A 288,358-nucleotide genomic window follows, 5' to 3' on the forward strand; every position below is an offset into this window, starting at 1 on the left:
TTTGCTGTGGCCTCCAAGAATGGTTATATCAATATTAGAAACATAGAAAACCTACAGCACAATTCAGGCCCTTCGGCCAACAATTCTGTGCTGTACATATACTTATTTTAGAAATTACCTAGGGTTATCCATAGCCCTCTATTTTTCTAAGCTCTATGTACCTGTCCAGGAGTCTCTTTAAAACACCTTATCATATTCACCTCCACCACTGTCACCGACAGCCTATTTCACGTACTCACCACTCTGCGTAAAAAACTTACCCTGCATTTCCTCTGTACTTACTTCCAAACACCTTAAAACCGTGCCCTCTCATATTAGATAGATAGATAGATAGATACTTTATTCATCCCCATGGGGAAATTCAACTTTTTTCCAATGTCCCATACACTTGTTGTAGCAAAACTAATTACATACAATACTTAACTCAGTAAAAAATATGATATGCATCTAAATCACTATCTCAAAAAGCATTAATAATAGCTTTTAAAAAGTTCTTAAGTCCTGGCGGTAGAATTGTAAAGCCTAATGAATGGCATTGGGGAGTATTGACCTCTTCATCCTGTCTGAGGAGCATTGCATCGATAGTAACCTGTCGCTGAAACTGCTTCTCTGTCTCTGGATGGTGCTATGTAGAGGATGTTCAGAGTTATCCATAATTGACCATAGCCTACTCAGCGCCCTTCGCTCTGCTACCGATGTTAAACTCTCCAGTACTTTGCCCACGACACCCATTTCAGCCCTGGGAAAAAGCCTCTGACTATCCACATGATCAAAGCCTCTCATCCTCTTATACACCTCTAACTGGGCTGAGAAAATATTCTGATGTTATTTGTAACAGAAAGGACTTCTATAGCTCCCGAACTGGAAATGCATCCATTTACCGTTTCAAATGGTGGTGTTAGATACGCGCACGCCTTGAATAAAATAATACTCATATTCTTCTTATCGCGATTTAAAAGAAAGCAAACTTTCATATCAATGTTGACTTTCGAACCTCCCAGTTAGGAACATAAATGGCAAATTTGTATTTCGTAATTTTATCTCGGCATCTGAAGTGATGCAGCTACGAATACAATTGCTACAGAACGTAATTTCTTGACTAGTTTTATACAACGAAAAACAGCTGCATTTTTTTAAATTTGTAAGTCAGCAGCTCGTAGTGGAATTGATGGATTAAAAATAACACTGTGTGTTTATTTTATTTGGAGAGGAGGGGCTCACGCCAGGGAGGTGCGCGGGTGAGGCTGACTGCAGTCGCCGGGTCGATGTGGAGCTGTTGCGCAGCCGCAGTGTCTTTCCGTCCTGGTGCGACACGGCGGCTGAATCTCACATCAGCGGCGAGCGGGCCTTCGGATCGCACGGTACCGCAGCAATGTATTCAGGAGAGGCCGAAGCTTTGGAAGGCAGTAGCGGCTTCAGCAGTGACTCACTGTCGGAAGGCGAGAGCTCGGTGCTGGAGGACGATGAGCCCGAGGAGGTTTTCTCCGACCTGTCGGATGAAGAGCTGCTGGATGAGGCGGGGAGCGGCGAGCAGGATTCGGAGTCAGGCCCAGGCTCGGGTTCGGGCCCGGGCGAGGGGGGCAGGTTGCCGGCGGGTAAGCGCGCACTGAGGCTGAGAATGCTTCCAGAGGGACCCGGCCTGAGAGAGGCAGCGCTCGGGGCTGGAGGCTGTGGGCGAATCGAAAGGCCCTTTGCACTGATTAATATCTAATTTTCCTTCCCCTCTGCAGATTTGCAAAAGCATCTGAGTTTTCTCAAAGGGATGTCCAACATTTTGCTGAGCAAACTTTCCAAAGCCGAGTGAGTAGTTAATCGGTTTATATTTCTGTTAGAAATAAAGGATCGCGGCGTTTCTATGTTTGACCTTGACTACACATATAAAGCAGAGTTAGTATTTATTCTATGTTCTTAAAACCCACCCACATCTTTCCTGCCTCGAGATGGCGAACCACATGGGTTGGGACCGGAAGCAAAACTGTTTCGTAAAATAATCTATGGCTTGAGTTGCGTCAACTCAGAAGAATATCGGTTGCTTTTTCCTAGCAGTGCGGTTTGATTTTTAAAAGATCTTTTAAGTGCCTTTGTTGTTGTATAGGTTCTTCAAATTTTTCTTTAGTGCCATGATACTGCATTTTTAGGCCTTGGATTAATTATTGAGGAGGGTGAACGTAGCAGTTTGGAGCATAAGGAGGCCATTTGGCCCCCATAAGATCATGGACAATGAAACTGTACCCATTAAGTTACTGTCTACCACCAGTAACTTAATAATTTTACCTTTTAAGGACCTGTCGTCCTCTGCCATTTTTTTTAAAGAAAGGCTTTCTTACCCTGCACTTTGAAGAAAAGCTCCAATACTTATGACTTTCCATGAGTAGAAAAAAGCCTCATTTACCTTAAATGAGTCACCTTGTATTTTTAAATATTGACATCTGGTTCTGGATTTTCCTGCTAGAGGGAATACTCTTTCCACAACTACCCTGTTAAGGTCTCTCTGATTCTTTTATGTAACCCCTTCTGGCCTTATCCCTCTTTTTTAAAAAAAACTATAATTATTTTGGCTAGCTGAGTTTTCTAGAAAGCAATAGCCATAAATCTGTAGCATCCAAGGCAGCTTCAAGGAGCGGTGCCTCAGAAAGGCGTCATCCATTATTAAGGACCCCAGTCGTCCAGGACATGCCCTCTTTTCATTGTTATCATTAGGAAGAAGGTACAGAAGCCTGAAGGCACACACACAGCAATTCAGGAACAGCTTCTTCCTCTCAGCCATCTGATTCCTAAATGGATATTGAACCCATGAACGCTACCTCACTTTTTTAATATTGTTTCTGTTTTGTGATACTTTAATCTTAACTATTCTATAAATGTATATATACTTACTGTTAATTATTTATTCCTTCTATATTATCATGTATTGCATTGCACTGCTGCTGCTAATTTCACGACAACTGCCAGTGATTATTATTATTATTTAATTATGGTTTTATATTGCTATATTTCTTCACTGTTCTTGGTTGGTGCAGCTGTAACGAAACCCAATTTCCCTCGGGATCAGTAAAGTATGTCTGTCTGTCTGATAATAAACCTGATTCTGATTCCATTTCGTAGAAGGTGCAGGGAATTTATATTTAAAACATTAGCAAAGTGATACTGCTGCTAACTAAGCTATTTAACAGATACTAAGGATAAATAGTAATTAAGAATTCTGCATAATGTATTTGGAATTCATTTGAAAGTTTTGAGTAAGCCAGAAGTTTTACTCAATGCAGTCCCTTGACAATTTGACTCTTCAGTGAGTTTGGGATAAATCTGTTTTAACCCCACATACATTTTGATCTCAGATTTGAGTATATCATTTATAATAATAACATCAAATTCAGTTCTGAAATTTGATGCTGTCTTAACAGTTTTTTCAAAAGAGAACTGGATTTTATGGAAAAAAAAGTGCTACTGATAATGCCTCTGTGTGCCCGTGTTCAATTTTGTTTTGGTTATGTACCAGTTTCTGTAGTCCTCTATCAGAAGTTATAGCCCCCCTATCCCAGTCAAATTCTGTACTAATCTTGGACATTCTGAATCCTTATGTATTCTTGGACATTTGGAGACAAGCATGCCAGGACAATAGACAATAGGTGCAGAAGTAGACCATTCGGCCCTTCGAGCCTGCACCGCCATTTTGAGATCATGGCTGATCATCTACTATCAATACCCGGTTCCTGCCTTGTCCCCATATCCCTTGATTTCCCTATCCATAATATACCTATCTAGCTCCTTCTTGAAAGCATCCAGAGAATTGGCCTTCACTGCCTTCCAAGGCAGTGCATTCCAGACCCCCACAACTCTCTGGGAGAAGAAGTTTTTCCTTAACTCTGCCCTAAATGACCTACCCCTTATTCTCAAACTATGCCCTCTGGTACTGGACTCTCCCAGCATCTGGAACATATTTCCTGCCTCTGTCTTGTCCAATCCCTTAATAATCTTATATGTTGCAATCAGATCCCCTCTCAATCTCCTTAATTCCAGCGCGTACAAGCCCAGTCTCTCTAACCTCTTTGTGTAAGACAGTCCTGACATCCCAGGAATTAACCTTGTGAATCTACACTGCACTTCCTCTACAGCCAGGATGTCCTTCCTTAACCCTGGAGACCAAAACTGTACACAATACTCCAGGTGTGGTCTCACCAGGGACCTGTACAAATGCAAGAGGATTTCCTTGCTCTTGTACTCAATTCCCTTTGTAATAAAGGCCAACATTCCATTAGCCTTCTTCACTGCCTGCTGCACTTGCTCATTCACCTTCAGTGACTGATGAACAAGGACTCCTAGATCTCTTTGTATTTCTCCCTTACCTAACTCTACACCATTCAGATAATAATCTGCCTTCCTGTTCTTACTCCCAAAGTGGATAACCTCACACTTATTCACATTAAACGTCATCTGCCAAGTATCGGCCCACTCACCCAGCCTATCCAAGTCACCCTGAATTCTCCTAACATCCACATCACGTCACACTGCCACACAGCTTAGTATCATCAGCAAACTTGCTGATGTTATTCTCAATGCCTTCATCTAAGTCGTTGATGTAAATTGTAAACAGCTGTGGTCCCAATACCGAGCCCTGTGGCACCCCACTAGTCACCACCTGCCATTCCGAGAAACACCCATTCTCCGTTACCCTTTGCTTTCTATCTGCCAACCAGTTTTCTATCCATGTCAATGTCTCCCCCCCCCCCCCAATGCCATGAGCTTTGATTTTACCCACCAATCTCCTATGTGGGACAATCTATGTTCAGAATTTAATTCTTGTAGCCTTAGTGTCTCAATGCCAAGTCTGCACTGTACCCCATCAAAGGATAATACAAACTTGCCGGAGGTGCCAAAATGAATGGAGTTTTCCTATATATTTTTAATCCAAACCATACCTCTGTGTAGTTGCTTTTCTATGGTTATATTTTTGGCATGTCAGACGATGTTAACAGATCCAAAGTGGATTACCTTGTTTGCCATATTTCTGTCAGTGTTTATTGCAAAATTTCTGTTTGCATTTATATTTGCACAAATAACCTGACACTACAGGTCTCACACTGCTTATTCAGTTATGCTCTGGTTATCCCTTATTAGCTCTACTTCCTAAACCATTACCTAAGTCAGTAACTTACTCCAATTGATCTAGCTTCTTTTGATGGTCTTTTTTTTTCTGAAACCATATTCAGTTCTTTCCAGGACTCCACGTAACTTATTGGTTCATTTAGCTAGCCACTGTACTCATTATCACTCAAATTTTAACAAAGTTGGTTAGATATGTAGATCTGTGATCAGTTTTGTATTAGCTGCAGTTACTTTGTCTCTGGAATTGACATTTTACATATCTAAATGTTCATAACATTTCTTACAGATGTGCCAGCTTGTTACATGATTCGGTCGAGTCAGAATTTTTTTTAATCGATGGGGATTCATTAATGATTCAACATGCACTAAATAACACCTTTTGTGAGGGGCAGAATTTGCACTTTTTCTATTTGGTGGAACGATTTTTATTTGACATCCTCCAAAAAGGAGCAAAATACGTCATCGTATTCTTTAAGGTATGTGGTTATATACTTCCAATGACTTTGCTGTGTATAGTATTATGCAAAAATTGTAAGTTTATGAAAAAAATTCATAATATTTTATCTTTATTAGATTTGCTTGTGATTTTATGGAAAATATGTCCTCAAAGCACAATACTGGTGCAAACTTGGGTTTTGGGAAGGAACATGTATTATTATATCACCCTTCATAATATTTAAGACTGAGTATATTAAGAAGTACAGAAGTATTTCGTGTACAATGGTCCTGCAAGCTTCCATCTTATTAAGTTGAACTGGATAGGAATCGGCCCTTCAAATTGCCAGGTCTGTGCTGTACATTTTGCCCATCTTTACTTCCTATCAAGCTTTGCTTTAAATATACCCACTAACTTGACCTCCTGAGCCATTTGTGGAATGAATTCTCTGACCTTGCCTTTCCAATGCCTGTCTCAGCATCCAGTTCAGTAACTTGGTCACCACTGATGTTAGGCTCGCCACCCTGTAGTTCCCTGTGTTAAATAAAGACATATTAACCATTCTCCAGTCTTATGCTGTCTTAGCTATAGCTTATGAAGATTAAAAAAAATCTGGTGGGGCCCAGCAATTTCTTCCTTTGCTTCCCACAGTGTCCTGTGATAGACTTAGGCCTGAGGATTAATTTTTTTGTGTCTCACTTTTATTTTTAAAAGCATTTTCACCCTTGTTTTAGTATCTATGTTTAAATTTTCCATGAAATCTATACAAAATCTGCCATCTTGTGCATCCTTGAGTTCAATTGCTTCACCAGTATTCTGCCTTGAATTATGAAGGCTCAAAGTTTTGAAACTCCCTGCCAACCTTTGCATTTTCATTTCTGCTCTTTAAGATATCCATAAAGCTACTTTGAACAAGGTTTTTATTATCTGCCCTAACATCTAGTAGTTCAGTATCCATTTTTCTAGTTGATAATCCTAAATGGTACCTTGAGATGAATTTCCTGAATTATCAATACTATAATTGACAGTTTATATAATGGAAGTTTCTGTACTGGATCTTTTGTGCTAGGCGGAGAGAGACTTTATTATCTCAACTGACAATGTAGCACTTGATTTTGTGCCAGTGTCAGAGGCCTTAACCCAGAGCTTTCTGATTTGGAATGTGCTTCCACTGAAATAAAAGTACAAATATCAAAAGTGGTACTGGAAATACACTGTTGCACTCTATAATTTCTAAGTCTTGTGGAATTTTTACAGCAGTGATGTAATTTTATGGCACTATCTTGACCAATTCAACAGAACAAATCTGTCAGTTTTTGGCATTTGGAGACAAGCTGATCTAGTGCTACTTCAGGTGTTTCAAATTCTGTACTTTGGAGTAGCAAAGGATTGGTCACATGCGGCTGTACTGCTAATGAGAATAACTGCAGTTAGTCTTCTGAAAGGAGTATTTATTCTTCCATTGTCATTTATGTGACTTTGTTTTATAAAATTAACCGCCATGTTTGCTTAAAAGTCAACTTAAAATTATTTTAATTGGGTGTAAGTGCTTTTGTGTTATCTTAAGAAATAATGCTGTATAACTGTGAAGGTTCTTTGTATTGACAGTGTCTTTTTCCTGATGACCTGCTATGAAATTTAAACAGAAAATTTAATCAATGTGGAACATTGTCCAAAATTTAGAGATTTACTTCAGCCATTTTTATCTATAGTTTGCATATATTGCTTTAATAAATCTAGTTCTTTTTTTTCTAGGATGCTGAAAGTATGTGGCTTGGGAACTCCTATCTTCTTTCATTGCGAAGTGCATTAATTCTTCATTTAAAGAACAACATTGAGGTTCCAGTGTATACAGAATTCTCCAACTGCTTTTCATTAGAATGGCAAGCCTTTGTGCAGGAACACTATCCATATTTCATATTGATCAGTGACGAAGCATTTAAGTTAGCTGGCAATAAAGGCATGTCCAGCTACCTGTTGAAGATCTTCATTTTTCACACACTAGGAAATAAAATCAATGTTGCAATGACTTCAGGCATACATTCGGATATTCGCAGGCTTTATGGATACTACATTAACAGTAAAATTGGTTCTGCAAAATGTAAAAAGGTGATGCTCATTACTCTTCATTACTTTTAATAGATTTCATCAGTTTCATTTAGCATTCTAGGTTTTTTTTGCTTTAATTCATTTTCCTCTTTCTCCTTATGCCACTCACCTTTCCAAGCCTCTGCCAGTGCTACCCATTCGCCGTCCAGTATGAGGAAACATGGCCTCTAATTTGGAGCCCAATTTCCTGCTCTCCTCACACAGATGTTGAAAGGTGACTGCCTGTAAAAAGACCAATTTGATGGTTTCAATTGGATACCTGTGTTTCAGTCCTGAAAATTAAAATTTTTCTTAGTTATAGAAGGCCAGCAAATTTGGTACAGTGATGCAGACTTGCATGGGTTTGTGCATGACTTGTCATATTTTGTGTGTTGCAATATGGATTTAAGTGGTCACAAGTGTAGAGTAAGGTAAGTTTCTTTAGTAACTTGGAAATTAGGAACCTCTCTTTGGTGGCTTGTGTAATCTTTATGATGTGCTATTAATTTTTATAATGACTATAAGTTTCTAAAAAAAAAAATAAAAAAATTTTCAGGTGATACAACTTTTCTAAAGTAAAATAAGTTTTGCAAGTAGTTTTAATCCAGAGATCTTTTATTAAATATTCAGGCCTTTTTGTTTAAATAAATCTTTACTATTTCACCATTATTCTATCCAAGCCTGGCTTGAAATTGATCCCTTAATAACTAATTTGCCAGATAATTCCATCACGACCAACATTTTCCCAAAATGTTTATTGATTATTTCACAGCAATTTTTATTTTAATTTAGACATGAAATCAAAGAATTCAATTTATAAAATAGTTTTACATAAGCAATTTATTTATATCACATCAGCAGTGACTAATGAATTATTGGATTGTTACGAGGCCTTGTTGTAACAATTTCAATAAATTTTGTGGTGTTTTCCGAATGACATATATATTTTTCGAAGATCTGAAATTCTTGGTGGAAATATCGCACAATTAAATTGAAAATATGTATTTTTTTAACACGTGCATTTCATTATTTGGTATTTTTAAACACTTTAGATCCATAAAGATATGGAATCTGCTCACCAGGCTATTGTGTCTTTCTTGTCTCGAAATCACACCATTGGTTTCTTTGGAGATGATCAAAATGGCATGAATGTTTCAAAAGAGGTATGACACTAATAAAAGTTTGGTAAATTTTTAATAGAAACTATTGTAGCTAATACTGTTTTGATAATTTTATGCCCTACAGGAACATTTTGGAAAGAAATTCCTTGTATAACATATGAAATATAAAAATGAATTTGTTTTTACTTATGTTCAATTTTTTATACCTAAATTTCCAACTAAGGTTTTCTGTATTCTCAGGTACAACAAGATATTGCTCAGCTCCAGAGTTTGTGGCCGGAAGAATTAGATATAAGAAGTTATGTTTGTGTTGTTTCTTGTTCAGTGGCTCTCAAGTGCTATATGCACATGTTGAAATACAGAGAAAATCGTAAAGGAGATGAAACTACTAACATCAAGGTAAATTCTTATTTTACACTCCTGATCAGTCATTGCAGCAGATTACAATTTGTTTGCCAGTACATTAACTTCATTCTCTAGCTATGGCACAATTATTTTTTCTACATTTTCTTGAATCCACATGGATCAGAACCACATGTATACAAAATCTGCATTGAACAGATAAAGGGTTTAACAAAATAGATCTTTAGATGAAACAAAGCATTATATCTGGTGATGAAAGCAGTCAGTAAAATTTAGTTGGGTGATGATTGTTGTGCTTCCTGGATTCCATAAAATAGTGCAGGCTTCTATTTTTAAGTATGGATAAAGATCGTGACTATATTACTGAAGGAAAACACTGAATAAAGTGCATCATTCTAGACTTAAGATTTCCTACTTTGTCATAACGTACTCCCTCTGGCATTGAAGAAATGCATTCACAAACTTTTTGTTATAATTTTAATGTCATTGTTGCAAGATATTTGGAGGTGTGATGAAAATGGGTTTCAAATTCCAAAGGAATATTGAAGCATGGCTTAACTCTTGCTTCAAGAAGTGAACTTTGAGGAGATGGAAGAATCTTAGCAACATCCATGTAAATGCCTGCACCCTCTTATGTGTAATAATTTTTCCTATAATTTGGTGACAAGATTATGCAGAACATAGACTGTGTCTTATTTGTGTGAGCTTTTCTAACATAATCTCCTTGGGCTTGAGCTGTCGTCATACACACCAAAGTCCTTCTGTTAGGTTTTCCATGTATGTGAACCTTCCAAGTATGGCACATCACACATCAATAGTGATAGGAAAAAGTAGTTTTGTATGAAGTGCAGTTTATGAAGAATGGAGGGCCCATTTAAAACTGGTTTCTGGAGCCTAAGGGTGGTAGTCTAAAGATGTTGGCTGCTGAAGCCCTGAGGTATAATTGCAGTGGGTGATATGAGTTGATGCCTTCATAGGTAAAGGAGGAATACAGTTTAAAATTAGATATTGGTGACTTTATGCTTAATGCGAAGGGTGAAAGTAATCAATTAAACTGATGATGAATTGAGGTGATCTTAGAGCATTGTGTGAATTTTAGCTGGAAACACTGCTAAACAGTATTAACCAAGTACGTAGTTAATTAGTCACTGTTATGCAGAAATGTTGAGATTTTGATAAGGTGCCATGGTGAGCTTGTACTTCTGTTTTGTGCAGACATATATGGTGCATAAATACTAGCCGATGTACAGCTAGTAGTTTGGACATTATCTGGCTCTAAGGGGGGAGCTACTGCACAGGACCGAAAGAAGCTGCAGAGGGTTGTAAATTTAGTCAGCTCCATCTTGGGTACCAGCCTACAAAGTGCCCAGGACATCTTCAAGGAGTGGTCTCTCAGAAAGGCAGCGTCCATTATTAAGGACCTCCATCATCCAAAGCATGCCCTTTTCTCACTGTTACCATCAGGTAGGAGGTACAGAAGCCTGAAGGCACACACTCAGTGGTTCAGGAACAGCTTCTTCCCCTCTGCCATCTAACTCCTAAATGGACATTGAACTCGTGAACACTACCTCACATTTTCTGTTTTTTTGCATGATCTTTAATCTATTCAATATACGTATACGGAAATTGATTTAATTATTTAATATTATTATTTTCTTCTGTATTATGTATTGCATTGAACTGTTTTGCTAAGCTAAATATGATGCATGCTGGTGATAATAAACTTGATTCTGATTTAGTGTAGTTTTGAGTACAGTGGATTCCAGTTCATTGGGACAAGTACATTTTGGTCCAATTAAGCAGCTACTCCAATTAGCCCAAGTTTCATGGAAATAGTTAAAAAGCTATAAAAAGACAATCTACAGTTTAACTGAGTGACAAATTATGTATTTAAGTGAAATACAGAACAAATTAGAACACTACCAATACTACTGGTTGTATCTGACGATGACAAGAACCCTTTGTGGGAGACTGGAAAAAACTGTTGCACTGAGGCTCTCTCTCGACCTTGGAAGTATGGGTTTTGTGGAATGAAACTGAGGTTTTCCTTGGTTGCAGTGGATGACCATGACTACTGTGCCTCATCATGTCCCTCGCTCTCCACATAGCATTGCAGAACCATCTTCCTGGCCATTGGATCTCACTAGATCTTATCTGCTCACTCTATCAGAGCTGACTTTGCATGCTAGAATAGGCTTATCCCTATCTCACAGGGTATGATACCTACTGGCTGCCCTCACCTGGTTTAGTCTGCCTGTTGAAGCAGTGTACCAGGGTATGGCTCCTATCATATGCAAACAGCTACTTGAAACCACATGTGAGAGCTGTATGTCCTGAGGGGACCAAAGGTAACATTCAAGAGTATTGTCAATACCTTCAAATTCTTCATAGTGCCTAACTTGTTGAAGTAGTGAAATAGTTTTGTGGCATTTTCGAGCCTGAATGCTTGAAACCGCAGCAAGCAAAACAGTTCTGAATTGTCTTGCTGTTTATTTCTTACTAAACATCAGTGATAAAAGATCACTACTTTTTGAAGTCAAGCATGCAACTGAAGCTGCTTAAAACTGTTCCCTCTAAGCAGAGTAGTGTCTAACAGCCACACAAATACACACGACAGGCGACGGCTATAAACCATTCGACAAGTCTCCTGTCTCAGTTAAGCAGCATAATGTCCCAAATAAAGAAAGGCGATTTTGTTTATTGATTTTTCTTCATTAAGAGCTGTTCCCTGATTAAAATGGCCCTATTAACTGGAGTCCACTGTATTTACAAATTTTCATGGTAGATTTTTCAGAAAAGAGAAGAACAAAGCTGGAAAGTTATATTCTGACATTCAGGAAATTTATGCTTTTGATTGTATCAATAAGAGCCACTGCCTTTCATGATCCATAGTTTTCTTAGCTTTACATTCAATGCTTGTGGAATTTCTTGAAATTGTTATAGCTTTGTTTACTCAAAAGTCAGTGCCCTATTCAAACAAGTTATCCTGTGGAGAAACTATATATGAATTGTCATTCAGGTAATTTAGTTAGATTGTTTACCCCTTCCGGGAACTACATTAATCCAAACTTATTTAGCATTCTAATATTTATATATGAAATGATGAATTTTCTATTTTTTTATTTTTGCTTCAGTTAGCTCAGACATACATTTATCTAAATGTGTTACTGTGCCCTGCTGCCCTTAAAAATAAAGGTTCAAAAGTACAACTTAATGTCAGAAATGTATACAATATACATCCTGAAATGCTTTTTCTTTGAAATCATCCACTAAAACAGAGGAGTGTTCCATAGAATGAATGACGGTAAAATGTTAGAACTCCAAAGTCTCCCCCCTCCCCCCACTGGCAAAAAAAAGTATTGGCACCGCCACTGAGCACTGAAGCATGAGCAAAGGAATAGCAAAGATACAGACTTGCAGTTACCCCAAAGACTTCGAGTTTCACCTGGTATTCGACATACTGCAGGATCTCTCTCTATCTAATAAGGGCGAAAGTGGTGTCTCCATTTTCCCAGTGAGTGGGGTGACATAACAAACAACTCTGGTTTACGATGTTAAAAGTCCGTTATGTTGCTTTTTTTGAGCTCTGTGCCTGAAGCTCACAAAGATTCCCGGGTCTTCATGCACACAGCCGTAGATATTTCGACTCCCCTGACGACACATGGGTCTCCTGTCATGACACTAACTCTCGATCCACCAGTTTCCAGAGCCCTGAGATCTTAGTCTTCCGAATCTGAGCCAGACTCTTCGCCAGGCCTTTGGCGTGCTGAACAACGGCCAGTTATGGAACCCCGAGAGCGGGTCCCATTCTCGTAATGAACTGTAGTCAGCGTGTAACTCCAGGTCAGGGTCTTCAAAAGAACCCTGAAATAAAAAAATAGAGATATTAAAAATGGAAATAGAGCTGTTTCCAAAGATGCAAGCAAAGGAGTCGCCATTAGGGCCTTGGTTGTAGTGCATTTCCTGCAGCAGCCTGCTGGCTGTGGCTACTTTAGTGATGGAGTCGTGGAGTAAAGGATTGCTGCGTGAATTTCTCCAAGTTACCTAGCCGACTGCAGGAAGAATTTTTTTTTATTCTCAATGTATTAATGTGCTTTCTAGTGTGCGGCCATTCCATTTAAAGTTCTGGTGACTCCCAGACAGCAGCTGCTAAATTTGATTTTGGTAAATTTTCTCCTTGGATGCACAAGCAACAAAGCTTACAAGTTGGTCTTGGAAAATCTTAAGCCGAGCATACCCTACCCTTGTACTGAGCAGACAAAAATGTATTGCGTTGTCTGTTTCTTGCAATATTTGCAAGTTTTGGGTTTGCAGGATGAACCCTTTTCTCCACGTCCACTTTTGACTGGCAGCTTGAGTGCTTTATTTTCTATAGGTGATCAGATTCTCTTGTGGCCCTGCAGGAAGCTGTTCAATCAACCTAATGTCTATGCTGACTGTAGCATCATTTTCTACAAGTTGTTTATGCCACAAATCCCTGTAGGTGATTGCAGCAATAGTGCTAAATAGCTTTGTTATCGCGTGGAAACTCCTGCATGATTTTGGATATTTCTCTGCTGTGTTGAGATGATGCAGAAAATGTCTCAAATCCTTTACTTGCAGATTTTTCTCCTTGGCTATCCAACAACAACTTCAAGTTACAGCTGCTTTTCTACTGGAGATGCATATGCTGTTAATATTCAGGACAGCAATGATTCTACAACAATAATTTTGATGGATTTTCTTTGTTGTAGAGTGGTGCCATACAGGCAAGAATGTCCAACACGGGAATAAAATATGGTAGTTTGGATTTCAATCATGAGTGGATTGTTCTCTTTTTGAATTTAGAAGTTTACTTGTAATGGATCAGGCTCCAAATTTTCATGGTAACAGTATACAATCTGATTGGTGTTATTCTGAGGTGAAACTGGGTTTGTGAATAAATGAGCTATTCCAAAAGATGTTCATCTATTTTTGTATCATGCTTGTGCAGGTAGGAACAAATCTGTGATTTGTTCTGAGTTTGATTTTGTTATTGCTATATAGTCAAAAGCCAGATTAATGCTAATGGACTGCGGTCTCTTGGGCTACGTCCACACTAGACCGGATAATTTTGAAAACACCGTTTTCACTTAAAAAGAAAGGCATCCACAATATGCGTTTTTAAAAATATCTCTATCCACATTGAAACAGAGATTTCGGCAAATCTCCTCTTCCTGCGCATGCGCAGGACACATCTACTGAAAACAAGCGACATGTTTAGTGTCGAATCTCGCCATAAAAGTGCACGTTTGTGTAGTTACAGACCAGAAAAACTTAAAACGACTGACAGCTGTTGGCTTTCGCGCAGAAGAACTTAAAAGTAAAAAAAAACAAATACTGGAGCGTACGGAGGCAACCGACAGGGAGTTCACGGACAGGTTGACCTGGCTGACGACGAACATTGAAAACCTGACTAACTGTTGCATTAATAAAGCACCTTGTTAAATATATAAAACATGTCTGCATCAGTATTATCTTGTATTTCCATACAATGTTACATTAGGCTGTTACATTAGGCTGTTACACATCTGTTGTCAGAGAAGTACTTGCATAAATAGGTAAACCACCTTCATATGAGCAAGGACAGAAAACAGGGCAAAGTGAGTATACTTATTTATTCAGTAAGTTATGGGTCAAAGTATTTGGTGAGTACATTTCTAACTCTTCTGGCTTCAGTCTCGTTGCTGTCTGTTCTGAAATTGTTAGGGTGCGTTCAAGAAAACAATGGAATAGCGCGCTGCCGTCTGACAGCGTTTTCAGAAGTCTCTGATTACCCCGTGAACACTGATCCGGCCAGTCCAGCGTTTTCAAAAATATACACCGGAGAGCGTTTCTGAAAAGCTCCAGTTTCGGGGGATGAAAACGCCGTTTTAGTGTGGACGAAGTGTAAAAACGAAGAGAAAAAGCTTCGGTTACGGATTTATCCGGTGTAGTGTGGACGTAGCCTTACTATCAGTGTGGAGAGATCTATTGTATTGAAATGGATTGGCTCATTATTATGTTAATGAGTGAGGATGCCAATAAACTTTCAAATAGGCTATTGCATAACATCTGGATTTTCCACTAAGTTTGTTGTGAATGTGATTTTCACAAATGCTTACATCATATAGACCAGCTGATAGTCCCTATCTTGTTCCAAAGCAAGTCTTGATTATTTACAGCACCCTATGCTGTTGAAAAATGAAGCGCCAGTGAAATTTTTTCCCTGTTTACTATATGACTTGTCTTACCAGAAATCGGCTTGCTTGGGATGTTATTTTTCAATAATGAGAGAAGAGTCAATGTGGAGTGACAGATCAATGAATTTGAAGAAATAAATCAATGAAATTATTTAGCTCTTTTGTGTCTTGAGTCCTTTACACAGCTTCAGAAGTGCAGTAAAGCATGTTTTCCTCAAGCCTTTGTATAAACATTCATGTCTGCACTGCTGTCTAACAATTTCAGCAGACCTTTTCCAAGGAATGAGAAATACTAAGAATTTGTTGAATCTTTGCACAGTGAATTTATGACAGATTCTATGATCTTAATTTTTAATACGAATGCTAATCTGTTAGTATTCTGGGGTCCTGTTGATGTACTTGCATCCTAGGTAAAGTAAATGTTTTCTATGACTTCATTTCTTCTTGATATTCAAAATTACATGTGTGATCTTGTTGCTTTATCATTTCTATTCTGCTTTTAAGCCATTCTTGTTTGTTTCAATAAATAAGATAAAAACTTTTTCAAATTCTAGTTATATTTATTGTACATTGATTTTTAACTGTGCTTTGTTACAGACAGTGGATGAAATCTTAACATTTCAAGAGGCAGTAGACTTGTGTCGAATGTATTGTGTACATGTTGCCTTACTAATTCACATACCGTTAACAAAGCGAACCCAGAAGAAATTCAACTTTAAGTGGGTTAAACCAGCTTCAGATTTTCTACAATTGGTAAGCATAAGGCAATGCTTAATAGGTTTCTAAGCCAGAACCTTACTGTAAAGGTATCAGTTGGTGATATTGAAAATTATAGATTTTGAAATGTGGAACTCAAATACAATGTTAATATATAGTTTTTCTTTGTCCACATGAAATAATCAAACAGTCTACTGGCAGATAACTGTTCAGAAATGCACTTTGACTTTCAGCTGTTCTGTTACAATGATCTATTAGATAGAATTTGGTATTCTGAAATGTAGAAATACTTATGCCTCTGTAGGTTTATATATACAACTTGCAACTAGACTTTCAGACGTGTCAGGATAAGCAAACTGAATTCAAAATATGCTTTTTGAATGTCAAAGCTGCAGCATTTTTACCGTTGTGTTCTAATACTGGGTCCAGTGCTGAGTGTCACATTAATCTTGGATTTAATTTTACTGTGGGTGCAATACGCATTTTCTTATGTTTGCAAACTATACCAAATCGTATTCTATTACTGCTTAAAGCTCATGAATTCATTTTAAGTGAATATAACAACAGAAGTGTTGATTGTATAATTGATAACCTCTGGTATTTTCCTGGATAATCGAAGTCTAAACTGAGTTTACATTAATAGTTGAAACTTGTCTTTATTGATGGAAGGATATTTTGAGAGAGTTGACCTAATTTCTCCTAATCAAGCAACCCATTACAAAAGTGATATATTGAAGCATTAACTAATTATTTCTTAAGACTGGCGTTGGATGAAATAAACTTAAATGTATGCCTGGTTGAAATAAAATGTTCTATATTCTAGCAGAACAGTGTAAGAAAATATTCACATAATGAAACCAACTTTATTAAATATGAGAATGGTTAAAATCATTCCTTATCAATTTCTGTAATTTACAGCAATATACAAGTCAACATTTTATTCTGAAAGCCCTTGATGTCACTCAGAGCCGAAGAGCTGATATGGTGCATTTGTGTGACTTGAATGATTCATTACTTTTATCAAGAGTGGCTCTCTGCAGTAGGGCGACAGATAACACAGGTAACATTAATATAAGGAAAGTTAATTCTGCTCTTCAGCTTTCTTTTTAAGTTATGGCAGGGATTATAATTTGTTTCTCTATCCAAAATGGAATTACTTATGCTGTCACCTTTCTCCTTTTCTTGTTACCGTTGTTTAAGCACTCTTCCCCCCCCCCCCCCCAAAAATGTTTTAAAAATGGGGAAGTGAACATACACTTTTAGTATGATGATAACTGGTCTTATTCCCTATGCTAATATGTTTGCATTGCTTGGTGTTTTCATGGGATTGTAGTTGTAACAGTATAAATTGTGATGCACAATAGCTGTGCAATTTAAAAAATATATCAAACATTAGAATCTGAAAAGATCTTGCTAGGTTAATCTTGAAGCCAGATATTTGTTTTCTAAGAACCAAATATGTAGAAATGCTCTTAGAACTTTGGAGGCTTATCATTACAAAACATTGTAGCTTTGCTTAACAATCTCTCAATACCTTGTGGCCAAATAACTAGTATGATTGTTTTAGTAAATTGCTGTATGAGAAATGTGCTTGACAGTTTAGTCTCATTCCTAAATTGAGTGCATTGCTTTACGGTGTCTCCGCAACCTGTTTTTCGAAGATTTGACTGACCAAAAGGTGAGTTTGGGCCAGCAATTGCATTGTCAGAACATGACTTTCTTGTTGTTGTCTTTTGTGATACAAAATCCGAATAAATATTATGCATTGAAATGATCATCTACAGAATAAATGGCAGCCATTAGTTCTAACATTTTTTATTATCACAGGACTAGGCAGGCACACATTTCTATACCACCAGAATTCTTGAGCTAACACAAGTATAATTTGTTATATTAAATAGAATCCGGTTTGCAGATGGGAGAAGTTGTTGAAGAAGAATACAAGAAACTGTGGAAAATTTTGTCCAATTTAACCCCTGATTATGATGTGGGCAAGGCATTTCCTTTGCAAACTACTTCAAAAATGATGGTGCTAGAAAATGAAAATCCTGTGGCTGAAGGTAATTCTAGCAATTTTCCTTTTGTAGTGTGTAAATAGTAGATTTGATCCAAGTAATGATTTCTTTTGCTGGACAATATTCTAGCCTTGTAAGAATACAAGTTTGTTGGATCTTAATGAAGAGAATAAAAGTGCAACAAGAAAGAATGTTAAAACAGGAATGAGTATGATATTGAAAACTACATTTGAGGGCTAAGTTGCAGACCTTTATGGAAACTCTTTTAAAAGTATAAATGCTTAATGAGACAGCAAAATAGCTTAATTCAAAAATGATGCCTTGAAGTTAGTGGAATTTAAGGAAATAGAATATGGAGGAATCTTGTTTTGGGTCTGGGAAGAAATGGCAGAAACATCAGGAACAAAGGGCTTGTTCATGGGTAGGGGTAGAGGTTTTGAATTAAATGTGTGAAGAAGATTTGGAACCACACGAGTCCTTTAAGGGTGGATGCAAGTCTGTATTGATGCAGAACAATATTTATGCTACGATTTTCCGTCTCTAATTGTTAATCCAGACAATCCTTTCATAAGCAATACTCCACCATTTTATTCAATCTCTGGGAAAAACATCTAGGGCGACAAATACTATTTATTCTTTCATCATATTTTGTTTTAAATTTTCTGTTTCTTCAAATCCTATGATTTAATTCTTGGGATGATGCTGTATCTTTTATTTACAGTTTGTGTACCACTGATTAGAACTTAATTTACACATTCAAAAAATTTTAATCATTAAATTATCCTTTATTTCTATATTCAGTACTCCTTTATATAGCTTTAAAATGATTTACCATCAGAGGTTGCTGTGATTATTCTGCTCTGTGTAGTTGCACTTGTTCAACTTGCCTTTTTTATTTCATTATTAGTTGACTATCATGTTTTCATCCATTATCAAAATAACCACATCAGTAATTGTATTTCATGGGCTGTAAAATATATTGGTACTATTCAGCACAAAATGGTGCTATATGAATGCAAACTTTTGCACATTGAAGATTCTAGGTGCAGCAGTAATGTAAGAGTGGATTGAAATGATGGTAGTCTAGTGTTGGCCCTCTGAGGGAAGAATGTTTCCATGATGTGTTACATCAATAGCATGAATATTACTATATTGGAAACACAACTGAAGAAATTGATACTCATCTTAAAAGCTGAATTTGGATGAATCATAGGTACTCTAAGTAAAATGATCTGGTATGCCATCCTGGTGAGATTCCTGACAGTGATTGGATGCCATTAACAAGAGCTATGGGTAGAAAGGCTCTGCTGCATTGAATCTACTGCTAAAGTATACATGATGTAGCAATGAGATGCTCTTCTGATTTCTGGTCCTTCTTAAAACTATCCATTAATTAAAGAAATACCATTGATCCCTGTTAGAAGGACCTATACATCTGGATGGTCACGAGAAAAGAGGAAGTTAGATTAGCATTTAGCACAAGATATTCCTGATGTGCCTACTAGGCAAAGATGATGTACAAATATAGTTTGTCGAGAAACTTGTGTGGATCAGTCATGCAAGTACAAGAAGGAGATGGTTCAACAACATGTAAATTATTGATCCTTTCATCATTTGTACATGTACCAGTCAGGTGCGTTACAATAATCTAACCTGGTTGCAACATATTGATGCAGCTAAAAAGAAGGCAAGACAGCAGCTATATTTCATTGGGGGTATGAGGAGATTTGGTTTGTCACCTGAAACACTTGACTTCTACAGATGTACTGTGGAAAGCATTCGGACAGGCTGCATCACTGTCTGGTATGGTGGGTGGGGGGGTGGTTCTACTGTACAGAAATGAAGTAAGTTGCAGAAAGTTGTGAAATTAGTCAGCTCCATCATGGGTACTAGCCTCTGTAGTATCTAAGACATCTTCAAGGAGCAGTGACTCAGGAAGGAGGCATCCATCAATAAGGACCCCCATCACCCAAGGCATGCCCTCTTCTCATTGTTACCGTCAGGAAGGAGATACAGATGCCTGAAGACACACACTCAGTGATTCAGGAACAGCTTCTCCCCCTCTGCCATTTGATTTCCAAATGAACACTGAATCCATGAACACTACCTCACTACTTATTTATTTTTTGCACTACTTACTTTAACTTTTACATATACATAAATAATTACTGTAATTTCATTTCATGACATGAGTTGGGGATATTAAACCTTCTGATAATTTATCAAGGTTTCTTCACAGATCCTCCCAAAGCTTGTCAGGAGTGTTAATGATAGTGATTGCATGGAAAATCCACCATCTGCAAGTTGTGTCTTAAGTTGTGTACACTTTTGATTGGGGCGGCGGTGGGGGGGGGTGTGGTGGAGAGGAGGAATATAATCCTGGCCTGGATACTATGCCTATCTCCCAAGAGTAAACATACAAACAGTTGTCAATTGATCATTTGGTCTGAACCATAGGGTACTATCACTATTTCTATTATGTTTTACTTAAAGGTCCATTGGAGGTTATTCCTGAAGTTAGTTTGATTCCTGTCAACATTGCCTTGGTTGAGGAATATGTTGGAAGCATTTTAAAGGACTTTACTACATTAAGCAGGCAAGAGCAATTTTGCATTCCATTTTAAGTGTTTCTGTTCCACTGGTATGAATTAAGACTTGCTTTGGTGTTAACTGTAACTGTAATTCTGAGAATTTTTGGTTGGTTTTCAATTTCACCTATAGAAGTGCAAATTTAGGCTACATCCACACTAGTCCGGATAAATCCGTAACCGAAGCTTTTTCTCTTCATTTTGACCCTCCGTCCACACTGAAACGGCGTTTTCCTCCCCCGAAAACGGAGCTTTTCTAAAACGCCTTTCAGAGTGTGTAAATTTTAAAACGCTGATTGAGCATAGCAGTGTGGACGGGGTAACCGGAGAGTTTTAAAAACGCTGTCATGACGTGCTGCAACAGATAGTGGCGGCAGCACAGCATTTCATTGTTTTCTTGAACGCAACCCCCCACACAACCTTACAATTTCAGAACAGACGGCAACGAGACAGAAGCCAGAAGAGTTAGAAATATACTCACCAAATACTTTGACCCATAACTTACTGAATAAATAAGTATACACACTTTGCCCTGTTTTCTGTCCTTGCTCATATGAAGGTAGTTTACCTATTTATGCAAGTACTTCTCTGACAATAGATGTGTAGCAGCCTAATGTAACATTGTATGGAAATACAAGATAACACTGATGCAGACATGTTTTATACATTTAACAAGGTGCTTTATTAATGCAACAGAGTTGGTCAGTTTTTCAATGTTCGTCATCAGCTGGGTCATACTGTCCGTGAACTCCCTGTCGGTTGTTTTTCCTGTGTGAGAGCCAACAGCTGTCAATTTCTTTAAGATTTTCTAGTCTGTAACTGCACAAATGCGCACTTTCACAGCGAGATTCAACCCCAAACGTGTCGCTTGTTTTCGGTAGATGTGTTTGCCCAAATACCCGTTTTTATTTGATTTGAATTTTACAATGATTTCATATTTGGAGCAAGTGACACTTTTTTTTAATCAATTCAGTGACAGTCCGGTGGTTACAGCTCTTTCTGAAAGCAAAGAATTTGATGATCTTGTAGGCTGGTATCCTGAGAAACCGCTCAGTGATGATTACGAAAGAACTCGGTCATCAGCCTTTGGTAAGGCTTTTAATAATACGTTTGTGCAAAGTAAACTTTTCCATAGGTGCACTTAATGTCAGAAATGTATACAGTATGCATCCTGAAATTCTTTTTCTTTGCAATCATCTACAAAAACAGAAGTGCCCCAAAGAATGAGTGATAGTTAAATGTTAGAACCCCAAAGCTGACCCTAGCTCCCCCTCCCACACAGAAGCAACAGCGAGGCAACGATCCCCCTCCCCCACAAGCAAAAAAGCATCGACATCCTCCACTTCAGCAAGCATCAATAAAGACACAGGCTTGCAGTACCCCACGGGCTCGCTCTCCCTAATAAGAAAAAGGTGTCCCAGTTTCACAGCGAGAGGGGAGTCATAACAAACAACTGGCTGATTTATGATAAATTTCTGTTGCATTGCTTTTTCTGAGCTCTGCGCCTGGAGAATCAGCCATGGAAAGGCTCAGGTCTTTATACACACACAGCTTAGCAGTTAACTCACTGCTCCCAATATTCCGTGTTCTTCTGCAACGCCTTGGTCAGGGGCACTGGCCCATCTGCAGAGCCATGAGAATCCGGAGCATGCTAGTCTTCCAGGCCGAGTCCTTGGGATGTCAAAGATGGCTGGTCGTGAGGCCCTGAGAGCAGAGAACCGAAAACAGAGTGTAACTCCCGGTCAGGAAAAGAACCTTGAAGGGGGTGGGCGGGGTAGGGGGGGGGGGTGAAGAGATACCTAAGATAGAAATAGAGCTGTTTCTGAAGATGTATGTATTAAGGAGTCACCATTAAACTTTTTAAACATTTCATTAAATCTGTACAATATCATCACTTGAATTGTGATTGTTAAGGCAAAATCTTAATTGCATTGAAGGTTTGCTTTGAGCTATATTTCCTTATAGCATGGCCACTAGTTAGTGTTTCGTCTTGTAAATTTCTAGTTTAGTTGATCAAATACATGAAATTCTCTCCAACTTTAATTGATTTTCTCTTTTCACCACACAGGTGAAAAAACCAATGATCCCTGGGTAAGAAAGCGAATGCTTAGAAATTACCAGAAGCTTGTCAGATTTCACAGATTTTATGGGTCAACACTTGAGGGCAACATCACCAAGAACATTATCACCAATGTGCAAGGGGCTACAGTTGTAGCACCAAAGCCGGCCAGTGTTTTAAGTGGAAAAAGCAAAAAATTACCTGTGAGTTAATAATGCTTCAGAATTTTATGTATTCTTGGATCATATTCCAAGAAATAGTTCTGTGAAATCTTTTTATTTTGTCTCAACACTAGGGTTTGTGATGGGATGAAAGTGTTTTAGAGTTTGGGAAAGATGTGTTGGTTGAGCATCAAGCCTTCAACTTTAGTACTGAAGGGAGTAGATCTAATAATATAGTATTTCTAGGAAAGATCTTGAGTTTTAATGGAAGGCATTGTGGGTATGGATATGCAATTATGTCTTTGATTTATCATGTCTGGTTTTGCAGCTATTGGTGGATAGCATATGGGTGAAGAATTAAGTCTGATCTCTGCTATGTAATTTGATGTAGAAGAGCTGAGTGTCCTTAATATCGACATTATGTTGAGGTGCTTTGCAAAGCACCTTTTAGACTGAACTTTCAGTGCGTTGCCATTAGAATAAATGTTGTTCAGTTAGTTACTGGACTTCAGAAGTGCAGTCCTTTCAATATAGGAAATCCTAGCAGCAGTTTTTGAGAGAGGTTTTTGCAAACATCAGTGTCTTAATGATCTTGTGAAGTTGATGTACGTTGTTGAAGACATTGCTGAATAACTCCCCTGTTCTTTAACTTGTGATGTGTCAAGTTATACCTGCTTGAGAAGGCTCCATGCTTTGTCTCATCCAGAAATGTTGTTGCAATCTACTTATGGATGCCTTATTTTACTTCACTAAATTGCATAATTAATATTTGGAGTAAGAGCAGATATAATTGTTTGGTATAATTTAAATTAACAGCAGGCTAATCGTTTTCTTCCCTCAGCCCAAGAAGAAAGCTGATATAATTGCAGAAGAAAACATAAGAAAAAAGAAAGAGAAGGAAGAGCATAAACAAAGGGAACAATGGACTTTAATATCCAAAAGCATTATCAAAATGATTCAGGAGAATTTTGACCAAGGAATTAAAAAGCTTGATGAATTTCTGAAGAAATGCTCGGGGGATTCTGTAAAGTTGATTGCAGAAATGGACGTACTGGAAAACTGCTTTAAAATTTGGGTTGAACATTGCCAAACTACAGGTCTGAACAGCTTGATTTTGTTTGAGTACAATTTACAGATAAGTCATTTGCTGAAAGAACTGGGGTGTAGCGGCACCTATGAAGACAAAGTGCTGTTTGCTGTTTCGGGTTGAGACCCTTCCTCGGGACTGAGAGTGGGAAGATGACCTAAAAAATATGTGAGGCAGGGGTGAGACCGAGATGAGAGATGGAATCAAATGGGGTAGGTGATATGATAGGCAGATTGTGCCATGAGGGGAAGTGTTATGACAGGTTGACAGCTGATAGATCGAACCAAATAATGGTGGGATGAAGGACAGATAGAACTAGTTGGGGGAGGGGATAGATAGAGTGAGCAGAGGAGGAAGAAACCCAAGTAGATGTGGGCAGGTAGAATTGGGTGTGGGAAGGTTATAAAACTAAACAACAGGGTGGTGGTGAGTGGAGGGATGTAAATATGTGAACAAAGGGAAAGAGAGGCTCTGAGAATGGGAAAGGAACACTGGATGTGGGTTATGATGAAATTGTAAAACTTTGTGTTTATGTCATTGGTCTGTAGGCTACCTAAGCTAACAGAGTTGAGACAAATTGAATGCCGCACCACTCAGTAGAACAGAAACACTGGAATAACATACTTCTGATCAAGTTTAGGTTTGTAGAGCTCAAAATTCAAGCATATGAGCCAGAGAGGTAGTTTCATCAAGGACATCAAGAAAGATGGAGTAGTAATTTGAATGATTTGGGGATGAGTATAAATTTCTATTGTGTATATCATTGATGATATTGGTTTTAAGAAAGATGGGTAGTTTAAGAAGCTATCAATAATAACATATTTCTAAAGATGCTGGTGTAATCTGGGCTTGAGGATAGGTCAGAGTGCTGGAGGAACTCGGTGAGGCAGAATTTGCAGATGGAAATGGGCAGTTAGTGTTTGGACAGCGATCCCTCATCTCGACTGAGTAAACGGAGAGGAAGGGGACTGGGGGATGTGCCGGCAAGTGATGGGTGGATGGTGGTAGCAGACTGATGGCAATATTTAAGAGCAATTTAGTTTGGCTCATGAACATGCAGGGAATAGAGGGATATGGTCATGTGCAGAAAAATGAGATTAATTTGGCATTATACAGACATTGTGGGCTGAAGGGTCTGTTCTGTACAGTCTATTTCATGAGAATAAACCACACAGGGGTGCTATGTTGCATAGGTTTTCATTGTGTTAAGGTTAAAGAAATTGGGCGCATTGTCAATGACTGATAATTGTGTTGAATGGCAGCCAAAATTGAGTATGTAAAATAAATGAAGGTGATTTTGAGAGCTAAATCCAAGATTTGGTATTAAAACAAAATAGAAATGTATCCGTGATAAGGAACACAGAAGTATGGTCAGTTATAACCTTTTCTCTGGTTTGGATATCTATATCAACTGGATATCGGGGTTTCAACCAGAGATTCCCTGTAAAACTATTGCCCAGTTGAGACGTCATGAAGTGATAATATCAAGGGGCTATCTGTTAGAGGACAAACTGTTCACACAGCAGGTGTGGTTAATAAAAGACATTGATAAGAGTTACTAAGGAATATAAAATGAAAAACATCATTGGTTTAGTCTGAACAAGGGGCGGTCTGAGGATATTTTGATATGACATATTAATGAGGCTAGGAGGAGGGCATTAAGGAACTTTATAATATCAACTAACAACTATATAAATCATGTAACAACTACAGCACGGAAACAGACCATCTCAGCCCTTCTAGTCCATGCCGATCGCTTACTCTCACCTAGTCCCACCGACCTGCAACCAGCCCATAACCCTCCATTATAAGTGTGAGGTTATCCACTTTGGGAGTAAGAACAGGAAGGCAGATTATTATCTGAACGGGGTAAAGTTAGGTAAGGGAGAAATACAAAGAGATCTAGGAGTCCTTGTTCATCAGTCACTGAAAGTGAATGAGCAAGTGCAGCAGGCAGTGAAGAAGGCTAATGGAATGTTGGCCTTTATTACAAAGGGAATTGAGTACAAGAGCAAGGAAATCCTCTTGCATTTGTACAGGTCCCTGGTGAGACCACACCTGGAATATAGTGTACAGTTTTGGTCTCCAGGGTTAAGGAAGGACATCCTGGCTGTAGAGGAAGTGCAGCGTAGATTCACAAGGTTAATTTCTGGGATGTCCGGACTGTCTTACGCAGAGAGGTTAGAGAGACTGGGCTTGTACACGCTGGAATTAAGGAGATTGAGAGGGGATCTGATTGCAACATATAAGATTATTAAGGGATTGGACAAGATAGAGGCAGGAAATATGTTCCAGATGCTGGGAGAGTCCAGTTCCAGAGGGCATGGTTTGAGAATAAGGGGTAGGTCATTAAGGCAGAGTTAAGGAAAAACTTCTTCTCCCAGAGAGTTGTGGGGGTCTGGAATGCACTGCCTCGGAAGGCAGTGGAGGCCAATTCTCTGGATGCTTTCAAGAAGGAGCTAGATAGGTATCTTATGGATAGGGGAATCAAGGGATATGGGGACAAGGCAGGAACTGGGTATTGATAGTAGATGATCAGCCATGATCTCAAAATGGCGGTGCAGGCTCAAAGGGCCGAATGGTCTACTTCACCTATTGTCTATTCCTTTCCTGTCCATATACCTATCCAATTTTTCTTTAAATGACAATACCGAACCTGCCTCTACCTCTTCTACTGGAAGCTCGTTCCACACAGCTACCACTCTCTGAGTAAAGAAATTCCCCCTCCTGTTACCCTTAAACTTTTGCCCCCTAACTCTCAACTCATATCCTCTTGTTTGAATCTCCCCTACTCTCAATAGAAAAAGCCTATCCACGTCAACTCTATCTGTCCCCCTCATAATTTTAAATACCTCTATCAAGTCCCCCCTCAACCTTCTACGCTCCAAAGAATAAAGACCTAACTTGTTCAACCTTGCCCTGTAACTTAGGTGCTGAAACCCAGGTAACATTCTAGTAAATCTTCTCTGTACTCTCTCTATTTTATTGACATCTTTCCTATAATTTGGTGACCAGAACTGTACACAATACTCCAAATTCGGCCTTACCAATGCTTTGTACAATTTTAACATTACATCCCAACTCCTATATTCAATGCTCTGATTTATAAAAGCCAACATACCAAAAGCTTTCTTCACCACCCTATCCACATGAGATTCCACCGTAAGGGAACTATGCACCATTATTCCTAAATCAATCTGTTCTACTGCATTCTTCAATGCCCAACCATTTACCATGTATGTCCTATTTAGATTATTGCTACCAAAATGTAGCACCTCACACTTATCAGCATTAAACTCCATCTGCCATCGTTCAGTCCACTTTTCTAACTGGCCTAAATCTCTCTGCAAGCTTTGAAAACCTACTTCATTATCCACAACGCCACCTACCTTAGTATCATCTGCATACTTACTGATCCAATTTACCACCCCATCATCCAGATCATTAATGTATATGAATGTATCTGCTCCTTTATAAGGAGCAGAAGGCATGGAGTAAAACAAATTCTTTGAAAATCAAAGTGGTGGAGAAATGGAGATCCTTTTGTTTAAATCTTGGAACTGTACCCAACATAATAGTTCTTTGATTAATATTCATTATTTTCATCTGCAAACGTGTTCCATTGGCTTTGACTATAGTGATGTATGTGTGGAATGAGGAGTCTTCCCACTGAAAGTTCCAGGTTTATTCACATTAAATTAAGCTGTGTCAATTAATGTCAGTTCTAGAAAATGTTAATACTTGTTTTTTTTTAGTTTTAAAAAGCTGGGTAGTGATTGGATGACTGATCAGATCATTTTTGTTTCTTTAGAAAGCACCAAGAGAAACAATGTTATTGCAGGCCGTGTGATGAAAAGAATTCACAATATATTGGATAAGTATGAGAAGCAGGTGGATAAAAGCCAACTGAAGCTCATAGCTACTTATCTCAAAGAGCTTGGATTTAACAAATTAGCACAGACCATTCCAGACATTGAACAGGTAAAAATTAATTTTTGAAACTTTGCTTTTTTTATAATTTACGGATGGTACTCATTTTGTCATGAAGGCTGACAAAAGGTGGATCCTTTATCTCTAAAACTGGTGCCGTTGTTTTAGGATCTGCAGTGGTGATTTATCAGCTTTCTGTAGCCTTTGTGAGCTTCAGTGAATTTTCTGTTAATTCTGCTATAGTTGTTATTGGTCCATTCCTTGAGCTGAAAGTTTCCTATACTGTAGAAATATACTACACTGGTTTTCTCATACCATCAGGGTAGAAGGATGAGCAGCAGAAGAGTCAATAGCAGATATTTTCTGGAAGTGTTTGAGTATATTTTTGTCTTGTGTTAAATTTTGTTGAGTCATGTTTTTTAAATGTTGATTTTAGTGTAATTTTTCAAATTTTACAATGTTATTATCCCTTGGGTCAAGAATTAACTACTACAATTTGTATTTTCTTCAGTGCATGTATTACAGTATCAGTACCTTTTTAGAAGCTAAATGAAGTTGTATGCACTTAAAGCCATTACTGTTACGACTTCCTTGATTTGCCTGGTGGATAAAGCCATCACAGTGTGCAATACTGAGGTAAATTAAAGCTATCGTAGCATTCACTACCAAGCTATGTGACTTAGTTTCAATTGCTCATGTGCTGATGATACAGCAGGCAAGCTGATTTGGATTTTCTGTTCCAATAAGTATTAACTTGGTTCTTTCCCAAAGTGGATTTTCGGGCATGACGGATGTATAGAAAATGAAAGTGGAATGACACCATTTGATTTTTCAAGCTCAAGTTCCACTTTGTCATTCAACCCTATATAGAAATATAGGCTAATGAAGCAGGGCTGCTTTAGGGCAAAGGCGCAAAACACACTATCAACAGACACACACAACACACGTGGCAGATATAATAATGAAAGCAGAAAAACATATAGTTACAAAATATAAAACCCAGGTCCATGAGCATCATGGCCTGTGGACTGATATTGCACGGATGTTGTCCTGGAGCTGCAAGAACGGTTCCTTACTTCACGCAATTGCAGCCGCAGATGAACGCGATCCAATTTGTCTACCCAGGAGCGAAAGCAGGAGAGAAGCACTGGTGGGAGGGGCCAGCCTCCAACCTGGAATAGAATCCATTGGCACACAACCAGCCCCAGTGTCTCCTTCGGTGACCACAGCAGGCGACTTTGAGGCATGAGAGCCTTGTCCATGCAACAATCGAGGCAGTGCCACTCCCTCACCATTGGTCTTTCCAGTGAACCAATGAATCGGGCTGGCAGTGTTCTACATCACCAATGTCTAATAGTGTCTTGCAATCACAAGAAAAACATTTAAGCCAATCATTTCCACTGTTTGTTGGAATCTTGTGCTGTCTGGGTGGCTGAAACAAGCTGCAGTGTGGTGTGCGACAAGCCCAGCTCCAATGCTAAACAGCAGTTTGCTGGTGGGGGTACACCTGCTATATGTGATGTTCTTAATATCCAGCAGTGTCTTGCAATTGTAAAAAAGACAGATGAACAATTGCACCATTGTTTGGACTAGAGAGGCTGCTGTATTTGATCATATTGCCATTTTACTGGAAACCATCTTTCCAGCTTGCTTTGCCATTTAGGATTAGTGCATCTACTTCTCTATCTCTATGCCATATCTCTGGCCTCTCCCCATATCTTTTATCTTTCTGTATCTGTAAATCTACCTCTTTAAAGATATGCACAATTTGACCTCTGCCCTCCTGAGGTAGAAAATTTCATTGGTTCATTGACCTCTCATGAAGAGTTTTTCTTTATAATCATTTCAGTCAAAATGCTTTAACCTGTATAGTGAGGTTCTGACCCTGGTTCTAAAGTACATTTCCCCATTTGGAGGAAGAAAAGATCTGTACTGTACCTAATATGTTGAACCCTGTCAAAATTTTGCATCTTTTATCATTTTTCTAAACTGGTATACACAGCCTTGGATCATATTTTCTGGGATGTGCTGGACTTATCCATACTCAGGAATGTGACTTTGAATGAGTTGTCAGTGGGTTGTAAAATTGTATCCCATCAGGAAATTTGTACTTGGAGGAGAAGGGCTATGAATCCATGCCTGTGAAATTAATACAACAATCCTTTTTAATAAAACAGAAAGCAGCACGTTCTAAAAGTTCTAAGAAGGAGAACAAATTTGAAGTTGGTGTTGATCCAGTTCGTTTCCAGCTGAAGTTTATGGGTCAATACTTGTTGCGAGATGAGAGAAATGATCCAGATCCCAGGGTTACTCATTTCATTCCAGACACGTGGCAGGTAATTGTAAATGTTTCTTCTTGTATATATGTGTAATGTGATCTTTACATCGATAAACTTTGGTACAAATCTTGCAAGAACAGGATAAATTGAGTACAAACATTTATAGTTGTCACTGTGCTTTTTATGCTTGCTTTTCCAAATGTTCAACTTTCAAGTTGAGAGTATTAATTGGGAAAGCTCATGTGGAATTGTGAAGACTTTTGCTAGACAATTCCAGCTTTGTGGCAGTGAGAAAGCTAAGGGTAAAGTTAAAATGATGCACAAAAAAGTAGTGTCGCATAGTGTTTGTAATATTTTCCCCTCGGCATCTGGGAATTAGGGGCTAGAAAAATTCTCTAAGGATGGAGAGAGCAGGACTCTCAGTTTTGTCCATTTCCCAGGGTTGGCCTGAGATGAAATCAACTCTTAGAATGATATTCACTAACACAAAAGGAGCTTGCTTTAAGTGTCAAAAATTGTGGTGTGCTGATAGGAACCATAGGCAACTTTGTGAACAGAAACTAATACCAATTGAAGGAAGCTTTCAGAGTAAATGATCCAAACTCTGATTAAAGTTACTTCAATAGAAGTGAGAGAAAGTTGGCAAATGGCCTTTTTCTATATCTGGAATGTTGAATGTACTTCAATTCTTTAACACTTGTCTCTTGTCAGGATTTTCATGATATTATCTAAGAGAAAATTGGCCAGTATGATCCTTTTCCCCTTTTGGTTTTGTATATATATGCTCTAACAGTGATGAACTAACATGCCCTTGTATTTTTAGGTGGGAGATACGTACTGGTGAGATGAATCTCTCGAACCTGTTTCGTGTTTGTTTATTGGTGGTAACTGATTAATAGAAATTCACTTTGATTAATTGCAGCGAGAGCTTCTAGATGCAGTGGATAATAATGAATCTGCAGTGATAGTTGCTCCAACCTCCTCAGGGAAAACGTATGCTTCCTATTATTGCATGGAGAAGGTTCTACGTGACAGTGATGATGGTGTGTTGGTGTATGTTGCACCCACAAAGGTATGACTTTTAAATACCTGTTTAATAAATCTACTCACTTAAATGGAAATGTTTCAAACGAATTTTCAAATGTACATTACAAGATACTACCAAAAATGACACTATTTATGTCAACTCTGAGATTGATTATGCATTATTAAAGGTGTGGCTTTGTTGAAAGGAAGGAAGGTTGTGAATGCGACTTGGGGCTCTTGATAACAACTATTCTCTCCAAAATCAGCTCTGTCCTAGTGTTATTGTAAGATGGAATGAGGAAGATGTATTGGTTAGATGTCGTTCTGGAATTTCAAAGAGTACATTTGATCCATGTTCAAACCTGTATTATGTCTTAAAATGTGTTGAACTTTACTGGTCAGAGATGAACAAATTGTAGTGTTCAACTTTCAAATACGTGCTTCCTAATAGATTATCCCAATCTTTAATAGTTGTAATAATTTTTATTATTTCCTGATTTTACTAGGATACTTGGTGAATATTGTTCAGTGAACTTATTTTTTTAATTAATAGGCTCTTGTGAACCAAGTGGTTGCAACTGTTTATAACAGATTCAGCAAAACTTTACCTGATGGAATGGTTGTGTGTGGTGTTCTCACACGTGACTATCGACAAGATGCTTTAAACTGCCAAGTAGGTCATTTTATATTTATAAATAAGCCATGACTTCCATTAGATTATAATTTACTGCTCTTGCAGTTGTGGCATGATCTTCAAATTTCTATAGATTATATACTGTTTCTTTGTTAGCTGCTAAGAGGTATGAGTGTGAGTCTTTGGTTGTATCACCTAACCTTTCTCTCTTTTGCGATGTGCATCATCAAACATTTTAAAGGGTAGATCTAATGGTTTTAAAAGCACCTAGTCATTTAAAGTGCTGCATCATTTCTGTACAGTTTATATATACTATCTTCTATTTTACAAGGTGCCTGATCCTTCTATGTATATTTCAGGAATTACTTCACCATATTACTGTTTTTTTTATTTTGCTGTTTTCCCTGTTAACCATTGTCCCAATTGGCCTTTGTATAGTTCGGCATAACTATCCTTACCATTGGCAGTAATGAGCTTCTCAATGAGAAGTCAGATGATTTGGCATACTTGATAGAATATTTGTCAGGAAAACTGCACTGTAGTACCCACTCTTTATCCACAAACATCAAAAAAATTGATTTAAGCAAAAAAAAACCTGACAAATTTTGCCCAGCCTTTTTTACTTTAAAACTAAAAGTAAGATTGTAATGAAGCTAGACATGGGTTTTGGATAAAGGCTTGATCCTATACGGTTTCTCTGCCTCTTGACAAATAAACAAGTGGACTGTATGCTGTTGCTTATTTCTTTTCCATTGTTTTTTGATGTCATCTAGTTAACACTTTTAATGGTGCTGATAGCTTTCAGGGACTGGCAGATCTGTGCAAATTTACACATTCTCCCTGTGGCTTTGCTGGTTTTGACCTGGTATTCCAGATCACCTCTTCAGCTTAAAGATGTGAAGTCAGCCACTTAAGTGGTCACTGTAAAACGCCCCAGTGTGTAGGTCAGTGGTTCAGTCTGTGGTGTGAAAGGAGAGTTGATGAGCATGTGGAAAGTATATAAAATGGGATTTATGTAGAATAAAGGTAAATGTGTGGTTGATAGTAAACACTGTTTTAATAAGCTGAAAAGCCTGTTTCCATGCTTTAGCTCTTTGATTATCTTGATTTCTAAGACTGTCCAAAGCTGCATTTGTACTGGTTCAAAATTGAATGTGACTAATTGCAATATTTGTTTCAGATACTCATCACAGTTCCTCAGTGTTTCGAAAGGCTTGTTCTTGCTCCTCAACGTCAAGCCTGGGTGAAGAAGCTTAAATATGTTATTTTTGATGAGGTAAGGCATCACAGAATTTGGGGATTTGAAGAAAAAAGATAATAAAATCACAAATGTGTGTCATGTTTCATCTGTGTTTGGTCTAATTAATTTAGTAAAAGTAAGGGAAGAAAATTTTAAAGCAGGAAATGTATGACATCTATTTAATATTGTTGTTACCCGAAAAATGTATTTAGTATTTTTGCCAGAAACGTTCTCAATAGTTGAAATACATTTTCCTGAACTTATTAAATGTATATATTTTTTGAAAGCACAGTGCTAGTTACAGTTGTAAAGTAGACTAAGACTCTGTCTGAGCACTTGTGTTGGGTAATAGCTTGTTTGAGAGTGATGACAAAATAGTTTTTTTTCCCTCTTGCATCTTGTCATGTTTTCCCCCTTCTGGAGTTTGATGTAGTTTGGGGCAGAATCAAGGATTGACGTACTCCAGAGCAACACGTGCAAAATGCTGGAGGAACTCAATAGGTCAAGCAGCAAGTATGGAGAGTCCTGATGAAGGGTGTTGGCCTAAAACGTTGACTGTTTGTTCCTCTCCAGATGCTGCCTGATCTACTATATTCTTACAGTATTTTGTGTGTGTTGCCGTGGAGTCCCAGCATTTGCTGAATATTTTCCGTTATTGATACACTTCATCCATTGGGCAGCTGACATATTAATCTTGCTAAAGGTTACTTTGGTTGGCATAGAAATGATTGTCATTAGGCGTGTAACTCCACTGTAGCATTGGTTGTCATTTTGAGGAGAAACAAGAAAGCAGAATTCTATCTTATAGAGTAAAAATAACGGTAGTAGGTTATAACTTTTTAAAATAGCATTATCCAACTAGTTAGATTATTTGTAAGGTGCAATTGAAATGGTTGCATGAATCTAAGGTAATTTCAACATAATGATTCGCTTTGGAACTGATTCATAATTATCACAAAGCATAACTTTATACCTCATTTAGATTGTTTAATTTGTATGCTCGTTTCAGTTTTTCTCTATGTTGTTGTTAATGATTATCTTAAAGAAAAACTAAAAAGGTTAGCTTATCACATGCATATTGAAACATTGAAGCACACAGTGAAATGTCATTTGTCTCAGATTAAATCAACAAGGATTGTGACGGCGCCAGTCCGCAAGTGTCGCCATGCTTTCGTGCCAAGTTAGCATGCCCACAACTTATTTAACCCTAAGCCTAACTGTATTTCTTTGGAATGTGGGTGAGAAGCCAAGTAGTCACAGGGAGAACGTACAAACTCCTCACAGGCAACAGTGGGAATTGAATCCTGTTTGGTGATTACTGGAGCTGAAAAGCGATTGTACTAACTGATGTGCTGCCATACAATCAATTACATCTAATGATAATGGGCTCACTTGTATTCCATACTGTTGAAATAAGAAAACCTTCTTCAGCTAATAATGTTAAATCATTATTAAATGAAACGAATAATTGTTAGAAATGGATGGGCAGACAATTTTCTATAAAATAATTTGATAGTTTAGTATTCGGTGGAAAATGTGAGAAACTTGATAGCTGAAGTTTACATATAGACAGCCCTCGCATTACAGAAGGATTCTGGTGTTAGAAAATAAACCTTATTGTGATTTTCTGTAACCTAAACCCCCTTTTCCCACTGAATTCCACGTTATAAGCAGCAGTGTGTTCCTGTGGGATGCTTTCCCCTCAAGACATTTTTTTTTTTGACCAGGGTAAAGCGACCCATTACCGTTATTTGAACAGCTAAGGTCAATATTAGACTTTAGGAGTGGAGCTGAAATGAAAGCAAAGTGATTTAGTGAAAGTGGAGTAAAGGCCGAAAGGATCCTTTAAAGAGCTGGCACTATCTACACTCCACAATGTAGTGCATCAGATAGAGCATGGCAGTATTGCAGTCTGAGATGTTTGTGCACATGTCCTTGGATTGGAGAGGACTTGAAGGAGGAACTTGGCAGGGGCTGCCAACCCAGTCAACAAAATGACTTCACATCCAGGTTTTTATTGCCCCATAGTACAAGTGTGGCACGGTTATGTAGTAGTTAGCACAACGCTTTACAGTCCCAGTGACCGGGGTTTCAATTCCCCCTGCTGCCTGAAGGAGTTTGTGTGTTGTCTCTGTGACTGCATGGGTTTCCTCTGGGTGCTCCAGTTTTCCTCCCACAGTCCAAAGGTGTACCGGTTGGTAGATTAATTGGTCATAAGTTGACCTGTGATAAGGCTAGGGTTAAATCAGGATTACTGAGTGCCATGGCTCGAAGGGCCGATTCCACACTGCACCTTAATAAATAAATAGAGAAGATCAGTTGTTTCTCTTCCTCACAAATTCTATGAGTGAATCTTATTAGTATCTTAAATTTTGTGGAGGTGCTTTGTGAATTTGATAAGGATAGATATCCACAAACTGAACAGGAAAACTTTCAACTCTAAAAAGTTAGTGGCTTTCTGTAAAGCAAATATTTTTATTTCCAAAGGTTTTATTGACCTTCTAAATTGTTCCATCTATCTGAGATTAATTGGCAAATCACATTTACTGGAACTCTCCCAGCATGGTTCTTTCCGTTTAAATTGTGCAATTGGTCATTAGAATTTGAACTAATTATTTTACTGCATTTTTTTTAGGTTCATTGTATTGGTCAAGAAATTGGAGCAGAAGTCTGGGAACATCTGCTTGTGATGATTCGGTGTCCTTTCCTGGCCCTCTCTGCAACAATCAGCAAACCAGAAGTTCTTGCCCAGTAACTCTTCAAAATAATTCTTGCCTAGTATTGCATTGTTTCTTAAACTGGCATTCTGTACTGAATTTGTAGTCACTTTGGATTGCTTTCAGTTTGATTTAGGTCAATGGGTAAATGGGAGATTCCTGACAAATGGGAGTAGAAAGACATGACAGGGCTGGTGGGTGGGTAGTTTGTAAGATGGAATAATTACAGCACACAGTCCGTACCGTCACTTTGTATGAAAAGTATTCTTTCTTCTGACACTTTTTTCAGCTCTTTGAATGCTACAGTTGAATCCTCCTCTGTAGATAGGGTTTGCTATCTACTTTATCTTTTACCAGTGAACCGTCCTTGTGAAGTGATTTACTAAGTTTGACTCATTGTAGAAGGTTTCTTACCATAAAGTTTCTATCTGAATATATCCCTTTGCTGATTTTGACAAAGGGTGTGTAGCATTTGCATTTTTCTAGTTCTCTGTCACCTCCCGCAAAAGATTTTTGGCCAAGGCTTCTCCAGTTTTTTCAGATACTTCAACAATCAGAAAATGCCTCCTATCTGGACCATGTGATGTTACCGTAAATACAGCTGCTGCCCTGTTTAATATTTTTAGCCACCTGGATTGTCAGTTACAGCTTTTGTTTTTAGTGACTTCAGCAGATTTTATCTTTTGCCATGAGGACTGGTAATCAAGTATTCATTATTTCATGCCTTTTTCTTTCATGCATTTTTCAGCAGCTCCTACCTCTTGCTTTTTTTAATTGTTAACATGACTGTAGAATATCAGTCTCATAATTAATCACTTAGAGATACAGCACGGAATAGCCCTTCCGGCCCTTTGATCCACAGTGCCCCAGCAACCCCCGATTTAACCCTAACCAGCTCATGGTATAATTTACAATGATCAATTATCCTACCAACCGGTACGGCTTTGATTTGGGAGGAAACCAGAGCCGCCAGAGAAAATCTACATATTTCATGGGGAGGACAGGCAGACTTCTTAAAGATGATGTTGCAATTGAACTCCAAACTCCAACACCCTGAGCTGTGATAGTGGTGTGCTGACCTCTGCGATACCTTGGGGTCTCCAATTGTTAACTGCATTGTTGCCTCCCTAGCTTTGATTTAAGTTTCCTTAGTCTGACCTTTTGTTTTCATCTCATTGAACTTGTCCCTTCTCCAGTTGACTATTTTTGCCTAGTAGGTTTAAAGCTTAACAGGTGAAATGAATTATAAGTTGAATTATGAATTATATGGATGAAATTGTGTTTTTGGTTTGCCATATGTCTTGGTGTTATAACAGCTATTTAGCTAAATGTATTTCTGCATCAGGGTACATTGAACTTTTGAACTGCGAATAAAGGAGGAAAACAGGGAACAACCTTAGTGTTGATTTAACTTGGAAGATAGATACTTGATTATAGGAAACTTTGAATTTATTATTACAAATTTATTGAAATAGTAATACTGTTTTTTAAGTATCAGCTTATTAACAGCACTTTAATTTGTTACCTTTTACAATAGCTGGCTTCAGACAGTAAAGAATTACTGGCAACGAATAGAGAAGACAATGGAAAATCCTGTAAAAGTTAGTGGCAAAAAGAAGCAACAACTGAAAATGCCAAGGGACCAGAAATCGTTCAAAGTTAAACTGGGTATGATCAGTCTTTCATTTCTGTCCTTTTTAATTCCACATATGGCTGGAAAATTAAAAAAAACTTTCAAAGTATATTTTCTGACATGGGGAATATTTTTCTTGGTTAAGTTACATGGGTTCTGTTTTTGGAGATGAATTAGGCAAGAATAATTGAAACACACAAACGAGAGAATCTTCAGATGCTGGAAATCTGAGCAACACACACAAAATGGTGGAGGAACTTAGCAGGCCAGGCAGTATTTATGGGAAAAATACAGTCAACATTTCAGGCCGAGACCCTTTGGCAGGACTGGAGGAAAAAAAACATGAGGAGTAGATTTAAAAGGTGGGGGAGGGAAGAGAGAAAAGGCAACACAAAAGTCACGAACAAAAGGCAACAGGTGAAACCTGGAGGGGGAGGGATGAAGTAAATAGCTGGGAAGTTTGTTGGTGAAAGAGATACAGGGCTGGAAAAGGGGGAGTCTGATAGGTGAGGATAGAAGGCCATGGAAGAAAGAAAAGGAGGAGCATCAGAGGGAGATGATGGGCAGGTAAGAGGATGAACTGAGAGGGGACTGGTGAAGGAGAGGGCGGGGTTGTGGGCCATTACTGGAAGTTCAAGAAATCGATGATCATGCCATCAAGTTGGCGGCTACTTGAACAAAATATAAGGTGGTGTTCCTCTAACCTAAGTGTAGCCATGGATTGACATAGTGAAATGGGAAGTGGAATTAAAATGGGTGGCCACTGGGAGATCCAGCTTCTTCTGATGGACGGAGTGTAGGTGCTTGGCGAACCAGTCTCCCAATCTATGTCAGGTCTCACTGATATACAGGAGGCCACACTAGGAGCACCAGACACAGTTTAGGACCCCAACAGACTGACAGTTGAAGTGTTGCCTCACCTGGAAGGACTCTCTTGGTTTCTGAATGGTAGTGAGGGAGGAGGTGTTGGGAGCAAGTGTAGTACACCTGTTCTGCTTGCAAGGATAAGTGCCAGAGGGGGGAATGAATGGACAAGGGGTTGTATAGGGAGCAATCCCTGTGGAAAGCAGAAGGTGGGGAGGGGGGGGGGGTAAGATGTGCTCGGTAGTGGGATCCAGTTGGAGATGCAGAAGTTCCGGAGAATTATGTGCTGTACGCAGAGGCTAGTGAGGTGGTAGTTGAGGACAAGAGGAACCCTATCCCTGATAGCATGGCGGGAAGATGGGGTAAGAGCAGACGTGAGTGAAACGGAAGAGACGCGGTTGAGGGCAGCATTGATGGTAGAGGAAGGTTAGCCCCTTCATTGATGAAGGAAGACATCTTCTTCGTTCTAGAATGAAAAGCCTCATCCTGAGAGTATATGAGGTGGAGACGGAGGAATTGAGAGAAGGGGATGGCGTTTTTACAAGTAACAGAGTTGGAAGAGGTATAGTCCAGGGAGCTGTGAGAGTCTGTAGGTTTAGATTAGACATCGGTAGATAAGCTGTCTCCAGAGACAGTGAGATCAAGAAAGGGGAAGGAGGTGTTGGAAATGGACCAGGTAAATTTGAGGGCAGGGTGGAAGTTAGAGGCAAAGTTGATGAGGTTGACAAGCTCAGCATGGGTGCAGGAAGCAGCACCAACGCAGTCATCAGTGTAGCGTCGGAAAAGTGAGGGATGGACACCAGTGCGGGCTTGGAACATGGACTGTTTCACGTAGCTGACAAAAAGGCAGGCATAGTGCGGACCCATGCGAGTACCCCGGCTACACCTTTTGTTTGAAGGAAGTGGGAGGAATTAAAGAAGAAATTATTAAGAGTGAGGACAAGTCTTGCTAGATGTAGGAGAGTGGTGGGGTAGGGGAACTGGTTGGGTGTGGTGTCCAGAAAGAAACTGAGAGCTTTGAGGTCTTCCTGGTGGGGGATGGAGGTGTATTGGGTCTGCACATTCATAGTGAAAATACGATGATGGGGGTCAGGGAATTTGAAATCATTGAAAAGATCTGGAGCATATGAAGTGTCACGGATGTAAGTAGGAAAGGACTGAACTGGGGGAGGGGGGAAAGACAGTTGAGGTATGGAGGTAATGAGTTCAGTGAGGTAGGGACAAGCTGAAACAATGGGTCTACCTGGAGAGACAGGTTTGTGGATCTTGGGTAGGAGGTAGAAACAGGAGGTGCAGGAGCTACAAGGTTGGTGGCGGTGGATGGGAGGTTCCCACAGCTATAAAGGTCGGTGATGGTGTGGAGACAATGGCCTGGTGCTCCTTAATGGGATCCTGTTTGGGGGGTAAATAAGAAGAAGCGTCTGAGAGTTGTCACTAGGTCTCAGCAAGGTAGAGGTCAGTTTGCCAGATTACTACAGTAGCCCCTTTCATCTACAGATTTGATGGTGAGGTTAGAATGATTGAATGTTTGTAAGGTAAGATACACTATCTTTTTCCTGCCAGAAGCAGATTTGTTGTCAGAAGGAAGTACAGGATTTTCAAATGAAGTATAGTTGATACTGATGTCAAGAAATGTAAAAAGTTATTTCACACACAAATCATTTTTTAATTATTTTATTGTCTATTAAGGTTAATTGTAAATTACTGGAACAAAAACATAGGTTAGCTATTTTCAGGCAATTAAAGTTTGTCATATAGTCAATGAGATCTCTCTGTCAAAATATATTCTGAAAAATAAATTTCAGGTTGTCCTAGTCTGGTTGATTTGACAAGTTCCAAGACTGAAACTTGGTTAACTGAATCAAATCACAAGTTGCCCAGGGCATAGACTTGACTGTGTGCTTTAATTGTATGGACATCATACATGTGATTGAATGATGTTGTATAGGGGTATCAGATTAATGTTAAATTAATCCCCCTGCATACATCTTTAATACTAATGTGATTAGAAATTCTTGATTTTTATAATTAATGGGAATGATTGGAATTATTATTACCACCAAAATCTTTGTTTGAAGATTTGACTTGTATTGACGCCTTGGGGTTAATAGCCAGTGCCTGATAATTTCCCTCTGCTAGGAAGTAGCTCTTTCTGGATATTGTATAGTTGTTGTGATCATTCTAACTTTGCACTTGAACTTGAAGCAAGGACAAAACCTTGATCTCCCAAATCTGCGTATCACTGTGTTCCCTTAATATTTCTGTGCTGAATCATTAGAACCTTATGGGTATTATTACATAAACTTATTGGTAAACATGTTCTGCTTTGGTTTGATAATACCTACCTCAATGTGTTCTGATTTCAACTAGGTAATTTTGGATTGCTTTGTGTTAAAGTTCAGACTTTTAAATTAATTAAATTGTTGGGATAATTAAATTTCTGTTTGAGTTTGTATAATTTTTGAGCTTATTTGAGCATTACTTTTCTACTTACTTTCTTAGTGATGTACGGGGAACGATACAATGATCTTGAGAAGTATATGTGCAGTTCAGATGGCTCAGACATGGAGTTTGTTTCATATCACCCTTGTGCAGCTTTGACTGCAAGCCATGTAAGTAAATTGCACATTTCTATGGGAATCCTATCAAAGGATTTTATACCTTCAGGACACAAAAATGATTAAGAAAAGATTCTCCGATCTATCTAATTGATCCTGCAAAACTGCAAAATTTGGCATCATAATACTAGTTCAGAGTTCATCTAAAACTGAAACTGGATTTAAGGATTTACCAATTTGGAATGCTTAGAAGCCCAGCCACTTTTTTAACAGCCATCCAAACCCACCCTCTACTTTATGACACAATTTGTCTAAAATACTATGCTTTCTCCCATTGGCAGCTGTCCTACCAGATCCCTCCTTCATCTCTTTATCTCTTGCACCTATCACCTCCCAGCTTCTTACTTCATTGATCCCCGCCACACCCCTCCACACTCACCTGCCTAGCTTCACTTACCACCTGCCAGCTTGTATTCCTTCTTCAGCCTCCCTTCTTACTCTGGTTTGCTTCCCCCTTACTTTCCATTCACGGCCTGAAATGTTGACTCTTTATTCCTCTCCATAGATTCTGCCTGACTTGCTCTAATGTGTTGCTCAGATGGCATCAGCTGTGGTTTATCACCAGAGGAGCAGAATTAGACATTTGGCCCATTGAGTCTGTTCCGCCATTCCATCTTGTCTGATTTATTATCTCCCATCCCGTAATCTTTGACGATCTGGCTAACCAAGGGCCTATCAACCTCTGATTTAAGTATACTCATTGACTTCGCTTCCACAGCTGTCTGTGGTAATGAATTCCACAGATTAACTAGCCTCTGGCTAAAGAAATTCCTCCTTACCTGTATTTGAGACTGTGCCCTTTGATCCTAGACTCACCCAGTATAAGAAACATCCTCTCCATATCCACTCCATCTAGGCCTTTCAATTTTTGGTAGGTTTCAATGAGGATCCCCCCCCCTCCACCCCCTTTCAAAAACTTTTCAACAAGTACAGGCCCAGAGCTATCAAAAGAGCTATCAGACACTTCTCATATGTTAACCCTTTCATTCCCAGAATCATTCTCAGACTCCTTTGTACACTTGCCAATGCCAACTCATCTCTTCAATAACAGTCCCAAAATAGCTCATAATACTCCTGTGCCGTCTGACCACTACCTGATAAAGCCTCAGCATTGCATCCTTGCTGCTGTATTGGAGACCTCTTGAAATGAATGCAAACATCCTATTTGCCTTCCTTACTACCTGCAAGTTAACCTTTAGGGAATCCTGCACAAGGTCTCCCAAGTCTCTTTATACCTTTGAATTTTCTCCCCATTTAGAAAACAGTCTACGCTTTTATTCCTTCTATCAAAGTGCATGACCGTACACTTCCCTACACTATATTCCATCTGTCACTTTGTCCATTCTCCCAATCTGTCTTAAGTTCCAGATCAGACTTGCTTTGTAACCTAGCATATCAAAAGTAGTCAGTAGTGTATCTGCTCTGTCTGTCAATACTTGAGTTATTTTTGTACCCAGAGATTTGGCTCTTCACAATACTAATTTTAGTGTTTGAGATTTCTATCCCTGGAAGCTTTTAGACATGTCTGGAAATTATTTTGTCCTAGCAAAGGTGTTTGAGTATTTGATACACAAGATTCTTCAGATCCAAGAAATTTGGAGTAATACACAAAATACTGAAGAACTGAAAAGGTCAGGATAAATGAGTCCCGATGAAGGTCTTGACCTGAAATTATGACATTGAATATTTGAAGGCATCTTGACATTTAAGATGTACTCCCATTATAATAAAGTAATTCAATGAAATTTGAGTGCACCCAAGATACTAAAGTAGACAATGTCTTTGAGCTATTGAGTTATATTGAATCAACTGTTGATTTCTCTTAAGAGCATATAAACTTGATTTACTTTTATTTTTAAGTAAATTATTCAGAATTTTTTTCAGAGAGTCTCTGAGAGATTCTCCAAAATACCCGTTTGTCCTGTTGAATAAAGACTTTTTGCATCTGTCTCTTCAATGCTCATTTGCAATCACAAAGACACTAGACAAAAGTGATAACATTTTATCTGTTGCTCAACCATAAAATCTAATAACTTTTTCTAATCATTAGATTGAGAAGTATGGTTTTCCTTCAGACTTGAGTCTCTCTCCACCAGAGAGCCTCCGATTGTATGATACAATGGCTGAAACATGGACATCGTGGCCTCGACTACAGGTATATTTCCTAAAATTACTTGCTTATAATGTGACTGTGATATTAAATTTCACATACCTGATTCCTGTTGATTTTTTTTTCCTCAAAGGAGTTGAATCCTGAAGAATACAAACACTTTAAGGATAAGATTGTTATTAAAAAGAATGATGTGAGAAAATACGAAGCTGATTTAAAAGAAGAGTTAGTAAACTGGATTGCGTCAGAACACAGAGATGAGGTACTTTTTATCAGTTTAACTATAGAAATACATTTAAGTTTGTAATAAAAAGAAAAGATTGTATTTACATAATACTATTCAGACAATTATTTTCTGAAAAATCGCCACCTTTAATATAACAAATATGACAGATATAGAAAGCTCCTTCAAGCAGCAATAGAGTAAAAAGACTACTTGATTTTGTAATGTTGATTGAAGGATAAATAATAACTAGTACATCAGAGATAATTGCTTAGCTCTTCCAAGGAGTGATATTGTCTTTTTTTGGTGTCCATCGGAAGGAGCAGGCAGGCTTCATATTTTTAACTTCTTTGCCTAGGGATGCCTCAGTGCAGTGGCTGTACTGAGAATGGATGTAGATATTCCTGCGCAAGTCCGAGGAATAAATATGCATCTACTGCATTCTGACTTGCAGAACCATACTGCCCGTTGAATAATAGCTGATATTGACTCATAAAGGGCATTACTTTAGAATGGATCTGTTTGGTGAATATGGGATAACATTTTAAGATGCATGATTATTTTGTGGTGTACTTTATTGTTTAATAATCTGTGGAAAGTTATTTGTCTGGGATGCCATCTGATCTATTTTGAGCCTAACTTGTTTGGCCTGCTTTTGGTGAGGCGGCGGGTGTGGTGGGTTGAAGTATACTGTTTTAGGGTATCTTACGTGCTTAAAATAATACTTTATAGTAGTTCTTTCATATCGGCAAATTTAATTGGTACTTTTTAGTTTTGAGGTGCTGCATCTGAAACATCGACTGTTTATTCCTCTCCATAAATGCTGCCTCACCTGCTGAGTTCCTTCAATATTTTGTGTGTGTTGCTTTGGATTTTGAACATCTACAGATGCTACATTAATGTATTTAATTAATTTCTACATTATTTTGAGTTTTTTGTTGAATCAAGATACAGTTATTGTTAGTAGCTCTGTGGTGTTTTCTCTAGTGCTTCATGGGTTTTAGATCTTGTAATTATAGTGCAGAGGTTTTGGTTTTGCATGCTTTTATGTGCTTCACTTAATATGGGGTACGTTGTATGAATGAGGAGTAATGCTAGCTTTGAGTACCTTGTATTATTTCTATCTGACTTTTGGGCCATATTTTGTGTGTATAAATTTGGAATGGTTTGTGTGTTTGAACTACTTTTATTTGGGAGATTGTAGTGTGCATTATGTTTGGATGCTCTATAGGTCTGGAATATCCCATTATTTTGAGATGTTTGTAGTGGTGTGATGCTGAATAACATTTGGCATGCATATTGTGTCTGTTTTGTAGTTCCTTGTCAAGTCAAGTTTATTGTCATTTAACTATATACATGTATACTGCCAAACGAGACAACTTTTGTTTGGACCAGGGTGTAAAGCACAGTAGTACACATAACACATATAGCACCCAATAACCTAGGAAAGTAAGAATTAAATCTATACATGAATTACACATAGATAAACAAAGTAAAGTGCATAAATTAAATATTGTAGGGTGCAAATTATCTGGTGACTCTGAATACGATGTAGCAAGGAGTTCAGAAGCTTAATGACCTGAGGGTCCAATCTTGACTGTTCTTGTCTCTATGCATTGGAGTCTTGCCTGATGGTAAAATGCCAAAGAGGATGCTGGATGGATGGGTTGGATCCTTGATAATACCACGGTCTAGGTTGTTAATTTGGGATATTTGAAGATTCTTAGTTGCTCTATTATTGAAGCCCTTGTCTGAGATTCCTTACAAATTCAAGTGGAAAATGCTGATTTGAACTGTTTTGTGTCTGAGATACTGAATTAATTTCAAAAGAATTCTCAGCTGTTATGTAATTTTGAGATGCTTAGTTAGTCTGTGGTGGTTGCTACGTATGAGTTTCAATGGTGTGTATTGGCAGTTACGGATTTGGGTGTGAAATGCTTTATTTTAGGCAGTTTTATAACCCTGTTGCCAATCATCTATCGAGCTGCTTTATTGGTTTATTATGGAAGTTCAATATAAATGATAACTTGTGGAATCCACATTTGTTCCCTTGACTTGGCTCCCAATTTCCAATAGTCTTCTTAAAACATGCCTGTTCAGGCACCCTTTCAACTGTGGAATTATCCTACAGTGACAATTCCAAAATATTTTGAACTACTGATCTTCTGTTTGTAGACAGGTCCTGAAATAGACTAAGGAGGAAAAGAAATGCGTAATAAATTTAGAACATGTATAGCCCCTTCTTCTCTACCTCCTTAGACACTAATATTTATTATTTTGACTGGGTCTTTTCATTTTAGTTTTTAATAATTCAAAATCCTTGTTTTTAAAACATGCACTAGTTGATATACTGTGTAAGTACATAATAGAGTATGTCTCATTTCTTTAATCTTGTACTTCCCCCTTAGGTTATAAAAGTGCTGGATAAGCTGAGACCACGAAATGTTGTGAATTCTGCAGCAACCATGATTAAACAATTTCCCATGCTAGTAGAAGCTCTACAGAAAGAAAACCAACTACCAGCTTTGTTTTTCTCGTAAGTTTCTCTTTATTCAATTACTGATATGAAACTAAAAGTTTTATCTACCCAGTTGTAACACTTCAAGGCACAGACATCCCAGTGGGTACATTTGGCTCGGGATACATATTTATGTCTCTGAATCAATAGACCACCCTCCGTGTCTCATAAAGTGCAAGTAGTTCTCTTGTGATCTTCAAATATTTAGTTTTTACAACAAATCTGGATTGTATATCTTCAGCTGAGTGCATGTCATAGGGTTTGGTTTAATAGATCAGTTGATTAAATTTAATCCAATTAAAGCGAGAGATAAATAGTGGGATCTGGGTATCTTGCTTCTCAGGTGCTTGGGGGTGGGGTGGAATGTGTTCTCACCAGGTGTGTGGCTATTTTTTTTTGTGGATGTGAATTACTTCAGGGAATTCTAAACCAGTGCAAAAGAATATAAAGTGAATGTTAGAACAAGTTATTTGATTTTTTTTTGCTTTTAGTCATAATTATTTTGTCTCATGCAGATTTAATTTGGCTGGGACTGAAAAAATATGACCAGAAATGTCAGGGTGTTCTTAGTGTTTGTGCAGCATATCATTGGTGGAAGATATGTTTAGGCAAGTTGATTGTGACAAAAAATGCACAGAAATTGCTGTTTGTGTACATGAAGTTAAACATCATGTATTCTGTTTTTATTTTTCACACCTGAGCACATCCTTCCACTGATTGCAGTGGAGTTTTATATGCATATCATTTGTTGGGACATCTGTTTAATGGAGACTTTTATACATCGTATACAAACAAGTGTTACATTTGCAGTAGAGTACTGCCTGAACATAAGCAATATGGCCCATTTGAAAATGCTGTATAAATTTGCATCTAAACTTGCATGGTCAAATCTGCTGCATGCCACAATCCAGTAAATAAAATGTAATGGTTGAAAGCCTGTATTGTGATTGCTGGATTATACTTTTAAGAGGAAAGCTTGTTGCTTACTGATGTAAAATTCTGAAAGGTTTTGCAGTTATGGACCTGCAAAGTAATATAGATACCTAATGTAAGAGGTGTAGAACCCAAGTGAGTCAAACTTGGTAAATTCAGTGTTTATCTTAAAGCTATGGAAGATAGCTTTGCATGGGCACTACAACATGAGAAAATCTTCAGATGCTGGAACTCCAAAGCATTACAAGAAAATGCTGGAGGAACTCGGTAGGCCAGGCAGCATCGATGGAAAAGAGGAAATGGTCAACATTCTGAGCCGAGGCCCTTCACCAAGAGTAAGCGTCGACAGTTTACTCTTTTCCATAGGTGTTGCCTGGCCTCCTGAGTTCCTACAGCATTTTGTGTGTGTTGCTTTGAGTAGGCATTCTTGCAGAGTTTACAAGCAGAATATTGCAGAGATTTTAGCTAAAAAGCCACAGAGAGAAGTGAGTAAACTTGTTGCACTGGAGTGAAAAGTAGCTAAGTAATTTTTGACAACAAGGATGGGCAAACAGTGAAAGATAAAATTGAGTTTACAATTTGGGGAGTGCCTATATTGTTTATCATGATAGGAGCTTAAGAATTACTCTAGTTAAAGCAGTTAGACCCACTTGTGTCTAAAACTGACACTTTAAAAAAAAATTATATTACGGGGTGAGGTAGGAGCAGAGAAAGGCCCTTTGGTCCATTCAATCCTGTATCCTCATTCAGTTTGATTGTCTAATTAGTACCCTGTTCTGACCACCTTCCCCATCCATTGATCCCTCAAGAGTTAATAAAGGTACCTATATCCTCAATGATTTGTCTTCTGCTTTTTGTTTTAAAAAAAATCACATTCACTAACTGCTGAGTGAGGATTTTTTTTCCTGATCTTTTTTCTAAACAGCATATTCTCTCTCTCATCCTTCAATATTATGGCTAGTCCACATTTACTAACCCACCTAAGTCCTGCTGTCCCATTAATCAGTCTGGTAAATCTTTGTTGCATTCCATTACGGCAAGAAAACTCTTGGATAAGCAAACCAAAACTGCGCGCACAACTTCAGCTGAGGCATTTTTACTCCTGCACTCTTGGAATGAGGCCAAAAAAACCCAATCCTGATGAAGGGTCTGGGCCTGAAACATTAACTGTTTATTCATTTCCATTGATGCTGGCTGATTTGCTGAGTGAGTTTCTCCAGCATTTTGTGGTGTTCTTGATTTCCATCCTCGGCAGAATTTCTTTTGTTTAAAACTCTTAATTACTGTGCCTGAACAAGAATAGATGTGACTCAAATGAGAATATGTTGGATGAAATGAAGGGAAAGATGTAAATTGTGGATCCCAGACCATGTAATAAAATTGTCAGTGCAGACAACCTTTGCGGGATGAGTTTTTTTTTAAACTTTAATTTAAAATGTCTGCATACTGTGTATTTTTTTTGATGTAGTCTTTTTATTTCAGATTTAGCGTTTCATTAGTTGAAAGACTAGCTAAAGAAACATACGTGCATGTCACTAACAAGGAACAACTAAAAAGAGGTTCAGATGATGCAAAAAAAAGAATCGAAGTTGAAAACAAACTTCGAAAATTATCAAAGCGTGCTGGAAAAAGACAACCTACGTGAGTATTATTTTTACCTTCCTGTTTATACTTCCAGGGTTAAGCTGTTAAATTTATTCTTATTTGTTGGCAAGGCTTCGTTGAGCAAATGTGAAAGTTTGCAAGATTCAGTGAAAGGGCCAGATTAGTTTAGGATGTCCTGGGGGGGCGTCAATCAAGACGTATAATGGCTGCTATCCAAACTAACTGGATTGAAGGGAGTTATTATTTTGCATTTCATCAATTTCAGTGCAGAGAGAGTAATGTCAAGCAAGGTATGAAATCTGGCTTGCCATAATGAACCAAGAACTGAATCTCTGATGGAACACGTAAGCCCTGATGCAAAACTAATAATCAGCTCTTTTTGCACTAAATCTTCAATCACAGTCCTGCATGCCTGAAAGAATGTCAGTGCTAGCCAGTCTAGAAGTAGTGGGGTGATTAGTGGAAGCAGACTTGGATAAAAGTGAATGCTGTTTGGCAGGAATAGAACAATTGATTTTGAACTTCTATGATTTTGGCACTGCTGTGATTCCAGATGGATTTTACAGATTTATAAAACAGCTTAAAAGTAGTTTGCCTGCTCAAAACAATAAAGCATCTTGTACCCATTATGTATCTGAAATGCTATAATACCTTGCACCTATAATACCCCAATATATCATGGAACTAATATCTAGAAACCACCACAGACCAATTGAGAAATTTAAAATATTCCAAATTAATTCATAACCCCAGACGTGCAAAGTGGTTCAAACTAGCACAGCTCCTAAACCCTTATAAGAGTTAAGATGTTAGTGAATTATTTTCTATTTGAGCAATTTTGCTATCACTTGCACCATATCACCCATCCAAATAGTTTCTGAAGTTAATGCATCATTCTTGGATGTGATTCCATTGACCTGCGTAATCATCCCTCAGGCTTAATCAACCCCTCGTCCTCCACAGATTTTTAAACTTGCTTTTCATTTATATCTCTTTCTTTAGTAAATTATTCCCAGATTTTTGCCTCTTTTGGTGATCAAACTGTACTCAACAAGGTGTATTTTTATTGTTGGTTTATTACATTGCATATAATAGTTAGTTCTGGTTCCAGTGATCCAAAGGAATCCCATGAGGCTGACAATATGGTAATGAGGGAAACTGAGCAAGAAATGTTATACCAGAAACTTCAAGAATTGAGGAAAGTTCCATCAGACTGTACCTATGCAGTGGAAACTGCTGCGGACCATAAGGTACAGAGTGTTCTTCGTTGTTCTATAAAATTGAAATACCTAATGCAATCTCAGTACTCAAATCTCTGTGGTTACTTAATATTGCTTTGTTAATTGTGTCATTTACTTTTATTTCTGTCATCTAGTGACACAGACGTTCCATTTTAATCAATGCTTAGAAATAAAACCAAATAGCAACCATTATCAAATCTAGCTGAGTGCAGCTTGTTTGCTTTCAGATGACTTGCATATAGCCAGGTAATACAATATGCAGCAAGATAAATGACCAAGGTTGTATCCTCCGAGCAAATTTTTGACAAAAAGTTGTGAAGAAAAACAATCAAAGGTTATGCAATTGCCAGAAAATCTATTGATGCCATCTGTGATCTGTTAGCAATTTTGTAGGTAAATAAAGTGCAGATGTATTTTAGTTTCTTTGGCGTTATCTGAAGCGGGGGTGGGGTGTGGTGTAGGTGTTTTATTTTCTGTTTCTAATGGCTATAGATTTTTTAATTGCAGATTGTATAAAGGTGAATATTTATATTTTCAAGAAGTATAAAAACAAGGAATTTAAAAATTGAACATAATTGAAGAATGTCTGTGTAACTAAACATAAAACTTGGAAACATGATTTTCAGTCCTAACATTGTTAACTTTACAAAATTATTGTGGTACATAATATAAAATTTGTATTCCAAAATGATTCTCAGCCAACTTTGGAATTCCCTAGATTTTAGATACAATCTTTCAGCGATTGCAGCAAGTGAAAACAGCAAATCAACTGCGGCTTTATTTGGAGAGAGGGATTGGATTTCATCACCCATCCCTGAACAGTAAAGGAAGACAAGCTGTGGAAATGCTCTTCAGACTTGGATTTGCCAGGGTCAGTGTTTAACAAACTTGCATTGTGACCAACTCAGCCGTCGGTCATTGAATCTTTTAATGCATTTGTGCTACTCTTTTGGAAATTTTGTGAAATATACTAATCGACCATTTCACTTTTTGATGCCACTCTGTGATTTTGAGGAACAACAGTCAAAGCTGGGAACTCAGCAGGTCAGGTAGCATTTATGGAGTGAAATGGGCAGTTGATCTTTTGAGTTGAGACCATTCATAACAACTAAAAGAGGGGAGTTGGCCAGCATAAAAGTGTAGAGGGAGGGGATGGAGTAAGAGCTAATTGTTTTCTAGGTGGAAATCTTAGTGAAAATTTTAGAACTGGGTGCATCTCTTCTGAAGTGACGTGCCTAATTTTCTTCTGGAACTTAAAATTGGCTCAAGCTAACAGCAGCATCTTTTGCTGTATAGCCTGTCCAATAAGAGGAATAATCTGGGTGCAAAAAGTTACTGAGGAGTTTGAAATGATTAATATCACTAAACAACTAAAGAATAAACCTAGGCAAAATAATGAGATCAAAGTGACAATGTCTTCTGAAGCTGATCATTCAAGATTTCTTTCCGGAAAGCTTCTAATAAATTGTTCCAATTGGCTTCCCATCCATTTGCAAGAAAACAAAAGGGAAGATGAATCTCAGGGTTGTATACTGCATGCGTACTTTGATAATAAACTTACTTTGCTCTTCATCTCAAAGATTCAAAAAGCTACAGGCCAATTAACCTAAAATGCCATGGTGCAAGTGCTGGAATCCACTAATAAGCTGATTTAGGAATATGCTCAAAAATTAAAACACACTTAACCAGATTCATCCTGGCTTGGTGAAAAGTGAATTGCCTCTGTTAGTTCCCAAAAGCAGTTTCCAAAAGATTTGATATGGTGCCACATAGAAGGTTATTGCACAAAGTTTTGTATGAATAGAGGATTGGCAATCTAGCAAAACAGAATTGGGATAATTAAGTCATTTTCAGTTTGCTGAACTTTTAACTATTCAAAATCCATATTAATGATTTGGATGAAGAGACCAAATGAATTGTAGCCACATTAATTGATGATGCAAAGATAGGTGGGAAAGCCGGCTTGTGGAAAGGATGCAAAAAAAATGGGTTGAGAATTCTAAATATGTTAAGTGAATGGTAAAACATTTTGTAGATTGAGTATATGTGGAATGGAGAGGTCATTAATTTTGGTAAGAATATAATTGTTGTCAAATACACCTGGTGCTACTTGGACACGTCTTCAGTGACAAAATTTAAATGGTGTGTGATGACTGAGCATTCTGAAGAGGTATTTGGCTGTTTTTATACTTGAAAAGATGCTGTGAAGATACAGCAGCTGGCCTTTTGCCATTTGCTGGGATTTCGTATGCTGATATGTGGCCCTCTGAATGTTTTGAACTGTGATGGGTCAGTGTTTTCTGTGTCGATGGAGATAATTGCAATTTTTCAGTGAGGATTTGGAAAATCTAATATTGGGTAAGTGAGCACTGTGACCTTTTCATTGGAGTTGGTTCAATTTATCTAGAGCCAAAATTGATTTGAGAAAGGATGCTCGGATTACTTCACTTGTGCCAATGGATTTGGAAGATCCTGTGGCAGTATTGTTAGTATGTCACCAGTTCCTTGTGCCTCCTGTAGGTAGGGCACGTCTCAGAAGCTTAAAGGCAGATTGAGTTGGTGATAAAATTCTAAGAGGTTTGGGTACTGTGAAGATGTTTCTACTTCTGGTAATCTGAGGTGGTTGGGGAGGTAAGGGCAATGGGGAGCCAAATAATAGGTGCCTATTGAAGATTGTGATGAGGAAACCTAAGAGTTGTAAATCCTTTGGAATTCTCTACTTGTGGAACCAAAGCCATTGAATATATCCAAGGCGGAAATGCTTGTGTTTTTAGAATAGTTGAGTGGTAGGGAAAATGTACATGTTTTTATTAAAATAGATCACTGGTGTTTTTGAAATAAATACATTCACAAACATCAATCTGCAGGCATCTTTAGCTGGTGAAACGGTACGATAGGGATATAGAATCTCATTGACAGCCATGTGCACTGGAAGAGATGCTGTGCTGCATTAAAAATATTAGCTCCTGCTATAGTAGGGTGTGTCAATTCCATACTGATTTCTGTGTGGAAGTTTCTAGCAGTGTTACAAACCATGCATTTGAACAGAGTTTTTGTTCTGGTTGAGATGAATTCATTCAGTAAATTTGTTTTTCTGTAGGTTGTGACTGCTACTGGAACTCTTGCCCTGGGTATTAACATGCCATGCAAAACTGTTGTCTTTCTTGATGATTCTGTTCTACTGGATGCATTGCAATATAGACAGGTATTACATCCCATTCTTTATTGGGCTTTATTTAATATTTATTTAAATAAAAAATCACTTAGAAGTAAAACACTTTTAGATTTTACCCATCTAAATAAAGTTATTTAATTCTGGTGCCAAAAACAGATTCTACTCAAACTTGAATGTTCAAAAACTGAACTTCCCGGTATATTTTTTTCAGATGTCTGGCCGAGCTGGAAGACGAGGCTTTGATGTGATTGGCAACGTGATCTTTTATTGTATTCCATTGCCCAAAGTGCAAAGACTTCTCAAAGCAAGTGTTCCTCTACTTAGGGGCCAGTTTCCTTTATCTCTCTCGCTTGTGCTTCGTCTTATGTTGCTGGCTGCTAAATCTGATGACAGAATGGATGCAGAAGCCAAGGTAATTAATTAGCTGGAAGGTCTTGTCATAGATGTAGTTTTTTCCAAGCCATTATCATTTCATTACTATCAAAATTAATAAAAATCATTGTAAATTTTTTTGTGTGTGCCATACTCTGCCAGAACCTTGGCAACCACTTACTTTTTTTAAGTGGTTGTTCTGGCGGAAAGATTTTGTGAGTGGTCCACCACGTCCTTCTCACAGGGCAGTGGTTTTTTTCTATGAGGCCGAGTTGCAAGCTTGACATTCAACCTGGCACGGATGGAAAGCGTGTCTGGGATCAGCCCGACTGGATTCAAACCTTCACTCTGGAGACCGGTGCTGATGTCACTGCGCCACCAGCCGGCTATTGTAAAATTACTTTGATTAAATTTATTAGAAAAATATTTAAAATATTAAGATTATTGTTTTGTTGGATCTTTATTTGACCTAGTTGTCCATCAGTAGAATGATATTTTAAAATATATTTTGTGTTCTGTGCTTAAAACTAGAATCCTTGACAGTACTTGTATACCAGTGTACATCTTAACTCTGCAACATTTCACTGGATGAATGTATTCATTATTTTATTGTTTGTATTGGAATGTTGGTATTTCTAGACAGAATCCAAGTTAGGTTTCCTTTCTTTCTTCGATAATTGTTATATTTTGTATAGATTTTCATTAGGAATTTTTATTCAGGATAAATGTGTTGTAATTGCCTTTTAAATAATTATTAAAAGGGAAATTTAAAGGATAAAATAGCAAAAATTACCACGCCCTCTTATCTGAAACCAAAGCATTGAGATTAACTTTTATTTTTAACCTAACGGGAGGAAAACAGTTGGTTGCATTATTTCTACATCATACAAAATCATTCTTTTGACTTGCTTTTCCTCACTTCTCTGGTTTGTAATATTTATTTAACTGAACCTTGTATTTATCTGCAAAAACTGCACTACTGTGTGTCTGATTTGAAATATTTAAATGCAAACATCAGTGTACAAAATCAATACTTGGCTAATATAGAATTATTTTGTAAATTGGATGCTGTGCATAATCATTGGAAAAACTTACTTTTACCTTGTAGGCTTTGTCTCTGTTGCAACATTCTATGCTGTGCTATGATGACCACAAGAAGCAGTCGATCTTGAAGTTGTACTTCATGTTCTGTTTACAGTTTCTTCTCAAACAGGTAGGATTTCAAGATCAGTGTTTTTAAAAATGGTGAAACCAAAATTTGAATGAATTACTTATTTTTGCATCTACAACAAATAAATGCCTACTGCAATAATGTGGCACTAAAGTGACAACAAATTTAGAAATTAATTTTTTTGAAATGTTGCCAAGTCATTATAAGTTCAGAACAAAGGCTGTGGTAATTGTGACAGGCCATTGTTTGTTGGTGTCCATGTTTCTTGGCACTTGGATATTAATTGATTAATCCTCAACGGTTAGCATCGGCATTCTCTACTCATGGCTATGATTATCCCAGTTAACACAAACAGGAATATTCTGAGCCTTTCTCTTTTTAATTAATTGTATGATATGTGAAATTTATTGGTAAAGTTTGATTTATTGTACATCTATGTGCCTTCTGAAAATGGACCAAATTCTTAGAGCTGTAGTCTATTTGGGAAGCATCCAGAGTTCTTGATTTGGTAATAAGGGATTACTCTTTATTTCTAAGTCAGGATGGTGTGAGATTTGGTGAAATTGAGTGGAAGTACCTGCTGAACTTGCACTTGGAGTTTGGGAGGTATTGTCAAGAGTTTTGTGCTGAGTACATTAGTGTTTAATGTGCCAATCAGTTACACTGCTTTGTCCAGGGCAGTACTAAGTTGCTTGTTTTTATGCATCCAGGCATGTGAAGAGTATTCCATTAAGCTCTTTGCTTGTGCCTTGCACATGAGGGTTTGGAATGTCAGAAGTGAGTTATTCACTCCAAGATGCTAAGATCTCTAAAGTGCTTTTGTAATCACAGTTGAGTTTCCATTCTTCAAGGTGATGGTGGATTTCATAATGGTAATCCATTGAATAATGAGGTAGGTGGTTAGGCATGCTCTTGTTATAAACCAACAGATACTTGTATGGCATATATCTTACTTTTATTGCCCCATGGTTCACACAGGTGCAAACTGCTTCATTTTCTGAGGTGCTATTAATGGAATTGAATGTTGTGCAGTCATTAGCAGATGTTCCACCTATTAATGTGCCAAATTCAGATGATTGGCTCAAGGATCCCCTGAGTAACTCTTACAGTGATGACCTAGAGCTGGAATGATCTGTGTGAAGCATTACTCTTAACTCTTGTAGTGTATTTCCTCTTGATTTTGACTGTTAAGGACTGTTGTTTACTTCTCAAGCTCATTTCATAAGTACATATTTGGACCAAGGATATAATTGAAATTTGCAGTCAAGTAGGCTAGCATCAGTCAGTAAGTTATTGGCAAAGAGTGCATACTAGCAATACTGATGACATGTCCATCACCTTGATGTTCATTTAGAGTGTACTGAATGGCAGTAATTGGCTGCACAATAATTGTCCTGCACATTGTGGGCAAAACAAAAGGGTACTTTTGTATAAGTGCAACATTGATAACTGTAATCAGAAAAACTTATCCATGGATGCATCTGGTTCTGAAATGACAGTTTCTGGAATGTGAATTATCACTATTTTTGCTTGATTGTAAGAACCTTTGCCTGTACCAGTGAATATAGCATTTTATGGATATAATGTGGAATGAATTAATTGTTTCTCTGGTGGGGGATCATAAGAAGAATCTGAGGTGAATCATCCACTCTGCTCTAACGATAAGTATGTTGCATATGTTTTAGCCTTTGCTCTTGGCGTTTGTGTGATTGGCTCTTTGTTGAGAATGGTCATGTCCTTGGAGCTGTCACTTCCTGCTAGGAGTTCAATGGACCATCTGCCACAAATAAATGTGGCAGGACTGCAGGGCTTTGATCTGCTAGATTTTAGTTGTGGGACTGCTTAACTTTGTTTATTTTACACTATTTAGTGCAAACCTTAATCATACTGGCTGTGTACATTTGGGTTCACCGGGTGCTGCACAAGGCAGCCTTCTGTCACTTCTCATTTAATTAGTTTTGGTTCACTAGCAGTATGAAACAGAGAACTATTAACATACAGGCAGTAGTGGAATAGCATTTGGTTCATTCACAAGGCACATTGTTACCAGTCTGTTGTGGGCATTCTGTGGCTGTGCCTCTCAGACCTGGCCAGCATGGACAGTGATGGTGCAAATAAACTATTCTCGGTGAAGAGTATTCTTATCCCCTACACAAAATGCGCTTTGTGCTCTTTCTATTTGAAGAATTGGAGAAGTAGTGATTGGTTAACTTTGTGACGATTGTTATGGAAATTGGAGGGTCCTAGCCTATATTTGACCTGGTGCACAAGAATGGTTGAATTGTATGGAGAACGTTGAACACTTTCTGGCTTGTAACATTGTCTCTTTTGTGTCTGTCTTGCCAGTGGAACTGGCTGAAGGGCTTGTGGAGAAGTGATCAGGGCTGGCTAGAGATTTGATGGCACATATCTCAGATTTTTGCAGTGCTCGTTTGTTCCCAGTTCTGATTCGGGAGGAGTTCTTTGCAGGGTTGTCTGAGCTGATGTGACTTTGTCAAATCTGAATAAGAGTGATAATTTTGAAACACTTGGGTGATTTTTTTAAAAAAGGCAAGAATGTGATACATTACTTAGAAACATTATTTGCATATTGACCAGGTCAAAGATTTCCTCCTTTGACATCTTTAGCCAAACTAGATGGATTTTTAAGTCCAGAAGTTTAAAGAGTGTCATCACTAGTATGATTTTTATGTATTTAATTTGAGACTATGTAATTAATTCAACATAAATTTCCTGGTGTCCATGATGAGGTTTCAACTCTGTATTGTTGGTACAGAGTTCATTTGAGCATGTGATATTTCATTTTTGCAGGGATTTTTGGATTTGAATGGAATGCCGCAAGGGTTTGCAGGTCTAGTTGCCCACTTGGATCAACATGAACCGGCCAATTTTATTTTCATCGGTTTCCTTATGAAAGGTCTGTTTCACAAAATTTGTTCTCAGCCTGATGCATCAACACGGAAAGGTAAGATTGTCACTAACAACCACAACTTCAAATAAAAAGGTTCATTCTGTATAATGACATGAAGAAAATGTGTCTTCAACCACATGAATTAGCTTTATATGGACATTGACTTTTATGCTGAAACTATCCCTTTCAATGGAGCAGATTGCCATTAGGGTACAGGTGTCCCCCGTTTTTCAAATGTTTGCTTTACGACAACTCGCTGTTACGAAAGACCTACATTAGTACCTGTTTTCGCTAACCAAAGAGGATTTTTGCTTTTACGAAAAAAAGACGCCTGCTTTATATGTGTGTTTACCCCGAGAAAGACTACAATGACCGTGAAGCCTTGTGCGGGCAGTTGTTTACGCATACGTGTACGTTCCGATTTTTTTTTCTCTCTCCAAATCGATTTTGGCTCGCTGTGTTCCCGATATTGTTAAGTGAAACTACACCGTACCTACAATATTTCTACTTTAAATAGGGTGTATATTTATCCTATCATTCCTGCTTTTACTATATGTTTAGGTTTTATGTGTTATTTGGTATGATTTTGTAGGTTTTTTTTGGGTCTGGGAATGCTCAGAAATTTTTCCCATATAAATTAATGGTAATTGCTTCTTCGCTTTATGACATTTTGGTTTACAAACAGTTTCATAGGAACGCTCTACCTTCGGATTGCGGGGGAAGCCTGTATAAGGAAATGATAGACTTTGAACAGTTCTGTGAAATATTTTGTTTTTGCTAACATGATAGAAAGTAATAAAAGTACAGGTAGACCCGAGTACGAATGTCCGACTTACAGACAACTGGTACTTAACGAACCAAGGAAGGAGAACGCCATCCGCCATTTTAAGTTGAATTGTGACGCCATCCGCCATTTTAAGTCGTTGTCATTGACACTGTGTTGAGTGTGTAACTTTGTATTTGGCTTAAATTTTTCTTAGCAAGATACACCCTGGACCGCCCCCCCCACTTCTGGTTGGCTGGTGGTGCAGTGCTGGGCTCGAGTTTCGAGAACGGAGGTTCCCGAGTTTGATCCAGTGATAGACCGCTCCCGAGCGCGCCGGGTTGATGTCGATCCAGTGACTCCCGTACCATCCGTGCCGGGTTGATGTCGAGCTCGCTACTCGACCTTGTTAAAAAAAAACGCTACCACCTCCAGTTTAAATTCCCATGCGGAATGTTGTGGAGGATCAAATACCCAAACCCAGCACAGCCCCCACTTGTCCCATTTAACCTGTCTCAGTGCAGTGGTCCTTAGGACCCGGCAGAGGTCGGGAGCCACCTCCCACAGTGTTTCTGTTCCATAGACGGGAAGCAATCGCGGTTGAAAATAAAGTGGAAATAATAAAGCGTTTGGAAAGAGGTGAAACATCATCAGTCACTGGAAAAGCATTAGACTACAGTCGGTCAATGATCGGAACAATTTTAAAGGATAAAGTGAGAATAATGGAGCATGTGAAAGGCCTTGCCCCAATGAAAGCTACAATTATTACTAAGCAACGCAGTGGTTTAATTATTGGAATACATATGTTTCTTAAGTATTTTATATGCATAGAAAGGTAAAATAGATACTATATACTAAGACAAACATTTGACTAACTGACACTAAATAATACCAGATGTACTTGTTCCAACTTACGTACAAATCCGACTTAAAGACGGACTCAGGAACAAAACTCGTTCATAACCCGGGGAATGCCTGTATCCCAACAACACCAAAACAAGCATTGCAAATACAGAATAAGTACTAAGTATACTAATGTGTCTAAAGCCTAGAATCAAAGGTTGTAAGACAATATAGTTAAGCAGAGTTTAAACATAGTTTAAAGAAGGAAATAGTGTTTGACATTTATTAATACTTATTTTTGAGGACATGTCAAACAGATTGAATAGAAGTGACATGGTTAAGGTAGCTAGCGTACAGGCGTTCCTTCCTCTCATTATATAAGAAATCTGTTTCTGAGAACTCGTGAGCAAGACAAATGTCCAAGTTATTTCTAGCTTGAAAAATACTTGAAAGAAAAATGTATGGGAGAATTGGTATAAATTTAGTGAGTCAGGTGAACAATAAGCCAAAAAAACCCTGTATTTGAATTTCCAGAAAGAATTCAGTTTGGTGCCACATGAAGTAGCTGCACAAGATCATGTCATTGGGGTGCATTAGTATGGGGATGTATTGGCTAACTTGGGTGGTAGGGTGGAGATGCGTTGTTTCCAAAGGCGCTCCTTCCCTTCGCTAGCCCGCAGATCACCCTTGGGCATGGTGTAGCACCAGCTTAGCGTCCCTGATTATGGTAATGTGAAGCTATGGGAGCAGATGGTAGATGGTTGTATGAGCAGTTGGTGCATATGACAAGTCTTAGTTATGTGGCCACTGTCTCTGAAGAGTATTGATAATGGCTGGGGTCATGCTACCTGTAAAGACATTGCCCAGAAGATGGGAGTGACAAACCACTTATGTAGAAAAAATTGCCAAGAGCTGTCATGGTCTTAGAAAGCCCATGATTGTCAGTGTAATACCGCAGCACATAAAGAACAAGCGCTTGGCTAATAGAAAACTTTTGGATAAATTGATACTTTTTAGATTGGTAGGCCATGGAATCAAGCTAGGGTTCCATGCTATAGCAAAAATTTTGAAATTTGTTAATGACTCAAGGGGCAAGTCTGTTCTAAGCACATTTGCTGATAACAGATGTATTTAAAAAAAATAAGACCATAAGACAAAGGAGCAGAATTAGGCCATTTGGTCCATTGAGTCTGCTCTGCCATTTCATCATGGCTGATCCAATCCTGCTCAATCCCGTTCTCCTGCCTTCTCATAACCTTTCACACCCTGATTAATCAAGAACCTATCAACCTCTGCCTTAAGTATACCCAGTAACCTGGCCTCCACAGCCTCTTGTGGCAGCGAATTCCACATATTCACCACCCTCTGGCTAAAGGAACTCATCCTCATTTCAGTTCTAAATGAGTGTACCCGCCGGTCGTAGACTCCCCCACTGTACGAAGCATTCTCTCCACATACAGCTACACTCTATCAATGAGTTTCAATGAGATTCTCTTCCCCCCCCCCCCCACAAATACTTCTAAATTCCAGCAAATATAGACCCAGCACCATTGAATGCTCCTGAGAATCATTCTTGTGAACATTCTCTGAACCCTCTCCAATGTCAGCACATCCTTTCTTAGATAAGGACCCAAAATTGCTGACAATACTCCAAGTGAGGGCTCTCCAATGCCTTTTAAAGCATCAGCATTACATCCTTGTTTTTATATTCTAGTCTTCTCAAATTGAATGTTAACATTGCATTTGCTTTCCTTAACACTGACTCAACCTGCAAGTTAACCTTTAGGGAATCCTGCACAAGGACTCCAAAGTTTCTTTGCATTTTGGATTTTCTCTCTATCCAGAAAGTTGTCTATCCTTTTATTCCTTCTTCCGAAATGCATGACCATACATTTCAAGACACTATTCTATTTGCTATCTCTTTGCCCATTCTCCTAATCTAAGTCCTTCTGTAGCCTCCCTGCTTCTTCAATACTACCTGATCCTCTATCTTTCTTTGTATTGACTGCAAACTGGGCTACAAAGCCATCCAAATTGTTGACTACAGCGTAAAATTAAGTCCCTATGCCAACCCCTGTCGAACACCACTAGTCAAAATTCAAGGTAAATTTAATATCAAAGTACATGTATGTTACCAAATACAACCCTAAGATTAATTTTCTTGCAGACATACTCAATAACTCCAAATCAGAATAATAACCATAATAGAATCAATGAAAGACAGCACTAACTTAGGCGTTCAGCTGGTGTGCAAAAGGCATACTCGTGTGCCTTTTGCCAGTGTGTCACTGGCTGCCAATCAGAAAAAGCTCCCTTTATTTCCACTTTTTGTCTCTTGCCAATCAGCCATTGCTCTATCCATGCTAGTATGTTTCCTGTAATACCATGGGCTCTTATCTTGCTAAGCAGCCTTATGTATATCACCTATATCCTGCTTGTTATTTCATCTAAGGATTCCAACAGATTTGTTGAGCAAGATATTCCCGTAAGGAAATCATGCTAACTTGTGCTGTTTTGTCAAGTGACTCCAAGTACCCCGAAACCTCATCCTTAACGATCGATTCCAACATCTTCCCAACCACAGAAGTCGGGCTTACTGGCCTATAATTTCTTATGCCGCTGACCTCTGGAACTATGACAGAATGTATTGTTTCATGAAAGATCTTTACTAATGCCTCCACAATCTCTTCAGCTAGCTCTTTAAGAACTGTGGGATGTTGTCCATTCTGGTCCTTGTGATTTTTCTACTTTCAGACCTTTCAGCTTCCCAAGCACCTTCTCCCTAGTGATAGCATCTGCACTCACTTCTGCCCCCTTACACTCTCAAACTTTTGGCTTGCTGCTAGTATTTTCTGCAGTGAAAATTGATGCAAAATAATTATTCAGTTTGTCCACCATTTCCTTGTCCCCATTTCTACCTCCGGCGTCTCTTCAGGACGGTCTGATATCTACTCTTTCCACTCTTTTACTCTTTGTATATCTGAAAAAACTTTTGTTATGTTATTGACTAGCTTACCTTCATCTTTTCCCTCCTTATGGCTTTTTAGTTGCTTTTGTTTGTTTTTAAAATCTTTTCAATTCTCTTAACATCCCTCTAATTTTTGCTTCAGTATATGCCCTCTTTTATGTTGGCTTTGAATTGTCAGCCATGGTTGCATCATCTTGCCTTTAGGATACCTCTTCATCTTTGGGATGTATCTATCCTACGCCTTTTCAAGTGCTCCCAGAAACCAGCCATTGCTGCTCTGTCATATAATCCCTGCTAGTGTCGCCTTCTAATCAACTTGACCAGCTCCTCTCTTATGCCTTTGTAATTCCCTTTATGCCATGGTAATACTATTACATCTGACTTTAGCTTCTCCTTGTCAAATTGCAGGGTGAATTCTTTCGTATTATAAACACTGCCTCCTAAGGGTTCATTTACCTTAAAGCTCCCTAATCAAATCCAGTTCATTACACAACATCCAATCCAGAATAATTGATCCCTAGTGGGCTCTACCACAAGCTGCTCTATGCCATCTCATAGGCATTCTATAAATTCTCTCTCCTGGGATCCAGCATCAACCTGATTTTTGAAATTACCTGCATATTGAAATCCCCCAACCCATGACAATCATAATATTGTCCTTTTGACATCTATTTTCTATCTCCTGTTCTAGTCTGTGGTCCACATCCTGGTTACCGTTTGGAGGCCTGAATATAATTCCCATCAAGGTCTTTTTACCCCTTGCAATTATTTAACTCAACCCACAAATATTATACATTTTCTGATCCTAAGAGGTCCTTAGAAATCTCTTTCTAAGGATTTGATTTAATTTTTTACCAATAAGACATGTCACCTCCCCCTCACCTACCTGCCTGTTCTTTTGATCCAGTGTATATCCTTGGATGTTAAGCTCCCAGCTATAATCTTCTTTCAGCTCCGACTTGTTGGTGCCCACAACATCGTACGTACCAATCTGTAACTGTTAAAATATCGTCTGTTTTGTATACTGTAGACTTCAATCCATTATTCATTACTCTTTTTTGATTTTGTTTCTGTTACACTACAACATATCCCACCAAATGTAATTTTGCCCCATCATCTGCCTGTCCTTCCTGACAGTCTCACTATACACTGCTTCTGCTTGTATTCCAAATTGCCCCATCCTCAGCCTTATCAGTCTGGTTCCCAGCCCCATGCCAAATTAGTACAAACCCTCCACAATAGTTTCAGCAAACCTACCTACAAGAATATTGGTCCCCTCTGGTTCAGGTGTAATCTGTCCCTTTTGCACAAGTCATACTTTACCCAGAAGAGACCCCAATAATTCAGAAACCTTAAGCCCTGTTCCCTGCACCAGCTCCTCCGATGCATATTCATCTGCCATATCATTCTATTGCCCTCACTAGCGAGGAGCATAGGCAGCAATCCAGAGATTACTACTCTGGTGTTCCTGCTTTTCAGCTTTCTACCTAAGTCCCTAAATTCTCTCCTCTGGCCCTCCTTCCTTTTCCTATCTATGTCATTGGTGCCAGTATGTACTAAGACTTCTGGCTGCTCACCCTCCCCATTTAGAATACTGTGAACCCGATCCGAGATGTCCATGTCCCTGATGCCTGAGAGGCAACATACCATCTAGATGTCTATCGCATCCACAGAATCTCATGCCTACTCCTCTAACTGTGGAATCCCCAATCACCATTGCAATTCTCTTCTTTCCCTCTCTCCCTCAACAGTATCCAAAGATATATATTTACTATTGAGGGGAACAGCCACCGTGTACTTGCTGCCCAATTCCTTCCCATCTCCTGACTGTCACCCAAGTACCTGCTTCCTGCAACTTAGGGGTGACTGTAATTTCCATCTATCATCTCAGTTTCCCTATGAGCCAAAGGTCATTGAGTTCTCAGCATATTTTCTGAGAGCTGTAGCTCAGTGCTTCTGGTTGCAGATGTGGTTATCTGTGAGACTGGAGGTCTCCCAGAATTAACACATCTCACATAAAGAAAACACCTGCCATGGCAGAACTGAAACTCCTTTGATCACTGGTCCTGAATGCTTGACTGCTGGTTCAGCCATTTCAATGGTGTTGTGTGAGCGTGTTTTTTTTTTTGCATTACTGGTCAGCCAAGATTTTAGAGAAACAAGGAAGAAAGGTGATGCACACAAGAATGCAAATATTGGACTAATCTGCTAGAGGAGCTCAGTAGGTTAAATAATATCTCTGCATGGGCAGATATGGGGGAAGGGGCAGTCAACCCTAAGATGTGCATCAACACTAAAAATGGAGAGAGGAGATGGCCAATATAAAGAGGAAATGGACAGTGATGAGATGGGGTATAGGAGGTGACTGGTGGACCAAGAAAGTTGAAACAGGGAGGGGAAGTTGGGAGACAGAGGCAGGTGAATAATAGATGGAGGCAGATTTTTTTTAAAAGGCATATGGAGCCAGGTATGGAGGGAGGGTGAACTTGGAGACATCTAGAGTGTTGATAGCAGGAACACAAAGGAAGGTGACAATAGGAAGCATTAGAGGAGAGATGAGGGGAAAATGAAGCTGAGACAGATAAAAGGTTTGGAGGGGGGAGAGAGTTTGGTGGAAGCCAGTGGCTTACATGTGTGGGTGAATGGGACCAGGAGATGGAAAGGTCAAAGATGGATGTTGAGGGTATGAGAAAGGGGGCAAAAATTGGATTATGGGGGAAGGGTTGAAGGTGAGAGCTGGGGAACAGTGGAGGTGACTGTTTTAACAGAGACTGGAAAAATACAGTATTCATACCCATAGGGTTGTAGATGTCAGGTGGAATATGAAGTGGTGTTCCTCCAGTTTGTGTTGGGCATTGCCCTATTAATGGAGACTGCCAAGGACAGATAAATTGGTAGGAGGAGGGGAATTCAAATGGCATGCATTCAAGAAATTGCTAGGTGAAAATGGAACTGAAGCCAAGCTCAGAGCTGCCTTTTATTTTTGGCTGTTTCATAAGGCTGCAGAGGCCCTTCCCCTTTTCTTGCTACTACCTTTGGGCAGGAGGTACAGAAGCTTTAGGACCCATGTCACCATGTTCAGCAGCAGTTAGTACCATACAGCCGTCAAGCTGAATCAGCATGGATAACTTCATTCACCACTACCGTGACCTCCAGACTCACTTTCAAGGACTCTTTACAACTAATGTTTTCAGTTGTATTTTTTATTTACAATTTGTCGTTTACACTTTGCTTGTTTGTCGGTCTTTGTTTTATGTTTACATTTTCATATATTGTATATTTTTTTGTAAATGCATGCAAGAAAATGAATCCCAAGATAGTATATGATAACATATATGCATACTTTTTGTTATTAAATTTACTTTGAAGATTGAACACTTCCTATTTGTCTTATCCATGTGACTAGTAAGCCTCCAATCACCTACCTTTGATTTTCTAGATCTGGGCACAAATTTTTGTTGCTGGCATACGAAGTTACTGACTACATAAGGGCATATGTGGATGGATGTGTAACCACAAAAATATTTAGTTCTCCCCAAATCCCCAACCAGAAGCCTTGGATGAACCTGGAGACTCATAATCTGCTGAGGTCCAGATTTGTGGTGTTTTGGGCTGGCACCAAGAGTTGTATAAGAAATCTAGGTGTGGCCTGAACACAGAGACAATTTCACAGATGGAGAAGCCTTCAGGTCGGATTGCCAAATCTGGCATGCTCTGAGTAAGCTATGTCTTGGTAGCACAGTTCAGGGCAGATGTGGGGGCTTGTGTTGGTGTTCTGTGTTTTACTGAGACATGGCTTACTCAGAGCATGCCAGATTTCTTGATCAAGGCTTCTTGATACCAAACTGTTGATATGGAAGGGCAGAAGGTGCCGTGGGAGGTGTTTCATGATAGCTGTCTATGGTGCTCTGATGTGGCAGTTTTGTCATTCTCACGTTCCCCCAACCTGGAACAGCTAACTAACAAATTTCAACCATTCTGCTTACCAAGGGAGTTCTCCTCTGTGATCCTGACTGCAGTTTACATCCCACCATCGGCCAGTTATAGCGAGTCACTTGAAATACTGCGTGCTGCCGTCACCAAACAAGAAGCAGTCCACCCCCATGCATTTCAAATCATAGTCGGGTACTTCAATCAGGCTTGTTTGAGAAATCTCTGCCCAGTTACCATCAGCATATAATCCTGTAGCACCAGAGGTTCCAACACACTCGGCCACTGCTATACTATGATGAGAAATGCTTACCATTCTATGCCCAGACTGTATTTTGGGAAATCTGATCTCTTAGCTGCATACAGGCAGGGGCTAAGGACAACAGAGAGGCTCCAGAGATGAGGGCAACGAAGAGAGGCCACAGGAGGCAGAGGAGTGGCTATGGGATTGCTTTGACCTGGTGGGCTGGGTCATGTTCAAAGGCTTAGTGGATTTGAATGAATGCACCACAGTTGTCATGGACTTTATAAAAACAGTTGTAGGCGAGTGGGTCCCTGCAAATCTTGAATCAGTAGCTTGATGCTCAGTAGCTGTGGCAGGGATTTCACTCTTAGAAAGTGAAAACAAGGGGTGTAGGTTTCAAAAGGCTTCACTTCCTGATGAGTTCAATGCTATCTATATTCATTTTGACTATCAAAACATGGAAAAGCCTTTACAAACTCCCACAGGCTTCTATGATACTGTGATTACCTTATCCTGATGCTGGTGAGGATAAGAATAAGATGATTTGGCAGATGAATGCATGGCTGAGGAACTGGTGCAAGGGGCAGAGATTTGAATTTCTGGATTTTATTTGGAATATTGAAATCAGATTGTTGCTGACGGGGGGGCGGGGGGGGTGCTTGTATAATGCTTATGAGATGGCTTTTTAAGAGTAGCTTGTGGTTGAGTCCACCAGGGCATCAGCTATTCTGGACTGGGTGTTGTGTAATGATCCAGAGATATGTCAGTATTACAGTGGAGTAAAGGGAATTACAGAGGCATGAGAGGGGAGCTGGCCAAAATCTATTGGATTGGAGCTCTAGCCAGGATGACAGCAGAGCAGCAAAGGCTGGAGTTTCTGGGAACAATTCAGAAGACACAGGGTAGATGCATCCCAAAGAAGGAGAACTATTCTAAAGGCAAGTTGACACAATTGGCAGTATTTCCCAGTGGCCAACCACTTTAATTCCACTCCCCATTCCCATTCCAAAATGTGGTAAGGACTGCCACGATGAGGCCACTCTCAGGTTGGAGGAGCAACACCTCATTTGGGTAGCCTCCAACCTGATGATATGAATCAGTTTCTCTAACATCTGGTAATTTCCCCTCCCCCCCCTTTTTTTTTCCATTCTCCACTGTGGTTCCCCTTTACCCTTACTGGTTACCTGCCTATCACCTCTCTAGTGTCTTTCCTTCTTCCCTTTCTCCCATAGTCCTCCCTTTCCTTTTCAGTCTTGAGGAAGGATTTCAGACCAAAACATTGACTGTCAATAGATGTTACCTAATCTTCTGAGTTCGTCTATCATTCTGCTTGTGCTACTCTAGATTTCCAGGATCTGCAGAATCTCTTATGATAATGAATTGTGCCAGAATGCACCAATCGTTTGAATTAAAGTATTACTATTTATTATATTATTTTAATGCACACCTGAATGCTACGTAGGATATACAACAAACATTCACAGTCTGTTTGGTCTTTTAGTTTGTGTTCTGATGAAGGGTCTAGGCCCAAAACATCAACAGTTTTACTCTTTTCCATAAAAGATGAAGGCATAGAAAATAACATCAGCAAATTTGCTGATGATACTAAGCTGGGTGGCAGTGTGACATGTGATGAGGATGTTAGGAGAATTCAGGGTGACTTGGATAGGCTGGGTGAGTGGGCAGATACTTGGCAGATGGCGTTTAATGTGAATAAGTATGAGGTTATCCACTTTGGGAGTAAGAACAGGAAGGGAGATTATCTGAACGGTATAGAGTTGGGTAAGGGAGTAATACAAAGATTTCGGAGTCCTTGTTCATCAGTCACTGAAGGTGAATGAGCAAGTGCAGCAGGCAGTGAAGAAGGCTAATGGAATGTTGGCCTTTATTACAAAGGGAATTGAGTACAAGATCAAGGAAATCCTCTTGCATTTGTACAGAGCCCTGGTGAGACCACACCTGGAGTATTGTGTACAGTTTTGGTCTCCAGGGTTAAGGAAGGACATCCTGGCTGTAAAGGAAGTGCAGCGTAGATTCACGAGGTTAATTTCTGGGATGTCTGGACTGTCTTACGCAGAGAGGTTAGAGAGACTGGGCTTGTACACGCTGGAATTAAGGAGATTGAGAGGGGATCTGATTGAAACACATAAGATTATTAAGGGATTGGACAAGATAGATGCAGGAAATATGTTCCAGATGCTGGGAGAGTCCAGTACCAGAGGGCATGGTTTGAGAATAAGGGGTAGGTCATTTTGGACAGAGTTAAGGAAAAACATCTTCTCCCAGAGAGTTGTGGAGGTCTGGAATGCACTGCCTCGGAAGGTAGTGGAGGCCAATTCTCTGGATGCTTTCAAGAAGGAGCTAGATAGGTATCTTATGGATAGGGGAATCAAGGGATATGGGGACAAGGCAGGAACTGGGTATTGATAGGAATTGATCAGCCATGATCTCAAAATGGCGGTGCAGGCTCGAAGAGCTGAATGGTCTACTTCTGCACCTATTGTCTGTTGTCTATTGTCTAAATGCTGCTTGGTCTGCTGAGTTCCTTAGGTCTTTTAATTGTTAATTATAGCAAAATGTTAAACCTGAAATAAAGGCAGAAGGTACTGGAAATGTTTAATGGGAGGGTAGCAGCTGGAGTGTGAGAAATAGTTGTGATTCAGACCAGCAGTGTGAAGGATGCTCAGTGGAAGCCCAATCATATTTGATACAGTATAGGATAAAATTAACTTTATTTTGGACTGCACTAATTGAACAGTCTAGTTAATTATGTCATTTTGCAGTTATCTCATTTCAAGAGTGTAACCTTGACTGTTAATGTAAACCAATTTGGATATCAGAGTGTGAAGTACAGTATGTTTATAAGTCATCTTTAATAATTTTGAACATTTTCCATTAATATAAGTCAGTACAGCAGATCATTTCTTTGAACTAGACTGACAATCCAAGCTTTCTCCAAGGGCCAGTCCGGAGAAGTTGGTTTTATTTTATCCATAGCTAGATACTGGTAGTCTTAGGCATATTTAAAAACACAAATGGAACAATTTTTGTTACTCACCAGGGCAGTATAGCTTGAGGACCCTAAAATTGTACCAGAATTGACATGGTCCCTGATTCTTGTTGCCATTGAATTCTGGGGAGTGTAAGAAATGGGGGTGGGGGTGTGCAGAGAACAGAAGTGGAAGTAATCAAATCTTACCACAGATTTTCAACTAGAGCCTCAAGAATGCTGTCCATACTCTTGTGATGTATGGGACTGTTCAGGGCACTTTCAGAAACTGAAAATAAACCTATAGCTGGGCTAATGGCAGAGTGAGTTGCTAGATAAGGTGGAAGTTAGGTGTGAGCTAGACAATCTTTCCGGAGGCAATTTGTTGTGTGTTGTGGGTATTGAATCTGTTGGTTTAGACTTGCAACTTGGGCCGACCCAGTCATGTGTTATGCTTTAGAGTAGGTAGCACAACAAAGTGTGTAGCTGCTCACAGTGGAATGAGTTCTCTGTAACAGCATAAAGACAGTCAGCTAAAAACATCCAGTACAAAGGTTGAGAGCATGCCTGCACTGGATAACAGTATCTCACAGGATGGGGTGTGTGGGTGAAAGAATAGCCTATTCTTCACTGTGGTTATGGGGGTGCGCGATCAAACTTGCACGTTTGAGTTGAGACTCTGCTTTCTATAAAGTAATGAATATCAGATGGTGAATCATTCCTGCCCTTCCAGGTGGTTAATATAAACTGGCCTGGCTGAAGGTCCTTGAATAGGCTAACCTTCCTGTACATGTTTGTGGTTGAGGCATATCATTTGTAGGAATAGCGGCCAACAGTTTCAAAACAGTGAACAAATGATTCTATTGCATTGATAATAAATGTTTATACAGTTTGGCTGAGTTTGTACAGCATTGCATTTACAGTGAAAATAAAGGATTATACTAATCTGTTGGTATTGATTATGGTTTATTTAGCAGGTTCAATATGCTTTTCTGAGGAAGTGATGGAGTCTTTACTTCTGATATTAGCAAATATCTTTGGAAGGCTATATCTTCCCTCTTGTTCAACAGAGAAGGGTTGGGCCACATTCCACCAATCAAAGGTATAGAGATGTGAAACAATTTAGTTCTTCAAGTGAATGACATTTTTTTTTACTAAATTGTGAAATACAATTTTCACACATTTTAATTTTTTATACACAGTTTTAATAATTGTATATCAAAGCTTTTGAATCCAAACTCTTCTAGCCGTTTTATCTTTGTTTCTAAAGTAATGTCTGGCCACGCTATTATTCTGAGAACAGGTACTGTGTTGTTACAATAGACACACATCAAGAAATCTTATGTCTTGAGTAAAGAAAGTTTACTTCCCTCCATAGTGAGTTAATTTGTAAAGAATTTGCTGGTGCTCTGTTATCACTCTTTTAAAATTGCCTTTTAATTAGGGTTGCAGTCTATCTTTGATTAAAGCTCTTCTGTTAACTGGTGGGCATGAAACTATTGTCTATAATTTACTGTTAATTTAGTCAGTATGCCAGATGTCATTTGTGGTGAATTAGGACAGTAACGGTATGTTAAATTTGGATAGAGGAAAGTGATCAGCTTACATGAGATTGGGAGGAAGATTGGAAGTGTTTTTATTTTTATTAGAAGTGTGTGTATGTTTTGATGTTGCTTTACAACTTTCTCGCTCTGGTATTTAAATATAATCCACCAGTAGGTGTGGCGCGTGGCCAGTTGGTTAAGGCGTTGGTCTAGTGACCTGAAGGTCGCTAGTTTGAACCTCAGCTGAGGCAACGTGTTGTGTCCTTGATCAAGGCACTTAACCACACATTGCTCTGTGACGACACCAGTGCCAAGCTGTATGGGTCCTAATGCCCTTCCCTTGGACAACATTGGTGGCGTGGAGAGGGGAGACTTGCAGTGTGGGTAATTGCCAGTCTTAGATGGGGCAGAGTTTGTTAAGTGTGTCCAGGATGGATTCCTGTCACAGTATGTTGACAGGCTGACTAGGGGGAATGCCATACTAGATCTAGTATTAGGTAACGAACCGGGTCAGGTCACAGATCCGTCAGTGGGTGAGCATCTGGGGGACAGTGATCTCCGCTCCCTGGCCTTTAGCATTATCATGGAAAAGGATAGAATCAGAGAGGACAGGAAAATTTTTAATTGGGGAAGGGCAAATTATGAGGCTATAAGGCTAGAACTTGCTGGTGTGAATTGGGATGATGTTTTTGCAGGGAAATGCACTATGGACACGTGGTCGATGATTAAGGATCTCTTGCAGGATGTTAGGGATAAATTTGTCCTGGTGAGGAAGATAAAGAATGGTAGGGTGAAGGAACCATGAGTGACAAGTGAGGTGGAAAATCTAGTCAGGTGGAAGAAGGCAGCATACATGAGGTTTAGGAAGCAAGAATCAGATGGGTCTATTGAGGAATATAGGGTAACAAGAAAGGAGCTTAAGAAGGGGCTGAGAAGAGCAAGAAGAGGGCATGAGAAGGCCTTGGCAAGTAGGGTAAAGGAAAACCCCAAGTCATTCTTCAATTATGTGAAGAACAAAAGGATGACAGGAATGAAGGTAGGACCGATTAGAGATAAAAGTGGGAAGATGTGCCTGGAGGCTGTGTAAGTGAGCGAGGTCCTCAACGAATACTTCTCTTCGGTATTCACCGATGAGAGGGAACTTGATGATGGTGCGGACAGTATGAGTGAGGTTGATGTTCTGGAGCATGTTGATATTAAGGGAGAGGAGATGTTGGAGTTGTTAAAATACATTAGGACGGATAAGTCCCCGGGGCCTGATGGAATATTCCCCAGGCTGCTCCACGAGGCGAGGGAAGAGATGGCTGAGCCTCTGGCTAGGATCTTTATGTCCTCGTTGTCCACAGGAATGGTACCAGAGGATTAGAGGGAGGCGAATGTTGTCCCTTGTTCAAAAGAGGTAGTAGGGATAGTCCAGGTAATTATAGACCAGTGAGCCTTACATCTGGTGGGAAAGCTGTTGGAAAAGATTCTTAGAGATAGGATCTATGGGCATTTAGAGATCAGGGACAGTCAGCATGGCTTTGTGGAGGGCAGATTGTGCCTAACAAGCATGATAGAGTTCTTTGAGGAGGTGACCAGGCATATAGATGAGGGTGGTGCAGTGGATGTGATCTACATGGATTTTAGTAAGGCATTTGACAAGGTTCCACACGGTAGGCTTATTCAGAAAGTCAGAAGGCATGGGATCCAGGGAAGTTTGGCCAGGTGGATTCAGAATAGGCTTGCCTGCAGAAGGCAGAGGGTTGTGGTGGAGGGAGTACATTCAGATTGGAGGGTTGTGACTAGTGGTGTCCTACAAGGATCTGTTCTGGGACCTCTACTTCTCGTGATTTTTATTAATGACCTGGATGTGGGGGTAGAAGGGTGGGTTGGCAAGTTTGCAGATGACACAAAGGTTGGTGGTGGTGTAGATAGTGTAGAGGATTGTCGAAGATTGCAGAGAAACATTGATAGGATGCAGAAGTGGGCTGAGCAGTGGCAGATAGAGTTCAACCTGGAGAAATGTGAGGTGGTACACTTTGGAAGGACAAACTCCAAGGCAGAGTACAAAGTAAGTGGCAGGATACTTGGTAGTGTGCAGGAGCAGAGGGATCTGGGGATACATGTCCACAGATCCCTGAAATTTGCCTCACAGGTAGATAGGGTAGTTAAGAAAGCTAATGGGGTGTTAGCTTTCATAAGTCAAGGGATAGAGTTTAAGAGACGCGATGTAATGATGCAGCTCTATAAAACTCTAGTTAGGCCACACTTGGAGTACTGCGTCCAGTTCTGGTCACCTCAGTATAGGAAGGATGTGTAAGCATTGGAAAGGGTACAGAGGAGATTTACCAGGATGCTGCCTAGTTTAGAGAGTATGGATTATGATCAGAGATTAAGAGAGCTAGGGCTTTACTCTTTGGAGAGAAGGAGGATGAGAGGAGACATGATAGAGGTGTACAAGATATTAAGAGGAATAGACAGAGTGGACAGCCAGCGCCTCTTCCCCCAGGCACCACTGCTCAGTACAAGAGGACATGGCTTTAAGGTAAAGGGAAGGAAGTTCAAGGGGGATGTTAGAGGAAGGTTTTTTACTCAGAGAGTGGTTGGTGCGTAGAATGCACTGTCTGAGTCAGTGGTGGAGGCAGACACACTAGTGAAGTTTAAGAGACTACTAGACAGGTATATGGAGGAATTTAAGGTGGGGGGTTATATGTGAGGCAGGGTGTGAGGGTTGCACAGCATTGTGGGCCAAAGGGCCTGTAATGTGCTGTACTATTCTATTTTCTATGTCCTTCCATACAACCTTGCCCAAGCCTCAGTCATCATCGAAAATCGATGGGACAGCCAAAGAAGAGATTATGCACCAGTGCAACAAGCCAAGTACAAATTTCAGTGGGACAAAAACCTTTACATGATTAAAAACATACCACAGGAAGTCACTGAGCCATTGTTCCACAAGGGAAGTAGTAATCTGTTATTCGAACTAAGATTACTTCCTTACAAGTTAATTCTTCTTAATGCAAACTCCTAAAGTGAATGTCTCTTTTTTTTTGAGTTTTTTCCCAATTTTTTTATTTGTAATCTGTTTGGTTCAGTTTAATGTTTCTGTTGTAGCGATGTGCTACACACAGCGCTGAAATAACGACACGCAGTTGGTAAGTCGTTTGGAGACTAGTTTATTCAAACTTGGCGGCGCTGGCATTTAATCCCTAGCGCCCGCCCTCTCCGGGCAGAAATGACATCAGAGGTGCATTACCAAAGTCTTCCCCCGCGCGCTGGCTATTTGTGAGCCGGTTCGCCTGTGCAGAAAGTGGGTCGCCACACTGTTTCAATTTATTTATATTGTTAAAACTATTGCTAACAAAATGATGAAGTCAGAGTAGATAAAACTATCAGCACTATAGTTCAGCTCTAGAGGTGCTACTTGCCTAAGAAAATAAATTGTGGATTATTTCTTGTCTAGGTGTTCCTGGACGATCTTCCAGAAGAGTTTGCTGAAGCAGTCAATGAATATAACAGAAGTATCCAGGAGACTTTTGGATGTTTTTTCCTTTCTGCATCAAAACAAGTAGACATGACTGAAGAATGCCAACTTCCTTTATCAGGGATATGTAAATATATATTTCAAACAGTTGTTATATTTTAGAATTTAAAACATAAATTTAATTTAGTGTGTAATGCTGGACCTGGAAATGCATCCTTACACAAGTGTAATATACTAGCATTCCAAGGGTAGGGAATTTGTATACCAACCTAAACGTGGCAGTTTCAAGCAACAGCCAGGAAAAGTAATCATCTGTGGTAAATTGAATTGACTTCCTTTGAAAACTGGAATTTAAAGTCTTTCTACTCTGACTTGCAGATGATACCATGTGTTTGATCTTTAGAATGATCCAGCAATGGTTCAAGAGGGTGGCTAGGTACTAATGATGGCCAGTAATTACCAATGTTATCCATGTCCTTGGGATGGTTGTAACATGAAACTGATGGCAATCTTTAGTTGCAAGTTGCCAGCAATCAAAGTAAATGTCTCAAACACAAACTGACTGCCCTGAGGCTGATTTGTGTGATTAGCTTTTTCACTGACATGTAGAACACATAAAAATTATTAAGTGGGATATTGATTCTTAGTGCCAGTGCTTATCTTGTACTACATTATCCTGCCTTGAAAAAGGGATCAGATTGGTGGTTGTTTGCCAATTGAGACCTGACATGTGGGTGCTGTTGGTGTTAAAAGGAGCTATCTTATCTGTTGGCAGACTTTGTTTTTCTTCCATGTGGTTTTTAATTTCTTAAGTATTCCTTTTTTCAAAATTGAATTTCTTTGCAATGCTCTTTCAGGCAGCATTCATAATGCTGCATTAAAATTAAAAATGATCATCCTTCTAATTAGCATAAATCTGTTGCTTTACTCGGCTTTTCTTAGCTTCAGTCAAAAATGCAGAGAATTTAAACCAGAATCTCAAACCCACTAACTTTTAAAGTGGTCTATTCCATGAAAATTAACTGCTGAGTAGTACTGATTTATTGTTGACGTTCTTCCTCAGCTTTTTGTGGTGTTCAGTCTCCCCAAGTAGCCGATTCTAAATTCCTAAATCAGTTGACTACCTTTGAAAATCATCCAACAACTGCCGTGTCACCATTTGCGTGTTTGTCTGGGATTAGTAATCTGGATCTGTTCAAAATGAGCAACGTGGACAGTGTAAGTTGTACTTTGTTACTTTTATTTAGCATTGCAATAACAAGTGGCATAGTCTCCAGATATGGTCAGGCACTTCAGATTGAAACAGGATGAAATTTGCTTCTTGCAAGGGTTATTAACCTGTATTTTATAGCATTCATTGCTTGGGCATCGATCATGTTAAAGGCTGAAATTAATGGCAGTGGTGTAGTTCCATAAGCATTGGACTTTGAGGTGAATGGTCCTAAGTTTGAATCCAGCTAGCTCCTTGCACGCCTTCCATCCGTGCTGGGTTGAGCGTCGAGCTGGCAACTCTTTTTTTTAAAAGTAAAATGCTACAGAAGAGGCAAAAATGGCACCTGATCCACCACAAGGCATGAAAAAGAACAACAGCAACAAAAGGAACCAGGTTGTGCCAATTGGGTGGGAACAAGGGCTTTGGCTGTTTGATCAGCTATGATATTGGATGTTGGAGCAACCTTTAGTGGTGCAATAGCCTACTGTTATGATTGAATTCTAATCTGGAGAACCAAAAGGTGAAAGGTTTTAGGAGTGAACTTCACACAAGGTATGAATATGAAACTTACTCATAAATATAAAATTTTAGATCTGTGATGAAGTTTCTCCTGGCCAAGGATATTAGGGGACAGATTAGCTGTGATTGTTAGTAAATACAAGTACTGACTGTTCTGCTCACATTTCTGTGAAACCAGCTGGTAATGGTGGATGATGTATAAGAGGGTGGAGGGAAGCACATTTTAGAGCCTTGTATAACGGAGTAAACTGCAAAGATTTGGTGGAGATGAAATACTGAAGGGCCTTGAACATACAGTATAAATTTTAATATTTTGTATCAATAGGTTGTAAAATAATAATGAAGGCTATGCAGTTATGAATGAGCTGAAATTCACGGAGAGTGGAAAATGACAGTTTAGTCTGAGCTGCTAAGAAGATTATAGCTGGGAGTTCACATCCAAGGATACACATTGTATTGAAAGGACAGGCAGGCATTCCGAGGGGACAGTGTTGCTCTGTTGATGGAAAAATAAAATCAAGTCATTAGAAAGTGGTGATATGGCGGAAGGTGTTGAATCATTGTGGATAGAGCTAAGGACCTGCTAGAGTAAAAAGACCCTGATGGAAGTTCTATACAGACCCCCGAACAGTAGTAAGGATGTGGTCTACAAATTACAATGGGAGATAGAAAACATGTGCCAAAGGGCAATGTTCAATAGTCATACAGGATTCCAAGGTGCAGGTAGATTGGGAAAATTAGTTGATGCTGAATTCCAAGAGGGCTATTTTCTAGAATGCCTATGAGATGGCTTTTTATAGCAGCACATGGTTGAGCTCACAAGAGGATCGGCTATTCTGGATTGGGTATTGTGCAATGAGCTGGAATTGATTAGATAGCTCAAGGTAAGAGAACCCTTAGGGGAAAGTGATCATAATATGATCAGATTCACCTTGAAGCTTGTGGAGAAGCTAAAGTCAGAAATATCAGTATTACAGTGGAGTAAAGGGAATTACAGAGGAACAAGAAAGGAGTTGTGAAGAATTGATTGGAAATGAACAATGGCAGGGATGATAGCAGAGCGGCACAGGATATACATATCTGAAGTGGAAAAAGTATTCTAAAGGGAAGAAGACACAAGAAGGTTCTTGGGAAGCTGAAAGGTCTGAAGTGAGTTAAGTCATCTGGACCAGATGGTCTACACCCCTGGATTTTGAAAGGTGGCAGAAGAGATTGTGGAGGCACTAGTGATGATCTTTTAAGAGTCACCAGATTCTGGAATGGTTCTGGAAGACTAGAAAATTGCAAGTGTCATTCTACTCTTCAAGAAGGGAGAAGGGCAGCAGAAAGCCAGTTGGTTTGACCTCAGTATCTGGGGAGATATAGGAGTTGATTATTAAGGATGAGGTCTCAGGGTACTTGGAGGCACATGATAAAATGGTGGTCGGTCATGAGGAAGACAAGTATGATGTTAGCATTCATTTCAAACGGACTAGAATATAAAAGCACGTGTGTAATGTTGAGACTTTTTAAAGCGCTGGTGAAGCCTCACTTGAGTGTGTTCAGTTCTGGTCACCTCACTACAGGAAAGATGTGGACACTGTAGAGAGTGCAGAGGAAATGTACAAGGATGTTGCCTACATTGGCGAGCATGCCTTATGAGAACAGGTTGAGTGAGCGTGGCCTTTTTCTCCTTGGAGCAACGGAAGATGAGAGGTGACCTGAATGAGGTGTATTAAGATGATGAGAGGCATTGATTGTGTGAATAGCTAGAGGCTTTTTCCCAGGACTGAAATGGCTAACACAAGGGGGCATAGTTTTAAGGTGCTTGGAAGTAGGTACAAGGAGGATGTCAGAGGTGAGATTTTTACATAGAGAGAGGTGGGTGTGTGGAATGCATTGCCAGCGACTTTGGCTCTTTTAAGAGACTCTTGGATAGGTACATGGAGCTTAGAAAAATAGAGGGCTATGCAGTAAGCGGTTTCTAGAGTAGGTTACATGGTCAGCACAGTGTTGTGGACTGAAGGGCCTGGAATGTGCTCTAGATTTCGATGATTCTATGATCCTGTGAGAGGGATCAAAGGTGGTTCACAGATATTATTCTAGGGTTGAAAGGCTTGTCAGATGAAGAGTGTTTGATAGCTCGGGGCCTGTATTCACTGGAGTTCAGAAGAATTATGGGGTGACCCAATTGAAACCCATTAAATGGTAAAAGGCCTTGGTAGAGTGGCTGTGATTGGAGAGTCTAAGACCAGAGGGCACCGCTTCAGAATAAAGGGGTGTCCTTTTAGAACAGAGAGGAGAAGGAATTTCTTTAGCCAAAGAGTGGTGAATCTGTGGAATTCTTTGCCACAGACAGCTGTGGAGGCCAAGTCATTATGCATATTTAAGACAGAGTTTGATAGATTCTTGATTGGTCGGGGCATGAAGGGGTATGGAGGGAAAGCAGGAGATTGGGGCTGAGAGGAAAGTTGAAACAGCCATGATGAAATGGCGGAGCAGGCTCAATGGCCTAATTCTGCTCCTCCATCTTGAGGTCTATGATCTTATGATACTTGGTAGAGGGAAAGTATAGTAGGGATGTCAGGTGTTTTTTTTAACACAGTGATAGATGTATGGAACATGCTGCAAGGGGGTGGTAGTAGTGGCAGATACTTTACGGACATTTAAGACTCTTAGGCATATGGATAAAAGAAAAATGGATGGTTATCTGCGAGAGAAAGTTTAGACTGATCTTTGAGTAGGTTAAAGGGTTGACACAACTTTGAGTGTCAAAGGGCCTATACTGTTCTGTTTTAAGCAAATTCTGGAGACAATGCAAAACTAAGAGTAATGTTGAATATACTTACTTGGAAAGGGTTTAATCTGAAAAACAAGGCATTGAATTTTTAAACAGCCAATTAATGCAGAGATGAACAAATTTATTTTAAATTCCCGTAATTTTCTTTAGATGAGGGTATTCCTGGCAAAATCAACACTTGCTGTCTGTTCCTTATTTTATCAGTTTGTAAATGCAATGTCTACAACAAAATGAAATTAGCATGTGATCATTATTCACCTATGATTTCTCTTGAGGTGATGTGTGTAAACTGTATTTCTAGTTGGATGTTTGATTTTAAAAAAGTATTTTTGTACATTGTCTGTTTCATATATAGGTAGATGTAATTCTAAATGTGTTGAAGATCAATCAATTTGTCATTACAGATTTCTTTACGTACTGTTGAAGTCAGCTCAAACAATATTCCTGTACTAAACTTGACAAAGTATGATGAGCATGGCAGGAGAATGCCATTGAATGCTTACATCCTTGACTTCTACAGACATGGTTCTTTAAAGGCTTTGTTAACTGACAACATGTAAGTTTAAACTGCAGTAAAGCTTCTACCTTGTTTTGGGGAGAGTGGGGTATGCATGTTTAATAGCTTGATTTAATAATGATCTCAAATGCCAAATTTCCGTTCCAAGTTGTTACAAGTCAATTTACATATCTAGGTGTAACAATTACTAAAAACTTCAAGAATTTATTTAAAGAAAACTTAAACCCCTTATTGAATTATGTGAAAAAGACGCTTTCTGAATGGTCTCCTCTTTCTTTATCCCTAATTGGCCGAATTAATTTGATTAAAATGAAGATTCTTCCTAAATTTTTATATCCTTTTCTGGCCTTACTGATTTTTATTCCCAAGACCTACCTTGATTCTTTAGATTCAATTTTAACATCTTATATTTGGAATAATAAGCAAACTCGTTTAAGTAAAGTTTACCTACAAAGAAATAAAGAGATGGATGGATTAGCCCTACCCAATTTTAGGTTTTACTATTGAGCTACTTTCTGGTCTTATTATATTTATCGTAAAGATTGCCCATCATGGGTCTCCTTAGAAGTTAATTTTGTTAAAAAAAAAATTCCTCTATTGTCTCTCTTCTTGGATCATATTCTTCTTTTTCGGCAAATAAAATAACAGATAACGTAATTGTTAAGCAAACTAAGGATTTGGTCTCAATTTAGGAAATTTTTTGGTTTAGTGAATTTTTCATTATCATCTCCCATTCTCCTTAATTATTTTTTTATCCCTTCCATGACTGACAAAGTCTTTAAAGATTGGGATGAATTAGGTATTGTGTTTTTGGGACCTATTTATCTCAGGATCTCTTGCTTCATTTGACCAATTGTCAACTAAATTTGCACTCCCAAAAACACATTTTTACAGATACCTTCAAATTAGAGATTTCTTACGTTTCCAATTAACTACTTTTCCTATTGGTCCTGATAAAAATTTACTGGATGATCTTTTAAATTTAAAACCTTTTGTTAATGGTTCTATTACCGGTATCTATAACTTGTTGATTGAATCTAGACAAGACTTCTTAGATAAAATAAAAAAAGCTTGAGAGGATGACCTAAATTGTCAGATTTCTGATGATAGATGGAATAAAGTTCTTAAACGGGTTAATAAATCATCTTTCTGTGCTCGTCATTCTCTTCTAAAGTGGTTCATAGAGCTTACATTTCTAAACAGAAGCTGCCCAGTTTTTATCCGAATGTTTCTCCACTTTGTAATAAATGTAACTCTGCTGATGCCTCTTTAATTCATATGTTTTGGTTTTGCCCTAAAATTGAAAAGTTTTGGCAGGAAGTATTCCATACCTTCTCACAACTTTTTAGGGTCCAATTTGACCCAAATCCCCTTACTGCCTTGTTTGGTATTATTGCAGATGAAGATATAACTTTAAATACTTCTAACCTACAGGTTTTAGTTTTTACCCCTCTTTTAGCAAGGAGAGCAATCTTGCTTAAATGCAAGGAGTCTGCTCCTCCTACACATCTTCAATGGCTACGTGATATTATGTCTTATTTAAATTTAGAAAAGATCTGCTGCTCAGTCTTAAATTTGAAACAATCTTTTTATGATATCAGGGGACCTTTCCTAAATTACTTTTCCAATTTATAAAGTTTAACAGTGCACAGACTTTTATGTATATTTTTATCTTCTCTTCTTAAGTGAATGTTTTCTTTTCTAATTTATCCATTATCATCCATCAGCTTTTTTCTTTGGTAGTTGGTAGGGGGATGACTTTTTCTATATAAATTTTTTTTAATGATGTATGACCGATCTTTAAATTTTTGATTACAGAGTGGTATACCTTTATGTGTTATGCCGTAACATTTTGATCAATTTTATCACAATATATGAATGTACACAAGTTATGTTGAGATGTATCTATGTGTTGCACTCTGTAAATCTTGTTTTTTTCCTGAATAAAAATATTGTAAAAAGATTTAATAATGATCTTAATTTTTCTTTTCAGGTTGCATTTGGGTGATGCCTATACTGCCCTCAATGATTTCCAACTAACTCTTGGCTCGATCAGGTATGAGGGAGTATTATTTTTGGATTATTGTATAATTGCATATTGTGGGATGGGATTACATCCAGTCTGCCATAGTGATATGTGCATCACATTATTTTATTACAAGTCAAACAACATTCATTTAAAAACAAATGTCCATAATAGGATTTGCTGGCTGTTAGCCTTAGAGAAATGATGTGAAAGCAAGCCAGTTAATACAATATTTGGGCTCCTGTTTAATGGCACTCCCATCTTTATGACAATTGAAAATTTCTACTATTATCACAAATACAATTTGTTGGCCTGATTTTCCTGTTCTCCTTTCCTATTGAGTGACACTTCAACCACTTTGGAGCTTGTATGACTAGAACTTATTGTTATAACAAAGATTGAAGTGGAATAGTTTACTTCAGCTAATTTGTTTGTGTTAAATGTACTTTCTTCATCAGTTTTTACCTTGATTTAATGATGAATGATCTAGATTTTAGTGATGTGTTTCCATGTACACTCAAGCCCTAAAATGACTGTATCCATCTGGTTCCTCCCTCATTTCAATTGAGTATTCTTGCTTTACCTGAAAAAACAGGATTTTGCTTTAAATGTAAAACCAGCTTTAAATAATTGAGTATTCCTTTTGGGCCTGTAATCCACTATTTTCAACACTTGCTTACTTTGTTCAATATTCTTAATGAGTGTCATGCTGGATTGAAGTTATGCTGTTATATTCAAAATCTTCTCTTTATTTTCCAGCACGTCTTTCAAGGAACTATGTGACAACAAAGATGATGTTGTTGTTTTGGCGTTTGAGCAACTAAGAGATACCTTTTACCAAAAATTTGAAAAGATAAAGAGTTAATGCAGTTGAAAACAGTTTCACGTGCATTCTTGCTGCTGAATGTAGGAGAATGAATACATGACAAAACTAAATTGTGTCGCGCATGTGAAAATTAAAAAAAAACTTGCAGCCCAGTGATGTCAACAAAAAAATAAAATTGAAAAGTAGATAATTTATTGTGTTGAAATTTAATTGCACTATGTACAGACTGTTACTTAAAGATGGTCAACATTGTACAAAAAAATTTCTAATGCAAAACTTCACTGCTGGTCTCTGCATTGGAATTAACTGCAACATTTACATTCTCAGAATTTTTGGTTTGGTTAAAACTTGCTGCTTGATCAGAGGTACCAATCATGTTCATTATATTCATCTGAACAAATCTTAAAAAGTCAACTGAAAAATTTATAATTAAGTACCGCAGAGTGGTACACGCATCAATATACGGTGCCTCAATACGAGGTTTCGTTTTCACCAGTGATATCATCTATACAGTATATATGCACATAGCAGTGAGCTGGAACAAAGCATGCAGATATTTAGACAAGTGATTTCCAAGAGTTTCCATTGACCAGAGTGCGTGTACTTCCTCTTTTATATTTAGAAAGACCCAAAGCCATATGGCTTAACAGCTCACCACATATTCAGTAACTGGCACAAAAGCATCAAGAGATCTGTTAGGTCTTCTCACACAGTTTTAATGAACTAATGTAAGCAAAATTGACAGCTGTTTCCATTTTGGAGAAAGTGATGTCAATAGCCATAACATGAGAATATTTTGCATTTTGTTATGTTGAAGTTTATATGTTATAAAGTTAAATTTGATTTCAATAGTGAGTGGGTAAATAAAAGATCTTCAGCCTTTGATAAAAAAAATTGAAGCTTTTTTTTTTAAACAATATTTTGCTCAAATAAAGAAGTTTTAAACAAGTTTAATTGTGGCACCCTGTTTGTCTTTAGCTTATTTTAAATTAATGATTCCTTGTTAAAATGTGGTTCAGCAACATTACTGTGCAATATTATAGTAAATCAGATTACTTAAGTTGGTATCCCATTTCTTTCATCACTATTCCCAGAAGCAGCTTCTAAAGCTCTTTCTACATTGCTCATGCAAGGTTAGCAAATAAACTTACAGGGAAGTTCCATTCAGTTGAATCAAGTACAAGAACTGTGTAGTTGCTGCCAAAAAAAGGCTAAAAGATTGTGGCACTGTAAATTGCACAAGGTTGTTTATTTAAAATGAAGTTGGTTGGGTGAGTGGACCAGTTTAAGCGTTACATCTTGAGGCAGTTTGGAATATTGTGTAAAGATTTGCCTCACTGTTGCACATTTTATGACTGTCGTGAAGTTTACAGCAATTTGTTCTGAGTTCAAACTGAAAAAGAACATTTTACAAATCTTGAAATATTACCCAGGGCATCATCTTGAATTCTGCACTTTGGAAGAGTGAGGGCATACTAACAAAAATAGTGTTTTCTGTTGAGCATAATCTAATGTTTAAATAAGGCTGTAGAAACATGCTATGCAGGATCTGTGCAGTGGAGCATTACTACAGCAGTCATCAACAAATCCAATGGGAAATTCAATAAATTTCATTACCTGAAAAGTGAGAATCAGTGATTGAAGCAAATAGTTTTATCAAATTTAAGAGAGAAAAGGGATCAGCTAAGCATATGCTGTAAGGTTTAGGTGAAGATTTGAATGGAGCATGCAGACTCATTGGGAAAATTGCCTATTAGTATAGTAATATAAAAGTTACATAGACAAGTTTATTTTTTCCTTTTTTTTAAAAAAAAAGAGTAACTCTAGTCATGGTGTAGCGCACAGACCCACGAGTACACCATCTAATTACCCCATCTACATTAAATATATCTACCTAGACTAGGTCAGGGTCTGTAGTCTTGGTGATTCATGTGCTTGTTTAGATGCTTGAATGTTGAGAAGTATTGCCTCCACTACCACCTCAAGCAATACACCCAGATTTCAACATTTATCCACACACTTACCCACCCCCCCGATCCTCTTGCATACCTATACTCTTCAGTGTGAAAGATGACAACTTGAAATTGCAAATGTTCATTTTTAAAAATTTATTGTAGTCAAGCATTAAAATCAAATGTGATATGAAATACAATTACAGCAACTACATTCCAAATTTACATGGCTACCTTTGGATAATCACAGCTAATATGTGCAACAATACCTTTTGTTCAGGGGTACAAAATGTTTAAACAGCATCTCAAATGCAAATAATTTGATATGCTACATTGTATTGTAGATAATAGTAGCATTGTTGTAGGTAGGACATGACTATTCCATGTAATTGTGAATTTGCCTAAAGCTGATTCTCTCACATGTGGAATGTTTCATAGCCTTATTGACCAGGAATGAACCAAAAAAATTCAATAGTTATCACATCTCCAGGGTGTCCAAAACACTGCCTTTTGCAATAAACTCTGGGAAGGGCAACTAGTATTGGAATGTGATCTGAATCTAGTACTAGTTTCTCACTCTTGCTTAACTGTTAAATTATTTGCCCACCAAATTGACATCTCTTTGTTTTTCACTTAAATCAAGTGCTGCCTTTAAGTACAGATTCCAGAATTGTCTTGAAACTTTTTTATGACGTTAAACTCTGATCTTTGGTTGTTGATCAGATTCATGGATATCTAAAGAGTTGTTGAATCTTTAGAATGCACTGGAAGCATCTCTAGGAGTCATCACTTGAAGATTAATAAAGGATTAATTCAAAAATCACCCATAGTTTTAAAAAAGCAAGAATTTAATGCTAAACCCTTAAGGCATTGGTCAGACTGCATTTGGTGTCCTGTAAGCAATTTTGTACCCCATATCTAAGAAAGGATGTGATGGCATTGGAGAGGGTCCAGAGGGAGTTTGAGAATGATCCCAGGAATGAAAGAGTTACCATAAGCATAGTTCTGGGTCTCTACTCACTGGAGTTTAAAAGGATGAGGGGAGGGGGGAGAACCTCACTGAAACTTACTTTATATTGAAAGGCATAGATAGGGTGGACGTGTAGAGGATATTTTCAATAGTGGGAGAGTCTGGGACCAGAAGGCAGTGCCTTAGAATAGAAGGGCATCCCTTCGGCAAAGATGTGGAGATATTTCTTTAGCTAGAGGGTGGTATATTGTGGCTGTGAAGGCCAAGTCATTGGGTATATTTAAAGTTGAGGCTGACAGGTACTTAATTAGTAAGGACATCAAAGAAGATTGGGATTGAGTTAGAAAATAAATCAGCCATGATCAAATTATAGTGCAGACTTGATGGGCCAAATGGACTAATGCTGCTCCTAATGGTTGTCATACCATTTTACAGGCTAATGCTAAATTTGTCAGATCATTTTATTTTTCATATTCCAGACAATCTTAAATATTCTGTGTCCCCAGACAACTTGTAATTTCAGTGAAGCTGATAGTGATTTGAATCTTGACCTCTAACAGTAACATTCAGGCACAACGGTAGTGTAGCAGTTAATGCGATGTTCAGAGTTTAACCAGTGAACTCTCTTTGTATGTCCTCCCCATGGAATGTGTGGGTTTCATCACACAGGACATGATATGACAAAAACATTATACTGGTACATTGTGACATTTACCAAACTACCATGTTATTTGGTCTGGCAGCTGCATATAGAAAAATATCATTTAATGTTCTTTAAAATAAACAATTCTGATTAACATTATAAAACTCATTCACAATCAAAATAAGGAATGCTATCACCTTCATAGAATGAATGATAAATATTTTGCCAATATTCCAAGAAAAAAAAGTAATGAAATTCACAATTTGAGCTGATAGGCACAGCTCTTTTGCACCTGTTAATAACTAACTTAATAATTCCTTTTTTTTAGTGGATTCTAAGTATCATGATAAAAATGTGGAATCATTAAGTGATGAATTACAGGTTTTCTGTCTCCAAGCTCCTCTATTCAAGTGATTTCGTATTACTTGAATCAGTGTCAAATCACAGAAACAGGTCTTTCAGCCCACAATGTGCCCGTCGACAATAGAGTATCCATCAATACCAATTCCAGTTTTCAGCTTTAAAAAAAAATACCTTACAGGTCTAAGAATTCTTCTAGATACCCTTCAGCAAGTATTAGCTGTTCCCAAATCTGTCAAGCATTCTGCCTCATACACACAAGGAGAGGGCAGATTAGAAAATACACCACATAAAACGTAATACAATTAAATCACAAAGTTGGAAGTATAGTGCTGGTAACAATCTTGGATTAGCTACATAGCTGGAATGAACTGCAATATATCCTTGAAATCCTACTCTAGGAAACAAAAGCTCTTAATATTCATCTGGAACATTAACCTACTCCCACTCCTGTATACATAAACACAAGAATGAATTTCATTTCATACAGAAATGCTGGGGGAAATAACCAACAATCTTAGATTCTTATCAAACCATAATTTCATTACTACATGGATCTTTCCATGATCTTATCAGGGTCTGTTTTAACTCCACAATATGCATTTTACAGTCCAAAAGATTATTTTCTATGAAAGGAGGGCAAAATATAATTGATGTTTATTTTTTTATTCAGTTGGAGACAGACACAGGATCGAATGCCACCTCAATAGTGATTTGAAAGTGGGGAATGGAGTGCTGAAGATCAGGAGAACCCTTAGGAGTGCTATAAATGCATTTCCATCTTCCTTGAAGCTCTCTTCTATCTCACAGCCCATTATAAATTTTCCAGGAGTTTAATTAGATGTTTTTAGCAAGTCAATTCAAAGCTTTCAATCTCAATCCAAAAGCTAGTTAGGAGTAAACATCTTGTCCTGAAGTTAAATGCAAATGTGAGGGTTCCGTGCAGACTCAATTTTGCTCAGTATAACCAACCCACACAACTGCATCCATTCCCACATACTCATACATTAAGCTTTCTTGCTCTTCCTATTATCACTTGGAAATACTTAAGATACACTGATTAAAAAGATTAAAAATATATGCATTTGGCCAATGCTCATCTGCAAGTAATTTCAATTGCAGAATACCAACAATGTATCACATCAATATACACTGCTAAAAACAGCAAGTGTTTCCATATACATCATAACAAATATGAAACTCACATTGAATAGTACAGTACAGTGAACTTCATAAAATCTGCCGATGTTGGAAATCCAAGTGTCACATATATTTTGTACATGGAGCTTTCAGGCAACTCTTAAGATTATATTTTAATATATTGATGTAAACAAATATGCTTGAATGTTAGGTCCAATTGGTTATTCAAATGTATTAGCAATAACTATATTCATGACTGAACAGCAGATTTTTGGGCACTGAGGGAAATAAAGCAAATATGAAATTGGAGTTAAACTAAAAGTTAATTCAGTCTTGATTTTAGTGAATAGACTGCACATCATTCCACTTATGCTTTTATCAAATACCATACAAAATCAAGTTATCTTCAGTGATTGCTAAGTAAAACAAATCTCACAGTTGTTCAGGCAGAATCTGTGGAGACAGAAACAGAATTAAAATTATTTTCAATCAACCAGTAAATAGGAGTGAATCCAAAAGATGGGGATTAAACTAAATAGCAGGCAGCTCAAGGGACCCAATTAAGCCAAGTTACGTTTACTCCTCATCTTACCCACATCCTCTAACTAAAATTTCTTCTCATTTACATGTTGTGCAAACACATTTTTTAACATTAAATGCTATTACAGTATTAGTGACAATGAAATGATTGGATTACAATAAATGAGTTCACTAATGCTTTTGGGGGGCGGGGGGAAATCAAGTTATTTTAACCGGCCTGGACTTGATGCAACTTAAAACTCACCAACATCGCCAATTGGTAACCACCTCCTCCATTCAAGATCAATTAGAAGTGCACAATGAATTCTGGCACTTCTGGCGACTTTCACCTCCCATCAAATGAAGAAACAAAAAAATCTAGCCAAGCAGTGTTACAACAGGAAGAAAGTGAAGAACTGCAATCCAACTGAAATTAAAATTCACTAACTTAAAGGTTGTGCAATTTAGAGTTAGGCTTAGATGATGAAATATACACTTGGAGATGCATTGTGTTACGATTGTGATATCACAGACGCTAAGAGGGCAAGAACATGCTACAGAAGTCACAAAAGGGTCTCCACACTAAAACTGTCTGATACATTACCAGGTCTGCCAGAAATCCCACATGTAATTCTTTTACAGAATGGAATAGACCAGTAACAACCCTGCTCAAGACTTGTACAGATCTGGAAGTCTGAAGACATGGGCAACTCCACACTGTGGGGCCATCACAATGCAGCTTCCAATGGAGGGTAAGCACAAACAACCCAACATTTGAGTGCTCTGATGTAAGTTCATTGCTGTTGCCTGCAGCAAACAAAGGGGCATGCAAGATGCTTACAATCCAGCAACCATTCGTCAGTAGGTGAAAACAACTGTAGAGATGCTGGCTGCGAAACTGGCTGTGACGCTGCTGGTCCTTTCTCAAGGTCACTCCATTTGCTATTGCAACACTGCTACTCCACTCATGTTCTTGCTGTTGACTGTCAGCTATTCTGCCCTGGCTGCTACCATTCATGCCAAAAAGGCATTGTCAAAAATCTGACCACCTTGGAACAGACCTGCTCAATTGCATTCACACAGAAGAAGCAACAGCTTTCCATCAGCTGAGCTGTTGCTACTGAAGAAACACTGTAATCATAGTCATCAAGAATTATATGTTAATGCATGGATGGCATTTGGGATGCCTTGCTAAAACAAACATTAGCTTGTAATACTTATTTTGGAATTGTTGCCACTGAAAATACTGTAATGATCAATAAAACACTGAAGATGTAAAATGCTGTTGCATGGCAAATAGGCAAATTCTGAGTAGGACATTTGATTGAGGTGGTGTTTCACATTATTCTTTTTGCTTCTCTTCCTCTCCTCCTCAGTTGTTCCCAATATGTGTTAATGCCCTTAAGACATAGGAACACAGGAGGGTTGTTGCAAGGGATGGACTCTTATGCACCCAAATTTCTGCAGAATACAACAGATCACCACAAATCTCAAGGGCTGCTCTGTCAAATTTTTGCAGGACTCCTAAACAGCAACACAGGTAATGAAATGCTTGTCTGAATGTATCAGCCTCTTGAATCCTGTTACATGGTGCTTATTTTAGGAACGCTGAGTTAATGATAAAGAGACATCTGATCCACAAGCCACCAAGAAGACACCCTGTAGATCTCTGTGGCTGATTCAAAGGTAGCAACATGGGATTTCATCCTCAGAGTATCCACTGTGATCCTGGAAGAAGTTCTTTCCTCTGTGGGATCAGTGAGGTTGGAAGGAGCAGAAAGTCCTTTAAAGTATAAGCTTCTTGCCAATGACTACACCCTCTCCAACAACCTTACATCTTCCCTGAGGTCTTGAGGGATGTTCCTAGAATCTGAGTCTGCCATTTAAAAAGACTTGCATTTATATCAAGACTTTCACTCTCAGATCATCTACTCTTTTTGCAACCAATACTTAAAAGTTTAGTCACTATTGAAAAGTAAGTTGATTTACTTAGCTAACTTCCTTTGAAACCATCTGTACTGTTACAGAAACAACTGGTGATTGCTCAGCTTTGCCTCATTGTGTTGAGAGTAAGTACAGGCTGTGAGATGTGCATTTATTTAAAGGAGCAAAAAGATAACCCTAAAAATTATTGCCAAAAGGAGCTTTAGTTAATGAAGCTTTGAACTTACCACAGGAAGGCATTAAAAATATTAATTCTGATTAGGATAAAGCTGTCCACCAAGTTTCTGTACTGCAGCCTCAAAATTCTCATCTGTTGAAAAGATTAAAATGCTGATGATGTCAGGATATACTCATGTGTATTTATTCCTTGTAGTAAGGGATAGTATTAGATACATTAATAAATCTTCTAACAGATATTTGAAGTTTTTAACAATGTAAAAGGTTGCTTGATGTTAAAGCGTTTCTAGGAGTTAGCACATATATAATTTCAGCAACTGACTTTAGCCACCGTCTTCAGATCCAAATATGAACTGTAGTTTACATCTAAAATGCAGCTCTGAACAATAGGCTCCTAAGAACTGTGAACCACAGTTAACTGGAAGAACAGAATATATTGATTTAAATTTGTTATTTGAGTGTTTGTAGTGTGGGTGCGAAGAGAGAGGTGTGAAGTTTGTGTGTAGCTTAAAGGAAGCATTGTAAATATGGAATTGTCCAGAATTATCCTTTGATCTTCAGCATATAAAATGTTGAATAGTGTTGGGTCAAGCAGGCCCCTTGCTCCAAAAGGGATCTTAATTATGATGCTTCCTGTGTCTCAATTTGTCAAATTTAAAGAGAGTGCTTCAATACCTACCAGTACTTTTCTCCGGTGACTTTGTTCACATAACAACATTTGGGGGCTCGCTCGGAATGCCTTTGTAACTCATTGCATGGCCAGTGTTTTCAGCAGTCTAAGTAGGTGACTATTTTTTAAAAATTAGCACTTACATGTTGACCTATTTGGGTCAGTGGCTACAGGACCGCTAGGCATCATGAACACGGCAGAAAACTGAAATGGTAGAATTAAAAGGGAGGGGGATATCTGTGTGGTGTGTCTGTCCACATATGTGGGTTTATGTAAGAGAGTAGACTTTGTGTGTTAGCTTGGTGAGATGGGGCCAACAGTTGTGAAGGGTGGTTATTGAAGGTTTGGGATGCTAATGGGGGCATGCATACTCGTTCTGGGAACTGCATTTTAGCATACATGTTTATAAGTGTGTAACAGTTGGTGTAACAGCTAGATGCAAAGGAATACAGCAGAAATCATGAGTTCAGACGCACACAAGTGGCACAGTTCTGGGAACATACTCTGCGGTTTTAAGTGTGTACTGTTTAATGTGGACCCATCATTTATATTTTACGTAGTGTGGGAATTAATGTGGAGGTATTTCAGGGAGAGGTTTTACTTGTATGTCTGTCAGGATGGCACCTATTGAGGCCAGACAATGTCAGGTTGGAAACCCTGATGACGCAAGCCAGCCCTCTACCTTGATTATGACCATTCATTTGCCCTTCACCCCTGGATAGAAGCAGAGCATTTTGTCAGAGTTGCCCTAACTTAAAAGTCACTTGTGGGAATTCAGAATTCTGGCACAAGCTCGAGGAAATGATTGAAATTCACCAGATGCAACGTAAAGATATCCATGTGTCGGTAAAAGTGAATTCACTGAGGAATATGTAGTACAGTATGACCTGGGGGGGGGGGGGGGGGGTGCAGGATGGTATGTGGGCAACTACTGGGAATGCCAGCGATGAAGCGAGGTATCAATTCTTTAAAGGGGGAAGTGAGGCAGCAGCTGGGGGGGTGGGGAACAGGTGAGAGTAACTGGGGAACGATAATGTCAGTAATTCAGAGAGCTGAAGAGCTGGCCAAGGATTATTCAGAATATAAATATTGAGTGCATGAGGAGTCCTCAAGGAAGGACAATCCATGGAGGGGTGACCCAGTCTTCCTAAAAATGCCGAAGGCAGGCCTGAGTTCAGCCCACGAGGAAGTTTTAGACTTGGGGATAGTGGTGGGATTTACCAATTCTGCAAAAGTATCATGGGCCAGTGAGATAGACTGGAGGACGAAGAGAAGTCGTAAAGAGCCTATAGCAAATGTAGCTGCTGTGGCATGACAGAGAACCTGCTTTGTGTGCCAGCAGCCTGGACACATAGGAAGGAACTGATGGAATAGACGTGGGAGGGCAAAGGAGATGACTTGTTACAGCTGTGGCTTCTCAGGCTCTGGCTGGAGGCAGTGCTGAGAAATGAGGAAGGAACAGAACAGGCAGGATCCACAACAGCCCCCTCATTTTCCGATTTGGCTATCAACCAGACCGTACAGCTGGTGAGATCAGACAATGCCTGACGGCAGCCTCTGTTGTCAGTGGTGGTCATCCACAGATATACACAATGGGTTTACTAGACTGGAGAGGTGATTTACATTACCAGTGCAGGAGGTGAAACAATGACGGCAGAGAGAAGTCAGCCCCAATTGAGGGAGTGCAGCTTCCTGTAGATTTTTGAGTGTGTCCAATGAAGGTACTATCCTGGGAATAGACACATCGAGTAAGCAGGTGCGATCCTACACTCATGAAAAGGAGAGATAACAAGGGATAGTGAACATGTGTGACCCTCAAAGCAGCACACATGGCCCACAGAGAGACAGCAGCCCCAAGCCAGGAGGAGAGATTGGGTGATGTGTGGGAACCATGTCAGGAGGTTTCAAGGGTAGGGGCTAAGCACAGTCAGGAGCTGTTAGAAGTAGTCCAGCTACCTGAGGTGATACAGTAAAGGCTCACCAGAAAAGAGACCGTAAGGAGGATAAAGGGAACGAGTGGGCAGAGATCAGTGTGAGGAGGGCAGCAGAAGAACAAGCAGCAACAGAAATTACAAGTAACAACTGTTGCCAATTTAGTAAGATTATATGGAGATGTGAAAGACCACTGTAATCAGGGTAAAAGTGCTGAAGGACCATGCAAAACAGCAGCAGCACATCGCTGATCAGAGAGAGCTGGAGGGGAAGTCCTTCTACAGCCAGGTGACCAGGTCCTGGTGAGGGTGCTGCCTGAAAAAGCAGGGCTTGCTCCCAGATGGATAGGACCACAAATGGTACTTTTAACAAGTGACACTTGTGTGTATGTGCAGACTCGACAAGGCAGCCAGTGGAATCACCAGACACAAGTTAAACCATACGACTCACCTTCTTGTTGCCCCCACAGAGCGGGAGATCAAGTGTACCCAGTAACTGTGTAATTACAGAGAACCTAGGAGATGAACACCAGACCTGACCAGACTTGATGGAAGCAGACCCACAGCACATGCGAGGGCAGAGAATATCAAGAAGATGCAACAGAAAGCCGAGAAAAGCATGTTAAAGTGCAATGGAAATGATACTCTGTAATGAAGGCTGGCTGCTGGAGGTACCTGATTAGTTGTACAATATAGAATAGAAAAGATAATGGTTAAATAAATGGGGGATGATTTAAGTTACAGCAGAGACATCAGGTTCCATAACTTTGATGGCATGGCAGACTGAAAGATTGCACATGGCATCTGAAGGCAGTCACCCTAACCTGAATGGGCAGTGAATACAAATGAACTGGGCCCTTTTATCGGTCGGGCCAGTGATCGACTGGACAGTTCAGAAGGGGGTGCCACCCCAGGGAGACCACCCTAACCCCTTCCTGTACATTAATGAGAGGGCTTGTGAGCCTGAAACATTTACCTTGCTGATGCCCCTGGAAAAAGTGTTTTAGCTACCAGAGAATGAAGGGTTAAAGACAAAGAATGTGATTAAACTGCAAGTGGCCTCCAGGGAAGGAGACAACAGGCATACCAACAAAGCTGCATTTTCAAAGACTGTTGTTCAAATATCTGGAACAAACTCTCTACTTAGCATTTTGTAGATAGCCATTAGGTATGATAGGGTAGAAGTAGATGCCTATAAAGTAACTGGGAGGATTCAGAGACAGGGCAGTTATGCTACCCTAGTTGAATAGATGCTCCAGGAGGGCCAAGGAGGAGGGACTGTTAAGAGAATTTTTTGGGGTTAGCACACAGAGCAAACAACCACAGCAACCAGCCTTCAGATCCAAATATAAACTGGATTAAATCTGAAATGCAGCTCTGAACAATGTGTCTCTAAGAACCATGAACCACAGTTAATTGGAAGACCAGACAATGCTGAATTAAATCGTTATTTGGGGGTTTGTAGTGTGGATGCAAAGAGGGAGGTGTGAAGGTGGTGTGTAGCTCAAAGGAAGCATTATAAATAGGGAATTGTCCTGATTGTCAATTGATCTTTAGCATATAAAATGTCATGTAGTGTTGGGTCAAGCAGACCTCTTGCTCCGAAAGGGGGTCTCAATTATGATGCATACTGTGTCTCATTTAGTCAAATAAAGAGAATGCTTCAGATCTACCAGTACTTCTCCTTTGTGACTTTGTTCATGCAATAACACTTAACATTGTTATCCTATTATGAATAATGGAAGAGTTGGTCCTATCAGGAACTATGCAATTGTAGTTTAAGAGGAAATGTGCAAAATTGTCGAGATTTGCTAAGACACTGAAAGCAAGGAAGGAACCAGCAGAAGCTCTGATTGCTTTTAATTCTCACTGATCAAAGAACCAAAAGATTAGAGGACTGCTAACTTTGCATTGTTGTTAAAAAGAAATGCATAAAACAAGTAGTTACAAGTCAGTTTAGCTTCAGCAGTAGCATAATCCATTCTGAGGGGCAGCAGAATTATTTTCTTGCAAAAATGCAAATTAAGCATGAATTTCAGGAAGGTTGTATGTAATTAATTTGACTGTTTTTTTAAAAAAAAAGGAGTTTTAATGAGTGCTTCATACAGTCTATTAGTACTCCCAGACTTTTTTGGGTTACCACCCCCTTTGCTCCCAGACTATACCATTATATAAAAACTGAAAATTTTGATTTATGACGCAGTGAAAGAAAATAGGGACTGCAAATTCAAAGCAGTGACAAAATTATTCAAATCTATTTAAAGCTACAAGTAAAATTACTTAATTAAAATGAAACCAATTTTCATCAATTTTAGAGTGTACTTTAGTAGTAGTCCAATTATTCACTACTTCATTACTTTTTCACCTTTCAATGCATTTGGTACAATGATATCAGCTTTTCAACATCAGGCTCAATGTTCCTCAGGAGCACCAGATCCCCACATTCAGTAACTTGCAGTCTGTTTCAATGCTGTGAAAAAAGTCGAAACTATGCTCCGCTAAATACGTGCTCAAAAAGTTGGAAGACCCAAGGATACACAAATCACCCAGACCAGATGAACTACACTCTAGGCTTCTGAAAAAGGTAGTGGTAGAGACTGTGGAGGCATCAGGAATGATCTTTCAAGAATCACTGGACTCTGGCATGGTGCTAGAGGACTGGAAAATTGCAAATGCTACTCAACTCTTTAAGAAAGGAGGAAAGCAGCAGAAAAGAAATTATAGACCTGTTAGCCTGACCTCAGTGATTAGGAAGCTGTTGGAGCCAATTGTTAAGGATGAGATTATGGAGTATTTGGTGACACAGGACAAGATAGGACAAAGTCAGCATGGCTTCCTTAAGAGAAAATCTTTCCTGACAAATCTCTTTGTAACTCTTTGATAGATAAAGGAAATGCAGTGGATTTTGTATATTTGGACTTTCAGAAGGCCTTTGACAAGGTGACACATGAGGCTGCTTACTAAGTTAAGAACGAATGGTATTACAGGATAGTTACTGGCATGGTTAGAGCACTGACTGATTGGTAGGAGGCAGCAAGTGGGAATAAAATGATCCTTTTCTGGTTGGCTGCCAGTGACTAGTGGTGTACTGCAAGAGTCTGTGTTGGGACCCCTTCTTTTTATGTTGTATACCAATGATTTAGATGATGGAATCGATGGCTTTGTTGCCAAGTTTGAAGATTGGTGGAGGGGCAGGCAGCGTTGAGGAAACAGGTAGGCTGCAGAAGGACTTAAAGATTATGAAAATGGGTAAGAAAGTGGCAAATGAAATAAAATGTTGGCAAATGCATGGTTATGCACCTTGGTAGAAGAAAAAGTGTGCAGACTATTTTCTAAATGGGGGAAAATCCAAAAATCTGAGATGGAAAAGGGACTTGAGAGTACTTGTGCAGAGGAAGGCAAGTACAATGTTAGCATACATTTCAAAAGGTCTAGAATATAAAAACATGAATGTGATGCTGAGGCTTTTTAAGGCACTGGTAAGGCCTTACCTCCAGTATTGTGAACAGTTTTGGGCTCCTCATCTAGCATTGGAGAGAGTTGTGGGGAGGTTCACAAGGATGATTCAGGGAATGAAAACATTATCATTTGAGGAACATTTGGTAGCTCTGGATCTGTACTCACTGCAGTTTAGAAGAATGAGTGGCGATCTCATTGGAACCTTTCGAATGTTGAAAGGCCTAGACAGAGGCCTAGATGTGGAAAGGATGTTTCCCATGGTGGGGAGTCTACGACAAGAGAACACAGCCTCAAGATAGAGGGGTGTCCATTTTAAATGGAGATACAGAGAATTTGTGGAATCTGTTACCACAGGCAGCTGTAGAGACCAGGTCATTGGTTGCATTTAAGGCAGAGCTTGATAGGTTCTTCATTGGATACGGTATCAAAGGTTATGAGGAGAAGGCTGGGGAGTGCAACTGAGGAAGGGAAAGGAGGATCAGCCATGATTGAACAATGGAGCAGACTCGATGGACCATATGCCCTAAATCTTCTCCCATGTCTTTTGGTTATATCTAAATATGATGTTGGAAAGGAAATAAAGAACATCTTGACCATTTCCCACAGTGCAGGATAGTATTGAGAGATTTCCTTTGACAATCAAAGCCCTGATATTGAGTTTTCGAACTTTGGCTTCAGATCAATCATTTTGTAGTGAGATCAGTTCTTCCTCCATATTTCCTGTTGATTTCTCATTACAAGTGTTCAGGAATGGATTTATTACCCAATCTGGAATTTGGATCAGGAGAATATCCTTAAATCTCTCTGACATGTCATTATATAGCTCATCCAGCTGGGCACAGTATACTTGAAGATAGTCATCTGGCATTTTCTTTCTCTTCCAACTCAGAGAAGCTCAGAAACTGGAGAAGTTTGTGATGGCCAATGTTGCACTTAAAATAGGGTTAACTTGGGGCAGAGATGTGATGACTGATTTGACTTTGATAAGTTTCACATCATTTCTTTGAAAATGAAAATCGATTTCATTAAACTTTGTGAACAATTCCGACAAATAAGCAACGACATGCCTAATATTCTTGACTTGATTACTGAATAAAAATTTGAGTCTTCAAAGAATTTTATCAGTTTTAAAAAGTGCATAAAAGGATCTCAGTTTCCTTTTGAAAGCCATCTGACTTCTATGAGCAATAGTATGCATTCAAACTTTTAATCATTCTCAATACAAAGCTCTCAAAATAGTTGAGAATTGAGAGCATGGCACTTGATTTTATTTAATGCCGTGAAAACAGTATTTACTGATTTGTGCAGCCGATCACTTTGATTTTTTGCAACAAGATGTCTGTGAATTACACAGTTAATTGTTAGGTATAGCTTCCCCGCCCCTCCCCCCCAAGAAAGTAATAACCCCACAGTGGGTCCTGTCATTGATGGTGCTCTAACTATTGCACAACCAAGAATGTTGGTGAACAGGATCTCCTTCTATTAAAAAATTGCTCAACAACCCGAAATACTGATTTCCCCTTCGTATCAGTTTCTACTCCCCTTGCAAATAACAACTCCTGAAGTATGCCTTCATCTTTTATGGAGTAAACAAAACCAAGAAGCAAAGATTTGTTGTCTGGCAAAGTTAACTCATCCAACTGCAGAACATATTCTGTTGTTCTAAGTATGTTGCATATGTCTTCCACATTCTCAGACATTTCATCTATTTGCCTATGAACAGAGTAGTTTCTGAGTGAAGTCACTTTCATTATTTAGTCTGGTGATTTATGCAAAACCACACCCAGAACCTCCCTTACTGCTGGCAGAATTAGTTATTCTCTAATTGTATAGGGCTTTCCAAATTTAGCAATGAAAATTTGTATGCAGCATGGAAACCATCACTGTTTAGCTGTTAAGTGCTGGCAAACAGGTTTTGACATTTCTGAAAGTTTTCAGAAAATGACTAAAAATAAACCAAGTTCTTGTTTGCTTTTCCAGAGTGCATTTTCTTCACATGCTCCAGAAGGCTGGAGAGTTTCATTACCTCATGTGAACACACTTCCACACAGCAGTTACACTGGCTGCTTAGTGCTGGTATAAATCCACATTTCAGATACTTCACACTACACTGTCTACTTTTTTTTCCATTTGGTCTGCTTCTACCATTTTCACATGGATTAACGACCACAGTCAATCACCTATTGTTTAAATCCAACTTCAAGCATTGTGATTGAGAAAGGGAGAAGTTATGATGTCATCACAGTTCAGGCAAAACTTTACTCTGCTTGAAGGTACATAAAAATATCTTGGTTGGGCCATGGGCTAGAGAAATGCAGTCAAAACCATTCGAAACAGCAGAATCTGAACTTTACTCCATTTTATGCCACATCCTAAAATTACAGGAACTGTGTCACTGCATGATTAGAATATGGGAATCATACTTGCCTCTGTACTACAGTTGTGAATAATATGCAGGCTGTGCCCAGAAATAACATCTGTTCAATCCAAATTTCTCATGATATACCAAATACAGGTGTCACATGGCTTTTCAACAACTGCAATGCACTTTGAGCAAGTCCAGGCGAACAGTGGGTTAGCAAGAGCTGAGTTGATTATGTGATCACTGTCATCAATTAATGAGACACTGAGACCATAGGAGCAGAATTAAGCTATTTGGTCCATCAAGTCTGCTCTGTCAACTCATCATGGCTGATCCATTTTCATCTCAGCCCCAATCTCCTGCCTTCTCTCTGTATCCCTTCGTATCTTGACCAATCAAGAATCTATCAACCTCTACCTTAAATATACATAAAGATCTGGCCTCCACAGCTGCCATGGGCAACAAATTCCACAGATTCAGCACTGTCTGGCTAGAGAAATTCCTCACCTCCATTCTAAGAGAATGCAGCTCTATTTTGAGGTTGTCCTCTGGTCTTAGACTCTCTCACCATAGGAAACATCCTCTCCACATCCACTCTATCAAGGCCTTTCATCATTCAATAGGTTTCAATTAGGTCATCCCCTCATTCTTCTAAATTCCAGTGAATACAGGCCCAGAGCCATCAAACGCTCTTCACCTGACAAGCTGTTTAATCCTGGAATCATTTTCGTGAACCTTATTTGAATCCTCTTCAGTTTTATCACCTCTCCTGTTTTGGGCCCCTTCCTAAGGAGCCCAAAATTGCACACAATATTCCAAGCCAGGCTTCACTATTGCTTTATAAAGTCTCAATATTACAACCTTGCTTTTATATTCGAATCCTCTTGAAATGAATGCTAACATTGCATTTGCCTTCCTCACCAGACTCAACCTGCAAATTAACCTTTAGGGAATCCTGCACAAGGACTCCCAAATCCATTTGCGCCTCAGATTTTTGTATTTTCTCTTCATTTAGAAAGTAGTCAGGCCTTTCATTTCTTCTTCCAAAGTTCATGACTATACACTTCCCAACACTATTCCATCTACCACTTCTTTACCCATACTCCTAATCTATGTCCTTCTGTAGCCTCCCTATTTCCATAATCATCTGTAAACTTTGCAACAAAGCCATCAATTCCATCATCCAAATCACTGATATATAACATAAAAAGTAGCAGTCCCAACACACACCCTTGTGGAACACCACTAGTCACCGGCAGTCAAACAGAAAAGGCTCCCTTTATTCACACTCTTTGCTTCCTGCCAGTCAGGAACTGCTTTATCCATGTTGGAATCTTTCCTGTAACACCATGGGCTCATAGTGTGTTAAGTAGCCTTGTGTGTGGCAGCTTGTCAAAGGCCTTCTAAAAGTCCAAGTGCTTACACTGACCAATTCTCCTTTGTCTCTCCTGCTTGTTATTTCTTCAAAGAATTCCAACAGATTTGTCAGGCAAGATTTTTCCTTGAGGAAACCATGTTGACTACGCCTATTTTACTATGTGCCTCCAAGTATTCCTATAATTTCCTTTCTTCTGCCTCTCTCCCTTCCTGAAAAGTGGTGTGACATTTGCAATTTGCTAGTCTTCCAGAATCTAGTGATTACTGAAAGATCATTACTAATGTCTCCTCAAAATCTTCAGTCACCTCTTTCTGAAACCTAGAATGTACACCATCTGGTCCAGGTGACTATCTACCTCAGACCTTTCAGTTTCCTTAGAATCTTCTCTGTGGTAATGGTAACTTCGCACACTTCATGACCCTGATTCCTGGATCTTGCACTATCCTGCTAGTGTCTTCCACAGTGAAGAATGATGCAAAATACTTATTCAGTTCATATGCCATTTCCTTTTCCCCCCTTGCTACCTCTCCCGCATCATCTCCAGTGGTCCAATATCCACTTTTGACTCTTTTACACTTTATGTATCTGAAGAAACTTTTGGTTTCCTCTTTAATATTACTGGCTAGCTTGCTTTCATATTCCATCTTTACCATCTTAATGACTTTTTTTTAAGTTGCCTTCTGTTGGTGTTTAAAAGCTTCCTAATCCTCTAACTTCCCACAAATTTTTGCTCTATTATATGCCTTCTCTTTGACTTTTACATTGGATCTGACTTCCCTTGTTAGCCATGGTTGTGTCATCTTGCCATTAGTATACTTCTTCCTCTGTGGGATGGATATATCCCCTGCTTTCCGAATTATTTCCAGAAATTCCAGCCATTGCTGCTATGCTGTCATCCCTGCTAGTGTTCTTTTCCAATCAATTCTGGCCAACTCTCTTCTTATGCCTCTGTAATTCCCTTTACTCCACTGTAATACTAATACATCTGACTTTAGCTTCTTCTCAAATTTCAGAGTGAATTTGATCATATTATGATCACTCTCCCCTTAAGGTTCTTTTACCTTAAGCTCTAATCAATTCTGGTTCATTGTACAACACCCAATACAGAATAGCCAATTCCCTAGAGGGCTCAGCCATAAGCTGGTCTAAAAAGCCATCTTATAGGCATTCTACAAATCCCCCCACCCCCTTGGAATCCTGCACCAACCTGATTTTCCCAATCTAGCTGAATATTGAAACCCCCTGACTATTGTAACATTGCATTTTCTACCTCCCATTGTAACTTGTAGACCACATCCTTACTACTGTTTGGGGGTCTGTTTTAACTCCCAGAGTCTTTTTTGCCTTTGCAATTCCTTAGCTCTATCCACAATGAATCAACTCCTTCCGATCCTATATCACTTCCTTCTAATGATTCATATTTCATTTTTTAAACCAACAGAGCCACACCACTCCCTTCCTGCTTGTCCTTTCGGTACGATGTGTATCCTTGGACATTAAGCTCCCAGCTACAATCTTCTTTCAGCCATGATTCAGTGATGCCTACAACATCATATTTGCCAACTGGTAAATGTGCTACAATTCATCGACCTTATTCTGTATACTGCGCACATTCAAATATAACACTTTTAGTCCTGTGAATAACCTTTGATTTTGTCTGCATTTTATGCTGCAACTCATCCTGTCGACTCCAATTTTGCTCTATCATTAGCCACTCCTTTCTAGAAATCTCAGTGCGCGTTGTCTCTGTTTGTAAGCCAACCACCACATCTTCAGCACTATCACTCTGGTTCCCATCTCCCTGACAAATTAGTTTAAACCCAGCCGAACAACTCTAGCCAAATTGTCCACAAGGATATTGGACCTCCTTGGGTTCAGGTGTAAACCATCCCTTTTGTATAGGTCATACCTTCGCCAGAAGAGATCCCAATGATTCAGAAATCTGAAGCCCTGCCCCTTGCACCAGTCCCTCAGCCACGCAATCACATGCCAAATCATGCTATTCTTACCCTCACTAGCACATGGCACAGGCAGATTACTACCCTGGAGGTCCTGTTTCTCAGCCTTCTACCTAGCTCTGGAAAATCTCTCTTCAGGACCTCTTCACATTGTCTATCCATGTCATTGGTGCCAATATGTACCAAGATATTTGGTTGCTCACCCTTGCCCTTGAGAATGCCATGGACTGGATCCAAGACATCCCTGACCCCAGCACCAGAGAGGCAACATACCATCTAGGTGTCTCTACCATGCCCACAGAACCTCGACTTTGTTTCTCTAAGGAATCGCCCATCAACACTGCAGTCCTCTTCACCGCTCTGCTCTTCTAAGCCACAACACTAGAGCCAAAGATCCAGTCACCATGGCTCTCCCCACTCCCCGCCTCAACAGTATCTAAAAGTTATATATTTATTATTGAGAGGAATGGGCACAGGGGCACTTTGCCCTGGCTGTGCATTTCCACTTTTTCCCGACAGTCACCCATCTCCTACAACCCATGGGCGACTACCTCCCTGTAGCTCCTGTCTATCATCTCCTCCCTCATTCTCCCGTCTAAGTCGAAAGTTATCGAATTACAACACCAGTTCCTTAATACGTTCTCTTAGGAGCCGCAGCTCGGTGCACCTGGTGCAGATGTGTTTATTTGGGAGACGATTGGTCTCCCAGACTTCTCAAATCCCACACAGTACAGAACACTGGCCCTGGAGCTGTTCTTACTAATCTACTATGCCCCAACAGATACTATATAGCAAGTAGAGCAGAGGGCTAAGCAAACAGCCTTATGGTGCACTTGCACAGATGTCGGATGAACTCAAATCAAATACCTTGGCACTGATATGCCCACATTTAGTTGTGACACAATTCACAGGAGTGGTCAGCTCAAAAGAACAATAGGTACTCCATTGTTTGGAAAGAAAAACACTGAAGAGAACACATATGTCATTATCTGAGCAACAGACCTCAAGGAAGTCTATGTTACCAACCCAATGACAGGACTGGCTCTAGTATCGCCATCTTCTGGCTCCAAAATAATGACAACAGGAATGCACACTGAGAATCTTGCACAGACAGGTATTCTTAATTAACACTACCCAAGCTGACAGCACCACCCAATAACAGCCAGTGTATCATAATCAGCACTGTGAAGAGACTCGTCTTCTCTACCAGAAAACACCAAGACTGATGAAAGAGACCAAGGATCCAGAATGTCTCTGTAAAACAGTGACATTCTCAAATTATGAACTCCATAGCAAGTCAGGGAAAAGGCAAAGCTCTACAGACCTGAAAGTTATAGTCCGTCAGATAATATGTGACCTAAAGGGGGTAAGGAAAGAATGCAGGAAGCCCAGTTCGTTTCTGACTACTATGATGTTGTTAGATTCTTCACGGTTTCAATGGCACACTCCCCTGATTACCATGAACAGAAGTGAAGAAAAAGAGAAGGAACACTTTGAAGAACTTCTTGGCCATGACTGTCCTTGATAGGTGTCCTTAATTCTATCTCACAGCATACCATCTGATACAAATGAATCTGACTGAAAAAAAGTTGAAAATGGCAAATGTCAACTGATAAACAAGGCCTCAATAGCAGATGGCATCCCTGCTGCAATTCAAAAACTTGCCAGAGAGGAGCTTCCATTAAAGATTCACTGCTTCACTTTCCGCATCTAAGAAGCAGATATGCCCAGAGTTATAACCCTAATAACCCTGACCATCTTGAAAGAAAAAATTAAATATATTTTTGTAACTAAAAGGATGTTCCTCAGTGGCAGAGAAGCTACTTCACAAATCTGTGTGATTTCATGTATCTGGAGGTGCACTGGATATGATTTTCATTACACATCAACCTTTCCTAGGTCAACATACAGGACTTAATTGCATTCATCTAGTTCCCATAAGCAGATATATCACATGAATGCCTTACTGCAGACTCCTGAACCATATACTCTTACTGTGAGTTTTGTTATGGCAAAAGGTTACAAGCTAGACAAAGGACATAATTCACGGGATGTTCTGAAGTATTTGAAAAAGAACACACCCACCGATCATGACAACTTATTGGCCATGATCACTCAAAATTGAGTATGCTGGCGTTAAGTACCGTGAATCCATAGCCCAGGATAAGCAGCAAAAGGAGCACACCACCACCTAAACAGCCATTCACATGTCCAAACCATTAAGTGCTTCCTATCTCTTCCCTAGCAGTCTGCAGGTCCACTAATGACCTTATCAACCATTTAAAAATGTACAGAATTAAGTGGAATGCAAGTAGTCCTTAACCTGAAGAATACACAAGAGGAACTCGGTTCCAAATGGCACAATAATTGAAAAATAAAGAGCCCATACTATGCAAAGGAGAATAGCAAGATGAACCCAAAACTGGCTGAGTGGCAGGATGCAAACTGTAATGTTTGATGGGGCATTTTTCTAAGTTTAGGCAGTACCTGGGGGGGCGGCTAAATATTCAATTTCATGCTTTTTGTGATATAGTTAATGATTTTACTTTAAACACAGGGAAATATAGAAAGCAGCACAAATGATTTTGATTGTCTCAAAAGTTACTTTTCTGGTTGCCAGCAAGGATGAAAGCTTTAAAGTGTAGACAAACTAGATGGTCAGGTCCCTTGATCTGAAAGTTGACAAATGAGTTTAGAGAAATGAAACTAGGTAAGGGAATACATAATAAATGGAAGGATAACTAAAAGCGTAGATGGACAGACTGACACCAGTACACACAGTATGTGTGTGGATCCTTTATGTAGAAGAGCAATAAAAGCTTATTTAAAAAGTCAATAAAGCTACTTAAAAGGCTCGAGTTAGCTTTATTTAATATCTGAGGCAGGGAAACACACAAATTGCTGGAGGAACTCAGCAGGTCAGGCAGCATCTATGGAAATGAATAGATAGTCGATGTTATGGGCTGAGACCCTTCTTCAGGACTGACAAGGAAGGGGTAAGATGCCAGAACGAAACAGTGTGAGTTGAGGAAGGAGGCTGGCTGGAAGATGATAGGGGGAGCCAAGTAAATGGGAAAGGTCAAGGGCTGGAGAAGAAAGAGCTTGATGGGAGAGGAAAGGCTACCATAGGAGAAAGGGAAGGAGGAGGGGATCCAGGGGCAAGTAAAAGGCAGGTGAGAAGTAAAAAGTCAGGAGTGGGGAATAGAGGAAGTGTGGTGAGGGGAGGAGAGGGAGAGAGATTGTTTACTGGAAGGAGAAATTAATATCCATGCCATCAGGTTGGAGGGCCTGATGCCAAGATGAGGCCACCCTTAGGGTGGAGGAGCAACACCTTATGTTCTGTCTGGGTAGCCTCCAACCCGATGGCATGAATATAGATTTCTCCTTCTCGTGAACAAATTCGCACCCCCATTCCCCACTCCGTCCTTTTCCCTCTTCTCGCCTGCATATTACTTTTCTCGTGCATCCCCTCCTTCTTCCTTTTCCTATGCTTCACTCTCCTCTCCTATCAGATTCCTTTCCTCTGCAGCCCATGACCTCCCCCGACCACTGGCTTCCCCCATCACCTTCCAGCTGCTCTCCTTCCCCTCGCCCCACCTTTTTATATTGGCACCTTACCCCTTCCCTCTCAGTCCTGAAGAAGGGTGTCAGTCCAAAATGTCAACTATTTATTCATTTCCAGGGATGCTGCCTGACCTGCTGAGTTCCTCCAGCATTTTGTGTGTGTTGTTCTGGATTTCCAGCATCTGCAGAATTTCTTGTGTCTGTAAGTGCAGGGAGGTTGTGATGGAACTACATACACCATTATTCAACCGGCAATTTGAGCACTGAGCATAACTTTGCTCACTGCAGTACAGGAAAGATGCAAAAGCAATGGAGAAGGTGAACAGGACATTTACTTAAATGTTGCTAGAACTGGAAAATTTAGACCAAATATTTTCAGTTACGAACAAAGACTGAAAAGCCTTTGAACAGGGAGATAAATGAAATAATCATATGAAATTATGAGGGACCAAACTACTGGAAATAGGAAGGGCCCATTTCCTCTGTGGAAAGATTAAAAATACAGGGGTCAAGAATAAAGATAATTGATGGGAAAATAGTGGAGGGAGGTTTAAAAATGTTTACATCCATTGAGTGGAACTCTGTAACTCAGTCTGAAATGGTGGTACCATCGCCACACTTAAAAAGTAGAGACACAACAGAGACTGCAGATGTTGGAAATTGGAGCAACAAGCGATGCTGGATGAACTCAATGGCAGTATCTGAGATAAATGTAGAGATGTTGAGTTCCTCCAACATTTTGCTTGTTGCTTTTTGCAAGTATAAAGAAATACTTGGATCCATGCTGAGAGGTGGGATTAGACACGGTATCTGTTCCCATCCTCCCCCCACCCCCCTCGGTGTGAACACGGACAGCTTCAACATCTAAATTTTTTGATAATCAGAAATCCAGAATTACTTGATATGTGTTCATCCTCCGTATTCCAAGAAATTCAACTGCTATAAGTACGGTTTTAAAAAAAATTATACTGGTGGAGAGAGAACTATATGGATCTCTGGGATCAACAAGTTCTGAAGTCCATTTGTTTAAGATTTTCTTCATACTCTGATATGTTGATCTCCAGAAAAATGTTTCTTTGCCACTTTGTGAAATCCACCTCCTCTTCCTTTTTTGAATGGCAGCAGATTGATGAAACAAAATGTTATTAAAAGTGAGCAATCCCATACACAACCTACTTCTTACATACAAAAGATACATACCTTCATCGTCACTGCTTTGATATCCTGGCTTGTTCTTGTAACAAAAGAAGGTTGGTGGAAGATGCAACTCTAAGGCAAGAGCTCTTTGCTCTGGAGTTGGTGTAACTTCACTCAGCACGACCACATTGTCATCACCTTCTATTCACGTAGACCGAGAGAATAACATAACAGGTTAAGACAGTGCATACAGAATTGCATAATTCATTCAAACATATAGCTGTTAAAATTATGCAAATATCAGTACTTTTGCACATCTAAATTAAGATACTTAACCAGGTAATTACTACTCAAATAGGGAAATATGCTATATTGTAAAATACATTTTGTGGGGCTTACCTTGCAAAGAATTTCCTTCCTCTTTCGAATCATTTGCCAGAGCATTATTTTCTGCTGAACATCTTTTCTGTGCTGATTCAGGCCTCTCAGTGTCTTTTACTGATTCAAAAACTTCCTTGAACATCTGAGCAGTTTCTTTTAGCTTGAAGTGTATAGCCAAATCTAAACTGATAACCTTTTTCTCTGAATAATCCAGTGCACTCCAAGTCCAGTTGTGATTGCTGTTTTTTGGATTTTTCAGTTTCAGGATACTTGTGATCCAATGATTGGCACAACATTTATTAGAACTGTTCCACATCACTAGACGAGGTAGCTTTGTTGTTTTATGTTGCAAAATTCTGATTTCTCCAAATGCCCGTTCCTTCCACTGCAAGGATGTCCTTTCAAAGTAATATAACTTTGCTTGGTTAGAGAAGAGAATGTCTTCTTCTGTTATCGACATGGGTGGGTTATTAACTGGAGGGGGGAATGGGAACATTGGTTTGGGTCCAGTTTCACAATCGCCCTTACTCTCCTTTACCCCTGATGCAAACAGTTGGCATCCTGGTTTGAACTGGAAACCAATACCTGCACCGAAAGTAAAAACATTGTGTAAACCTGCGGGAGTGTCAAGTGGACAATCAGATGATGTTGTTTGTGCTTCTGCTTTTGTGTTATTATTAGCTTCCTCAAAACTACTACTTTTAGATGCAATACTTTGTGGAACAGATGCAAAGTTTTTACCGTGTGATGAAAGGTTTAGTGGCTCTGAAGTGATCTGCGTTACTGGACTACATGAAAGGCCTGCTTTATCACTTGTGTTGCTCTTACGTTCTACAGCACAAAAGTCACTAGAGGTTGTTGGACTATGGTGCACTTCAGTGTGTCCTTGATTTTCAGAAGAATGCAATTCATGTACACCTTTGATTTGATCACTGAACACAGGCGATTCTTTTCTGCTTTCTTCTATATTATTCAAACACTTCCCCAATGAATCTCCAAGAGGTGTCATGTTTGTAGGTTGTAAAAAGGGGTCTGGGTCTTCGTCATTACCATGTTGTTTTGTACTCACTGTCACATCAGATAATGAAGACACCTCTACTTTCCAAGTTCCAACTCCAACACCCTGGGTTGCAGCTTTGGTTTGGTGTTGACTTACTGCTGAAGAGAGTTCTTTACCAAAACCTACACATTTAGAACCAGCGAATTTTATCTCCTGAAGTAGCACTGGCTTACAACTTAACCACTTTTCAGCCTGTGTATTTTTTGTTTTGCAGTCTTCAAAACTGACATTGGTTGATGTTATATCAATATTTTGTTGCTCACTCACCACAGGTGGCAAATGTTCATGCTTAGAATCAGACAAATGTATATTATTATGCTTAGATGGTTCAGTAACTATCGGCACCTTCTTTTTCATTTTGAATAGCTTAACCGTGCTTTCTTGCTCACTTGCTGCTGAGAGTTGTTGACTGAAACAGGTTGTGAAAGCTGTAGGAATAGAACCAGCTGAATGTGTCATGGAGCAAACTGAGGTAATTTCAGAGGAACTGGTAGATTGATTTGATGGTGTTAAGCTTTGAGCTTGTTTAAAACTGCCCGCAAACAGCGAAGAGGAGGAAGACGCAAGCAAAGATGACGTAGCTGTGACGGTACTTGGAATTTTACATTTGAAAACTGAGCCCTCATCAAAAGACAGTACTTGTTTATCATTCAATATTGAAACATCACTTTTAGAGTGGGCAGGTGTGAAGAGGTCAGAAGCATCACCTCTTGCATAAATCAAATCAGCGGCCGATGAACTATTTTGGTTTCCTAAAGATGTATTTGATTTGGCTGAAATTTGTACATTGGGAAAGCTGGTGAATAAAGATTTGGATCTTTCAGTTTCAGAACCGAGAAGGAAGCTTTTTGGTATTGCCTTGTTTTGATCACCTAAAGGCCCCAAAGTACTCAAGCTAAAAGGCGATTTGGATGAGCTTTTTGATGAACATTCTTCTGTAATTTTGGCAAAGGGAAAAACAGGTGCTGTTCCAACTGAATAGACTTTCTCACTGTCAGAAGCTGATGTGATGGTGCTGGTTTGTTTATTATCTGATGAATTGCAAGCAGCGGTATTGTGAAATACAGTGGTCAAAGTAGTGGCTGTACTGCTTGCGGAAGAGCTTTCCGATGGCTTGTTAAATCTGGAAGTTGTTGGGAAAAGCAGAGCTTGTTCATTTTCCATTTTGGTGGTTACGAACAAAGAAGTAGCTTTTCCAATTGCAGAGCTACTAGGCAATAGAGATGTGTGTGAAGCACCAGAAGTGATTGTGGCGTTAACTAGTCCTGTATTAACATTAGAATTACTGGTAGCATTTTGTATATATGGTGATTTGGAACACACTGTTTCTGTGGAACCACCAAATCTGAATTCAGGTGATATGAAGATCTGGTGTTCATCTGTTTTGTCAAAAGCTGGCAATGCTGTACATAAGGCTGAAGTGGCTGGACAAGACACTGTGAAACTTGTTGCTGGCAGAGTTTTAACAACAGTTGGAACGTTTGAGATGGCTGCAGCTTCAACTGATGTTGATTGAACAGAATTATCCTCTTGCTTCTTTTGTTCAGTACTCAAACTTGAGAAGGTTGTTAACAATCTCTGAGAGTTTGAAACAGATGACTTAGTAATAGCAGCCCCCAAATCACAGGATGAAGGTGCAACTTCAACAGCAGACAACTTTGTAGTACTACTACTAGATAATGAAATGGCAGTGTTTGAAATTGATGGTTTACTGGTAATGGTTCCTAAATCATGAGACAATTGGAACTTGAAATTATTTGAATCACTGACAAGGCATTTATTTTTCACTTTTTTATGGGAATGAACAAAACTGAACAGCTTGACTGGATGCTGCTCTATTCCATGTTTTTCCAATCTATCTACAGAAGTACTGGAAGATGCTGAAGGGTTTGCATTATTTACATCTCCAGAATATGATTCATTCATGAAACAGTTCCAGTCTTTTCTATAGGACTGGTAGTATTTGTAACGCATTTCCTAAGAAAAGACCAGAGAGAGAGAGAAAAGAAAATCAAATGTAACATTCCATAAAGTAATTCAGAAATTTTTAAGAACAATGTGCATCATAAGAGTTTAAAAGAAATTGCAATACACACAAATAGGTACAGCAGTACATGACTCTATCAGGTTTTTGATTTTGAATTTGCTACTGAATGACGTCTCAGAGCAAGGTTGCCAAATCAGATGTGTCATAAGAAATACCAGCTCCGAAGGACTATTGTTACAAGTTATCAATAGCTTTCTAAATGTCAAAGACGATGGATGATACCAGTGGAAATTAAATTCTTTCAATACATGCCTAATTTAGGATTTTCTACACAATCAGACAAAATTACTTTAATTTGACAAAAAATGTGCATTTAAACTATTTCACCATGGTACCTAGCACAAGAATTAGTATCAGACAGCACAATACATCTTCTATCTATTTAACTGATGATAACTATCACTGTCAGGTCATTATCCCCAGTAAAATCAATTAGTGCTTATTTAATGAGCCACACAGAAGAAATAGACTACTGCACTGGATTTAGATAAACTACAGTATTTCACCTGACTTTATACATTCTTCTCCAAACCATCAAATACCTAATCCTTTTCAGGAATTTTGCATTATGTATCTATGAAAATCTTTGCACAAATCCACTTGGTTGACACATTATGTAGCATACAAATAAATATCAGTTAATCATTTTTTTAAAAAAAAGTACTATTACTCCATTAGGGTATTAGCTACAGCAGGACTACTGTGACTGCTGCATCTTCTTTGTGATTATGAAACCATCCCAGAATGGAAACTGAAGTTGCACAGACATGTACGTGCTCACAGACATAAACTTCAGGATGAAAAGCTGAATATATTTAGTATTTCCCACAACTAACAAGAAACAGGTATATTATGCTCTTTACTACAGCTTTATTTGCGGAGGAAGTGGAAATTAATGCCCAGATAGTTTTGGCTGTTCAAAATGGTAAATGATTTTATCTTGTTACGAACCCCGTAACTGGGTCACTTACCAGCAAAGATAGAGAGGTCTGTTAAAGTCTGATGGTACTATTTTTAACAGTATTTATTGATAAAAATACACAAATAAATATCAACGCAAATGTACAGATAATATACGTCGTCAATACTAAATCTAAAAGCGCGGGTATAATAATAATCAATAAGAAATAGCTCTATCATTGTCTAGGGGATAATGTATTGTCTGATGGAAATATAAAAGTCACTCAAGTTCATTCAAGCTGCAGCTTTTTTTTTGGTTGGAGAGAAAGACGGGTTAAAACTTGCCCATTCCTTTTATGATGTCAATCCTTCGAGAGTCGTTGGGAGTTGATTTCCCCGTTGTTAGCTAAAAACCGTTCTTCTGTGGTAAAGGCCCACCGATTCCGGGGCAAATGGAAAAGGACGCACGTGGCCTTCCCACCGGCTTTCGCTATTACGGGATCGCTAGCGTTTCTTCTGGTGCGTCTGAGGGGCTGTTCCCACAGACCCTCTTTTATCCTGACTCACAGGGTCTCAGATGTCAATCAGGTTGGGATGATGCAATCCCTCCACCAACCAGCCCACTTTGCCTGAGGGCTTCCATGAAGCACAGTATTTTAATACACAATTCCGTCTCCAACAGACAATGGCCGTTTCCCGTAGCTTTATATCGCCGGGGGGGGGGGTCAAGACATTCCAAACGTCTCTCTCTCATTTCCTGGGTCTCCTGACCCAAATCAATAGCGATCCTGCGATTCTTAAAAAGGAGGGGGCTGCAGGCGTAACAATCTAAATTCTGTCAACTTGGACAGTGAACTCCTGCAAGATTTATTAGGTAAGGAATAATCCACATTTCCAAGGATCTCACCTGATCCCTGAATTCCTCCATCCTGATCAAAAAGATGCAATAGCGCCTTTATTTCCTGTGGAGCATCAGGAAAGCTCCCCTCTGTCCCAGGATACTGATGAACTTTTACCGCTGTACCATTGAGAGCATACTCACCAACTGCATCTCAGTGTGGTATGGCAATTGTCCTGTATCGGACCGCAAAGCACTCCAGTGTGTGGTGAAAACTGCCCAGTGGATTATTCGCACCCAATTGCCCACCATTGAGAACATCTACCATAAACACTGCCTGGGCAGGGCGAAAAGCATTACCAAGGATGCATCTCACCCTAACCATGGACTTTTTACTGTCCTACCATCCGGTAGGTGCTACAAGAGCCTCCGCTCCCACACCAGCAGGCACAGGAAGAGCTTCTTCCCTGAGGCTGTGACCCTGCTGAACCTCACATCACAGCGCTAAGCAGTATTGCACCCATATTGTACTGTCTCAGTACTTTTATATTTGTGTGCTGTAGCACTTACTTTTTATTTGCAGTTATTTTGTAAATAACACTATCTTTGCATTTCTCGTTAGATGCTAACTGCATTTCATTTGGCTTTTTATCTGAACACGGCACAATGACAATAAAGTTGAATCTAATCTAATCTAAATCCCACAGAAGTTTGCAACCTACTCCTACCCCAGAAAAAGTAAATTGGAAAAATCAAAATTGTTCCGATGTTTACATTTTATAAGTGTGTCCCTTGTCTTAGAATAGCTTTCATTAATTCAGAAGGTGCAGTGTTCCAGTTTTATTTCATTAAAAAATGCTCAGATTTGCATGAAGATTAACCATAAGTACATCACTGTGATCCTGTGGATTGTATAGTTAAATTCACAGGTGAAACTCAGTTGAAACAGATCCAGCTACATATACAAGTTTATAAGAAAGGGTACAATTTAGTTCAATATTTTTATTCCATTTGTTACTTGTTAGAGTAGAGAGAGTAGAAATAGTCTTCAAGGGAGTATTTACATACAGTAAATTATTGGTACTTGTTAGTTACTGTTGCATGTGCCAAGCTCATCTTGCATGCTGTTCATAAATATCAAATTATTACACAGTGCATTGAGGTGGATCAAGCTAAAACAATAACAATGTGTAATAAAGTGTAACAGAGAAAGCACAGGGCAGGTAAAGGATAAAGTGCATGATCATAACAAGGTAGATTGTGAGGTCAAGGGTCCATCTTATCAAGAGATCCATTTAAGCAATGGGATAGAAGCTGTTCTCGAGTCTGGTGGTATGTACTTACAGGCTTTTGTATCTTCTGCCTAATGGGAGAGGGTGAGAGAATGCCCAATATGGGTGGGGTCTTTAATTATAATGGCTGCTTTACTGAGGCAGCGATAAGCATAGACAGAGTCCACAGAGGGGAGGCTGGTTTCCAGGATGTACTGAGCCGTATCCACATGAAACTGCAGCTTCGTGTCGATGTGTGCAGAGGAGTTGTCATACCAAGTTGTTATGCATCCAGATACAATGCTTTCCATTGGGCATCAATAACAATTGGTAAAGGTCGACAAGGACATGGCAAATTTCTTTAGTCTCTTGAGAAAATGGAGGTGCTCGTGCACTTTCTTGTCCATAATGTCAATGTCGCTGGACCAGGACGGGCCATTGGTCCTAATAGCTTAATTATTAGGAATGAAAACTACAGATTTTAGGTGATTGGCAGAAGGACCAGTGGCCATACATTGTTCCTGCAGGTAGTTGTGAAGGCTCACACAATATGGCAGATTTAAAAGGAGTTTTCACAGTAAGCTGAGAAAAAAATACAACAAGAGGAATGTAATAGAGAATAGAATCTAATGAGTCAACATGGACCCTGATCCAAAAGGCCTCCTTCGGTGCTTTACCATTCTGTAATTCTAAATGACTCAGAGTAAAACTCCATAATTCTGGCACACTTAGGACTTCGGTGATGTCAAACCAGCAGATTTTCTGTCTATGGGATGCTATTTTAGAACTACTACAGCAGTTTAATCAACACTACGATTTAGGGAAAGATGGAAACACATACAGTTGGCCCTCCTTATCCATGGGGGGATAGGTTCCGAGAACTCCCCCCCCCCCCCCCCCCCCCCCCGTGGATACCAAAAAATGCGGATGCTCAAGTCCCTTATTTAACCTGCCTCAATGCGGCGGTCTTTAGGACCCAGCAGAACCCCGGACTTTATTTAACATGTCCCAGTGCGGTGGACATTAGGACCTGGCGGTGCAGCTCTGAATCCGCAGTGTTTCTGTTCACGAAAATAATCACAATCACGATTGAAAATAAGGTGGAAGTAATAAAGGGATCGGAAAGAGGTGAAACTCCATCGGTCATTGGAAAAGCGTTACTACTGTCGGGCAACGATCTGAAAAATTTTAATGGAGCATGTGAAAGGCCCTGCCCTGATGAAAGCTACAAATATTACTAAGCAACGCAGTGGTTTGATTATTGAAATACATGTGTTTCTTAAGTGTTTTATATGCATAGAAAGGTAAAATATGTACTACCTACTAAGAAAAACGCTTGACTAACTGACGCTAAATAATACCAGATGCACCTGTTCCTACTTCAAATCCAACTTAAAGACAGACTCAGGAACGGAACTCATAACCCGGGGACTGCCTGTACTTTTAAGTCATTTCTAGATTACTTATAATACCTAATATAATGTAAATGCTATGTTAATAGCTGTTATACTGTATTGTTTAGGGAATAATGACAGGAAAAAATAGTCTGTACATGCTCAAATGACGAGTGCTGGAGAGAGAACTTTTCCGATCCGCGGTTGGTTGAATCCGTGCATGGAGGGCCGACTGTATTTACACAAAGGACAGCAGAAATATTTCCTCACTCCTCCACAAAAATATGAGCTCGCTCAATTAATGGGCACTTGTTAAACAAAGAAAAAACAGGGTATCGACCAAGATCACAGAGTCATCTGAAAGAAGATCACAGTTGGGAGAATAACATCAAAGGATAATACACATTGTATCAAAAGGACAGCCAGGTAGACAGAGGGGATGGGGTGGCTCTGTTGGGAAAAAAAACTATAGTCGGCCCTCTTATCCTCGAGCTCCGCATGTGCAAATTCAACCAACTGTGAATCCAGAAAACCCAGAAGTGCTCTTCCGGCACTTGTTCGAGCATGTACAGACTTCTTTTTCTTGTCATTATTACCTAAACAATGCAGTATAACAACTAGTTTACACAGCATTTACATTGTATTAGGTATTATAAGTAACCTAGAGATGATTTAAAGTATACGGGAGGATGTGCGTAGGTTACCTTGGATCTGGATCGAAAAAAATCGTAAGTTCTCTTACTAAGTAAGTCGGAACAGGTACATCCGGTATTATTTAGCATCAGTTAGTCAAACATTTGTCTTAGTATATAGTATGTATTTTACCTTTCTATGCATATAAAACACTTAAGAACGTATGTTTCAGCGCGAAGCTCGGGAAGTTCCCGAGTTTGATCCAGTGACAGACCACTTCCAGGCGCACTCTCCTTCTGTGCCTGGTTGATGTGGAGGATAAAAAACCCAAAACCCAATTAGTAAAGCACTGCGTTCCTTAGTAATAATTGTAGCTTTCATCAGGGCAGGGCCTTTCTCACTTCATCCTTTAAAACTGTTCCGATTGTTGACCCACTGTAGCCTAACACTTTACCAATGACCGATGGCGTTTCACCTCTTTCCAATAGCTTTATTATTTCCACTTTATTTTCAATCGTGATTATTTTCGTGAACAGAAACACTGCGGATTCAGAGCTCGGTCGCTGGTTCCTAATGTCCACTGCACTGAGACAGGTTAAATAAGGTCTGGGGTTCCCCCAGGTCCTAAGGTCCACTGCACTGAGACAGGTTGAATAAGGGACTTTAGCATCCGCGTTTTTTAGTATCCGCGAGGGGTCCCAGAACCAATCCCTTGTGGATAAGGAGGGTCGACTGTACAATCAAATCCTTAGAGAAAGGTTACAGGCTCCGAAGATGTGGAATCCTTGTAGGTAGAGTTAAGAAACTGCACTGGTAAAAACGCCCTGTTGGGAGTTATAGACAGGCCTCTGAAAGTAGCCAGGATATGGGATACAAATTACAATGGAAGATAGAAAAAGCACGTTAAAAGGGCAATATTATGATAGTATGCAGGCAAATTGGGAATATCAGGTTGGTGCTGGATCCCAAGAGATGGAATTCGTAGAATGCCTATGAAATGGCTTTTTACAGCAGATTGTAATTGAACCCAATAGGGGGAATGGCAATTCTAGATTGGGTGTTGTGTAATGAACTGGAACTGATTAGACAGCTTAAAGAAAACCTTGGGGATCAGTGATCTAAATATGATGCAATTCACACTTCATCTGGAAGGAAAGTTAAAGTTAGATGTATCAGTATTACAGTAAATGGAATTAGAGACATGAGAGAGGAGCTGGCTAAAGTTGATTGGAAGGGGACACTAACAGGCATGACTGCATAACAGCAACAACTGGTGGGAAATTCGGAAGTCACAGGAAACTTGTATCCCACAGATGAGGAAATATTCTAAAGGGAGGATGAGGCAACAGTGACTGAGAAGGGAAGCTAAAGGCAGATTAATATCTATCATAATACTGTACAGGCAGTCCCCAGGTTATGAATGAGTTCCGTTCCTGAGTCCGTCTTTAAGTCGGATTTGTACATAAGTCAGAAGAGGTACATCCAGTATTACTTAGCGTCAGTTAGTCAAACGTTTGTCTTAGTATATAGTATATATTTTACTTTTCTCTGCATATATAACACTTAAGAAACTATTGTATTTCAATAATTAAACCACTGCATTGCTTAGTAATAATTGTAGCTTTCATCAAGGCAGGGCCTTTCACATGCTCCATTATTCTCACTTTATCCTTTACCTGTATCCTTTAAAGTTGTTTCAATTGTTGACCGACTGTAGCCTAAAGCTTTTCCAATGACCGATAGCGTTTCACCTCTTTCCAATCACTTTATTATTTCCACTTTATTTTCAATCGCGATTGTTTTCCATCCATGGAACAGAAAGCTGCGGATTTTATGTTGTATAGCTGAGCAGCAGTATGATTGGCCTATCAGAGTTCTCTTTAGGAACTAGTTGACTTGATCAGCATTTCTGATCTGGCTATTGTTCACGATCGCACTTAATAAAAAAAAATACAGCAGCAGCCGTGGATGGCGGGTCTTGTGCTGCTCCGGGTCCTAAAATTCACCCGCACTGAGAAAGTTTAAATGGGACAGGTGGGGGGCAGTGCTGACTGGAAAAGGGTCAAGGCGAATCTTACCAAGAAATATTTAAGCCAAATACAAAGTAACACACTCAACACAATGTTAACTGCAATGACCTAAAATAGTGGATGGCGTCGTGATCCGACTTAAAATGGCGGACAGCGTTCTCCTCCCTCCGTTCACAAGTACGAGTTGTCCATAAGTCGGACATTTGTAACTCGGGGACTGCAAAAATTAGTGGGAAGTTAGAGGATTGGAAGCTTTCAAACACTAATGGAAAACCAACTAAACAAGCCATGAAGAGAGAAAAGATGAAATACAACGGCATGCAAAAGTTTGGACACCGCTGGTCAAAATTTCTGTTACTGTGAATAGTTAAGTGAGTAGAAGATGAACTGATCTCCAAAAGTCATAAAGTTAAAGATGAAACATTCTTTTCAACATTTTAAGCAAGATTAGTGTATTATTTTGGTTTTGTACAATTTTAGAGTGAAAAAAAGGGACGGAGCACCATGCAAAAGTTTGGGCACCCCCAAGAGATTTGAGTTCTCAGATAACTTTTACCAAGGTCTCAGACCTTAATTAGCTTGTTAAGGCTGTGGCTTGTTCACAGTCATCATTAGGAAAGGCCAAGTGATGCAAATTTCAAAGCTTTATAAATACCCTGACTACTCAAACCTTGTCCTAACAATCAGCAGCCATAGGCTCCTCTAAGCAGCTGCCTAGCACTCTGAAAATTAAAATAAATGATGCCCATAAAGCAGGAGAAGGCTATAAGAAAATAGCAAAGTGTTTTCAGGTAGCTGTTTCCTCAGTTCAAAATGCAATTAAGAAATGGCAGTTAACAGAAACGGTGGAGGTCAAGTTCAGATCTGGAAGACCAAGAAAACTTTCCGAGAGAACTGCTCGTAGGATTTCTAGAGAGGCAAATCAAAAACCCCGTTTCACTGCAAAAGACCCTCGGGAAGATTTAGCAGACTCTGGAGTGGTGGTGCACTGTTCTACTGTGCAGCGACACCTGCACAAATATGACCTTCATGGAAGAGTCATCAGAAGAAAACCTTTCCTGCATCTTCACCACAAAATTCAGCATCAGAAGTTTGCAAAGGAACATCTAAACAAGCCTGATGCATTTTGGAAACAAGTCCTGTGGACCGATGAAGTTAAAATAGAACTTTTTGGTTGCAATGAGCAAAGGTATGTTTGGAGAAAAAAGGGTGCAGAATTTCATGAAAAGAACACCTCTCCAACTGTTAAGCATGGGGATGGATTGATCAAGCTTTGAGCTTGTGTTGCAGCCAGTGGCAAGAGGAACATTTCACTGGTAGAGGGAAGAATGAATTCAATTAAATACCAGCAAATTCTGGAAGCAAACATCACACCGTCTGTATAAAAGCTGAAGATGAAAAGCAGATGGCTTCTACAACAGGATAATGATCCTAAACACACCTCAAAATCCACAATGGACTACTTCAAGAGGCACAAGCTGAAGGTTTTGCCATGGCCCTCACAGTCCACCGACCTAAACATCATCGAAAATCTGTGGATAGACCCCAAAAGAGCAGTGCATGCAAGATGGCCCAAGAATCTCACAGAACTAGAAGCCTTATGCAAGGAAGAATGGGCAAAAATCCCCCAAACAAGAATTGAAAGACTCTTAGCTGGCTACAGAAAGTGTTTACAAGCTGTGATACTTGTCAAAGGGGGCGTTACTAAGTACTGACCTTGCAGGGGGCCCAAACTTTTGCTTCGGGCCCTTTTCCTTTTTTGTTATTTTGAAACTGTAAAAGATGGAAATAAAAAAGAAATCTTGCTTAAAATATTAAAGAAATGTGTCATCTTTAGCTTTAAGCATTTTGGAAATCAGGTAATCTTTTACTCGCTTAGTTATTCACAGTAAGAGAAATTTTGACCAGAGGTGCCCAAACTTTTGCATGCTACTGTATTAAGCTAAGCTACTCAATAATATAAAAGAGAATATAAAGATTTTTCAGGGATTAGAGTGGAGATCGGACTGCTGGAAAATAATGCTGAAGGAGTAGTAATGGGGGACGAGGAAATGGTGGATGAACAAAGTATTTTGTGTCAGTCATGACTGGTAGGAGGCAAAGAGTGGGAATAAAGGGGGCTATTTCTGGTTGGCTGCCGATGATTAGTGGTTTTCCACAGGGGTTGGTGCTCAGACAGCTTCTTTCCATATCATATGTCGATGATTTGGATGACGGAATTAACGGCTTTATGGCCAAGTTTGTGAACGGTACGAAGATAGGTGGATGGGAAGGTAGTCTTGCGGAAGCAGGAAGTCTGCAGAAGGATTTAAGGGAGATTGGGAAAATGGGCAAAAAAGTAGCAGATGGAATATAGTGTGGGGCACTGTATGGCCATGCACTTTGGCAGAAGGAATAAAGGGTAGATTTCTTTCTAAATGCGGAGAAAATTTTAAAATCAGAGATACACAGGGAATTGAGAGTCCTTGTGCAGGACCCCATTAAAATTAATTTACAGGTTGAGTCGGGGGTGAGGAAGGCAAATGCAATGTTAGCATTCCTTTCGAGAGGACTAGAACATATGAACAAGGATGCTGCTGGTTAAGTCTCATTTGGAGTACTGAGAGCAGTTTTGGGCCCCTTATTGGAGAAAAAGATGTGCTGGCATAGGAAAGGGTCCAGCCGAGGTTCATGAGAATGATTCCAGGCCTGAAAGGGTTAACATATGAGGAGCGCTTGATGGCTCTAGGCCTGTACATGCTAAGTTTAGAAGAATGGGGGAGGGGGTGGACTCATTTCATACAAAATGCTGATGGAACACAGCAGGCCAGGCAGCATCTATAGGAAGAAGCACTGTCAATGTTTCAGGCCAAGACCCTTCATCAGGACTAACTGAAAGGAAAGAAAGTAAGAGATATGAAAGTAGGAGGGGGAGGGGGAAATGCGAAATGATAGGAGAAGACCAGAGGGGGTGGAAAGGTGATTGGCAAAAGGGATACAGAGCTGGAGAAGGGAAAGGATCATGGGACGGGAGGCCTAGGGAGAAAGAAAGGGGGAGGGGAGCACCAGAGGGAGATGGAGAACAGGCAGAGAGAGAGGAAAAAAAAAGAGGGGGGAAAAACTAAATATATCAGGGATATACTATATATATATATATATATATATAAAAATAATGGTACTTGTGTTCCTTTGTACTTTATGTAGTCTATACTTTGTACAAATGCAATGTTTGCATTTAATTTTGAGGGGACTAAAATATAAAAGCTGGAGTATTGTGAACAGTTCTGGACCTCTGATCTAAGAAAGGATGCGCTGACATTGGAGAGGCCCAGAGAAAGTTCACAAGAATGATCCTGGGAATAAAAGGGTTAATGTAGGAGGAACGTTTGATGGCTCTGGGTCTGCACTTGTTAGAGATTAGAACAATGAGGGAGGATCAGAATGAAATCTATCGAATGTTGAAAGGCATAGATAGAGTGGATGTGAAGAGGATATTACCTAGGGCACAGCCTCATTTTGAACAGAGTTTGTGGAGGAATTTCTTTAACCAGAGGATAGTAAATCTGTGGATATTATTGCCACAGACAGCTGTGCAGGCAAAGTCATTGGGCATGTTTAAAACAGAGTGTGATTGGTTCTTGATTAGTTAGGCCATCAAGGGTTACAGGGAGAAAGCAGGAGATTGGGATTGAGGGGATTAATAAATCAGCCATGATGGAATGGCAGCGCAAACTGAATGGGCTGAATGGCCTAATTATTCTCTTAATGTCTTGTGGCTTTTATGCTCCAATTTAGTTAATGTTGAAAACTACAGGGTTTTTTGTTTACTTTGTAGTTTCAAAGAATTATTTATTTGTACTAATGTCCAACAAACACAAAATCCATCTCCTCAAATCTCAGCATACTGAACTATCAGTTTCTCTTTGTGTACACTGTAACTTATCCATGGGCTTGTGAAATTCATAATATTGCTAGTCTTACTTCTTAAACCCTTTCTTCTCTTACGGTCAGAAATTTTGACATTGTACTTCCTGCTTTTAAAGGGAAATGAATTGGCAGTGGGAGTCCTCTACAGGTTGCAGAGGCAAGGAGATTACAAAAACTGGATTGAGGCTGGATATATTAGCATCTTAGTGCTGCTAAACATGAAGCAGGTTAGCAAACACAGTAGTTAAAACACACTCAGAACTTTGTCAGGATATAAGCAGCAGAGTCAAGACTAGGTTCAAAACAAGAATTCAAAAGATCTCTTATGACTTTAAAGTACCCTTGAATATTCTGAAGTACAGATAATACAAAAATAAGCCTTTTCATATCCAGTTATGATTAGCAGCTTAAACATGATCTTTGTAACATGTACAACTTCAACTTTTCAGCTAGACAAGATGTAGAAAGATTAAACCTGCTGAGTACAGGACAACTTTACACACATGAACTGCATCTATCAGGTGGCTTTTGAGATGTTTCTGTACAATTCAACCCACACCTACTTACCTCCAGACTCATGTCCTGATATTCAGATTTTGCAGTAAGACACCAATGGCGATTTTCCTGGCCATCAAGCAGGTCAAAGACAGTTTTTGGCTGAAAGATTTTTAGAGTTTTATGTTACCTCAAATTATTTTTCACATTAGAAAAATATTTTGAATTAATGAAAATAATCTTTAATGTGTAGTTTTAGGAATGCACTAAATTACTGGAACTTACAGAAAATTTTGGTTTGTCAAAGTCCTTGGGCTGTTTCCACATTTTCAAAGGAGTTTTAAATCTGTAACCATCTGCGTCTATCTGACTTGTGGTGTTGCCAGTGTCTGTGGGTAGCGCTGGGAGGGTTATGAAAAAAAATAATACACAACTGAATTATCCTTACAATTCAGGCTATCTGATGACAGCTTTTGCTCACAGTTCATGTACATTGGTTGTACAGCAGTTAGAGTATGTGAGTATTACTGGATGTTGCACTCCTAGGCCATAAAACCCTCCTTGAAAATGCAATCTGTATTTCCAGTTTATCAAGATTAAACTTGTTTTTAAATGAGTAAGGCTGGCAGAATGGTACAAGTGGTTGCTACAGCAACCCAGATTTGATTCCTGGCCATCTCTGTGAAGTTTGTGCATTCTCCCCATGTCTGAGTTCCCTTCCTGGTTCCACATCCTTCCACATACCAAAGGTGTGCTGCTTGGTAAGTTAACTGACTACTGTAAATCCCCCCTAGTGTCGGTGGGTGACACTGAAGTTGATTAGGAAGTGAGTGAGAATAAGTAACTGGGAAAAAGCAGGATAAATAGGATTGCTGTGAGCTGAATGTGAGCCAAAATATACTAGATGGGCTAAATAACCCAAGTTGCAAGGAAATGTGAGAAATGATTGCGTTCAAAAATAACTTCAACTCTTTATCTCGAAGTGTTCATTAATGGCTGCATTGGGCATTCAGCTCCACACAAAAGAACCCACCTGCCTTTGCCACCATCTACTGAGAAAACTAACAGATCCAATCAAAGATTCTCAGGGTTAGAAACTATCTTTTTATATATCACGGAGATGGTGATACAGCTGAACCACTGGTTGTGACTCATTCAGCAGCTCAAAACTACAGCATTACTGAATCTTCATGGTTACATACATCAACTTGTTCTGGGCTCACTGAGGGCACATCTCTATCAGTCAACCAGTACAAATCTATCAAGTAAATCACCAATGCTTTACGCACCAAAGCAAATACATTTATTGTTTTGTATAGCGGAGAATGTAGTCATAATTTTCAACAAGAAATCAAGCATTACAACTCTTCAAACTGGAAACATTATTAAAAATAGACGATTTCACCAATCCTGGCATAAATAAACATTGAAGAGAATGTGCAAGGCTATGTGATAAGCTGCAAGATCTGAGAATGCGCCATGCGCATGAATGCGCCATGAATACTAGCATATTCTACATTCTCTTGCCCCTACCCATGTATCCCTTGACCCAAATAGCTCTTACCCCCACAAATCTCTCCTCTTCCATCCATTTTCTACTGATTGTGACATCAACAGTTGTCTTTACAATAAGAATTAGTCAGCATTTGGGGTGGATTGGTGTCTAACAGTGTCACACAGGATGAAGCTTACAGAAACTTTGTTAAATTTAGGTTTTTTGAAAACTCCAGTGCATTTGTTTACAGTTAACCTATACAATTAACAAAGTGAAGTATTTGTTTTAATTTGCAATTTGTTAAATGACGATCACAAGATGGTCCTAACTCCCCTTTTTAGGTGAATGTCATCTGCAATGTAAAAAATATTCAATACATTCTTCATTTGAGCACATGGTGTCTACATTCCAGATAAAAATGGTGACATTTTAGTTTTAAAATCAAAATCATGATGCAGAAATTTCTTACCTGAAGCACAATTTAGTTCTGTTGTACCTTTGTCCAACTGAAGCGCAGAGATGCTATCCAGAACTGGTTCTATGTGAAACTGACTGGGCTGCAAACAAGCTAATTCATTTTGCGTTTTCAATGTAGGGAGAAGAACAGCAAGGTTGCCTCTTACTCTTTGGAGGAAAAATACAAGTACAGTTACAATGGGGAACCATCATGTTAATAATAACAGTTGTGTGCCTATAAACTGGATTGTGAAGTGCTAAATTTTTGTAAATCACTTAATCCTATTTCACTTTGAAAAGTCAGATGTATAAAGTACTGGAAATTTTCAATGACAAGTTGAACCAAGTCTGCAGATTTTGTGTCAGGGCCTGCATATGTCCACTGCACTAACACAGAGGATCTCAATGGCTTTCATTCAGCACAATTTAAAACCTTTTTAAAAGCTGAAGTTTGCCTGTTTGAATTTCATACACATTTAAGTATGAAATAACAAGTTACAACTCATTACAGTGAAAGAATGAGTTAGCATGCTAAATTTTATCATCTACTTTTTTCCTAGTCCACTGATGGTTTACAATTTGATCTGAATAACACATCCACACTCCTTAGTGAATCACAGTTGTTTGTCATCTTATGATAGGATTCATCAGTTAGCATGGATTTGTGACAGGGAAGTTTTGTTTCACCTATCTACAGTTCTTTTTAGAATATGGCTAGCAGAATACTTAAGATGGAAATAGTAAGTAGAGTCTAGGTAGATTTTCAGAAAGCTCATGCCACGTTGCCCCAGCAACTCCCGATTAACCCAAACCTAATCACAAGACAATTTACAATGACCAATCAAGCTACCCGGTATGTCTTTACACAGTGGAAGAAAACCAGAGGACCCAGAGAAAACCCATGCATTCCACAGAGACTCCTTATAGAACAGTGAGAGAATTCCAAACTCCAGAATGCCCCAAGCTGTAACAGGGCTGTGCGAACTGCTACGCTACCATGGAAGATGTGGGGAGATTCCTTCCATCAGAGTGGTGAATCTTTGGAATTCTCTTTCACACAGAGATTACCAGTAATTGTGCTCACTCCAAGCAGAGATCAATAGGTTTCTGGATATTAAAGGTAATTATGGAAACTAGGTTCTAAAGCAGGAAAGTGGAGCTGATAAATGGCATAGCAGGTTCAAATAGCTAGGTGGGCTGCTCATGCTCCTAATTTGTATGCCTTTAATAATCTGGAGCTAGCAGCACCGGGTATTTTGGGGCCATCACAAATATTGCAAAAACATGGTGTCTTCAAAATGTACTTCTTGGGAATGTAATCCATCAAAACCATTGGCAGTGAGCCAAAGGAGAGGATAGTTGAAAAGGTGAGAGTTTCAAGGTGAGAGGTGAGAAAATTTTCAAGAGAGTTTTAAAAGAAAAAGAGAGGAACTGACAGGAGGAAATTCTTGTGTTTAGGCTCCATACGTTGAAATACAACCAATAGTTGCAATAGTGAAGCGAAGGCAACAGGGAACCACAAGTGGCCAGAATCAAATAACACAGCATTCTCCCAGGGATATTAGAACAAAAATCAGTAAAATTGCTGGGGGAAGAACTCAGCAAGTTAGGCATCATTTATAGGAAGAAAACCATTGACTTCTGAGTGACAACTTCTAAGGAAAGAAATATTGACTAAAATATTGACTGGTTCTCTTTTGACAGATGCTTCCTAACCGACTGAGTATTCCTTCCATTTTCTAATTTTACTTCAGATTTCCAGCACCTGCAAGTTTGCCTGATTTTTCAGATATGAAAATGTCTTAATATTGAAAAGGCTCTAAAAATAGTAATTAACACAAGAAAGGATTTCCAAACAAACCAAATGGTGTATTTTTAGAAAGTTACCTTTCATTTAAGTCGCAGGCCACCTGAAATTTAAAGAAACACTGCATAAGAAAGGGATGTATGGGCATAATAGATGTACACTTAACACCTTCACAGTAAAGAATGAGAACTTTCCATGTATTAAGAACTGTACTATATACCAACATGTGTAAGGAGCATTAATGTTTGGATTCAGAGCCTGTAATTCTAGGTCATCAGTAGAAAATTAGACAGATGAATTAACAAAATATCTTAATTAAATCAAATTTAATTAACTTTGATTATTCTGGAAAAATATCATGATGGTTAAAAATAGAAGAGTTACCTTTCTCAGGATGAATTACTACTTGTTGGTCTTTTATCAGTCTTTTAATTTTTAAAAGACTGATAAGCCATTATCAAACCTTAACAAAAATGTTTCTAACCGTTACGTTCCCTGGCCATTGTTTTAAGTATTTTGGTAACCTTCATGCCCTATTTGTCTTCAAGCTGTGCATCCAAGCTTAGAAATTTCCCTCCACAAAGCCCATCTTAGTCACCAAATCTGCACAATACAGGCCTTACCTTCAATCATTCCTTTATCACTTACAGGCATGATTAATCAGAGTGTTCTGACCAGCCTCCCATTCTCCACCTTTCTAAGCCAGTCCACCCACATCTTGCTCTGCACTTTCCCCTTCACAATACTCTTTGCTGGCCTGTATTTGTTTCTAGAGACCTAATCCATGGGTTCCCGATCTTTGTTAATGCCACGGATCATTACACAAGGGATCCCCAGGTTGGAAACCCCTGATCTAATACTTCAAGTTTAAAATTCACATTGCTGTATTTAAATCTTTTCATGAGTACCCCCCCCCCCCACCACAGAATCCTGGTAAACATCTTCTCACGTAACTCCCAAACTTTCTCCTCTTGTGATTTTAGCATATACCCCTTCCCTGTGACCATAAGACATAGGAGTAGAATTAGGCCATTCAGTCCATCGAGTCTGCTCTGCTATTCCATCATGGCTGATGGTGGATCCCACTCATCCCCATACACCTGCCTTCTCCCCATATCCTTTGATGCTCTGACAGATCAGGAAATGATCAACTTCTGGTTTAAAAACACAAACTTGGCTGCCACCATAGTCTGTGACAGAGTATTCCACGGATTACTACTTATGTCAAGGTCTGCACACCTTCGCAGACTTCAAAGCTAAGCACAGTCGTACTGCCAACGTTGCTGCCTCTCTCCAGAACGAGCTAGATCTTTTTATGCTCAGTTTGACGTCGCCAACACTGAGGCCCCAAGGAGAGCCGTCAAAGCAACCTGCACCCTGAACCTCTTGGAGGCTGAAGTACGCAGGTGTTTCCAATGAGTGGACTGTTGCAAGGCTGCGGGACCGGGCGGCATCCCAGTGCTGGTACTCACAGTATGCACGGCACAACTGGCTGGTGAGTTTGCAGACATTTTTAATCCCTCCCTCTTTCAGTGCAGTGACCTCCTGCTTCAAAACATCCACCATTGTCCCTGTACCTAAAAAGACCAAAGTAACACATTTGGACGACTGGCGTCCTCTCGCACTCATGGCTCCTCGGTAGAGATCGTAAACAGCACCAAATTTCTTGGTGTTCACCTGACGGAGAATCTCACCTGGTCCCTCAACACCAGCTCCATAGCAAAGAAAGCCCAGCAGCGTTTCTACTTTCTGCGAAGGCTGAGGGAAGTCCATCTCCCACCCCCCATCCTCAGCACATTCTACAGGGGTTGTATTGAGAGCATCCTGAGCAGCTGCATCACTGCCTGGTTTGGAAATTGCACCATCTCGGATCGCAAGACCCTGCAGCGGATAGTGAGGTCAGCTGAGAAGATCATCGGGGTCTCTCTTCCCGCCATCACAGACATTTACACTACACGCTGCATCCACAAAGGAAACAGCATTTTGAAGGACTCCATGCACCCCTCAAACAATCTCTTCTCCCTCCTGCCGTCTGGGAAAAGGCTCCGAAGCATTCGGGCTCTCACAACCAGACTATTTAACAGTTTCTTCCCCCAAGCTATCAGACTCCTCAATACCCGAAGCCTGGACTGACACCTTGCCCTACTGTCCCGTTTATTATTTATTGTAATGCCTGCACTGTTTTTGTGCACTTTATGCAGTCCAGTGTAGGTCTGTAGTCTAGTATAGCTTTCTCTGTGTTTTTTTTTATTACGTAGTTCAATCTAGTTTTTTGTACTGTGTCATGTATCACCATGGTCCTGAAAAACATTGTCTCATTTTTACTATGCACTGTACCAGCAGTTATGGTCGAAATGACAATAAAAGTTGACTTGAATAATAAGCAAATACTCTGAGACGCTGGTCAAGGACTACATGTGCAGCATGCTACCACCTATACTGGACCCACTATAATTCGCCCACTGACACAACCGATTGACAGATGTTGCAATAGCCACAGCTCTACACACCGTTCTTCCACACCTGGAGAAGAGGGATGCTTTATATGAGAATGCTGTTCTTGGACTACAGTTCAGCATTCAACACCATAATTCCCTCCAGGCTTGATGAGAAGCTCAGAGAACTCAGCCTTCACACTGCCTTGTGTAGATGGATCCTGGATTTTCTGTCAGATTGCTGGCAGGTGGTAAGAGTGGGCTCCCTCATCTCTGCCCCTCTGACCCTCAACACAGAAGCCCTCAGGACTGTGTCCTCAGCCCCCTCCTTTACCCTCTGACTGTGCTGCCACCAACAGATCCAATCTGCTAATTAAATTTGCTGATGATACTACATTGATTGGCCTTATCTCAAATAATGAGGCAGCCTACAGAGAAGAAGTCATCACCATGACACAGTGGTGTCAAACGGAAACCTCTCCCTCAATGTCACAAAAAAGAAGCTGGTTGTGGACTATAGGTGGAATGGAGACAGACTAACCCCTATTGACATCAATTGATCTGGAGCTCAGAGGGTGAACAGCTTCAAGTTCCTTGGCATACATATCACCTGGTCTGTACATACCAGCTGACTGTGCCCCTTTCACCTCAGACCAGTGAAAAAGTTTGCCATGAGTCCCCAAATCCTAAGAATTTTCTACAGGGGCACAATTGAGAGCAACCTGACTGGCCGCATCACTGCCTGGTATGGGAACAATCGCAGAACTCTGCAAAGTACTGTGGACAGGCCAGTGCTTCTGTAGATGTGAACTTCCCACTATTCAAGACGTTTACATGGACAGGTACGTAAAAAGGGAAGGGCCCCGAAGGATCATTGGGAACCAGAGTCACCCCAACTACAAACTGCTACCAGCTGCTACCATCCAGGAAACGTTACCACATCATTAAAGCCAGGACCAGCAGGCTCCGGGACAGCTTCTTCCACCAGGTCATCAAACTGGATAATTCACACTGATACAATTGTATTTCTAAGCTATATTGACTGTCCTGTTCTACATACTAATTATTACAAATTACTATACAGTTAAAGTCATAAGTTTACACAATTTCTGACACTTAATCCTAGAAAACATTCCCTGTCTTAGGTCAGTTAGGATCACCACTTTATTTTAAAAATGTTAAATGTCAGAATAATAGTAGAGAGAATGATTTATTTCAGCTTTTATTTCTTTCATCACTTTCCCAGTAGGTCAGAAGTCTCCATACACTTTGTTAGTATTTGGTCGCATTACCTTTAAATTGTTCAACTTGGGTCAAATGTTATGGGTAGCCTTTCACAAGCTCACAGTAAGTTGCTGGAATTTTGTTCCATTCCTCCAGACAGAATTGGTGTAACTGTGTCAGGTTTGTAGGCCTCCTTGCTCACACACGCTTTTTCAGTTCTGCCCACAAATTTTCTATCGGATTGAGGTCAGGGCTTTGTGATGGCCACTCCAATACCTTGACTTTGTTGTCCTCAAGCAGTTTTGGAGGTATGCCTGGGGTCATTGTCCATTTGGAAGACCCATTTGTGACCGAGTTTCAATGAGAACCACCTCCCTCCCCCCTACGCACCCCCCCCACATTCTTCTAAATTCTAGTGGATACAGGCCCAAAGCTGCCAAATGCTCCTCACATGTTAATCCCTTCATTCCCGGAATCATCCTTACGAACCTCCTCTGGTTTCTCTCCAATGACAACACAACCTTTGAGATATGAGGCCTAAAACTGTTTACAATTCTTCAGCTGATTAGTGTGACCAATTAGCAAGCCCTTATTTCAATCATGAGGATACTATACATTAGAAATAACCTCTTTAAAAATGTCACCCTCTCCAGATCATTTATCCTTTAAGACACACTATAAAAACACTTATTTGTAAATTGTGTCTCTTCCTTAGCTTGGCATCCAGTATTAAACTTCTTCTCTAAGATAGGACATGATTATAGAACTGTAAAGCATATAATTAATCCATTCAACTAATTGGCTCTGTGCTGGCTCTTTCAAAGCACAATCCACCAAGTCTAATTTATTGCCTAGTCCCACAGCCTTTATATTTTTCTACGATTTTATCCAATTCTCCTTTGAAAGCAATTACTGAATGAAGGTGCTCACAGTTACTCTTCACAGTTCTGTAACCTTGTTCAATTCGCAAAGAAGTTCCAGAGCTTTAATTCACCATCCCATTCACTTTTTGATGCAATTGCCAGTGCCTTGGCACTGTTCCAACACAAGCTTGAGGAACAGCATATCTTCTGTCTAGGGCAAGATGGCACATGCAAAAATTTTGTTGGCACACAGCATGCAGCAGTACCCCTCAATTCTTTAAACCACATTCAAATCATGACGGCACAACCATCATCTTTACTGCCAATGAAGCTTCGAGTTTTGTTTTTAAACAACCCGAAAGCAGTGAGATGTTTTCACAGGGAAAGTCTCACGGCGGCTTGTACCTGTCTAACTGATGCCAAGAACACATGACATTCGATGATACGATTTCAAATCCCTGCTGACCTGGTGTACACATACATCAGTATTTACATAGGCAGTAAATGGTTACAATAACAATACCATTCAGAAAGTATGTCACTTTTCCATTGTCTTTTTAAAATATTGTTTTTTGAACAAGTTTTCTAAAAATGCTTCATTCATCACAAACAATCCCTATTTTATTAATAGCAAAGCAATGAATACATGCAAATAACCAAAAGGTCTCATTCTTCTACCTTTAAAACATCCATAATTATTATTAATAATTCATTAATCAATTATAATCTCTGCTCAAAACTACCAGGGCACAAGAGGTTTTTAAAAAATAAGATTATTGCCAATTTGGGCACATAACTCTCAAAAAGGTTCACCACCACCTGGTTTAGGGCATTGCTGACTGGGGTAATGTGGCTTTGGGTCTGTATCAGTACTGGCTGATTCTGTTACATTTCCCATCTGTAATGTGATTCATTTTCTCCCCCCACTGCAGAACTTCCTGATTTGCCGGTCGTTCACAGTTCTCCAACAGACATTTAATAGCTTTTAAAATGTCCTGTTTGCTATCTCCTGCAACATCCCCCATTAACACAAGAAAATCTGCAGATGATGGAAGTCCGAAGCAACACCCCCAAAACGCTGGAGGAAGTCAGCAGGCCAGGCAGCATCTATGGGAAAGAGTAAACAGTTGGTGTTTTGGGCCGAGACCCTTCTTCAGGACTGGAAAGGAAGGTGAGAAGTCTGTCATTAACCCATCAACCAGATGGTTATGTGAACACCCCCACCCATCCTTCCACATTCCTTATCCAGTTTGAAACCAACTTGTTTTCTCACTTTTTCCTTCTGAGGAAGTATTCCACCCAAATTGTTAACTTTGTTTCTTTTTCCACAGCTGCTGCGTAACATGCTGTTTCCTCCATCTTCTGCTTTCATTTTAGATTTCTATCATCTGCAGAATGGGCTATTGGTAGATAGGGAGCAAAACATCATTCTCAAAGAAAAAAATTCCATCTAGTGAAGAAAAAATCATCAACCCATTTTTCACTATTTGCTCACAATAATTACAGATTTATTCAATTATTTGAGGAACAGGAATGCCAAAACTAAATTCCAACACACATCCTTTCCTCAACTGGGGGCAGGAACAGACTGTTAGACCTTCAAGGAACAAAATCTCTCCATAACAATTTCAGCAATTTTGCATTTTTACTTGCTACAAATGAATAATGCAAAGATTCTCAGAACCATTGAGAGGATTTAAAACTCCTAGCTGATAACAGCCACTGCATAATGAATAAATACAAATCAATTTCATTTATATTGGACAAAGTTAATAGAACTTGCCAAAGAGTTAAAATGTAATATTTCTAAAATAGTTTTAAATCTATCCCAGAATAAAGAGATCAGATTCAACACAATTTCACCAATAAATATTTCTCTACAATCAACAAATACTCAAAAGGTGCATAACCTCAATATTATGGTCATTTTTACAATGCAAATGTAACAATTTGAATATTGCAATCTGTTAAAATGACAAGGACAGGTTCACAAGCATTGTGATTTTCACATATTGCAAAACTTTGGGAGAGGGATTGAACTTTCAAGTTTGACTATTTAATAAATCCTGAAAGTTTGCAATCCAAACTACACTTTGGATAGGTACACGAAGCTTAGAAAAAACAGAGGGCTATGGGGAAGTCTAGTAATTTCTGAGATAGGGACATGTTCGGCGCAACTTTGTGGACTGAAGGGCTTGTATTGTGCTGTCGGTTTTCTATGTTTCTATGTTTTTCTATTGACAGAATCTCCAATTAGAAGTTAGGATTTTGAACAACCAATATTATGGATACACTGAAATAATTGCCACTTTATTTTCTTAAAAAGCTTCCATGGAAAAAAAACTTCCAAAATATATGTACTCTATCATCGCTACTGCCATGGGCAGAGACAACAAAAGTAACTTGGGGTGAATAGTCCCGCAGTACCCATCATCGTTTGGCTAAAATTTAAATTACACAGCAAGCACAAGTTGGTCTGTGTAAAATTCCTAAACAAAGAAAAACGCCACAACTTGCCGTTTCCTGAAATAATGTCGCACTTCACGACAATCTCTCTTTTCATCCAACCCGTCAAAAATCTTTGCACAAGCCAGCTTCTAAACTGCATTCATAAATGCATCACATACTTGAAAAATACAGCACAGGAGCACATTCTTATCTGTGCCTTAGTGGAACTGCCTTATTACATTAACATCTGTTCACAATGCTGTAATCATTAGCTTTTTTAAAAAAAATCTACCGGGGTAATTCCCTGTTTGAAAGTTTCTAAGAGATCTCCTTCCAACATGTAAACCTATTAGGTTTCGAGGGGGCTGGTTGGCTAAATGTTGATAGGTGGGTTGCTCCTGGCTGCATATTCTATACTTAGTGGACACTCTAACAAGGGGGCCAGATATATGGAAGTAAGCTGAGCAGAGTTTTTATTCAGGTGGAGGAGTGAATCTTAATTCTTTACCCCAGTTGTTGAGTACATACAAAGTTAAAATAGAGATATTTTTAGAACAATGATCAAACAAAAGGCATATTGAGAAACATCAACCAGGAACTTATTTAATAGTAGAACATACTTGAGGGATCATGAAGCTAATTATTGCTCTTATTTATTGTAATAAAGCCAGAGCACCAAGCACCAAGTGCAAAAGAGCTCATGTTTAAAAACTAAACTCAATTGCTGAGTTACTGATGGCCTTTTAACAAGCTGATCGGAGAGAAAAAGGAAGCTCAATCCTTTTGGTTTGTCTCAGGTGATACCTCTACAGCGTCTGCACTCTCTCTACCTCTGTAAATACTTAGCAAGTGAACTTGATACTGCTGGTTTTAAAATTAATAATCTAATTTTCACCTGGTTTGCCAGGTGAATCAAAAATGACCTAATGCTAGACTCTGTGAGCAGACATACCCATGATACTCTATAAAATAATCAATAAGATACACCAAAGGGACTGTTTTGTGCAGTACTACAGTTCAGCACAAGAGTAAATGAAGCAGATCCAACTAAAACCAACATTTGCTATATCAAATGCAATGAATTGAACCTTTGTGCCATACATGTAGAAGGAACAGCTTCTTTCCTTCTAACTTTTCCTGTGAGTGTGTGCATTTGTTCCAGGTATACCAGTTTCCTCCCACATTCCAAAGACATACTAGTTAGTCGGTTAATCTGTCGTTGTTAAATTGTCCTGTGATTAGGCTAGGGTTAAGCAGGTGGGTTGCTAAGTGGCACAGCTCTTAGGCCAGAAGGGCCTGTTCTATGTTGTATTTGCAAATAAAATAAATAACTCCTAAATGGATCTCTTATAAATAGCAAAGGTGAACCACTGATCTCTCGATCTACCTCACTATCTGTATTTCACTTTCCTGTAACTGTAACACAACTTTTAGCATTGTTTCTACCCTCCCCACCCCAGTGTACTTGAGCGGAAATTATCTGTCTTGCTGCTATGCAAAACAAAGACTTTTCACTGCATCTTAGTGCATGATAATGACCATCCAATTACCAATAACGTTAATGTAACCAGCAACATGATGATCTTTTTAAATTATCATTTGATTTCTCCAACTCTGTTACCCAATTCTGGCCAAGTTAGCACAAATAACTGGCTATTAGCAAATGATTTAAAAATATAATCAGTGGTATTTCAAAGCATCTCCCCTTCAAGTTTCCAAATCTGGTTTGCAGAAATAGTTTTAATTTTGCATGGATAAACAAAACAGAATTAAAGGCCATTGTACACATCTACATAATAACCTGTCCACACCCTGCTTCAATTTACTCATCCTGATTTGGTGACCTTTGAATCCTGGCAAGCAAAAACTATTGCAACATACATGAAATGCTGGAGGAACTCAGCAGACCAGGCAGTATCTGCAGAAAAGAGCCCAGTTGACATTTCAGGCTGAAACCGTTCCATCAGGACTTGCGAAAAAAATTATGAGCTGTCAGAATAAGGTGGGGAGAGGGGAGGGAGAAATACAGGTGATAGGTGAAGCTGGGGGGTGGGGGGGAGGCAAAGATCTGGGAAGTTGATTGGTGAAAGAGATACAGTGCTGGAGAAGGGGGAATCTATAGGAGAGGACAGAAGGCCATGGAAGAAAGAAAGTGGGGAGGAACATCAGAGGAAGGTAATGGGCAGGTAAGGAGAAAAGCTGAGAGGGAAATGGGAATGGGGAATGGTGAAGGGGGAGGAGCAGGCATTATCAGAAGTTCAAGAAATCGATGTTCATGCCATCAGGTTGGAGGCTACCCAGACAGAATACAATTATTCCTCCAACCTGAGTGTAGTTTCATCACGACAGTAGAGGAGACAGTAGACTGACATGTTGGAATGGGAATGAGAAGTGGAAGTAAAATGGGTGGCCACTAGGAGACCCAGCTTTTTCTGGTGGATGGTGCATAGGTGCGTGGCGAAGTGGTCTCCCAATCTACGTTAGGTCTCACCCATATATAGGAAGCCACACAGGGAGCACCAAACACAGTAGATGACCCCAACAGACTCATAGGTGAAGTGTCACCTTATGTGGAAGGACTGTTTGGCGCTCTGAATGATAGTGAGGGATGAGGTATAGGGACAGGTGTAGCATTTGTTACGCTTACAAGGATAAGTGCCAGGAGGGAGATCGGTGGGGTGGGTCAAATGGACAAGGGAGCTGCTTCATGAGTGATCCCTAAGGAAAGCAGAAAGCAGGGGAGAGAAGAAAAGGTGTGCTTGGTGGTGGGATCCTGTTGGAGATGGCAGAAAATTAATTTAGGTTTTGAAAAAATTTTTACTGAGCTAAACTCAGTTTTTTGGGAAAAGAATTCCAAATTTCCTCAATCTTGCTTGTTAAAACTTACAACTACAGAATAGTTCTGCAAGAATAAATTTGAAGAGTCATGCTTCACAGCTTCCTCCGAGATACTAAATGCTGCAAAATGACCACATTTTAAAACAGTTTGGAATGATGGATTTAACACACTTAATGTTATGCTTTGATTTGAAATAGATTGGGAAACTGCTTCACCTAGCATCTTTGCTTCATTACAAAGAGCTGGATCTCCTGGTGGCTAGCCATTTCAATTCTACTTCCCATTTCCATTCCAACACACAAGTCCATGGATTCCTCTACTGCCGGGATGAAGCCACATTCAGGTTGGAGGAGCAACACCTTATATTCTGTCTGGGTAGCTTCTGGTAATGGCCCCCTCCTTACCCTATTCCCGTTTCCCAATCTCAATTTATCTCCTTACCTGTCCATCATCTCCCTTGGGTGCTCCTCCCCTTCCCTTTCTTCCATGGTTTTCTATCCTCTCCCATCAGATTCCCCCTTCTCCAGCCCTTTACCTCTTTCACCAATCAACTTCGCAGCTCTTTACTTCACCCCCTCCCCTGGTTTCACCCATCAACTACCAACCTTGTACTTCTTCTGCCCCTCTCCCCACCTTCTTACTATGACTTCTCCTATTCCTTTCCAGTCCTGAAGAAGGGTCTCAGCCCAAAACATAGAATGTTTACTCTTATCCATAGATGCTGCCCAGCTTGCTGAATTCCTCCAGCATTTTGTGTGTTGCTTTGGCTTTCCAGCATCTGCAGAGTTGCTAGATGCTTTGATTCTGACAGTCATTATCAATGGCTAAATTTACAACAGTTTGTGAGAATTCTGATAGTCAACGTTGGCCTTGCCAGTGATTGCTATGTTGAAATTTAAATAAAAAGTCTTACCTTAAGAAAATTTACAGGATTGCATTCATTCACCAGCTGTTCACATTCTTTCAAATACTTCTCGACTGCGTCCTTCTGCGTTTGTTTTCTTGCCAGGCTAGCTTTGCGTTCAGCCTTCTTGCTTTCAATCTGTTTTTCAATCTTTTCCAACAATTGCTTTCTTTTCAATTCCAATTTCTCTGAAATCTCATCGAACTTGTTCATAACAATTTCTTTCTCATACTCCAAAATGAGCTAAACAGAAGTGAACCAGCATGTAAGCAATGCTTCCCAACAATGGATTATAATATTCATATAGATTACTAAGGACTTCAACAGTCAGTATCCAAGTTACTTCAAAATAATATAGTGTAGGCTTGGCAAATTGCAGATACTCAAATTAATGTTTCCACTGTACACCGTCAGGAAAGAATATTCAAGAGAAAATAATTTTCCCATAGTTTAACTTTCCTGAACCTTGTTATCCAGTTATCTGTGATCAGTTCTTCCATTAGTTTCCACTATTATCCCCTATAAACACCTGAAGACAACAACCTATATTGAGGTATGAACCACATTATCCCCAAGACCTTTTACAAACAACCACTAGGAATCTAGAGATCAGACCCATATGACAGTGGAAGGCATTGCTACTTAACAACATCCTTTGACAAGAACATATCACATACGTATTATAACTAATCACGAATCTCTATATCAAATATTTAGGAAAATGGGGCATGAAGAACTTAATTCCTTACTAGCCCAGTAATACATTTAATCACAGAAAGTACAAGTTCAATTAAAAACAGAAAAATAATTAAAGGTTGTCAGAAAAGATGCACAGAAACAAGCTTCGTTCCTGTACATCATGATTGAGTACCAGGTATCACAGACTGGCACGATGTGGCACAAATTCACTAAACCACAGAAATTCATGGGAGTGCAGATACTAAGGTCACAGAGTTCTTACCTCCATATCCGAAGGCTTATCAGCAACTTCAGCCTTTAGTCTCTCACTCAGCTGTCTCAGTTCTCTCAGGTTGTTAAAGTAATCAAGCTTTAAAAAAAAGATGTAGTCAGATCAATCTGTTCCACAGATATCAAACACAGATCTAATGATAAACTTACATCAATCAGTTGATCAAAATCTGTAAGTTTTTCTTTCCATTCACTGAAAAACACATTACCACATAATTGTCATAAATGGCACAGCTGCTTGCTCATTCTTTCCCATAAAGTAAATCACAAGCGGTTGGTGTGAATGTAGAACACAAGCAAGCCATGGCTAATGCATATTGGTTCCATTTTGTTTAACACCTGCAGCCAACAAAAATCTATCAACCAAAACTTTTTTTTAAAAAAAACTGCAAATGTTATAATTCTGAAAAGACACTGAAAGAGCTTTGAAGAGAGAAAATATTAAATTGACATGTTATGGTTCACCTTTCTCACCTGACCTGTTGTGGATACCCATTTCTTGTGATTGCTTTTTGAAATAAAAACAAGCTGTTTTGAAACTTTGTCACCCTCAGATGTATGCCATCTTTAAATGATAATGACTGTAATGACAGCACCAATGAATGCCAAAACTAATAATTTAATAAAGGAAGGCTAATAAAAGCAGTGCTTTTGATGCAATTTAGATGGTGTTTTGACAAATTTTTACACATGGCAAGCTGGTCAAAAAAGTAAAACTCTTTGGAATCCAATGATAGGTTTATTAAAATAGGTTTAGTTATAAAGGGCAGAGAGTAATGGATAATGAGTGTGTGGAGCTGGAAAGTTATTCTCAGTCGGATACCATAAGGCCCAGTCCTGTTGTTTTGTAAAAACAAGAATGGTTTAAATTTAGTTGTGGGTAATAGTATGCAGACAATTTTTAAAAAAAGTTGTAGTTGAGCGAACAGGTGGTGGTTCAGATAGAATGCAATTGGAATTTAACAGTGGGAGGCAATGCATTTGGGAAGCTGCACAAACAGAAAAATAAATGAGAACTGCAAAAAACCTTGGAACTTACATACATGTGAAAAGTTGCAGGACAGATTGATAAGGTGTAGAAAGGATATGACAAATCATCCTTTACTCATCAAGGTGCAGAGTATAAGAGCAAGGAAGTGATGCCAGAATGCTAGTTAGGCTACAGCTTGAGTACTGCATATAGTTTTGTTCACTGCTTAACAGAAAAGCTATGATTACACTGGGTAGGCTGAAAAGGAACTTTATGTAATAATTCAAGATTGGAAAATTGTAGCTTATGACAAGCTAGGATTGTTTTCTTTAGAACCGAGGTTGAAGAGAAAAATGGGGTGTTTTACATACCAGGGTCACAGAGAGGCAACACATTTCTCTTAGCAGAGGGATTTAAAAAAAAAGCCAAGGGGCCGAGCTTTAAAGTTAGTCGTCAAAGAATAAAAGATGAGGAAAATATCTTCTCCAGGAAGTTGGTGGATGGATGGCAAAGAAACCTCACCATATTTAAACTGTAACTGGATATACATTGTTTATACATGATAAGGTTTTGAAATTAGATGGTCACTTTGTATCAAACAGGTCTGCAATCCCTCCAGCCCCCTTGAGCACCTTTGATTTTAAAAGCCACATACTTGCAGGACTGTGGATCAATTACTGAAAGGTGGGGTTTGTCTAGGATCTTCTTTTTCAGTTGGCACTAATGTAATACATTTCCTATGTATTTTAATGTCCTTGAATTCCAGAATCCCCCACCAAGTGAAATAGTGAAAATGTTATATCCATTTATTAAACAATTTATCACCCTAATTGATTCACCTATAATCCCCCATTTTCAGTTTAAAGCATGATGTCCAGCCAATAAGTGCAGATGACCAACGAAGTGTCTGAAAAGTGAGAAAGAAATAGAAGTTTGGGGTTTAGCAGATGAAGGCGTCAGTCCCACTTATGTGTGGCAATTAAAATAAGGAATGCTGAAGGGGTATAATAGACAGCAATCTGGAGGGATTGATGGTTTGCTGATCGAAACTTCATCAGCAACACACACAAAATGCTGGAGGAACTCAGCAGGCCAGGTAGCATCTATAGAAGAGACAGAAGTGTATTGCTTTGGATCTCCAGCGTCTGAAGATTTTCTCGTATCTGTGACAATTTCTTCACGTTTAGTTACCCTCGCACACCCCTCCCCCACACCACTCGGGGCCCAGGACTGATGCCCGTCGACTTCCCAGAGCAGGGCAGAACCTCCCTCCTGACTCGGATACCTTTTCCTCCTGGTAGATGATGTCAATCAAGTTGACAGAGTGGAAGACGCCGCGGTGGTGCTCGGACACGCACTGGCCGCACGCCACTTGTTTGCAGACCTTGCAGAAGAGCAGCAGGCTCCTGGGTGGGTGGCGCTCGCAGGTCGCACGCCCGGCGCCCGGGGTCTCGGCTCCCGGGCCCGGGCCCGGGCCCTCCTCCAGCTCCTCGCATCGCTCCTGCCAACTGCCGCCGCTGGCGCCGTGCTGCGACCTGAACAGCTTCACCACCTCGGCCAGGGTGGTGTTGCCGGGCAGGTTGACGGCGCCCTCGGCGATGAAGTTGGTCTTCCTGCAGAGCGGGCACTCGAGCTGGCTGTTTCTCCAGATGTTGTTGCTGCTGCCCAGCCCGATGCCGGAGCAGAACGACTTGGTGACACACTCCAAGATGCACTTCTTGCAAAAATTGTGCGAGCATACAGGCAGAGTAGTGGGGTTCTCAAACATCGATAGGCACACTGCACAGGTCAGGCTGGCCTCCATTTCAAATTTTTAAGCAAAACCTCTCTCTCGCACTTCAAAAAAGCTGCAGCCAGCTGAGAGTTTCCGGAAATCGAAAGTGAGAAACTCTGTCCCGGGCCGTTTTCAGGAAGTCCCGCCTCCAATGACCCCGTCACTCACGGGTCAACAGGAAATGTCAACCACCTGGCTCCTGGGAGATGCTTGGTCATAATCCTTCTTTAGGGAGGTTATCTATCTGAACGCGGGTCGGGAACTACGGCTTGGGGGATGGGGAGGCTGCCTGTAATAGGCCAGGAGCCTCGGAGCCGGCTGACTGAATGGCGATTTAGATTATCCCGGTGCAGGAGACAAAGGGAGCAATAGATAGTGGAGAGCGCTCTTGAAAGTGAGGAAGATGAACAAGTTCAGAGAGAAGGTGTTGTCATAATAAGGTTTAATGAGAAGGCTAAAAAAAACATGAAGAAAATTAACCCCTTTGTGCTAACAACTGGCAAATAAGATGGGGGAAATGTTTTTGCTAAAGTCCTTAATGATGGCAACCTATTGGTAAGATGTGTGAATGAGGAACAGCTTGAGAAAGCACTCAAATTAAGAGATAGGAAAACGTAAGGTGGAATACACAGGGAGGGTGGGAGCATGAAATGGTGGTGGATGTAAAGGAGTGATCACGGGAGTACCAATGAGTATAAATATGGAGGAGTTAAAGAGGAATATCAAAGGAGGAAAAGTAACGAATGTTCAAAGACTGAAAACAACAAAGGAGGGAGTGAAAAAGGGAAGTGAAACAGTATTGATTGAATTTGAAGAAGAAAGAGTGCCAGGGAAGGTGTTCCTGGGTTTCATGAGTTACCCAGTAAGGGTGTATGTGCCAAAGCCATTGAGGTGCTACAATTGTCAAAGGTTTGGACACATAGCTAAAAACTGTAATAGGCAGAGGAGATGTGCTAGTGTGGGGGTGATCATGAATATGGAAAGTGTGGAACAGGAGTGCAACCAAAATGCTGTAATTGTGGAGGAGCTCATAATGTGGCATATAGTGGCTGTGAGGTTATGAGACAGGAGAATAAAATTCCAGAAATATAAGTGAAAAGAAAGATCACTTATGCAGAAGCTGTAAGAATGTCAAGAGAACTGAATAATGCTAATGAACAGGGAGCAAGAGGGATGCGAGAGATGCAACAAAGAACAAATGACACGATTTATGTAGACAAAAAGGCTCTAGTAACATTCATTGCAGGACTGATTAATGGTATGGCTGAGATAAAGTCAAAAGGTGAAAAAATTCAGCTGGTTATCAAAGCAGCAATGAACCATTTAGGGTTAGTACGACTGACATGGGAAGAAGTGAGGGAGAACCTCACTAATCAGTCAAACCAGGAGGTGTCATGGGTTGGTTAATACTAATTATGGTGATTCTTCTGCAATTGAATGCAAGGAGCTTATTGGCCAATAGCCAGGAATTCAAGGTATTCAGGAGATTTGGTTGAAGCCAACTTTAGACTTTATGGTATATTGATATACAAAGATAAGGAAAGCTAGAAATCTAGGGGGAGGAGGGGTTGTGCTACATTAATCAAACAAGGTATACCATGTACAGTACTGGAAAAGGGAGATGATCAGGAATACATAGTGGTGGAAGTGGTTATAATTAACTACTATAATCCATGTAAAAGGTTGGATTTGGATAGCCTACTAAGGATACAAGGATAAAACAGACATAAAGTAGTGTGGTGTGCAGATTTCAATGCTCACAGCACAATATGGGGGGATTCGTTTACAGATTCAAATGGAAAGGTAATTGAAGATTTGATGGAAGAAAAGGATTGGTGTGTATGAATGATGGTAGAGGAACAAGGATCAACATAACAACAGGAACTGAGTCAGTATTAGATATTACGTTAGTGTCTAATACCTTGGCTGGAGTTAGTAACTGGGGAGTTTGGACTGCTTCAACAGTAGGCAGCGATCACTACCCAGTTTCGTGTTCAGTGTGTGAAAGAGTTGAAGTAAGATCAGGTGCTGGAATCCCAAAGTGGATGTTTGGAAAAACAGATTGGGGTAAGTTCCAGAAGTTGAGTGAAGAAGCATTGACAGGGATTGACATTTCTGGAAATATAGATGAATTAAACAGTCAGGTGACTTCAGCAATTATTATGGCAGCAGAAGGATCTATACCCAGGAGTAAAAATAGGACGAATAGAAAACTGGTACCATGGTGGACAGAGGAATTTTGTCAGGCTGTAAAAGACAGAAATAGAGCATTCAGACTATTAAAAGAACCCATAATATGCAGCATTTGATTCAATATAAGAAGGCACAGGCAGTGGTGAGAAGAACTATATGTCAAGATAAAAGGGCAAGTTGGAGGAGTTTTTGTAACAAGAGCAACGCCTGTGGGAGAGGGATGGGGAATGATTAAGTGGATGGAAGGAGATAGAAGGGAATGGGAATATCCAGTAATGATATCTGAAGAGGGAACAGCACTCTCCAGTAGGGATAAGGCTGAGATCATGGCCACATCGCTTGTACAGATACATAGTTCAGAAAATTTGTCTGAAGAATGGAGAAGGGAAAGAACAATGAGTCAACACCCAAGTGTGTTAAACAGGAGGGAAGAAACTGATGATATAATTGAACCATTTATGTTGGCAGAGGTGGTGAGTGGGGTTCTGATTGGGGATGTAGATTTTCAGTAGAAAAAACTCAAACTCACCAGTAAAAGAATTGAGGTAGGGAAGAAATTAAGGGTGTATGGGATAGAATTAGAAAGGGTTGGATCATTTAAATTTCTGGGAGTTGTATTTGATTCACGGTTAATATGGGCAGACCATATCAGGAAAGTTGAGAAATGTAAAAAAAAAATAAACGTGATGAGATGTTTGACTGGTAGGGAATGGGGAGCAAGTTGTTCAGCTTTGAAGAGAATGTATGTGGCTTTAGTAAGATCTGTGTTGGACTATGGAAATGTAGCATATGGATCAGCAGCTAGGTCTCTCATAAGGAAACTAGATGTGATTCAGGCTCAGGCTTTGGGAGTGTGCAGTGGGGCTTTTAAAACAACACCAGTATCAGCCCTAGAGGTAGAATTGGGAGTAATGCCTTTGGAACTAAGAAGGATGCAATTGATGGCAAACTACTGGGCGAATTTGCAGGGGCACAATGACTCTCACCCGCAAAAGGAGTGTTGCAGGAGTCCTGGGAGAATGGGAAGTTTCAGAGGGATAACTTTAGTCGGGTAGGGAATGATATTGCTAAAGAATGTGGAGTGTTTGATCTGAGGATAGGTCCTTATCTGGCTGTAGCTCCATGGAAGATTGTATGGCCTGACATAGACTGGCATTTGTTAGAGGTAAAAAGGAAAGAAAAATATAAAACTGATTTGGTAAGTACATTTAACTATCATGTGATGGAAAAATATAATGATTATACACAGATTTATACAGATGGTGCTAGGGAACCTGAAACAGGAGTGGCAGGGTTTGGGGTGGCTATACCAGCAAAAGAAATTGGAATCAACGGAAGAACATCTGATAAGTTAGCGGTGTATACAGTGGGGATGCTGGCAGTGTTGGTTGCGTTGCATTGGGTGGAGAAAGCTAGGCAAGTCAAAGTGTTGATATGCTCAGATTTATCTTCAGTTCTAGCAAATTTAAGGTCTTTTCACTCAAACAGCCGGCAAGATGTACTTTATGAAGTCCTTCAATCAGTCACAAGAGTTGCAAATCAGGGAGGTCAGGTAAAATTTCTATGGGTTCCAGCTCATGTAGGGGTGAAGGGGAATGAGAGGGTGGATGAGTTGGCAAAGAGGGCGTTAAAGAAAGAAAATATAGAAATGCATATTAGTATCAGAAAAGCAGAGGCTAAGTGTGTAATCGGGGAAAATATCATCCAAATTGGCAAGAAAGATGGGACAGAGAGGGGAAAGGGAGGCATTTATATCAAATACAGAAGAGTGTTACAGGTACTAGGGTAGGCAGTGGATACAGAAGAGAGGAAACTAGGTTAAGGCTGAGGCACTGTGCACTAAACAAAACATTGAAAATGATAGGGAAACACCAGACAGGATTGTATGAGGATTGTCAGGAAGAGGAGTCAGTAGAACATGTAGTTCTGAGGTGCAGGAAGTATGGGATACAGAGAGAGATGATGAGAATCTAAGGGAATTGGGGGTGCAGGAGTTCACATTAAAAGGGTTGCTGGGCATGGGTGAGAGAGCATAGGTCAGGGTAATTTTAGCTTTCTTAAGGGATACAGGGTTTTTTTTAATAGGATATGATGGATAAGCAGGAATAGGGTACTAGGATGGCCAAAGAAGGAAGGATAAAGTGTAGATTAAGGTATGTGTGTGTGAATCGGTGAAGGGATTTAGAATGTAAGTCTATCATCTGATCCACACTGTGGAGCAGAAGGTGGCAGTAATGCAGCATTAAGCTGGGTGCCAACCACCGTAAAACAAGAAGAAAATAATCCTTTACCACTCAATGTGCTGCCTTCAATGAGTGAAGCTGAAAAAACCAGAAAAATTGAAATTAAAACAAGAGATATTCAGCAGATCAGACAGCATCTGTGCAAGGAATGGAAAAAAAAACACAGCTTTCTTTTCAGATTGGACTCCCCATTATCAGACAACGTTTTTTTATTGTAGAGAATAATTATGAATGTTTCCAGTTTCATCTTTGTTCTGGCCTTCAGTGCCTGAAAGTCGGGTATCACAATAGATTTTGTTTGAGAAAAGTTTTTTTGTCATATGTCCCCAGAGTCATGGAATCATGGAGGTGTGGCACAGAATGAGACTTGCCAGCACATGCCTGTGCAAATTGATAAAAAAGAATGGTGTTTTTCAACTTACATTTGCCTGTCCTTTACTATAAAAGAAGTGCTTCTTTGGATTCCTGCTTCCATGAGAATTTCTACTTTTGTGACCTTGTCAGGCAATGAATTGCAGAATCCTACAGAATCAGGGTGCTGGACAAGATTGGATAATCACCATTACTTGAATCTGGTGTTTCTGCAGTCCAAGGGTGTGAATATCTGCCTAGTTAGCTTGGGCCAGGAGAAGGCATTCAGCGGGATGTCATACACATTTGTGATGGGTGTGCTTGCCAAAAAGGACTTGAGGAGGGAATCAGGAATTGGATCCAACTTCTCTGCAGTCATCTGCCATGAGTAGGAAACAGATAACTTCTCCATCGAGTCTGGAGTCAGGAAGGTTTGTCCACGCTCCCCTATACTGTTTATATGTTCTGTAGAACCCTTTGCCAAGCCCAACAGGAAAGACAGGAGAACATTGAGGAGTGACTTTGCCAAGCAGTGGAAGGACCCAGCTGAAAACCTCCCTGAATATAGAAACATAGAAAACCTCAGCACAGTACAGGTCCTTCGGCCCACAAATATGGACGATGTTGCTGTCTTCTCAGTACAAAAGTCAGTACACAGACTGAGCAGCATCTACAAACAGCTTGAGTTGCAATTAGGGGCCAGAGTCAACCACATGGAGACCCTAGTCATTTATACCAGTCATCCAAATATGAGAGGGCCACGTTTTTCTCTTTCCTTTAGTATTATCTGACTCACTGGGTGTGTCCAACAGCCTTTCAATCAGCCATGTATAATACAGAGAAAGAAGGATAAAGTGATTTTAAATGCCACATTAACCCAGTTAATCTCATCCTGTCAGAGATATCCTGCCATTCGCACCTGTACAATTCTGTTAATCAGCTACACTTGAGACTTCGGCAGCACATTTTGCCTGATTTTCCAGATTATTGGATGTTATCTCTCTTAACACCCATACACACTTTTAATTTACTTTTTTTTTTGGATGCCACCTAGTAATATAGTGAACCAGAACCCAGGTCAGTTTAAAAAGGAGTTTGCCAAGCATAATCCAGTGAGCCAGATGCTAAACCAATTATTTTCTCTTTGTTTTTCAGATTTTCAGAACCTGAAGTTCTTACTTGATTTAGAGCCAGCTTTCACAAATGCTGAATGTTCACAAACATTATCGAAACAAGCAATAGGCAGTCTGCTGCACTCCAGCTTACTCTGGATACTGCTCTCACCATACACTGATCCTTTTTCAAACAATTTTGTGCAAGCAGAGCTAACTTGCAATGGGAATTTGCCTAGACCTACCTCTTCCTTTCAGAAATGAGATGAATATGAAACACGTGTGGAACACTTTGGTCTTATCCACTCTGGCTCTACAGGGAACCATGTTCCTACAGTATGCAAAGGTGCCTGAGGAGTAAAGTAAAATATGATGGTTCATTGGTAGAATTTTCATCTGCTCTGTGGGCATTCTAAGTTTGATTCCTAGCCAATGAACCAAAACTATTTTTTGTTCCAGCTCTCCTATATGATTCTGAAATCTGGGCTGCCTGTAGCTCAAGAAACTTTTAAGATAGCACTGACAGTCATTTTGCAAAATCCTCCACATTCACCAGACCTTGAGGCTGTAATTATACTCGATTGGCTCTTCTTGGCAACTAATTATTTATATAATCTGATGACTATTCCAAAAACAAAACTTCTGAGCTTTATCACAGGAAGAGCCTGACATCAGCAGTGGGAAAGTTATTGGAAGGTATTCTAAGGGACCAGATATATGAGTATTTGGCTAGACATGGACGGATTAGGGATAGTCAGCATAGCTTTGTGTATGGTAGGTCATGTCTACCCAATCTTAAGAGTTTTTTGAGGAAGTTCAAAGTACATTTATTATCAAAGTATGTATATATTATACAACCTTAAGATATGTCTCGTAACAGGCCTCCATGAAAGCAAGAAACCCCAAAGAACCAATTAAAAGACAGTTAATCCCCCCAATGTGCAGAGAACAGAGAAGAAGAAAAAAAACAAATTATGCAAACAATAACTTCAAGCAAATAGCTGTCTGAACTGAAGTCCACAAAGAGAGAGAGAAGCCCATAGTTTAGCACAGAGCTGATTAAACGCCATGGAGCAGCAAGTTGAACTGTCTCATCCCTCACCTTGTGCCTCAATACCCTGACCTCTTCAATCTTGCACGGTGCCTAAATCATCGTCGAAACGTTAGGTTCAGTCACTTCGATCCAATCTGGGGCTTGGAAACCACCCCCTTGATTCGGCCTGTACCCGATCTTACCGATTCTGCCGAGCGATTAAATCATCATCCAAACATTGGGTACTGATGCTTCGATACACTCTGGGGCCTGGACAATGCTGCCTCGATTCAGCATGGCCTTTAAATCCATTGATCTTTCGGTTTTCCTTGCTCTCAGTAACCTCCCCTCATCTCAGTTCTGCCACATCGAATCCCCTCCAAGTCTAAAGAAAAGTTACAGACTATTGCTTGTGATGATCATTTGCCAGAAAAGACTGATTAACACAGTGGTTAGTTGTTTTCCATGTTTCATCAACCACCAGCCAGAAGTTGCTGAGATTTGCCAGTGCCATCCAGGAAAATTGATGAAAGCAAGGCAGTGGGTGTTGTCTACATTGACTTTAGCAACGTATTTGACAAGTGCTTGAGAGGAATCTAGACCAGCTGGAAAAATGGGCTGAAAAATGTTCGATGGAATTTAATGCGGACAAGTGCGAGGTGTTGCACTTCAATAGAATCAACCAAAGTAGGTCTTACATAGGGAACAGTACGGCACTGAGGAGCACAATAGAACAAAGGGATCTGGGAACACATCCATAATTCATTGGAAGTGGCGATGTAGGTAGATAGGGTCATAAAGAAAGCTGTTAGCAAATTGGCCTTCATAGATCAAAGTATTGAGTACAGAAGATGGGATGTTATGTTGAAGTTGTATAAGACATTGGTGAGGTCTAATTTGGAGTATTGTGTGCAGTGTTGGTCACCTACCTACAGGAAAGATGTAAATAAGGTTGAAAGATTGCAGGGAAAATTTACAAGGATGTTGCCAGGACAGGAGGACCTGAGTCAGGAGAGGCAGAGAGACACATGGTGGGCAGCAGGGTTAGGGAAACAGCAACCCGAGAGATGGACAAGAGAGTCAACAGGTTTACTGTGTGATGACAGCATGCACATATTGGTAAGGAATAGTGTTAACGGGTTGTGACTGGCACAAGATTGTAAATATAATGAACTGTGAAAGCTCACTCTGACCAATCTTGCAAGATCATGATTCCTGTTGCAAAACTGGCCAGAGATGCAAGGAACATTGCTCTATGAGCTGTCCTGATGCAAGATCTCAGTCCAAGGTGTTGGTTATCCCTCTGCCTGACTTGTTAAGTCCCTCCAGCAATTTGTTTTATTTTTTGCTTCATGTTCTAGTATCTGCATTCACGAGAGTCTGTCTTATTAGTATTGCTGATATTGAGGGTAGTCCTAAGCTACAGGACCATATTAGTGAATTAGTAAGATTGGCAGAACAACAATTGATGGACGCACACATACAAAATGGTGCTGTGGAGATCTGAACAACTGAGGGATATTGATGTGCAAATCTAAATAACCTTGAAGATGATGACAGGCAGGCCAGGTAGGGAGTTGAAGTATACAAAATGAAGAATGGCATAGATAGGGTAGACAGTAAGAAATCCCTCCAAGCTGCAGATATGCCTATAATCAGATGTCATATGTATAAAGTCAGGTGTAAGAAGTTTATAGGCAATTTTTTCACTTAGAAGGTGGTTGAAATCTGGAATATACTGGGTGAAGGCAGATACACTCACAACACTTAGTAGTATCTAGACAAGCTCTTGATGAGACAAAGAAGAGCATGGACCAACTGAAGGTAAATGTATTTAATATATTGTAGATGAACGCTTTACAGTCAGCTTGGACTTTAGAGACAGAAGGGCCTGTTTCTGAACTGCATGTTTCTGAGCACTCCATACCTTAGCTGAAGAATCCCCCTTTAAGCAACTTCCTACCCGTAACAACCGCAGGTAGCCATAGAGGGTCTGCATAGCCCCTTGTACACAGGATGTCCCTCCTACAGGTGATATGAGCATGTAACCTCATCATGTCTCTCAACAAATATGGGAGAACAGTTCTTACCTTCCAGAAGACCAGAGCATAAATCAAAACTCTTTAGTAGCTGCTAACTGTTGGTAACTGAGAATAACAAGTTGAGGTTGTCATAACAGGTGAATCTGAAGCCACATAACATGAGGGAGAACAACAGTGCTAAATTACAAACCAAGCAGTGGAATATCATTTTAAATTTCATTTTGAAATATTTTAAACATGAAAAGAGATTGAGGGACTTCTAATTTCATATTTCACCTTCAACAATTACTGGTAAAGAAATTTCTCCAAACATCACTCCTCATTACTACACAGAGATTTGCTCCCTTTACCTAAAAAAAAGGACATATCAGCATTGGAGGCAGTCTAAAGACGATTCACCAGGTTAATTCCTAGGTTGGGAAGGTTGTCTTATAAATAAGCTGAACAATTTGGTCCTATATTCTTTGTAGTTAGAATAATGCAGGGTAACCTTATTCAAACATCCAGAAGGGGCTTGACAGAGTAAACACTGAAATGTTTTCACTTCTGTGAGAACTTCAAACAAGCAGACATAATAACAAGATAAGGGGATGGTAATTTAAAATGGAGATGCATAGACATTTCACAAAGATTTGTGAATCTCTGGAATTCTCAGCTTCCGAGGGTAGTAGATCTTTTATCATTAGCAGTTTTTAAAGTGAGAGTAGATAAATTCTTAAAAGATCAGGAAATTGATGACTATGAAGAAATGGCACAGAACAGTTAAAGTCAGTATGGAGCAGCCATTCTCATATTGAATGGTGGGGCACATTTGAGGGGCCAGATGATGTACACCTGTTCCTACTTTATTACATCCTTAATCAAGCCTCTTATGGAAACAAGTTTGACCATTGCATTAGGAATGAAATTCAGGAATTTCCATGGCTGATACTATTTCAGCTCATAACTTTGGATCAGATGGATACTGCTAACCAACTCTTTCATGTAGCATGCTTTGCAATTATCAGGATTATCCTTTTAACTGAATAAAATGCACTCCAGACAATTGCAACTTTCACAGAAAAATCTTTATTAATAATTTGAATAAAATCAGTTGCATGATAATCAGTTTCAAAAGAGATACTGGTAAAATTAATCTGAACAGAATAGCTAATTAAAGCTCATTTATCAGACAACATACTTTGTTTTTCCAGCAATGACTAATTGGAATCTGGAGCTGTTTATACAGCTGTTTCCTTGATATTGTCCAAATTAACTTCATATTTAAAATAATTATTATATAACCAAAATGTGTTAAGATTTTGTTCTACAATATCACAATTATCTTTAGATTGAAGTACAATTCACAAAATCTATCAGAGTATTTCTCCATAGATGCTCTGCAGATAAACAAAAGAGATTTATCTATGATAACTAAAGAGATTAACTTTATCTGAGATAACAATTTGATTTTTTAAACTGCATTTCATAGGATGGAGTTGGGTTTTATAAGACTTAGTTTTAGTTGCGGAATCTTCTTCATTTAACAGTCATCAGCGTCACCAGTACAAATTGCCAAGAGAGCTGCCTCATAGTGTCCCGACGCATATTTCTGAAAAGAATCAACATAAATTTTTTTTGTTTAAAACGATTTTCATGATCTTAACTGTTATAGATCATAGAGCATCCTCACAGAGTTTATGACAATGTTCTCCTCACATTCCCATCAACTCTCTCAGATCACAGTGTTTAATTAGCCTAGCATTCCACACATCTTTGGGAAACTGGATCACCTAGAGTACAATTACGGTTGGAGATAGAATGTGCAAACTCGAGAGATAGCACTAAAGGTCAGGATTGAACTCAGGTCATTGGATCGGTGAGATAGACATTATAAGAGCTATGCTATTGCATCACTGGTGGTAAGGTATAAACTTCTTATATGCTATTGAAGATTTACTGTACATTATTGAATCATGTTATTGTACATATAATATCAATTCATGATGCATTGAGCCAGCTAAAACAAAATGAATAATAATGTAGCTTAAACTAGGATAGAAAGTTTGCATGTGAATTAATAGTTGCATAGTATCATTTTAGTTTCTTATATTTTTTATGCTCTGTGCGGATAAACTGTATTTCAATTAAAATGATTCCTTAAAAGGTCGCATACCTTTTAAATGTACAAATATCTACTTAAATCAATTGTAGTTGAAAATTATTCTAAAGCCAGAAAAAAAAACTTGCAAGGAATTAATGATTTGACGATATTTTAGAACCAATTTAAAATTTGCTCACTAAGCAAAAATTCATGGATGAGTACCGGTAGTTATAATAGCTTGTAGGATTTATCTGCAAGAAGGTTTTGAGCATCATATTGTACATTTTCAACATTGCCAAAAACTAACTAACTAAAAATATTCAAATAGATATAATACCTAAACAATTCAAATAAAATCAATTTAATTAAAAGTTCACTAACTCACTAACAAGTGTTGAAATTGCAGGGGCCCTGGCAGATATATTTAAAATGTCGATACCCACGGGTCAGGTGCTGGAGGATTGGAGGATAGCTCATGTAGTTCCGTTGTTTAAAAAAGGCTCAAAAAGTAAGCTGGGAAATTATAGGCCAGAAAGTTTGACATCGGTAGTATGTAAATTATTGGAAGGAATACTAAGAGATAGGATCTACAAGTATTTGTGTAGACAGGGACTTATTAGAAAAAGTCAGCATGGCTTTGTGCGTGGAAGGTCATGTTTAACCAATCTATTAGAGTTTTTTGAGGAAGTTACCAGGAAAGTGGATGAAGGGAAGGCAGTGGATGGTGTATACATGGACTTCAGTAAGGCCTTTGACAAGGTCTCGCATAGGAGGTTAGTTAGGAAGATTCAGTCACTAGGTATACATGGAGAGGTAGTAAATTGGATTAGACGTTGGCTCAATAGAAGAAGCCAGAGAGTGGTAGTGGAGGATTGCTACTCTGAGTGGAGGCCTGTGACAAGTGGTGTGTCACAGGGATCAGTGCTGGGTCCATTGTTATTTGTCATCTATATCAATGATCTGGATGATAATGTGGCAAATTGGATCTGCAAATTTGCTGATGATACAAAGATTGGAGGTGTAGTGGACAGTGAAGAAGGTTTTCAAAGCTTGCAGAGGGATTTGGACCAGTGGGAGGAATGGGCTGAAAAATGGCAGATGGAGTTTAATGCGGACAAGTGTGAGGTATTGCACTTCGGAAGGTCAAACCAAGGTAGAGTATACAAGGTAAATGGTAGGACACTGAGGAGTGCAGTAGAACAGAGGGATCTGGGAGTACAGATACATAATTCCCTAAAAGTGGTTTCGCAAGTAGATAGGGTTGTAAAGAAAACTTTTGGTACATTGGCCTTTATAAATCAAAGTATTGAGTATAAGAGTTGGAATGTAATGGTGAGGTTGTATAAGACATTGGTGAGACCAAATTTGGAGTATTGTGTGCAATTTTGGTCACCTAATTACAGGAAGGATATTAATAAGGTTGAAAGAGTGCAGAGAAGGTTTACAAGAATGTTACCATATAACAATTACAGCACGGAAACAGGCCATCTCGGCCCTTCTAGTCCGTGCTGATGCTTACACTCACCTAGTCCCACTGGCCCGCACTCAGCCCATAACCCTCCATTCCTTTCCTGTCCATATACCTATCCAATTTTACTTTAAATGACAATACCGAACCTGCATCTACCACTTCTACTGGAAGCTTGTTCCACACAGCTACCACTCTCTGAGTAAAGAAATTCACCCTCATGTTATCCCATAAACATTTGCCCCTTAACTCTCAAATCATGTCCTCTTGTTTGAATCTCCCCTACTCTCAATGGAAAAAGCCTATCCACGTCAACTCAATCTATCGCCCTCATTATTTTAAATACCTGTATCAAGTCCCCCCTCAACCTTCTACTCTCCAAAGAATAAAGACCTAACTTGTTCAACCTTTCTCTGTAACTTAGGTGCTGAAACCCAGGTAACATTCTAGTGAATCTTCTCTGTACTCTCTCTATTTTGTTGATATCTTTCCTATAATTCAATGACCAGAACTGTACACAGTACTCCAAATTCAGCCTTACCAATGCCTTGTACAATTTTAACATTACATCCCAACTCCTATACTCAATGCTCTGATTTATAAAGGCCAGCATACCAAAAGCTTTCTTCACCACCCTATCCACATGAGATTCTACCGTAAGGGAACTATGCACCATTATTCCTAGATCACTCTGTTCTACTGCATTCTTCAATGCCCTACCATTTACCATGTATGTCCTATTTGGATCATTCCTACCAAAATGTAGCACCTCACACTTATCAGCATTAAACTCCATCTGCCATCGTTCAGCCCACTCTTCCAACTGGCCTAAATCTCTCTGCAAGCTTTGAAAACCTACTTCATTATCCACAACGCCACCTACCTTAGTATCATCTGCATACTTACTAATCCAATTTACCACCCCATCATCCAGATCATTAATGTATATGCAAACAATATTGGACCCAATACAGATCCCTGAGGCATACCACTAGTCACCGCCCTCCAACCTGACAAACGGTTATCCACCACTACTCTCTGGTATCTCCCATCTAGCCATGTTGCCGGGACTTGAGAAACTGAGTTCCAGAGAAAGGTTGAATAGGTTAGGATTTTATTCCCTGGAGCGTAGGAGAATGAAGGGAGATTTGATAGAGGTGTATAAAATTATGATGGGTATAGATAGAGTGAATGCAAGCAGGCTTTTTCCACTAAGGCCAGGGGAGAGAAAAAAGAACAGGTCATGGGTTAAGGGTGAAGGGGGAAAAGTTTAAAGGGAACATGGGGGGGGGCTTCTTCACACAGAGAGTGGTGGGAGTGTGGAATGAGCTGCCAGATGAAGTCATGAATGTGGGCTCACTTTTGATATTTAAGAAAAACTTGGACAGGTACATGGATGAGAGGGGTTTGGAGGGATACGGCCCAGGTGCAGGTCAGTGGGACTAGGCAGAAAAATGGTTTGGCACAGCCAAGAAGGGCCAAAAGGCCTGTTTCTGTGCTGTAATGTTCTATGGTTCTAACATAATTGCATTGAAATAATGTAAAACAAGTAAGTATCTTCTACATATTTTTGTCTACAGGGTTGGTGACATCCATTCAAAAGGATGGCATCTCCTTTCATATGCAAGCTGTTATTGGGGTAAAATTGAGGACAAAACTGAATCCTGCATGTCACTGCACTGCCATTGGGTTGAGCGGCGATATGTATGCAGAATCTAAGATACTATTTCAGAGGTGCACTGTTTACTTGTTCCTATGAAGCTGATTAATCATGCTGTTATTTAAAACAAGACTGGGAGTTTTTTTTAGTCTCCTAGTCAAGAATAATCTTGATGTCTAAAAATCAATATAAGTTAGTATTTTTCTGATGAAAGATCTTAGACCATAGACCAGAATTAGGCCACTTCGTCAACCGAGCCTGCTCCACCTTCAATCATGCCTGATTTATTTTACCTTTTAATCCCGTTCTCCTGCCTTTTCCCTATTACCTTTGACGTCCTTACTATCAACCTCCATTTGAAATATATCCATTGACTTGACCTCCACAGCAATCTTTGACAATGAATTCCACATCTTCACCACCTTCTAAAGAAATTCCTTCTCATCTCTGTTCTAAACAGACATCCTTCTATTTTGAGGCAGTGCCCTTTGGTCCTAGATTCTCCTACTAAAGGAAACATCCTCTCCATGCCCACTCTTTTTAGGCCTTTCAATATTTGGTAGGTATCAATGAGACCCTTCCACCCCTATCCTTCTAAACTCCAGTGAGTACAGGCTCAGAGCCACCAAATGCTTCTCATACATTAACTCTTTCATTCCTGGGATCATTCATGTAAACTTCCTCTGGACCCTCTCCAGTGCAGCACATCCTTTCTTAGATATGGAATGCAAAACTGCTCCAAATACTCCAAATGTAGTCTGGCCAACACCTTAGAAAGCCTTGGAAGTACATACTTGCTTTTATATTTTAGTCCTTTTGAAATGAATTCTAAAATTATATTAATCTTCCTTATTACAGTACCGACTGAATCCCGCAAGTTAACCTTTAGCAATTCCTGCAGTAGGGATTCCAAGTCCATTTTTACCTCTGATTTCTGAATTTGTTCCCCATTTATAAAATAGTCTATACCTTTATTCCTTCCACCAAAGTGCATGACCATACACTTCCCTACATTGTACTGCATTTGACACTACTTTGTCCATTCCCCTAATCTATCCAAGTCCTGCAGACTACCTGCTTCCTCAGTACTACCTGCCCCTTCACCTACCTTTGTATCATCTACAAACTTGGCCACACAGCCATCAATTACATCATCCCAATCATTAACAAATAATATGACAATTAGTGGAACCAACACTGAACCCTAAAGAACACTGGCAGCCAATCAGAAAAGGCCCATTTAAGTCAAAGTAAAATTTATTATCAAAGTAGATTTATTTTCTTGTAGACATTTACAGAAAACTAAAGAAACAGAATTTTAAGATTTTTCTATTCATAAAGACGGACAAACTCTTCCCTTTATCTTTGCCTTCTGCCAGTCAGATAGTCTTCTGTCCATATAGTATCTTTTTTTCTGTAATACCACAGGCTTTTGATTTGCAGGCTCATGTGCCACACCTTGTTAAAAGCTTTCTGAAAATCCAAGTAAACAACACTTGCTGCCTCTCCTCTCTGTTTTTCCATCAAAAAATTCCAATAGATTTATGACTTTCCCTTAAGAAACCATGCTGACTTGCAGAAGAAAACTGAGAAGGTCATTAGGAAGGAAAAAGATGAATTATGAAAGGAAGCTGGTGCCTAATATCAAAGAAGATACTAAAAGCTTATATATTTTATATACTATCAAAGTATATAAAGGTATAAAAGAGAGTTGAGGGTAGATACAGGACCAATAAAAAATGATGCTGGAGATATTGTAATGAAAGATGCAGAGATGGCAGAGGAACTGAATGCATATCTTGTATCAGTCTTCATAGTGGAAGACATCTCCAGTATACCGGACATTCAAGAGTGTCAGTGTAGTGAAATTTGTGTAGTGAAAATTAACGACTGAGAAGGTGCTCAGGAAGCTTAATGGTCTGAGGGTGGATAAACCCTCTAGACCTGATGGAATGCACCCTCTGGTTCTGAAGGAAGTAGCTGGGGAGATTGTGGAGGCATTAACAATGATCTTTCAAGAATCGATAGATTCTGGCATTGTACTGGATGACTGGAATATTGCAAATGTCACTCCGCTATTTAAGAAGGGTGGGAGGCAGCAGAAAGGAAAGCAGACCTGTTAGCCTGACATCAGTGATTGGGAAGTTGTAGGAATTTATTGTTAGGGTTGAGATTACAGAGTACCTGGAGGCACATGACAAGATAGGCCAAAGCCAGCATGATTTCCTGAAAGGAAAATCCTGCCTGACAAACCTACTGGAATTTTTGATGAAATTACAAGCAGGGTAAACAAAGGAGATGCAGTAGATGTGGTGTACTTGGATTTTCAGAAGGCCTTCGACAAGGTGCTGCACATGAGGCTGCTTAGTAAGATAAGAACCCATAGAATTACAAGGAAGTTACTAGCATGGGTGGAGCATTGGCTGATTGGCAGAAAACAGAGTGGGAATGAAGGGATCCTATTCTGGCTGGCTGCCAGTTACCAGTTGAGTTCCACAGGGGTCGGTAGTTGTGACTGCTGCATCTTATGATTTGGACCATGGGATTAATGGACTTGTGGCTAAATTTGCTGATGATACAATGATAGGTAGAGGAGTGGGTAGTGTTGAGGAAACAGAGAGACTGAGATAGTTTAGGGGAATGGGCAGAGAAGTGGTAAATGAAATACAATGTTGGAAAGTGTATGGTGGAAGAAATAAATGGGCAGTCTATTACTGTATTTAGATGGGGAGAGAATTCAAAATGCAGAGATGTAAAGGGACTTGGGAGTCCCTGTGCAGGATACCCGAAAGGTTAATCTCCAGGTTGAGTCGATGGTGAAGAAGGCGAATGCAATGTTGGCATTCATTTCTAGAGGTATAGAATATAAGAGCAGGGATGTGATGTAGAGGCTCTATAAGCTACTTGTGAGATCACACTGGCAGTATTGTGTGCAGTTTTGGGCTCCTTGTTTTAGAAAGGATATATCAATATTGGAGAGTGTTCAGAGAAGGTTCACGAGAATTATTCCAGGAATGAGAGGGTTACTGTATGAGGAACATCTGGCAGCTCTTGGGCTATATTCCCTGGAGTTCAGGAGAATGAGGGGGTATCTCATAGAAACATTCCGAATGTTAAAAGTCCTGAACAGATCAGATATGGCAAAGTTATTTCCCATGGTAGGGGAGTCTAGGACAAGAGGGCAGATCTTCAGGATTGAAGGATATCCATTTAGAACAGAGATGCGGAGAAATTACTTTCATCAGAGGGTGGTAAGTCTGTGGAATTTGTTGCCATGAGAGGCCGTAGAGGCCAACTCATTGGGTGTATTTAAAGCAGAGGTAGATAGGTTCTTGATTAGCCAGGGCATCAAAGGATAGGGGAGAAGGCAGGGGAGTGGGGATGATTGGAAGAATTGGATCAGCCCATGTTTGAATGGCGGAGTAGACTCGATGGGCCAAATTTCCTACTTCTGCTCCTATATCTTATGGACAGGCCTGTTTTATTGTGTTCCTCCAAGTACCCTGAAACTTCAGCCTTAAAAATAGACTTTTTGTTGTATTTGCAGTATCTTTGTTGAATTTATTTCTACTTAATTAAATAAGTTAGGAACAAAAAGTAGAATCATCAATAAAACTACCAGATTGTTGCTATAAGTTACTAGATTCTTCATTCAATGGATGTGGGTGTTGCTGATGTTGCTGACATTCATTGTCAATTGTTAATTGGTCTTGAACTGAATGATTTGCCAAGCCATTTCAGAGGGCCAGAACAATGTTGTTGTATCTTGACCTATAAAGTTCAGAGTGTCTAGGATGGCAGATTTCCTTATGTTATGGAAAGTGCAGGAAAATGTGCATTATACATTTTAATGTATTTCAATATTGTTAATTATTTATTAATAAAGTTTATTTGTTTTATTTTAATAGTTTAGTTTTTAAAACCATTTAAATTAATTTGCATAGTTCTCTGTCTGTGTTTGGCAAGTTTGTGATTTCTAAGGTGTTCTAGGAGTTTTAGGTTGTCACCTTAGGATGTGGCATCAGTGAACCTGAAGTTTCTTTTGAAGAACAATCTGAAAGTTTAATTCCAGATTCTACCTTTGGCAGTCTAGAAGTGTTTATTGAGCTGACTTCAAATGTCCAGATGGCAGAGTGGGATTTTAGCTTATGTCTTTCAAATCACTAGTCTGGGTTCCTGATTATTAGTTGAATTAAATACTCAACATGTTATCATATCTCTGAATCCAAACCAGTTTCATATTGATGGTTATCCATTGTGTCCGATGATGACAGGAACCATGTGCAGGAGAGTTTTAAAGTGCAAAAGCTATTGCACTGTGGTAGTCTTACTCTCTCAGCCTCAGAAGTCCAGGTCCAGTGGTGTAAACAAATGTCACAAACTGGGATCTTCCTTGGTTGCAGTGGATGACCATGACATCTTCATAGTAACTACAATACTATCTACACATCAAGAGTAATTCATGTATTTTGAAGGATTTGTGTTACTGAAAGATGTAAAGATTTTTTTTTCTAATACAACAGGCTGAATCGTGCTATCTAGTCTAGCCAGGATTGTGCATTAGTACATTGGAAAATTGGCCTCTCAGATCCCATTCCAAATTGAATCTGGCATAGGGGTGGCGATCCCAATCAATTGAGTGGCATTTCATGGCCTGGAGATTAGGAGGAAAAAGGTAAGTTTTCTTTTTATTTTACTAATTGCATTTTTAAGACTATCATTTTAATTGTTTAATTGCTTAAAACAGAGTTTGCTTTTTGTAAGTGCTAATGTGTAAGAGACAACTGTAACCTATCAGACTGATACAGGGTCCCAGCTGTAAATATCAACCATTCGTTTACCTCCACCTCCATAGATGCAGCTTGACACCTTGAGTTCCTCCAGTAGTTTTTCCATATAAAATCAAGATGGCCTTGATAAAAGACATAACTCTGTTTCTAGCCCGGCCTCTTGTCAGAGACCATTGGGTATTGTAGACTCAGTATCTCAGCAGTTCACTGTCTGCAGGCAGTGCACCACTGAAATATTACTCTGCCTCACCTAACGTATCCTGGATGCAAAAGGTCAATTGTTCAGCTGTCTGCATTCTGCCCAGGGAAGTCAGAACAACTGGAAACAACAAGCAGCTTGGGCAGTGAAACAACTTCAGTTAGATTCATCCCGATATCACTGGAAAACACAGATTTTGTTTCCTTAATGTGTGTCTTATGGATTTTGGGCTGCTGATCATGAAATTCACCATGAAATTTCCCTGTCACATGCCATTTTAAAAAAATCACCTATACTTATTATCTCGATTCATAATTCAAGTCAATTAAAGTGTTGCCCACAATGTAAGCTGAAAAGTTTTCTATCTTTTCACAGCATGCCTGAGCATGCTTAGGCAGGGCGGATGCTGCATGGCAGGACAGATTTTAGAAAGGCTATAAATTTCTGTGAAGGATTTCAATATTTGAGACAGATGTTTTCCAGAATAACTGATGCCAAGATTTAGGAAGGCATTTTTGTTAGTCCACAGATCAAACAGGTTATCAATGGCAGGCAATTCAAAGAACCTCTAGTGGGACTGAAGAAAATCATATGGAATGCATTCAAGGATGTTATTGAAAATTTTCTTCGTAACTACAGAGCACCAAACTACATGCAGCTGGTTGAGAATATGCTTCATGCATACAAAATCATGAAATGCAACATGTCACTGAAGATGCATTTTCTTCTTTCCCTTTTAGACTTGGTCCCTGCAAATCAAGGTGCTGTCTGTAATGAGCATGTTGAAAGGTTTCACCAGGACATTACGGTCATGGAGAAATGGTATCAGGGCAACACAGAATCCATCATTGCTGGACTCTTAAGTGAGAAGCCTCAGACACCGAGTACAAATGAAAATCATCTCAAAACATTTTTAACTTAGTTGGACAATTGCAAAGCATCAGCACTATTATGCAATTAAATGCATTATATTCAATAGAAGTTAATTTTTTGTTTCTCCAAATTCCTATGTGATACAAGAAGTCTGAAATTATATTTGTGTTGTATCATAAACAAAAAAAAAATTCTGAGGAAGCAACACTTTTGAAAAAATATGTTGTCCAGTGTTCAAAAAAAGGAAATAACTTTAAAGTTACATTTTGGAGAAAGAAGTCTTCACATTAATGGCCACGAGTATACTCAGATGCCAGCAATCTGATTCTGCATGTGTTGTTCTGATCTGATTATTAGGTAAATGCTTGGTCTCTACAAGTGTATATGCTGAAGAATGAATACTCATACCTTGATATCATGGTGTAGTGAATTTCCATAGCTGACCTTGTAATTTCTTTTGATGTTCATCAGATCAATTTCGCTCCTAGAAATCATGATCCTTATAACAGTTCTGTTGTGAAAGCCGAAGTCCTAAATTAAGTTATAAGTATCATGGTTATCTATTAATGTGTTCCATACTATTGAAGCTTATTTAAATATTATTCCTTAACATTGTGCAGTTAATGCCTTCTGAAATAGTCATGTTAATTTTCAGGTAAATATAAACATTAAAAATTCACAGTAGGGATAAGTTGGCAATATCACACTTTGAGCAGGTAACAGCATTCATAGAGAATGCATTTTGTTTTTTGGCAAGATGTGCTCTGTGGGGAGTACCTTTCACTTTGGAACATTTTCTTTTTTATATTGGATTAGGAATAGGTTAGGTTCTGTTGCCAGTACTCTTACAGCCTGCAGCAAAAACTAAATCATAAAATTAACTTGATTGATGATAGTTCCTATAGCTTTTGTGTTATGCACATTTCTTGTGAGTTTAGATGTATCTTAGTTCAACATAAATGATAAACTACACTCACATAATTGTTGACTGAACAAAGTCTAATTCAAGAGGTATATTACTTACTGCTACCCATTTCCTCCTAATGCCATAAAATCAAGTAACACATTAAAACATCAATAAAAGTCAGATAGCAGCACCAGTGCAGTTTAATTAACACTGTTCAATCAAGAAACCCAATCAGTAATAACCATTTGAAATAAAAAATACCTTTATTTTCCTTCAGTGTTTTAGAAATAACCAAGTAATAATGTTTCTTGTTTTGAAGCATACCATTCTTCTTATTGACAGATTTAAAAATTTAGTATTTGTACCTTACTGATTTATCTCAATTGGTGCTTGTACTACCAGAGAGTACACAACAATGCTGGTGTAACTCAACATGTCAGGTAGCATCTATGGAGAGGAATAGAGTCAATGTTTTGGGCTGAGACCCTTCATTGGAACTGCAAAGAAAGGGGTAAGAAGCCAGAATAAGAAAGAGGGGGAGGTGAAGGAGTACAAGATGGAAAGTGATAGGTGAAGCCAGCTGAGGGGGAAGCTAGGTGGGTGGGCGAGAGCTGGGAGGTGATAGGTGGAAAAGATGGGCTGAAGAAGAAGGAATCTGATAGGAGAAGAGAGTGGACCATGGGAGAAAGGGAAGGAGAAGGAACACCAGTGGGAGATGTTAGGCAGGTAAGGAGAAGAGAAGAGATGAGAAGAGAGCCATAATGGGGAATGGAAGAAGAGAGAAGGGGGAGTGGAGAGAAATTGCCTGAAGTTACAGTAATCAATGTTCATGCCGTCAGGGTGGAGGGTAACCAGACTGTCTGCAGAACCTTTTGTGTTTATGTCTGTACTACTAATTTCCTCTGCTGGAGCAAAGAACCACATCTTTGGGTATTATATAAATTACTTGAGGCAGTGTCCCTTTAAGCTGTTCAAAGTCAGATATTGGTACTACTTGGGAAATGCCTAGATTACCCAAGTGACAGATAAATATAATCCCTACCTCAGTTGCAAATAACGAGACTTTATTTAGATTGGTCCCTCCTCAAGAAAACCCCCAGTTATTTATTCAGCATTACCTGATTCATCTATCCAGTTGATGGAAACTTTAACGCGTAGGTATCCACATTTATAACTGAGAAAATTGTGATTTGCACTAGAGATACCTGTTTACCAGATGGGTGAGGAGTCCACTGTTGTGCACACTGCAGATACTCTAGCAAGGCCTTTAAAAAGTAGTTCACTGACATAATTTGTTTATTGTCACTGAATTGACATTCCTGGAGAGTAGCAACATACATAAAATATATGGGACAATGCAGTTCCTTTCAGCCCAACAGCTCATTTAAACTCCACATGAGCTTCCTAGTGTATTCACTCAACTAACTCTATCAGTGTAACCCTTTATTCTCTTCTCATATGCTTGTCCAGCAGCACCTTCTATTTAGCTATGTCATTAGCTTCAACTACTCCCTGTGATAATGATTTCCACATTTTGTTTACCCTGTGTGCATAGGAGGTTCTTCTGAACTTCACATTGGATTAATGACCTTTATCAAATCTGCTCTTAGCTTTCCCTGAGGAAACAACTCTTTTTTTCCATTCTATCCATGTTACTATAATTTCTCCTCCACGGGACCAAGGTAAATAAACCTCTTCTCTACCCTTTACATGCCTAGAATTGGTTACTGTACATTAATTGTAGGTAAAATAACATTTTAAAATTTATTTGTTTTCTCCAATACTATTAATAAAATTTGGGTTCACAGGAATTGTAGAATATTATGGCCCATCATGTCCTGCTCAGCAAAGATTGGGTTTAAGTTAATCTCAATTGCCAGCTTAAGCCTTGTGGGTCAGAGCTCTCTCATGTTCATGTACGGTACATATTTTTAAAATATTATTATGATTTCCATCTTCACATTTCCACCCTTAAGCATCAACAGTTCATCAAGCCATCATGTCATGTTAAAAAATACTGTGCATACATTCCTTCTACGACTGTCAATTTCCACCACATCACCCCATTCCCCTGATCAAACATTATCTTTCATTTTTCTGTCTTGAGTTTCATGTTCTGTAATTCTAATTTGATGACAGTAGGTGGCACCAGTACTTGCAGGTGGTACCAATGCTTACTAAAGCCAGGCTCCTGTTCTAAAATTGTAGTCAGTCAACACATAGGGGTTTGCATCATACAACAGAAAGAACTGAGAATAAAATAATATAATATATATTAATATTTTAAGTGACAGATTCTCCAAAATGTTTATGAAATATTTGGTGAATATTTCAAGGGGAAACAACTGATCAAAATTTTAAATTTGTTTTTGAAACAATGACTTAGAATGTGTTACTTACATAAATTGCTGTGTAGAGTTTGTATGCAAAGTAGGAAGCTTTGTCTCTAACACAAAGGACTTGGAGAAATGAAATAATTACAGATTAATCATTGTGACAACAAAGATAAACATGAACATGAACTTAAAGTTGGAATGTAATACGAATGTAATATGTAACTAGAATTAAAAATTAAAATTTGAACCTAATATTTAATACATGTTACTCAGATAATTTACTTACCAATTGCTACAAGTAATTGCTGAAAGTGTCCCTCATAGCAGTTGGTTATTGCTTCTTGAATATCCCTGCCATACATTAATTGGAACTGTTGAAAGGCTGCAAATGGATGTGACATTAAGGAAAATCAAGAAGGTTTTTAGCAATGTTTTACTAATCTATGTCTAGCAATATAAGGACAGATTGCTTGCAATTTATCACACCTCACAGAAACATAACTGAGTGAAATTCTGATCATAAACTACCGTAAATAAAATCACCAAGGTTGAGGTCACTGCTGCCAAGAATCAAAGTAAGTGAAAGGAAATATTTTGCCTGCATGCTAACCCAGTATCCATTTGCGTGCCACGTACCTTTGACAAGATATGATTTTCAAAGACATATTTTCTTACAGTTGACGAGGACACCCTGTCTTATAAGTTACAGGTTATATAGTGCAGAAAGACAAATATTAAACTCAGGGCCAGCTATCATTTCCGGGTGCATTTATAAGGAGACGAGAGGGCGTACAGGAATGAGATATACCAACTAGTCGAGTGGTGTCGCAGCAGTAACCTTGCACTCAACGTCAGTAAGACAAGAAAGCTGATTGTGGACTTTGGGAATGGCAAAATGAAGGAACACATGCCAATCCTCATACTGGGATCAGAAGTGGGGAGAGTGAGCAGTTTCAAGTTCCTGGTTGTCAAGATTACTGAGGACCGAATCTGGTCCCAATATATTGATGTATCTATAAAGAAGGCAAGGCAGCAAATATACTTCATTAGGAGTTTGGAGAGATTTGGTATATCAACAAAACCACTTGAAAACTTCTATAGGTGTATTGTGGAGAGATTCTGACAGGCTGTATCCCTGTCTGGTATGGGGATGGGGGACTTACTGCACAGGACCAAAAGAAGCTGCGGTGGGTCATAAATTTAGTCAGTTCCATCTTCGGTAGTAGACTACAAAGTACCTAGGACATCTTCAAGGAGTGGTGTCTCAGAAAGGCAGCGTCCATTATTAAAAACCCCCAGCACTCAGGGCTTGCCCTTTTCTCACTGTTACCATTAGGAAGGAGGTACAGAACCCTGAAGGCACACACTCAGTGATTCAGGAACAGCTTCTTCCCCTCTGCCATCGATTCCTAAATGGATATTGAACCCAGGAACACTACCTCAGTTTTTTAGAAACATAGAAACCCTACAGCACAATACAGGCCTTTTGGCCCACAAAGTTGTGCTGAACATGTCCCTACCTTAGAAATTACTAGGTTTACCTCTAGCCCTCTATTTTACTAAGCTCCATGTATCTATCTAAAAGTCTCTTAAAAGACCCTATCGTATCTGCCTCCACCAATATATATAATTTCTGGTTTTGCACGATTTTTAATCTATTCAATATAAATATACTGTAATTTATTTATTTTTCTTCTATATTATGTTATGCATTGAACTGCTGCTGCTAAGAACAAATTTCTTAACACATGCTGGTGATAATAAACCTGATTCTGATTCTAATTCTGAAAAGATTTAGCGTTGCATGGTATTTGTTTACTACTGCATTCATTGGAGGAATATAACTATGTCCAAACATTTCAATTACTTCATTTCCAGATTTTGCCCATCTGACAGTTATTTAAATATATTTAACATAGAAACGTAGAAAACCTACAGCACAATACAGACCCTTCAGCACACAAAGCTGTGCCAAACATGTCCTTACCTTAGAACTACCTAGACTTACCCATAGCCCTCTATTTTTCTAAGCTCCATGTACCTATCCAGGAGTCTTTTAAAAGTTGCTATCATTTCTGCCTCCACCACTGCCACTGGCAGCCCATTCCACACACTCACCACTCTGCGTAGAAAACTTACCCCTGATATCTCCTCTGTATCTACTTCCAAGCACCTTAAAACTATGCCCTCTCATGCTAGCCATGTTTAGTTACATATTTATTACAAAACCTGTAGTATTGACGTAAGTCCACACATTTTAGTTCAGTGCTATTCTGCTGGAAGTGTGTAGTGACCTCTGTTCACATGTTTGGGTGTCTCCTGATCCTTTTTCAAATGACAATTATTTTATATTAAAACATAGGTATGCCAGCCCCCAACATTGCACATCCATTTAGTGATCAAATGTTGATTTCTGCTGGAGTTTGGTGGGAACAGAGTGGAAACCTCTATATGAAGCTGAGGATCCTTAAAATCCAACCCTTCCTTGCTTTTGTTCAAAGTCTGGATGGTTTGTCTATCATTTATTTTCAAGCACTGCTTGCCCAATTTCTGAGTCTGGTTAAAATTGGGTCCTTTATTAAAGCTGCTAACATTAAACAAAGGTGTATAAGTAAAACTTGATTTAGACAAGGACAACAATTCATCTGATAATTCAAATGCAGACAGATATATATGAACTGCAGTGAGGTTAAGCTTCTGCAGGATAAAATGTGATGTGATGTAATTAAGCTTTGCTTCTGCAATGCAAGTCACCCTAAAGAGTTCTCAGATTATCAATTTACAGAAGAATTATTTGGCAGAATGTAAAAAACAGTAGAAAGTATTTTGCAAATCAAAACACCTCTTGGGCAAAAGACATTGTGGATTTTTTAAACTATCAAAATGATTATTCCAATTGTTAAAACTCATCTAAAGCTCATCTGATGAAGGGGTTTGGCCTGAAACATCAACTGTTCATTCCCATCCATTGATGCTGCCTGACCTGCTGAGCTCCTATAGCACATTGTGTGTATTGCTTTAGATTTCCAGCATGTGCAGTACCTCTTGCATCCAGTATTGAATATTCAACAGGGTTCTGCTAATTGGGATGTGCTACCATTGTAAAGGTGTAGTTCTGCCAATTTACCTGACTATATTCAAAATGTTAAAAATTAAGTAGGTGATTATGGCAATTGAAACAGTAGTTAATTGGATATTGTTGTCGTTGAGTTGAAGAATTTGGGTGCTATGGCAATGTAGTGGTTTACAGCTCAGGGTGTTGGAGTTCAGAGTTAAATCCTAGCATCTTCAGTAAGGAGACTGTACAACACCTTCCCCGTGGAATGTGTGGTGGGTTTCCTCCCATAGTCTAAAGACATATTGGGTGATAGTTTAATTGGTCATTGTAATTTGTCCTGTAATTAGGTTAGGGTTAAATCAGGGGGTTGTCGGGGTTTGCTGGGTGGTGCAGCTCAAAGGGCCACAAGTGCCAATCTGCGCTGTGCCTCTAAATAAATCAAGTATAAAATACCATGACAGGAGAGAGAGATTCTCTTGGACTCCCACTCCTGAAGGCTTGTTTTGTGAATATTTCCCAGTTAGAGCTTCTGTGTGGCTCAGTTTTAGTCAGCCAAAGAGACTGTAGCTTATGCCAACAGCATTTAAGTTCACTATTTACTTGAATCACACTGATCTTAAGAACTAGGGCCTCATTTTAACTCTAGCTACTTCACTCTTGGAAAATATAAGCCAAATCTTTAAATTTTAATGACAAACTTTACCATGGTAGAAAGTACTTGATGATAATATCACCCCACAGCTTAATGAAATGAAAATGAACACCAGCAGTCTGCAACAGGCCATGCTGCAGCGGTTCATAATGTGGCCTACATGTTTGAGGGCTGAATTTATTGCCTGTCAAAGAATGCTTTTGGAAAGGAATGATGCCTGCTTCCCATCCTCTGTGTTAAAGGTAAACCAAGAATATAGTTATTTGGCAGCTTGAGGACTTATATCCAGTGACAGGGAATATGCTCCAAAATATATCTAAGGAGGAGATAATTGGTCATAGTTTTCAAATGAGCTTCACTCCAGTTGATTTCATAATCTAATTCCTCTGTCTCCTTTTGTCAATGTTAGATTCAACTGTTTAATTCTTAGATTAGAATGTTCAATTGTTATCTTCTTTGCAGTTTAGCAATTATTTATCTACATCTATCTTAAGTAGATAGGTACAATACATGAGGTTTAGGAAGCAAGGATCAGATGGGTCTATTGAGGAATATAGGGTAACAATAAAGGAGCTTAAGAAGGGGGCACGAGAAGGCCTCGGCGAGAAGGGTAAAGGAAAACCCCAAGGCATTCTTCAATTATGTGAAGAACAAAAGGACGACAGGAGTGAAGGTAGGACCGATTAGAGATAAAAGTGGGAAGATGTGCCTGGAGGCTGTGGAAGTGAGCGAGGTCCTCAATGAATACTTCTCTTCGGTATTCACCAATGAGAGGGAACTTGATGACGGTGAGGACAATATGAGTGAGGTTGATGTTCTGGAGCATGTTAATATTAAGGGAGAGGAGGTGTTGGAGTTGTTAAAATACATTCGGATTGATAAGTCCCCGGGGTCTGATGGAATATTCCCTAGGCTGCTCCACGAGGCGAGGGAAGAGATTGCTGAACCTCTGGCTAGGATCTTTATGTCCTCGTTCTCCATGGGAATGGTACCGGAGGATTGGAGGAAGGCAAATGTTGTCCCCTTGTTCAAAAAAGGTAGTAGGGATAGTCCAGGTAATTATAGACCAGTGAGCCTTACGTCTGTGGTGGGAAAGCTGTTGGAAAATATTCTTAGAGATAGGATCTATGGGCATTTAGCGAATCATGGTCTGATCAGGGACAGTCAGCATGGCTTTGTGAAGGGCAGATCGTGCCTAACAAGCCTGATAGAGTTCTTTGAGGAGGTGACCAGGCATGTAGATGAGGGTAGTGCAGTGGATGTGACCTACATGGATTTTAGTAAGGCATTTGACAAGGTTCCACACGGTAGGCTTATTAAGAAAGGCAGACGTCATGGGATCCAGAGAAGTTTGGCCAGGTGATTCAGAATTGGCTTGCCTGCAGAAGGCAGAGGGTCGTAGTGGAGGGAGTACGTTCAGATTGGAGGGTTGTGACTAGTGGTGTCCCACAAGGATCTGTTCTGGGACCTCTACTTTTCATGGTTTTTATTAATGACCTGGATGTGGGGGTAGAAGGGTGAGTTGGCAAGTTTGCAGACGACACAAAGGTTGGTGGTGTTGTAGATAGTGTAGAGGATTGTCGAAGATTGCAGAGAGACATTGATAGGATGCAGAAGTGGGCTGAGCAGTGGCAGATGGAGTTCAACGCGGAGAAGTGTGAGGTGGTACACTTTGGAAGGATAAACTACAAGACAGAGTACAAAGTAAATGGCAGGATACTTGGTAGTGTCGAGGAGCAGAGGGATCTGGGGGTACATGTCCACAGATCCCTGAAAGTTGTCTCACAGGTAGATAGGGTAGTTAAGAAAGCTTATGGGGTGTTAGCTTTCATAAGTCAAGGGATAGAGTTTAAGAGATTCAATGTAATGATGCAGCTCTATAAAACTCTGGTTAGGCCACACTTGGAGTACTGTATCCAGTTCTGGTTGCCTCACTATAGGAAGGATATGGAAGCATTGGAAAGGGTACAGAGGAGATTTACCAGGATGCTGCCTGGTTTAGAGAGTATGGATTATGATCAGAGATTAAGGGAGCTAGGGCTTTACTCTTTGGAGAGAAGGAGACATGATAGAGGTATACAAGGTATTAAGAGGAATAGACAGAGTGGACAGCCAGTGCGTCTTCCCCAGAGCACCACTGCTCAGTACAAGAGGACATGGCTTTAAGGTAAGGGGAGGGAAGTTCAAGGGGGATATTAGAGGAAGGTTTTTCACTCAGAGAGTGGTTGGTGCGTGGAATGCACTGCCTGAGTCAGTGGTGGAGGCAGTTACACTAGTGAAGTTTAAGAGACTACTAGACAGGTATATGGAGGAATTTAAGGTGGGGGGTTATATGGGAGGCAGGGTTTGAGGGTCGGCATAACGTTGTGGGCCAAAGGGCCTGTAATGTGCTGTACTATTCTATGTTTTATGTAAGTAGTTCTTAAATGTATACGCAAGTTCAATATGTTATAGTGGCTATACAAAGTAGGATTCTGGAAAGCTCTGTAAGTTTCTTTGTTCTGCATTATTTGAGCAGGTGGTTTCTCATTAACTTGGTACTGCAATATTCAATGTGCTTTCTAATTGGTTAATTCTTATTCATAGATTTGAATGGAAGTTTTCTTATCTCTAAAGCTATAAATAGCTAAACACCAAGCAGCACCATTCTAATCATTTTAGCTTCTTTAATCTGAGCTTTCTCTATCATTGTCTATTCAACTTTCCTCTGTTCTATCAAATCTTAATAAAACAATCATGAAGCAACATGATTTGTGCCTCTTTCCTAAAAGAACCTTGGATCAAAAACCTCTGAATTGAACAACTGTCATTAACTTTTCTCAGGGTCAACTGTTCCTACTGTCAATACACATTCCTAATTTTGCATAAAAGATTAAGTGGAATATTCTGAACAATTGCACAACCAATACCTTTCTAAACATAATTTTACTTGCAATATTTACTTACCTTTCAGCATGATAATGATGCAAGCTTTTTGTGCTCCCATAATGTGACAGGAGTTTTGTTTCAGAGCATTACATAAAAGAAAATTGCTGGCAAGGTTGTGCTCTGAGCTGCTTCATGAAATTGATGGCAGGAATCTATTTGAATAGGTGCAAGCTCTTTACAATGGTTCTTCAACAATAGTCTTATATATGATCAAACCCAGACTTGTGATTTAAAATAAAATGGTATTATGAAACTTTAAGGGAAAATCCTACAACACTGCTGCTGTTGTCTTCTGTAGGAAAGTTTTAGAAGTGCAAATTGTTCTTGTAGAAGATTAGGTGAAGTTCTGTAGGAAATCCTATAGATAATATATACACAATGTGCTATTTATGAAACAAGTGGTTATCCTGTCCAGTAGTAAGTGCTTATTCTCAGCTGCTTCTGCCTGGTTTAGATGTCACAACACTTATGTCCATCTTCAAAGTAAAAGAAAAATAAAGAAAGTAAAGTGAATGGACTGCAAAAGAACTGAAGGATAGAGAAATTACTGCTTTTGAAGGAACTAGACAGAAGGGGAGTTCTTTAAATATTCTCACACCTTTAGTATGGAAATTTACTCGTTAAAGTTGGCTTCTATTCTCCTTTATTCTCTGGCTACTTGATATTTCTCACTTTAACTTGCACTGAATTGGCATCAGCAGTGTTGTGCTGTTAAAGATTATGAAAAAATACATTCAATATTCTCAGTGTGAAGGATATACCATGGGAAATGACAGTTTTGCTTAAGGTTCTCTGTCTTATGAACCAAATGGTTAGAAAATTAGATGCTGCACCCACAATTTGCTTGCAGTGATTTTTATCATGGTGGTTACCCTCAGTAACATGGAATGATGATATTATGATGAAGACACATTTAAACTAATGTAGATGTTCATCACTTCTTTCTATACACTGGCCTAAGTAGTGGTGTCTCATTTTGCCATTAGTGACTTCTTTCATGGAAATATAAGTTCAGAGCACAGGGAATAGTGGACTGTATTTGGGAAATTCTTGATTTCTAATGTGGCCTTCATTGGCAAGAGCAGCTTTTGTGTTTATCCATAAATGTGTTTGAGCAGGAAGTGATGAGTTGCTTTCCTGATTCAGAAAAAGAATAGAAATAATAATAAAAAAAATGTGAAAGTCTAAGTAAGTGTATTCAAGTATAGGTCTTGTGTTTTCTGATGCACATTGAATGAAAGCGTTTATGCCTCTGTGATTTTCTTTTACTAATACTCTTGGTCTTATCATTCAAAAGCTATAATTACCCATCCACAAATGCTGAAAGCTCTTTTTACATAGGATGTACTGCAAGATCTTTTTATTCTCCCCTGTTTCATCTTGGCAAGCTCCCCAAAGTGCCTGAAACGTAAATCATTAAAAGAAAAAATTAGCAGTGTTGTCTATCAGCTCTTCAAATGTACTTGTGCAGTGAGTTAATTAAAATAGAAATGACAATATACAGGTGAAAGTCAAATGTACAAAATAACTTCCTTTTACCGTGGCATCTTGAGCAGCCATGCCTTGATCCTCATACCCATATCCTTCTTCCCTGGTTCCCTGTAAACATTGATGGGCATAAATAAGTAATAAGAACAAGGAAGAATATTGTTGCTAAATACAGTTCTCTTCAAAAGTGTTAGTTATGACAATTTTCTCTATGTGTATGAAATGCTAGGTGTAGAGTGTAGAACAGAAACAGATGATAAAAATATAGCACACAACTTGGGGTTTATTCTATAAAGTGAGGTTATTAAAAATCTTTGCAATTAGAATTAGAGAAATTGTGATGAATATTAGGGGGTTAGTTTGTGAGATATCAGATATAACAAAGAAGGGGAGTCCTTTTAAGCAGCAGTCACTGTAATATTGGCCTGAATTTTCAGTTAGTTGACTTGTGACTATCTTATATCAATGTCTTCTCATTTTACTTCTTCCCACAAGTAAAAACATTCCCCTGGTGTCTTCCACAGCAAAACTGATAATCTGCTATCTGACCATTGAAAAATCTCACCGGCCATCATTTGGCTCAAGAGGTACTGATTCCTATGCAGACAAGGACCAGATTCCCACAGTCATTTTCACTCCATGGGAGCCAGATTCTTGTGCTTCCCCGGAACTTATCTGGTTCAGTCTCCAAAACTCCCTTGAAGTTTATCAAGAGTTGTTTCCCACAGTCTCTTTAAACTTAACAGCTTAATCGAATGTTTCAAATTAATATTGGAAAAACATCCAATAATCCAGAAAGTCTGCTACTTCAGCACCAACAAAGTTTTAGGAGAGCTGGATTAGTGAAGCTTTAACATAGAAACATAGAAAACTTACAGCAAAATATAGGCTCTTCAGCCCACAAAGCTGTGCTGTAACTGAAATTACCTAGGGTTACCCAGAGCCCTCTATTTTTCTAAGCTTCATGTAGCTGTCCGGGAGTCTCTTAAAAGACCCTATTGTATCCGCCTCCACCACCATTGTCGGCAGCCCATTGCACGCACTCACCACTCTCTGCGTAAAAAACTTACCCCTGACATCTCCTCTGTACTTACTTCCAAGCACCTTAAAACTGTGCCCTCTCATGCTAGCCATTCCGGCCCTGGGAAAAAGCCTCTGACTATCCACATCATCAATGCCTCTCATCATCTTATACACCTCTATATGGTCACCTCTCATCCTCCGTCGCTCCAAGGAGAAAAGGCTGAGTTCATTCAACCACGTTAAAGGACAAAGCATAAAGGATATTCCCATTTATTATGTTCATAAATTATTTCTATTGAATACTTAACCTTCAGAGTGACAATGCAGTATTCTCACTTGTTAGATAGGCTTTCCTCTTACTTTAAGAGAGGTAAGCCAAATTCAGAAACATATGAAAAATTTCAGAAACAAAGCTAAATTCAGAAACATCAGAAACAAGGCTGGATAGTCATGAATCTCAAAAAACAAATCAGACACAACCTACCTAATATACTGTGAACGCCATCTGCTTCTTCCTTCACTGTCTCATCCAATTGCTCCACAAGAAAGAGACACAGCTTGTTCATAGAACAGTACAGCACAGCAACAGGTCCTTTAGACCTCAGTGTCTGTGCTCAACATGTTGCCAATTAAGCTAATCTCTTTTGCACATAATCCATATTCCTCCATTCCCTGCATATTTATTTGTGCATCTAATAGCCTCCTGAATGCCACTATCATCTCTGCTTGCACTACCAACCCTGTCTTTCATGATTTTTATCAACTTCTGTAGCAGCAAAAAGAATTGATCCAAAATCAAAGCAAAACAATTGCTGCCAACCTGCAACCCCAGACGGAGTTGTTATACTTGCGTGACGTGCCCACAGCTCCAATGATTGCTCCAAAGAGTCAAATTCTTAATTTCGATCCTTCATTAGCAATTAGCCAATGTAGAATTAAGCATTATTGATTGAGCGCTATCTCAGCAGTCAGCATAAATACGACCTTCACCAGCCCCAAGCTACAAACTGCCACAAAATAAGCACGGACACATAACTTATTCCCTTTGCTTCTACCGCACCACCACTAATGTGACTAGTTACCATAGTACACATAATAAATGCCCAATACAGAATACATGCCTCCTACAACTTCTGTCAGATCTCCCTTCAGCCTTGGATGCTCCAATGAAATCATTACAGCTTTGTCCAACCTCTTCTTACAGCTCATACCCTCTAATCCAGGCAGCATTCTTTCCTAATAAATGAAGTCTAACATTTACGGTCTTCTAAATTTTGTACTTTGCACCTGCCCTAATTTGGCACCTATTCTATTATTCTTGCTCTCGTGGTGAAAAATATAATTTTAGATTTTTTGACTTCATTTTAATTTTTAGTAATAAAAATAGTTCTTCTTTTACCTTTGCCCATTTTCGTTTTATTGTTCAAATGAACGATGTAAAATGTATACCTAGATGTAGAAATATTTTCCTGTCAGTATGCACACCATGCTACTTTTAGATAAAGCACAGCTGTAGGGTATCAATTTCTCGAGTTATCATTGCCTGTTGCAAAAAAAATCTTCGTACCAATAGATGGCAGTAGACCCTTGAGCACAATATTGCTCTCAGTGACTCCAATTTCTGAAGCCAATTTCAAATAAAGTAATGATTGTGCGGAATTCAAAATGTTGTGGATGAGTTTAAAGACAAATTTTTATATTAAAAAATCAGTTTGCCATTTAGAAGCATCCAAATTATAATTAAAAGCAAGTGAATGAAAATGTTAACCCTCAGCTTTTTATTTATCATTTAAGATGGGATTTTCTCTGGAGGATCTCCCACTTGTCTGACATTTTTTCCACAGAAGATTGCAAAATAACTCATAAATATTATATGAACATGTTTGATACATTTTACAGGCTTTTAAAGAATCGTTCTGGCCAAATGAGAGAACCTGGATGGAAATTCATTCAATTTTTAATATTACATTTTACTCTGTTAGAGATTACTGTAACTCTGCCTGCGTTAGAAAACAGCACATATCACCATCACAATGGTTTCATCAGAAATAGGAAGAAGTCATATAGGCGCAGTAGGCTAAAGGGCATTGTTCCACTGACAGCTAACTCAGTTTTAAGAAACTACACCCTCAGTAATTTTTTCTCTATGGCAAGCTAAGCTTATTCAATTTAGCTCATAGAAAGTAAGGTCACAAGTCTTGCTTCGGGATTGATCTGCCCTTTTACAAATAAACCAACCTTATCACATTTTGGCCATTTTGGAGTTTCAAAATTGATCAAGCATTGATCTTCATAATGCCTAGACACACATATTAATAATTTAAATCAGTGGTTCCTGATAATACAACTTGTTATTAAGCTTGTCTGAAACAAGCTTCAGTCGCACTGTACATTTAAAGAAGTGACCCTAACCTACAGCCAGAAAGATGTGAATGCCTTTACATTTTTTATCCCCAATGGTATAGTGTGAGCTAAACATTTGCTATTTATTTTGCTGAGCACTGCAATGGCATTTGAAAGCAAAGGAGAAAAGGACAGTTTTTCCTTCTGCAGCTGGAGACCAGTATTGATCCTGTTCTCGGACAGCAAAAGCAAATTATACAATATTAGCAGCAGATCTTGTTTAGTTGCAACCTCAAGATACATAAAACTATTCAGTAAATCAAACTGTTTCATTTTTCAAACTGGGATATTTGTTAGTGGTATTTTATATGTATAATTAATACATTAAGTCACAAAATATTATTAACTGACATCATTGACAAATAAAAATATTTGTTAGTGCCCAGAATAAATCAGTGTTTTAAAAAAGTTTGAATGAAATGTTATAATATTGAAATGTTTTTTAAATATACTATACTCTTTTCAATGTGTTATATTCATGGTCAAGATATTGATAAACCTTAATGTTCCATTCTAGCACCTTTAAAAACTTGAGAACAAAATCACATTATTTACCAATGTGGCTATTTATTTCTTCTCTATTACTCACAGATTATCTACGTATGTAGTGAACTGGGCCATTGGTTTAATTGGTCAGTCCTTTCCACAGCCAGTGAGGTAACTGAATTCACTAGTTATATTATCTTTGGGAGGATACTGTTTTACTCAGAGTATGTCCCTGAATGGATTCTCCCAAGTGAAAGCACGATCCAGTTGATCAGCAATTCTAATTCAGTGCCGGCATATTCAGAGAATAAGTGGTTGTCCCTAACCCTAAAATGGCCTTGATAGCTGTTTTTACCTCACCCCTAAGTTTGCTATCCATGGTAGATCCTGCTGCTTTTAGTTTTTAGCATATTATGAAAGTGGAATATACATGTTAACTTATGGCAGTGATGCTGGACTGCTAGAGGGAATATTCAGCTCATAGCAGAGTGAATAAGCAGTTTGAAAAAGTAAAACAAAAAACAATGCTGACTGCAAATGTGTCAATAAAAAGCATTCAGCAGGTCAGGCAGCATCTGTGGAAGGGAAACAGTTGATGATTCAAGTCCAAGATCTCATAGTGATTTCAGTGGGTTATAATGGCTCACATTTTAATGAGCAGTGTGTCCACTTCTCAGCAATGTTGCGATTCCTCTGCATTACTTGGCTTTCTTATTCTCCTAATAAACACTCTCATTCTAATTGTAATGGATTTCCAGTCTAAGTCTCTTACAAAGCCTGGAATTCATGTGTTAAAGATTGAATTCTGGACATGATCAGGATAACTTCTTATGGTAAAATTCTGCGGTACTACTTCCATGGTATGGTTCTGAAATGATTCTGCGTGGGCATATTTGCTTTTTTGGATGTATATCGCTTATGACTTTTGGATCCAATTTGTCTGTCAAATTAATATATGGCTATATTTGTAATATAACCTCAGGTGCATTGTTCAGGTAAAGAATTTGAAGCAATCATTGAAGTAATTTATTTTAGTCTATTCATGTGTTACTTGTCAGTTCTTTAAACTATGGATCAAATGGGTTTGGACAGCGGAAATTGAGCTTAATTAAACCAAGCAAGTCCATGAGTAAACTTCCTGATGAGTGACATTTTTCTACATTGGAGTTCTATTCTCAGGGCTTTGGTGAAACAGAAAATACCGCCCTGTAGTCTAAGACTTCACCCTGTCATTCATGGGTCCTCACTGGGATAGGTGTCCTATCTCCACCTGGGTTGCATTGGGATAGGACATTGGGTTTCTCCAAGATGAAACTTCCATTTATTCCTGGTGTCTCACAGAGACAGGCCCATTGTGTGCTCCTGAGGGCTCACTGAGACAATGGCTCCATACAGCTAATTGAGATTTCTTGTTATTGGAGAAAGAGAAACAAAGCAATGTTCCACCATCCCTTCTCAGCATAATGTAAAGAATTACATCCAACAAGATTTGGGTATTATAGGTGCTTGAATGCAATAAAAATTGTGATAAATAGCCCTTGTAACTTCCGAAGCATTTGGTTAGGAATAAGATAACATGACTTTTATTACACGTCATCTTATAGAATACATGAGATCTTTTGCTTAAACATGATTAATTTCCAATTGAAAAGAAATGAGAAAGCGAATTTGTTATTTTCACGAGTTTTGCCACAGGAAATCGTTAGAATTACATGGTCGGTGTAAAGGGTTTGGTATTATGACACGTACTTTCACAAAACTCAGTGCACAACATAGGCAATATTAATAAGAAAGAAGGTACTTGTGCAAGCAGCATGAGACAATCCCTGAAGTGTCCAGATGTTTCTGAATCAATATCCTCTTGAAGTTGTATGCCAAACTCTAAAACACAAAAAAATTACAAATTACATTGACAACCGTGTGAAATTTTCAAATTTGTAGATTGCACAATGGAGAGGCCTAGTGCAGGATTTCCTAAAGGTTAACTTTCAAGTAGCGTTGGTAGTACAGAAGGCAAAAGCAATGTTAGCATGTCAGGAGAACAAGGATGTGATGCTGAGACTTTATAGGGATAATATTTGGAGTATCATGAGCAGTTTTGGGTTCTATATCTAAGGAAGGATCTGCTGACATTGGAGAGGATCCAGAAGAGGTTTATGGAATGATTCCAGGAATGAATGGGTTAACCTATGAGGAGCATTTGATGGCTCTAGGCTTGTACTCACTGGAGTTCAGAAGAATGAGAGGATTTCACTGAAGCATACCAAATACTGAAAGGCCTAGATAGAGAGGATGACTTCAACAGTGGAGAATCTAGGATCAGAAGGCACAACATTAGAAAAGAATGAAACTTTAGAACAGAGATGAGGAGGAATATCTTTAGCCAGAGTGGGTTGAATATGTGGAATTCATTGCCACAGACAGCAGTGGTAAAAGGGTGCGCGGATGAAAGGCATAGTTCACTCACATTGTAGAGATTGGTAAGTTCAAAAATGAAAGAATATGGAAGTACCTATTGGCAATTATTCAGGTATTAAGCAGAGATAAAATATAGGTGCTTTTAGTCCTATTAACCCTTTAAAAGTCTAAATCATTAACATCTGAGGACACCTAGTGATAGACATTGATATAAAAGGCCTAAAAAGGTGGCTACCATATTTAACAACTAACATATCAGACTGTTGAACCATCATCCTTGGAGATGTCTGGTATGAACATGGTTGGGGTATATCCATTCAATCTGGACTCCTCGAGTCTAATGGCTTCAGGTTAACAATCAGAGACCAGTGATCATGACAACTGAACATCTTTTTAGAAGTTTGTTGTCAGTAAAACATTGTCAGAAGCTTCATGGAGCCTTGTTTTGGCATCCACAACTTTTTTTTTGGATGCAGCAAGTAACAAAATAGCAAGACAACAATGAACTCCAGAAAGAAAAGACAGTAATTATCCCATGAATTAGTGCTGAAGCAATATCAATTTTCATTTCTGCCACAAATGAAATAAAATAAGTAAAGTTTTAAGTGACCTTTCCAAGGAACCCAATTTAAAATTTGGATGTAGTTGATTTACTGGGCTAGCCACTTTAACACACTCTTATAAGTATAGAACACAATCTGGGCACTTTTATGATAAGTGATATAACTTGGGTCCTCAAGGCTTCCCCACTAAACTTCAAGTCTTGCATCTGTCTGGTTGCAAGTAGAATAATAGCTAAAATAATAGATACCATGCAAGAAAGAGCAGTTGATTGATGTGCACTAGACTGAATATCACCTCTCCATCAACATTACATCATTCCTGTTCTAAGACAAATTTTAACAATTATATCAAGAGCATCTTCTTATCCTGCAACCTCTGCAACTGAGGATGGTAGAAATTTCAATATTATAGTTGCACCATTGATTTCAAATACTTCCACAAAGAGCAAGCCTAACTGGACATATAGACAGCTTCTTCATTGTCGTTAAGACAAGATTTTACCATTGTCGTGGGATCGATAACATCATAATTGTTGTTATTGTGGAGGCATAGTAGTGTAGTAGTTAGCACAATACTTTAAAGTACCAACAACCTGGGTTCAATTCCTGCTGCTGCCTGTAAGGAGTTTGTATGTTCTCCCTGTGACTGCATGGGTTTCCTCCATTTTCCTCCTAGAGTCCAGAGATGTACCAGATGGTAAGTTTTATTTGGTCCCTGTTAATTGTCCTGTGATTAGGCTAGGATTAAATCAGGAGATTGCTGGGCAGTGCAGCTCAAAGGACCAGAAGGGCCTATTCCATGCAGTATGACAGTAAATAATGAAGTAAATTAATAATGCGATTGTTCAACCACTATGTCACTGCCACTGTTCCTTGTAGCAAACTGTGTTGACTAATAAATATGGCTTGACTACCATCACCCTCATTCCAGGTGCAAATAAATACTTATCCTTGGAAACTGGAAGTTGCTGCTTTTGTAAATCTTAACTGGTATTTATTATTTGAATAGAATTTCAAAAATACATTACGCATCATGTAGACTTCATTGATTGCATAGATCTCATTGTTCGTTCTTGAGGCAAGTATTTCAATTAGGCAGTTTTCATCTGTGCCTGCACCCTTCATATGAAAGGAGAAAATAACCTTAATAAGATTAAATAACTTTTATTAGATTAATAGTATGATGAAACAAGTTCATTTGTGCCATCCACACTTAATAAAAAAACTAAGAAATAAAGTATAGTGCATGTTGCACTAATGACAGTGAGAAAGATATCACAGCACTGGTATTAGGATCAAAATTGGTATTTAAGGAGAGGCATAATACTAAGAATATGTCAAGAGTCCTTGAAAATGAACCTGTAGGTCACAAAATCACTCAAAGCAGAAGTTCTCCATTTCGGGTTGAGACCCTTCGTCAGGACTGAGTCCTGATTTTTAAGTCCTGACGAAGGGTCTCAACCCAAAACATTGACTGCTTCTTTCAACGGATGCTGCCCGACCTGCTGAGTTCATCCAGCTTTTTTGTATGTCTTGATTTGACCACAGTACCTGCAGTGTACTTTGTGTTTAGAAGTTCTCCATGCTGGTTCTGGATCCTGATGTTTGTGGGGTAAGAACTGTTCCTGAAGTTAGTGGTGTGGAATGTAACAGTAGTACTGAGAAGAGAGCATAGCCTGAATAGAAGTTTTTTTTTGATGATGGATGCTACTTTCTCATGGCTACACTCCATATAAATGTATTCAATGATGAGGAGGAGTTTGCCTGTGATAGAGTGGGTTGTGCCCACTACCTTCTGTAGACTTTTCCATTCTTTGGCTTTGGTGTTTCCATATCAGGCATGATACAACCAGTTAAAATGCTCTTCACTGTGCAGCTATATAAGTTTGTCAAAGTTTTTGATGACATGTCCAGTCTATCAAACTTCAAAGAAAGTAAAGGCACAGTTGTGCCTATTTTATGACGACAATTACGTGCTGGCCTCTGGAAAGTTCCTCCAATATGTTAATATGCTAACACAAGCTTATGACTTCAGAACCAGACATGATACAGTTTCAGTTATAGGTTGATACATCACAGAAGGCTCTTTGGCCCATCATGTTCAGTCTGGCCACCCATCTATTGTAAATTGTGACTTAATTTATGAGCACATCATTCATAGCCTTCTCTGCCTGGTGATTCAAGTAGTTGTTCAGATACTTTGTAAGTGTTATGAGTGTATCTGCTTCCACCACCCATTTAAGTGGTGCGTTTGAATATGTCACCCCTCTCTAGATGAAAAGTTCTTCCTTAGATCATACTCAATCTCTTAACCCTTACTATAAACCAATGCCTTCTAGTTTTAACAATCTCTGCTGTGGGAAATATTTTCTTCCATCTACCCTATCCAGGAAAGGTTTCTTACTGTTCACATTATCTAGGCCTCCTGTGATTTTGTATACCTTAGCCAAGTTTCCCTCTAGTCTCCTCCTCTGCACGGAAAACAAACGTAATCTATCCATTTTCTTCTCATGCCTGAAAAACTCCATCCCTCACAACATGCTAATGAATCTCCTCTGCACCTTCTCCACTGTAATTACATCCTCTTTGATAATGTGGAAGACAGAATTGTATAGAGCAGTAGCTTACCAATTTTTTATGAAATTACACCATAACCTTCATGTGCTCGTATTTTGTACCCTAATAAATGAAGGCAGATCTCCATTTGCCTTCTTCACCACCTTTTCTATCTGTGCTGTTTTCTTTCGATACATTTGGACTTATGGACCAATTTTCCTCTGTATTGTTTTATTAGAATTATTCTACATAGTACAATGTTGACTTTTGTATAACATAATTTCTACAGTGGATTTTGGTTAATTGGGCCACTTATTTGGGACAACTCTTAAAGAACAAAAAGTAATTGAGAAAATAGCCAGGATACCCTTAGTTTATTTGGAACATTGTGCTGCTTCATTGGGACAGGAGGCTGTTGCTGAACAATTTCTACCAAGCATCAATTGGATGTACTTGTGTGGCCGTTAGACACTACAAGGTGCTTAGAGCGAACAGTTTTTAAACAGCATCAGTTGTGTGTGTGTTTGTGTTCAAAAAGCAGTGATTTTTGTCAATGATGGCAAGAAATAAGCAGTAAGACAATTCAGAACTGTTTTGTTCACTGTGGTTTTAAGCATTGAGGCTTGGAGAGGCCAGAAATGGCTGGGAATGAAAATGAAACAATCTCACTACTTCAACAAGTTAGAAACTGCAAAGAATTTGAAGGTATCAACAATTATTTTGAATGTTACAATGGAAATGATGATTTGGAGGATGCAGTTGTCGAAAACATTGTATGAAGGCAGTCCATTCATGGCAGCATACTATCAATAACTATTAGTAATGAACACACTGTAATAGTATTTATAGTGTTCTAATTTGTTCTGTATTTCATTTACATACATAATTTGTTACACAGTTAAATGGCAGTTTGTCTCTTTGATACATTTTTTAACTATTTCCAAAAAACTTTGGCTCATTGGGACTGCACATAATTGGGTCAAAATGTACTGGTCCTAATGCATCCCAATTAACAAGAATCCATTGTATTTCTTAAACACATAGATGACTCATTGCAAAATTATTTGAGACACGTATACCAATTATGTATACTAGAGTACTTGTTGCTCATTGTTTTTGGTTGAAGAAGGGTTATCAACATTTCCCATATTCTGAAAACAGCAGTTTTTTATATTGTGCAACACACTCAAAAATGCTGGAGGAACTCAGCAGGCCATCTGTGGAAAAGAATAAACAGTGGACTTTTCAGGCCAAGGCCCTTCATCCGGTCTGGAAAAAACAGATGAGAAGTTAGAGCAAGAAGTTAGGGGGAGGGCAGGAAGAAGTACAAGGTGGTAGATGGTAGGTGAAACTGGGAGGGGGGAGGTGAAGTGAAGAGCTGGGAAGCTGATAGGAGAGGAAAGCTGAAAGAGTTAAAGGGCTGGAGAAAGGGGAGTCTGATAGGAGAGGGTAGCAGACCATGGAGGAAAGGGAAGGGGAGGGGAACACCAGAGGGAGGTGATGGGCAGGTAAGGAGATGAGGTGAGAGATATTGTGTTGTGATCTTGATCCGAAGTAGCTTTGAGAACAAATTCAGCAGAAAGAAGGGGATGTTTAAAGAAACAAAAGTTATCTGGTTCTTGAGTACACTGAAGCATTGCTATGAGAGATTACTTCAGTTAGGATGCTTATAGGGCTCTGGGCAAATGATGCGTGCAAAGTATCATTGCAAAAATGCTGAAGTGATTTCTAGTAGCTGAAATAGAATCAAATAGGGACTACCTCTAACTCATTCTTCACTAAGTTGAATGAAAAGAGCAGTAGACAGTGCAAAGTAGGCTGGTTATTTACAAGTCTGGTCAAGATTCAATACTTACAGATTAATCAATCAAATTTTACTGATGAATCATTATCAGTGTACTGGGCCACATCTTTGTGCATAACATGGCTGTGTACAGTGAACACTGGAAATGCAACAAGATGGGAACAAACACCCGTAAACACCTGTTTTCCTCCATGGATATAAATGAATTTTTAAAAATCACATAGATTCCTTTATATGTCTGCCCTTTAATTTTTAAATATCTGTTGCATTCTCTAAACTGCAACAGACATCACACTTCAACAATTGATCGTAAATCATTTCAAACCTTCCTAAGTTGCAGAGAGACCATATGTAAAGTTAAACCTTTTTCACTTAGATAAATTAGTTCATCAGGAAAGTATATATTACTTTTCAGGTGGCCTTATTTGCAAAGGGCAATTGTCATTTTACTGACAGATTTCAGATCAATTATGTTTTGATGCTAGTGTCTACTAGGAAATGTTGGTTTTGAATCGTATTCTGCACATGGAGAGCCATGAAGTTTTCTGTTATTACGCCAGTATCAGAACATTTTGAAAACTAAAACATTGCTCAGAATATTAAACCTGCAAAACAAGTATGTTAAATGTGTCAACATATGCAAACAGGAGTGAGATAGATAGGCTGATTAAGTGGTGTTGCAACAACAGCCTTGCACTCAGTAAGCCAAGGAACTGATTATGGACTTCAGGAAGGGGAAGTTGGGAGAACACACTCCAGTCCTCATTGAGGGTCAGAAGTGGAAAGAGTGAGCAGCTTCAAGTTTTTGGGTGTCAACATTTCAGTAGATCTATCCTGGGCCCAGCATATTGATACAATTATGAAGAAGGCATGCCAGCAGCTATATTTCATTAGGAGTTTGAGTCTGTCACCAAAGGTTCTAGCAAATTTCTACAGATGTACAGTGGAGAGCATTCTGACTGGTTGCATCACCATCTGGTATGGAGGTATCAATGCACAGGACCAGAAAAAGCTGCAGAGGCTTATAAACTCAGCCAACTCCATCATGGACACGAGTCTCACCATCATCAAGGATATCTTCAAAAGGCAGCATCCATCAATAAGGACTCTCGCCATCTAGGACATGTCCTCATCTCATTACTACTATCAAGGAGGAGGTACAGGAGCCTGAAGACACACATTCAATGCTTTATCAACTGCTTCTTCCCCTCCACCATCAGATTTCTGAATGTTGCATGAAAGTGAACACTGTTACATTATTTTGCTCTCTTTGGGTATTACATTACTTATTGTAATTTCTAGTAATTTTCTATAGGTATTGCACTGTACTACTGCTGTAAAGCAGTAAATTTCATGGCATACTGTTTGTCAGTGATAATAAAACTGATTCTGATTCTGATACATTCCCTCTACTAGCAAATTACCTTGGATGATAATTTTGTTTTAAAATAAAATATTACCTACTGTGCCCTCAGACAATTGTGGCAATATAAAAGTTGCTAATATTACAAAGAGGAGTGGAAGAATATTTAAAATAAATATGAACTTTAAACTTATGAATTAAACTTAATGGAATTTAAAAAATTGGTTTCTGTGTTTTTACCAGTTACTGATGAAGTTTTTTGACATCATTTTGAAATTTAATTAGTGGCATGGAATTAAATTCACCAGGCTGTCTGTCAAATTACAATTTATTGCTGCAATGTGTCAGGAAGCTTGGCTGAGATTTTGAGCTCTGTAATGTAAATAACTAATCATGTGGGATAACGTTTCAAATTACTGTTTAACTGTTGTGGAGAATTGACGCTGTAGGTTATTTGTTACTGTTCTGAAGTAAAAAATTAATTCTATTTTCAAGCAGTACAACATAATGAATGGATGCTGATTTTTTTAAACTGTATTCTTTGTTCCTACTTAAGATATCAGCAGCAGCTGTGAAGTTGAATACTGTTCAGGAAATTCATAGGGCTTTTTGTGCTAAATCATCTGTGTTCTGTTTACCTACCATTAAAGTCCTGATTATTGAGGCAGATTCAGTCATTATATAGTGATAATGATCCTGTCACATTTTCTAGGTCCAACAAAGCAGCAAGAACTCCTTCACTGATGTGTAAACATCTTTTATATCAACATCATCCCCCTTTATAAAACATGTTTTCAGTAATCATATGAAAATTTTGAGCAACAATCATATGTACCTCACTTACAGTGCTCCACTAACCTAAATGCTGGTCTGCTGTTGGTGTCAGACCACTTGGAGAAAGAAACCAGGAGCTAATGAGAAGTTCAATGTATTTCTTGTTAATAACAAGCTCTTTGCAAGCAGAAAGAAAGGAGGAAGAAACTGGAGGTCCATAATCCAGGTCTCATTGGAGGATCAGAGGTGAAGAGGGTCAGCAACTTTAAATTCCTCAGTGCTGTCATATCTGAGGATTTGTCCTGATTCCAGCACGGCAGCACCTCTACTTTCTTAGAAGCTTGGGATAACTTGGTGGTGTGTTGGCCTTCATCAATCGTGGAACTGAATTTAGGAGCCGAGAGGTAATGTTGCAGCTATATAGGACCCTGGTCAGACCCCACTTGGAGTACTGTGCTCGGTTCTGGTCACCTTACTACAGGAAGGATGTGGGAGCCATAGAAAGGGTGCACAGGAGATTGACAAGGATGTTGCCTGGATTGGGGAGCATGCCTTATGAGGATAGGTTGAGTGAACTTGGCCTTTTCTCCTTGGAGCGAAGGAGGATGAGAGGTGACCTGATAGAGGTGTACAAGATGATGAGAGGCATTGATCGTGTGGATAGTCTGAGGCTTTTTCCCAGGGCTAAAATGGTTGCCACAAGAGGAAACAGGTTTAAGGTGCTGGGGAATAGGTACAGAGGAGATGTCAGGGGTAAGTTTTTTACGCAGAGTGGTGGGTGCCTGGAATGGGCTGCTGGCAACGATGGTGGAGGTGGATAGGGTCTTTTAAGAGGCTTTTAGATAGGTACATGGAGCTTAGTAAAATAGAGGGCTATAGGTAAGCCTAATAATTTCTAAGGTAGGGACATGTTCAGCACATCTTTGTGGGCTGAAGTGCCTGTATTGTGCTGTAGGTTTTCTATATTTCTAAAATTTGGCAACTTCTATTGATGTGTGGTGGAGAATATATTGAGTGGCTGCACCAATGGCCTTGTTTGGAAAAACCTACAAAAAACTGTGCATACCAATCCATCACAGGTAAAGCCATCTCCACCACTGAGCACATCTACATAGAGTGCTGTTACAGGAAAGCAGCATCCATTGTCAAGGACCACCACCGTCTAGGCTATACTCTTTTCTCACTGCTACCAGCAGGAAGAAGGTAAGTGAGCCCCAGGACTCACACCACCAAGTTCTGGAACAGTTATTACCCTTTAACCATTCGGCTCTTGAACCAGAAGGGGTAACTTCACTCAACTTCACTTCATCATCGAAATGTTCCCACAACCTATGACCTCATTTTCGAGGACTCTCCATCTCATGTTCTTGATATTTATTGCTTATTTTTTTTATTATTATCTCTTACTTTTTGTAGTTACAGTTTGTTGTGCTTTTTTTTGCACATTGGCTCATGTCCGTCCTGTCGGGATTCTATTGTGCTTCTTGTATTTACTGTGATTTCCCGCAAGAAAATAAATCTCAGGTTTGTGTGTGGTGACATATGATGCACTTTGATAATAAATTTGCTTTGTACTTTGAACTTTGAGAACTTCTTTCTGGCCTAAGACTCAGTGTAAATTCCATATATTTCATTTCCAGTTCCAAAGCCTAGCAATTGCTCATTCTGACTCACACACCACCCGTGTCTGTCTTTCCCACTTCCGAAATGCTGCACTTCCTATATGGCCCTGAAGACCTTTAAAGTCTTGCTCGGATAGTGGTAGATTAAGTGTGGAAGACAACATTTAATAACACACTTGGCATGTGCACTGCAGTTGTTCAGTTTCTTTCTAATTTACTAAACTCCAAACTTCTTGTTAAATTTTACTTAACCATTAAGGTTTGGCTTAATTTATAACTTAAATGTGTTTTCAGAAAATGTACTTCAAGTTTCTAAAATATTTATTTCCGTTGCTTAATTATTTATATAATTATTTAAAAAATGTTTCTGAGCCTCTGAGACATTCAAAAGCAAACCAAAGGTCTTTGTCAAGCTGCCATTATGGTAGCCTGAGTATCAGAAACCACCTCCTGGGACCTGACGGCTGCTTGCGGGTTAGTTGCATCAGAGAGGCTTACAATCTTCGCTGGATCCGCAGCACTGCAGAAAGGAAGTGCAGCTGAGGGAATAAAGCAGGCAGCAGGCCAGGAAGTTCAACCATTTCAAATTAATTGCTGAGCACTCATGTGAGGCAGTACCAGATTTTCTGATATTTGCTGACAGGAGAAAGACCATTTGTTGTGAATTTGAAGTTGGAAAATTATCTTCATATTTTTTAAACATAGAAACTGCAAAATGTAAAAAAAAATCTCATCGATAGTACAATAGATCCTCCGTCCTGCCAAAGGATTTCCAGCAACTGCAGATTTTCTCTTGTTCGTGACATCAATATTACATGTGGTTTTCCAATTCAAATGTCTACCAGCTTTGGCAGTTCTAAATCTAGTTGCAGACAAGTTTTGACTTTAATATGTATAATTATTTGCTGTGATATCAGGACTTTGACAATATTACATTTGATTTTTTTTCATATTGCGGGGACATAACTTTCTGATTCAGCAAAGGAATACACTTGAATTTAAATTTTTGGCTTATGGTTAAATTCATCTGCTCTCTATTTGACTGGTTTTGTTCGGTGACTGGTGGTGTTGAAAATGCTTCTGTTCTCATTCTATGCCAGTGATGGGATGTCCTAGTTGCTCAATAGTGAACTCTTGTCTTTGAGGTCCATTCACTGGTTGTCCATTACACATAGGATGTGGAGTCTTTGGAGAGGGCTCAGAAGAGGTTTGCCAGGTTGCTGTCTGGATGAGAGGGCGTGAGCTAGAATGGATGATAGATTTGATGCCTTTGTGCCCAGCTTTTCGGGTGATACAAAGATAGTTGGAGAGGCAGGTAGTGTTGGGAAGGCAGTGAGTCTGCAGAAGGACTTAGACAGGTTGGGAGAATGGGCAAAGATGTGGAAGATAGAATATGGTGTAGGAAGTGTATAGTCATGCACTTTGGTAGAAGGAATAAATAATAATAATAACGATTTATTGAGCACTTTCCATGCAGATGTAGTTCAAAGGGCTTTACCACGGAATAAAGTGAATACATGAAAATAAAAGAAAAAAAAATGTCAATTAAAAGTAAAGTTAAATAAGTAGACCTTGAGCTGATGTTTAAAAGCATCAACTGAGCCTGCATCCCTTACAGTTTTAGGTATTGAATACCACTATTTAGGAGCATAGTTCAAAAAGCTGACCAACTATTTATCTTTTGAGGGGGATTGTTTAAATTTAAGAGACCAGTGGAAGAAGACCTGAGTGCTTGAGCAAGATGGTAAAACAAAAATGATTCTGTGATGTATTCCGGTCACAGACCATTAAGAGCTTTAAAAACCGCATAACAGAACTTTAAAATGAATTGTAAAAGGTACAGGAGGCCAATAAAGAGTGGCTAGTACAGGAATAGATTATTCTCTAAACAGGGAGAAAATTCAAAAATCAGAGGTGCAAATGGACTTTGGAGTCCAAGTGCAGGATTTCCTAAAGGTTAACTTGCAGGTTGAGTTAGTGGTAAGTATCATTGGAAAGGCAGATAATAGTGCTGAAGATGAGGTAGCTGGAGGCAATGTGTAGTAAGGAGAGTCTGTTAATAGGACAAAATTTCAGCCAACAGGATGTGTTGCAACTTAAATGCCAACAAAATCGAGAAGGGTGAATACAGGACTAGGGTGTTGTATCTAAATGTGTGCAGTATACGGAATAAGGTAGATGAATTTGCAGCACAGTTGCAAGTTGGCAGATATGATGTTGTAGGCATCACTGAATTATGGCAGAAAGAAGATGATAGCTGGGGGCTTAATATCCAAGGATACACATTGTATTGAAATGATAGGCAGGAAGACGGGGCCGGGGGGGTTTGCTCTGTTGTTGAAAAATGAAATCAAATCATTAGAAAGAGGTGACATAGGGTCAGAAGTTGTAGAATCATTGTGAATAGAGCTAAGGAACTGCAAGGGTAAAAAGACCCTAATGGGAGTTGTATACAGACCCCCAAACAGTAGTAAGGATGTAGCCTACAAATTTAAACAAAGATAGAAAATGCTTGCCAAACGGGCAATTTTGCAATAGTCATGGGGGACTTCAATATGCAGGTAGATTGGGAAAATCAGATTGGTGCTGGATTACAAGACGGGGAATCTTTAGTGTGCCTACGAGATGGCAGAAGCTAAAGTCAGATTTGTCAGTGTTACAGTGGAGTAAAAGGGATTAAAGAGGCATGAAAGAGGAGTTAGCCAGAATTGATCGGAGAAGCACAATGGCAAGGAAGACAGCAGAGCAGCAATGGCTGGAATTTCTGGAAACAATCCTGCGGTGGGAGGGAGAACAGCCAGAGGTCGTGGTACATATTGGTACCAATGATATAGGTAGGAAAAGGGAAGAGGTCCTGAAAACAGACTACAGGGAGTTAGGAAGGAATTTGAGAAGCAGGACCGCAAAGGTAGTCATCTCGGGATTATTGCCTGTGCCACACAACAGTGAGAATAGGAATACGATGAGGTGGAGGATAAATGAGTGCCTGAGGGATTGGAGCAGGGGGCAGGGATTCAGATTTCTGGATCATTGGGACCTCTTTTGGGGCAGGTGTGATCTGTACAAAAAGGACAGGTTGCACTTGAATCCCAGGGGGACCAATATCCTGGTGGGAAGGTTTGCTAAGGCTGCTGGAGAGAGTTTAAACTAGAATTGTTGGGGGGTGGGAACTGAACTGAAGAGACTGGGAAAGAGGCGGTTGGCTCACAGAGAAGGCTTGGAGACAATGTGTGAGGGAGGATAGGCAAGTGATAGAGAAGGGACACGCTCAGACGGATGGTTTGAGATGTGTCTATTTTAACGCAAGGAGTATTGTGAACAAAGCGAATGAGCTTAGAGCATGGATCAGTACTTGGAGCTATGATGTTGTGGCCATTACAGAGACTTGCATGGCTCAGGGACAGGAATGGTTACTTCAAGTGCTGGGTTTTAGATGTTTCAGAAAGGACAGGGAGGGAGGCAAAAGAGATGAGTGCGTGGCACTGTTGATCAGAGATAGCGTCACAGCTGCAGGAAAGGTGGACGCCATGGAGGGATTGTCTACGGAGTCTCTGTGGGTGGAGATTAGGAATAGGAAGAGGTCAATAACTTGGTGTTTTTTATAGGCCACCCAATAGTAACAGGGATATCGAGGAGCAGATAGGGAAACAGATCCTGGAGAGGTGTAATAATAACAGAGTTGTCATGATGGGAGATTTTAATTTCCCAAATAATGATTGGCATCTCCCGAGAGCGAGGGGTTTAGATGGGGTGTAGTTTGCTAGGTGTTCAGGAAGGTTTCTTGACACAATATGTAGATAAGCCTACAAGAGGGGAGACTGTACTTGATTTTGTATTGGGAAATGAACCTGGTCAGGTGTCAGATCTCTCAGTGGGAGAGCATTTTGGAGATAGTGATCATAATTCTATCTCCTTTACAATAGCATTGGAGAGGGATAGGAACAGACAAATCAGGAAAGCGTTTAATTGGAGTAAGGAGAAATATGAAGCTATCAGGCAGGAAGTTGGAAGATTACATTGGGAGCAGATGTTCTCAGGGAACAAATGTGGCAAATGTTCAGAGGATTAAAAGTAACATTAGCAAATTTGCTGATGACACAAAACTGGGTGGCAGTGTGAAATGTCAAGAGGATGTTATGAGAATGCAGGGTGACTTGGACAGGTTGGATGAGTGGGCAAATGTATGGCAGATGCAGCTTAATGTGGATAAATGTGAGGTTATCCACTTTGGTGGCAAGAACAGGAAGGCAGATTACTATCTAAATGGAGTCAAGTTAGGAAAAAGGGGAAGTACAACGAGATCTAGGTGTTCTTGTACATCAGTCGATGAAAGCAAGCATGCAGGTACAGCAGGCAGTGGAGAAAGCTAATGGCATGCTGGCCTTTATAACAAGAGGAATTGAGTGTAGGAGTAAAGAGGTCCTTCTGCAGCTGTACAGGGCCCTGGTGAGACCCCACCTGGAGTATTGTGTGCAGTTTTGATCTCCAAATTTGAGGAAGGACATTCTTGCTATTGAGGGAGTGCAGCGTAGGTTCACAAGGTTAATTCCCGGAATGGCGGGACTGTCATATGTTGTAAGATTGGAACAACTGGGCTTGTAGACACTGGAATTTAGAAGGATGAAGGGGGCTCTGATTGAAACATATAAGATTATTAAGGGATTGGACACACTGGAGGCAGGAAGCATGTTCCCGCTGATGGGTGAGTCCAGAACTAGAGGCCACAGTTTAAGAAAAAGGGGTAGGCCATTTAGAACAGAGTTACGGAAAAACTTTTTCACCCAGAGAGTGGTAGATATGTGGAATGCTCTGCCCCAGAAGGCAGTGGAGGCCAAGTCTCTGGATGCATTTAAGAGAGAGTTAGATAGAGCTCTTATAGATAGCGGGGTCAAGGGATATGGGGAGAGAGCAGGAACAGGGTACTGATTGTGTATGATCAGCCATGATCACAGTGAATGGCGGTGCTGGCTAGAAGGGCTGAATGGCCCACACCTGCACCTACTGTCTATTGTCTATTGATATTTGTGTGAAGTTCTGCATAGGTACGTTCCAATGAGATAGGAAAGTTATGGTAGGGTATAGGAACCGTGGTGTACAAAGGCTGTAATAAATTTAGTCAAGAAGAAAAGAAAAGCTTACAAGAGGTTCAGAGAGCTAGGTAATGTTAGAGATCTAGAAGATTATAAGGCTAGCAGAAAGGAGCTTAAGAAGGAAATTAGGAGAGCCAGAAGGGGCCATGAGAAGGCCTTGGCGGGCAGGATTAAGGAAAACCCCAAGGCATTCTACAAGTATGTGAAGAGCAAAAGGATAAGACGTGAAAAAATAGGACCTATCAAGTGTGACAGTGGGAAAGTGTAGATAGAACTAGAGGAAATAGCAGAGGTTCTTAATGAATACTTCAGTATTCACTATGGAAAAAGATCTTGGTGATTGTAGTGATGACTTGCAGTGGACTGAAAAGCTTGAGCATGTAGATATTAAGAAAGAGGATGTGCTGGAGCTTTTGGAAAGCATCAAGTTGGATAAGTTGCCGGGACCGGATGAGATGTACTCCAGGCTACTGTGGGAGGTGAGGGAAGAGATTGCTGAGCCTCTGGCGATGATCTTTGCATCATCAATGGCTAAAGACCAGTGAGTCTTACTTCAGTGGTTGATAAGTTGATGGAGAAGATCCCGAGAGGCAGGATTTATGAACATTTGGAGAGGTATAATATGATTAGGAATAGTCAGCATGGCTTTGTCAAGGGCTGGTTGTGCCTTACGAGCCTGATTGAATTTTTTGAGGATGTGACTAATCAAATTGATGAAGGAAGAGCAGTAGATGTAGTATATATGGATTTTTATGGATTTGATAAGTTACCCCATGCAAGGCTTATTGAGAAAGTAAGGAGCAATGGGATCCAAGGGGTCATTGCTTTGTGGATCCAGAACTGGCTTGCCCACAGAAGGCAAAGAGTGGTTGATAGACGGGTCATATTCTGCATGGAGGTCGGTCACCAGTGGTTTGCCTCAGGGATCTGTTCTGGGATCCTTACTCTTCATGATTTTTATAAATGACCTGGATGAGGAAGTGTAGGGATGGGTTAGTAAATTTGCTGATGACATAAAGGTTGGAGGTGTTGTGGATAGTGTACAGGGCTATCAGAGTTTACAGCGGGACATTGATAGGATGCAAAACTGAGCAGAGAAGTGGCAGATGGAGTTCAACCCAGATAAGTGTGAAGTGGTTCATTTTGGTAGGTCAAGTATGGTGGCAGAATTTAGTATTAATGTAAGACTCTTGATAGAGCGGAGGATCAGAGGGATCTTGGGGTCCAAGTCCATAGAATGCTCAAAGCAGCTGCACAGGTTGACTCTGTGGTTAAGAAGGCATACAGTGCATTGGCCTTCATCAATCGTGGGATTGAGTTTAGGAGCCGAGAGGTAATGTTGCAGCTATATAGAACCCTGGTCAGACCCCGCTTGGAGTGCTGTGGTCAATTCTGGTCACCTCACTACAGGAAGGATGTGGAAACCATAGAAAGGGTGCAGAGGAGATTTACAAGGATGTTGCCTGGATTGGGGAGCATGCCTTATGAAAACAGGTTGAGTGAACTCAGACTTTTCTCCTTGGAGTGAAGGAGGATGAGAGGTGACCTGATAGAGGTGTATAAGATGATGAGAGGCATTGATCGTGTGGGTAGTCACAGGCTTTTTCCCAGGTCTGAAATGGTTGCCACAAGAGGAAACAGGTTTAAGGTGCTGGGGAATAGGTACAGAGGAGATGTCAGGGGTAAGTTTTTTACGCAGAGAGTGGTAAGTGCGTGGAATGGGCTGCTGGCAACAGTGGTGGAGGCGGATATGATAGGATCTTTTAAGGGACTTTTGGATAAGTACACAGAGCTTAGAAAAATAGAGGGCTATGGGTAAGCCTAGTAATTTCTAAGTTAGGGACATATTCAGCACAACTTTGTGGGCCAAAGGGCCTGTATCGTGCTGTAGGTTTTCTATGTTTCTATGTTTCAATTCGGAAGGCAGAAGATATATACTGTACATCCCAAAGAGGAAGAAGTATTCTAAAGGAAAGACGACACAACTGTGGCTAACAAGAGAAGTCAACGCCAACATAAAACCCAAAGAGAAGAGCAAAAATTGGTGGGAAGTTAGAGGATGGGGAAGCTTTTAAATACCAACAGAAGGCAAATAAAAAAGTAATTAAGAAAGTAAAAATGGAATACGAAAGTAAGTTAGCCAATAATATTAAAGAGGATACCAAAAGTTACTTTAGATACATAAAGTGTAAAAGAGAAGTGAGAGTGGATATTGGACAACTGGAAAATTATTTTAAAGAGGTAGTAATGGGGGAAGAGGAAATGGCGGATGGACTAAATAAGTATTTTTATAAGTATTCTTCACTGTGGAAGATACTAGCAGTATGATGGAAGTTTCAGGTATCGGGGACATGAAGTATGTGAAGTTACCATAGATAGAGAGAATGTTTAGGGTAATTTAAAGATCTGAATGTAGATAAGTCAACTGGACCAGATGGTGTACACCCCCAAGTTCTGAGAGCAGTGACTGAAGAGATCATGGAGGCATTAATAATGATCTTTCAAGAATCACTAAAGTGTGGAATGGTTCCAGAAGACTGGAAAATTTCAATTGTCACTCCAAGCTTCAAGAAGGGAGAGAGGCAGAAAAAAGGAAACTACAGGCCAGTTAGTCTGACCTCAGTGGTTGGGAAGTTGTTGGAGTTGATTATTAAAGATGATGAAGTCTCAGGGTACTTGGAGGCACATGATACAATAGGCCATCGTCAGCATGGTTTCCTAAGGGAAAATCCTGCCTGACAAATCTGTTGAAATTCTTTGAAGAAATAGCAAGCAGGATAAACAAAGGATAATTGGTTGATGTTGTGTACTTGGATTTTCAGAAGGCCTTTGACAAGTTGCCACATATGAGACTGCTTAACAAGCTACAAGCCCATGGTATTACAGGAAAGATTCTAGCATGGATAAAGCACTGGCTGATTGGCAGGAATCAGAATTGGAGTCGGAATAAAGGGATTCTTTTCTGGTTGGCTGTTGGTGACTAGTGTTGTTCCACAGAGGTCTGTGTTAGGACTGATTCTTATTGCGTTACATGGCATTGTCTTTCTTGCAAAGTTTGCAGACAGTATGATGATGGGTAGAGAGGCAGGCCGTTTTGAGAAAGTAGAGAGGCTACAGAAGGACTTAGACAGATTAGGAGAATGGGCAAAGAAATAGCAGATGGAATACAGTGCCAAGAAGTGTAGGGTCACTTTGATAGAAGAAATGAAAGGGTTGACTGTTTTCTAAATGGAGAGAAAATACAAAAATACTGAGGTGCAAAGGGACTTGGGACTCCTTGTGCAGAATTCCCTAAAGGTTAATTTGAAGGTTGAGTCTGTTTTGAGGAAGGTAAATGCAATGTTAGCATTCATTTCAAGAATATAAAAGCAAGGATGTAATGTTCAAACTTTATGAAACACTAGTGAAGCCTCACTTGGACTATTGTGAGCAGTTTGGACCCCTTAGAAAGGATGTACTAAATCTGGAGAGGGTTCAAAGGAGATTCACAAAAATGATTTCAGGATTAAATGGCTTGTCATATGAAAAGCATTTGATGGCTCTGGGCCTGTATTCATTAGAATTCAGAAGAATGAGGGGAGTCCTCATTGAAACCGATTGAATGGTGAAAGGCCTTGATAGAGTGGATGTAGAGAGGATGTTTCCTATGGTGGGTGAGTCTAAGCCCAGAGGACACACCTTCAGAATAGAGGGGCATCCTTTTAGAACTGAGATGAAGAGGGATTTCTTTAGCCAGAGAGTGGAGAATCTGTGGAATTCATTGCCACAAAAAGTTTTGGTGCCAAGTGATTATGTATATTTAAAGTGGAGGTTGATAAGTACTTGATTAGCAGGGGCATCAAAGGTTATGGGGAGAAGGCAGGAGACTAGGGTTGATAAGTCAACAATGATGGATTGGTGGAGCATGCTCGATGGGTTGAATGGCCTAATTCTGCTTCTGCCTTATGGTCTTAAGAAATCTGTTTATATATGCTGTTAGGGATCATACTGGAATAATGGCATTATGGATAACCAATCATGGATTAACTAAAATAAGAACCAGTCTTTGTGCAATAAAACCTGTAGACAATTTAATAGGACATTCAGATTCTGTCCCATTGACACCACATAAGGGAAGACAATAGAGGATGTTCCTTCTGTTGGCACCGAATCCCTGCCACCTAATGCACAGTGCAAGAAGGATTTGCTTTTGTCTCTAAACCTTCTGGTAGTATATTCATTAGCCATCGCTCAACACTGTAACTAATGATGGACACTGTATGTTGGGTGTCTGGCTTTTGTCACCGGCACCAATATTGAATATCCAAAGGGGTTCTGCTAGTTGTGATGTGCTACCACTGTAAGTATGTAATTCTGTAAATTTACCTGAGTATATTCAAAATGTTAGTTATATAGATGATGATAGCAATTGAAACTGTAGTTAATTGTTTATTGTTAACCTTGTGTTGAAGAAGTATAAGTCATTGTGTCAGGAGAGTGAGATTCTCTTGGATTCTCTCTCCTGGAGCTGTGCAATGTGAATAAAGGCTTTTCTATTTTCTAGTTAGTTTCTGTGTGTGTCAGTCTACTTCAGTCACAACATATATATGTAGTATTTTAGTTGAAGTTGAAAAGGTTGTAAAGTCATTGCATTATTTAAATAATTTGATTCTGTTGAAGTTCAGCAGTTTATGGAATCAGCTCTCCTTCTCAAAATACAAAGATATATTGCAGGCCATTTTTCTTCTAACATGGAAATGGGTGCTTCTTCCAGAACTTCTTCCTTCCTGTAACTCCTATGTTCATACATGCCCCTTTCCCATGTAGTACACAAAACTTGCTAAATTCTACATACATAATATAAATGAAATTGTGGAATAATTGGCTGTGAAGGCTGATCTAATTACCTTCAAGATACACAAGGAAATTATTTGGAACATAAATAACTTTAGTGCAGGAAACATTTCAATTAGTAATTTAAAAACTGTTGTTGCTTTACCTCATCTCATCTTTCCACTTAAACCCTAAGGCCAACAATAACATTACCCTTTCCTGTGTAAATGTGCTACTAAATAAGTCAAGTGCTTTTAGAAGAATCAGACAACAATATCCTTAATACAAAGTTACAGAAGTTTTATCACAGTACCTTCATTGCATGTCTCAGTTCATGAGCATCGAAGAAAGCTGGTGGGTACATCAGTCCTACCATTACTTCTTTGAAATGTCCAGACAAACTCTCTTTAAGATCACTGACCAGATCCTGTATTTGAAGGACGAAGATACTTTAATTCAGGTGTGATTGACAGTTTCAGTCTATCATGTCAAACGCTTGCTTCTAACTCATGGTTCATTGTCAGTAAAATAAACTATTAGCCACAATTTCTATGTGTTTAACAGTCCAGCAAGCTTGCAAATACATTTAAAAATTAATATTTATTATACTTTTGGTACATTAAGATAATGAGTGAGTTAACTGATCATATGGGCATGCTATTTACCATTAGGTTCTTGGAATAATAAACCAACATCAATAACATAATACCACAAGGAAATACTCCCATCTAGGATGGAATGAGCACAATTAAATAGCAGTGGAATTCGTCTCATATTTGAATTTCAAGACATAAACTTGATACTGGAAACTAGCTTTTAAAGTTATCTTTTGTCTCCTATCACTCATTCTGATGAAATAGCTAAAGGAGTTGGCACATTGATTGGTGGAAGAAGGCTGTCAAATAGTGCTTTGACTAAAAGGCAGTCTGGAACATTGCTTCTTTCCATCTGCAGTGAAGAGAAAGAGATATGTAGATATTAGCTGTAAAGTAACAGTCAGATCAAATTCCAGCCACTTCACAAACAACTTTTTATTTGATGCGTGATATACAGAGAAAGCATACAGCATGGGTTCCTGACCTTTTTTATGCCATTGACCAATGCCATTAAGCAAGAGGTCCGTGGACCCTGGGTGGGGAGCCCCATACCACGGAGAGAAGGCAAGACAGCGACTATATTTCCATAGAAGTTTGAGGAGATTTGGTATGTCATCAAGATGTCTTGCAAATGTACTGGGGAGAGCACTCTAACTAGCTGTATCATCGTCTGATATGGGAGGGGGGTTGTCCTACTGCAGAGGATTGAAGTAAGCTGCAGGAAGTTGTAAATTTAGTCAGCTTCATTATGGGTACTAACCTCTGTAGTACCCAGGACATCTTCAAGGAGTGGTGCCTCAGAAAGGCAGCGCCCATCATTAAGGACCCCCAATTGTGACAGGGCTTGAATACTATCATCTCTTATAAAGTAAAATCAAATGACATAGACAACAACAGGGCTTCGCTTCCAGATGAGCTCAATGTCTTCTATGCTCGCTTTGATCATCAAAATATGGAGGAACCATCATGAACTCTCACAGTGGCTGATAATCTTGTGATTTTAGTCTCTGATGCCAATATGCGAGCAGCCTTCGGAAGGGTGAGCCCCATGAAAAGCATTCGGCCCAGATGGGGTACCTGGCTAAATACTAAAGACCTGTGCTGATCAACTGACTGGAGTGTTCACTGAGACCTTTAACCCCTTGGCTTCAGAATTCTGAAGTACCCAACTGCTTTAAGCAGGCTTCAATAATACCAGTACCTAAGAAGAATGTGGTAAACTGCCTCAATGGCTATTGTCCAGTAGCACTTACATCCACAGTGATGAAATGCTTTGAAAGGTTGGTGATGAAACATATTAACTCCTGCCTGAGAAATGACTTGAATCCACTACAATTTGCCTACTAGAGCACCAGGTCCACAGCAGATGTCATCCTTTTGGCTTTTTACTCAATCCTGCTTCATCTGGACAGCAAAGATGCATACATCAGGATGCTCTTTATCGACTACAGCTCAGCATTCAATATCATCGTCCCCTCAAAACTAATCAATAAGCTTCAAGACCTTGGCCAATACCTCCTTGTGCAATTGGATCCTTGATTTCCTCACTTGCAGACCTGTCAGTTCGGATTGGCAACAACACCTCCTCTGCCGTCTGCATCAGCACAGGTGCATCACAAGGCTGTGTGCTTAGACCCCTGCTCTGCTCACTTATGACTGTGTGGCTAAGCACAGCTCCAATGCCATATTCAAGTTTGCTGATGACACCACAGTCATGGGCCAAATTAAAGGCGATGAAGAATCAGCATACAGGAGGGAGATTGAAAATCCGGCTAAGTAGAGCCATAACTCCAACCTCTCACTCAGTAAGACTGAAGAGCTGATTTTTGACTTTAGGAGGAGGAAACAAAAGGTCCAAGGGCTGGTATTCAACTGGGGTTCAGCAACTTTAAATTCCTTGGTGTTATTATTTTGGAGGACCACTCCTAGGCCCGTAAGGCGCATAAGTGCAATTACAAAGAAAGCATGGCAGAGCCTCGACTTCCTTAGGCATTTGCAAAGATTTGGTATGACATCTAAAACTTCGGCAAAGATCTACAGATGTGCAGTGGAGAGTATATTGACTGGCTGCATCACAGCCTGGTATGGAAACTCCAATGTCCTTGAACAGAAAATCCTACAAAAAATAGTGGATATAGCCCTCCACACCATAGAGCACACCTACATGAAACATTGTTGCAGGAAAACTGCATCCATCATCAGGGACTCCTGCCACTCAGGACTTGCTTTCATCTTGCTGCTGCCATCAGGAAGAAGGTGCAGGAGCCTCAGGACTCTCACCAGCAGGTTTAGGAATAGTTATTACTCCTTAACCATCAGTTTCTTGAACTAAAGGGGATAACTTCACTAGACCCGTCATTGAAATTTTTCCACAATCTATGGACTCGCTTTCAAGGACACTTTATCTCACGTTCTTAATATTTATTGCATATTTAATTATTATTATTTCTTTCTTCTTCTATTTGTACACTGGTTGAACCTCCAGATTAGTATGGTGCTTCATTAATTTTATTACGGTTATTATTCTATTATGGATTCATTGAGTATGCCCACAAGAAAATGAATCTCAGAGTTGTATATGGTGACATATATGTTCTTTGATAATAAATTTACTTTGAAGTTTATGGGAAATATCTGCATTTAATACATTCCTTGCTCGATCGCAAAGACAGGCATTACAAACATCACTGGTAATAGTGGGAAACTGTAAATATGACCCATGCCCATTGTTAGACGCCTCTGAACATCGACATATAAATGTAGGCTAGGGTTCACCAATACTGTCCTCATTGTGATCTGTGACATGTAACCTCAAATACTGGCCTAAATTGCTTTGTCCATGTAAGTCAAGATCACATTCACTTTCTGCCTGCTAATTTCAGGATCATCACAGGCTGCAGCCAGTCCATTTGCATCATAAAGTTTGCTGCTCACTGCTGCATTAGACATGCCACCCAAGCTCTCTGTCAAAGAGAGAGGACTTCATCTACTTTTCCTTCAGTGCACAGGAGCAGGTAAGGAAGGGCACAGCATTTGCCAAACTTGCAGGGCTCCCACAAGCGCAAGCATTCAATAATTCCACATCTCCATACAGAGATCTGACTGACAAATTTGCGTGAAGGACATACCTTTTTCAGGAGATGTTCTCCACCAGCCTGTCCTGCTTCATCCACCAAAGGTTTACAGAAACCATTGCTTGCTGGGTTTTTGGAGTACTATACCTGATTTCTTCCACCACTCTATGTCCATTCTTGAATTAGCAGTACTTTCCAACAGGTGGAAGAGTGCTGCTTTTGTTGTGCATTTGCAAAAGTAAAAGTTACAGGATTGTAGCTGCAAAGTCAAGTGCCGGCAGTTATGAGATGCTCAACTGATCAATGGAGATCAAAGGTATAGCACACTGGGAAACTGACACGGCTAAATATGCGTTTCTGGGAGTATCACATTAGAAGGTTGTAATCTTTATAGGACCTCCTTAAACAGTATTAGGATTTTCCCTCTTTTGGAGCAATAAGCATAACTGTTCCAATTTTTCCAATTGAAATTAGGCAAAAAAAATTGAGAACAGTGCTGTGACATTTTGCGACCTCAAAGGTGATTAAAATGGGATCTGTACGTGCATGAAGAGCTTGCAGCTCAGGTACCATTACTGCACAGACCATTTGGGGTAAGACAATGCCTAAGGAACTCTCCCTAGCTAGGCCACAGTGCAGCTTCAGAAAAGGCTGTCATAAAGGGAAAGGAAAATATGGTGTGGGGCGCATGGCCGTTCTCAGTGTATCTATGCACCCATGACTAGCTGATCAACTCGTATGCTGTGAATGTCTAAGTCACTCTGAAGTGTGGGCTGATCATGGCATAGGCAACTCAGTACTGATTTTTATGAAGCATCAGTGATCAATAAAAAACCACTAGAGATATACATATCAGAAGCTGGCAAATTCTATTTACGAAAGCATTAATGAGACAGTGCAGACACTTTCATAGCCATCTTCATTTCTGATCCCTGCCTAATGTGGTTAGTCTGACTATTGTCTGAATTGTGATTGTCATAGGTTCTCTGTAACTGCTTCACTTTCCACCAGCAGTGGAAGAAACCATTGTTGTGCGACCAGCATCAGGCACACAAACGATGCTGGGCAAATGTCAGTCGTGCTAAGGTAAATAGGGAAATCTGTGGTGAGTTTTTGAATGGTTACAGTCTCACCTGGGGAAAAATATTTGAAGTTCAAAGTAAATCAAGGTCAATGGGGCAGCACCATAGTGTAGTGGTTCTACAATGCTTTACAGTACAGGTGACCTGCGTCCATTTCCTGCTGCTGTCTGTAATAAATTTGAACGTCCTCCTCGTGACCCCGTGGATTTCCTCCCACAGTTCAAAGACGTAACAGTTGGTAGGGTAATTGGTCATTGTAACTTGTCCCATGATTAGACTAGGGTTAAATCAGTGGCATTTCTGGGAGGCACGGCTTGAAGGGTTGGAAGGGCCTATTCTCCGGTGTATCTCAATAAATAAAATTTGTTATCAAAGTATGTACATGTTGCAGGAAAAATAAAGAAATACAACTGAATCTACAAAAAAAATTAAACAAAGACTGCAAACAGCCAGTGTGCAAAAAAGGAAAATAATACTGAGAACATTAGTTGTAAAAGAGTCCTTAAAAGTTAGTATGAAGATTGTAGATTCAGGTCGGATTTACGTTCAGTGAAGTTATCATTATGCAATTATTTCTGGGTGAAACCTCTGTTATGTAGAATTTACAGTTCTTAAATATGTCCACTTTCCTGGATACTGATTTTAAATTGGGGTGTTTATTTTATGCAACACTTTCAGTTCTACCACAAGGTGGTGCGACAGATCAGGAATTCAATTCTGGCAGGTTGCCTCTGCCAAGATCTATGTTTGCCAACATAATGACTCAGCAATCACACATTTCTACCACCTGTCTCCGTTTATTTGACAGGAAATTGACAATAACAATGCCTAACTTGGTCCCATGTCTCATGGAACCCCTTGGGAAAGTGTCACCATTCTATCATGAAACCCTATGAACTCTCCCAATATGTTTTGTTAGTACAAAAATAAACCCATATGTGGAAGGAAAGAGATATGGCTGTAATAACAATGTAAAGCCCTATGTGTTTATATTTTGTCTAAGTTCATGCAGGTGAACAAAAACTGAAATAAAATTTAGTGCATCTGCTGATATTTAATTTACACCAATCTCACATGGGGCTGGACCTTAAACGCACAGTCCCCTCCGAAACACTAGAAATGCACAATGTACCTATGCAGGAGGAATCAGAGGCTGCAGACGAGAAGGAAAAAGATTAGTGAGGAAGGCCCTGTGTGCTGCTAGAGTAGGATCGGAGATGCACTATGGTGATTATAGGAAATGGCAAGCAGTGGGTAGCTCTAGTTACTTCATCTCACTCATCGAACAATACAGAAATGAATTTCACATGTCGGGGGAAACACACACAAGAGAAAATAGCTAGTGTGAGCTGATTCAATAATATATTTGTTCATTGACACGACATGGTCTCTGCAGGCAATGCTGTCAAAGTCTGTGTAGGATTTCATTTCATCTCATCACCCTCAGTTGCTTACTGCTGAAGCATGTTGGAGTTAGGACTGGAGTGTGTAGGTTATTAAGTGGCTTGTGAATGATCAATCTGTGAACAGGCTTCATCTGAAAAACATTCTCTAGGAGGGATCTCTAATTACAATGAACACCAAAGATTTTATTTCCCGAATATCTTTGGGTGTACCTTATAGGTTTTGGGCTATGGTGATCATGAAAATCATCAAGATATTTCCCTAACACACACTTTATTTTTGGAATTGCCTATATATAATTGGAGGCAGAGTGGAGTGATGATGGGGCTAAACAGTGATTCCTTTGCTTGCATCTTTGGAAACACCTCAATTTCCATCTTTAATATCTTTATTTTTCTCTTTCAAGGTTATTTTGAAGACAATAACCTGGAGTTACATGCTGACTACGGTTCCTTGTGGGAATGGGTCCCGCTCTCGGGGTTTCATAACTGGCTGTTGTTGTTTGGCACGTCAAAGGCTTGGCCTGAGAGACTGCCTATTGTTTGGAGGCCTAGGATCTCGGGACTCTAGAGATGGGTGGATCGAAGGCTGGTGTCACGGCAGGAGATCCGGGTGTCGTCGGGGGAGTCGGAAAATCTACCCAGATCTTTGAGCGCAGAGCTTGAAAAAAGCGACGTAAAGGACTTTTAACATTGTAAAACAGCGAGTTGTTTGTTATGTCTCCCCACTCGTTGTGAAAACACAGACACCTTTTTCTCCCTTATTAGGGAGAGAGAGAGCCTGGTATGTCGTTTACTGGGTGAAACATGAAGTCTTTGGGGTAACTGCAAGTCTGTGTCGTTACTGTTGCTTTGCTTCCGCTTGAGTGCTTGGTGGTGGTGCCAATGCTTTTTTTTGCCGGTGGGTGGAGGGGATATTGTTGTTTGCTGCCGCTTATGCGTGGGAGGGAGGGGAGGTGGGGGGAATTTGGGGTTCTAACTGTCGTTCATTCTTTGGGGAACTCCTCTGTTTTCGTGGATGGTTGCAAAGAAAAAGCATTTCAGGATGTATATTGTGTACATTTCTCTGACATTAAATGTACCTTTGAACCTTTGAAACCTTTGATTTATTACTTCATTTCATAAGTCAAGTCAATTAAAATGTTGCCCACAATGTTAGCTGAGACGTTTTCTATCTTGAATAATTTATAGATACTGGACCTCTGTACCTCCCTCTGCAATTGGATCCTCGATTTCCTAACTGGAAGACCACAATCTGTGTGGGTTGGTGGTAATATCTCCTCCTCGCTGATAATCAACACTGGTGCATCTCAGGGGTGTGTGCTTAGCCCATTGCTCTACTCTCCCTATACCCATGACTGTGTGACTTGGTATAACTCAAATTCCATCTATAAATTTGTTGATGATACAACCTTTGTTGGTAGAATCTCAGATGGAGATGAGGGCGTACAGGAGTGAGATATACCAACTAGTGGAGTGGTGTCGCAGCAACAACCTTGCACTCAATGTCAGTAAAACGAAAGAGCTGATTGTGGATTTCGGGAAGGATAAATCAAGGAAAGACAAACCAATCCTCATAGAGGGATCAGAAGTGGAGAGAGTGAGCGATTTTAAGTTCTTGGATATCAAGATCTCTGAGGGTCTAACCTGGTCCTAACAATTCGATGCAGCTGTAAAGAAGGCAAGACAGCAGCTATATTTCACTAGGAGTTTGAAGAGGTTAGTTTTGTCAACGAAAATACTCAAAAACTTCTATAGATTTACTGTGGAGAGCATTCAGACAGGTAGCATTACTGTCTGGCATTGGGGGGGGGGCGCGGTAGGTGAGGGTGGTTGGCTACTGCACAGGACCAAAAGAAGCTACAACAAATCATAAAATTAGTTAGCTCCATCTTGGGTACTAGCCTTCATGGTACTCAAGACATCTTCAAGGAACAGTGCCTCAGAAAGGTGGCATCCATTATTAAATATTCCATCACCTAGGGAATGCCCTCTTCTCATTTTCACTGTCAGGAAGGAGGAACAGAAACCTGGAGGCACACACTCAGTGATTCAGAAACAGCTTCTATCCCCCTTGCATATGATTCCTAAATGGACATTGAATCCATGAACACTACCTCACTTTTTTAATATGTTATTTCTGCTTTTGTAGTATTTTTAATCTAGTCAATATACATATATATATACTTACTGTAATTGATTGATTGATTTATTTTTTTCTTCCTGTATCATCATGTATTGCATTGAACTACTGCCAACTGCTAAGTGAAACAAATTTCACGACACATGCTGCTGGTAGTAAACCTGAGTCTGATTGTCCACACCTGCCTGGGCATGCTTAGGCAGGGCGGATGCTGCATGGCAGGAAAAGTTTTAGAAAAGCCATATATTTCTGTGAAGGATTTCGATATTTGAAACAGATGTTTCCCAGAATAACTGGGACCAAGATTAAGGAAGGCATGTTTGTTGGTCCACAATTCAAACAGGTCATCAGTGAAAGGCAATTCAAAGAACCTCCAATGGGACAGGAGAAAATCACATGGAAGGCATCCAAGGATGTTTTTGAAAAATTTCTTGGCAACTACAGAGCATCAAATTACATGCAGCTGGTTGACAACGTGCTTCAAGCATACAAAACCATGAAGTGCAACATGTCACTAAAGATTCATTTTCTGCATTCCCATTTAGACTTCTTCCCTGCAAATCTTGGTGCTCTCAGTGGGGTTGTCAACATCTATTCTGGTACTTGAAATAAAAACATAACATTCATGGAGCACTTAGAAGGTCAGACAGCATCTGAGGAATGAGAAACTGAGTTAAAGTTTTGGTCATAACCCCTTCACCAGAATCCTCTGAATAAAGGTTTTCATCCTGAAACACTAATTCCCTTTCTCTTTCTGCAGATGCTAATTGACATGCTGAATGCATCCAGCAATTTTGTCTTTATTTCAGATTTCCTGCATTTCATTTGTGGGATTCCCTAAAGGCTAACTTGCAGGAAAGGAAGGCAAATGCAATGTTAGCATTCATTTTGAATGGAGTGGAAAATAAAAGTAAGGATGTAATTCTGAGGATTTATAAGGCATTGGAGTATTGTGTGCAGGGTTGGGCCTCTTGTGTAAGGAAAGGATGGGCTGGAGATGGTCCAAAGAAGGTTCATGAGAATGATCTCTGGAATTAAAGAGCTAATGATGAAATGCATTTGATGGCCCTGGGCCTGTACTTTCCAGAGTTTAGAAGAATGAGGTGGAATCCTACTGAATATTGAAAGGTCAAGGTAAAGTGGACATGGAGAGGATGTTGCTTCTATTCAGGAACCTCAGAATAGAAGGATGTTGTTATGTCTGGAAACTCCAAAGCATAAAACTAATTGAGAGCAAAAGGACAGGAACCCAGGAGAACAGGTCTTAGTTTTGTTTATACTTTAAGCAAGGTGCGCGTGTATGACCAGTGGCGTGATGATGTATGCCACTCATTATAACCATAATGAGTTATTTTTACAACAAAGAATTCTTAATCAAACAACATATTTACAATATTACTCAAATATTACTGATCAGACATCCTATTAGAACAGAGGTTTTTAGCTAGAGTGTGGTGAATCTGTGGAGTTCATTGCCACAGGCGGTGGAGAAGGCCAAGTCATTGGGTATACTTAGAGGGAAAGTTGATAGGTTCTTCATTAGTAAGGGCATCAACGCTTATGGAGAGAAGACAGAATAATGGGGTTGAAAGGGATAATAAATCAGCCATGATGGAATGGCAGAGCACACTCGATGGGCCAAATGGCCTCATTCTGCTCCTTGGTCTTATCGACTTATCTGCAATTTTTCTATGATTTTAAATGCTCTCATTGAATTGGCACTTAGCACCTTTGGTTGGATTGTGAATTGGTGTGAGGTCATTGAAGATGAGGATAATCCTCTGCCCCCTCCCACAATCCTGCCCTTCAGGTATTGCCATATGCAGAGATAATATGCCAGTGCGATTCTCCTGAGGATCAATACATCAGGTGTCTGCCCAGAAATATTACGCTTACTGTCTGAAGAATCTGATAATTGAGGGAGGAGTATTCTGTTGAGAAAAGGGATCAAGCTACTAAAGGGAGCTCATATGCACAAAGGAGGACAGCCAATGCATGCCTGCACTTGTGGAAAGGCAGCAATGCTATAAAATCCCAGTGCCTTTTCACACATTCCTTGCAGATTGAATACGTGAATGGCCTCAGCAAACTGGGGAAAGATCTGCCGTGCCAAGGGTTTTCCTGCAGAGTATCACATAACTCAGTTTTGCAAAACCTTTAAATTGCAAATACTTTGCTTATAATAAAGGTCCAAGAATGATATGTGTCTCTAAACATTTTGTTGGAGTGGGCTTCTTACTGCTGGGAATATCTTTTCCTCTTACCTAGAGATCCTTGATCCACCATGAGTGACTTTTCATTGCTCTATGACATCTCCAATGATGGAGTCAGGTGTCAGCAATGAGCACCCAGTGGATGAGTAACTCTAGAACTAAATGCTGGAAGAAGTGTTAGAACGTATTCTGGAGTTATGGTTTATAGCAAATACTAATTTTAACAGCTAATTTGTCCAGACAAATACTACTTTGTCTGGAGTGTGGATGTGAGGAAGGCTAAGTTTGAAATCTATATTTAATTCAAAGGAAGCATTGTAGATACATTGTAACTATAGCATTGTCTTGTTGTTACCTTTGATTTTTAGCATATCAAAATGTCATATAATATTGAGTCAAGCAAGCCTGTTCTTCCAAGAGTGTCTCAATAGGGTGTCCATTGCTCATTTTTGTTGAATAAACACTTTTATATCCATTAGCTTCAGTGTCTCTCCAGTGACTTTGTTCATGTCATGATAAATGTATTCTGATAGTTTACATAATAAGAACTTCGGAAAATGTTTGAGCAGCTTGTGTTGTGTTATACTTATAGAGTCTTACAACATATAAAAAAGGCTTTTGATGTACCATGCCCATGGCAACATCAAGTACCCATGTACATTAATTGTATCTACCAGCATCTGGCCCAGAACCTCCTATGTCTTGGTGATTTAATTGCTTGTCTAAAAAACTCTTATGAGTTTCTTTCTCCACCAACTCTTCTGTTCTAAATTTCAACCATATATCTGAGTGAAAAGAATTTTTCCTTAGATCACCTGAAAAATGTGTGGCTTAGTAGGATGGCAAGAATGAAACTATTAGCCCCATGTGTTATAATGATTGAAAAAAATGTCAGATCACTAAGGTGAATTGAACAAGTAACTCGATGGACAAAAGTTCACCCAGAATGGTGTGATCTATCCCTGGAGAAATCCCTTCTGTTTGTGATTTATGCCAAGAAAGGGCTTTAATAGATCTGATTTCTCAGCAACATTGCTACCTCTTAAAATAAAAGGTCTAACTAGGTTAAAATGAATTTGCATTGTTGAGAATAATCTGCACCTTCCTCTGTTTAAGAACTATTAAATGAACATGAAGTCACTCTGGAAGAAAACTGATTCCTTAAAACAGTTTTGTTGTTGGCACTGGGCCCATGAGAATGTCAATTGATGTTAAGAATAAGAGCTAATTAAATTGACCCTAACAAATGCAGGGAAGGGAAGCTTGGGCTGATGAGAAGGATGAAGAAAACACAAGTTTAGAATATAATTATTTGGAATATACTCATTTTTTAAAGTGAAGGATGTCTCTGTGCTTTAATGTCTCTGTGTCTCTGTGTCATTGTTAAATATTTTTCAGGGTTTCTCCAGGCTCTCTATGAGAGTTAGAGCTGACAATCAGGATTACTTTGTGGAAATCTGCCCCACGAAACATAAGTGGTAAGATTCATCTTTTGGTGCTGGGGCAGTTTAACCTCCTTCCCATTCCTTCTTGAATGAATTTTGATGGCAACCATCAGGGGGTGAGCCTGTTTCATTGGCTGTGGGTAGAGGTCAGATTATGTTAACAAGTCTACATCTTATAACTTTCTTAATAAGTATAGTGCAGGGGTTCCCAACGTTGTTTATGCTATGGACCAATACCATTAAGCAAGGGGTCCGTGGACCCTAGGTGGTGAACCACTGATATAATGTGTTACAATTAGGCCTCAAGATTCATTTACATATTTCACTCCCACTCTGACGAGCAGAGTCTGGTTTCGGTTTAATATTCTCTAGATTAATATCTCCATGGATTTCCTATTGCTGCTGCTTTATATTATTTAATGCTTATCATTTTAAGAAGGCAAATAGTGATTGCTATTCATGCCACAAGCTGAAAGAGAATGGCCTTTGACCTTTAACTTGAATGACATTTGAATTATGAGGTTGGGCCTTCACATACAGGTGATTATTTATGCAGATCAAAATGAACTTTATTGCGTGCTGCATGACTCAAGTGTCAGTGCACTTTACATTAGAATCTGACTCACTCTTCAACTTGCGTCCTTTTTGTACTCTGTCTGAAAAGTTACTCAAAACTTGAAGAGATAGCGAGTGTTAAGGTTACGAATTAGTCACAAAAATTGTGATGAAGACTCACACTCCTTTTTATTCAGTACTGATTTGTTGTAGGCTTCATGTGACTACACATGTTACAAGAACATCAGTTCAAGATGTACTATATTTAAATATTGAAGCTACTCTATTGTTGAGCACAAGACCTAGAACATTTTCTGCTCTATTATTTTGGGCATTAAAGTTATGTGTGTCTTCATGATGACACATAAAGAGTGATAACTCAATTACAAGGTTCACAGAACAGCATTGGCAGGTTGTCTAGTGTAGTGCTACAATGCTAACTTCAGTGAGACATTCTCTATTGATGTTCTTGCAGTTGTCAGCATACAACGTATTGAATTGAATTGAATTGACTTTATTACTTACATCCTTCATATACATGAGGAGTAAAAATTTTTACGTTATGTCCCCATCTAAATATGCAATGTGCAACTTATAGTAATTTATAATGAATAGTATGTACAACAGGACAGTCAATATAATATAGAAATACAATTGTATCAGAATGAAGTAATCAGTCTGATAGCCTAGTGGAAGAAGCTGTCCTGGAGCCTGTTGGTCCTGGCTTTACTGCTGCGGTACTGTTTCCCGGATGGTAGCAGCTGGAAGAGTTTGTGGTTGGGGTGACTTGGGTCCCCAGTGATCCTTCAGGCCCTTTTTATGCACCTGTTGTTGTAAATATCTTGAATCATGGGAAGTTCACATCCACAGATGCACTGGGCTCTCGGCATCATTTTCTACAAGTCCTGCGATTGAGGGAAGTACAGTTCCCATAACAGGCAGTGATGCAGCCAGTCAGGATGCTCTCAATTGTGCCCCTGTAGAAAGTCCTTAGGATTTGGGGGCCCTTACCAAACTTCTTCAACTGTCTGAGGTGAAAGAGGCGCTGTTGTGCCCTTTTCACCACACAGATGGTATATACAGATCATATGAGATCCTCAGTGATGTGGATGCTGAAGAACTTAAAGCTGTTCATCCTCTCAACTCCAGATCCATTGATGTCAATAGGGGTTAGCCAGACTCCATTCCTCCTGTAGACCACAAGCAGCTCCTTTGTTTTGCTACGTTGAGGGAGAGGTTGTTTTGTTGAAACCACTGCGTCAGGGTGATGACTTACTTGCTGTGGTGTTGCTGCCAGTTCTTAAATAGACAATTATTTTGCACTGTTCATTGGCCACAGTTGAGGTGACAGATGACTGGAGGATAACAAATGTGATAGCTTTATTTTAAAAGGGCAGTAAGATTAAACTAAGGAATTACAAGCCAGTAAACTTAACAATACTGGTGGGGAAGTTGTTGGGAGAAAAACTTCTGAGGGCCAAAATTTTAGACTGCATTTGGAAAGACTGAGAGTGATCAAAGATAACATGTTTTTGTCAGATGGACAAAGGTCCTACCTGACCGATGTATTTAATTTTTTTAAAGTGCACTCATAAGGGCGGTGTAGCTGACATGGACAGCATTTATCTATTTCAGATAACCCCAAATGTGAGACTGACCCAACAGGCTAGAACCTGGAGAAAATCGTGAGAAACATTGTTAGAAGTTAACTTCTTTTGCCAGAAGCCAGAGATCGTTCAGGGCTCAAGTCAGACATTCCTGGCAGGAGATGGGGCAGGGTCTCTCTGTAAGGACAGGAGTATTCTCCTAATGCCTCCTCAAAGGGGATGTCTGCAAGCAAGCACCTACTAAGGGATTCTGGATAGGTTTGTCCCATTGAGGCAGGGAAAGGATGGTAGGATGAAGGAATTATGGTGGATGGAGATGTAGAACATCTAGGCAGGAAGAAACTTAAGAATAGACTTGAGAGAGCTAGAAGGGGACATGACAAGGTGTTGGCAAGTAGGGTTAAGGAAAACCCTAAAGCACTCTATATGTGAAGAACAGGAGGATGACAAGAGTCAGGGTATTACCAATCAGGGATAGGAGAGGAAACATATACATGAGTGGCAGGGCAACCTTTTAGACAGGATTCTTGGAGACAAGATCTGTGAGCATTTGGAAAAGTGTAGTCTGATTAGGGTTAGTTAGCATGTCTTTATTTGAGGCAGGTCGTGCCTCACAAGCCTGATGAATTCTTTGAGGAAGTGACAAGACAAATTGATGAAGGTAGAGCAGCATATGTGGTATATATGGATATTAGTAAATTTTTTGATAAATTCCACTATGGTTGGCTCATTCTGAAAGTCATGAGGCTTGGGGTACAGGGAAACTTGTTTGAATGGGTTAAGAATTGGCTTGCCCACAGAAGGCAAAGCGTGTAGTAGATGGAGCATATTCTATCTGGATGGTGGTGACCAATGGTGTTTCACAGAGATTGGCTCTGGGACCCCTGCTTTTTGTGAGTTTTATAAATGACTTGGAAGCAGAAGCAAAAGGATGAGCTGGTAAGTTTGCAGATGGCATGAAGGTTGGTGGAGTTGTGGATAGTATTGAAGTTTGTCTGATGTTACAATGAGACATTGACCGGATGTAGAGCTGGCCTGAGAAATGGTAGATGGAGTTCAATCCAGAAAAGCGTGAAGTGATTCACTTTGGAGGCTTGAATTTGAAGGCAGAAATAAAGTTAATGGCAAGATTCTTAACAGTGTGGAAAAACAGAGGGATCTTGGGGTTCACGTCTACAGATTCCTCAAAATCACAGTGCATGATGGTACGATGGTTAAGAAGGATTATGTGTGCTGGCCTTTATTAGTCAGGAGTTTGAATTCAAGATCCGTGAGATCATGTTGCAGCTCAATAAAACTCTGGGTAGACCGCACTTGGAATATTGTCTTCAGTTCTGGTTGCCTCATTGTAGCAAGAATGTGGAAGCTTTAGAGAGGGTGTAGAAGAGATTTACCTAGATGCTGCCTGGATTAGAAAGCATATCTTATGAGGATAGGTTGAGCAAATTAGAGCTTTTCACTTTGAAGAGAAGGAGGATTAGAGATGACTTGATAGAGGTGTATAAGATGATAAGAGGCAGTGATAGAGAGGACAGGCAGAAATATGAAATATAAGAGCACATAATTTTAAGAGGACTTCCCTCTCCCTCCCCCTTCTCCCAACTGTAATTCTCCTCTCCCTGCCCCCTTCCCACTCTCAGTCCACAATAGAGACCCACATCAGAATCAGGTTGATCATTACTCTCAGAGGTCATGAAATGTGTTCTTTTTGTGGCAGCTGTACAATGTAATACATAAAATTACTACAGTACTGTGCCAAAGTCTTAGGCCCTCTACCTATATGTATGTGCCGAAGGCTTTTGCACAATACTGAATAATAGAGACATTTAAGATACTCTTAGATAGGCACTTGGATGAAAGAAAAATGCAGGGCTTTGTGGGAGGGAGGCATTAGGTCGATCTTGGAGTAGATTAAAAGGGCACCAAATCGAGGGTTGAAGATCCTGTACTGTGTTGTACTGTTCTATGTTCTATGAACTCCTGTCCATTATACATGATCCTGTTGCCTGAAGGAAAATAGATGAAGTCTTCATGAGTACAGAGACTAAGTGACCTTGCCAATGTAGCAGCAAGGAGCAAAATGCGAATAAAGAACGATCGGCTGCAGCAGTCTGGAACGATGTTCTTCAGGTAAATCAGAACTGTCATTTTGAAGAACAGTCCAGTTAAAACTATCACTGCAATTGCCTGGTGTCTGTTGTGCCATTGATGACATCATATAAAGAATTTTTAAGTTTGAGAAAATGAGAGGGAGAATGAAAACCTTGATGTGAAAGCACCGAGAAAAGTGTGTAAAATCACTCTCCTGGATTTAACCCGATTTTCGGCTGTACAAAAGCATTCTATGTAAATATGTGTGAACAAATTTCTGATCCATTGTCATTCACTTAAGAGTGTTAGAGTGATGTGTTTGCTCAGGTAAAAGTCAAAAGTTTATATTAAATTAAATTAAAAGAAAAGTGATCCATTTGACTAAAGTTCAAGTGAATAGTCTTCTTTCATGCTACATTTCAAAATCTAACAGCGCAAACATTACTCTGGTTACTCATGTCCTCCACCATTGGTACTCTGACTGTGGTGTGAACCAGTTACAAAGTGAACTGCTGTTATTCATGGAACATATTCCAACAGCATCTCCCAAACCACAACCTCTGCTATATCAGACGAGGGCAAGGAACAGCAGCATCTGCAGCTTCTCCGCAATCACAAACTGAACTGGCTTGAAAATAGATCATTGTTGAGTCTGTAGACATGGTATCTAGAACCCCAGAAGGATTGCAGCAGATAAGGGAAGGCAGCTCAATTCTCAAGGACAAACAGGAATAGGGAATAAATGCTGTCTTTGCCAGCAATGCCCTCACGCTGTAATTAAGCATAATAGAAACGATTTGGTCCTTTGTCTGTTTGCTATTCACAGGAATTTACTGCATTAAAATTGGCTGCTGTCATTGCCCATAGGATGCCTGTGACAGAGATTAAAGGTAATCATTGGTTTTTGAGTGTTTTGACGCTCTGAAAAGGCTCCATATGATAGTAAGGGCAAAATTATTTTATTTAATAATATTTTATTTGTTCATTTACAGTTCTGTTTTGGGGTACTTTTTTTACAATCCATTCATCCATTGTTCTAAATTGCCTGTTAATTTCATAGTGAAGATATCATTTCATTAATTATAATTTCCATTGTTGAAATATGGTTAAATCCAAATGTTTATTAATATGGTGAAACATGTCAAATCCATATGCTTTATTTCATTTACTGATTTTAATATAAGATTCCAAAGACAATCTCTTAAAGAAACATCTTGAAAGCTCTGAAAAGTTATGTCTTTAACACACTTCTTGAAATAAGCAGGAACGTGGCTCAAATAAGTCCTGAACTAGCCCAAGACTGTAAAATGTCAACCGCCAGCTCACAGGTTTCCTCAGAGGATTGCTTAGTAGAAGGGCATTGTCTGAGATAGCCTGGAATCCTACCTTCACTTCAGGTATTGTGAGTAAAGAGTGACTCTTGGAGAACATTCATTGGTACTTTTTGTAGGATCCCTGTACAACCCTTACTCTAACCAATCCCTTCCTTCCTTTTTTGCATTGCACGCTGATTGTGAGTCAACAGTGAGAAGATTCAGAAAATTAATATTAGAAAGAAAGCTTAGTAAAGCTAATATATTCACAACCCTGTTACAGTTTTGCCATGACACAAAAAGGTTATAAAATGAATGTGTAAAAACCTGAGGACATGAGCTCATTGCCAATGTATTAGGAATATGCAAAACATACCTTTCCATACATAGCATTGTAGGTCTGACCAATAATCAGCCTTTGTGCATTTGAGCATTGGGTCAATACATCAATAAGATCATCTTTGTTGCACTCTGAATGGAAACAGAAACAGAGAATAAGAACATTTGTAATGACTATTGTATTCCTTACATGTATAAAAGATTGCCAAAAATCAATCTACTAATCCTTTCACCAAATACAAGGCTTCTTTCCTGCCAGGATGAAATGTACGCTGTTTGGTGAGGCAATAACTTCAGATTCAACCAGTTAAAAGGGGAATATAGAAAGACATAAATACACTAAGAGTAGTTGGTGTGAATTTATTTGGCAAAATTATATGATTTTGTGAAGTCCTTTGAAATTAAAAAGAACAATTGAAATAAACATTAGATGGAAGACAATGGCATTCTGACTGAGGAACACAGAACTGACAGAGTTTAAATGGGAGCAACATAAAGAAAGGGAGAACTTTTTTGACTTGTCAGTAGTATAAATGATGTCAGAGTTACCAATGACAAACAGGCTCTTGATGATCTGAACACTGTGATCAACATGCACAAAACAGCTCACTCTGATGCCTTAACCATTATTTTGGGGAATTTTAACCCTGCCAGCTTGAAAAAGTCACTAAATAATTACCATCAACAAATCACTTGTAGCAGCAGAGGAAACAACACACTGGACCCCTGTGGAAAGTCTGATCACCTGGCTCTACTTCTACTCCCTGATTATAGCCAGAGACTGAAGACTGAGGACCGTACAGAGGACGAAGAAGGTATGGACAAGAGAAGCACAGAACTGCTTTGAATCGGTGGACTGGACTGTATTCAGGGTTTCATCTTCGAATCTGAATGAATATGTCACAGTTATTACTGACCATTAAAATCTGTGTGGATGAGTGTGTGCCTCTACCTAGGCCTTTGAATATTCCACAGGTTTCGATGAGATCCTCCCTCATTCTTCTCAACTAAATTTTCCTCCCTGCCCTTGTAAGTAGCATAGCTCCAAAGTCTGAAGTAGCTCCAAATATAATCCTCTTCAACAGAGATAATTTATAATGCTGCACCACACATCCCTTTGAAAGCTGATATTCTGAGTGAATATTAAACATGTACTCTCATGAAGTGAATTATGGTTATTATTGCAAGTTCACAAACAATATAATGATTGTAATGTGTACTAAAGTAAAAACAATTTCCTTATTGTGCGATCAGCAATAGTAACTACAAGAAGCCAACATAGGAATATGATTGATTTATTTAGTCTATTTAAATAGAATATTTATTCTCATTGCTGGACAGATTTGGTTTAGTCATTCTGTCCAGTTAGGTGTGATGATAGGACCATCAACACTGAAGGAATGCAAAAGCAAAAAAGTGTTTAAACAACTGGAATGTTAAATAAGATAATAAACTTCCACAATGTTGTTGTGGAACATAGCACTGACCGACATTGAGGGCAGTTCTCTAGGACTGATAAACTGTTCTCAGTGGACATTGGACTTTGGCACAATATCAATTTCATGTCCAATGCACACACCACTGAATGGTAGCCAAAGGATTTCCAGCTGTTTGGAAACTGCCCAGCCAAGAATCAACACCTTCAAGAGAAGTATTAAAGTGGAAGCAATGGATATAAAAGTGGAAAGGCAATTTTCTCCTTAGTTTCTCATGGTGTCTATTACATTTCTGCTGGCTTAAACATAGGTCATTTGAAACCTGTCTCTGCTGATTTCAGTTTCCTGTGTCCAAAGGTATTAATAATGAGTACTGGATAAGTGCCAATCGTAAACACTGAAAGGCAACATGTAAAGGATAAGCACGTCTATGCTGAACTACTGTGATGTCGAATTAAGTTAATCCTATCAATCTGTGCATGGACCACATCCATTCATTCCCTGCCTGTTGACATGCCTGATTCAAAGCCTGTTAAATGTCACTAACATATCTGCTTCTATCACTTCTCTCACAGTGCATTCCAGGCACCTACATCTCTCTCTGTAAAGAAAATTTACCTTGAACATCTTTAAATGTTCCCCATTTCACCTTAAAGCTATACTGTCTGGTATTTGCTGTTTCTACCTGGGAGTATATCTATCCTATCTATACTTTTTATAATTTTATATACTTCTCTCAGGTCTTTCCTTCTCCTCTGACACTGCAGAAAAAAACAATCCAAGTTTGTCCAACCTCTCTTTATATTTACGACCCTTTAATCCAGACATCATCCTGAGGAATCTTTTCTACACCATCCAAAGTCTCTATATGCTTCTTTAGATGCATACACTACTCCGAGCATGGCCTAAGTAAAGTTTTACACAGTTGCAATGTGACTTCCATATGTCTAGATTCAGATTTTTCTTGTCATTATTCCCTAAGCAATGCAGTATAACAACTATTTACATAGCATTTACATTGTATTAGGTATTATAAGTAATCTAGAGATAATTTAAAGTATAAAGTGTGCGTGGGTTATCGTGGATCGGGATCAAAACAAAATCGGAAGTTCTCTTACTAAGTAAGTCGGAACAGGTACATCTGGTATTATTTAGTGTCAGTCAGTCAAACGTTTGTCTTAGTATATAGTATATATTTTACCTTTCTATGCATATAAAACACTTAAGAGCATATGTTTCAGCGCCGGGCTCGGGAAGTTCCTGAGTTCGATCCAGTGACAGACCGATCCCGAGCGCGCTCTCCACCATGCTGGGTTGATGTGGAGGATCAAAAACCCAAAACCCCAAAACCCAATAATTAAACCACTGCGTTGCTTAGTAATAATTGTAGCTTTGATCGGGGCAGAGCCTTTCTCACTTTATCCTTTAAAATTGTTCCGATCGTTGACTGACGTAGCCTAACGCTTTTCCAATGACCCATGGATTTCACCTCTTTCCAATCGCTTTATTATTTCCACTTTATTTTCAAGCATGGTCGTGATTATTTTTGTGAACAGAAACACTGTGGATTCAGAGCTCTGCCGCCGGTTCCTAATGTCCACTGCACTGAGACAGGTTAAATAAGGTCTGGGGTTCTGCTGGGTCCTAAAGACCACTGCATTGGGTTAGTAGAAACAGATAACCTAAGGCGCCAAATCAATAAATTCATCAGTTTGTGCACATAATATTTTAATACGTTGGAGCTCACGCCTACGGTTCCATCCACAACGACCTTCCGAGTCTTCGGCCACCATCTGAACTGCCGACGTCCAGTATCCACTGTCCTGGAACCGCTGTCCACTCCTTACAGGTCCGTCCTCCTCGCTCGCCTCCAGAAAAGACCGCAAACTCCCACTCAACTCACACATACAAGATAGCATAACAATTCTCCATTGGTTAATTCCCCCCTATCTGCAGTTATAACCCAAACATTTCAGCTATAGAAACCCATTACAGCATTAAGTAACATTACAGAGAAGCCATATCATTATAACAATACAGAGAAGCCATTTTGTTAGCCTGAACAGTTAACACCACAGTTAATGGTACTGAGAGCCTTACAGGTATTTTGCATCTGTGTTGACTGTGGAAGACACTATCAGTATGGTGGATGTTCCAGGTGTCAGAGGTCATGAAGTGTGGGAAGTTACCATAACTAGGCAGAAGGTTCTTGGGAAGCTGAGGTGTCTGAAGGTAGATGAGTCACCTGGACCAGATGGTGTACACCCCAGGGTTCTGAAAGTGGTGGCTGAAGAGATTGTGAGGGCATTAGTAATGAGTAGATTAGTAATTTGCCTATTGCCGCAATAGGTCAACAGCAGATGCAATCTCAATGGCTCTTCAAATGGCCTTAGACCACCTGGACAATACGAACACTTATGTCAGAATGCTGTTCATTAACTATAGCTCAGCATTTAAGACCATCATTACTGCAGTCCTGATCGATAAGCTACAGAACTCGGGCCTCAGTACGTCCTTCTGCAATTGGATCCTCAACTTCCTAACTGGAAGATCACAATCTGTGCAGATTGATGATAATGTCTCCTCCCTGCTGAAGATCAACACTGGTTCAGGGCTGTGTGCTTAGCTTTCTGCCCTATTCTCTCTATACCCATGAATGTATGAATAGATGTAGCTCAAATACCTTCTATAAACTTGCTGATGATACAACCATTGTTGGAAGAATCTCAGATGGAGATGAGGGGGTGTACAGGAGTGAGATATATCAACTTGTTGAGTGGTGTTGCAGCAACAACCTGGCACTCAATGGCAGTAAGACAAAATAGCTGATTGTGGATTTCAGGAAGGTTAAGACAAAGGAACACATACCAATCCTCATAGAGGGATCAGAAGTGGAGCCAGTGAGCAGTTTCGAGTTCCTGGGTGTAAAGATCTCTGAGGATGTAACCTGATCCTAACATATTGATGCAGCTATAAAGAAGGCAAGACCGCAACTATACTTCATTAGGAGTTTGAAGAGATTTGGTATGTCAACAAAAACACTCAAAAACTTTTATAGATGTACCATGGAGAGCATTCTGACAGGCTGCATCATTGTCTGGTGTGGGGGTGGGGTGGAGCCAATGCACAGGACCAAAAGAATCTGCAGAAGGTCATAAATTTTGTTGGTTCCATCTTGGGTATTAGCCTACGAAGTACCCAGAACACCTTCAAGGAGCAATGTCTCAGAAAGGCTGCATCCATTATTAAGGATCCCAGCACCCAGAGCATGCCTTTTTCTCATTGTTACCATCAGGTAGGAGGTACAGAAGCCTGAAGGCACACACTCAGAGATTCAGGAACAGTTTATTCCCCTCTGCCATCCATTTCCTAAATGGACATTGAACCCATGAACACTACTTCACTTTTAAAATATATATTATTTCTGTTTTTACATGATTTTTATTCTATTCAATATACATATTCTGTAATTGATTTACTTATTTATTTACTTTTTTTTTCTTCTGTATTATGTATTGCTTTGAACTGCTGCTGCTAAGTTAACAAAGTTTATGACACATGCCGGCAATAATAAACCTGATTCTGATTCTGATCGTTCAAGAATCATGAGATTCTGGATTGGTTCCAGAAGAATGGAAAACTGCAAATATCACTCTATTCTTCAAGAAGGAAGAGAGACAGAAGAAAGGAAGCTATAGGCCAGTTAGTCAGATCTCAGTGGTGGGAAAGATGTTGGAGTCAATTGTTAGGGATGGGGTCTTGGGGTATTTGGAGGCACATAATGGAAAAGGCCACAGTCAGCATAGTATCCTCAAGGGAAGATCTTGCCTGACAAATCTGTTGGAATTCTTTAAGGAGATAACAAGCAGGATGAACAAAGCAGAATTGGATGACGTTGTGTACTTGGATTTTCAGAAGGCCTTTGACAAGGTGCCACACATGAGCCTGCTCAACAAGCTATGAGCCTATGTATTACAGGAAAAAGTCTAGCATGGATAAAGCAGTGGCTGATTGGCAGGAGGCAAAGAGTGAGAATAAAGGGAGTGTTTTCTGGTTGGCTGCTGATGACTTGTGGTGTTCCACAGGGGTCTGTGTTGGAATGGATTTTTTTTGCATCATATGTCAATAATTTGGATGATGGAATGGATAGCTTTGTTACAAAGTTTGCAGACGGTATGAAGATAGGTAGAGAAACAGGTAGTTTTGTGGAAGTAGAGATGCTACAGAAGGCCTTAGACAGATTAAGAGAATGGACAAAGAAATGGCAGATGGAATACAGTGTCAGGAAGTGTATGGTTATGCACTTTCATAGAAGAAATGAAAGGGTTTTCTAACTGGAGAGAAAACACAAAAGAAACTGATGTGCAAGAGGATTTGGAAGTCCTTGTGCAGGATTCCTTAAAGGTTAATTTGCAGGTTGAGTCTGTGGTGAGGAAGGCAGATGCAATGTTAGCATTCATTTCAAGAGGACTAGAATATAAAAGCAAGGATGTAATGTTGAAACTTTATGAAACGCTGGCGTGGCCTTACTTGGACTATTGTGAGCGGTTTTGGCTCCCTTATCTTAAGAAAGGATGTGCTGAAACTGGAGAGGGTTCAAAGAAGGTTCACGAAAATGCTTCCAGGATTGAATGGCTTGTCATATGAAGAGCATTTGATGGCTCTGGGACTGTACTCACTAGAATTCAGAAGAATGAGGGGTGTCCTGTATGGAATGGTGAAAGGCCTTGATAAAGTGGATGTGGGGAGGCTGTCTCCTATGGTGAGAGAGTCTAAGACCAGAGGATACAGCCTCTGAATAGAGGGGCGTCTTTTTAGAATGGAGATGAAGAGGAATTTGTTTAGCCAGAGAGTGGTGAATCTGTGGAATTCTTTGCCACAGGCAGCTGTGGAGGCTAAGTTTATATTTAAGGTAGTGGTTGATAGATTCTTGATTGGTCAGGGCATGAAGGGATAGGGGGAGAAGGCAGATAATTGGGGCAGAGAGGAAAAATGGATCAGCCATGATGAAATAGTGGAGCAGACTCAATGGGCCAAATAGCCTAATTCTGCTCCTATATTTCTTCTCCTTTATGGTCTTCTCCTCCTGGTAGCTCACATTTCTCTTCTGTAGTTTCCTCGGAGACAGAAGGGTGCTGGCTCACTCGATCGAACTGCTGACTGCAAGTCCCATGCTTCAACAGTTCCAAAAGCCAAATGAAGATAATAAGAATAAGTAGAAGGTGTAGTAAAACTAAAATGAATGACTATCTGGAAAATGTTGCCCAAGGAATCATTGTTTACTGGCTCCATCTGGACTGGAGAGTGGATGCTGAGCATCTATTTCAGGCTAGATATTCTATTGTATTTCTTTGTTTTGTGGCTGCCTGTAAGGAGGCAAATCTGAAACCTGAATATGGTATACATGCTTTGGCAATAAATTTACTCTGAACTTTGAAAATCTAGAGCAAGGTGTCCTCGTTAAGTTTCTGAGCTCAGTCATTTTCCATCAGCATAAAGAGAAGTTTGTTATTTCATAGGACTGTAAACATTTGGAATTTTCTCTTTAACATTGAACATTCGAGCCTGAAGTTGTAGAAGTTCTGGATATGGGAACTGAGTAAGAAAGTCGTAGAAACTTGACCATGATCGTACTGAATAGTGGGAGCAGTCTCAAGGGACAGCATGGCCTATCTATGCATTTCTTTCTAATGGTGGAGCTGGAGTGTTTTTAAGCATCTCATTGTGCACTTTGTAGATGTAGGCGGAATATGCAAGTATGAGATGGTACTGGGACCAACCAAAATCGTGCCCAGATTGAAGTCAAACAAGGTCATGTACAGTAATTTCAATTGAGATAGTTCTGTCATTAGGTCTATAATTAAAAGTTGTTGCAAAGCATCTATAATTATCTTTAGCACCAATTTTTCTTTATAGCAACTTATGTATTTTTGCATACTTTTTTCTTGAAAGGTGATTGCTGTGAATATTACTAGAAGAATAGATAATTACATTTGGCACTGTGGATTTTGATATAACACCTTTGATGGAACTGATAGAGTTAGTTCAGTTTCCACATCAGTGATTAGTTGCTTCTTTTGAGTGGTTCACAGTCAATATTGAATCAAAATTTTCCAAATCTAGAACAAAAACCAGACCAAAATCACATTAAAGCTGTCTTACCAAAACTAATTTAGTTATTCCATTCTGAAATGCATCACTTTTAGTGAAGTATTGGAATGAAGTTAAGGCTTTTTTAAACTAAGATGAAATGGGCTCTTTATTAGATCATAATTTATAGTACTGTATTTATAAGAAAATGATCTCTCATGCATTCTAGAATGCTTTGGGAGATCTGCTTTAATAGTAATTTATTGTCAGGTCATAATTGCAGTCAAAAACCTATTTACACTATTTAGCAGTCACTTCATGAACTTTGTCAAGTATGTTCTTGAGAAACCTAGTTTCATTTCAATTATTTTCCTTCCATATTAATACAGGATTTAAAAAATGCTAGCTTTTACTAATCACTAGTGAAATAATATTCAGGGTTTTTGAAACTGATCAGTGAATTAAAAGAGTTTGTATTAACACAAATCACTCGTCTTCAAGCATTCGGAACAGGAGTTTTAATGTAAGTGAGAATTATTAGATTCTCCTCTCTCATGTAAAATGAAGTGATATTAAACTACTAAAATTGTGTGAAAGCATTTATCAGTCCACACTAAAAATGTGGTATCAGTTCACAACATTTCAAATAAAAGCCAAAACCCACCTAAGTAGCTTGGCATGTGAATGGTATAGTAAGAAAATCATGCCACACTAAAGTTAGGATGAAAACTTTTTGTATCACAGCCCACTCTTCACCTCCTCCAAAGAGACATGTGCACAAAAAAATGAAGGGGGAAAGGAGAGATGAAAGGTAGCTGCCTATAGAAGAGCAAGATGGCTTTGGGAGTTCTCAGCTGTGATGGATTCTAATGTCTATGATTCAAATTTTCAAGGCAATAGAAATGTAACTGCAAATGTTATATTACTGTGTTGGTGCACAAAAGCAGCGTGTACTGTAAGCATCAGTGACTGTCTTGTTCGTTTTTCTTGCAATCACAAAACCCTGATGGACATTGATAATGTAAGATGCCTCAGGCCTGGTTCCTTTGTTTGGTGGTGGAGACAGGTGAGGACGCAGCAGCATAGCCTTGGTTGTAGCAAGGACTAGGCCTCAAGCCGCGGGCTGGCATGCTACTGCAGTCCAGGCAAGATGATGCTGGTGGCAGTGTAACATGGAGCACGTGCTCAGCTGGGAGCTGCCCTCTCCTGTCAGTGCTGTCCTCTGGTGTTCGATTGGTGGAATGACAGGCTGAATTGCTGGGAGCTGTACCATTCAGTCTGCATGTTGCTCAGGGACTTGGGTTATACATATCTTGCATAATGATATGTGTTTTTTCTCTCTCTCAGTATTTTGAATATATATTATGCATCTTAGCCCCAGAGGAACACTGTCTCATTTGACTGTATCCATACAGTGGTATGCAAAAGTTTGGGCACCCTTGGTCAAGATTTCTGTTACTGTTCTGCTAAGCAAGTAAAAGATGACCTGATTTCCAAAAGGCATAAAGTTAAAGTTGACACATTTCTTTAATATCTTAAGCAAGATTACTTTTTTATTTCCATCTTCTATGGTTTCAAAATAACAAAAAAGGAAAAGGGCCCAATGCAAAAGTTTGGGCACCCTGCATGGTCAGTACTTAGTAACACCCCCTTTGACAAGTATAACCATTTTCTGTAGCCAGCTAAGAGTCTTTCAATTCTTGTTTGGGGGATTTTTGACCATTCTTCCTTGCAAAAGGCTTCTAGTTCTGTGAGATTCTTGGGCCGTCTTCATGCACTGCTCCTTTGAGGTCTATCCACAGATTTTCGATGATGTTTAGGTCGGTGGACTGTGAGGGCCATGGCAAAACCTTCAGCTTGCGCCTCTTGAGGTAGTCCATTGTGGATTTTGAGGTGTGTTTAGGATCATTATCCTGTTGTAGAAGCCATCCTCTTTTCATCTTCAGCTTTTTTTACAGATGGTGTGATGTTTGCTTCCAGAATTTGCTGGTATTTAATTGAATTCATTCTTCCTTCTACCAGTGAAATGTTCCTCTTGCCACTGGCTGCAACACAAGCTCAAAGCATGATCGATTCACCCCCATGCTTAATAGTTGGAGAGGTGTTCTTTTCATGAAATTCTGCACCCTTTTTTCTCCAAACATACCTTTGCTCATTGCGACCAAAAAGTTCTATTTTAACTTCATCGGTCCACAGGACTTGTTTCCAAAATGCATCAGGCTTGTTTAGATGTTCCTTTGCAAACTTCTGATGCTGAATTTTGTGATGAGGATGCAGGAAAGGTTTTCTTCTGATGACTCTTCCATGAAGGTCATATTTGTGCAGGTGTCACTGCACAGTAGAACAGTGCACCACCACTCCAGAGTCTGCTAAATCTTCCTGAAGGTCTTTTGCAGTCTTTTGGAAGGATTTGCCTTTCTAGCAATCCTACGATCAGTTCTCTTGGAAAGTTTTCTTGGTCTTCCAAACCTCAACTTGACCTCCACCGTTCCTGTGAACTGCCATTTCTTAATTACGTTGTGAACTGAGGAAACGGCCTACCTGAAAACACTTTGCTATCTTCTTATAGCCTTCTCCTGCTTTGTGGGGATCATTTATTTTAATTTTCAGAATGCTAGGCAGCTGCTTAGAGGAGCCCATGGCAGCGGATTGTTGGGACAAGGTTTGAGGAGTCAGCTTTAAAATTCGCATCACCTGGCCTTTCCTAATGATGACTGTGAACAAACCATAGCCCTAACAAGCTAATTAAGGTCTGAGACCTTGGTAAAAGTTTTCTGAGAGCTCAAATCTCTTGGGGTGCCCAAATTTTTGCATGGTGCTCCTTTCCTTTTTTTCACTCTAAAATTGTACAAAACAAAAATAATACACTAACCTTGCTTAAGATGTTGAAAAGAATGTTTCATCTTTAACTTTATGACTTTTGGAGATCAGTTCATCTTCTACTCACTTAACTATTCACAATAACAGAAGTTTTGACTGGGGTGCCTAAACTTTTCCATGTCACTGTATATGTTCGAATGATAATTAAACTTGATTTGATTGATTTTGAAGAATTTCAGCCTTCTGGCCAAAATGGTTGAATAGTCAATGCAACTTTAAAGATTTTTAAAGATTAGCTTTACTTGTTACATGCACATCGAAACATATAGTCCAAGGATGTACATACTGGGCAGCCCAGAAGTGCTTCTGGCACTAACATAGCATGCCCAACACATAACATTACCATATCCCACTACTCGCACCACCAGCTGATGAATTGAACATTTCCCAGTCAAGGTACCTAATATTTAAAAATTCACCTCAGCATTGTTGGTGGGACTCCCACTGTCTATAACCAGTTTCTTTTTGGAACCAGAGTCGTTATGTTTTGTAACTTCAAAACATTAAATGAATTCACAGGAAGACATGGCAGATCTGGAATGCGGGCCTAGCTTCCTGTTTACGTTCAGCGAGGCATGCAGATATCACGTGGTGGCGTGATGATGTATGCAATTCATATAACTCGTAATGAATTATTTAAACAAACAAGAATGCTTAATCAATTAATACATGCACGAGATTACTCAGATATTAAATACCTACATAACAAGAATCTCTTGAGATCATCCTGCAACCATTCATTACCCTCTCATTGGAAATCAGCAGCCTTACACTAGCCATTGAAGGGAGTATTAAATAAGAACATTAAGGCACTCCAAATAGCATCTCTTAACATGGTGCAGAGGGTGAATAGTTAACATATCTGGCTAATATTGCCTGTAATAAATACTTCCTAATGCCCATCTGATGCTGAGATTGTTGGCAGACACAGAGCACACTGAATCTTAGCATGCACGATGTTAGATACACCTGGACTGTGAGGAGTAGTTCAACAATCAGACATGGTATTTCAATATGGTGTTGAAATTCTGCTCTGTAAAATTCTGGTAGCAAAAGGTTCCATTATATGCTTAATACCCACTTGTTTGTGTGTTGTAACACAGTCATTGGCGAGTTGTCGATGGATAGATCTTGATTTTTAATGGCCAGCATTTTGCCTCGCATGCTAGCTCCAATGCAGATTGAATTTGGAAGCATAGACAATTACCGGTAGGTGCACAAATAAGCCATTTTGATCTTTGACACTGCTCTGCCATTCAGTATAATTACGGCTAACCTCTACATTTCTGCCCATATCCTTTCATATCTTTTGTGTGTAGAGATCGATTTATCCCCTTCTTAAATATATTCAGTGACTTTGTATCCATAACCACCTATGGTGCAGAATCCCACAGAGTTACCACCCTCATGAGTGTAGAAATGTATTCTCATCCAAATCCGAACCATTTTACATTGTATCCTGAGGCTGACAGCTTTTGTTCTTCACACTCAGCTGGGGAGAACATCTCCTCTACGTTAGCTTTCAGTAATTGATATGCAGACACACCAAGCTCCGTCTGGCCACCAACATCTTTTGTACTCTGCCTTTCTATTTTTTTGTAGGTCGCATGAAGTACATCAGTCACTGTGCGTGGACACTGGTTAGAGATTCAGTGTCCTGGCTCTTCAGTGCATGACCCAGGAGGAAATTTGTAAACTTCCTTGAATTTGAAAGAAGTCTGCGACTTTTCTTTCTGATATTTTTTATTGAAGTTGAATTGTTTAGAGAAAGGAAAGGGTGCTTCACTATCCAGTGTCTGAGCAACTCTATCTCTGATGTTCAAGTGCAGAATATTCTCTCACCATCTTGGTACTGTAGATATAGCAGTTTTTTAAAATCTGAGACCCCTTTCCCTTCTTTTCTTTTTCAACCAGCTTCACTTTCTCTATGAACTTCTGTACATTCTCTCAGTCTTGCAGCATTGTAAAGTAGAAGCCAGCCCACGTATTTACATTTGGGAGAAATAAGTGTGTTCAGAAGCCTGGAAGTCAGAACAAACATTGAATTCAACACCACTCCCTGCAGACTTCAGCAAGCAAAATGTGCCCACAGGTCAACGAAAGAGATGTGATATATGACTAACTCAATCATGACTGCCCTATTGAAGGGAGGAACTAAGTACACACAACTTGCTGATTAAAGTGATTGTGCCTGGGCCACACTGGCCCCACAATGGGTGCAGCCCTCTGGGACTGTAGAGTCCTGTAGCTGGTAGAGCAGCTGCCTTGTAACTTCAGTCTTCATCTCAGCTGCAGTCTGTGTGGACTTTATATATTCTCACCATTACTGTGTGTGCTTCTTCCATGAGGTCCAGCTCCTTGCTGCATCCAAAATACAGGTTGGCTGGTAGCTTCTGATTCAAATTGTCCATAGAGAAGTGGGGTTTGAAATGAATGTGATGAAGAGAGCACAGTAGGTTTAGTTCTCGGTGGTCAGTTCATAGTTAGTTCACCTCCGGGACTGTCGGATTGACTCAGGCAGGGCAAATTCCAAATCCAGTTCATTAAAGCCTATGTTGATTAAAGCCAGTTTAAAGGAGAAGCACATTGTGGTCTGAAGTAGGTCGTGGAAGATAAAGCGAAAGTGGGTGCATTCTCCTATAAAATGGACTCTGAAGCTTTGGACACTACCTCACTGTTTTAATATACAGTATTTCTGTTTTTGCACATTTTTAAAATCTATTCAATATATGTAATTGATTTACTTGTTTACTTATTATTATGTTTTATTTTATTTATTTATTTTTTCTCTCTCTGCTAGATTATGTATTGCATTGAACTGCTGCTGATAAATTAATAAATTTCACATCCCATGCTGCTGATAATAAACCTGATTCTTTCTTTCTTTCTTTTTCTCTCTCTGTCTCACATGCCCTCACTCTCACTCACACACTCTCTCTCACACTCTCCCCCTTTCTCTCACTCACTCACTGTCTGTCTCTCAATAAAAGTGGAGACCAACAGCTCACTGTTTCGGTGTTACTATTTGCTGTTTCACTTGTCCAAGATTCCCCAACTCCCTCTCCAAAATTTTCTATCCATGTAGCTCTCCAAATGCATTATAGGCATTTAGAATGGCACTTAGGATGGTCTAGTTAATTGATCTCTGTGAATTGTCCTCAGTTGTAGGTGGGTGATGCAGAGACACATCATCACTAATGTAACTTGGGGTCATTAGTTGTTTTGGGTTTTTCAGCATTAGACATCCTCGCCCAGGTATCCAAGTCAAGGTTGATCCCAGCAGCATTGGTCCATGGGTCACACCTCTTGATCCATAGCCACCGGAGGTTTGCTCAGCAGCTTCTGTGACGGTCCTAATGGCTCCTCTCTTAGCAACTTCCATAAAGCCTTTGAGAGAGTAGATACTGCGCAGCGAGCAGCCAGCAAAACCTCTTTACACCTCACCTCTATAGGCTTGCTTTGTGCCCTCCACCCCTGTCTCTAGCACTGCTGTACCAGCTCCTCTTACACACAAACTCCTCCTCAACCCAGTCTTCCCAAGGAACTGACAGTTCTACCGTGACCACCTGCTTTGAGGCATCTGATAGAGGAGGGCGAAGGTTCTCATGAAAATGTGAGTAGAATTAAATGAGATTAATGCAAATAGACATTTAATGATCAGTCCAGACTCAATGGGCTAAAAGGTCTGTTTTGGTGCTGTATGAATTTATAACCCTGTGTTATTTTTGCTATGGAACAGATGCTCATTTGTATGATGCTAATATATGGGATCAGCGAAGGCACTGAGCAATTTAGCAGCCTTGCTATTCTATGTTGATTGACACTGTGATCTGCCAACTCAGTGTTCTTCTGGAAGACACCAGCGTCACGTACAAACCCTGCTTTCCCAATGTGCTGGCTAACTGACTGTACTATGATGATTTAGATGCACATGTGCAATTCAGTACCTGTAGCAAGCAAACAACACATGTTACATGAGTAGGCTTTGTGGCAGTAAGTAATGTAGTTGGTGATCATTGTGGATTGCATTCAGCTATGCAAGGTATGAGGGTATTTGCTCTAGTATGAAAGCTCTAAAATGCTGACATGTTGCAAATATTGTGGCCAAGTTAGATAGATAGATAGATAGATACTTTATTCATCCCCATGGGGAAATTCAACTAGTTACTAGTTAAGTGTTATTCATTATGATATGACAAGTGTTTCAGAGATGGCATTATTGAAAATTCTATTACAATTCTGTTTGTCAAATTCTTCCCACCATCTATAAGAAGTACAACTGGATTAAGAAAATCCAGTCTGTATAACGGTTAAAATAGGCACAAAATACTTATTACCAAAATTTGGTAATTTTACCAAAATTATCCCTGGTTTTCTTTTTAGTCTTTTAAGTTAATAATTGGTCTTAAATCTCTTATTGGAATGATGGAGCTGCAAGCTAACAAGGTCTGGCCTATTTCTTTAAAGGTGTTTCATGCCAATGCATTTATTAGGTTTTACATACCCATTCCTTGCAGTGCTGAGAACAAAGTTTCTGCATCCTGACCAGGATTAAAGTCTGCTGATGGAAAAATTGTCCCTTGAATCTGTGGAAATAAAGTTCATAATTTCACACACATAAGCAAAAAACTAAAGGAGACTACACAGTACAAAATTGATCATTGTGTTAGGTCTTATTTCTCTGTTAAACTAAAAATTAATCAGTAAATTTTAGCTTATCGTGACAATATCCAATAACTTAAGGGATGTATTTAATTACTGAATAGAATACATTTTAGTCAATGTTTTCTTAAAAAATAGTAAAAGCAGTGCTACTTCAAACAGGATTTCCAATATTTTCATACATTCTATGTTTCCATGAGTATAATTTAAAATTGTCTTAAAATTATTATTAAAATAAATTACTTATTTGTGAATATTTTACCATTTTCTAAAAAAGTGACTTATTAATAGAAACCGTATTGGGTGAAAATGTATCTGAAATTCATCTTGTTTTAATGTACAAAAATATGTAACAAAAGACAGCAAAAATGGTCCCTTGAGAATCTAAATCATGCATATAAATATCAAATTAATAAAATAATAATATATCTATAGATGGAAAAGAGTGTATAATAGAGGTAGGCTGGAGTGAATTCTTCTCAATGATGTACCTTAAGTTTGCAATAGGCAGAACATGTCAAAATTCCAAAGTTATAAGCAGACTGCTGGAGGACTGTCATAAGTCAAACTACATCATCATTAGAGGATCAGAGGTGGAGAGGGTCAGCAGATTTAAATTCCTGGGTGTTACTATTTCAGTGAATCTGTGCAAGACCCGGCACGTACGTGCAATTACGAAGAAAGCATGGTAGAGCCTCTACTTCCTTAGAGTCAGCAGAGATTTAGCATGACATCTAGAACATTGACAAACTTCTAGAGATGTGTAGTGGAGAGTGTATTGACGGGCAATATCATAGCTTATCTGGAAACACCAATGCCTTTGAACAGAAAATCTTACAGAAGTTTGTGGATTTGGCCCAGTACATCATGGTAAAGCTCTCTCAACTATTGAGCACACCTGCAAGAAACACTCTCAGAGGAAAGCAGCATCCATCATCAGAGATTCCCATCAGCCTGGCCATACTCACTTCTTGCCTCTGCCATCGGGTCGAAGGTACAAGGACCTCAGGACTCACACCACCAAGTTTAAGAACAGTTACTACCCATCAACCATCAGGCTCTTCAATGAAAGGGGACAACAGCACTCACTTGCCCCATCATTGAGATGTTCCCACAGCCAATTATCTCACTTTGGACACTCTATCTCATTATCTCATACTCTTATTATTTATTGCTATTTATTTATATTTGCATTTGCACAGTTTGTAGTCTTCTGTGCTCTGATTGATCCATTACTGATCCTGTTATAGTTACTATACTATAAATTTGTTGAGTATGCCCTGAGGAAAATGAATCTCAGGCTTGTATGTGGTGACAGATAAATACTTTGATTAACAAAATATTTTGAACTTCGAACATCTAAGGAGGCAAAGGGATAGTCAACTTTTCAGGTCAAGATCCAGCATTAGGCTCCAATGCAGGCTTTTGATTTGAAATATCATCTGTTCCTTTATCTGAGTCCTGATGCAGACTCTCAACCCAAAATATTGACTATTGCTCTGCCTCCACAGATGCTGCTTGAATTCCTCCAGCAATTTGTTTTAGTTTCCAGTATTTGCAGTTTCTTGTGTCTTCATATCGAAATTCCAGCTGCATCCCTGCACTGCTAATATTGTTAAAGACACTTTTGCCTAGTATTTTGTTGTCTTATCACTTAAGTCCTGCACTTTAGTGGTGATTTGAGCATTCTCTCATGTTTGTTTTACACTGCTAAGATGATGGTGGACCATAAAGCCAAACAACAGCCATTCCTTCAGGAACAAATTGTCATTTAAATTCATAATAGATTGTAACTGCCCCCATGTATGATATGACTGCCATTTTCCTTCAAGTATTCACCACAAAGTGAGTTCCATAGGAGGCCAGAAACCTGAACACGAAGTTCCCTGCATAGTTCCAGACTTCTTTCCCGATGGTTGGTGGGTGCAAGGTCTAAGTGAAAGAAGAAGCTGTTTCTTGCCTGCTAAAACATGACTGATTCAACTGTCAGGGTGGGGAAACGACACGTTAGCGATACCTGGAATCTCTGACCTTCACCCAAGAAAGAAAACTTGAAGCTCTTTCATTCATACCATTTCAAAGGATAAAAGATAGTCAAAAACTTCATAAGTTCACATGTAATCAATGGAAAAAAACAGACGTAAAGGAACACCTTTAAGCCGGAATGATGCTTTAGCTCAGTTATTATTAAATAGAAATGTGAAATATAGTATTATAAATTAAGAAACAATAATAACATGACGGAGTTTAAATGGAAAAACTGCTGCGACAGAATTAACTTTGTTAATATTTACTTTCAGAATATAACCATAGACCTTTTCTTCTAGAAAATAATATTAACTATTTATGTTGTGGTTAAAGATTTTTTTTATCGTTTTGAGACACTTGATAGTTACATTTTTAAATTTTTTTGAACCTTTATACTCCTCATACAGCAGGTTGAAGCTATAATCTGGGCAAAACTCTTTTGCAGCTTCTGACATTAGATTAAAAAATAGACATACTAAGAATATGCCTAGTATATAATCTATCAGATGCTCTCATCATTCTAACCGGACAATAAACAGTGTGCTGCCATAAAGAGAAATGAGATATTTATGTCATGCTATTGCATTAATCACAAACACAGAGTGGTGTAAAAGTTCTGTCTCTGCACACAATACTATTCCTCATGGTTTCTAAGGAATAAAAAAAGCTTAATAGCACACCTACCATTTGGCCACAGTACATGTTTAAGATTCACTGTCTCAGGCTTTCAGGTCCGTAATATAATCAAGCTGAAATTAAACTTGTGACTTTGAGATTGCAACCTATTTAAGTAACTCATTTGATTTACATCAAATAGTAACGTCATGAATAAATTACACTTCCCAGTCACTAGTCAGATTTTCTATGCATGACTGATGAGGTGCTGTGAGTTATGGGATTTGAATTGCTTCCTGCTCTCAATAGTGCTCTTTGCAGTATTGATTAGTTTACCTAGTTACTTAACAATCATATCACCAAATATGTCATCAGTTTTGCAAACATATGCTTTACATTTGATATTGTAAAAGCCTGAAAAGTTGGCACACCCTAAGTAAAAGATCAGATCAAATGTTACAAAATGTTACAAAGTATTAAGTTATCATTTATAATGTTAATTATATATATATATAATATGAACTAAATTTTTTTAAAAAGATTATCTCAGAAACCTAACTGCAATCACTGTTATGTGTCCCAAATCTTGACAGAGCAACATATTAATATATTTCAGGAAGGATTTACTACTATTTAATGAGGGTAACACTATAAATATTGCATCATTAAGGAGTAAATTCTTGGAATGTCACAGCACAGTAATTGCCATTACATGACTGGCTTTACATTTAAGAATTTAGAGTTGTTTAAAATTATGCTTCTTTGTATGTTAAAAGTTGAATTTATTTTATTGTATGTGCTCTCTTTTTGAGATATTCCTGAGCTTCACATCACTTGGCCACTAGATGAGTGAGCAGTGATTTGCCTTTGGGAACTCTACCTAAATTGGGTTGTAACCTTCTTTCAGTAGGCGAATTAGAGGGCTCAAGGATGATGCTTTCTGTGTTTGGTTTTAAATGAAGAAAGACCCGTCCTTCACATCATGAAACCAATTCTGCTCCAGTTTTTAAGAAGGGAATTGGAGATAATAGCAGCTCCAAACTAGTGTAACCCTCAGGTTCTGTAGGCTGTGTAGGTCTAGGGAAGATAATCTCTGGCCCTGCCAAATGTGTGAAATTGAATTGCAAAACTTCCTGTTTGTGTGGATGCTGCGTGATTCATTACCCTGTTACAAATCAGTACCACAAAATAACAGACAGTACACCGAATACAATTAAACAATTTAGCTTCACAATTCTTAATTTGACTAGAGGGTTAGTAAAGAAAACAAAAGAGAAGGGCCCATTTTAATGAAACAGTCTAACATGCACAAGTTGGAGCTCACGGTTTCCCTTTCGCTGATCCTCCATCGATTTCCCCAGGCTTCGACAACTCCCGGCCCCACTCCAAGTCCACTCCTTTCTAGTGTCTACAACCTCTCCTTTCTGGCAACTTCTCTCTCCATCTCCAAAAACTCAGATCACCTCGCTGTCAGGCACGGAGCGCGAAAAACACACTCCCCTCATTGGACGACTCACATTCCAAAGCACCCATTATCTCTAACCACAACCCAAACACTGCTTCTACAGAAAGACTATTACGTTAGCAGTGAAACCTTTCCCAGGGTGTTACACTAGTAAATCAAAACAGTGCATATTTCATGGCTAATCAGATTTTGGGATTGGCTTCATATTTATTTGCATGGTGGCCTTACTTAAAACAGGTGGAATTCAAATGTATACATGCTAATTTACATCCTACTCAAGTTTTCGGTTAAAGTTATTACTGACACCATCTCCTTTGATATCAAAGCTTCCACAACCCAATCACAGACCATTGCCTGCCCAAAGAGTGACACAAGTTGCTCTTCTTTTACGTGAAGGGCACATGGCGTGTGCTGAAGGTGAGAGGGGGTAGGTTCAGAAGGGGTGTGAGGGGTAAGTTTTTTACTCAGAGCGTGATGAGTGCCTGGAACGTGCTGCCTGGTATGGTGGTAGAGGCAAATACATTAGAGGCACTCTATGGCAATCCACAGAGGCTGCAGGACTCACGACAGCACTTCATCGGCTAGTGTTGGGAAGATATCTGATAACGCTGGAGCTATGAGGAAGCTACAATACATTTTCCAAATTTTATTAACAGACCATCAATCAAAAATCTCTATTTATCTGCTTGATGTCCATTATTTGCTGCTTGAGGTTCCTGTGCAAATTATTTCGCTAGACACTGCTGCGTTGTTGATAGAGGCTGTGACTTCCAAAGGCTGAGGCTTGGAAGGTTTTATGACAGACTATAGCTACAGACGACTGCCGGAGCAGTCTGCTCTCACAGCTTTGGCTGGCCCCTGAATTTATGAGATTGACACAGGAGCAGACTGATCAGCACAATTACTTTCATTAATCACTGGCAAGGCAGGTGAGTTATTCATGACAGAGGAGACTGAAGTCTGAAGTCTGTATGCGCCAGTGTTGAGCGAAGTCACCAGAAAGATACTGAAGCTGGTGGTGTAGCACTCCACATCACAACAAGCAGGCATTCTTCAGGAGATCCTCTCGGTACAGTCTGACAAATCCAAAAGTACATCACATTTTTATACCCTTAAAATCAAAGGTAACAGTAGATGATTCAATACAATTTCAATAGTTACAATGATATTATTTACTTCAATACTTTGGGTTGACAATGATTTCTTTGAATTTCACATCTACAGTAGGAAAGACCTCGATTGTTCAAAACACCAAAGTAATTCGCCTAAATAGTCTAAAAGCTTCTGGCGATAGGGAACCTAGTCACCCAAAATTAATGTTGACACTGTGAGTACACAAAATCTCCACTTGTTGATAGATCAGCTATTTGACGTGCTAAGTGGTAATATCAGTCCGGTCAGCAAGCTTCGTTGAACTTGTTTACAATGGTGCACATAATTTCGCCATGCTGCCTGGTTTGATGCCAGGCCCAATTTACATAACCCTGTTTTCTATGGTTGCATCTCCTGTGCTGCCCGCCCCATGCTGAGAGCCAGCCTGTGCTCCACAGACAGTACTGTTTATTTGCAAAGGTGTGCTTTTAACTTCAATTTACTGCTTACAATTTACATTAAGAACTGAAGACTGGTTCTTGTTTGAATTAATCTCTGCTATACCCACATCACTCTGGAATACTCTCTGACAGCCATTATGAGCATTTTTTGAGATATGCTTCTCCTGGAGTCAGAATCCAGTTAGTGCTTAGCTGCATTTCCCCAAGAGTTGCCTTAAGTCCTCAGCACAATGTGACAGAAGATCAGCACAGTGCTCCATCCAAGATATTACAGAAACCCACTGGTTTTCAGTCAACAAATTGACCAGGAGTAATGAACAACAATAATCACTCTCAGGGCTGGATTGTTCAAGCCTTCATCTTTGTCCTCAGCAGCTGTACAATGACATGGGCTACTTCCCTCTGCATTCCTGTAAATAAACAGCTGATGTTTTGGTCCCCTCATGTCTGACCTGCTGAGTTCCTCCAACATTTTAGATGTGTCACTGAAGATTTACAGCATTTGCAGAATGTTGGGGTGGCATGGTCGTGTACCAGTTAGTGTACAGTTATTATAGCACCAGTGACCTAGGTTCCGTTCCCCCCACTGCCTGTAAGGTGTTTGTCTGTTCTCCCAGTGACCACGTGGGTTTCTTCTGGCTGCTCTGGTTTGTTCCTGCATTCCAAGGTCGTAATGGTTAGTAGGTTAATTGGTCACATGCGTGTAATCAGCTCATTGAGCCAGAAGGGCCTGTTACTGTGCTGTCTCTGTAAATTAATAAGAAAAATTAAAAATAAAAACATATTTATTTAGACATTGCATGGAATAGGCCTTCTGGCTGGCCACGCCACCCAGCAATCTCCTGAATTAATCCCAGCCTAATCACAGGACAATTTACAATGACCAACTAACCCACCCGCCAGCACATATTTGGATTGTGGGAGGAAATGCACACAGTCACGGACAGAACGTTCAAATTCTTTACTGGCAGTGGCGGGAATTGAGCCCAACCCCATGATTTCTCCATCAGCTTTGAAGCAGTTATTTTACTAACTTGCTCATTTTAATATTTTATATGATCTCTGATGAATCATATATGATGACATTTTTTGGTTTCAAAATCAAACCTAATACTATGACGTCAATGTAAAAAGTTTCACTTCAATGTGAATACATAAGATATCAAACACTGACTGACATGAGCTTAGTGATGGCCCACATTCCTGTCAGTGAAGTTCTTTGTAATTGCCTTCTTTGTGCCTCAGTCTTGATCAAAGCACAGTATATATTTGCAGTATTTTATCAAAACTCCACTTTGCTCTCTACCAAACTGGAAGCCAGTTTAGTGCACAATGAATCACAAATGCATTCATTCCAATTTGATATTGCAAGTAATTTCTTTGAGAAGTTACAACTAATGTCACCAGACCTTTTAATAGGTGATTGTCATTGCTGCTTGTAATATAACGATAGATACAAGACATCTTAAAAAAAGATGCGTGCTGAGAGATCTTTGTCTTTTAATAAAGGTTTCAATTTTTGTTAAATACTGACAATTATGCTTGTGCCAACGTTGGCTTGACAGAAGAATGGGGTGTCTCTTTCACCTCTATCGTTTTTGGTATTTTTATCTATAAATATGTTAGTCACTGATCAGTGGAATTGTGTTGCCCACGCAATGAAAGGTCACAATTCCTGTCACCTAATACAGGTGGCTAATACAGGCTCTGCACATTAATTAAGAAAGGGCTTTCAACAATCAAAAACGAGGAAAAAAGCCCAGAAGGATGAATGTACCTTTTGAAACAATAGGTTGAGTTTAATTTTATTATTTCTGTCATGTAGTTTAGAATTCACTTCAAGCACAAACTGTTTAACAATAGCAGTAATAGTCTGAATGCTGGAAAAAGTCTCAAGGCTTTTTACCATTCTGATATGAAAGAAAATGTGCCTATTTTGATACAAGTATTATTAATTCTTGCCCTAATTGATTACATAGTACATGCTGGGTTTTGAATCCGTGTCTTAATTTAGCTGTGCAACCAAAAATCTATTTTATTTATAATAGTCTGCTGCTGACATTGTCTTTAATAGTGTATAAAATACCGAGGAAGATCTTATCCTTCTGCAAAGGTTCAGGATGGGGTTGAAATTATTTAATTGTGGGTATGACAATTTTCCAGCCTTTCCTGCAAGTGCCTGTAATTGTCATGACACTGGCATGTGTGCTGCACAGATCAGGCTCCTGCAACACACTACGATTTTAACTTTATACGTGGGAGCAGTTGCTCTAAGGAAATAACTGACAGGATGGATGAAAGAGAATCCATGGATGATGTTTACTTGGATTTTCAGAAGGCTTTGGACAAGGGTTGCTTAACAAGATTAAAGTCCATGGTATAACAAGAAATATACTAGCATGGATAGAAGATTGGTTGATGAGCAGGAGGCAAAGAGTGGGAATAAAAGGGGCCTATTCTATCTGGCTGCTGGTGACCATTGGTATTCTACAGGGGTCAGTGTCAGGACTGCTCTTTTTCACGTTACATGTTAATGACTTTGACGATGGAATTGATAGCTTTGTGGCCAAGTTTGTGGATGAAGAGTGGCAGGTAGTGTTGATGCAGAGAGTCTGCAGAAGGACTTAGACAGATTGGGAGAATGGGCAAAGAACTGAAGGATGGAATACTGTGTAGGGAAGTGTATGGTCATGCACTTAGGTAGAAAGAATTAAGGTGTACACTCTCTTCTAAATGGGGAGAAAACTCAATAATCAGAAGTGCAAAAGGACTTGGGAGTCTTTGTGCAGGATTACCTAAGGTTAACTTGCAGGTTGAGTCAGTGGTAAGGAAGGCAACTGCAATATTAGAATTCATTTTGAGAAGAGTAAAATTTAAGAGTAAGGATATAATGCTGAGGCATTGTAAGGCCTTGGTCAGATCACACTTGGAGTATTGTGTATTGTGAGCAGTTTTGAGTCCCTTATTTAAGAAAAGATGTGCTGGCTTTAGAAAGGGTCCAGAGGTGGTTCATGAGAATGATTCAAGAATGAAATGATTAATGATTGAAGCGTTTGAAACCTCATGGCATGTACTCGCTGGAGTTTAGAAAATGAGGGGACATTTCATTGAAACCTATTGAATATTGATAGGCCTAGATAGAGTGGATGTGGAGAGGATGTTTCCTACAGTGGGTGAGTCTAGGACCAGAGGGAGCAGCCTCAGAATAGAGGGAAGTCCATTTACGTTTGTAGATCAAATATGAGGAGGAGCTGCTTTAGTTGGATGGTGGTGAATCTGTCAAATTTATTGCCACAGATTGCTGTGGAGGCCAAGTTATTGAGTATTTTTCAAACAAAGGTTGATAGGTTCTTGATTAGTCAGGGCGTCAAAGGTTATGGGGAGAAGGAAGGAGAAGGGAACTGAGAGGGATAATAAATCCGTTATGATAGAATGGCGGAGAAGACTCAATCGGTCGAATGGCTTAATTCTGCTCATGGGTCTTGTGGTCTTATGGCTTAAAGTTATGGCAATGAAACGAAGCAGTCAAAGTTCAAAGTATTTTCAAAGTCCATATATGTCACCTTATACAACCTTGAGATTCATTTTCTTGTGGGCAAACTCAGTAAATCTATAACAGAATCAATGAAAGACTGCACCAACTTGGGCATCCAACCAATGTGAAAAAGTCCACAAACTGGCCAAATACAAAAAGAAAACTAATAATAATAAAAATAAGGAATAAATATTGAGAATATGAGATGAAGAGTCATTAAAAGTGAATCCATAGGTTATGGGAACATTTCAATGATGGGGCAATTGAAGTTGAGTGAAGTTATCCCTTTTGGTTCAAGAGCTGATGGTTAAGGGGTATTAAATGTTCCTGAACTTGCTGGTGTGAGCCCTAAGGCTGTTGTACCTTCTCCCTGATGGTAGCATTGGGAAGAGAGCATAATCTGGGTGATGGGGGTCACTGATGATGGATGCTGCTTTCCTGTGACAAGCTTCATGTAGATATGCTCAGTGGTGGGGAGAACTTTGAAATTTGATGGCTTCATTTCATTGCCATAATTTTTAATTCATAGGCCATAAGACCTTAAGACACAGGAGCAGAATTAAGCCATTAGGCCCCATCAAGTTTGCTCTGCTGTTCCATCACGGCTGATTTATTATCTCTCTCAACCCCATTCTCCTGCCTGAGTTTCTTTTATCCTCTGTATGTAAGATTACATAGCATTATTTAAAAGAGAAAAAGAAAAGTGGAAGGAGTTACGATGCTATGTAAACAGCTTAAATTCCTCTCTTTCATGTCTCTTTTTTTCCTTTTTCAAAGTGGCTGGGGTTCTGTCAAGGTGTCTGATCTGCTCTGGCACTCAAGCTGCCTTTTTTCTCATGGCAGTGAGCTCACTGACCAGCTGGCTGTTCTCTGGCGTTTTCGGGCGCTGGGGTGTGGCTCTGTGGCGGTGCCACCGCCGTGTGGGAGATGGACCATCAGGATCTCTCTCTCAGGATTCTTGGAATAAAATGTGATGCAGCAGACTGTAACACCGTAAGAGCAGCTGTCACTCTCCCCTTTGACTGACATCTCTCAGTCCCTTGTTAGTGAAAGAACAAGGGAGCCTGTTGACTGCAGATCACGGTCTCTCTTCAGGGGCTTTGCTGTTGTTTGGTGAGTGGTGGGCTCTGACACTTCCTGCTGAAGTGGGGGTGGGGAGGGAGGTGGTTGATGCTTCGCTGCTGCTTCTGCATGGGAGGGGGGGAGAGGGGACTTTGGGGCTCTAACACTTTTCTGCCATTCATACTTTTGGAATTCTTCTGTTCATTGTGGATGTCTGTGAAGAGAAAAAAATTGCAGGTTGTACACTGTTTACATTCTCTGATAATAACTGGAACCATTTGAGTTTGTTCTAGTCTTCAACCCAATGCAAGGAGACAACACACTGTTCAAGTAAAGTCAAGTCACTTTTTTGTTGTCATTTCAACCATAAACTGCTGGTACAGTACACAGTAAAAATGAAACAATGTTCCTCCAGGACCATGAAACAACACAAAACTACACTAGCCTATGTGAGACAACTCGTGGCTACACTAGACTACGTAAAACAACACAAAAGCTACACTAGACTACAGATCTACACAGGACTACATAAAGTACACAAAACGGTGCAGGGCAGTACAACAATTTTAATAATAAACAAGACAATAGGCACAGTAGAGGACAAATTTCAATATAATAATTAATGATGTAGATGTCAGTCTTGACTCTGTGTATTGAGGAGTCCGATGGCTTGGGGGAAGAAACTGTTGCACAGTCTGGTCATGAGAGCCCGCATGCTTCGGTACCTTTTGCCAGATAGCAGAGTTTGTACGAGGGGTGCGTGGGGTCCTTCATATTGCGGTTAGCTTTGCTAGACACTTAACAGTGTTGCTGTGCAGAGAGATCTTTAGGGTCCAGGTTCATAGCTCCATGAAAGTGACTACACAGATCTATAGGATGGTTATGCAGGCTTATGGAATGCTTGCTTTTATTAGTCGAGGCATTGAGTTCAAAAGTCAAGAGGTTATGTTGCAACTTTAAAAAACTCTGGTTAGGCCACACCTGGCATATTGCATACAGTTCTGCTCATCCCATTATAGGAAGGATGCTGAGGCTTTGGAGAGGGTGCAGAAGGGTTTATCAGGGTGCTGCCTGGATTAGAGGGCATGTGCTATCATAAGAGGCTGAGCAAACTTAAGCTGTTTTGTTTGGAGCGGCAGAGGATGAGGATAGACCTGATCGAGGTTTATAAGATTATGAGACGTATAGATAGAGTAGACAGGGAGTAACTTTTTCCCAGGGCAGGAATGTCTAATACCAGAGGGCATGCATTTGTGAGAGGAGGTAGGTCCGAAGGGAATGTGAGGGGTAAGTTTTTTTTACTCAGGGAGTGATGGATGCCTGAAATATGGTGGTAAAGGCAAATACATCATAGGCTTTTAAGAGACATTTAGATAGGCACATGAATGTGAGGAAGATGGGGTAATATGGGCATTGTGTAGGTAGGAGGAGTTAGTTCTGGGGGGTTTTTGATTTACTTTTAGCTGGTTCTGCACAACATTGTGGGCTGAAGGGCCTGTTCTTGTGCTGTACTGTTCTATGTTCTATTTTCAATAATTCTTTGAGACAATGAACAATCAGAGGTAAAGTTTAGCAATAGATGTCAAATTATAGCAAAATGCTGCTCAAGATTTTCAGTTCAGGTGGGAGTTGAAACCAGCTTTGCTGTGGTCATCAACACAATTCCAATTAGGAATGAACCAAGGAACGTCCCACAATATTCATAAAATAGATAATGCTGGTCTTTTCACATTGCTGTGCACAAAAAATGCAGCTGACATTTTTCTACATTTGAACAGTAACTATGTTTACAAAGCATCCATAACAATCTTTTTAAATACTGCTTTTAACATGGCAAACATCCCCATGTTTGTCACTATATAGAACATAGAACAGTACAGTATAGTTTAAAAATTGAGTTTAAAATGCTTAGGGGTATCTTATAGTTATGGTACAAATACACAGGCCTTTCTTTTCTTTCCTTAGTAACCTTGTGAAAAGTTTTAGACACTTTGTGAGTTAACAACAAAATACATTTTTTTCTTCACAGTTTAATGGCCATGGTAGATCTTGGTGCCATTGTGTGTGACCTTCCTTTCCAGCACCTATGGCCTCCAACTGGAGCAGCGAAAATCAGAAGAATTCATACAGCATTTTATAAAGTTGCTGTAGTCAAATATCTTTCCCAGGACCAACACTGTGCAAAGAAGCTAACCTGTTTATGCAGAACGGTGGCAGTCATTACCTTCAGTACAGAAATTGGTGTATCAAGGGAGTTGATTCAGATGGATGAAATGGATTAGTATTGAGAGCTGGGGGACCCATTGAAAAAGTGTCTTTATCTCGTATTGCATGCAAGTGTGGTATGAAAAGGAGAGTGACTGTTTGTGTGTAGCAACACCTCTTTCGAGCAAAGGACAGAAATATCCAGTGAGGCAGGGGAAGACCACTCTTGTTACCTTGTTAAATACTTGAACACTTCTGCATTCTCACTAGACCCAAAGAACAGAACTATCACTTTAATAACACAAGAACTTCCAAATAGTTTGCCAACAAGCAATTGTTGCTTTGCTTTGCCTTAACAAAGGTTTTTTTTTCTCTTTTAAGGGAGAATATTTTCCCTCTGAATGCCATATGTTGACTGACAGGTAGCCATTCAGATTTCAAGTCCATTTTCCTGTGTAATTTTCCATGTGTGGGAGTTCATGTAATTTAGAAGAAAGGCTTGTGTTTGTTGAACTTGGTGTACCCTTCCCACCCACTCCACACCCTTTCATACAATACAGTTGCAGTTACTGCAGGATCACAAAATCAATCCTGCTATGTCACCATTTATAGCGTTCAGCTTTTCTGAGAGACGTACCGATGCAAATAGTTTCTGCTGCTGAGCAGGAACTTCATTCAAAGACACAACTAACAACAAACTCTGTCAGACTTGCTCTGTTGACATTGTAGCAGCCATAATCTCCCCGGCTGCTTCTCTCAGCACCGATAAGTGGAACTGGAAAGGATGGGTTTCCTCTGGTTTCCTTTCACTGTCTGTAGAGGTACCAGTTATTGTAAGTTGTCCCGTGATTAAGCTAGGGTTAAATCAGGGGTTGCTGGCGGCGTGTCTCAAAGGGCTGGAAGGGCTGTATATTTAAATATATAAAAAATAAATAACTCAACAAGTATGATGGGTTATTGCAAGTATATTGGTTGTCACTGCACCCAATCAGTGCCAATAGTACCCACCTGGATCAGCAATTGTGCCTCTACAGGGGAAAGCATGCCTAAGATTAACTCTCAGGAGAGGCCACAGACTGCATGTAATAACGTCCATTAATAAATTTCCCTTATTAGTGTCAATAATTTGAGAAGTGGAAGAATTAGCTCCAAAGCAAATTAAATTGATATTTTTCCTTTGGCTAGCAGTTTAGTTGCATATTCATTCCATATCTCTAAGCATTCATGTGGTTCAAAAAATCTCCTTCAAAATTATACCCTTGATCTAATAATCTAAAGGTTATCCCTGCGTCAGGTATTTCCACAGAGCTCCTTAGTAGAACAGGATAAAACAATCCATGTAAAGATATACTGTACCTAAGATTTCAACTATACAGTAATTCTATTGACGTTATGGTACAGGAGAGGGGGTACCTCAAAGGAAATTCCAAGAGCACTTCAACATGAAATCTGGGTGGTTCTAGAAGGAAAAATTATAAGGAGTGGCAAATATCAATTATGTGTAGAAAACCAATAACATGTTGACTCAGTCTCTGATAAGGTACCTGGCATGTAATTTTAGAGGTCAGAAAATTAGATAAAGTTTCCTGTTGAAGTTCAATAAGCTTTATTTGCCATTTAGTTTCTTATTTTACTTTCTCACATTCTTACATTCAATAAAATTTCAATTAGAAATTATAGCAGTAGATAATTATTTATCCTTAACATAAGCAACAGCCATAATCCCACCTGTTTGCTCTACTCACATATTGTACTATTTTGATTCTTCTTGTAACTGAGCAGCAAATCTACTTTTTAATGTTGACATGGAAACGTAGTGTAAAAGTAAATGAATGCTATTGTATTGGTAGTTTGTTACATACACTGCTGGACATTCAGTTCCGCTGTAATTACGAATCTAGATGTTGGCAGGAAATATGCCTGCTGTCAGAAGAACTACCACCTTTTTGCACTGTTAAGTAAAATTGATATTTACCTCAGGGGCACCTGCTTTGCCTGTGACCCAAGTAGCTGGAACCAATACCAATAATCTTAGTAAAGTGGCAATGATTGTGTGAACATGGCACTCAGGTAACGCTGTAAACTGCTTCCCTGAAGGGAACTGCAGACATCAGGTCAGTTTGCAACTGGAGCTGTATAACCAGAAATGCATATTCAACAAGTGAGACCCACCTCCTGGAACTAAGGTGGAACATACCACAAAATGGCATAAGGAAATGTAAAATAGAACATTTTGTTTATTACTAGGTATGGAAATATTTATGCACTTGAAAAGCTATGAAGAGGCTGAAATTGCCCTAGGCATCTGATGGAAGATCTTATTTTAGGACTTGATATGCTCCTTGTACAACTGGATCCTTGATTACAGACCCCAGTCTTCTCCTCCACACTCTCCATCAGCCAGCACAAGGCTGTGTGCTCAGACGCATGCTCTAGTTGCTTTACACTTATGACTGTGTGGCAAAGCACAGCTTCAATGCCATTCTAAAGTTTGCTTATGACACCACTGTCATGGGCCAAATTAAAGAATCAGCCTATAGGAGGGAGATTGAAAATCTAGCTGAGTGGTGCCATAACAACAACCTTTAACTGAATGTCAGGAAGATCAAGGAGCCAATTATTGACTCCAGGAGGAGGAAACCAGAAGTCCATGAGCCTCATCAGAGGGTAAGAAATGGAGAGGGTCAGCAACTTTCAATTCCTCAGTTTTACCATTTTGGAGGACCTGCCCAGGGCCCAGCACGGAAGTGCAATTACTAAGAAAGCACAGCAATGCCTCTTTTTCCTCAGGAGTTTGTGAAGATCTGGCATGACATTTAAAATGTTGGCCAACTTCCATAGATGTGTAATGGAGAGTATATTGACGTGCTACATCACAACCTGGTATGGAATCACCAATTCTCTTGAATGGAACATCGTACAAAAAGTAGTGGATACTTTCCTGTCCATCACACATAAAACCCTCCCCACCATTGAGCACATCTACATGAAACGTTGTTGCTGGAAAGCAGCATCCATCATCAGAGACCCCCACCAACCAGGACGTGGCTTGCTCTTGTTGCTGCCATCAGGAAGCAGGTACAGGAGCCTCAGGATTCTCACCAGCAGGTTTAGGAAGAGTTGTTACCCCTTGACCATCAGGCTTGTGACCCAAAGGAGATCCCGTCACTCAACTTCACTTGTCCCATTATTGAAATGTTCGCACAACCTTTGGAGTCACTTTCAAGGACTTTTCATTTCATGTTCTTGATATTTATTAGTTATTAATTTATTATTATTATTTCTTACTGTTTGTATATAAACAGCTTGTCTTCTGCACACTGGTTGAACGCTGAAGTTGGTGTGGTCTTTCATTGATTCTATTATAGTTATTATTCCATTATGAATTTATTGAGTATGACTGCAAGATCATTGTCAATATATAGATAATAGATCTTACTTTGAACTTTAATAAGCTATTGTCCCCTCAGATTGAGAATTAGGGTCAGAATCAGGCTTTGTATCACTGTCTTATACAATATGAAATATGTTTTATGACAGCAGTGCAATGCAAGGACATAAAATTACCATAACTTCAAAAAAAAGGAATAAGGAGGCAGCATTCATGGGTTCAAGCTCTTGTACTCATCCTCGATGTTAGTAATCAGAAGAGGGCATGTCCAAGATGGTGAGTGTTCTTAGATGGTCTTCTTGAGGTTCTGCCTCTTGAAGATGTTTTTGATGGTGAGGAGGGTTGTGCCTGTGATGGAGCTGGCTGAGTCTATAACTGTCCACAGTCTTTTGTGATCTGGTGCATTGGAGCCTCTGTTCCCGACTATAAGGCAACCAGCAACCAGCTCTTCACCGTACAGCTATAGCAGGGGCTCCCAATCTTTTAAATGCCATGGACCCTACCATTAACTGAGGGGTCTGTGGATCCCAGTGTTATGAACTGCTGATTTATAAGAATTTGGAAGTCTTCAGTGACATGCCAAATTTCCTCACAATCCTAATAAAGTCGAGCCACTGGCATGCCTTCTTCATGATTACATCAATGTATTAGGCCCATGATACATTCTCTGAGATGTTGTCACCCAGGAACTTAAAGCCATTTCCATGACTGACCCCTCAATGAGGAGTGGTGTGTATTTTCCTGAAATCCCCTTCCTAAATCCACAATCAGATGGGCTCTTTCTTTTTGAAAGAAGCATCAGTAGGCCTTCCATCAATGGAATGGTAAATACGGACACTGCTGGGATTACTGGGAGAAACAGAGAAAGGCAGGAAATATGAAGGACTGGAAGCTTGCATCTCACTGCTATAGTTGACAAGGATGGTGATGAGTTTAATGGGAGATCAGGACAGAAATGTTCTGAAAATCAAAACTCATATGTTGGAAATTGCAGCCCTAAAGGTAAAATGCTGGATACACTCACTGCCTTACAGGGCCATTCTCCCTCATTTTCCATTTCTGTACAGGGCCATTTCCCCTCATTTTCCATTTCTGTCCATACCTCAAGCTGGGTGTGATATTGGGGGGAAAAGTTTATGTCAAGTTGTAATGCCTAAAATGATGTCAGTTTACCACAGAACATCTTCTTTATTAACTTGATGCAGAAGTACATGTAAGACAAACTCCTCTTGTGCTAAAGTGAGGCTACCCTCAGGATGGACGAGCAACACCTGATATTCCGTCTGAGTAGCCTCCAACCTGATGGCATGAATATCCATTTCTCCTTATGGTAAAAAAAATTACCCCCTCCCTCTTCCTCTATTCCCCACTCTGACCCTTTACCCCTTCTCTCACCTGCATATTACTTCCCCCTGGGTCCTGTCCTCCTTCCTTATCTTTCTCCTATGGTTCACTCTCCTCTCCAATTAGATTCCTTCTTCTCCACTGGCTTCACATATCACCTTCCAGGTAGACTCCTCCCCCTCCCACCACTTTTTTATTCTGGCATCTTCCCCTTCCTTCTCAGTCCTGAAAAAGGGTCACATTCCAAAACATCAACTATTTATTAATTTCCATCAGTGCTGCCTGACCTGCCAGATCCTGCAGCATTTTGTATGGCTTGCTTTGGCTAATGCTGTTATAAGAACAGTCTCAGAAAAATCTCACTCTGATTTCTCATTATACATTGAGTGGTAGTTGGTAGAAAACACGAAGATTTGGATTTTTTTGGTATAATTTTTCAGTTTTTCACCCTCTTCTTCCAAAGTCAGAGTTTGAGAGTGGGGTTTGATGGGGGTGCAGTCAGTTGGACATTACAAGGTGAGCCCTTAGAACCTGCAGGATAATTTTGCTCAAAAAGATATGACGGATTTTTTACATCACCATGACTGGCAATAATGAGGAGGAATAGGTTTTCCACCCATTGTAGAAGCTCTATGATTTTCATGCCACTGATTTCAGGCACATTCTACAATAGATGGAGGATCTGCTTTGCTAAAACACCACAGAGGCAACAAAATGTCATTGAGATGTCTGCATCAATCCCTCTTTAGTTGTAAGAGTGGTCATAAAGAGAAATCAACATCTATTAAAGGTAAGAATGATTCAGATGAAAGAAATACATTTTTTATTTCAAATGAACTAAACGAATTTCTGTGAGGCAGGTACTTTAAGGGCAACTTCGTTTGTAGCGAATTTTTTGTGGAACAAATGTCTGGAACAATATAAGTAAATGTACTATCCCATGTAACCTCATGCTCTGTACCTATAATTACAAGCGAAGCCATAAAGTATCTTTGCTACTTTCTCCTCAAGTAAAAAGTCACTGTTTAATTGAAACAAAACATGCAATCACGGTGAGTGTTATTCAGACATGCAGGTGGCTGACACTAATCTCCAGGCCTACACAAGATATTGCAGATGCTGGGAATTGGAGCTAAATAAGGCGCTGCTGAAGGGTCTCATTGGACAGTCAATATTTTAGGTCAAGATCTTTAATCTGGTGCCAAGCATGAGGCTGCAAGTTATGAGTCCATGGTATTACAGGACAGATTCTAGCATGGATAAAGCAGTGACTGATTACCAGGAGGCAAAGAGTGGGAATAGGAGTCTTTTCTGGTTGGCTGCCAGTGAGTAGTGGTGTTCCACAGGGTCTGTGTTGAGACCAATTCTTTTTACATTTATGTTAATGTTTGATGACAGAATTGATGGCTTTGTTGCAAAGTTTGCAGATGATACAAAGATAGTTAGAGGATAGGTAGTTTTGAAAAAGTAGAGAAGCTACAGTAGGACTTAGACACATTAGCAGAATGGGCAAAGAAGTGGCAGATGGAATACAGTGTCAGGAAGTGTATGGTCATGCATTTTGGTAGACGAAATGGAAAGGTTGACTATTTTTTAAATTGAGAGAAAATACAAAAAAAATGAGGCACAAAGTGACTTGGGAGACCTTGTGCAAGATTCCCTAAAGGTTAATTTGCAGGTTGAGTTGGTGGGGGCAGGTTGAGTCAGTGGGAAGGAAGGTAAATGTGATGTTAGTATTCATTTTAAGAGGACTGGAATATAAAAGCAAAGATGTAATGTTGAGAATTTACAAAGCACTGGTGAGGCCTCACTTGGGGTATTGTGAGCAGTTTTCAGCCTCTTAGAAAAGATATTCTGAAATGGGAGAGGATTCGAAGGACGTTCACAGAGATGATTCCAGAATTGAATGGCTTGTGATAAGAAGAGCGTTTGATGGCTCTGGGCCTGTATTCACTATAATTCAGAAGAATTGGAACTCATCGAATGGTGAAAAGCCAAGATAGAGTGGATGTGGAGAGGATCTTTCTTATGATGTGACAGTCTAAGACCAGAGGACGCAGTCTCAGAATAGAGGGGCATCCTTTTAGAATGTAGATGAGGAAGATTTTCCTTAGCCAGCGAATGGTAAATCTGTGGAACTTGTTGCCACAGGTGGCTGCAGAGGCCAATTCTTCATGAATATTTAAGGCAGAAGTTGATAGGTTCTTGATTGGTCAAGACATGAGGGGTACAGGGGCAAGGCAGGAGATTGGGGCTGAGAGGAAAAATGGAACAGCCATGATGAAATGATGGAAAAGACTTGATAGGCCTAATGGCCTAATTCTGCTCTTATATCTTAAGATGTATATCACAGATGACTGATATGGTATTACTTCAGTGATTGTATGTATGATGCCAATTATGTTTAAGCATACTTTAATTTAGGTAACTGGTTATTGGATTGTACATGTCAGTAATAAGAAAAATCACTGAAAATTTTCTTGGACTGTTATACTTGTCAGTCATATTAAATGTCAGCATTACTATAGTTGCACCAAAGTCAAAATGTTGTTGTATTTGAATAAGAAATTATCCAGCAATATTTTCTTTTAAGTTAAAATATGTCACACCCTAATTACACAAAACAAAATATTGTGGATTTTTAAAAATGTGGAAAATTATTATTATTACTGACAGCTCTCTGCTGATATTAACTAAGGGATCAAACCTGGGTTAATGATGAGGGTAGAACAATCTGGGAACAGCATATGAGATATCTGGAAAGGATGAGGTACTAATACAGTAAAAATGCAACTCAGGAAAAAATACTAATAACAGTAACAGTGTTCAAAAGATATCACTGGGGGCATCAGGTCGAAGTTCCACAGTCATGCTGCATCTGGTTGGGAATATTATTGGACAATTAAACAGTTATCCGCTACAAGGAGAGCTTCATGTTTATCAATGGTGCTGTTCAGGAGTATTCTGGAGTTACGTGAACATAGCAGATATTAATTCAACTAAGAACTAATCTTCAGATCTGAATATGGAATGCAAGCTGCAAGCAGTAAATTCCAGTTAAAGACTCGCCTTTGCACTGTCTGTGGAGCACAGGCTGGCCCACAGACTAAGAGATATGGTTTGCAAAATGGTGACCATGAGACAATCACATATGCACCAGCCAGCTGTTAAAACAATGGTGTTGTGTTAATTGGTCTATATCAAACCAGGCAATATGAGCTAAGTTATTTGCACTATTGTGCCTTGTGTTTCCGCTGGCAGACCAGACTGATGTTATCACTTAGCATATCAAACATGGTCACAGATGTAGACAACCAAAAGTTTTTGAGTACTCAGGATATGTGTGTACTCAGAGACACCCTGACGACATTAATTTCAGGTGTCTGGGAACTTCGTCTTCAAAAGTTTTTAGAATATCTGTTTCAATTAGTTTGTCCTAACAGAGGTGTTTGAACATTCAGAGGTGTGACCCACTGTAGATACGTAATACAAAGGAATCACTGTCTAAAACTGTGATGTAATTTGAGGTTGGGAGACTCCACAAAGAGGGTCTTCGAGAGAAGATATGTCTGTTGTGATAAATAAAGTCTTCTATATCACCAGCTTCAGTGTCTCTCTGTCACAATCACAAAATTTGGGGGCTTGTCCGGGATATATCTGTGATCAACAGTGCGATCAGTGACATAAGCAGTCTAAAGTGGTGAGTACTTTTAATTAGATCTATTCAAGTCAATGACCACAGGATAACAAAGTATCAAAGAACATGGCAGAAAACTGAACTGCTGGAGAAAAAAGTGTGTGAGGATTTGGAAGGAACTAGACATTTTTGGCTAGTTCTGTGAGACAGGACTACCAGTTGAGAAAGGTAGTTTCTGACTGTTTGGGACACCAGAGTGGAGCATGTATACTTCTTCGGGACTCTGTGTACTGGTATACTTGTTGGTGAGTGTGTTTTTGTGTGTTTTAAGAATAAATTTAAATCCTTGCAGCAGACTTTACATGGAAGGGAATACAACAGACAGGAATTCAGTGACACCAAAGTGGAAGATTGCGGAATACATACTCCGTGGTTTTATGTATGTACTGGTTGTTTTTTATCCATCCTTTTTATTTTGGGGAATTACTGCGGAGATATTAGAGGGAGAGTTTATACCCAGATACATCAGTTGGGATGGCACCTACTGAGGTCAGACAATGACACTCAAAAATCCTGATGACCTCAGCTGGCCCTTGACCTTGACTACTACCATTCTCAGACCTTTCACCCCCAGGGAGAAACAGTATTTTATCCGAGCTGCCACTTGTGGGAGTTCAGAATTCTGGCGCAAGCTTGAAGAAATTATTGAAATTCACCAGATGCACCTAAAAGATAACAGTTGTTGGTTAAAGCCCAAAGGACAAATGCAGATATTAATTCAGTTCTTAAGGTGGATTGCAAATTGCAAGCAGTAAATTGAAATCAGAGTACAGTCTGGCCCACAGACTAAGAGAAACAATTTGCAAATGGTGACCATGAGACCTTGGCATATGCATCAACCAAACGCTGAGACAATGGTGTTGTGTTATTTGGTCTGCATCAATCAGAGTGGTCTGCAGAGTGATATACGGCCAGCTACATCATGGTTGACACTCAGCTGGAGGGCCGAAGAAGCGCTATAAGGATCAGATGAAGAATGCTTTAAGGAAGTGCAAGATCAGACCTGAGGACCCAGAGGATGTTGCTGCTGACCGTAACACTTGGCGATAGCTGTGTAGGGATGGGTTCGTATTCTGGAGATGGAAAGAACATCCAGAAGACAGCAGAAGAAAGCCAGGAGAAATGCAGCCATGGTTGCCATCACTACCACCACCACCACATATACATGTCCCACCTGCAATAGAACTTGTGGGTCCAGGATAGGACTGTATAGTCATCAAAGATCTCACCATTAAAGAAGTGGATGTTGTCATCGGATTCTGATGGACAACCGAAGAGAAGAAGAAGAGCATCAATCCACCATCACCATCTAGACCAGAACTGATCAGAAATGGAACTGGATCAATCACATAAACACTATGGCAGCAAGAGTAGGGTCACGGATCTGGTATCCTTTAGTGAACCATTTGCATCCTGACACCCAAATCACCAAAACTCAGGACATAATCATGATGGAATAATCTCCAGCTGCCTGATTGCTTGTGGCTCTAACAGTTTCCAAGAAGCTCAATGCTATTCCAGGGCAAAATAGTCTGATTTGTCACGAACCCATCAATCACCCTAGAGGTAATTCCTTCAATCACCTGTGCATACTGCGTCCAGTATATATAATCAACAAAGTGCAGAGAAGTTACTTGCCTACACTATTGTGACAGCACCCCTGCAACCTCTACCACTGAGAATGGCAAGGGCATCATGTGCATGGAAGCACTTTGCAGTTCTCACTCTGAGTCACACACTATCCTTACCTGGAAAAATATCACCAGTCATGCATCATTGCTAGGTTTAAATCCTGGAACACCTTATTCAACTGCTCTGTATGTGTACCTTCCCCAGCAGGACTGGGCAGTTCATGAAAGAGACCATTTTCTCAAGGTCAATTAGAAATGGGCAATATATACTTGCTTTTCCGGCAACGCCCAGATCCTAAATATTGAATAAAATATGTTGGGACATTGCCCTTCATTAGTAAGCACCTTGTGGTCATGTTTAAGGGCAACTGGAAAAGTGTTTACTTTTGCTTTAGGTGATTTTAGAAGGCACATGCAAAACATACAGAAGGGTTGAACAGCTCTTGATAAATTTATTTTACTCTTTTTTTCGTAGTTGGCAAGCTGCTGTAAAAAGTCATATAATACTCTAGGCATTATATTCTGCATGCCAAGTCCATCATTAAAAATAGCTAATTAGCTGAGCTACAAGCTGCATTAGGAGGCACAGGCAGCTTATTCCTGGTTCAGAGATGCTGAGTGCCTGAGGAGCAGGAGCTTTACTGGCCTGACCACATTGTGGGTGATAGATATGAGTGATGATAGGGATGTTGTGAATGAGGTGGGCAGAATTATTTAACTGCAGGCACTTGACACACTGACTCATAACCACAACGGTGCTCCTGAAGTGTTCAATCCTGAGGCTAGGAACTGCAATTAAATTCTGGAAGGACAGCGAGCACATGTCATTATGTGAGGTCAACTCACTTGGCCAATGATATTGGTGCAAGCCAATGAGCTGCCATTGTATATTTTAGATACCTGCCATCATTGTCAGAAAATGAAGGTCTCATGATACATCACTGTAAAGCATCCCCCTTCTATAACAGCAACCTTGCAAAATATTCCATTTATCTCATACAGTGGTCCACCTGCCTGAATAGTGATGCTACTTAATGTAGACTTGTGCAAAAGATCACACTTGACCAAAGGAGATATCCCGTTGTCATGGGGCAGCATGGTAGCGTAGTGGCTAGTACAATGCTTTACAGTACCAGCGATCCGGGATCAATTCCTGCCGCTGCCTGTAAGGAGTTTCAATGTTCTCCCTGTGATCATGTGGGTTTCCTCCGAGTGCTCCAGTTTCTTCCCACAGTTCAAAGATGTACCATTTGGTAGGTTAGTTGGTCATTGTAAATTGTCCAGTGATTAGGCTAGGATTAAATCAGGGGATTGCTGGGTGGCATGGCCCGAAGGTCTAGAAGGGCCAATTCCGTGCTGTCTCTCAACAAATAAGTAAACAATAATGTAGATACCAAAAATGTAGGTAGAACAAGGGGAAAGGATCTACTGAGGTAAATTGAGGAGCAAAGGACTAAATTAAAATGCAGAACCAAAAAGGTTCTGCAATCTTTGAATTGTTACTTGAATCAAATGCAAATTGGTACAGGGTTAATAAGATCAGAGAGCTAAATGTGTGGGTTGAACACAGAAGTGGGTTTAAATTAGGCTACATCTACACTAGACCGGATAATATTGAAAACGCCGGTTTCACGTAAGAACAATAGGCGTCCACCCCAAGTGTTTTAGAAAATACCTCCGTTCACATTAAAGCAGGTATTTGGGTGAATCTCCTCCTACTGGGCATGCGCAGGGTACATCTACAGAAAACAAGCAACATGTTTGGTGTTGAATCTCACTGTGAATGTACACGTTTATGCAGTTACAGACTAGAAAAAACTTAAAAGGAAATTGCCAAACGATGGACAGCCATTGGCTCTTGCACAGGAGGACTTAAAACTAAAAAAAAACAAATACTGGAGCGTATGGAGGTAACCGACTGTGGTAAACTATGTATACCTGTCTGGACACACCCCTCTGCTGACTGCTCCTGTGGCTCCTCCCACAGACCCCTGTATAAAGGCGATTGGGGACACTGCTCCTCCCTCAGTCTTCGATATGTCGTGCTCCCTTTTCGCTGTTAATAAAAGCCTATCGTTCACTTCCAGTCTCCTAGAGTTATTGATGGTGCATCACCGACAGGGAGTCCAAGGACAGTATGACCCGGCTGACGATGAACATTGAAAAACTGACCAACTCTGTTGCATTAATAAAGCACCTTGTTAAATGTATAAAACCTGTCTGCATTAGTGTTATCTTGTACTTCCATACAATGTTACATTAGGCTGTTACACATCTATTGTCAGAGAAGTACTTGCATAAATAGATAAACCACCTTCATACAAGCAAGGACAGAAAACAGGGCAAAGTGAGTATACTTATTTATTCAGTAACTTATGGGTCAAATTATTTGGTGAGTAAATTTCTAACTTTTTCTGGCTTCAGCCTTGTTGCCATCTGTTCTGAAATTGTTAGGTAGTGTGGGGGTTATGTTCAAGAAAACAATGAAATGCTGCAGTCTGTTCCAGCACATCATGACAGCGTTTTTAAAAATATCTGGTTACCCCATCCACATTACTCTGCCCAATCCGGCGTTTTCAAATTTACACACTCTGGAGAGCTTTTTAGAAAAGCTCCATTTTTGGGGGGAGGAAAACACCATTTCAATGTGGACGGAGGGTCAAAATGAAGAGAAAAAGCTTTGGTTATGGATTTATCCGGTCTAGTGTGGACGTAGCCTTAGTGGGATATTGGCACCAGGATTGGAGAAAAAGGGAGAGTTCCAGGGGGATGGACTTCATCTGAATCATGTTGAGACATGGGTGCTAATTGTTAGGGAGTATTCTGCGAATATAGTAGATATTAATTCAAGCAAGAACTGGTCTTCAGTTCTTAATGTAAGTTATGAACTGCAAGGAGCAAACTAAAGTTAAGATCACACATTTGCTCTGTCTGTGGAGCACAAAGAGAAATGGCTTGCAAAATGGTGACTATGAAATGCTCGCATTTGCATCAGCCAATCATTAAAACAATGGGGTTATATTAATTGCCCTGCAGCAATCTAGGCAACTATGGGTTTAAGCAACACACACAAAATGCTGGTGGAATGCAGCAGGCCAGGCAGCATCTATAGGAAAAAGTACAGTCGATGTTTTGGGCCGAGACCCTTCGTCAGGACTAACTGAAAGAACAGATAGTAAGAGGTTTGAAAGGGGGAGGGGGAAATGCAAAATGATAGGAGAAGACAGGGGGGTGGGGTGAAGCTAAGAGCTGGAAGCTTGATTGGCATAAGGGATACAGAGCTGGAGAAGGGAGAGGATCATGGGACAGGAGGCCTAGGGAGAAAGAAAAGGGGAGGGGAGCACCAGAGGGAGATGGAGACCAAGCAAGGAGCGATTGTTAGAGGAACAGAGAGAGCAAAAGGAGAGAAAAAAGGGAAAAAATAATAAACAAACAAACAAACAAATAAATAAATAAGGGATGGGGTAAGAAGGGGAGGACGGGCATTAACAGAAGTTAGAGAAATCAATGTTCATGCCATCAGGTTGGAGGCTACCCAGACGGAATATAAGGTGTTGTTCCTCCAACCTGACTGTGGCTTCATCTTGACAGTAGAGGAGGCCATGAATAGACATATCAGAATGGGAATGGGACGTGGAATTAAAATGTGTGGCCACTGGGAGATCCTGCTTTGTCTGGCGGACAGAACGTAGGTGTTCAGCGAAATGGTCTCCCAGTCTGCGTCAGGTCTCACCAATATATAAAAGGCCACACTGGGAGCACCGGACGCAGTATACCACACCAGCCGACTCACAGGTGAAGTGTTGCCTCACCTGGAAGGACTGTCTGAGGCCCTGAACGGTGGTGAGGGAGGAGGTGTAAGGGCAGGTTCCACTTACAAGGATAAGTGCACGGAGGGAGATCAGTGGGAAGGGATGGGGGGGACGAGTGGATGAGGGAGTCACATAGGGAGCGATCCCTGCAGAAAGCGGGGGGGGGGGGGGGGAGAGGGAAAGATGTGCTTGGTGGTGGGATCCCGTTGGAGGTGACGGAAGTTACGGAGAATTATATGTTGGACCCGGAGGCTGGTGGGGTGGTAGGTGAGGACAAGGGGAACCCTATCCCGAGTGGGGTGGCGGGCCGATGGGGTGAGGGCAGATGTGCAGGAAATGGGAAAGCTGCGTTTGAGAGCAGAGTTGATGGTGGGTTTAATTTATTTGCACCATTGTAAGCAAGTTCAAGGGAGCTTGCAGACCAGAGTGATGTTGTCACTTAGCACAGCAAGGATGGTCACAGGTCAATAGTTAGGATATCTGTGTACTCAGGATATTTGTACACTCAGAGAGTCAGCAGACATTAATGTTAGGCATCTGGCTCTCTGTCTTCAGAACTGTTTAGAACATCTGTGTTACTTAGTTTGTCCCAGCAGGGGTGTTTGAATACTCAGATGTGTCTCCCGCTGTAGAAACGTTATTCAAAGGAAGCATTGTCATCTGCAAAATGGAAACACAATGGTAGTTTGCTTCCCTGGTGCCAGAGTCCATGAAGCTTCTGAACGCATCCACAATATCCTGAACAGGAAGGGTGTGGTACATATTGATGTCAACGATATAGGTAGAAAAAGGGAGGAGAACCTGAAAACAGAATACAAGGAGTTAGGAAGGAAGTTGATGGGTTGCTCTTGAATCCGAGGGGAACCAATATCCTTGCGGACAGGTCTGCTGGAGTTGTTGAGAGTGGTTTAAACTAATATGGCAGGGGTATAGGAACCAGTATGATAGAGCTGAGGATGAGCCTGCAGGTTTACAAGTAAATGATGTAATATGTAACATGAATGTAAGGAGTGTAAGGTAGGAGACATGAATGATTGGGTACAACTGCAAACAGAGTAAAGTTGTACTACAGTGGCAGTATTCATAAGGGTGAAGAATGCAGGACTGAAGGTATTGTATTTAAATGCACATAGCATTCAGAATAAGGAGGACAAACTCATGGTGCAATTAGAAATTGGTCAGTATGACATTGTGGGCATCACTGAGTCGTGGCTGAAAGAAGGTCATAGTTGGAGATTAACATCAAATGATATACTTTATATAGAAAGGACAGGCAGGAAGGAAGGCATAGGCAATGGTGTGGCTCCATTGGTAAGAGGTGGAATTACATCTTTTTAAAGAGGTGACATAGGTTCAGAGAATGTCAAATCTTTGTGGGGGAGTTATGAAACTGTAACTGTTGGAATGCTTTGCAGAAATAATTGGCAGGATAGACAAAGGAGAGTCAGTGGATGTTGTTTACTTGGATTTCCAGAACACCTTGGACAAGGTACCATATAAGATGCTACTAAAGAAGATAAGAGCCCATGTTGTTACAGGAAAGATACTCGCATGGATAGAAGTTTTGCTGATGGGCAGAAGCAAAGGGTGGGAATAAAATTGGGCCTTTTTGGTTGGCTGCCAGTGACTTGTAGTGTTCTGCAGAGGATTGGTGCTGGGACCACTACTTTTCACGGTATATGTTAATGGTCTTGATGACAGGATTGAGGGCTTTGTGGCCAAGTTTGCAGACAATACAAAGATACGTGGAAGGACAGGTAGTGTTGAGGAAGTAGGAAGTCTGCAGAAGGACTTAGGCAGATTAGGAGACTGGGCAAAAAAGTGGCAGATTGAATACAGTATTGGGAAGTGTATGGTCATGCATTTTGCTAGAAGGAATAAAAGTGTAAACTATATTTTACACTAGAGGTGCAAAGGGACTTGGGCGTCTTAGTGCAGAATTCCCTAAAAGGTAACTTGCAGGGTGAATCAGTAAGGAAGGCAAATGCAGTGTTCGCATTAATTTCAAGAGAGCTAGAATATAAATACAAAAATGAAATGCTGAAGTGTTCAGGCTGCATTATTGTAAGAAGTTTTGGGCCACTTATCTAAGAATGGATATGCTGACGTTGGAGAAGGTCCAAAGGAAGTTAATGAGAATGTTTCATGAATGAAAGGGTGAATATGTGAGAAATGTTTGATGGCTCTGGGTCTGTACTGACTGGAATTTAGAACAATGAGGGGGGGAACCTCATTGAAACCTATGGAATATTGAAAGGCCTAGATAGAATGGACATGCAAGTGAAATACCAAATTGTGGAAGAGTCTAGGGCCAGAGGGCATGGCCCCAGAATACAAAGTGGGCTTTTGGAGATTTTGTTTAGAGATTTACAGATTTTGAGGTACAGCATGGTAGCAGCTCTTCTGAGCCCGCACTGCCCGATTACACCCAGATGACCAATTAACCTACTAACCTTTACGTCTTTGGACTATGGGAGGAAACTAGAGCACCTAGAGGAAACCCATGCAGTGGCCATGAGGAGAATGTACAAGCTGCTTACAGTCAGTGACTGGTTTTGAACCTAGGTCACTGGCGCTGAAATAGTGTTACACTAAACTGCTATGCTACTCTGCTGCCCAAAGAACAGAGGTAAAGAGGAATTGGTAAATCTTTGGAATTCGTTGTCACAGACAACTGTGGAGACCAAATAATTGTATATGTTTAAAGCAGAGGTCCTAGGTTCTTGATTAGTAAGAGCAGAAAAATTTACACGGAGAAGGGAAGAGAATGGTGCTGAAGGGGATAATAAATCAGCCATGATCGAATGGTGGAAAAGATTTAAAGGGCCGAAGTGCATAGTTATGCTTCTATGCCTTACGATTTTATGGTCACTGATTAATAAGCGTTGCTTGATTGCAGTGTTAATGACAGCTTCAATCAATTTGCATGTGATTGACTGTAGGCCAATGGGGCATTTATTAGCTGCTTTGAATTTGCCCTGCTTTTGTGAACTGGGGATCACTGGATAATTTTTCACACTCCAATGTCAGGGTTATATCTACACTGAAAAGAATTAGGCTTTAATTGCATCTGGTTCTGTTGTGTGTGTCTTCAGTACTGCACCCAAAATGTTGTCTGGTCCTAGAGACTTTGCTGGATGCAGTGCTCCTGGTTGTTTCTTGAAATCTCATGCAGTGAGTCAAATTGACTGTATAGACGATGACTCGTGTGACTGTGGGGATCTCAGTATGAAGCCCAGATGCATCAACTATCAAATGAGTTAACCTGCCTCGATGACTATCACCCAGTGACACTTGCATCCACAATAATGAAGCATTTTGAGATGCTGGTGTTGAAACATATCAGCTCCTGTCTGAGTGGCAACTTGGATCTGCTCCAGTTTGCTTACCAGAGCAACAGGTCCACAGCAGTGCCTTCTTATTGGCTATTTACACAACCCTGTAATGTTTGGACAGCAAAGATACCTACATCACAATGTTCTTTATCGATTACAGCTCAGCATTTAATACCATCATCCCCTCAAAACTGATTAGTAAACTGTATAATGGGATCCTAGATTTCCCCAGTGAGTTTGGATTGGCAAAACATCTCCTCCACAATCTCCATCAGTACAGCTGCACCACATGGGTGTGTGCTTAGCCCCCTGCTTGCTTTACACCTATGACTGTGTGGCTAAGTACAGCTCCAACACCTGATACAAGTTTGCTGATGGCACCACTGTTGTGGGCTGTGTCAAAGTTGGAGATGAATCAGCATACAGGAGTGACATTGAAAATTTGGCTGAGTGGTGTCATAATAACAACATCCTCCCACCCAGTGTCAGCAAGACCAAGGAGCTAATTGTAGACTTCGGGAGAGGGAACCAGAGGCCCATGAGCCAGCCCTTTGGAGGAGAGGGTCAGTAACTTTCAAATTCCTGGCTGTCACTATCACAGAGGATCTGTCCTGGACTCATCAAATGCTGTTGTTGGAAAGGAGCATCAATGGTCAATGATCCTATTCACCCAGGCCATGCTCTTTTCTCACTGCTGCCATCAGGTAGAAGGTACAGGTGCCTCAGGACTCAGATGACCAGCTTCAAGAACAGTCACTACCCCTCAGCCTCCTGATGAAAAGAGGATAATTACACTCATCTATTGAGATGTTCCCCCACCAATGTTCTCACTTCAAGGACTCTTTATCTTATTATTTCATGTGCTCATTATTTATTACTATTTATTTATAGCTGCATTTCAACAGTTTATTGTCTTCTCTGTTCTTGCTCTTTCCTTGATCCTGTTTACAGTTAATATTCTTCAGATTGAGTATGCCTACAAGAAAAAGAATCTCAGGGTTGTATTTGGTGAAATGTATGTACTCTGATAATAAACTTCACTTTGAACTTTATTTGGCACCTATGACTGCATTTGCTTGCAAGTGCTTCAGTCTTTTCTTTAGCACTTAGAAGTTTGGTCCCACTATCAGTGAGGATTGGGACATTTTTGGAACTATCATCTCCTGTTAGCTACCAACTTTCAGGATTATATGTCAAGACTGCAGAGCTGTGACTTGCTTATGAAAACACTAAACCCTGTCCATTGTGATCTTTAGCCACATGTGGTCCTGTATTATTTCATCAGTTTTAAGTATATCTGATGCTGATCTCAGCATAACTTTCAACACATCTCATTGGATCAGAATTGATCTCTGGCCTGATAAATCATAAATCATTGCAAAGGAAGGGAAAAGCCAAGCCATTTCTGCTACTGCTGGTGCTTCACAGCACTATAGTTTTGAGCTAACAGATGTTCCATTTAGCATGTTTAAAGTGTTGATGGTGGGCATTCTTGCTGTGAAAATGTGACTGTATCTCCTTAAGAAGTGTTTGGATGCCATTTCTGCCAATGGAGATGCATCTGCCACAGGTGGTTTGATAAGGACGCTATCAAGTATGGTTAACCCTTTTGTTGGTTCACTCATTATTTGTTTAAAACCTGAAGTAACTCTAAGTACCAAGCAACTCTAATAATGAATATTGAAGTTTCCTACCTGCAATACATTTTGCGCCTTTGCTTCTTCCAAGTTTTCCACATGGAGGTGACTTAACTTATCAACTGAGAGAGGATGGTCATTAATAATCAGAAATTTTCTTTGCCCATGTTTGACCTAATACTGTATGAATTTATGGAGTCTAGGGTCAATACTGGGCAGTCCAAGGGGTATTCCCTCTCTCCTGTGTACCCCTATGCCCGCCCCCTCCGGAGGATCTGACTTACCATGGACCTTTGGTGAACAATCTGGAAAATTGCAAGGTATAGAATTGTGACCATGACTATGTCAGGCCATTGTCTAATTAGTCAGAGACAATTTGGGATCATTTTAAAAATCCTTGCACACTATACTGATGAAGAAGTCTGGATGTTAGGTTCTGACTGAATAGGTGAACCGATTTCCTTTGTTTAATTGCTTTCCACAACTATTATTGCTTGCTTTTATTACACGTAAGGGTAGTTCTTTAGATTGCTATAGAACAAAATTGGGCAACTGCAATGCTTCACTACCAGATGAACTCAATGCCTTCTATGCACACCTTGAAAGGGTGAACACAACTACAACTGTGAAGATCCCTGCTGCACCTGATGACCCTGTGACCTCTGTCTCAGAGGCCGATGTTAGACTGTCTTTAAAGAGGGTGAACCTTCGCAAAGCAGAAGATCCCGATGGAGTACCTGGTATGGCTCTGAAAACTTGTGCCAGCCAACCAGCGGGAGTATTCAAGGACATTTTCAACCTCTCACTGCTATGGGCAGAAGTTCCCACTTGCTTCAAAAAGGCAACAATTATACCAGTGCCAAAGAAGAATAATGTGAGCTGCCTTAATGACTATCACCCAGTAGCACTCACATCAACAGTGATGAAATGCTTTGAGAGGTTGGTTATGACTAGACTGAACTCCTGCCTCAGCAAGGACTTGGACCCATTGCAGTTTGCCTATCGCCGCAATAGGTCAACAGCAGACGCAATTTCCATGGCTCTTCACACGGCTTTAGACCATCTAGACAACACAAGCACCTACGGCAGGGTGCTGTTCATTGACTATAGCTCAGCATTAAATGCCATTATTCCCACAATCCTAACTGAGAAGTTGCAGAACCTGGGCCTCTGTACCTCCCTCTGTAATTGGATTCTCGGCTTCCTAACCGGAAGACCACAGTCTGTGCGGATTGGTGATAACATATCCTCCTTGCTGATGATCAAAGCTGGCACACCTCAGGGGTGTGTGCTTAGCCCACTGATCCACCCTCTGTATACACATGACCGTGTGGCTAAATATATCTCAAACACCATCTACAAATTTGCAGACCGTTGTTGGTAGAATCTCAGGTGGTGACGAGAGGGTGTACAGGAGTGAGATATGCCAGCTAGTGGAGTGGTGCTGCAGCAACAACCTGGCACTCAACATCAGTAAGACAAAGGAGCTGATTTCGGACTTCAGGAAGGGTAAGTCAAAGGAACACATACCAATCCTCATAGAGGGATCAGAAGTAGAGAGTGTGAGCAGCTTCAAGTTCCTGGGTGTCAAGATCTCTGAGGACGTAATCTGGTCCCAGCATGTTGATGTAGTCATAAAGAAGGCAAGATAGTGGCTATACTTTATTAGAAGTTTGAAGCAATTTGGCAAGTCAACAAACATGTTCAAAAACTTCTATAGATGTATCATGGAGAGCATTCTGACAGGCTGCATCACTGACTGGTATGGAGGGGCTACTGCACAGGACCGAAAGAAGCTGCAAAAGGTTGTAAAGCTAGTCATCTCCATCTTGGGTACTGGCCTACAAAGTATCCAGGACAACTTTAGGAAGTGTCAGAAAGGCAGCGTCCATTATTAAAGGCCTCCAGCACCCAGGGCATGGCCTTTTCTCACTGTTACCGTCAGGTAGGAGGTACAGAAGCCTGAAGGCACACACTCAGCGATTCAGGAACAGCTTCTTCCCCTCTGCCATCCGATTCCTAAATGAACATTGAAGCTTTGGACACTACCTTACTTTTTTTAATATACAGTATTTCTGTTTCTGCACATTTAAAAAAATAATCTATTCAATGTATGTAATTGATTTACTTGTTTATTTATTATGTTTTATTTTTTTTCTCTTTCTCTCTGATAGATTACACATTGCATTGAACTGTCACTGCTAGGATAACAAATTTCACGTCACATGCCGGTGATAATAAACCTGATTCTGAAAGGTCCTTAGTGAAATGCTAACATGTCTTTTTCCTCAGGTGGTTCATTGCTCACCATGTTTTAGGTGAGGGATTGAATTGCTTTTTTTTTCAGGGGTTAAGAATGGAGAGTAGTTATGATCATTTATTTTCAAGTTTATGCAAAGATACAGACATTTGAAACTAAGTGAAGAGATGAGAAGCAAAGCAGAGATTCAATGAAAGTCAAAGATGGTGAAGGGAAAGAGAAAGAGAAGGTGTTGCCTCTGAAAAGTCCATCACCGTTAGAACTGAGGAAGAGAATTTTCTTAGAAGAATAAACCAATCAACAGTCGCACACTTACGTCACGTGGGTCACGTGCTAACACTTGACGGATGAAAAATGAGAATGGTGATAAACCATTAAGTAACTGCTATACCACTTCCTACAAGTGGGGACAAGACACCACATACTGTGAAAAATACAGGAATTTGTTAAAGAAGTACAGATTATGATTAAACTATGACTTTAGTCTTATAATGTAATCTTACAAAAAATCTTATAAAAAGTGTTAAAAAACAGTGGTAAGTTTGGATTGAGAGTAATTGAACACACTAAATCAGAACACATTCTATTACCACATTAGCTGGGGGAGAAGGCAGTAAGAAGCTGGAATTGTCAGCTACTTATTTGTATTGAATAGAAAGCTTCTGGCGCAGGTTTCAATAGGTACATTTAATGTCAGAGAAACGTATACAATATTCTGAAATTCTTTTTCTTTGAAACATCCATGAAATCAGAGGAGTGCCCTAAAGAATGAATGACAGTTAGATGTTAGAACCCCAAAGCCCCCCAACTGCCCCCTCCCATGCATAAGCAGCAGCAAAGCAACAACCCCCACCCCTCCCTCACAACCATAAAAAACATCAGCACACCCCACCGAGCACTCAAGTGTGCAGTGAAGCATCAATAAAGACACAGACTTGCAGTACCCCAGAGACTACTCGTTCACCCGGTATTCGACATACCACAGGCTCTCTCTACCTAATAAGGAAAGAAGAGGTGTCACCATTTCACAGTGAGAGGGGAGACATAATGAAACAACTTGCAGATTTATGGTGTTAAAAGTCTGTTGTGTCGCTTTTTCCAAGCTCTGTGCCCAAAGAACTTGGGTCTTTGAGCACACAGCCAGCTCACTGCTTTCGATCTTCCATGCACTCCCCTCCCATGACACATCAGGTGGCAGCATCGGCCTTGAATCAGCCCGTCTCCAGAGCCATGAAAATCCGGCATCCTGAAGGCGCACTAGTCTTCCAGGCTGCGTCCTTGGCATATTGAAAAGCGGCTGGTTGTGAGGCCCTGAGAGCAGGTCCCATTTCAGCAAAGAACCGAAGTCAGCATGTAACTCCAGGTCAGGGTCTTCAAAAGAACCAAAAGGAAAAAAGAGGTATCAAAGATAGCAATAAAGCTGTTTCCGAAGATGCAAGCAAGGGAGAGCCGTTAGGCATCGTCACCCTCCTAAACTCCAGCCATATTGGTCAGGTTGAGTCAATGACTAAAATCATTCTAGTCTGTGTTATGTTGAGAATAAGCAAAACACTGAATGATCCTAAAATCACGATTTTCCAACAAAGGACAGAGAAGCCATTGCTGCAACCAGTGCAGTCAAGTCGGAGAAATCATACTGAACTGGGTAATAGAAAGCAAGAATTGAGGAAGCACAGAGGCTGAAGTATTACAAAGAGTGGAAGGGGATTTATTTTAAATTGTAGTCATTCTAGCCAATATCAGAACATGTGTCATTGGAGAGCATGGGACATCGTTCACTTCATGGAGCATGGAGGATGGGAGATGTCAGGTGGAAGTGTCAGATTAGTAATTTCCTAAGAAGAAAGAGGTTTCAGCAATAGATGGGCTGAATTACAAGACAAGGTAGCCAGAGTTTAAAGTTGTTGTTCCAGTTTGAGAGGACAGAGAACATAAGCAAAGAACATACTCCCAGTGGCCACTTTATTAGGTACACCTGCTCATTAATGCAAATATCTGATCAGCCAATCATTTAGCTGCAATTCGAAGTATAAGCGAATGCAGACATGGCCAAGAAGTTCAGTTATTATCCAGAGCAAACATCAGAATGGGGGAAGAAATGTGACCTAAGTGTCTTTGACCACGAAATGATTGTTCCTGCCGAAGAGGGTGGTGTGAGTATCTCAGAAACTCGATCTCCTGGGACTTTCACAGACAACAGTCTCCAGAGTTTACAGAGAATGATGCAGATAACAAAAAAATCCAGTGAGTGGCAGTTCTGTGGTTGAAAACATCTTCTTAATGAGAGAGTTCAGAGGGAAAATACCAGACTGGTTCAAGCTGACAGGAAGGCAACAGTAACTCAGATAACCACAAGTTACAACAATGGTGTGCAGAAGAGCATCTCTGAACACACATGACAAACCTTGAAGTGGATGGGCTACTGCAGCAGAAGACTATGAATATACGCAGAGAGGCCACTTTATTAGGTACAGGAAATACCCCTAGTAAAGTGACCGCTGAGTGTAGAACAGCACAGCACAGAACAGGCTCTTTGCCCAATCATAATGTCAGTCCAAACCAATCCCATTTCATTGCATGTGGTCAATATTCCTCCATTCACTAGCTGTCCGTGTACCTGTCCAAATGCTTCTTGAATGTCACAGTAGTACCGGCTTCCACTGCTTCCTTGCGGCATGCTCCAGGCGCCTACCGGCCTTTGTGCAAAGAAACAGGACTCGTTGATCTCTTTTAAATCAACTCCCTCTCACTGTACAGCCGGCTGGGCTCTCTGGTATATGCTGCTGAATTCTTTGGCAACCTTTATCCACAGTTTTTGTGTCATCTGTATTCCTGCCATAGAACATAGAATAGAGACCAGGACAGCACAGTACAAACCCTTGTACCATAGTGTCGTGCTGATCTTTTAACCTATTCCAGGATCAATCTAATCCTCCTTCTGGCCTACTGTAGTTCTGCATTTTTCTTTCATCCATGTGCCTATCTAAGAGTCTTTTAAATGCCTTTAATTGATCTGCCTATACCACCACCCCTGGCAACTCATTTGATGCACCCACCACCCTCTATAAAAAAAACCCACCTCTACATCTTCCCATATACATTCAATAGGTTTCAATAAGTACACTTAATGTCAGAGAAATGTATACAATATACATCCTGAAATTCTTTCTCTTTGCAACCATCCACTAAAACAGAGGAGTGCCCCGAAGAATGAATGACAGTTAAATGTTAGAACCCCAAGGCCCCCCCCAACTCCGCCCTCCCATGCATAAGCAGCAGCAAAGCAACAACCCCCACCCTTCCCTCACAACCATAAAAAACATCAGCACACCCCACCGAGCACTCAAGTGTGCAGTGAAGCATCAATAAAGACACAGACTTGCAGTACCCCAAAGATGACTCGTTCACCCGGTAATTCAACATACCACAGGCTCTCTCTCTCTCCCTCAGTTTCACAGTGAGAGGGGAGACGTAACAAATCAACTCATTGATTTATGGTGTTAAAACTCTGTTGCATCGCATTTTCTGAGCTCTGTGCCCAAAGAACTCGGGTCTTTGGGCAAACAGCCAGCAGCCAGCTTGCTGATTTCAATCTTCCGTGTACTCCCATGGCACATCAGGCAGCGGCTCAAATCAGCCGGTCTCCAAAGCCACAAAAATCTGGCACCCTGAATGGTCAGCGACCGCCTTTTGTAACTGGTGGCCCTGTCCCACCAAACTACTCAATACTATCTGATATCTATCTCTCTCTCTCTCTCTCTCTCTCTCTCTCTCTCCCTCCCTCCCTCCCTCTCCCTCTCCCTCTCACTCACTCACTCACTCATATTTCAGCTCTCTGGTGTGTTCTTTGATACTTTGTGATTCCTTGGTCATTAACCTGTGCAGATCCAAGTGTGGAGTGCTACACTTCACCCAGTTAGACTGCTGAGGTTGCTGAGAACGTAATGGGTTATGAAGATATCTTGGAGGAGCCTCCAAATGCTGTTACTGACTAAAACTGAGCCACAAGGAAATGATAACTGTAAAATATAAAATGTTTATTCACATAGCAAACCTCCAGGAGAGAGAGAGAGAGAGAGAGAGAGAGAGGGAGTCCAAGAAAATCCAAGAGAATCTCACTCTCCTGACACAATATTTTATACTTCTTCAACACAAAGGTAGCAATAAATGATCTGCTACAGTTTCAATTGCTGTCAGCACCTACTTAAATTTAGCATTTGGAATAAGCTGCGCAGATTTACAGAATTATATTTTTACAGTGGTAGCACTTCCTAACTAGCAGAATCTATTTGAATATTAAATGTTTCAACACACCTAACCGGCTGGATTTATGCCCTGTCCACTACCTAACCTCACAGGTAGAAAGGGGATGAAGTCCAGAAGAGAGTATATGGGGAGCTAGGTAGGAAGCTAACAAGCAGTAGCTCCAGGGTATTAATCTCCAGATTGCTACCTGTGCCACATGCTATTGAGGGTAAGAATATAGCAGATGAATCTGTGGCTGCAGAATTGGTGCAGGGTGTAGGGTTTCCTCCTTGCTGACGATCAGCACTGGCTCATATCAAGGATGTGTGCTTAGCCCACTGCTCTGCCCTCTCTGCACCCATGTCTGTGTGGCCAGGCACAGCTCAAACGCCATCTACAAATTTGCTGACGACACAGCTGTTGCTGGCAGAATCTCAGACGATGATGAGGAGGCATATGGGAGTGAGGTAGATCAGCCCGTTGAGTGGTGTCACATCAACTCAGCATCAGTAAGATCAAGGAATTGACTGAGGACTTCGTGAAGGGAAGTTGAGGGATCAGCAGTTTCAAATTCCTGGATGTCCACTCCTCTGAAGATCTAAACTAGGTCAATTACAAAGATGTCAGTGGCTATATTTCATTAGTAATTTGAGGAAAGTTGCTACGTCACCAAAGACTAACACGTTTCTACAGATGTACTGTGGAGAGCATTCTCACCGCCTGGTATGGAAGGACCACTGCACAGGATTGGTAACAGCTGCAGAAAGTTGCGAACTCAGCCAGTTCCACCATGGGTACTATTCTGCCCAGCATCAAGAGCTTCTTCAAATGGTGATGCCTCAAAAAGGCATCATGAAGGGATTGGCAGTAAAATAGGTGAGCAGCTTCAAGTTCCTGGGTGACAGAATGTCCATCACACAGGAAATGCACTCTTCTTATTCCTACCATCAATGAGGAGGTACAGGAGCCTGAAGACACACACTCAATGATTTAGGAACAGCTTCTTTCCCTCTGCCATCCGATTTTTGAACTGTCAATGAGCCATCCCTAAGTATTTTGTCCTTGTTATGCACTACTTATTTAAGTTAATTTTTTGTACATATTTCTTACTGTAATTTATAGTATTATTAATGTATTGCAATGTACTGCTGCTGCAAAACAACAAATTTCACAACGCATGTCAATGAAATGAAGCCTGATTCTGATCCTGAAGGAACTGGCTGAGTCTACGACCCTCTGCAGCCTCTTGTGATCCTGTGCACTGGAGTCGCTGTGTCAGGTGATTGTGCATCCAGTCAGAGTGATCTCCATGTAGAGGCAGAATATGTATGAGCAGAGAGAGGCTGACAAAGTGAAATTGTGATGAGTACCTTCTAAAGGCTTTCTGGTAAACAAGGTAAAATAAACATTTTTAATCCCTGAGTAAGAATTAACTATGTCTATGTCAGTCGTTAAATTGCTTCATGATCTGCAGATGGTAGAAATATGAAAATGACAGTAAACTGCACTGGTATTGTACAGGAATAGCTCCAAGTCAATCTGAAAGGAGTAGATGTATACATAACATTCTCACAGTAATTCAAGTTCAATTGTCATTCACCACACATGAATATCCATGAATACAGCTAAACTCTGGGGCCAAGGTGCAAAACAGAGTACCAACAGTCACACATAGCACAAAGCATGTATAAGGTGGCAGTAAAACACAGTCACACTGCTCTCCCTGCTTCCAGCCAAACGGATTATGTATCAGGCTTTCCTCCGGATAGCGTTTCAGCAAAATCCAACCAATACCTGGATCCAATGAGTACAAGCAGTAAATCACTTCACTTCAGTATAATCTTCTCTGCATTGGTGTGCTGGGGCAATGGCAGAACAGAGGAGCACTTTCAATCACAGAAATAAGACAGCTGTGCTGCTCCAAAGGGCACTATATGAGGTCATTCTCACCCTCGGTCATTAGGCTCTATAATGAGTCAACCTATAGCCGGGGAAGTGATGACCCCTCCTGTTAGACTGTTTGTGGTAACTTACTTTTTTATTCTTCCTCCTTCTCATCTAATATTTTTAGCTGTCCACCTGTAATGCTTCTGTGACTCTGTAATTTCTGCTGGGATTAATAAAGTGTCTATCTATCTATCTATCTATCTATCATCTCTCACAGCTGATTTGAAGACCTACAATTCATCGTATTTTAATAATTTTCAAAATGAAAATCAGAGAATTCATCATGACTCAAATGTGACAATAAAATTTCCTTTCAGGTGGCAAGGTAGCATAGTGGCTTGCATAACACTTTACAACACCAGGAATTGGGTTCAATTCCCAATGCTGTCTGTATGGGACTTAGTATATTATCCCCGTGACTGTGTGAGTTTCCTCAAGGTGCTTTAGCAAGGGTTAGTAAGTTGTGGACATACCATGCTGGTGCTGGGAGCATGGTGACACTTGTGGGCTGTCCTCAGCCCGGCCTCAGAATGCACTGGTCATTGATGCAGATAATGCATTTCACTGCATAAACATGTGATAAAATAATGCTAAGCTTTGCTTTCTTCATGTAAGTTTCTTGATAATCGTGTGTGCAGCTGTTTATTAAACCAAAGTAACTTAACATTCAGGAAAGATCCATTCTGTGGTACAATGGCATAACCAGAGCCTCACACTGCCTCACCACAGAGCTGTGGTCTAGGAAGTTACTACCGTAGATTCCGGACTACAGAGCGCACCTGATTAAAAGCCGCTGGCTCTAATTTTAGAAATAAAATCATTTTTTTAATTGTAAAGGCCGCACCGGATTTTAGGCCGCACCGGATTTTAGGCCGCACCGCTACTTTTAAATATACATACGTATCGGTAACACAAATTACGTTGCATATACTTTTTTACTGAACAGCACGAACAACATTCCAATATCTCCTAGCGACTGGTAAAAATATATATACTGCAGCCTACCAGGAAAAGTTATTGATCGCCTTTAACTTAAAAGCAGCGTTTTCGCTCGGGTCTGACGCGCTCGCGTAACGCGATCGGGTCTAATCGGGTCTGACGCGCTTGCGTAATGCGATCGGGTCTAATCGGGTCTGATGCGCTCGGGTCTGACGCGCTCGGGTCTGACGCGCTCGGGTCTGACGTGCTTGCGTAACGCGATCGGGTCTAATCGGGTCTAATAGGGTCTGATGCGCTCGGGTCTGACGCGCTCGGGTCTTGCTTTTCTTCGAGTATTTTCCATGTTGATGAGGGTGAGTACAAATGACTGATTTACAATAATTTAATTGTGAAAGTGCGCTTGATTTATCATACAATTTCATTGGACCTCTGTGAACTACTCATCAATTTTATTGGTCTACTGTTACAAGGCAAAATGTTTACGAGGCGGCATGAAAAAAAACCATGTATTAGCCGCTCTGGATTAAAGGCTGCAGAGTTCAAAGCTGTTCAAAATGTGGGAAAAAAGTAGCGGCTTATAATCCGGAATCTACGGTAATTGCTTTTTGGGACAGACCAAAAAGGCTAGGCTTCTCACCAAGAGCAGCTGAAGGACAATACCACATGCATGTGCAAAGCAACAATGGTCAAAACTTGAATCCTGAGGGAGAGAGTAATAGATCCTCGAATGGAAACAGTGTGGCAGTAACCCCATTGGAAGAACATTGGTGGAGGAAAGCTACTTCAGCTACCAATCCCCTTTGCATAAGACCACAAGATATAGGAGCAGAATAAGACAATTTAGCCCATCGAACTAACTCCGCTATTCAATCATGGCAGATTTATTTTCCCTCTCAACCCCATTCTTCTGCCTTCTCTCTGTAATCTGCCTCTCTCTACCCTCACTAATCAAGAAACTATCAAAGTCTACTTAAAAAAACCCAATGACATGATCTTCACAGCAATCTGTGGAACTAAATTCCACATATTTACCAGCCCCTGACTAAAGAACTTCTTCCTCATCTCTGTTCAAAAAGGACATCCTTCTGTCCTGAGGCTGTGCCCTCTCTCTATTGGAAACATCCTCTCCTAGTCATCTCTATCCAGGTGTCATAGTCCTGGCTGGCATTTCCCACCTTTTCCCTTTCCTCCCTAATTGGTCCTTAATCCCCACACTTGATTCCCAATCTTTCCCAATTCCTCTCAATCACCAGCACCTGTTTTCCATTAGCCACCAGAGGATATGACCCCGACAGCTCCAGTCAGCCCTTGCCAGATTGTTGGTCAACTCTCAGAAAGAGAGGAGCCTTGTTCCAAGTCTTCAACCCCGTATCTCTTCGTGAATCAAGGCTCCCTAGTCCTGACTCAGCCTGGTCTCGATTCTGTGCTCGCTACGGAGATTCTGCCTCCGTGTCAGAGTCCTGCACTTGGGTTCGTTCTTCCTGCCATGTCCGTGTAACACCAGGCCTTTCAATTTTCAGAAGATTTCACTGTGATTTCCACCCCACTCCCCACACCCTGCCAATTCTTCTGGACTCCCCTGGGTACAAGCCCAGAGCAATCAAAAGTTCCTCTTATGTTAACAATTTCATTTCCAGGATCATTCTTGTTAAGCTCCTCTGGATCTTTTCCAATGCTTGCAAGTCCTTTCTTATATATGGGGCCCAAAGCTGATCTCAATACTCCACAAGTGGTCTGACCAATGCCTTATAAACACTGCTACCTGGTTGTGATGGTAGGTTTTTATTGTAACAGTCTCTTTGACTGGCTCCTCCCTGTGCTGCAATAGAAGCTGAGATATTGTACAGTGACACTCATTGATGATTAAGGCAGGACATCCTGAAATGTAGCTGGACATTTCCATTCCAGATCAGATGGACCCTGAGCTTCAAGTCCCATGAAATATACGCTTGATAGTTTAATGTTATATTTTTGGTAGACCTGTCGCAACATCAAGCATTTCGCTGTACACATCCAATAGTTTTCACATCTGAAGACCTCATCTGAGTTCACCATGGAGCTGACACAAGTGCTATGCCTGCCATGGCCGCAACCTACTTATGCCTTATGATCTACCACATGCTGATCCCACCTACAAGGTAACCTTTGCATTCTCTAAAATGTCACTTTTATCCTGGGGATTGCAAGGTTCAGACAGAGTGGGAGAACACATTGTTCATTATTACTTGCTACTCAGTCCCTTTGCCTGGCTAGTTGTGAACTTTCAGTTACCTGAAAGGAGAAAAGCACATGGATAAAGTACAGTGAGGGACAGAATTCGGATGAGAGGATTGTGCTTATATTATCTGCAGCTTTTAAGTCAGGATAACCGAAGAAGTCCATTGTGTGACATTATATTTATTTTTTAAAAGCATAATTAATTAATTAATCAATCAATTTATTTATTTACTTATTTATCTGCTTATTTATTTATGGTAGTGTCACATTTCACATCACTCTATGACAGCGCTAGCAACCTGGGTTCAATTCCTGCCACTGTCTGTAAGGAATTTTACATTCTCCCCATAACTGCATGGGTGTCTTCTGAGTGTTCTAGTTTTCTCCTATATTCAAAAGACATCTAAGTTAGTAGGTTAATTCGTTACTTGGATGCAGTGAGTGTGGACTCATACAATATCTTTTACAATATCTCTAAATACAATTTTGAAAAAAACAGTAAGCCTGATCCTATGCTCAAGGAATGTACTGTTTATATGGTTACATCCAGCACGAGAGCCCTGGACTTTCTTAATGAAACAGATGTTGAAATAGGGGATATGAACTGTCCCATCATTTTATTTATATATACACACACACACACACACACACACACACACACACACACAATCATAATTCCCATATTTGCCAGATTTTATTCCTTTTAAAGTTTACTAATTTGTTTGTTCATATGTTTACTTTTATCACTTTGATATTTTGGTTCAAATCACTTCACCTGCTTTACGTTCTACACCTAATTTCCACCCTTAGCAAAATCTTCTCTTCCCTCCATTTTGCAGTATACTCCATTTTGGAATTTACCCACCCAGGCTTCTCAAGGAATTTCTCCCCCAAGAATTAATGGGCTCAAATAAGGCACAGGAGTTTGGTTACTTAGGGTAGGCCATATAGTTTTCCTGGCTGGCACCAGGTTTCATATGCAGACACAGGAAGGGATAACCAGGCAGAAAGGGAAAGAGGTTCAGGATGTTCTCAATGTGTCCTTGAACAAATACAACATCCCCTCTGCTTTCTCACCATGATTGCTGAACATGGAGAAGAAGCATTTAAGATGACATTGAGAACATCAGGAATGCATAGAGACCCTGTGAAAGAAGTGGAGAGAATGCACCCCCTCATGGACTCACCACACACCCGCTCTATTGGCCACTAAAGGCCTCATTTATGGAAGAGTCTATGGTTCCTAGATTGGCCTTAAATCCCAGAAAATCTAATAAAAGTAAATCAACTTTGACTCATTGGGATTGCTTATATTACGAAAACATACTAAAGTTAATTTCATACCAAGAAAGATACAATAGACCCTGAGAGAATGGGGTGTGTATATTAATGTTTCTAAAGTGCCCCTCATTTTATTTTTAAATAACAAGTGTGTGATAAACCAAAGTTTCAAAGTACATTTAATATCAGAGCAGGCATACAGTATAGGGACCTCTTCACAGAGGCCCACAAAACAAAGAAACCCCATAGAACAATAGAAGCATCGAAGCCTCCCTACTCCCTGCCTTTGCACAAGCATTAGCAAAAGCAGTGACCACCCCCCACCCCAACTGCACCAGCAGAAGCACAAAAAATAATTTATAAACTAAGACTTTAAACGTACACTGTCTTATTCAAAAAATGGTTGCATTAATTTATATCTGTCTGCATTTTACCCATCTTCACAGGTTCATTGTTACAGTGAGTCAATTCCAGCATCTCAATGTAATACTTAAGTTAATTATTCTCTGACATGCAGTGAAAAAGTCCACTAGTTATAGTTTATAATTGAAGAGCTTCTGGACATGCTGTGGAATAATAATTATGCTTGACTGACTGTTATAGACATTCTGCAACCTTGAAATTAGTTTTTCAGAGAAAAAAAAGCAATTAATGCTCCTGCTCAATTATTACAGATAACCCTGAGATACAATCTTTCTTTAGTGGTGCCACCTCTTCACTTCTGTCATTCAGCTTCAGTACCATTTATTTAACTATTTGCTCTGAGATCAAATGAACAAAATAAAAATAATAACATGAGAAAAATAACTTTATTGCATTTAGAATCCTTGTATAAAAACACAAAAGTTTTTGCAAATTCAATTGTCAGAACCTGAGAAGAAAAATTATTTCAAGGAGGATATTTCATCAGTAGAATGAATCATGCTTTTTGTAATGAAGCCAAATTATTTACAAGGGCTAGTTGCTTTATCATTTCATAGTAAATAGTTGTGGATTGACTAAAGTTGTTCTATTTGGAGAAATAGAGGAAGGGCATGGGAGAAATATGAACAATCAGAAACTTGCCACAGAAGTTGTCACAAATGAGGAAAGGCACATTTTAGACAGAAAAGCTCTAAAAATAAACCAGGAAATTATAGGCCACTGAGACTGACAGTAGTGGGAACTTATTGGAAGATATTCTAAGGGACTGGATATGTGGGTCTTTGGATAGATATGGACAGATAAGGATAGTCAGCATAGCTTTGAGCATAATACACCGTGTCTAACAAATTTTATAGACATTATTGAGGAAGTTAACAGGAAAGTTGATAAAGGCACGGCAGTGAATGTTGTCTACATGGACTTTAGCAAGACATATGATAAGGTCCCGCATGGGAGGTTGGTCAAGAAGGTTCATTTTCCTGGCATTCAAGATGAGGTAACAGGTTGGATTAGACATTGGCTTTGTGGGAGATGCCAGAGAGTGGTAGTAAACGGTCGCGTCTCTGACTGGAGGCCTGAGACTAGTGGAGTGCCACAGGGATCGGTGCTGGGTCCATTGTTGTTTGTCATCTATATCAATGATGTGGATGATAATGTGATTAACTGGATCAGCAGATTTGTGAATGACACCAAGATTGGGGGTGTAGTATAAGAGCTCGCAGTAGGATCTAGACCAGCTGGAAAAATGGGCAGAAAATGGTGGATGGAATTTAATGCGGACAAGTGCGACGTGTTGCACTTCAGTAGATTCAATCAGAACAGGTCTTATACAGTGAAGAGTAGAACTGAGGAGTGCAGTAGAACAGAGGGATCTGGGAATGAAGGTCCATAATTCATTGAAAATGGCATCACAGGTAGATAAGGTTTTGGCACACTGGCTTTCATCAATCAAGGTACTGAGTATAGGAGGTGGAATGTTATGTTGAAATTGTATAGGAGTACTGTGCTGATGCAACAGAAGCATTCCCACACAGTCGGTGAAGAGTTTTAAAAACCCAGTCTCTATAAAAGAGAGGTACTGCTTAGTGGGAGTGGTCGTGGTGGGAGCGGTCATCGTTGGAGTAGTCTGAGTCAGAGTAGTAAGGCTTTGGCTCAACAAAGCTTCAGCAAGGACAGATGGAGGAAAAGTAAGTGCGTAAGTTCAATCCTTATTTCTTATTTAAACCTTGAGAGAATAAGGTGTGTGTCTACAGAGCCAGTGTTCTGCTCTGGATGTCAGATGTGGGATATCTGGGAGCCTTCCAGTCTCCCCGATGGCCACATCTGCACCAGATGTATTGAGATGCAGCTCCTTAGAGACCGTGTTAGGGAACTGGAGCTGCAGCTCGATGGCCTTTGGCTTGTTAGAGAAAGTTGAAGCAGTGATAGACAGGAGCTACAGGGAGGTAGTCACCCCAAGGCTACAGGAGACAGATAAATGGGTGACCGTCAGGAGAGGGAAGAGAGAACGTCAGATAGTGGAGAGCACCCCTGTGGTGTCCCTTTCAACAGTAAGTACTCCATTTTGAGTACTGTTGGGGGGTCCTGCCTAGTGGAAGTTACAATGGCCGTGCCTCTGGCACTGAGTCTGGCCCTGTGGCTCAGAAGGGTAGGGAACTGAAGCAGATGGCAGCAGTAATAGGGGATTCTTTAGCTATGGGGACAGATAGGAGATTCTGTGGACACAAAAAGGAAACACAGATGGTAGTTTGCCTCCCAGGTGCCAGGGTCCGTGATGTTTCTGAACGCATCCACAATTTCCTGAAAGGGGAGGGTGAGCAGCCAGAAGTCGTGGTACATATTGGTACCAATGACATAGGTAGAAAAATGGGTGGAGGTCCTGAAGAAAGAATACAGGGAGTTGGGAAGGAAGCAGCACTGCAAGGGTCATAATCTCAGGATTACTGTCTGTGCCACACGACAGTGAGGATAGGAATAGAATGAGGTGGCAGATAAATGCGAGGCTAAAGAACTGGAGCAGGGGGCAGGGATTCGAATTTCTGGATAATTGGGACCTCTTCTGGGGGCAAGTGTGACCTGTACAAAAGGGATGGGCTGCACTTGAATCTGAATGGGATCAATATCCTTGTGGGCCGGTTTACTAGAGCTGTTGGGAGTGGTTTAAACTAATATGACAGAGGGATGGGAACCAGTGTGATAGAGCTGAGGATGAGCCAGCAGGTTGGCAAGTAGATGATGGGTGTAACATGAATATAAGGAAGGAGAAGCCAATGACTGGGTACAAATGCAGACAGAGCAAAGAGTTAAATTGTACCACAGAGGCAAAATTTAAAAGGGCAAAGAATGCAGGACTGAAAGTGCTGCATTTAAATGTGCGTAGGATTTGGAATAAGGTAAATGAATTCATAGCACAATTACAGATTGGTCGGTATGACGTTGTGGGTATCACTGAGTCATGGCTGAAAGCAGGCTATAGTTGGGAGCTTAACTTCAAAGGATACACTTTGTATCAAAAGGACAGGCAGGAAGGCATAGACGATGGTGTGGTTCTGTTGGTGGGAGATGGAATTACATCTTTAGAAAGAGGTGACATAGGGTCAAAGAATATTGAATCTTTGTGGTAGAGTTAAGAAATTGCAAGGGTGAAAAAACCATTATGGGAATCATATGTAAGTCTCCAAATTGTAGCCAAGATGTGGGGTTGAGATTGCAAAGGGAGCTGGAAAAGGCACGTAATAAGGGTAATGTCACAATTGTAGTGGGGACTTAAATATGCAAGGGGATTGGGAAAATCAGATTGCAAGGGAGGGAATTTGTTGAATGCCTATGAGATGGCTTTTTAGACCAGCTTGTACTTGAGCCTACTTGGCGAAAGGTTTTCTTAGACTGGGTGTTGTGTAGTAACCCAGATCTTATATGGGAGCTAAAATAAAGGAGCTCTTAGGAGGCAGTGATCATAATATGATTGAATCCATACTGCAATTTGAGAGGGAGAAACATAAGTCACATGTATTAGTATCGCAGTGGAATAAAGGGAATTACAGAGACATGAGAGAAGAGCTTGTCCATGTGGATTGGAAGAGGATACTGGAGGGGATGACGGTGGAGCAGAGATTGCTGAAGATTCTGGGACCAGTTCACAAGGTCCAGGATAGATATGTCCCACAGAAGAAGTTGTTCTCAAGTGACTGGGGTAGGCAACCATGGTTGACAAGTGTTACGTACCCATGGGTATCTTGTACCTGTCACGTGACCGTGATGTAATTGAGGCTGTACTGCAGATGAGGTAATGGTCTCATGATGGGGGAGTGATGTCATTTTCCTGCCAGTGAGAGGTCATGTGATAGTTTTTTTCAACAGGGTATAAAAGGAGAACCCCTCCCTGTGATTCAGGGCAGTCGGTGGATGATTTCAGTAGTGATTCTACGTTGCTGCATATCCCGATGTTATGACGCAGGTTGATTTTAAAGTGGAGCTTTATTTTCTGCCTTAAGTCTCAAAGGTTATTGCTGGCAGTTTCGCTACAATACTGCCAGTAAAGTCAGTGGAGAGTGAAGATTCGTCGGAGTTCGGACATATTGAAGGATTTGGAAAGTTAATGTCGACGGTGAAACAGATTCGACCTCTGTTTAATCTTCACACGAGGAAGTAGTAACTTGTGTCTGTGATAATTCCTGCTTTGCCAAAAAAGAGTAGTAAGTTGGATACAAGTTTTCGCCAAAGAAAGCTCAGTGCTTTTTAAGCTGTTTATTTCCTTCGATCGTAAATCCTCTGGGAAAAGCATACTGCAGTAACACGACAAAAGAGAATTTAACACCTTTCAAGAAGTCTCTCCTTTTAACTGACTGTGTAAAACTTTGGACCTTCGCATTACCACTTTAAGAACTGTTCGAGCTGCTGCACAGCAGCTGACTTCCGGTTAAGTTAGTCGTATGCTTACTTTCGGGATTTGTTTAGCAGCATTTAGTAAATGTTTATTTGTTATAAAAAGCCTGCCTCAATTATATATTCATTGTTGCTGATCTGTGACACAAGGGAAGTTAAGGACTGCCTAAAAGCCAAGGAAAGGGCATATAAGTTAGCAAAAATGAATGGGAAGTTGGATGATTGGGAAGCTTTTGAAATCCAGTGGATTGCAACTTAAAAAGCTATACAAAGGGAAAGATGAAATATGAGGGCAGAATAGCCAATAATATAAAGCAGGATACCAAAAGTTTTTTTTTCAGTTATATAAAGAGTAAAAGGGAGTGGGAAGTTGATATTAGACCACTGGAAAGTGATGATGCTGAGGTAGTAATGGCGGACAAAGAAATGGGTACTTTACATCTCTTTTCACTCTGGAAGATGCTAGCGGTGTGCCAATGGTCTGTGAGTGTCAGGGAGCAGGAGTGAATGCCATTGCCATTACAAAGGAAAAAATGCAAGACAAATTCAAAGGTCTTAAGGTGGATAAGTCACCTGGACCAGATGGACTACATTCTAGAGTCCTGAGAGAGGTTGCCTAAGAGATAATGGATGCATTGGTCATGGTCTTTCATGAATCATTGTATTCTGGCATGGTCCCGGAGGACTGGAAGATTGCAAATGTCATTCCACTCTTTAAGAAGAGAGGAAGGCAAAAAAAGGGAAATTATAGACATGTTAGCCTAATCTCAGCAGTTGGGAAAGTGATAGAGTCTATTATTAAGGATGTGGTTTCAGGGTACATGGAGACTAATGATAAAATAAGTCAAAGTCAGTATGATTCCTGTGAAGGGAAATCTTGCCCGATAAATCTGTTAGAGTTTTTCAAGGAAGTAACAAGCAGGGTGGACAAAGGAGAGGCAGTGGATGTCATTTACTTGGATTTTCAGAAGGCATTTGACAAGGTGCCACACATGGGGCTGCTTAAGATAAAATCCTAAGGCGTTACAAGAAAGATACTGGCGTGGATAGAAGAATGACTGACAGGCAGGAGGCAGCGAGTGGGAATAAAAGGGGCCTTTTCTGGTTGGCTGCCAATGACTAGTGGTGTTCCTCAGGAGTCAGTAGAGGGACCGCTACTTTTTACATTGTTTGCCAGTTACTTAGATAATGGAATTGATGGGATTGTGGTGAAGTTTGTGGATGATATAAAGATAGGTGGAAGGGTAGGTAGCACTGAGGAAGCAATGTGATTGCAGCAGGACATAACCAAATTAGAAGAATGGGCAAAAATGTGGCAAGTGGACTAAAGTATTGGTAAATGTATGATAATGATTTTCGTAAAAGGAACAATAGTGTGGATTATTATCTAAATCGGGTGAAGGCTCAGACATCAGAGGTGCAAAGGGACTTAGGAGTCCCCGTGCATGACTCCTAGAAGGTTAATTTACAGGTTGACTCCGTGGTAAAAGAAGGCTTCTACTCCCTTAGTATTGGCAGAGACTGAAGACTGCAGCACCAGTAGTGAGGATCAAGTAGGTATGGACGAGGGAAGCACAGGAGCACTTACAGGACTGCTTTGAATCGGTGGACTAGACAGTATTCAGGGATTCATCGTCGCACCTGGATGAGTATGCTGCGGTTGTCACCGACTTCGTTAAAGCCTGTGTGGATGAGTGTGTGCCTACAAAGACCTACTGTACATTCCCAAACCAAAAGCCATGGATGAACCAGGAGGTACGTGGTCTGCTGAAGGCTAGATCTGTGGCATTCAAGTCTGGTGACGCAGACCTGTACCAGAAAACCAGGTATGATTTGCAGAGGGCTATTTCAAGAGCAAAGAGACAATTTCGACTGAGGTTGGAGGCAACATCAGATGTACGACAACTCTGGCAGGGTTTGCAAGACATTACTTCCTACAAGGTGAAACCTAACAGCAGTGAAGCTTCACTACCAGATGAACTCAATGCTTTCTATGCCCACTTTGAAAGGGAGAATATAACTACAGCTGTGAAGATCCCTGCTGCTCCTGGTGACCCTGAGATCCCTCGCAATGTGGAAGGTCCCGAAGGCGTACCTGGTAAGTCTCTGAAAACCTGTGCCAACCAACTAGCGGGGGTATTCAAAGACATTTTTGACCTCTCACTGCCACAGGCAGAAGTTCCCACTTGCTTCAAAAAGGCAACAATTATATCAGTGCCTAAGAAGAATAATGTGAACTGCCTTAATGACTATCGCCCGGTAGCACTCACATCTACAGTGATGAAATGCTTTGAGAGGTTGGTCATGACTAGACTGAACTCCTGCCTCAGCAATGACCTGGACACATTGCAATTTGCCTGTCGCCCTTTAGGTCAATGGCAGATGCAATCTCAATGGCTCTTCAGAAGGCTTTAGACCACCTGGACAATGCAACCACCTATGTCAGGATGCTGTTCGTCGAGTGTAGCTCAGCATTTAATACCATCATTTCCAAAATCCTGATTGAGAAGTTACAGAACCTGGGCCTCTGTACCTCCCTCTGCAATTGGATCCTTGACTTCTTAACCGGAAGACCACAATCTGTGCGGATTGGTGATAACATATCCTCCTCACTGACAATCAACACTGGTGTACTTCAGAGGTGTGTGCTTAGCCCACTGCTCTACTCTCTATATACCCATGACTGCGTGGCTAGGGTAGTTGAGATGCTATCTATAAATTTGCTGATGATACAACCATTGTTGGTAGAATCTCAGATGGAGATGAGAGTGTGTACTTGAGCAAGATATGGTGTCACAGCAAAAACCTTGCACTCAACATTAGGAAGATGAAAGTGCAGATTGTGGACTTCAGGAAGGGTAAGATGAAGGAACAGGTTTTAATGAAGTCGATAAAAACTGCAGCATACTCATCCAGGTTTGAAGATGAATCCCTGAATACTGTCCAGTTCACCGATTCAAAGCAGTTCTGTAAGTGCTCCTGTGCTTCCTTCATCCATACCTTCTTGATCCTCACTACTGGTGCTGCAGTCTTCAGTCTCTGCCAATATGGATTTCAGCAAGTCATTTGACAAGGTACCCCAGGCAAGGCTTATTGAGAAAGTAAGGAGGCATGGGATCCAAGAGAACATTGCTTTGTGGATCCAGAACTGGCTTGCCCACAGAAGGCAAAGAGTGGTTGTAGACGGGTCATATTCTGCATGGAGGTCGGTCACCAGTGGTTTGCCTCCGGGACCTGTTCTGGGATCCTTACTCTTCGTGATTTTTATAAATGACCTGGATGAAGAAGTGGAGGGATGGGTTAGTACATTTGCTGATGATACAAAGGTTGGAGGTGTTGTGGATAGTGTGGAGGGCTGTCAGAGGTTACAGCAGAGCATTGATAGGATGCAAAACTGAGCTGAGAAGTGGCAGATGGAGTTCAACCAGATAAGTGTGAAGTGGTTCATTTTGGTAGGTCAAATATGTTGGCAGAATATAGTATTAATGGTAAGACTCTTGACAGTGTGGAGGATCAGAGGGATCTTAGGGTCTGAGTCCATAGGATGCTCAAAGCAGCTGCACAGGTTGACTCTGTGGTTAAGAAGGCATATGGTGTATTGGCCTTCATCAATTGTGGGATTGAATTTAAGAGCCGGGAGGTAATGCTGCAGCTATATAGGACCCTGGTCAGACCCCACTTGGAGTACTGTGCTCAATTCTGGTGCCTCACTACAGGAAGGATGTGGAAACTACAGAAAGGGTGCAGAGGAGATTTACAAGGATGTTGCCTGGATTGGGGAGCATGCCTTATGAGAATAGATTGAGTGAACTTGGCCTTTTTTCCTTGGTGCGACGGAGGATGAGAGGTGACCTGATAGAAGCATATAAGATGATGAGAGGCATTGATCGTGTGGATAGTCAGAGGCTTTTTCCCAGGGCTGAAATGGCTAGCACGAGGGATATAGTTTTAAGGTGCTTGGAAGTAGGTACAGAGGAGATGTCAGGTAAGTTTTTTACTCAGAGTGGTGAGTGCATGGAATGGGCTGCCGGCGACGGTGGAGGAGACGGATATGATAAGGTCTTTTAAGAAACTCCTGGACAGGTACATGGAACTCAGAAAAATAGAGGGCTAAAGGTAACCGTAGGTAATTTCTAAGGTAAGGGCATGTTCGGCACAATTTTGTGGTCTGAAGGGCCTGTATTGTGCTGTAGGTTTTCTATGTTTCTATGAACACATACCAATCCTCATAGAGGGATCAGAAATGGAGAAAGTGAACAGTTTCAAGTTCCCCTGTGTCAAGATCTCTGAGGATCTAACTTGGTCCCAAAATATCAACACAATTATAAAGAAGGCAAGACAGGGGCTATACTTCATTTGGAGTTTGAAGAGATTTGGTATGCAAACATATATACTCAAAAACTTTTACAGTATAGATGTATCATGGAGAGCATTCTGACAGGCGGCATCACTGTCCGGAATGGGGGGAGGTGGGGGCAGGTTACTGCACAGGCCCAAAAGAAGCTGCAGAGGGTTGTAAGTTTAGTCGGCTCCATCTCGGGTACTAAGCTACAAAGTATCCAGGACATCTACAAGGAGTGGTGTCTCAGAAAGGCAGCTTCCATTTTTAAGGACCTCTAGCACCCAGAGCATGCCCGTTTCTCATTGTTACCATCAGGTAGGAGATACAGAAGCCTGAAGGCACACACGCAACGATTCAGGAACAACCTTTTCCCCTCTGCCATCAGTTTCTAAATGGATATTGAAGCTTTGGACACTACCTCACTTTTTAATATATATTTTGATTCTAATTTTGATACCTGTAAAAGATTGACTATTCAGACAGTCCTTGTGTTTTGTTGGTGATGTAATGAGAATTTTTTTCTACTTTCTGGGATAAAATAAGCTATTCATTGGAGTAATTATGAGCATTTTCATTGCTCTACCTAGCATTGATGAATATATTCTTATATAGCATATCAAAGCAAAAAAGTTATGTTGAGGGATTTATTGTGAATACATCTTGATCATAAAGCTAATGTTTTAAACTTGTGGCATGAAAAATAAATAAATTCTTGCGCATGTGGCAGGGGTGCGTGGAGTTCTTCACAATGCTGTTTGCTTTGCGGATGCAATGTGTGGTGTAAATGTCTGTAATGGCGGGAAGAGAGACCCCGATGATCTTCTCAGCTGACCTCACTATCCACTATAGGGTCTTGCGATCCAAAATGGTGCAATTTCCAAACCAGGCAATGATGTAGCTGCTCAGCATGCTCTCAATACAACTTCTGTAGTATGTGATGAGGATGGAGGGTGGGAGATGGACTTCCCTCAGCCTTCGCAGAAAGTAGAGATGCTGCTGGGCTTTCTTTGCTATGGAGCTGGTGTTGAGGGACCAGGTGAGATTCTCCGCCAGGTGAACATGAAGAAATTTGATGCTCTTAACGATCTCTACTGAGGAGCTGTTGATGTTCAGTGGGGAGTGGTCGCTCCGTGCCCTCCTGATGTCAACAACCATCTCTTTTGTTTTGTTCACATTAAGAGACAGGTTGTTGGCTCTGCACCAGTTCATTAGCCGCTGCACCTCCTCTCTGTAAGCTGACTCGTTGTTCTTGCTGATGAGACCAACCACGGTCGTGTCATCAGCGAATTTGATGATGTGGTTTGAGCTGTGTGTTTCAGCACAGTTGTGGGTCAGCAGAGTGAACAGCAGTGGACTGAGCACACAGCCCTGGGGAGCCCCTGTGCTCACTGTGATAGTGTTGGAGATGCTGCTCCCGATCCGGACTGACTGAGGTCTCCCAGTCAGGAAGTCTAGGATCCAGTTGCAGAGGGAGGTGTTCAGGCCCAGTAGGCTCAGCTTTCCAATCAGTTTCTGAGGGATGATTGTGTTGAATGCTGAACTAAAGTCTATGAACAGCATTTGAACGTACGAGTCTTTTTTGTCCAGGTGAGTTACGACTAGGTGGAGGGTGATGGCAATGGCGTCAACTGTTGAAGGGTTGGGACAGTACGCAAACTGCAGGGGGTCCAGTGAGGGGGGCAGCAGGGTCTTGATATGCCTCATGATGAGCCTCTCGAAACACTTCATGATGATGGATGTGAGTGCAACGGGACGGTAGTCATTTAGGCAGGACACTGAAGACTTCTTCGGCACGAGGGATGATGGTGGCGGCCTTGAAGCACGTTGGAATGACGGTGCTGCTCAGGGAGATGTTAAAGATCTGCTAGCTGGTTTGCACATCCTCTAAGCACTCTGCCAGGAATATTGTCTGGTCCAGCAGCCTTCCGTGGGTTGACCCTGCACAGGGTTCTTCTCACAACGGCCACGGTGAGACACAGCACCTGGTCATTTGGAGGAGGGGTGGACTTCCTTGCTGCCACGTCATTTTCCGCCTCAAAATGAGCATAGAAGTTGTTCAGCGCATCTGGGAGGGAGGCATCACCTGCACAGTCAGGTGATGTTGTCTTGTAATTGGTGATGTCCTGGATGCCCTTCCACATGCGCTGCGCGTCGCCGCTGCCCTGGAAGTGGCTGGGATTTACTGGGTGTGTGCACGCTTTGCCCCTCTGACGGCCTGGGACAGTTTGGCCCTTGCTGTTGTTAGGGCTGCCTTGTCGCCTGCTCTGAAGGCGGAGTCGCGGGACCTCAGCAGCGCACGCACCTCTGTGGTTATCCATGGCTTCTGGTTAGCGCGTATAGTGATGGTCTTGGACAGAGTAACATCATCAATGCACTTGCTGATGTAGCTGGTCACTGATGCTGTGTACTCCTCTAAGTTGGTAGAGTTGCCATCGGATGCAGCCTCCCTGAACATGTGCCAGTCAGTGTGCTCAAAGCAGTCTTGAAGAGCAAAGATGACTCCTGCTGGCCAGGTTTGTGAAAAAAGGATGCCAGCTCTTTGATTGTTGAGCTTGACTGTTAGAAACACATGCAGAGGACTGACATGTCATCTTAACTTTAAATTATGAATGACACATTGGTAGATCAAATATGATGACAGAATATAATATTAATGCTAAGACTTTTGGCTGTATGGAGGATCAGAGGGATCTTGGGGTCTGAGTCCATAAGACACTCAAGTCTGCTGCGCAGGTTGACTCTGTGGTTAAGAAAGCATACAGTGCATTGGACTTCATCGATTATGGGATTGAGTTTAAGAGCCGAGAGGTAATGTTGCAGCTATATAGGACCCTGGTCAGACCCCACTTGGAGTACTGTGCTCAGTTCTGGTTTCCTCACTACAGGAAGGATGTGGAAATTATAGAAAGGGTGCAGAGGAGATTTACAAGGATGTTGCCTGGATTGGGGAACATGCCTTATGAGAATAGGTTGAGTGAACTCGGCCTTTTCTCCTTGGAGCGACAGAGGATGAGTTTTTTTTATGCAGAGAGTGGTGAGTGCGTGAAATGGGCTGCCAGCGACGGTGGTGGAGGTGGATATGATTGTCTTTTAAGAGACTCCTGGACAGGTACATGGAGCTCAGAAAAATCGAGGGCTATGGGTAACCCTAGATAATTTCTCAGGTAAGGACATGTTCGGCACAGCTTTGTGGGCCAAAGGTCGTGTATTGTGCTGTAGGTTTTCCATGTTTGTATGTTTCTATTATTTCTGATTTTTGCATGTTTTTTAATCTATTCAATAGATGTAAACTGTAATTTATTTATTTATTTAGTATTATTACTATTTTATTTCTTTTTTTAATATTATGTATTGCATTGAACTACTGCTGCTAAGTTAACAAATTTCTTGACACATGCTGGTGATAATCAACCTAATTCGGAAATGCAATGTTGGCATTTATTTCAAGGGAATAGCATATAAACGTAAGGAGATAATGCTGAGGCTTTATAAGACACTAGTCAGGCCACACTTCGAGTATTGTCAACAGTTTTGGGCCCCATATCTCAGAAAGGATGTGTTGTCATTGGAGATAATCCAGAGGAGATTCACGAGGATGATTCTGGGAATGAAGGGGTTAACTTACGAGTAGAATTTGGCAGCTTCGGGTCTGTTCTCACTAGAATTTAGAAGAATACATGCGTGGGAATTTCATTGAAACCTACCAAATGTTGAAAGGACTAAACAGGGTGGATGTGGAGAGGATGTTTCCTATGGTGGGGGTATCCAGAAATAGAGGGCACAGCCTTAAAGTTGAAGGGTGACCTTCTAGAACAGATGTAAGGGGAATTTTTTTAGCCAGAGAGTAGTGAATCTGTGGAATGCACTGCCACAGACTGCTGTGGAGGCCAAGTCCAGAGGGGAAGTGGGTACATTTAAGGCAGAAGATGATTGTTTCCTGATCAATCAGGGAATCAAACGATATGGCGAGAAGGCAGGTGTGTGGGGTTGAGTGGGATCTGGGATCAGCTGTAATGGAATGGCGGAGCAGACGCAATGGGCTGTATGGCCTAATTCTGCTCCTATATCTTAGGGACATTGTTGAGGCCTAATTTTGAGCATTTGTGCAGTTTTGATTACCTACCTACTGGAAAGATGTAAATAAGGTTGAAAGAGTACAGAAAAAATTTACAAGGATGTTGTCAGGACTGGAGGACTTGAGTTATAAGGAAAGATTGAATAGGTTGGGACTTCATTCTTTAGAATATAGAAGATTGAGAGGAAATTTGATAGAAGAATACAAAATTGTGGAAGGTATAGATAGGGTAAATGCAATCATGTTTTTTCCACTGAGGTTGGGGAGTCTACAATTAGACATCATAGGTTAAGAGTGAAGGGTAAAAAGTTTAAGGGGAACATGAGGGGAAACTTCTTCACTCAGAAGGTTGTGAGAGTGTGGAACAAGTTGCTAGTACAAGAGGTGCATGCTAGCTCAATTTCCACGTTTAAGTGAAGTTTGGATAGGTACATGGATGTTAGGGGAGCTATGGTCCCCAAGAGCTATGGTCTTGGATCAGATCGACGGGAGTAGGTATTTACATGGTTTGGCATGGTCTAGATGGGCAAATGACCTGTTTCTGTGCTGTACTTTTCTATGTCTCTATGACTAAGTGAGAAATAGCTTCCAGCATCAAAGTTAACAAATGTTTTCCCCATTGCAAATGAGTGCATGTAAATGACACTCCGAATGGCAAAAAGTTCTGGAAGTACACAGCAGTAAGGGATAAGTAGCTATAGCTGTAGGGACAAAAACTGAGACATTTTAGTTTACTGACCTTTGTCAGACATAACTAGTTAGCATGAGAAATAGACCTCAGCATTCCATAAAACTCATTACAGTATCCACTATTCACAGTAAGTTCAATACTTTGAAATCATAACCATTTTCCACTTCTCCACAGGCAGGTGCTTTTACTGTTCATAGAGTTAATTTCTTCAGTTGAAACCATCACCACCACTTTTCAGTTCATCATCCTTTGCCATGTAGTCATTCCTGTTAGGGATCAATCTGGAGTTATTACATTACAGATTGCATAATTATGGATTAACTAGAATGAGAACCAGACTTCAGGAAATAAAACCTGTAGACAACTTAATTTTTAGCTGATGCTTTGTGACTAGTGAAACCATTTGTTGGATGTGAGCCATTCTGATTCTGTCCCATTGAAACTACATGGAGGAAGACAGCAGATAAACGTTTGTGCTCTTAGCACATTGTTGAAGTTGGACCTCTGCCACTTAATGCCCAGTTTAGGAAATATCTGTTTTGTCATTTAACCTACTGATTATTTATTTATTATATAGTGATACAGAGCAGAGTATGTCCTTCTTGCCCTTCAAGCCAGGCACCCCAGCAACCCCACAACTCTGATTGACCCTAACCTAATCATGGGACAATTTACAATAACCAATTATAAATCTTTTGATTGTGGGACGATAGCAGAGCACCCATGGAAAACCTATGCATTGCACATGGACTTGCAAAGACTCCTTACAGTACAGCGGCAGAATTGAACTCTGATTTCCAGAAAGCCCTGAGATGTAATAGCACACGCTAACTACTACGCTACCATGCTGCCCCACATGACTAATCATTAGTTGTATGCTCATGGAATCACCCTTCAACAAAGCAATAAAAGTGGTGCATGTTGGATGTTTAGAGTTTGCACTCAGAGGCTTTCGAAACAGACACCTGTATTGAGTATTCAAAGGGGTTCTGCTCATTGGGATGTACTGCCATTGTATTCAGAATCAAAATCAGAATCAGGTTCTATTCATCACTGATAGGTGTCAGGAAATTTGTTGTTTTGCGGCAGCAGTGCATTGCAATACATTAGTTACATATAAGTTACAATAAAAATATTAAAAAATGACCAAGTAGTTCAAAAATAGAGGTAGTATTCATGGGGTTATGGCCCATTCAGAGATCTGATGGCAGAGGGTAATAACCTGTTCCTACAACACAGAGTGTGAGTCTTCAGGCTGCAATACCTCCTCACAAATAGTAGTAATGAGAAGAGGGCATGTCCTGGATAGTGAGGGACCTTAATGATGAAGATCACCTTCATGAGGCTTTTCTATTGAAGATTTCCTCGATGCTGAGGAGGCTAGTGCCCATGGTGGAGCTGGCTGAGTTTACAACCTTCTGCAGCTTTTTCTGATCCTGTTCACTGGAGCCTCCATATTAGATGGTGCTACAACCAGTCAGAATACTCTCCATGGTACATCTGTAGAAAATTGCTAAAATCTTTGGTGACATACCCAATCTCCTCAAACTCCTAAAAAAGCCACTAGCATACTTCAGAGATGTACCATGGAGCTTGAAGCTGCTCAGCGTTTCCACAGCAGACTCCTTGAAGAGGATTAGTGTATGATCCAACTTTCCTTTCTTCAAATCCACGATAGATTCCATGATCAATGATTCCATTGATTTCAAGATTGTTGTTGCGACATCACTTAACCAACCAAACTATCTCACACCTGTAAGACTCCTCATCATCACCTTGTGAGATTCTGCCAACAACAGCCATGTCATCAGCAGATTTATAGATGTCATTTGAGCTGTGCCTAGCCGCACAGTCATGGGAGTAGATCAGCGGGCTAAGATCGCATTCTTGAGGGTACATCTGTCTCGAATGT

At 40.0% G+C, this 288,358-nt stretch overlaps 3 protein-coding genes and 1 long non-coding RNA gene across 6 annotated transcripts; 2 read left to right on the plus strand and 2 right to left on the minus strand.

Annotated features, from left to right (window-relative positions):
* The first annotated feature begins 1,281 nt into the window (after positions 1 to 1,281).
* Positions 1,282 to 81,958, plus strand: LOC140726543 (probable ATP-dependent RNA helicase DDX60). Its single transcript, XM_073043075.1, has 37 exons — positions 1,282 to 1,595; positions 1,731 to 1,800; positions 5,393 to 5,582; positions 7,298 to 7,651; positions 8,683 to 8,793; positions 8,992 to 9,150; positions 15,912 to 16,067; positions 16,950 to 17,091; positions 17,933 to 18,091; positions 20,540 to 20,642; positions 21,608 to 21,723; positions 22,703 to 22,896; positions 23,696 to 23,951; positions 27,753 to 27,922; positions 30,049 to 30,207; positions 31,073 to 31,222; positions 31,730 to 31,849; positions 32,991 to 33,086; positions 35,686 to 35,801; positions 37,305 to 37,435; positions 40,767 to 40,876; positions 42,933 to 43,037; positions 43,126 to 43,254; positions 45,624 to 45,751; positions 48,149 to 48,307; positions 49,383 to 49,521; positions 50,231 to 50,383; positions 52,613 to 52,717; positions 52,899 to 53,099; positions 54,168 to 54,272; positions 57,042 to 57,195; positions 69,853 to 69,980; positions 73,868 to 74,015; positions 74,952 to 75,106; positions 78,804 to 78,955; positions 80,910 to 80,972; positions 81,702 to 81,958. Exons 1-37 carry the CDS (start codon positions 1,373 to 1,375, stop codon positions 81,805 to 81,807), a joined length of 5,415 nt encoding a protein of 1,804 aa, XP_072899176.1. The 5' UTR covers positions 1,282 to 1,372; the 3' UTR covers positions 81,808 to 81,958.
* Positions 81,959 to 83,861: 1,903 nt separating this feature from the next.
* LOC140726544 (uncharacterized) lies at positions 83,862 to 139,184 on the minus strand. 3 transcript variants are annotated; one of them, XM_073043076.1, is made up of 12 exons: positions 138,583 to 139,184; positions 136,320 to 136,406; positions 135,368 to 135,601; positions 124,726 to 124,748; positions 122,852 to 123,006; positions 121,173 to 121,288; positions 120,960 to 121,049; positions 118,203 to 118,259; positions 106,332 to 109,350; positions 105,996 to 106,133; positions 89,524 to 89,606; positions 83,862 to 87,286 (listed from the first exon to the last, which is right to left on the minus strand). In XM_073043076.1, exons 1-11 carry the CDS (start codon positions 139,099 to 139,101, stop codon positions 89,545 to 89,547), a joined length of 4,500 nt encoding a protein of 1,499 aa, XP_072899177.1. In that variant the 5' UTR covers positions 139,102 to 139,184; the 3' UTR covers positions 83,862 to 87,286; positions 89,524 to 89,544. The 3 variants fall into 3 exon arrangements, with proteins under 3 accessions (XP_072899177.1, XP_072899179.1, XP_072899178.1); XM_073043078.1 differs by lacking the exon at positions 118,203 to 118,259; XM_073043077.1 differs by lacking the exon at positions 89,524 to 89,606.
* Positions 139,185 to 139,386: 202 nt separating this feature from the next.
* Positions 139,387 to 159,966, plus strand: LOC140726547 (uncharacterized). Its single transcript, XR_012098661.1, has 3 exons — positions 139,387 to 139,626; positions 157,780 to 157,931; positions 158,986 to 159,966. It is a non-coding gene; the product is annotated as an uncharacterized lncRNA (long non-coding RNA).
* On the minus strand, positions 149,095 to 231,238 carry LOC140726546 (annexin A10-like). The gene is made up of 12 exons (XM_073043079.1): positions 231,043 to 231,238; positions 228,173 to 228,254; positions 213,300 to 213,394; positions 195,715 to 195,828; positions 178,409 to 178,499; positions 176,201 to 176,280; positions 170,539 to 170,598; positions 170,307 to 170,400; positions 162,648 to 162,743; positions 162,426 to 162,484; positions 159,527 to 159,649; positions 149,095 to 149,636 (listed from the first exon to the last, which is right to left on the minus strand). Exons 1-12 carry the CDS (start codon positions 231,058 to 231,060, stop codon positions 149,568 to 149,570), a joined length of 981 nt encoding a protein of 326 aa, XP_072899180.1. The 5' UTR covers positions 231,061 to 231,238; the 3' UTR covers positions 149,095 to 149,567.
* Between the last annotated feature and the right edge of the window lie 57,120 nt (positions 231,239 to 288,358).

Source organism: Hemitrygon akajei, chromosome 4, assembly GCF_048418815.1.
Source record: "Hemitrygon akajei chromosome 4, sHemAka1.3, whole genome shotgun sequence".
NCBI lineage: Eukaryota > Metazoa > Chordata > Chondrichthyes > Myliobatiformes > Dasyatidae > Hemitrygon > Hemitrygon akajei.

Excerpts from the sequence above, each read along its gene's own strand:
- LOC140726543 (XM_073043075.1), top strand. The coding sequence starts at position 1,373 with ATGTATTCAGGAGAGGCCGAAGCTTTGGAAGGCAGTAGCGGCTTCAGC. Across the intron at positions 1,596-1,730 it reads GGGGGGCAGGTTGCCGGCGG|ATTTGCAAAAGCATCTGAGT; the intron begins GTAAGCGCGCAC and ends TCCCCTCTGCAG. Across the intron at positions 9,151-15,911 it reads ATGAAACTACTAACATCAAG|ACAGTGGATGAAATCTTAAC; the intron begins GTAAATTCTTAT and ends GCTTTGTTACAG.
- LOC140726546 (XM_073043079.1), bottom strand. Across the intron at positions 170,599-176,200 it reads GTCTCATGCTGCTTGCACAA|GGAACCAGGGAAGAAGGATA; the intron begins GTACCTTCTTTC and ends CAATGTTTACAG. Across the intron at positions 162,485-162,647 it reads GCAATTACTTGTAGCAATTG|TCCTTTGTGTTAGAGACAAA; the intron begins GTAAGTAAATTA and ends CATTTCTCCAAG.
- LOC140726544 (XM_073043076.1), bottom strand. The coding sequence starts at position 139,101 with ATGGAGGCCAGCCTGACCTGTGCAGTGTGCCTATCGATGTTTGAGAAC. Across the intron at positions 123,007-124,725 it reads GCCTGCGACTTAAATGAAAG|AGTAAGAGGCAACCTTGCTG; the intron begins GTAACTTTCTAA and ends TTTCCTCCAAAG. Across the intron at positions 121,289-122,851 it reads AGAACTAAATTGTGCTTCAG|CGCTACCCACAGACACTGGC; the intron begins GTAAGAAATTTC and ends TAACCCTCCCAG.